This window comes from Leiobunum rupestre, chromosome 2 (assembly GCF_980474605.1).
Source record: "Leiobunum rupestre chromosome 2, qqLeiRupe1.1.hap1, whole genome shotgun sequence".
In the NCBI taxonomy this organism is placed as follows: domain Eukaryota; kingdom Metazoa; phylum Arthropoda; class Arachnida; order Opiliones; family Sclerosomatidae; genus Leiobunum; species Leiobunum rupestre.
Window position 1 is genome coordinate 15,302,776 of NC_143385.1, and position 288,358 is coordinate 15,591,133.

General features: G+C 36.2%; 3 protein-coding genes across 9 annotated transcripts; 1 reads left to right on the forward strand and 2 right to left on the reverse strand.

Annotated features, from left to right (window-relative positions):
- Positions 1-19,613: 19,613 nt before the first annotated feature.
- On the reverse strand, positions 19,614-210,280 carry Nmdar1 (glutamate ionotropic receptor NMDA type subunit 1). 4 transcript variants are annotated; one of them, XM_090165422.1, is made up of 21 exons: positions 210,071-210,280; positions 159,346-159,793; positions 143,777-143,905; positions 92,708-92,884; positions 89,970-90,070; positions 85,561-85,673; positions 62,697-62,871; positions 61,080-61,224; positions 60,898-60,999; positions 55,863-55,968; positions 53,826-53,950; positions 48,505-48,669; positions 48,195-48,429; positions 40,835-40,983; positions 39,184-39,341; positions 37,892-38,064; positions 36,512-36,619; positions 34,116-34,261; positions 29,581-29,889; positions 26,403-26,481; positions 23,526-23,609 (listed from the first exon to the last, which is right to left on the reverse strand). In XM_090165422.1, exons 2-20 carry the CDS (start codon positions 159,703-159,705, stop codon positions 26,446-26,448), a joined length of 3,012 nt encoding a protein of 1,003 aa, XP_090021548.1. In that variant the 5' UTR covers positions 159,706-159,793; positions 210,071-210,280; the 3' UTR covers positions 23,526-23,609; positions 26,403-26,445. The 4 variants fall into 4 exon arrangements, with proteins under 4 accessions (XP_090021547.1, XP_090021546.1, XP_090021548.1 ...); XM_090165423.1 differs by lacking the exon at positions 29,581-29,889; XM_090165421.1 differs by lacking the exons at positions 26,403-26,481; positions 29,581-29,889 and having other exon boundaries at positions 19,614-23,609.
- A 29,937-nt stretch (positions 210,281-240,217) lies between these two features.
- LOC149956193 (heterogeneous nuclear ribonucleoprotein L-like) lies at positions 240,218-256,023 on the reverse strand. 3 transcript variants are annotated; one of them, XM_090165412.1, is made up of 14 exons: positions 255,949-256,023; positions 255,806-255,877; positions 253,618-253,658; positions 251,182-251,254; positions 250,445-250,532; positions 249,591-249,685; positions 249,414-249,480; positions 245,987-246,542; positions 244,732-244,858; positions 244,552-244,673; positions 242,848-243,052; positions 242,725-242,782; positions 241,375-241,473; positions 240,219-240,445 (listed from the first exon to the last, which is right to left on the reverse strand). In XM_090165412.1, exons 2-14 carry the CDS (start codon positions 255,851-255,853, stop codon positions 240,390-240,392), a joined length of 1,635 nt encoding a protein of 544 aa, XP_090021538.1. In that variant the 5' UTR covers positions 255,854-255,877; positions 255,949-256,023; the 3' UTR covers positions 240,219-240,389. The 3 variants fall into 3 exon arrangements, with proteins under 3 accessions (XP_090021539.1, XP_090021538.1, XP_090021537.1); XM_090165413.1 differs by having other exon boundaries at positions 240,218-240,445; positions 241,375-241,461; positions 255,806-256,011; XM_090165411.1 differs by having other exon boundaries at positions 255,806-256,011.
- Positions 256,024-258,905: 2,882 nt separating this feature from the next.
- LOC149956194 (guanine nucleotide exchange factor for Rab-3A-like) lies at positions 258,906-273,852 on the forward strand. Of its 2 annotated transcripts, none has more exons than XM_090165415.1 (11): positions 258,906-259,115; positions 259,531-260,140; positions 262,549-262,681; positions 267,412-267,507; positions 267,563-267,640; positions 268,369-268,485; positions 271,039-271,167; positions 272,753-272,832; positions 272,905-273,004; positions 273,073-273,139; positions 273,345-273,852. In XM_090165415.1, the coding sequence occupies exons 2-11, from the start codon at positions 259,536-259,538 to the stop codon at positions 273,419-273,421; spliced, it is 1,482 nt and encodes a 493-aa protein (XP_090021541.1). In that variant the 5' UTR covers positions 258,906-259,115; positions 259,531-259,535; the 3' UTR covers positions 273,422-273,852. The 2 variants fall into 2 exon arrangements, with proteins under 2 accessions (XP_090021541.1, XP_090021540.1); XM_090165414.1 differs by having other exon boundaries at positions 258,912-259,115; positions 268,369-268,620.
- Positions 273,853-288,358: the final 14,506 nt, after the last annotated feature.

Consider the following 288,358-nt stretch of genomic DNA (forward strand, 5'->3'; position numbering starts at 1 on the left):
CCCCCCTCGAGCTTCTCCGATGGCACCCCCTGCTGTCCTGGTACCCGGGGCGGACCGCCCCCACCTTAGGCCGCCACTGAATGAATTCAATGTAATTAAAGTTAAGAAATTATTTTTGTTAAATATTGTTAAAGAGTTCCGTAAAACGTTTTTGTCAAAAAAAGATGACCAAGAGTAACAAAATCAATTGGTTAAAGACAAATTAAATACTTAGGTCCAAAAATCTTTAATCTCCAAAAGTAACAAAAATTATTCTTGATAAAATTCAGTTAATTGAAGTGATGAACTATTGTATAAAATATTATAATTATTAACAAATTATGGACAAGGTCTATGGGTATATTTCGATAAACGTAGTAAAATGTAAATATTTCTTCATACCACATCAATTGTCGTCAAATACGATAGACCTTCAGCGTCTTAAGTCTATAGAGTGGTCTGCGAGAAGAAGATGGAAGAAGAAGAATAAGGCTAACTTTGACTCCATGTTAATGCAAGCCAGTTCCTCCCAGATTAAGAGCGTTAAGATATGTTTGTCGCGTACCTCTGGCCTTACATAAAATGTCCGTTGAGAATCCTATTCATTATCAAACAACCCTCTACCTTTCTCTCGTATTGCCCATCTAATCTCGCGGTATATTCATTTACCGTTTATAGTTATTGGGGTCTAATATTTCAAACATTTTGTGATCGAGTCTTTTTTGTCGCGTGACTTAATAAGGTCGCACTCGCGTTATGACATCTAAAAGAAATGTGGTTTTTGGAAAGTTAACTTTCGATAGAATCGATCTTTCGTTGCGTTACTATGGAATAGGGTTGTAAATATAACAATTCTTTTTACCTTTCCGAGGGGACAAAGTCCCCTAGGAGGGGTTATACAACGACCGTGTCTGTCTGTGGGTGGGTCTGTGGGTGGGGTCTGTGGGTGGGTCTGTGGGTGGGTCTGTGGGTGGGTCTGTGGGTGGGTCTGTGGGTGGGTCTGTGGGTGTGTCTGTCTGTCAGGACTGCGAACGCGTTCGCATTTTCGGTGCAAAGTGTAATCACTGCGTACGCAGTTTCTCAAAGGGTTGGCAAAACCACCGTGCGACGGTGAGCGTTAACGGATGCATTGGCGGTTTGGTTTGGATGGTGTTTTTTCGCTCACCGTCGTGACGGTTTGGTGTATTACGTTTTTGTAATGTTTATGCGTAGGTTGTGAGTGTTGAATTTGTTGTGTTTGTGTACTGATGGTTGTGCATGTTGAGTCTGTTGTGTTTATATGGGCGTTTTCTCTCCAACTACTTCTTAATGACTTTGGGACGGACCGAGTGCTGAGTGTAATGCTACCTCTCAACGTCCAATGGCAGGGTTTCCACCAGTTGTACACGGTATTCGTCTTAGTATCAATTTGCGATCGCATCGGGCGGGATTTGAACCCGAGACCTCCTGAATGACAGGCGGACGTTCTACCACAGAACCACCGACACTTGTTACGCCTTATTGAAAATTAGACCTTCAGCTTTATCGGAAGCGTATTTAATAAAGTACGAAATTTTGGTTTAATTGAAATAGAATTGAAATTGAAATTATTGCATCGAAGAAATTCTAATTTAGCGTTTCTCTATTGATTAAAAACAAATGCGCCACCCAGGTTTCGAACCCAGACCATTCGGCTTGGCAGTCGAGCACTCTACCACAGAACCACCGATAGCTGCTTAGATTCACTGAAATTAAGACAGGCATCGTAAGCATAATAGGTAATAAAGTCTTTTTTTATTAATGAATTTATGAAGGCCTAATCTGGTATTTTTTAAAGGTTAAATGTTGTTTTAGCGCAGTCAGCCGAGATTAGAGGGTTAAAGGGTAGACCCTGTGGGTGGTCCACTTTCTTAACGACCTATATATAGTTCTGTTAATTCAAAGGAGATAATTTAACGTTAATCGCTTTAAGAGGTGGCGGTTAGTCAAGTGGCTCTCTGTGCTTTGTTGATGGTAAGGTTTTTGCTTCTTGTAAATACATTTGGTGTGGATATTTGGATATCTACGATTTCTAACGCAGTCAATGATTTCTTGGGTGTGCGAGTCATTATATGATATTGGAAATTGGACGGCATTGGTCTTTTTCATGTGGTATGCGTCACAACGTCAACAGGAAGTGAACGAGTCGTCCACTACCAGATATCTACGGTATCTTCATCAAGGGCGAGTGTTGAAATAAAATGAGCGTTAAAGATGCGGCAAGTATTTCGTAAGCGAGTAATTCCAAAAAGCCTCTGTAGATATTTCTTTCATTAAAATTTGCTTCGTATTATATTTAACTGATAAACTTGTTCTGTAAAAGGGTTTAATTCAATTGTGCATTGTTATAGTACGTCTAACTTACTGTTGTAACTACTTAACTTATGATATTCTGAATAAATTAAAATTGGTCGTTCGTCTCAATTATTTTAATTATAATTAAAATTTTATACCGGGCGGGATAGAAATGGGTTAATATTTTTAACAAATAACTCTAAATTGCGGAGATATATCTTTAAGGGTTATCTCGAGAAATTAATACCACTAGGGACAATTCTACCGAGGAAAGGTATATTTTGGCTTGCCAACTTGTTTAAAGTTGTATTAAGGTTTATTAAAACATTTTCCATGGTTAACTTTATTTTAAATTAGTTAACAAAGGAACTGTATTATTTTTTCTAGGAACGTGCACATGGATGCTTCGTTAATTTTAAAACTTTATTTATAACTAACTGTTGTAGATTAAAAACTATAATGACTTTTTAAAGTCTAATGTTTATGCACAGTTTTTTAAGATAATTTTTGTTTTTTAATTACGGTATATATACTCGCCCGGCAAATATGCCATTCAGAAGACGCCGCCACATTTTGGAGACCCCGTCGGTTCCCGTAGCAGACGCCGCCACATTTTGGAGACCCCGTCGGTTCCCGTAGCAGACGCCGCCACATTTTGGAGACCCCGTCGGTTCCCGTAGCAGACGCCGCCACATTTTGAAGACCCCGTCGGTTCCCGTAGCAGACGCCGCCACATTTTGGAGACCCCGTCGGTTCCCGTAGCAGACGCCGCCACATTTTGGAGACCCCGTCGGTTCCCGTAGCAGACGCCGCCACATTTTGGAGACCCCGTCGGTTCCCGTAGCAGACGCCGCCACATTTTGGAGACCCCGTCGGTTCCCGTAGCAGACGCCGCCACATTTTGGAGACCCCGTCGGTTCCCGTAGCAGACGCCGCCACATTTTGGAGACCCAGTCGGTTCCCGTAGCAGACGCCGCCACATTTTGGAGACCCCGTCGGTTCCCGTAGCAGACGCCGCCACATTTTTGGAGGCCCCGTCGGTTCCCGTAGCAGACGCCGCCACATTTTTGGAGGCCCCGTCGGTTCCCGTAGCAGACGCCGCCACATTTTGGAGACCCCGTCGGTTCCCGTAGCAGACGCCGCCACATTTTGGAGACCCCGTCGGTTCCCGTAGCAGACGCCGCCACATTTTGGAGACCCCGTCGGTTCCCGTAGCAGACGCCGCCACATTTTGGAGACCCCGTCGGTTCCCGTAGCAGACGCCGCCACATTTTGGAGACCCCGTCGGTTCCCGTAGCAGACGCCGCCACATTTTGGAGACCCCGTCGGTTCCCGTAGCAGACGCCGCCACATTTTTGGAGGCCCCGTCGGTTCCCGTAGCAGACGCCGCCACATTTTTGGAGGCCCCGTCGGTTCCCGTAGCAGACGCCGCCACATTTTTGGAGGCCCCGTCGGTTCCCGTAGCAGACGCCGCCACATTTTTGGAGGCCCCGTCGGTTCCCGTAGCAGACGCCGCCACATTTTTGGAGGCCCCGTCGGTTCCCGTAGCAGACGCCGCCACATTTTTGGAGGCCCCGTCGGTTCCCGTAGCAGACGCCGCCACATTTTTGGAGGCCCCGTCGGTTCCCGTAGCAGACGCCGCCACATTTTTGGAGGCCCCGTCGGTTCCCGTAGCAGACGCCGCCACATTTTTGGAGGCCCCGTCGGTTCCCGTAGCAGACGCCGCCACATTTTTGGAGGCCCCGTCGGTTCCCGTAGCAGACGCCGCCACATTTTTGGAGGCCCCGTCGGTTCCCGTAGCAGACGCCGCCACATTTTTGGAGGCCCCGTCGGTTCCCGTAGCAGACGCCGCCACATTTTTGGAGGCCCCGTCGGTTCCCGTAGCAGACGCCGACACATTTTTGGAGGCCCCGTCGGTTCCCGTAGCAGACGCCGACACATTTTTGGAGGCCCCGTCGGTTCCCGTAGCAGACGCCGCCACATTTTTGGAGGCCCCGTCGGTTCCCGTAGCAGACGCCGCCACATTTTTGGAGGCCCCGTCGGTTCCCGTAGCAGACGCCGCCACATTTTTGGAGGCCCCGTCGGTTCCCGTAGCAGACGCCGCCACATTTTTGGAGGCCCCGTCGGTTCCCGTAGCAGACGCCGCCACATTTTTGGAGGCCCCGTCGGTTCCCGTAGCAGACGCCGCCACATTTTTGGAGGCCCCGTCGGTTCCCGTAGCAGACGCCGCCACATTTTTGGAGGCCCCGTCGGTTCCCGTAGCAGACGCCGCCACATTTTTGGAGGCCCCGTCGGTTCCCGTAGCAGACGCCGCCACATTTTTGGAGGCCCCGTCGGTTCCCGTAGCAGACGCCGCCACATTTTTGGAGGCCCCGTCGGTTCCCGTAGCAGACGCCGCCACATTTTTGGAGGCCCCGTCGGTTCCCGTAGCAGACGCCGCCACATTTTTGGAGGCCCCGTCGGTTCCCGTAGCAGACGCCGCCACATTTTTGGAGGCCCCGTCGGTTCCCGTAGCAGACGCCGCCACATTTTTGGAGGCCCCAATATAAAGAAGGAGATAACTAAAAACATTTTCCTGTCCACTATGTCCTCCTGGTAACAGTCTTGTATTGCGACGACCTTCCAATGATAGCCAACGATCAGCGGCCTACGTCAGCGGATATGTCTTGTTCTATACAGTGTTCTGATTCTTTAAAGTACTATCGTTATAATAAATTATTTATTTCTAATATATTGATCGATTGGTTTATTGTAATTTGGACTACATTTAGGTAAATTTCATCAAGTTTGGGTAAATTGAAACATTTTTAGGGTAAATTTGTAACAAATTTTGGGTAAAATAAGAGAAAAATCTTATTTTGGTTGTAAGTGGTCAAAAACATTTTCGGTTGCCATGGCAAATCTAATGGGTAGTGCAACGTCTCCTTTTGGGAAATTTCATATCTCATATAGGTCCACATTATGGCCGACTTTCAACTAAATCGGCAATAAACACCTCAGGTACTCTCCTTGTGAGTAGCTGTAGTACCAAGGCTAAACGTTAAAGGTGAGGTATACTCGAGGGGTCCGACACTCGTCTTAAATGCGTACGAAATTTTAAAATCTTCAAATCTTTTCGTCCAGATTTGAAGATTTGACCGAAATTTCATAAATTTACAAAATATGCAGAATTTCCAAATTTTATATGTGATTTGCAAATTTCAATGAGATTTGATAGGGATTTGAAAATTTGGATGAGATTTGATAGCGATTTGGAAATTTTCATGAGATTTGATCATGATCGTCATTTTAATATTTCATTAATTTGACGGTTTTCGATAATCTGTAGCTCTTTCGGGCTCGGTTCACATTTCTCTAATTATCTCATATCGATTCAAGGGGCTTCAAATCGTGTTCGTCAAAGTCTCTAGTGTGACCGTAATATTCATGTAGTATTTTTGCGATAGACGAGAGTGTAATAGTACTTTTTAATTTGTAAATTCGACGAAATATCTTTAATTCTGGACCGAGCGAGAAACAACAAGACGTACGAAGGTCAGAATACACACAATCCTTCTAATGTGTTAAGTTTGTTTGAGCTATTCACAGCAATTACCTGCAACGCCGGTATCACAACCAATATATATCCATGGTCACACATAATTGTATTTACACTTATTTGTTACTTCTAGTCATACTTTGAAAACATCGAAGATTCCTTTAATCAGTGTCACTCTTATTTTTTACTTCTGATCACACTTATTTGTTACTACTAGTCAGCCGTTGAGTGTCACACTTATTTCTTCTGGTTATACGACAAAGACTAGTTCGATCAGTTTCATACTTATTTGTTACTTCTGATCACACTTATTTGTTACGTTGAGTGTCACACTTATTACTTCTGGTCATCCGCCGAAAACTAGGTCGATCAGTGTCATACTTAATTGTTACTTCTGGCCATACGTTGAAAGCGCGGCGCACTCTGAACGGCCTTGAAAAACGCTAGAGGGAAACGTGCACGTAGACCTCTATAAACACGCGGATTTACAATGTTGGAAATTGCGGGGGTCCGTATACGCTGCCCAAAAAACCCTACTTAGAATTAAAATTAAGGAACGTATTTGCAACTCTAGGTTATACGTAAACTACAGCTATTCAAAAATATAACTTTCATGAAAATCGGACTTAAATTAAGGAACTGCATGTAGATTTTTAAGCCAAAATATAAAACCACGAAAATTGGGGTCCCGTAAATTACCCTGATAACTATACTTAAATTTAATATTTACTGGTATAACTGAATCCTAACCTATTCAATAATATATTTTTTAACGTTATCGGACTTAATTGTAAATAAAATATCTACCACAAAAAGCAAAACCACCGAAAATAGTAAATTGGGCAAATGCCCAACTTCTAGGGCTCCGATTTGAAAACTTTCAATGGTGATGTATGTACATTCGAACGAGATATCATTGACTCTTCTAGCCCTAACCGTCTAAGAGATATGCGAGATACGGCGGCATCGTCATCGGCTACACTGTACGTTAGACTAATACACACCATAGAAATAGAAATTAGACTAGAAGCACTGCCCTTTCCGCCAATCCCAAGGGAAACAGGCGAGCTAGAAGGCTGACATTAGGGTGGAATCGCGATGTCCGCGCCATCTGACAAACGCATTAAACATTGTCGCCATGGCTACGACGCGATTTTCGAAGATGGAAAAAAAGTCGATCCACTGCGCATTACGTCGTGCGCAGCGGTGGTCTTTTCGTGTTTAAATTTTTGCGTCTAAAAGCATATCCGCAAAAATGGTTAAAAACTGCGCTTTTTCACATTGTAAAGAGAGATCTGGAAAATAAATAAAATTCTCATTTCATAAGTATGTAATATTATAGTAAATATTTTATAATAATCTCAGAATAAGAGATTTTTTTACACTAAGATTTCTTCTGAGAAATGCTGAATTACTAGGAAAATGGGTTTTAGCGGTAAATCGCGAAAATTGGACTCCATCTTCAATTACTTCATATGACTGTGTGTAGTAAACATTTTCTGCCGGATGAAATTTACTATCAAAATGGAAGGCACCATTTGAAAGCAAATGCGGTACCTACACAAGTAAAAATTACCCTATACATTCTGAAATAAAATACTAATTGAAATATGAATAATTTCTTTATTAAAAAAAAATTTGAAAGAGCTCCCAAAAATATCTATTCCAGAACAAAGCATATTTACATCTTTTAGAGTATGCCAATTTATTGATTTTAGTAATTTTTATTTAGTTTCCCTATTTATCAGAGGTTATTTCAGAAAACTTACGGAAAAAGTGAACTACCGGAAACCACTCAATTTGACTTGACTAATAGTGATGATAGTTTAAAAGACTGAAACCAAGATTTTGGAATCTCATGTAGGCATATTTTAAACCACACTGAAATAATTAAAATTTAGTTAAACTGTGATGATTTGAGGTATTTCAGACTTACAATGATTGGGCAAAGTTAACACGTGACTTTAAGGTTGACACGGTAGATATAGTAGATTCTTGAGATTGTTATGATTTTCCTAAAGCTGTTTTAATAATTTAATATAATGTCAAATAAATAAAAAAAAGTTTTTAATACAATGCCTACGATCGGTTTTATGTTATTCCACGTGACCATATTGACTTATTTAGTTTAAATTGTTTCTATGAGATGGCGCGACTATCGCGATTCCACTCCTTCTAGCTGGTACGTCCCCGCCCAATCCAATCGTGCTTCTAGTCTAATTTCTATTTCCTTATGATTGTGTGTAAAAACGAGCAAAAATCTGAGACAAAAACCAAAACGGGGCAAAATCAAGGTCGATGTATAGGTGGGTGAAGTAGAACTACGATTTATACAAAAACAATGTTAGTCTAAGTTGAGCGCTCGAAGTTGATGGTAGAAATCCCATTTGTTTTACAAATATATAGTATGTGAACGAACACTCGGCAAACCCTATGGTATATCCGAGGGCCGACCCCATCGACCTACTCTCGGACCCACCCTATAAAGCCGAGCTCGGATATTGCCTCGGATATCTTAGCGAGGGCGAAGAAAATTTCGCTACAATTTCTTAAATTTCCCGTAGAAATTTATGAATTTTCTCAAGATTTGCTAAAATTTCAATTCAAATTTACAAATTTTGCAAGATTTCATAAAAATTTGCGGAAAACCATCAAATTTCATAAGATTTATTAAATTTGAGAAATTTGTCGGAATCGCTCAAAATTTTAAAATTTGCCAAAACATTTGAGAAATTTGAAAAGATTTTCTAAAATTTTATCAGAAATTTGAAATTTGGAAATTTTCAAATCACTGGCGTGTACGAAATGTGAAAGAGTGTCGGACCACTCGGGTATACTGTATAGAGATGTATCACGTCGTCTGCTCTCCCTAGCTTTACCAGTGGAAACGGTCGCCATGTTGTGGGGGTTTCTCTCTGCTAAAAAGCATTAGAGTCACGTGGTCACTAAAATATGTCTATTGAGATAAGGCCTATTCAAGAATGTATTTATTTATTCTCAGGGAGAATGAATATGTCGAGACGATCGACGGACACGTTGAGGCCCTAACCCCCTCACGCTAAGGGGGGGAGAAAAAGGAGGCGGTCTTATTTTTTGCGTCCTCGCAGCAGCGTTAATCGCGTCGGAAAACGTAATTTTTAAGAACCAATGAGATTGCAGTATTTGATTTTATTAAAGCGGAGGAGCATACCGGGGGGCCCAACGGGTGGAATTGGAGAAACGCTAAAAATAATCTCAACATATTCATTCTCCCTGAGAATAAATAAATACATTCTTGGCCTATTTCAAAATTATTTCTGAATTTTAAATTGGAACTTCTTATTCTAGGAGTTGAGAAAGATATTTCTGGGGACCACACATACTCAATAAATTCAAGACTGACTAACTGAAATGAGCGAATCAAACATTGTTCAGAATCCATTTAGAGTCGTTTCGGGATCTACCTTGAGAGCGAGTTTACAGGTTTTGGTGTTGAAAAATATTATACAAACAATGCTCTTATATGGGAATCAGATGGTTGTAGAGTGTCAGAGGATCTACATTTGTTTTTAAGATATGTTTCTGCAAAGGGAAATTTAAATGTTTGTGACGGGATTGATCCAGAAGCTTTACTTTCAAATAAGGAGAGCTCTATTAAAAGCCTTTCTTTAGTTACGAGAACTATTCCACTTTCACGGTATGAATCTCCTAAATGCACCTTTGTAAAGCCAAACCAAATTGAAGGTAGTCGAAGTAATACCAAACATTCTAAATGTGTCTCTTCTGGCTCATCATGTTTCCGTACACCATTAAGCCTGGGCTGACTACGCCACGTTTTTAACAATAACTGGGTTAAACCATATTCTAACAAGTTGGCAAGCCAAAATATACCTCTCCTCGGAAGAATTGTCCCTAGTGGTATTAATTTCTCGACACGACCCCCAAAGATATCTTCGCAATTCAGAGTTATTTACGAAAAACGTATTCTCGGTTCAAACCCTGCCCGGTATAAAATTTTAATTTTAATTTAAATAATTGAGAAGAAACAATCGAGTTTAATTTATTCAGAATATTATAAATTAAGTAGTTACAACAGCGAGTTAGACTTACTAAAACAATGCACAATTGAATTTAACCCTTTATACAGTACATGTTTATCAGTTGAATATAATACTAAGCAAATTTTAATGAAAGAAATATCTACAGATGGTATTTGTATTTTTCTCGCTTACGAAATACTTGCCGCATCTTTAACGCTCATTTTATTTCAACGCTCGTAGACTTCCAGTTGACGTTGTGACACATACCGCATGAAAAAGACCAATGCCGTCCAATTTCCAATATCATATTATGACTCGCACACCCAGGAAATCATTGACTGCGTTAGAAATCGTAGATATCCAAATATCCACACCAAATATATCAACAAAGCACAGAGAGCCACTTGACTAACCGCCAGCTCTTAAAGCAATTAACGTTAAATTATCTCCTTTGAATTAACACAACTATATATAGGTCGTTAATAATACCCGTAAATAAATAACAAAAAAAACTAACAAAGTGGACCACCCACAGGGTCTACCCTTTAACCCTCTAATCTCGGCTGACTGCGCTAAAACAAGATTTAACCATTAAAAAAAACCAGATTAGGCCTTCATAAATTCATTAATAAAAAAGACTTTATTACCTATTATGCTTACGATGCGTGTCTTAATTTCAGTAAACCAAAGCAGCTATCGGTGGTTCTGTGGTAGAGCGCTCGACTGCCAAGCCGAATGGTCTGGTTTCGAAACCTGGGGGGCGCATTTTGTTTTTAATCAATAGAGAAACGCTAAATTAGAATTTCTTCGATGCAATAATTTCAATTTCAATTCTATTAAACCAAAATTTCGTACTCTATTAAATACGCTTCCGATAAAGCTGAAGGTCTAATTTTCAATGAAGCGTAACAAGTGTCGGTGGTTCTGTGGTAGAACGTCCGCCTGTCAAGCAGGAGGTCTCGGGTTCAAATCCCGCCCGATGCGATCGCAAATTGATACTAAGACGAATACCGTGTACAACTGGTGGAAACCCTGCCATTGGACGTTGAGAGGTAGCATTACACTCAGCACTCGGTCCTTCCCAAAGTCATTAAGAAGAAGTTGGAGAGAAAACGCCCATACAAACACAACAGATTCAACATGCACAACCATCAGAACACAAACACAACAAACTCAACACTTACAACCTACGCATAAACATTACAAAAACGTAATACACCAAACCGTCACGACGGTGAGCGAAAAAACACCAACCAAACCCAACCGCAAATGAGTCCGTTAACGCTCACCGTCGCACGGTGGTTTTGCCAACCCTTCGAACGCAGAGATCTCAAGAAACTGCGTACGCAGTGATTACACTTTGCACCGAAAATGCGAACGCGTTCGCAGACCCACAGACAGACACGGTGATTGTATAACGACTTATTCCCCATATACTGAGATATATACAGTGTTCAGCGATATCTAGATACGGATCTAGCTACGTTTTTAGGTACTTTTTTTAGGTACAAGATACAATTGTGGGTAAAAGATACTAACTTTTTTCAGGTGAACACAGATAAATAAAAAACTCTTACACATACCTTTTTTTACGTATCTGTTTGCAAAGAATGTATCTTATGTATCTAAATTATTGCCCTTTGGTATCTATCTTTTTTTGAGGGGCTATATCTGCAACGTTCCTTATCTGTATCTTTCTTGTTTTGGTAGTTATATTTTAATACATCGATAAAAAGATATACCAGGTACAAAGAGTGAAAGCGAACGTAATTATGTTTTTAGTTTGAATAAGCATTATCTGGGTTTCTATCAGGCATCTCTCCGGGGGGGATGTCTACCTCCCGGGCGTTAAGAGCTTGCCAATGGACATCACACACACGTTAGTCTGGTAAAAACCACCCTGGGCCTAGTTACCTTCCCCCGAGGAAACGTTTCTGAGATAAACACTGAGCTTTATTAACGTTTGTAGCGCAAGAGTCCGACTCAGGGGCGGACAGGCGCCTTTTTCGTGAAGTGGGTACTGTAGGCTCGCGGCCCCCTAAAAATCACTTTTCAAGCGGTCCCCAGTCGAACTAAAGGGTAATTTTTGTCGAGGCCCGTGAGATAACGCTCACCAGCCCACCGGCCCAATCTACCCCTGGTCAGACTTTAAAAGAAACACCTACACTTAACATGACGGACATCGTCGTTTGCCGTGATGAATGTAATTTAATTAGTATTTCGCATAAATGTGTCGGTACTATTAATACGGAAAGTATGGTGACTACCGCTGAGTTCAGTGTTTCTCCATCTTTCCGCTACTATTCTATCATAAAGGAAGAAGCAGTCGAGGATATGACGTAGGGGAAGTAAGGTCGGCGCTAGGGCATGGCGACAAAGGTGACCGCCTAGAGCACCGCACTCAGCGGCACTTATTGGGGGCCAGCATAAATCCGTCAAGGGGGGTGGCCGAAGTCTGGACCCGGAACCCCCCTGGTCTACGCACTTAGCGACACTTATTGGTATCCCGCACTTAGCGGGGGTTTTTAGTTCCCCCGTACTTAGCGGAACTTATTGGTGCGCCCCCTCTTTTTCCTTCAATTACGTTGAGAGAAGGGGCCCCTTCTCACTACTTAGGGCCCCGCACTCTCTAATTCCGGGCCTGAGGGGGGACGTTGGACTTCCCTTCACGCAAATTATCACCCACTGGCTTTCTGAATCTACCTTTCGGTCGATTTAACGTTTTGAGTTAGCTTTGTTGATATTCGGTCTATGCCTGCTCTTCTTTGAAATGTTCTGTTAAATTTCGTGTCGCTACTCACAGTACATAGGAATCGTTTTGTATATCTAAACTGTACCTATTATCTAGATACAGATATTTTTACCTTAAGATAAAATCACTTTTTATGGGTACTATATTTTAAGTTAATACGTGTTCGAGGAAATATCCGATACGCGAATATAACTCTCGAATACGTATGAGAAGATAAACAGTATAGCACGTTTAGATAATTATAGCTGAACTAGATAAAAACTCTTTTCACTAACAATCAACAGATACGCTAGATACTTTAACCTTAGGTACAAATATATTTTACCTAGTATCTTTTATCTTTTACCTAGATACCAAATCGCTGAACACTCACTGAGAAAAAAAAAGTAGTTTCAACAGTAATCAATAATGTAAAATATACAAATCATTTTGTATTATATAGTTTACTCCACATAAATGTGGTTTTTACAAGTCCGTCCCTTACTTCTTAAAACAAGCAGTTGTGATTGGTTTTTAACTTTCACTAACTGTAAAAAAAAATGAGCATTCTTATTTTTTTCATGTAATTACTAGTAATTTTAACATGGGCATGGTTAGTAAGTTAACACAACCAAAGATTAAATCTAACAACTTTCATTTTGATTTTACAAAAGATCTGTAATACATTATTACAGATTATTACTGTTTTTTTCAACGACTAATTCTTGTTTTTGTAACTGGGCTAGCATTATTTAGATATTAAAGTATATTCACACTAAATATTACCTCATAGTACGTATTTTATACTAACTGAATACTAGTAAAGTATATTACTTTTTAAAAAACAAATCAAGTCTGTAGACAGTGGTGTAACTAAGGACCCGCAGAGCCCACGACCACCCAGGGGCCCATGACAAATAGGAGGCCCTTTCGTTTTAAGGGTCCACCGAAGAAGGTCAAGGGGGGGGGGCGTGCAAATCTCAACGATTGAAAACGCTTTGAATAGGCTCGAGGGGAAGGGGGTGCAAACGTTTCATAACAAATAAAAGGGCCCTGAATGAATGCATGAAGGAATATTTATGAACTCTTTACAAGAAACAAAAATCATCAAAATAAACAGCAAGTAAATCATGCGATTAGAATGAAAATAGACATAATAATACACAGAATTAAAAATTAATATCTTGATATCTTGTGTGGGAGGGGGGGCAAAATGTTTCGTTACGCCACGGTCTGTAGACCTTAAATTGTGTGTAGTATTATGGTATTACGTATTGTTTAATATTCATATTATTATTAAAATAGTGATAATAAGAATATATTATTAATTTAATAAAAACACATTGGCTTGTTTATATTATTGCACAATATTATTTATTAATTAAGATAAAATATACTTAAATATAACCATTTAAATTTAATTAGTTTATTTGCTTAAAATCGGTTTAAATAAATAATATTGTGTAAGAGCAAGAGTCAAGTAAGTCGAGATACGTAACTTTTGAAAACATTTCAAAGTAAGAATCCTCGAGGGTTTTCAAATTAATCGTAAATTTTAAAAATCATAATTATTTTCAAATTAAGGTGACTTTTTACAAAATTTTCAATATATATTTTCACTTTATTTTATTTTATTTTAATTATTATATTATGCTAGATTTCGAACTTAAAACTGGTTTTTCTCAAATAGGGGGTTTCAGACTTGATTTAAAAAATACGTTTTGTACTTCCTTATAAAATTTTCAGAAAACCTTATGATATAAAATTTCAATGTAAATTTTACGCGAGGAAACGTAAAAATTATTTTCTTTCAAAATTATTTTTACTGATCCTCTTGTAAAAATTACTTCAAGATAATTTAAAATTTTAATAAATGGTATTTAATACAATTTACCGCCAACCTGTATATTTTACATTATATAGATTGTTATATTAACAGGGTCTATAAGTACAAGCAAGTTCTTGTTAAATCGACAAAATATACACTGAGGAAAAAAATAGTTTAAACAGTTATCAATAATGTCAAATTTAGGCTACATGTCCTTTGATATTATATATTTTACTCTACATTATTGTGGTTTTTACAAGTCCATCTCTTACCTTTTAAAACAAGCTGTTGTAATTGGTTTTTAACTTTTACTAACTGTAAATAAAAAATGAGCATTCGTTTTTTTACAATTAATTACTAGTAATGTTTACATCAGTATGGTTAGTAAGTTAACACAGCAAAAGACTAAATTTTACAACTTAAATTTTTATTAAACATAAGTTCTGTAATACAGATTATTACTTTTTTCAACGATTAATTCTTGTTTATGTAACTGGGCTAGCATTATATATAAACGATACTACACTTTGGTCTTAGCCAAAAAACCGAGTTTCTTCATTCTTTGGCCATACACACGAAAAACGCTTAAATTATAGCAATTTTTTAAAAGCCTTCTTCAATAGACACTAAAGCCCAGTTCACACTAAACAATTAATTGGGCCACTTAATTGAAACCAACTAATTGTAAGCAAGATAATTGTACAGTGTGAACAGAAAAAGTTGGAACAATGGTTACAATTTTTCTGTTCACACTATTTAATTTTCTTGCTTAAAATTAGTTGGTTTCAATTAAGTGGCCCAATTAATTGTATAGTGTGAACTGGGCTTAAGTCGTATAATAAAAGACAAATTATTATGTAAGCAACGTATAATTGGTTAAAATTGTCATTAATCAGTTGGTTATGTGTAGAGAGAGTTATGCCAGCGTTCTATTATCGTGATAAACGTGCCGGGGTTTCATCACTGGTGCTTTTCTTCAGATTTTGTCTCCGAGTATAGTTCTTTAAAGAACTGCACTTATTTTAAATGGCATTTTCCCGGGAAAAACACATATTACCCTTTGAAAACCTGCCCTCACCTGAAATCAGCGTATTTCTTCGGGAAATAATCGCTTTTTACTGTAATAGGGTTATCCCCCCGGGAAATACCGGTACCCTGGCTAGTTAAGCCCACATGTTATTAATATAATTTCTCGGTGTAAATTTGAAGCGAGGAACCGTAAAATTATTTTCTTACAACATTAGTTGTACCGATCCTCTCGTCAAAAGTACTTGAATTTAGTTATAAATTGTAATATATGGTATCTGATAAATTTTACCGCTTACCAGTATATTTTACATTATCTAGATTGTTATATTAACAGGATTTATAATTAAAAATACAAGCAAGGTCTTGTTAATTCGACAAATATATTGTCAGTAAAATTTACACCTACGAATTTGGATTATCTGATAACATCATAACTTGTAAAATTTACGGGACCGTCTTGGCTTCACCGGAGTCCAAGAGTTTCCTGTCAATTTAACAAACTTTTTTTCTCAGTGCTGTATATATCGTCCAATACCTTCCTATTTGGTATTTTCCCCATATAGCCAACATTTCCCATTATATGATTCTTCGTTTTCGTGGTTTTGTCAATAGTCTTACGCGTTTGCACCGAAGTCGCCATCTGTGATTCAATATTTTAAATTTAGTTCTAGAATATCTCAATAGATGGCGACGTCGGATGTCCCAAAACCTTAGCTCCGCCCATGAAATAAATAAGTGTTACGGGACGATTTCGAAATATTTCCTGTAGTTTGTTCTTAGTAAAAACGTAAATCTGTTCTTGTTAACAATGAATTATTAATAATTTCACAGGTTGCTGGGTTTATAGGTGTGCTAGGCTGCATTGAAGTATTAGAACGCCCGCACACAAAATTAAGTCCACATACACAAACAGGTATGCCATGACGTCAATAACGTCAACATTTGTTATAGAATGTTTCTAGACGTGTTTACTGGGATACCTAGCAAAATTCATAATGCTAGAGTTTTAAAACTCTCATTCATTGACAAAAAAACTTCCCAATATATGTGACAACAAATACCACATAATTGGAGATGCGGCCTATCCCCTAAGAGAGTGGATACTAAATCCTTACCCAGATTCTAGACCTCTAACTGAGAAACAGAGATTGTACAATTACCGCTTTTGTGCTACCAGGGTCTTAATTGAAAATGCTTTAGGCATTTTAAAACAAAGATGTCGACAATTAACCCGAATATATCCAAGTTAGTTATGGCATGTTGTGTTTTACATATAGGATGATAAAATTAGCAAATAAGTAGATTAGTCCATTATGAAAAGGGATAATAAAGCTACACCCTAAACAAATTTGAAGAAATTTAAAAACTTACTAATAGCTCGTACCGATAGGTCTTCGAGCAAACAAAAAGACGCGAAACTCGGACTAAATAGATCTTCGAGTGAAAAACTAAATTAAATTAAATAAATCAGCCAGAAATTCCAACGGTAGACCGGTTTCGTCCTATTTGGGACTCGTCAGTACCGTGCTGGAAATCTGGCTCGCGACTATAACACCGAATAGAGAAACTAAGCCTAAATTGGGCATGTTGTGTTTTACATAACCTCTGCATTGATGACAATGATGAATGGGAAGTTGATGATTTTGATGATGATGAAGATGATTATGCGAATGATACCCCTAATTACATTTCTGAAGAAGAAACAGTTAACCAAAATCAACGCAGGAAAAATGTATTCAAACTTTTTGTAGTTACGGCAAAAATATACGTCATATAGTTAAGCATAACAAACTAATTTTTATTTCGTACGTTTTTATATTTCCGTAGGAACTGTTTTAAATATGCCAAAGTATAACAATAAAATATCGTAAGCTGAGGGACAGAGTAAATATAGTCCACTTAAAATATCGATTGATTTTGGAATATATAGATTACCTTAGATTTATATAGCAGAAATCAACCTACTCGCGGTAGGATTTCGGGAGAAAGTTTCCAAATCACAACATTCTATAATTTCGACAAATCACCTGTTATTCCAACAAAAGAGAGCAATGATGTCAGCACTCACGTTTTGAGGGGAAACCTAGTATATGTATAATTTACCTGTTTTCCTACCAGCCTTTCTTTAGTTTTACTATTATCTAAGAGACTCCCAGTAAAGTTTGTTGATTATTCAGGCAAGAAGAGATATTGAAGCTTGATTAGTAAATTTGTTTTATTATACATAAGTATAGCGCGGCCAAGTAGCTGATTTGTTACACACCAGATTTCGACGCTGCGTGAATCTTTTCAAGAGCCGAAGGGAACATTTGGATCGCGATAACCGCGTACGTAAAACCGAGTCCGAGAAAAGAGAGCAGCAATGTTTCAGTGACCAAGAAGCAACCACCGATCCTCAGTCCGCTAGTGCCACTTTCGAGTTCTTTGTACAACAGCACCAACAAATTTTCGTTACCGGACTCGATTGCATTGTGGGCTACCGACTGCAATTTCCTTTTGATAGATTCAATAGCTTTTGGAATTTTGGCGGCTTCTAACGTCATGAAAATCAAATTGAATAGGTCTTGAAAGTTGACGAAGATGTAGTACACGAACCTGAAACGATCGTAAGAGGACACCTCGATGATATGCACCGTGACGTTCAAGCAGAAACTGACCAGAGTCAGAGCGTACCAGACGAACAAGTACCATTCGAATATTTCATTGCTTACGTTCACAAACGTAAGACATCGCAAATACTCTTTTCTCCAAGACATCAACTCAATTTTGCTGAACGAACACGAGGTTAGTGAGGTTTCCGACTGCTTCAATATCGTCGCGATCATCAGCGGAATGAGTGTAAAGTTGAGCGTGGTCATCAGCCCGAACGCCACGGGTGAAATCGTGTACAAGAAATGAATTAACGGCGAAAAAGTGCTTTGCAGAAAGGTCGTATTGTGATGGACACTTTGACCAAACGTGAATATTTCGTAAACCATTTTTTCTCCTTCGTTTTCAGTGAGTATGGTGGCCACCAGACCCAAGCATGAAACAACAGCGCAGTAGAAAACGGCGTAGATGAAATAGTGGAACATTTTAATTCTAATTATCTTGAACTGTTTCACGCTGTTAGCGTACAAGCATTCTGACATTTGAACGATTAAAGCGTAAACGATTTTCCTCTGAATTACGAAGTAATAGATTGAGAACAGGCATAAAAAGCAAGGTATGATCGTCGCGTAAAACCTCGCAATGTGAACTCCGTAATCGTCCTTCGCGGCAGTTAAATTCGTCCAAATTAATTTCATGGCTCCAACAAAGTAATATTGCACGAAGATGAATGCGAACAGAGACCAAATAAAGGAAGAGTGATAAACTAAAGTAGTCCGAAGACAGACCATTATCGGACACTATTTGTAGTGTCTGCATCCGCGCAAAAACGTAATTCGAGCGGCCGTACGACCGTAAGAGAACGTGAGAATCAACGCTTTATGCGAAGATCTCATCGGTGTTTTCCTTTTTAGCCTAAACGCAACGCCTCTAATCGATACGATCTCGACTGATAAAACAAATATTTGGATCGCGGTTCCGTTGTTGCAAAACCAATTTATAGATGCACTTCTTTTTATATACGGTGCAATGTTTTCGACAGATACACATTTTTCTGTTTTGAATTGACTGGGGCGTTGCAAACAAAACTTACCAATGACACTAATATACAAATTGTTTGTTTAATTATCGATACTCTTAACAAAAACCATGGTAACACTATCGACTTAAATAGGTTTCTTTTAATTTAACCAGTAAAAAATGGCAATCAAACAGCAAACGGACTTAAGCTGTGCTTATGCTTTGATGTAACCGTGGCTTTGGTTCAACATTCGATCTTTTCTATTTACCTTAATTTACAAAGATGTTCTCTAAAACGTCTACAGAACTGTACCCTATAAAAAAATTATCGAAATGTCGATTCAATCTATAGAAATATGGCTAATTATTCGATACATTTTAAAACAAGAAACAAAATTCGAGATTTTTCTGTGGAAATATTAATTAATAAAAATCATAGATTAAATGGAAATATTTTGTAAGGGTTTGTTGTGAAGAAATTTGCAACTAGATTTCATTCAATTAAGAATTTATTAACATAGCTACAAAAATTCACCGAACACATGAATTTGAACAATAAATATATATTAACAAATTAAATTCAATGAACTAAGATTGTGAAATATTTCAAAAGACACGTAACTAATATAAGCTACGTTTCGCTACCTAAATGAAAAATAAAAATTGTATAAAGAACTGGTTAAGTGCTAATTTATTTGAATGTAATCTATGACCGTTCAAAAGGAAACACAATCTCCGTAAATCACTTGAACAACACAAACAGATTAATTCTAATTTTCTACTGTTCGCACTTCGGCCTAATTTAGGCTATTCCGTCGACTAGCTAAATATTTAGAATGACCTAATAGTACTAATTTGGTTAAAAATAACAAACACTGCATATATTTACATTGTCAACTTAAAGGTAAACGATTTTTCATTAATACGGCTTTTTTACATTTTGCGCTATTTCTACAAATGCAGACGATCATTTTGACTTCTTTGCACTAAAAGCCTCCGGAAAATATATGAAAATCAGAAATAGAATGTGCCCTGGCGTATTCTAATAAAATCGTGAATGGCTGAATGTGCAGCAGCAGTTTTCAATTGACGAATTTAAGAGCAAGTACGAAATTTCCTTCAATTAGCAACAATGATATATAAACCGGAATCTTCCATGGAGCATTTGATAAAAGAACAAGAAAAAATACCAACAAATACTTCATAGTACATTCCTGTTTGTGTTTCGGTCTTTAGAGAGTATTTTAGTTAAGTTTATTCCACTGTCTTTATATTTCTTTTAAAAATTAACCGAAGACCGATTCACATGAGCCACCATTATGCAAATTTTTGTCGGTAAACACAGTTTTCCACTCGAGCTCCTAAAACCCGTTTCGTTTTTGGTTTCAGAGATTTCTCGAGTTATTAATTTTGTGTAATACAAAGGATGTGTACAAAAATTATTGTATTGAAATATTTGCAGCTAAGCCTTAATTAGAAACTCAGTCTTAAGAGCCGGTGTTCAACACGATTTGAAAGGTTTTTATCCATTCATTTGGAGCAAAAATGTTAACTTACGTGAATTGGACTTAAACGTAACATTATTTGGACAATTTTATCGGATAAATATCTTGGTTTGCCAATGTAAAAACCTTTACTTTCTTAAAAACACTCTGGAACTGCTACCCATTCGTTAGTGATTTTATGTCAACGCAATTTCATTAGTGTAGCCTTTCAATAAATGGCAGTTTCGAAGTGAAAATTATGTTAAGCATATAAATACCCATTTAATCCGTAGATCCGAAAGTTTTTCTACAATTTCGGAAAATAAATTACAAAACATTTTAGAAAATCTATAAAAACATTTCGGTTGTAATAATATGGAACTAAACACAGAAAAGAAACATTAAAGGGGCCGTTCACAAATTACGTGATGCAGTAAGGGGTGTGTGATTTTGTTAAAGCGTCACTTCATGTCATATTATCAATTATTTTAACCAGAAATAAATCTAATAATTTAAAGATTCGTAATTCAAGAGGGTTGAGAATTGGTTACGTAATGTAGGGGTCTTAGGTTAAGAGGTGGAGTAGGATGTGCGAAATGTTGATTATTTGTGAACAGCCCCATACCTCTTACATTATTAAAAAGCAACAAATTTAAAAATAAAATAATCAACTAAGCTAATACCCAATAAACCACATAGGCTTAAGTCAACTAGTGATTAGTGAAGCCAATTTCTGGTGGCCGGGTTAAATTCATAAGAAGCTCGAATATTGGCAAAATCCTTGAATGAGTTGAGTAACAATTTCGTCCAAAAGGTCTAATAAAAAATAAATGATAAATTTCATCTGTTCCGATCAAACTATGTTTACACATTTTGCTCAGAACGGATTAAATCAGTTCGGGGGAAGTGGTAAAGACCAGCGTTCATCAACCATCTGAATTCTCCCGCATTAAATTTCAAACACGTTTCTTAAGCTTAGAAAAATGAAATGAACAAGATTTCGTACCGATACTATATGCCCCTTTGAACAGCACCCAATATTTCAAGGATCGAACGGATCCTAAACCCGTTCAAAGTTTCCCACCCGTTCCGTTATTCTTGGCCATCTTTACAGAACAGAGGAATCCATAAAATAACTTTTATTTGACCAGTTCGTATTCAAAGAATTTAGTGTAGCAAATATTGACTAGAGATAGAGTTGCGTTGGAGAATATGGAGGTAGCCAGGCAACTGAAATCCTAGGATCACAGGTAGGCCACCCCGGCGATCTGGAATACGTTTTTGAAGGTCATAAAACCATTCAAGGTTTAATAATTTTAGATGTATTTAAGGTAATTATTTAAACCGAAATAAGATAGAGTTTGGTAAACATTTATTAAAAACCAACGCAATGTGAGTTTTTGTAATGAACAAAAATGTTTCGGTACACTTATAATTTGCTCATTCCAGTAATATTGGGGGAGCTACTCCGGTTGCTAGCCCTCTTGACCTGGGTTGTGAAGCAATGGTGTGCTCAAATGGTCAAAATAAGGTTTAAATGCATTTCCTAACATTACTCTATATATTGTAAGATCGAGATTTCTGGCAAATAATACTCTTTAATATCAACTCTTCAAATTCTTATATTTTATAGATCCCTCTAATGTAAATTTTGTAAATGTACTATATTTTTTCTTTAGAAATTGTAACTGAATATTATATTATCTCTGTTTAGTTTTAATAATTCAGACAGTAATCCAGCAGTCTACCAAATTCTTACAAGCGCAGTTAATTTCTCCGACTCTCCAAAACGTACATTTAATTCAACAAATTTATTTTTATGGAATAAATTTATGTTAATTATTTATGTTCCCGCTATTTCGATTACTTGCAAACATTTTCACAAGTTACCTTAACCTTCTTAGCTACCTATAACCCGATATAAAAAAAATAACAAAAAAATATAGAAAAATAACAAAAATGACAATATCAATACGTGTGAAACTAACAATTGTAAGTGCGAAGCAAAGTAATAAACATTTGTGTTCTTCGAATTCAACTAGGCCTACGGCGTACATGAACTCCATCTTGGCCAGTATACGTGATCAATTCCAGTCTTTTTCTCGAGTTCCGTGACCGATTTGAAGCTGATAAAAAACCTTCAAACGACGCTTTTCAACCTAATCCGTGCACTATTTTCTTCCCGAAACTTTTAAAACAATAGAATTACATATTTTTTTGTTTAGTTATACAGTGGCTGCTATTTTTTTTAAACAAAACGCGGTTAACGCTTATTAGTTCACCGTTCAATTTTGGTTTTTTTTTAATTTTTGGGCATTTCTATTTATATATATATTTTATTTGAACGTCACCTTCTTCAGTTGTAAATCTCGCTTCAATATTGATGCAAAATATTTTTCCTTCATCAATATTAATTTTTTTAGATTTTTATAATATAGTGATAGATCAGTTTTATTTTTTTGAGTTTTTCTTTTTAAAAAATTGTAGCTTCGCTGGGACGTTTTCGCGTTATTTCAGGTCACAAACACGTTGGCATTTTCGAATTATTTTTTTTACAATATAAGTTTATATTTTATATAGATTATGGGTTATGTTCCATTCTCGAATATATGTATATATATATATATATATATATTTATAGTTTGGTTTATAAAATGGTGTATTTAGTTCGCGTTCAAACTGGGATATCGTACGGATTAGACGAGGGGTGCAAGTAGGCGGGGTCTTGTTGTCCTCTGGTGACGTATCGTACGCGTCCGCCGCGCATGCGCACGGCCGGAGACGAAGCCGGCGGGGGAGGAGGAGGGGGAATACCTTGTCCGAAGTCGGCGTCCAGGTCGGTGAGCCCGAGGCTGTCCAAGGGGGGGCAGGTACGGTCTAGCGGCGGCACCCAGCGGGGAGGCGGGGGCGGCGGCGGAGGCTCCATCTGGTGCGGGTCGAAGGAGAGGGTGGCGCTGCTCGTGGGGAAGGTGGAGCCGGACGTCAATCCCAGCATGCCTTTCTCGATCGTGAACGCTTCCATGCCGTTCGCTTTCAAGCGCTTCTGAGCCTGCAGCGTCGCTCGCAGTGTCTTGCGTTTCTGAGATAAGTACGACCACAAAACGCAATTAGACGGTCAACGGTGCAGTTTGGCCGCGCGACCAGTGCCGCGACCCTTCGCTATTACCGACTACACGAACAATTGGCGAACAATGTGCTCGTATTATACGTAAAAGACAATGCTACGGATGATATATTTGCGTTGAATCCTTACGCGCGAGTTCGGAGTACAACGCGAGGGAAGGGAATATACGTTAAATATTTCTACCCAGCTGCCTAAAAGCTTCCAATAGGTGTTTTCATAAAATCCGGCTATGTTATTTTCCCCCCGACAAAAATTGCACCCTCAGTCTTTGATGGGAGTTCAGTTCAGTACGTTCCAGTTCTAAAACCGTCGGTGCTACTCACATGAATGTACGTCAACAAGCTGGCAAACATGTTTCCCGAAGAATCAAAAAAAAAACCAAAGACTACAGACAGTTACATGTCCCTTCCTAAAGTATATCACCTCCTAGGCTGTTCTTTGATGGGGATTTTATGAAAACACCTATATTGTCCGCTCCCTCCACTGGCTTTGGACATTTTCGGCGCTGCTTAATGGTTTGTTGCGGAGATTGTTGTATTCCGTAAGAAATGAGTTGAACAATGAATAAATTTATTTAAAAAGCATAATAATTTATTAAGCCGTGATGTTGTGTACTGCGAGATCCTTTCTGATTATTTTTATTTTATTAATAGTGCCTATTATAATTATCAAACATGACAAAAATTTGCCTCCAGTAACGGTATATTAAAGCAAGTAGCGGATCGACATCAAATAGGTTTTTTCAATAGATGTAGCTAGCGTCGAAATAAAAAGGCGGTAATTATAGGTACCCCTCTCGTCGATTGGATCGTTTGTAAATTGGTCAATAACATAAATTACAGCAATTATAAACAGTGTTTTTACACGGGATATATAATTTAGGTTAAAGTCCACTAAATAGAGTACAAGTTGTCTAACTATAATTATCTACAATGGCTCTCTGACGACGTTATCATTCGGCTATTTTTAATTTTAGCTTCCGTGGCCATAAATAGATGGCATCACGCTCTCCAGTAAAGTTGAGTATTTCGAAGAATCGGATAGATTCATGGCCATCTCTAATAACAGGGGCCTTTCATAATACAGGTGGCAATGATAGAGCCGCAACTTGCTTTAAATTATGTAGAATTTTATTTAACAAAAGTTAGAGGGTTAAAATTTCATTCCCCCAATATAATGAAAACTCACTTCCGCTACGTCATAAGGTCGTATGGTCCGTCGTCCTTGACGGGTTAGAAGCAATATTAACTTTAGAAAATAGTGCGTGTATTATCATTTAATATTTTTAGAGCTTTCAACTTTTCATTCAAAAACTAATTACGTAGCGTTGTCTTTAGCGTATAATCTGGTATATAATCTGAACTAATTAATTATTAAAGTTAGTAATAAGGCATTTTTCTTGACAGTAATTTACCCCAATAATTATTACTAACTTTATTACAGCTAGTAGTAGTAGTCGGTAATTTCATCTAGAATCTTCAAAGCACAAAAAAACAATTTGCTAATTTGAGAGCGTTCGGAATAATTAGTTTCAATTTTAATTTACAAAAATACCCAAGGAATATGCTATCTACCAAGGCGACTAGGTCAATAATTTGATTAAAAATTTGGTTTTTTTTATACAAATTAAGTGTGTTAAATTATTTATTTTCTGTGTTTTGAAATACTCTAAACACATTTAAAGTAAAAGGTACAAAAACATTAAATTTTCAGAGCCTGTTTCCTATTTAGCTATCATATATCTTGACATTACCTTTGGTCATTTGGTCAACCAGGTAATTCAAAATATTGAAATATCTAATCAAATTCATTTAACTGACACAAATATTTGTTCGTATTTGAAGTGGAGTACTAAATATAAAGAAACCTTTTATTTTAAATACGTATACCTTAATAATTACAACAGAAAATATGTATCTACAATACCAGGAACATAACTTTCTACTAGGAATGATTGTCAGGCATATGTTCCCAAAGAATATGGTAAAACATTATGGGAGGATTAAAACATGAACAGTTTTGGCTTATGCCAAACCTTTCATGCAAGCCACCTCTTACTAAGGGAAATATGCGCTGGTAATAATTCCTAGTATCATATATGAATTCCTGTCAATACACAATATAAAGTTTCTTGAGAAGTTGATCAACCGAAGTTATCAGTTAGCCATAGCTATAATGTAAACGACATTTTCCATGTGAGTCCCCTAATACGCGCTAAATAGAGAAACGCTTTTCTCTAAGCGCCACGGCAGAGGGGGGATGGCAACGGAATCTGAAACCGCCCTCCGTCCGTGTTAGGGAAAATGCAGTTACAATATCTTTTACTTTAGTTCATTAACTTCAGGTATCATTGGAAATAATTAACGCATTTGATCAACTGTGAAGTTGGCCGTTTGAATTGAAGTTGTTTCTAAAACAACAAATATAACAAAATAATCGTTTCTTTTAAGAAAAAAACTTTATAAATTTACGTGAGTTATCTCCAATGCTCGAAATGAAATGAAATCTCTTTAAGGTTTAATTTGAGAATTTTCTTGAGCTTTTTTTAAGAAGACATTCAGAAAAATAAGATTACTTTCAGTTGATTCTTTTGGCGTAAATAAGACAAAGAGAGCAAAAGAAATAAATAATTATACGAAAAACTATAAACACGAAACTAGATACAAATGAGAGAGCGTAACTGAGAATAATAATAGTAATAATAATAATAATAATAATAATGGTAAAAAAGGGCGAGAAGCCACTCACCTTGTACAGCCTAGGCCTATTTTAACATTCAACATGCTTAGGTTTATTTCAGATCGGGCCCCACATCTTTAGGTTGGGTCTACAAGGCAAAAGAAAATCTCCCAAAAAACAATCTAATTTCAAGCGCCAATTCCCCGTTTTGAAAAAGCCTTCAATCATATCCGTTTCAATCTAATTTCACAATTATGTTGTTCTTTCACAAATGGACCACAAATATTTATCCAGCTAATCGACATTAATATCGAAAGCAGTTCTCCAAAAATTCAAAATAAAATCAATTTTTTATTAATTTCAAAATGAAATGGGTTTTTCAAAATTTTAAAATGAAATGGGTTTTTCAAAATTTTAAAATGAAATGGGTTTTTCAAAATTTTAAAAGGAAATGGGTTTTTCAAAATTTTAAAATGAAATGGGTTTTTCAAAATTATAAAATGGAATGAAATTTTTCTAAATTTTATATTGAAATGAGATTCTCGAAATTTTAAAATTAAATCAGTTTAGCATAAATTCAAATTGAAACAAATTCTCCGAAATTTCAAATTGAAATCAATTTTCCGAAATGGGTTCTTCGAAATTTAATAACCGACACCGATATCATTTCAAAGAAAACTGAAGATCAAAAGTGTAATGGATTTAGAATTAAAAAAAATTAAACCAGCTTTAAAAAATTTGACTAGCGAACTTAAATCATTCTTTCAAAAATAATATTGAAAATATCTTTTAAAAATTGACAATCAAAATGGCAATCAATCCTTATGAAAAAATTAATCCAAATTGAAATACATCCAGTTTACCTTATTAAATCATATTAGTTCGAAATTCGAAATAGATTTTTTATTATATATTGAATTCGATGTTGTAGAAGACCAAATTTTTTAAGAGTGGCCTAAAGCCATTACACCAAAAAATTATGTTTCCTATTCATAAACCAACATAGAAGGCCATAGTATGGGAAATTTGTACGAACCAAAAATTCAAGATGTGTGAAACTGCAAAGACAAGACATTTTTCTCAAAAAGTAAACAACCTAGAATAACAAAATTTTCTGGCTATATGGTTCCGGTGCGAAAATATTTCATTTGTAAGTTTCAGAGAAATTGAAAACAATTCTTGGTATTGAAAAATTTATATTTCACCGGTAGGTGGTAGAAAAAAGTTTCCAATGAAAGTTATAGGGCATATTCAAAAACGTAAAATGAAATTCAATGGAAAATGGTCATGAAAATACCATTTTCAGAGACAACAAACGCAATTCAGCATTTTTCTTGCAATAAAAAAAGAGCTTAGTACTAGTTGGCCAAAACTGTAACTTTAAATCTAATAGAATCACAAAACATGTTTTTTACAAAAAGGTCAGTTCCCATTTATTATTTAAAGCGGCACTTTCCTTAATTAAAATCTAGAGTCTATTCAAGATTATCAAGTATACCTCTTTCTTATAATGTCCATTTATCAAATACCAATAGGGTATTTCGAATATCAAATTATTTGACGTATTTGGTTTTACAATTTTAGTGTATTTTTCTGATCTAGGAAATACCAAACACGACAATGCCCGATAATCTAGCTGATAAAGGCCTAGATGGTGACCGAGCCGCACAACACCAGGTGTGACAATTCTTTTAATCGCCTAGAACAATCACAGGGCCTCCACTCAAATCTTAAATTTTTTATAGGAAAAATAGGATTATTTGTCTAAAAATATAGGACTTTATAGGACTATTTTTACAAAATTATAGGATTTTATAGGACTAAATATGCTATTTAATTTACTAACTTTATGCATTTAAAAACAAAATCTATATTTAAAGAAATAAATCTTTGATTTTCACTTAAAAATAGAAACTATTTAACCATTTTTCACAAAAATATACAAGTAGCTAACCATGTTAACAATAAAAAAAGTATAGACTAGAATGACTTGGTATAGGAATTTATACTATAGCTAAATTTAGCAATTTAACTGAGTGGTGGGATTTGAAATGGGCAAAATATCAAAATTATAGGATTTTATAGGACTTCTGGGGGATTTTGCTAAAAATATAGAATGTTATAGGACATTTTGGAAAATATAGGATTTTACAGGAATTATAGGACCTCTGGGGGCCCCAGGGAAACTATTTGATATACCTCATAATTTCTACCGCCCTTTTCGAATATTCGACTGTGTGAATTGTGATCAGGAAAAACGAATATTCGCGAATATTTTCATGGATTCTTCGATACAACGAATCAAATATTCGATTTCATATTTGATCGTATTATTTATCCCCCACCACCAAGTGCAATTTCATTGTAAAGTGCTAGCTCCTGTGCTCGGCGATCGACTTATTGGATAATTTACCTATTAAAGTTCGTTCTTACGATTTAATAGATAAAATATGAAGTAGCGAATGCATTAGACGAAATTCCTCTGACCAACTACAGACGACTATGCATTCAACATGACGGTGTGCAATCACATCAATCTCGAACCGTACATCTAATCTTCAATTCCCTCCGAGTTGGAGTGAACGGAACGGGACTGTTTGATAGTTACCGTTTGACGTTTTCCTCTGAGGCTGTATAAAGGATCGTTCCAGACGCCTGAGAACAGCTTTGAGAATTTACGAAAGAGTAACTGACGCCTTTCAACTTGTCTTTCCCGACATGTTCGGGCGGTCATTTCGAGACCTGCTTCATCGAGCTGAGACATACATTGTCCATAACGAGCCTCATTAAAAAGTTTTTGATTTAATTAAAAACGTTGATTTGTTGAACTTTTTTCTACCACTTATCGGTAAATAAATCCCAAAACCATGACATTTTACAATTTTCAATTAAAAAATTAAATATATACCGTGAAAATTTCGGAATACTCGCTTATATTCATTTTGAGAAAAATGTTCTGGCAGATAAATTTCACTATCCCTGTATACTTAAGGAAGAAAGTATAATTAAACAAACCATAAAAACTTAATAAGCCATGTAAAAGGTTTATAAATGCAATAAGCCCTATGCTTATAATAAAAAATCTATTCGTCGTTCGTCATTGGTAAGACACGACGGCGTTGAAGGATTTTTCTAAACGCAAGAATTAACGTTTATTGTGCAAAGAAACAATAGTTCGAGCTACGAATCATTAGCCAAAAATGAACATTTATAATCTATGAAAGAAGCTGGGTTACTCGTGGTATACCTCGGAGGAAAGTTGACTCAATCTGAGCCACGGGTCAGTGTCCCCGTACGGAGGAGGTCTGTTCAAATTACTCGGGCCCTCCTCGAGCGACGGCCGCCTTCGACTGTGCAATTTCTCGACCAGTTCCTCGAGCAGAGGACGCCTAGATGGCGGCACCTCACTCGGCGTTAGTGGAGGTATTTCTAAGGGACAGTTATCACTGGGACTGGGGTAGGGGGCTAAATAGGAAGGCAATGAAGCCGCGAAATCTGGGAAGTAAGCCGAGGAACCGGAAGTGGATCCGCGAGGAGTGCGGTTAGTGTCGGTCAACTGTTAGTTGCCATTCAACGGGAATAAATAATAATTAAACCACAAATACTAATTTTTGATAAAACAAAAAAATAATTCCTCTTTTTCCAGTCTAACTTTTGAAAACTTTGCTAGGTATTCGTGAAATCGAGAACTTATTTATGTTACTGATAATGTGGGAGTCCAGTCATTTCTCAAAACGAAACTCAATTTTGCCAATTGTATTGCGCCATGTTTTATTTTATCATTCAGCAAATCTTTGATAATAGTTCTTTTTATAAAGGAACTTGACCTTTCGTTTAAATGTTGCTCTTACGTCACAGTCTCTGAAGTTTCCAAGTCTATGAGCTCGCCCTACAGTCGCGAGGAGTATAGCTTTTTCAAGCGCACGTGCAAATCGCTCGTGCGAAGAATATAGTCAATAAAGCTGGATCTTGTTACTTGAAAGCCACATTTTAACAAGTTGGTCCAGACCACTTTTTATTTTAAAAAATCAACTATTAGGAACAGGTAAATTTAACTTTTAATTGAGTTCACCAAAGTTAATTAAAGCTGAATTAAATGATTTCAAAATTAATGAAAACACTGCGCAAAAAATGTTTTTGAAACAATTAAGTCCCCTACAGATTCTTGATTCTGCGATTGGTTAGACTCCTACGTTATCTATATAAGTTTTGGCTGAAATAATTCTAAAATACGGTTTTATCTCTAATATTGGTGCAATGTTTTTTGTTATAACTTTTTTTAAAAGAGCTAATACCTTCGACCACACAAGCAATGTTGCTTGTGCGTGACCAAGTAACAGGTGGCCGGGTTACAATGCGTAGGAGAGTGTTGGCAAGCCCTTCATACCACGCGAGCCAACCGTAAGCTCCGTACACTTACTATTACCGTTAACCTCAGCAAGACCGAAGACCTCGGGGGAAAACCCCTTTAACCAGTGGGGATAGAACTTACAAACTCTACGCAGAAGGAGTGGTTCCGGATTTTCACCCAGTGCCACTAGCTGGGATCGAACCCGGATCCTCTTGCTGCGAGACGAAAGTGCTAACCACTCCGCCTCAATTGAATTATAAAACCAAAGAACCAAGATTAAATGTTTGGCAAACCATACAGACTAAATGAACGGTCGTTTTAAAGGCTGTAGGCGGCAAATCGGTTGTTTTAACATAAATGTCTACATGTATGTGTAATTACCATTTGAGATTATTTAACTGTTATTTCGGTTTGAAAATTCCACAATATATAAAAAAAAATTATTTGAAGTTGAAAAGTCTAATTTTTCAGTTGCTGAACAGCAAAAACTATTCCATCATTTTCCCATCAGAATTTACAATGCTGCAAATCGTGGACTGAGAAATCGAAAAGGGGTATAAAAACTTTAATAAAATATCTTAGGGGGCAGTGGTCAAAAATTTTAAAACCGCCAGAATTATTGAAAATTATAAGCTAAACGAATACTATTTTCAAATTCATATCCTCATTATCTACAAAATGAAGTAAGCTGCTTGTTTATACGTCAATTCGTTCATTTGAAAATGTGTTTTAATATTAAATTTCTTAAATCACCTATCAACTACTTAAAAATTCTTAAATTGCCAACAAATTACGGTCATTTCAAACAATCGATCTCTCCACAAGTTATTTGCAGTTACTCATAATTAAGAAATAATTAAATTAATAGAGAATGGATAATATCTACGTCCACATGTAAGACTCTCGTTATAGTTGGGGCAAGACAACGAGGGGTAGTAGAGGTAGACAGAAAGCTCAGAGATTATCTACATCCACCCGTAAGACTCGTTATAACTGGGACCGTAGTTGGGGCAAGACAACGAGGGGTAGCACTGTAGCAGAGGTAGACAGAAAGATCAGAGATTATCTACGTACACATGTAAGATTCTCGTTATAGCTGGGACCGTAGTTGGGGCAAGACAACGAGGGGTAGTAGAGGTAGACAGAAAGCTCAGAGATTATCTACATCCACCCTTAAGACTCTCGTTATAGCTGGGACCGTAGTTGGGGCAAGACAACGAGGGGTAGCAGAGGTAGACAGAAAGCTCAGAGATTATCTACGTCCACATGTTAGACTCTCGTTATAGCTGGGACCGTAGTTGGGGCAAGAGAGCGAGGGGTAGCAGAGATAGACAGAAAGCTCAGAGAATACCTACATCCATCCGTAACTCTCTCGTTATAACTGGGACCGTAGTTGGGGCAAGACAACGAGGGGTAGCAGAGATAGACAGAAAGCTCAGAGATTATCTACGTCCACATGTTAGACTCTCGTTATAACTGGGACCGTAGTTGGGGCAAGACAACGAGGGGTAGCAGAGGTAGACAGAAAGCTCAGAGATTATCTACGTCCACATGTTAGACTCTCGTTATAGCTGGGACCGTAGTTGGGGCAAGAGAGCGAGGGGTAGCAGAGATAGACAGAAAGCTCAGAGAATACCTACATCCACCCGTAACTCTCTCGTTATAACTGGGACCGTAGTTGGGGCAAGACAACTAGGGGTAGCAGAGGTAGACAGAAAGCTCAGAGATTATCTACATCCACCCGTAAGACTCGTTATAACTGGGACCGTAGTTGGGGCAAGACAACGAGGGGTAGCACTGTAGCAGAGGTAGACAGAAAGATCAGAGATTATCTACGTACACATGTAAGATTCTCGTTATAGCTGGGACCGTAGTTGGGGCAAGACAACGAGGGGTAGCAGAGGTAGACAGAAAGCTCAGAGATTATCTACATCCACCCGTAAGACTCGTTATAACTGGGACCGTAGTTGGGGCAAGACAACGAGGGGTAGCAGAGGTAGACAGAAAGCTCAGAGATTATCTACATCCACCCTTAAGACTCTCGTTATAGCTGGGACCGTAGTTGGGGCAAGACAACGAGGGGTAGCAGAGGTAGACAGAAAGCTCAGAGATTATCTATGTCCACATGTTAGACTCTCGTTATAACTGGGACCGTAGTTGGGGCAAGACAACGAGGGGTAGCAGAGGTAGACAGAAAGCTCAGAGATTATCTACGTCCACATGTTAGACTCTCGTTATAGCTGGGACCGTAGTTGGGGCAAGAGAGCGAGGGGTAGCAGAGATAGACAGAAAGCTCAGAGAATACCTACATCCACCCGTAACTCTCTCGTTATAACTGGGACCGTAGTTGGGGCAAGACAACGAGGGGTAGCAGAGATAGACAGAAAGCTCAGAGAATACCTACATCCACCCGTAACTCTCTCGTTATAACTGGGACCGTAGTTGGGGCAAGACAACGAGGGGTAGCAGAGGTAGACAGAAAGCTCAGAGATTATCTACATACAACCGTAAGACTCTCGTTATAGCTGGTACCGTAGTTGGGGCAAGACAACGAGGTGTAGCAGAGGTAGACGGGAAGCTCAGAGATGATATACGTCCACATGTAAGACTCTCGTTATAGCTGGGACCGTAGTTGGGGCAAGACAACGACGGGTAGCAGAGGTTTACAGAAAGCTCAGAGATTATCTACGTCCACCCGTAAGACTCTCGTTATAGCTGGGACCGTAGTTGGGGCAAGCCAACGAGGGGTAGCAGAGGTAGACAGAAAGCTCAGAGATTATCTACGTCCACCCGTAAGACTCTCGTTATAGCTGGGACCGTAGTTGGGGCAAGACAACGAGGGGTAGCAGAGGTAGACAGAAAGCTCAGAGATTATCTACGTCCACATGTAATACTCTCGTTATAGCTGGGACCGTAAATGGGGCAAGACAACGACGGGTAGCAGAGGCATAGAGAAAGCTCAGAGATTATCTACGTCCACCCGTAAAACTCTCGTTATGGCTTGGACTATAGTTGGGTTGGGGCAAGACAACGAATGGTTTTTAGAAAAAGAAAAGATAATGTCTAGGTCCGCCTGTAAACCTCTCGGTTTATCCTATTCGTGCCATGACAATTCATTTTGGTTATTGTATAATTGCAGTTGTAAATTCCAGTTGCAGGCGAAGGTTATTCCTTATTAAATATACTGGAATTCAGTATCCCAGCTTATGATTGAGAATAATAAATATGAACGAAAATAAAAAGAATATAAACCACAGCGGAAAGAAAGAGCATGAATCGTGCGATAGAACTTAAAATAAAATGGAAAAACGTGAGCGCTGAAACGAGGCAATCGTGTTTTTCTACCTTTCGAGATCAGGCATGCGTTTTCGGTGCCGCTTCTCTCTACTTCTACGTGAGAAGTAAAAAGATTATGAGTTCACAACCTTTACCTCCACTGCGCCCCTCCATTTGTCCGCTGCGTGGCGCGCCAGTTCCAATCTCCGCTGTTTCCTCGTCTGATGCTTCTTATAGATGATTTCAATTATGATCAGTCCGACACCACCCACGATGCCAGCACCCACCAAAATGAAAACACCTGAGCAGACACGTATTAAACATCAATTCACTGACACTGTTAGAATTAAAAAACCTTAAGGAGTATCAGGAGTTCATCAAGATAGGAGTATTGAACTTTGAGCGCGTCTATCTGATCAGGGTATGCCTTATATACAAGGTGTCCACTAAAAAAAACAAAAAATGATAAATAACTGAAAAACGTTTTTTTATTTAAAATTTCTATGGAACATTCCTCGTGCAGGGCGACATTTACTGGAGTAAAATTCCATGACCTTGAACCATGTCTTCAAGGTCATTCAAAAACTAACTCGAGAACCGTTGGGTTTACGGATTCAATTCCAATTAGAAAGCTGTTGCTCGCCATATGATTGGTTCAAATAACTTTGATTTGACCAATTTTACCAATCAGAAGGTAAAATTGACAAAAAGTTTTAGAATAATAGAACTCCGTCGTTAAACGAGCTCAAGCATGTATCGCAGCCGACGGTGGCATAATTGAGCCGTTGTAAACTATTCAGTATTTATTGGATTTAGCCACATTAAAACTAATCAGATAATTTTATTATTAAACACTGAATTCATTAGCCTTCAATTTCTCGGCTTCTGATTTATCAAATTTGGACAAATCAAAGTTATTTGAACTATTAATATGCTAACTTTCTAATTAGAACCAAATCCGTAGACCCAACGGTTCACGAGATAGTTTTTGAATGACCTTGAAGACATGGTTGAAGATCATTCAGTTTTACACTAGTAAATTTCCCCCTGCACAAGGAAGGTTCCATAGAAATTTGAAATAAAAAAAAACCGTTTTTCAGTTATTTATTATTTTTTGTTTTTTAGTGGACACCCTTTATAAATAATAGAGTCAAAAGGCAGTCACAGACTTGTGGTTGCGACCACGACAAAATATTTTTTAATTTTCTAGTCATTGTGACTCCTGAGGCTCACCGATCAGGTTTGTTTTTGGATTCATTGACCAATAGGGGTAAAAACTATAATTTAATTTTGGTTTTAATAGGAAAAATTAAGAATATGGCTGCTCAAATTTCTCAAAGCGATCGTTACGATAAAAATCTAGCAATTTCTGGCATGGAGACTCTATGAAAGTAATTTTGATTTAGTGTTTGAAATAAAGTTTAAAATCATCTACTAGAGTTCAATAAATTCTTAAAGCAAGGGCTGGCTCTATCATTTCCACATGTATTATGAAAAGGCCTCTGTTATTACAGATGGCCATGAATCTATCCGATTCTTCGAAAAACGCGACTTTACTGGAGAGCGTGGTGCCATCTATAAATGGCAAAGGAAGCTAAAATTAAATATAGCCAAATGATAACGTCGTCAGAGAGCCATTGTAGATTATTATAGTTAGACAACTTATACTCTATTCAGTGGACTTTAACCTAAATATTATATCCCGTGTAAAAATATTGTTTATAATTGCTGTAATTTATGTTATTGAGGATCTAATCAACGCGAGGGGTACCTATAACTACCACCTTTTTGATTTCGATGCTGGCGACATCTTTTGAAAAAAGAGCTACTTCACGTCGAGCTGCCACTTGCCACAACTTTCCATTTTATTTAGGAATCAAGAGATTTTTTTCAAGTAATAAAATGCCTTAACACGTGCGTTATGTCCTGCCCTGGTTGCAACCGAATGGTTTCGTTTTTGTTATTGTTCTTTGGTTAGTAGGTTAAATTTAAAAATCACTGATAAAATGCTTCGACTCTATTTTTTTGGGTTTATCTTATTATTCACCTTAATTGTCATTGGTTGCCGTAAGCTTTCCCGCATTCATTTAGTGTTGTATTTGCCATGGTAGAAGCTGGATTTTTCACAAATCATAGCTTCACTGGAACTTTCCAACTTTAGAATAACCCACTCAATTAGAGTGGAAGGCTATCAGCGAAACTTGTTAACACCTTTCGTACTCAATGTCTTTTTTCGAGGCGTGAAATAACCAAGGTGGCCTAAGTTTAATGTACAATATCTGCATAAAAAAGTAACTCTTCGAAATATATTTATTCACGCCTCGAAAACATGTTGGCCCGTTAGGAAAAATGTTCCACGCGCTTCCATATGGTCTACCATTCTACGCGAGTAGGTTACTCTATGGTTTCGACGGCTACAATACGTAACGCATTTGCATTTAACGTAAAATAAATGATGAACTCCTGATAGTATAGATTTTTGGATCCAACGGCCGTAGATGGCGCCACAATAATACGGAATGAACTGACGAGGCTTTCGACTTATGTTTACCTGCCATGTTTTTGAGTCCAAGCGTAGCTGGAAACTTTTCGTGTTTACTGTTGCATTTGTTTCCACCTTGCAGAATCCATTTGTTGTCCAGATCTTCCATATCACCCTCTATACACACCAAAAGAGTTGTTAATCACTTAACTCGATCTTTGGGGCTGCTCACAAATTACGCAATGCCGAAAGGGAAGAGGGCGTTACTGAGTGTTACAGGGGAAGTGGAAATGTTACGTCACATATCATCATTCCATACCAGAACCTAAATTATCAACTATTTTAAAGGGAACAGAGCCACAGGTTTGGAACACCAAAACTTCCAATATTGGCTCCTCCATTATATGGCTTTAGATATTTCTGGTGTTAGTTAGAGAATTCTTGTTCAAATTGTTAGGGGTGTTCCACAGTGGCGTCGCTAGGTTGTTTTAGGCGGCGCTTGAGCCACCTGAAATTTCAGAAAAGCGCCTCCTAAAATTCAGAATTTTTCCATATTACTTGGCGAAAAGTTTCTTCAAACTTGAAAATGGTCATCAAAAATTTCATTTTTCCTAGTCGGCCTCAATGTTTCAACTTTACCAACCTCTTTGGGAGCCCCCCCCCCCCTCCCCCATATCACACAATGGGGCGCCCTTGACCAGTGCTTATGGCTTAAGCGCCACTAGTTTTGAAATCCTGATGACGCCACTGGGACTCTTCCATAAAGAATTCTTTGAGGTTATATTCCCTTTAAGGTACACTTCCTATTTAAAGCAAGTGGCAGCTTTTTTTCAATATATGTCGCTAGCATCGAAATCAAAAAGTAGTTATAAGTTGTTTAGCTATAATACTTTAGAAAGGCTCTCGGACGACGTTATCATTAGGCTATTTTTAATTTTTTTTTCCTTTGCCATAAATAGGTGGCATCACGCTCTCCAGTGAAGTCGCGTTTTTCGATGAATCGGATAGATTCATGGCCATCTCTAATAACAGAGGCCTTTTCATAATACAGGTGGCAATAATAGAGCCGTCACTTGCTTTAATACTTGTTTTCTTATACAATAAATAATTTCGCTTAATTTTGAAATAAATGTAATAATTTTAAGGTTTATGGTGCTATTACAAATTTCGTAGGTAATTTATGGGATATTAGTATTACCAAAATTTTGTTACACGAGAGGTATTTTTGCATTACGTAATTTGTGAACAGCCCCTTCTGAAATTCGAAATAAGGAGCGTTAAGTTGATACGCAGTGACGTAGCTGATGGTCCTCAGGGCCCGCGGTGCCTAGAGTTTCGGGGGGGGGGGGGGGTGCTAACCATAAAAAAATTAAAAAGGGGGCATCATAGAGATTTTTGCGGAATGGGGGGGGGCTCTGAGTTCTTAGCTACGCCACTGTTGATACGTACTCTCGTGCATTTTCAAAAGAGCCAAGGTCACGTCATCCGCCCAAAAGCTGTTCTTCTGCAGGCCTATTCCGTACCCGGATCGTCCGAAGGGTTCACCCGCTGTTTTCAGGTCGCAGTCTTGCGCGGCTTCGTATTCCAAGCGGGAAGAGTCCCAGATAAATGCATTCAAACGACTGAAACAAAACACGTAATCAAGAATGTATTTCTTTCTACTGTAGGGAGAATGTATTTGTTGAGACGAGGGCATCATCAGAGATCCTGCGCTTATAGAGATATGAAACTCCCAATACTCCCAGCGACCCTCTATTTTTTGCCGGCGGTGGCGCCCCTCAACGTCTGGGAGAAAGCTATTACGATGCCATAAGCGAAAAATGGGTTTTCTCCCGGCCGATTGTCGGCCCTGATGCTTGAATTTTTCTTGACGCGTTTTCGTGAGAGTTTCATATCTCTATAAGCGCAGCGACTAGCACGATCTCTGGCATCATGATGCAGTTTTCTCGCGGCACACCAGCGTGTACTTAAATCGAATCGGAAGACGTATGTTTCAGGGAAACAGTGAAATACCGGTCTGATCTGATTTTTTTACGGGTAAGGATCGTACCGTAGACCGCCAGGGCCCATAGGCAGATAAGTAGTCTGGGCCCCCTTTTCACGCGCTGCATTTACTCTTATCCCTGGAACTATACTGTGCCTGAATTACCCTGATTCAGCGTAGAAGTCTGAGCTCTACGGTTATATTACTAAATAAAAGCTCTTAACAATCGTCGACTAAATATGCGATAATTATGAAACATTGCGATTAAAGGCTCGTCCGTAAACTGCCAGGCAGAAATTTTGGTAATTTTAAAACAAAATCTTCTACCTAGGTATTTCTCCAATATAAATTACTATTGATATTATAGATTTATGCCTTCGAATACAGTAATTATGGTCACTGGAGGGCCCCTTCCAAGGATGGGCTCCTAGGCCACGGCCTAGGTTGGCTTAGGCGGAAATACGGCACTGTAGACCGCGAGATGGATTTGCATGGAGGAACGCTTGAAGTAACGCATTGGCGTATGCAAAGGGGCAAAAAATCCGAACATTTTCAAATGGAGCCCTAATAGAGTGTCACGGTCCAACAGGGTTGCAACACTATTTTCAGAATAACTTTATCTAACTTCTGATTTACCTTATACATTTTTTTACTTTATAATTTCGTACGAAAGTGATTTCTCAGATTATAACTACAAAATGTTTTATTGTAAGCTTGTATTTTTTCAGATAATTGCGAACAAGGCTGGTCAACTTACTCTTCTTTGACGGCTTCGATGGCTTCTTCGGTGTTCTCGTAATTCTTTCCTTCCATGGTCCGGTACATGTTGGAGAGCTCCACCTGGCGCCGGAAGTACATATCAACGGCGCTGCCTTTCACAGTGGCATACGTGAAATTTTCCATCGGGTTTCGAAGCTGGAAATATGGAAACACACGATAAATTTAACACTTCCAAAGATATGAATATCATAAACTGAAAAGGCCCCTGTTACTAGAGATGGCCATGACTCTATCCGATTCTTCCAAAAACGCGACTTTACTAGAGAGCGTGGTGCCATCTATTTATGGCAAAGGAAGATTCAAAATAGCGAAATGATAACGTCGCTAGAGAGCCATTGTAGAGTATTTTAGTTAGACAGCTTATACTCTATTTAGTAGACTTTAATCTAAATTATATATCTCACGTAAAAATATTGTTTAAAATTACGTTAATTTATGTTATTGACCAATTTACAAACGATCCAATTAACGCGCCTTTTGGGTAAAAATGTATCTTAACTGTCTTGTTTTGATGTCGGCGCTAGCGACATCTGTTGAAAAAAGAGCTACTTGACTTCGAGCCGACACTTGCTTTAACCTTGGATTAATTATAGAAGCTAACGCTTCCTGGATATGACACTCTAGCCTTCGGTAGACGATTTTGGTTTGGCTCACATAAGCCAGTGAAAGAAGGGGACAAAAAAGGGGGGTTTCGACTACTTCCTTTAAAATGTTACCTTTCCGGTTTTCGCGATGCATGCGCGAGTCTTTAGCAAATCAGAAGCCAATATTGTAAGCAAGCGATTTGCAGTTTGAAATCCCTTGCTCTTAGTTCTTTGAAATGAAAGCAAAAATTAGGGTTTTATTGGTTATTCAATCAATTTTTTTGTTAATGGGTGTCTAAATGTAAAAGTGATTCGAGATACGCTGACCGTGCTTCAGGGTTGGCACGGTGGTTACCAGTCCGGTTTTATCCACGTGGATTAATCTAGTTTAATCCACGTTGAAAAATCCATGAAAAAATCCGGACTTTTCAAAAACTCTTTGTTTTAAAAAAATCACTAAAAAACGTTTCTATACTTAGCCAAAAAAGAGCTTTTTATTGGTGAAAACAATACAGTTTAGTCTATGGAACTATCCTAAATTGTGTCAGTAATGACTAAATACTAATCAATATTCATTTTTCAGTATTTTGAGTATTAAGATACCTGTTTATCTTAACAAGTTTTTCTGCTTTTTCGTATCCTAATCTATTTCTCAAATTGGTCCATACTGGATCAATTTTCCTTCCTCCACTAAGATGTCCGTCCGCTTTTGGCATCCTACACTATTAGTTTTTCAATTATTACACTTAATTACAGAAACTGCTTGAAATAAAATCAGTGTAATAAACAAACTAAAACACCTAATATTATTCGTATGAGTGAGACTGAGTCTGACTCTAATAGAACTGAATAGCAAACGACGGCCTATGATTTAGGAGTGCCAGAAATAAGCAAATAACAGTTATTTAGACTGATTTTTTTCAAGCAGCTATAGTTTCTGTAATTAAGTGTAATAACAGTAAAACTAATAGTGTGCACAAGCTATACCAATAAAGCGGTGTCTTATGACATTGCAATTTGTATAGAAACAAAATTGTAGCTGACCCTAGCGTCGTTAATTCCGGTCAGGGACATTTCGGGCCGATCCAAGACGAGGAAAGCGGCCAAGTTGGCGGTGTAGGACGCCACGACTATCATGGCGAATCCAGCCCAAACCATTCCCAGAACTCGAGCGCTGAAACTTCTGGGTGTTCCTAGTTAAAAGTAAGATAAATCATTAATAAATTCTGACCATTCTTTGTAAATATGCAAATCGTAAACCTATGACCAAAAAATAAGATAACACTCCGTACTCTAGATTTGAATTCTGAGAGCTTTCCGATTAAAGGGTTTGTATCGATGCGATAACCCACTTCCATCGCGTGACCTCGGAAAAAATCGACTCCATCGGTCGAATTAGGGCGCTGTCTAAGTGGGGAGGCGGAGTGGTGAGCTCTTTCTCCTCGCAGCAAGAGGAGCCGGGTTCGATCCCAGCTTGTTTGGGTGGGTGTAAACTTTACTCGGAACCACTCCTTCTGCAAGTTCTCTCCCTACTGCTTAAAGGGGTTTTTCCCCGAGTTCCCCTTTCCATAAAAAATTGTAGATGTTAACGGTAATAGTTAGTGCAGGGAGCTGTTGGCTCGCGGGGCATGAATGATGAAGGGCTTGCAACCACCCTCCTACGCATTGTAACCCGGCTACCTGTTTAAAGGCATTAAAAGTCGCTAGATGACTTAGGGCTAAGGTGGTGCCTTGGGCAAGGGCGTAGGAACGTTCTAGAAGTTGGAGGGGGCAAAGAGAAACCAAAAGGGGTCTGGGGAATGGTTTGGAATTTTTAAAGGAGTGTAGCTTCTCCGAATGCACGTGTACATTTTACTACTATGTAAATTGGCGGGAAAAGACTGAAATTTAAACACAGTTGAGGTTCTACAAGCTTTATATGCTTTTAAAATGAGAATTTGAGCCTTTTAAAGATTTCAACTGACCAAAAAGTTGGAGGGGGCAATAACATTAGTTGCCTCTCCCAGCAAAATTCTAGGGGGGGAATTGCCCCCCTTGCCCCCCCCCTGGTTCCTACGCCCCTGGCCTTGGGTATTAGCCTAGCTGATTATTATTATTTTGGTTTGTTACCACGGTAAATATGGAGATTTTTTTTAAAGTTCCGACCGGAATGGGTAAACGCTATCGACGCATTTATCGAGGCATTTGTTTCAAATATAGGGAAGGAGGTTTATATTATTTTTGCTATCTATCGGAGAATGTTTAGGAACCATTTGCAAATACATTAGTGATTTTGACTAGTTCTGATTCAAAAGTCACGAGCCACACATTTTCGCGCCAAGCGGAGTCACAAACACGCTGTAGAAATATTTTCTCCACAACGTGTTTGTGACACAAGCACTTTTATTGGTGATTAATTTTCAAACTCGTAGAAACACATAGACTGTATTTCGAAAAGAAATTTCATAATGAGTGTTTTTAAGAATAGAAAAATTCTGATTCTACAGTCAAAATAACCCTAAATAATTTTTGAGTGGGTATTTTATAACTATAGTCTGGAAATTTAAAAAAAATATTGAACTTTTTAATACTGTTAATAAAATATAAATATTGAACTTTTTAGTACTGTTAATATAATTTTAATATTGAACTTTTACTGTTAAAATTTGTTAATGTTACACGTTTTCACCTTAATGGGTCATAGAAGTTCTACTTCTAACCAACTTTCCGGTATAACTACTGGATTATTTACCTTGATTTACCAATGAAACCAAATTTCCATCTAACAGTAATGGCTAGCTAAAATAAAATGCAACTTGAAGACCATAGGTCCAGAGATTGGCGGGCTCTAAAGTGTCCGAGAGCTATTTTTGGGCGCGAGCTCGACTCTTCAGGAAAAAAGAGAAGAGTGCGAGCGTGGGCACCCCCTCTTGTACTAAAAGAGAACAGCGCGAGCACGGGCTCCCCCTCTTATACTAAAAGAGAAGAGCGCGAGCGTGGGCTCCCCCTCTTGTACTAAAAGAGTAGAGTGCGAGCGCGGGCTCCCCCTCTTTTACTAAAAGAGTAGAGTGCGAGCGCAGGCTCCCCCTCTTGTACTAAAAGAGAACAGCGCGAGCACGGGCTCCCCCTCTTATACTAAAAGAGAAGAGCGCGAGCGTGGGCTCCCCCTCTTGTACTAAAAGAGTAGAGTGCGAGCGCGGGCTCCCCCTCTTGTACTAAAAGAGTAGAGTGCGAGCGCAGGCTCCCCCTCTTGTACTAAAAGAGAACAGCGCGAGCACGGGCTCCCCCTCTTATACTAAAAGAGAAGAGCGCGAGCGTGGGCTCCCCCTCTTGTACTAAAAGAGAACAGCGCGAGCACGGGCTCCCCCTCTTATACTAAAAGAGAAGAGCGCGAGCGTGGGCTCCCCCTCTTGTACTAAAAGAGTAGAGTGCGAGCGCGGGCTCCCCCTCTTATACTAAAAGAGAAGAGCGCGAGCGTGGGCTCCCCCTCTTGTACTAAAAGAGTAGAGTGCGAGCGCGGGCTCCCCCTCTTGTACTAAAAGAGAACAGCGCGAGCACGGGCTCCCCCTCTTATACTAAAAGAGAAGAGCGCGAGCGTGGGCTCCCCCTCTTGTACTAAAAGAGAACAGCGCGAGCACGGGCTCCCCCTCTTATACTAAAAGAGAAGAGCGCGAGCGTGGGCTCCCCCTCTTGTACTAAAAGAGTAGAGTGCGAGCGCGGGCTCCCCCTCTTATACTAAAAGAGAAGAGCGCGAGCGTGGGCTCCCCCTCTTGTACTAAAAGAGTAGAGTGCGAGCGCGGGCTCCCCCTCTTGTACTAAAAGAGAACAGCGCGAGCACGGGCTCCCCCTCTTATACTAAAAGAGAAGAGCGCGAGCGTGGGCTCCCCCTCTTGTACTAAAAGAGTAGAGTGCGAGCGCAGGCTCCCCCTCTTGTACTAAAAGAGAAGAGCGCGAGCACGGGCTCCCCCTCTTATACTAAAAGAGAAGAGCGCGAGCGTGGGCTCCCCCTCTTGTACTAAAAGAGTAGAGTGCGAGCGCGGGCTCCCCCTCTTGTACTAAAAGAGAACAGCGCGAGCACGGGCTCCCCCTCTTATACTAAAAGAGAAGAGCGCGAGCGTGGGCTCCCCCTCTTGTACTAAAAGAGTAGAGTGCGAGCGCAGGCTCCCCCTCTTGTACTAAAAGAGAACAGCGCGAGCACGGGCTCCCCCTCTTATACTAAAAGAGAAGAGCGCGAGCGTGGGCTCCCCCTCTTGTACTAAAAGAGTAGAGTGCGAGCGCGGGCTCCCCCTCTTGTACTAAAAGAGAACAGCGCGAGCACGGGCTCCCCCTCTTATACTAAAAGAGAAGAGCGCGAGCGTGGGCTCCCCCTCTTGTACTAAAAGAGTAGAGTGCGAGCGCAGGCTCCCCCTCTTGTACTAAAAGAGAAGAGCGCGAGCACGGGCTCCCCCTCTTATACTAAAAGAGAAGAGCGCGAGCGTGGGCTCCCCCTCTTGTACTAAAAGAGTAGAGTGCGAGCGCGGGCTCCCCCTCTTGTACTAAAAGAGAACAGCGCGAGCACGGGCTCCCCCTCTTATACTAAAAGAGAAGAGCGCGAGCGTGGGCTCCCCCTCTTGTACTAAAAGAGTAGAGTGCGAGCGCAGGCTCCCCCTCTTGTACTAAAAGAGAACAGCGCGAGCACGGGCTCCCCCTCTTATACTAAAAGAGAAGAGCGCGAGCGTGGGCTCCCCCTCTTGTACTAAAAGAGAACAGCGCGAGCACGGGCTCCCCCTCTTATACTAAAAGAGAAGAGCGCGAGCGTGGGCTCCCCCTCTTGTACTAAAAGAGTAGAGTGCGAGCGCGGGCTCCCCCTCTTATACTAAAAGAGAAGAGCGCGAGCGTGGGCTCCCCCTCTTGTACTAAAAGAGTAGAGTGCGAGCGCGGGCTCCCCCTCTTGTACTAAAAGAGAACAGCGCGAGCACGGGCTCCCCCTCTTATACTAAAAGAGAAGAGCGCGAGCGTGGGCTCCCCCTCTTGTACTAAAAGAGAACAGCGCGAGCACGGGCTCCCCCTCTTATACTAAAAGAGAAGAGCGCGAGCGTGGGCTCCCCCTCTTGTACTAAAAGAGTAGAGTGCGAGCGCGGGCTCCCCCTCTTATACTAAAAGAGAAGAGCGCGAGCGTGGGCTCCCCCTCTTGTACTAAAAGAGTAGAGTGCGAGCGCGGGCTCCCCCTCTTGTACTAAAAGAGAACAGCGCGAGCACGGGCTCCCCCTCTTGTACTAAAAGAGAAGAGCGCGAGCGTGGGCTCCCCCTCTTGTACTAAAAGAGTAGAGTGCGAGCGCGGGCTCCCCCTCTTATACTAAAAGAGAAGAGCGCGAGCGTGGGCTCCCCCTCTTGTACTAAAAGAGTAGAGTGCGAGCGCGGGCTCCCCCTCTTGTACTAAAAGAGAACAGCGCGAGCACGGGCTCCCCCTCTTATACTAAAAGAGAAGAGCGCGAGCGTGGGCTCCCCCTCTTGTACTAAAAGAGTAGAGTGCGAGCGCGGGCTCCCCCTCTTATACTAAAAGAGAAGAGCGCGAGCGTGGGCTCCCCCTCTTGTACTAAAAGAGTAGAGTGCGAGCGCGGGCTCCCCCTCTTGTACTAAAAGAGAACAGCGCGAGCACGGGCTCCCCCTCTTATACTAAAAGAGAAGAGCGCGAGCGTGGGCTCCCCCTCTTGTACTAAAAGAGTAGAGTGCGAGCGTGGGCTCCCCCTCTTGTACTAAAAGAGTAGAGTGCGAGCGCGGGCTCCCCCTCTTGTACTAAAAGAGAACAGCGCGAGCACGGGCTCCCCCTCTTATACTAAAAGAGAAGAGCGCGAGCGTGGGCTCCCCCTCTTGTACTAAAAGAGTAGAGTGCGAGCGCGGGCTCCCCCTCTTATACTAAAAGAGAAGAGCGCGAGCGTGGGCTCCCCCTCTTGTACTAAAAGAGTAGAGTGCGAGCGCGGGCTCCCCCTCTTGTACTAAAAGAGAACAGCGCGAGCACGGGCTCCCCCTCTTATACTAAAAGAGAAGAGCGCGAGCGTGGGCTCCCCCTCTTGTACTAAAAGAGAACAGCGCGAGCACGGGCTCCCCCTCTTATACTAAAAGAGAAGAGCGCGAGCGTGGGCTCCCCCTCTTGTACTAAAAGAGTAGAGTGCGAGCGCGGGCTCCCCCTCTTATACTAAAAGAGAAGAGCGCGAGCGTGGGCTCCCCCTCTTGTACTAAAAGAGTAGAGTGCGAGCGCGGGCTCCCCCTCTTGTACTAAAAGAGAACAGCGCGAGCACGGGCTCCCCCTCTTATACTAAAAGAGAAGAGCGCGAGCGTGGGCTCCCCCTCTTGTACTAAAAGAGTAGAGTGCGAGCGCAGGCTCCCCCTCTTGTACTAAAAGAGAAGAGCGCGAGCACGGGCTCCCCCTCTTATACTAAAAGAGAAGAGCGCGAGCGTGGGCTCCCCCTCTTGTACTAAAAGAGTAGAGTGCGAGCGCGGGCTCCCCCTCTTGTACTAAAAGAGAACAGCGCGAGCACGGGCTCCCCCTCTTATACTAAAAGAGAAGAGCGCGAGCGTGGGCTCCCCCTCTTGTACTAAAAGAGTAGAGTGCGAGCGCAGGCTCCCCCTCTTGTACTAAAAGAGAACAGCGCGAGCACGGGCTCCCCCTCTTATACTAAAAGAGAAGAGCGCGAGCGTGGGCTCCCCCTCTTGTACTAAAAGAGTAGAGTGCGAGCGCGGGCTCCCCCTCTTGTACTAAAAGAGAACAGCGCGAGCACGGGCTCCCCCTCTTATACTAAAAGAGAAGAGCGCGAGCGTGGGCTCCCCCTCTTGTACTAAAAGAGTAGAGTGCGAGCGCAGGCTCCCCCTCTTGTACTAAAAGAGAAGAGCGCGAGCACGGGCTCCCCCTCTTATACTAAAAGAGAAGAGCGCGAGCGTGGGCTCCCCCTCTTGTACTAAAAGAGTAGAGTGCGAGCGCGGGCTCCCCCTCTTGTACTAAAAGAGAACAGCGCGAGCACGGGCTCCCCCTCTTATACTAAAAGAGAAGAGCGCGAGCGTGGGCTCCCCCTCTTGTACTAAAAGAGTAGAGTGCGAGCGCAGGCTCCCCCTCTTGTACTAAAAGAGAACAGCGCGAGCACGGGCTCCCCCTCTTATACTAAAAGAGAAGAGCGCGAGCGTGGGCTCCCCCTCTTGTACTAAAAGAGTAGAGTGCGAGCGCAGGCTCCCCCTCTTGTACTAAAAGAGAACAGCGCGAGCACGGGCTCCCCCTCTTATACTAAAAGAGAAGAGCGCGAGCGTGGGCTCCCCCTCTTGTACTAAAAGAGTAGAGTGTGAGCGCGGGCTCCCCCTCTTGTACTAAAAGAGTAGAGTGCGAGCGCAGGCTCCCCCTCTTGTACTAAAAGAGAACAGCGCGAGCACGGGCTCCCCCTCTTGTACTAAAAGAGAAGAGCGCGAGCGTGGGCTCCCCCTCTTGTACTAAAAGAGTAGAGTGCGAGCGCGGGCTCCCCCTCTTGTACTAAAAGAGTAGAGTGCGAGCGCAGGCTCCCCCTCTTGTACTAAAAGAGAACAGCGCGAGCACGGGCTCCCCCTCTTGTACTAAAAGAGAAGAGCGCGAGCTCGGAAATGTAGTTTTTGCCTATCTCTGTATAGGTTCAAGCCCAAAACCGTTGAACGGTTTAATTTGCTCCCATTGCACCGTCACACCCGAAAGAGGCAAAATTCGCTCAACAGCTGTTTACAGTTTTTGGATACATAATCAAAAGGTTGTTGAAGGTATCCCTCTGTAATCTGTATTTCTTTAAATTGATAATAGCAGACGCTAGTTCATTGGCGCTATCTCAGAAGCGTGTGGCGCCACCTAGCATCGTTCCGGTTGCTTATATATATATATAATAAATAATTAAAACATTTCCTCCTAAAGACGGTGTTTTAATTATGAGTAGACTATCTCGTCAATTTGAAGCAACACGTAAGATAAACATAAAACTTCCCGCGACGAAAGTTAGATTAATCTGGTTAGGGGTAAACTGTTAAACTGAAAGATGACGCCTTGTAAAACGTGATAGCAACTAAGAGATATGGCGGCTGGTAGACGTGGTTTGGGGACAGCAAGACTACGATCATATAACCGCTTAAAGCCACTAAGGTTGCAAAACGATATGTGGCTCTCGATTCTCGAAGCAACGTGTCGTAGTTATGACGGATAAAGCAGAGCACTCGCTTGGTTTGGTGATAAACCGAGATAAACCAGGAAACAAGCGTAAAAAACGTTCCACAAGACCCTACTTCACGTTAGCAACGGTCTCAACGAAATTAATTTTTCAGATACTTCGTTGAGAGTTGTTAAATGCAGCCAAGCTCTTCGAATTGTAGTCTACGCTTACATTATTTCGTTGTCGCGTACCCTGCTGTAGTAAAAAATAAGCGGTAACAAAAGGAGTGGTACCTTCTCCGATTCCGCTGTTGAGAAGAACACCCCAAGCAAACCAAATGGCGCTGGAGAGATTGAGTGCGTCCTCTTCGGTGGCGTCGCTGTTGGGCAGTTTGTAGCGGCCGAAGGGACTGAAGCGGTCGAGAAGATAGAGAGCCAGAGCCACTACATGGACGGAGACCATTACCAGAATCCAAAGCGTTTTGTGGAATGGTTGCAAAAATGAGGCTAGCGTTGAGTGACGGGGTTGCTGCGCGCGAAAAACAAAAATAACATGACCCCCGACCTTTGACACTACGAGAAAGATAGGAAGTAGAGCACAGACCGTTTTTTCTAGGATCGTGATACCCTGGTATTTAAATGGCTTGGAAAATTCAATGGCCGTCGAACGTTCGGGATTTATTGTCAGAGGAGCCACGATCATGTCCGCCCTCTTGTTGACGAGCTCCCCAACCATGCCCGTCCAGGACTTCTCTTTCGAACCGTTGACCTGTTCAACAAACATGATATTAGATGATTTACCGTTTCTCCTTTCAAGACCTAACCAATCAATTCATCGGCGAAGGCCTACAAGGATATTTTTTGAAGGAGAAACACTCTTTGGCCGGAAAACAGTAACTTAGAGTACAGGGTTCCAATTTCATGGTCGGTGGCTTACTTCAGCGCATGGCCCCCAGTCAATAGTGTTCAAACACATATAGGAATTATTGTGTAAAAATTTCTAAATTATAGGATAATTATTTGACTAAATTAATACTTTATAGGATAATCATATGACTAAATTAATACTTTATAGGATAATCATATGACTAAATTAATACTTTATAGGATAATCATATGACTAAATTAATACTTTATAGGATAATCATATGACTAAATTAATACTTTATAGGATAATCATATGACTAAATTAATACTTTATAGGATAATCATATGACTAAATTAATACTTTATAGGATAATTTTCTAACTAAATTAATATTTTATAGGATAATCATATGACTAAATTAATACTTTATAGGATAATCATATGACTAAATTAATACTTTATAGGATAATCATATGACTAAATTAATACTTGATAGGATAATTTTCTAACTAAATTAATATTTTATAGGATAATCATATGACTAAATTAATACTTTATAGGATAATTTTCTAACTAAATTAATACTTTATAGGATAATTTTCTAACTAAATTAATATTTTATAGGATAATTATTTGACTAAATTAATACTTTATAGGATAATTTTTTAACTAAATTAATACTTTATAGGATAATTTTCTAACTAAATTAATATTTTATAGGATAATCATAACTAAATTAATACTTTATAGGATAATCATATGACTAAATTAATACTTTATAGGATAATTTTCTAGCTAAATTAATATTTTATAGGATAATCATATGACTAAATTAATACTTTATAGGATAATCATATGACTAAATTAATACTTTATAGGATAATTTTCTAACTAAATTAATATTTTATAGGATAATCATATGACTAAATTAATACTTTATAGGATAATTTTCTAGCTAAATTAATATTTTATAGGATAATCATATGACTAAATTAATACTTTATAGGATAATTTTCTAACTAAATTAATATTTTATAGGATAATCATATGACTAAATTAATACTTTATAGGATAATCATATGACTAAATTAATACTTTATAGGATAATCATATGACTAAATTAATACTTGATAGGATAATTTTCTAACTAAATTAATATTTTATATGATAATCATATGACTAAATGAATACTTTATGGGATAATTATAGGACAAAATTAGTTTAAATACGCAAGTTTTATAGCAATACCATAAAGATATTTCCAAATCTTATCGAATCTGATCCTTCTTAAATTAACTTTTCTAGAGTTCATTACTTTACGAGAAAAATGCCAAATTAAATATATTTCTGGTTACTGTGTAAATCTTTTTAAAATTTTATCGTTTGTACAAAACATGCTAAAAATATAGGATGAAAAATTAATTATAGGACTTAATGGGACCATTTCCAAATTTTAGTAAAATAAAGGAATTATAGGATCGCTGTGTGTCCTGTCAGCTGTTTCCAAGGAATTTAAAAGCGCGGTTGCTAGGTCTGGTTTTCGGTGTTGCCTTTAAGTAAGGTGATGTGAAATTATAATCAGCTTGGCCACCACACTCCCCCCTTTTCGGCTTTCCGTTGCTATACGCAACGCGTTTTGAAATTTTTAATGTTTAGGCTTAGTTTCTCTTTTCGATTTGATAGTCGCCAGCCAGATTTCCCGCACGGTACTGATGAGTTCCAAATAGAACGAAACCGGTCTACCGTTGGAATTTCTGGCTATTTTATTTATTTTTAATTTAGTTTATTACTCGAAGATCTATTTGATCCGAGTTTCGCGTTGCTCGAAGACCTATCGGTACGAGTTATTAGTAAGTTTTTAAATTTCTTCAAATTTGTTTAGGATTTAGCTATATTATCCCTTTTAATTATGGACTTATCTACTTTTTCGCGTATTTTATTGCCAAAGGCACCAGCTTAGGCCCAAGTGAGCTAGCGAGTTTTAATGCCTTAAACGGGTGGCCGGGTTACAACGTGTAGGAGGGTGTTGGCAAGCCATTTATGCCACGTCAGTCAACAGCTCCCTGCACTAATTATTCACCGTTAACCTCTACAAGTTTTTTTAGAAAGGAGAAGCTGAAAAACTCGGGTTAAAGTGCTAACCACTCTGGCACCCCACGTTAACCTCAGCATGTTTTGATGGAAAGGGGTTAGGTCAGTTTAGGCTAGACTTCGTTAGGTAAGGATATATTACGTTATATTAGTTTACAATCGGCTTGTTCTTGAAAAAGATTTTTGTTGCGAGATCATAGGCCTTTTTATAAAGTAACATTGGTCTTCTTGTTTTGATGTTGCTGCTCCGTCACGAGTGACGTATCGATGACGTTTTACTACGAAAAGCCCTGGACATAAAGAGTAAGTTCGACGAGGCACCCTGTTTTTAAGCATAAACTGAACTGAACTTCTACGTATTTCGTAACGATTGAGCTTCAATTAAACCAGTTTAGAAAGGCCTATTATAAACCAAAGAAATTTGGGAACCATTTCTATGTTGCCTTGGGTATTAGCCTAGCTGATTATTATTATTATTTTTATTATTATTATTATTATTATTATTAGTGCTAAAGGTTAAATACAAATTTGGACAGGTAGAATGCAATTGTATTTTTAAACTTTTTGACCAAAAAGTGGTACGTTAATTTATTTTTGCGATTTGCGAGAAAGGGTGCGACGATAAACATTGTACATGTGTACTCCTGTATTTCATTAATTCCGCAGCCACAGTCAAACATTGCTTTAATTAAATTTGTTTCGCAGAAGTCGCTTAAGCTCCTTTATTTATTTAGTTATTGGAAAGTTGCGCCTTCTTAAGCTTGTAGGCTAACTGTCATCTGCAGAATTGCAAACGCAAATAGGACGAGATTCCTCGATTGGGCGATCAATACACTTTTACAACCCGGATTCAGGGTGATCACGGAAAAATAAATCTTATAGGAAAAAGAGGATATTTGTAGTCGATTTATATACTATAGGATAAATATTTGGCAAAATAAAGGAAAATACAGGTTAAATGCCATTAAAATAAAGGAAAATATAGGTTAAATTCCATTAAAATAAAGGAAAATATAGGATAAATTACAAAAACAATACAGGAAATTATAGGATAAATTCCTTTAAAATTACGGGATAATATAGGATAAATTCCATTAAAATTACGGGATAATATAGGATAAATTCTATTACAATTACAGGAAAATATAGGATAAATTACAAAAACAATACAGGAAATTATAGGATAAATTCCTTTAAAATTACGGGATAATATAGGATAAATTCCGTTAAAATTACGGGATAATATAGGATAAATTCTATTACAATTACAGGAAAATATAGGATAAATTACAAAAACAATACAGGAAATTATAGGATAAATTCCTTTAAAATTACGGGATAATATAGGATAAATTCCATTAAAATTACGGGATAATATAGGATAAATTCTATTACAATTACAGGAAAATATAGGATAAATTACAAAAACAATACAGGAAATTATAGGATAAATTCCTTTAAAATTACGGGATAATATAGGATAAATTCCATTAAAATTACGGGATAATATAGGATAAATTCTATTACAATTACAGGAAAATATAGGATAAATTGCAAAAACAATACAGGAAATTATAGGATAAATTCCTTAAAAAATTACGGGATAATATAGGATAAATTCTATTACAATTACAGGAAAATATATGATAAATTACATTAAAATTACGGGATAATATAGGATAAATTCCTTTAAAATTATTGGATAATATAGGCTAAATCCCATAAAATTACGGGATAATATGGGATAAATTCCATTAAAATTACGGGATAATATAGGATAAATTCTATTACAATTACAGGAAAATATAGGATAAATTACAAAAACAATACAGGAAATTATAGGATAAATTCCTTTAAAATTACGGGATAATATAGGATAAATTCCATTAAAATTACGGGATAATATAGGATAAATTCTATTACAATTACCGGAAAATATAGGATAAATTACAAAAACAATACAGGAAATTATAGGATAAATTCCTTTAAAATTACGGGATAATATAGGATAAATTCCATTAAAATTACGGGATAATATAGGATAAATTCTATTACAATTACAGGAAAATATAGGATAAATTACAAAAACAATACAGGAAATTATAGGATAAATTCCTTTAAAATTACGGGATAATATTGGATAAATTCCATTAAAATTACGGGATAATATATGATAAATTACATTAAAACTACGGGATAATATAGGATAAATTCCTTTAAAATTACTGGATAATATAGGCTAAATTCCATTAAAATTACTAGAAAATATAGGATAAATTCCACTACAAGTACAGGAAAATATAGATTTCAAGTGAAACTCCATGGTTTTTAAAGGGAATTTCGTTTAATAAATGGTTCAGCGAGCGAAGATTTCTAAAATTATTTCAAACTTCGTAGACTTTGATATCAAAAACCTAATTGCAACAGGTGTAACCTCAAAAATTCAACCCATTGAAAATATAGGAAAAATAGTAAAATAGTGTAATTATAGGAACCCATTGAAAATATATTAAAAATAGTAAAATAGAGTAATTATAGGAACCCATTTAAAATATAGGAAAAATAGTAAAATAGAGTAATTATAGGAACCCATTGAAAATATAGGAAAAATAGTAAAATAGTGTAATTATAGGAACCCATTGAAAATATAGGAAAAAGAGTAAAATAGAGTAATTTAGGAACCCATTGAAAATATAGGAAAAATAGTAAAATAGTGTAATTATAGGAACCCATTGAAAATATAGGAAAAATAGTAAAATAGAGTAATTATAGGAACCCATTGAAAATATAGGAAAAAGAGTAAAATAGAGTAATTTAGGAACCCATTGAAAATATAGGAAAAATAGTAAAATAGAGTAATTATAGGAACCCATTGAAAATATAGGAAAAATAGTAAAATAGAGTAATTATAGGAACCCATTGAAAATATAGGAAAAATCATAAAATAAAGGAGGTGTAGTCACTTACGAATTCGTGGCTTCCGTACTGGCCGTCTTCCACTTGGTACAGTGTGTAGGTGAAGTTCAACTCGGAAGACAAAGCTCTGAGCAAATCCATACAGTATCCCCTACAGCAGTAGCTATAGGCGCCACCTGCGCATCACAAACGCAAAGATTAGTCCTAGTTTGGGTACTATAAACATATGTAACATAATTACTCGTAAGTATGCCTCGGTATCACATTTCCATAGAAATAATAATAATCAGCTAGCGACTTTTAATGCCTTTAAACAGGTAGCCGGGTTACAATGCGTAGGAGGGTGGTTGCAAGCCCTTCATGCCACGCGAGCCAACAGCTCCCTACACTAACTATTACCGTTAACCTCTGCAAGTTTTTATGAGACAGTGTTTCACACGGAGCGTACACTCTGTTTGAAAAGTCTTCGACAGCTGAAATTTTTGCCCTCTTTTTAATTCTGCTAGAAAACTATAATAGATAGTTCGATGAAACCAATTGCAACTTTTATTTATTTTCCAATATCTTTCGTTATTTATTGGTTTCGTCCGCCAAAAATTAATAGTTTGGCGGGAACCGTCAAAACTCATTTTTGACAACTGTTTAAATATTGGTTCTACGGCACTGACTCGCGCGTTTTTGAATTCACAATGGTCGATTCATATTTAGAAAGTGGAAAAATTATCCCTCTACAACCAACGGTTGAGAAGTTATAGCGTTTCAAAACTTACCTCTAAACTAGGAAACACCTAAAATGCATCAAGCGATTATAAATAACGCAACTTCGACGACAATTTGGAAACGCGATAGCTTCTCAACCGTTGGTTGTAGAGAGATAATTTTTCCACTTTCTAAATATGAATCGACCATTGTGAATTCAAAAACGCGCGAGTCAGTGCCGTAGAACCAATATTTAAACAGTTGTCAAAAATGAGTTTTGACGGTTCCCGCCAAACTATTAATTTTTGGCGGACGAAACCAATAAATAACGAAAGATATTGGAAAATAAATAAAAGTTGCAATTGGTTTCATCGAGCCATCTATTATAGTTTTCTAGCAGAATTAAAAAGAGGGCAAAAATTTCAGCTGTCGAAGACTTTTCAAACAGAGTGTACAATAAGTGGGCCCAAATATGGAAAGTACTTATAATCCTTTTGCAATTAAAATGGTTACCACGGAAACCAAATCTCGTGATTGACAGGCAGGAGCTTAAGTTATAGATGGTATACAGGCAGTAAGCGAGGAGCCGAAACATCGTTTGTTACTTAAAGCTCAAGGTTATAGCTGTAAGTCGGAAAAGTTCCTGCTTGGAAAATAACCGAGGTCTTTTTTCCGGAAAGGTTTCCGTATTTTTACGACAAAAAAATAAGAAAAAAAATGTTTTTTTTTCCATAATTAGCCTAATATTGCTCGAAAATATAAATTTCGCGGCCTTTTCGTCAGGTTATGTAGAATCCAAAAGTGAAACTAAACATCTAGACTAGTCTAGGACAAAAAATCTTCAAAGTAATATATGTTTATATTTTTATTTTTCAGCAATTCAGAAAAGTTTCTGAAATATTTTCCGGAAAATTAACAACTCTAAAGAGTCAAGGAGCTCGCGTTTCCCGTAATTGAATCTGTTCCATTGCGCCGAATCCCATTTGACCGAACCCAATCCCATTCGACCGAAAAACCCGCACTTCTCCGGGTTTAGGATTCGGTTTTATCCGTTTCAGCATCTGTCAGAACAGCATGCAGTGTTACCTAACCTAACCTAACCTAACAAATCAAAGGAGTAGAGAGAAAAACTATTTTTTTTTGCGGTCACTCAATTGTGAATATTGCGTCGGTCGATTAGAAAAATACAAAACCCGCCTTTTACTAATTTCATCAAAAACATTCGGTCTAATGGGAATTCGGTCGAATGGGATTCGGCGCAATGGGAAGATACCACGTAATTCACGTCCTATCCCGTGAACCAGGTTTCATGAAAGAATACGCTTTTATGGCATACTTTTGAGTGATTATGTTACGTATGTTATAAAGTTAATATATCTCGTTGAATACCGTCAGATGCGTTTGTTTTCGGACAATTAATCTCGTCTTCAAGGCACTCGAATTCGTCATTCACCGGACGAATCCATACGAATGGCTTTTCAGCTATTGTCACAACCTGCGAACCAAAAAATATTTTACTGAAAAGTCAAACATTTTTATTTCAAACACGGGTATATTTACTTAGGTAATTGTAAGTAACATCAATAATGTTTGTACTTAAGGAGAAAGACTACGTTAAAGCAAGTGGCGGCTCTATCATGGCCACCTGTATCGTGAAAAGGCTTTTGTTATTAGAGATGGCCATGAATCTATCCAATTCTTCGAAAAATGCGAATTTTATTTTAAATCGAGTATATTTATTTTAAATCGAGTATTTTTATTTTAAATCGAGTATTGTTATTTAAAATCAAGTATTTTTATTTAAAATCAAGTATTTTTATTTAAAATCAAGTATTTTTATATCTAAAATCAAGTATTTTATTTAAAATCAGGTATTTTTATTTAAATTAAAGTATTTTATTTAAAATCAGGTATTTTTATTTAAACTCAAGTATATTTATTTTAAAATGATTTTATAAAGTAAAATTGGAGTTCTTCTTTTGAACTTGCTGCTTTGTCACGAGTGACGTATCGATGACGTTTTTCTACGAAAAGTCCTGGAGATAAGAGTAAATTCGACGAGGCACCCGGTATTTAAGCATAAACTGAACTGAACTGTTACGTATTTCGTGGCGAATGATTTACATAAAAACCAATTCAGCAAGCGTAGCTTATTTGATGAAAAGGTCTTATTGGGATTTTTACGACAAAAATGTTGAAATGATCAAGCCCTGTGGTTCCTCGTGAAACCGTTTTGAGCTCCTGATCTTGGGCCGATAAGTTATATTATTCCCGTGGAACCACCTCGCGTTACGGAGTTTGGGAAAATCGACAATATTTGGTCCAACGACTATGACAGAGAAACCCTTTGCAGGGGTATAGGTGAAAGCGTTTAAGTACAGCCAACTAGGTCTACAGAAATGTAGATTCGCAATTAATTAAATATGAGAAAAAGAAAATAAGCTGGCATCGGTTCCCTGACGCTTCGTGTAAGACGTAATTTCAAAAGGTTTAAGTTCAGTTCTGTTTTCGCTTCTCCGAGTGGCGCTTAAGTCATCTAGGCGCCAAATTCAATAGAAATTTGCAAACTTGGCAAAGGAGTCATCGTCTTCATTTTCGGATTTCTCTATCGATTGTCGATTTCCCCCTCTACAGTCCAGTCTTCTTGGGAAATGTTCACTTAATCCATTCTCGGACGATCTATAGACGTTTGTCTGGTCGGACCGAGAAAGTCTGTATAATTTCGCCGCCGCGTGAGTTCGTAACAGGGTTTGGGCAAACCGAATAAGCGAATCGATTTCCCTCCCTTCGCCCCCGCCAAGACTTTCATAACGATAATTCGGAATAGGCGTGCCAGCACACTCCACCCTTCTATTATCTGACAGTCTCTGGTCTCACCTTCGTTCTGCCGGGTTGAGAAATGGAAGAAGAGTTCCAATTATCCGAGGGATTATTTTCCCTCCGAAAAATAATGAGATATTTTTCAAATGGCTTAGTAGTATCCACCATTAATTCATTATGGAATATCAAATTAAAGGCTAGTTCCCAATTGGCGAATTTTCGAGCCGAATAAAATTTTCGCGCAACGAAAAAAGACGCGGTTTTTCGGTCGCTGGGGAAGCGGTTCTCACTTTAGCGCGAAAATTTAAAAACGCTGAAAACAACTCGTGCGGGTTTTTAGTAATGTTTTAGGCCTAACATAAAACATCAGTTCAAAATGAACCAAATGGATATTCCTGTTGATAATTGCCATAAATAAACGATTCTATTCGTGAGATAATTAACTTTACTTCAGTATCTTGGTCAAGTTGGCTGAGCCGCTTTTCTAAAGACCTAGGCTTAATAAGTGACGGACGGGAGCGGAATAGATCGAGGGAACGCGTTTTCTGATTGGCTTTTTATCGCCAAGGTGTGGACGTCAAAAAATAGAACATTCGCTAGAAACCGCGGAGACGCGATTTTAGCGGCGAATTTGAAAAAAATCGCAAATTTTATTCGCGAGCGTCAATTTTAAGCGCGAAAATTGTTTTTTCGCTTAAGACATTCTATTATCGAGACGCTTTATTCTCGCTTCTGAAGGCAGTACGGATATCCCATAATACGCTGAAGCTTATACGCTGCGCTATAAATCGAATTTACATGAAATTAAACACCTAAACATGTACAAGGGTTGTGTAGGTGTTTGATGTTATGTAAATTCGAATGGTAGTAGCGATTAAGTTATATCTTTATCATAGCATTATAGGTATTTTTTAACGTTGGGGTTCACAAACAAATTATGCAATCTAAAACTTTGCCTAAAAGTTAATTTTGGTATCAAAAATGATCTTTCCAATAGTCCGAAAATATCTACATAGGCCCCGAAATCAATCGGACGCCATCTTGGAAAATATTGTCCGATAACGTGTGTTTTGCTTTTTTTATTATTTTAACCGAGGGGGTAGCCACTTGAAAAAAAATTGTACACCAGATTTCTGATTTCCAAATATTTCCGATATTTCTCTATTATTTCCGATTTTTCTCAAATATTTCCGATTTTTCTCAAATATTTCCGATTTTTCTCAAATATTTCCAATATTTCTCAAATATTTCCAATATTTCTCAAATATTTCCGATATTTCTCAATTATTTCCGATATTTCTCAATATTTCCGATATTTCTCAATATTTCCGATATTTCTCAAATACTTCCAGTATTTCTCAAATACTTCCAGTATTTCTCAAATACTTCCAGTATTTCTCAAATACTTCCAGTATTTCTCAAATACTTCCAGTATTTCTCAAATACTTCCAGTATTTCTCAAATACTTCCAGTATTTCTCAAATACTTCCAGTATTTCTCAAATACTTCCAGTATTTCTCAAATACTTCCAGTATTTCTCAAATACTTCCAGTATTTCTCAAATACTTCCAGTATTTCTCAAATACTTCCAGTATTTCTCAAATACTTCCAGTATTTCTCAAATACTTCCAGTATTTCTCAAATACTTCCAGTATTTCTCAAATACTTCCAGTATTTCTCAAATACTTCCAGTATTTCTCAAATACTTCCAGTATTTCTCAAATACTTCCAGTATTTCTCAAATACTTCCAGTATTTCTCAAATACTTCCAGTATTACTCAAATACTTCCAGTATTTCTCAAATACTTCCAGTATTACTCAAATATTTCCGATATTTCTCAAATATTTCCAGTACTTCTCAAATATTTCCGATATTTCTCAAATATTTCCAGTACTTCTCAAATATTTCCGATATTTCTCAAATATTTCCGATATTTCTCAAATATTTCCAGTCAAATATTTAAGATATTTCTCAAATATTTCTAGTATTTCTCAATTATTTAAGGTATTTCTCAAATATTTCCGATACTTCCGATATTTCTCAAATATTTCCGATATTTCTCAAATATTTCCGATATTTCTCAAATATTTCCAGTATTTCTCAATTATTTAAGGTATTTCTCAAATATTTCCGATAATTTTAATATTTCCGATATTTCTCAAGATATTTCTTTAGACTTCTCGAGATTTCTAATATTTTTCGTGGATTTCTAGATTTCCGGAAATAATTATTTGGATTTCTCGCTATTTGTACACTATATTTCTTAAGTGGCTACCCCCTCGATTTTAGCCGTTTAAAGACGGGTATATCGGAATCATTCGTGTTAATTTGCTATCCCATGTAAAACTAATGTTCAGATAGAGATAAAAGTAACGCTTATAGCTTGTCTCTTATAGATTTTCAACTATATTAAAGCAACTGTCAGCTTCATCATTGCCACCTGTATTATGAAAAGGCCCTTGTTATTAGAGATGGCTATAAATCTATCCGATTCTTCGAAAAACACGACTTTACTGGAGAGCGTGGTGCCATCTATTTATGGCAAAAGAAGCTAAAATTCAAAATAGCGAAAACATCACGTCGTCAGAGAACCATTGTAGACTATTATAATTAGATATCTTATACTCTACTCAGTGGAATTTAACCTAAATTACATAGCCCGTATAAAATATATTTAAAAAAATAACTATAATGTAAGTTATTGTCCAATTTACAAACGGGCCAATCAACACCGAGGGGTACTTTTTATTCCGACTTTTGGGTCCAAATGTAGCTTAAGTATCTTGTTTTGATTTCGACGCTAGCGACATCTGTTGAAAAAAAGAGCTATTTCACGTCGGGCCGACACTTGCTTTAAAATCAGATACATATATATCTGATTGGATGGCCGGCTATTCCATGACAAAACCTAGTAAATGCCTTTTTTCAAATTTGAGATATTTAATTTTTAATATTGATTTACTTTACTTCTTATAGTAAAGTTAGTGGTTCTTATCATAGAGTAGCCCACTCACATAGAGTGGAAGGCTATCAGCGAAACTTGCGAACACTTTTCGTACGCAACGTTTTGTTTTCGAGACGTGAAATACACAAGGTGGCCTAAAGTTAATGTACAGTATCTGTATAAAAAAGTAAGTTCATACTCTACAAAATTTGAAAACAACACCAGATTCGCTCTTCGGACTATATTTATTCACGCCTCGAAAGAGTCGAAACACAGTTGGCCCGTTAGCGTTAATTTTTCATGCGCACTTATCGTCGACGAATACTTTTCGGGGTTATAATTTTTACCAATTCCCAGATTAAGCCAGCTCTGAAAAACGTGAATTGGAAACTTGTAGGATAGTAATTTATTAGGTGTAAAATTCGAATTTGTATTGGAAATTAATACTATCTCGACATTTTCAAAATTGGCGTTTACTAGGTTTTGTCAAGCTGTTTGATTATCTGATTTTTTTAACATTAAAGGGAGCTTAGTTGTACGTGATCAGATAAGAGAAAGAGTTTGAAAACGGGTTTTCTCTGCAACGAGTAGTATGTTACTGAACAGATAGAATTGGGAAGCACTATGACAAAGATTCAGCACGAGATTCAAGTGTTTACCTTAAGGTGTTTGGGTATAATGTGTCCCGTTGGTTTGACAGTCACATTTCCTGGCCAGATTATATCTTTCGTGTTTATTGACAGCTCCAATTTCATATCTTTCTATTTTGCAAATAAGATGGAAATCAAGGGCTTAATGCATTACTTTCTCCTTTTCACGTATTTTATAAAAAAGCACTAACTTTAGAATAAATGTAATGACCAACAGTAACAGGTTGTCCACCGACAATATTGGCTACCTCGTAATCGCTGTCCAAGCGATCACCTTTGTCGTCGAATGCCACGCGGCCAGTTTTCCCGTACAGCAATTGCTGTTTCTTCAGGTAACTGAAAATAAAGTTATACTTGAAATCGCAAATTTAGACCGATTCACATATGCCAAGGGAGAAGATGCTTTAACCGGGGGGATTTTTAAACACCCGAAACAAGAACCGATTTACGCAAGGAACTTTAAGGTCTTTAGAACTACCGTAACTACCGATATGCATTTTCGATACACCATCCAATTCCAGGTTCCATCTTGATAATTTAAGATATTATCATATTTATAGCTAGTGTTGTAAGTCGGAAAATTTTCCGCGGAAAATGATCGAGGCCTTTTTCCGTTTTTTCCCGAAAAAAATAAAAAAGTTTTCATTCCATGATTAGTCTAATATTGTTTGCAAATTATTATAAAGCGGCATTTTTTTCGAATCTAAAAGTAAAACCAAACTTCTAGATTAGCTTTAAACTGATTAACAATGTAACAGTACTATTAATATTTTGTAGTATGTTTACTGTTATTAGACATTTTATATCGATAAAAAGTTAAAAAATTAAAAACCGATTTGCGGAAACTTTTCTGGAAATTTTTCCGCATTTTATTTTTCCGGAAAATTAACAACACTAGTTCTAGCTATTTTGCAAGACAAACTAATAAAGAGTAAAAGACAACGAAGATTAAAAGTTCACAAAAATGTTTATTTTAAAAAATTATAAAATTAAACCTGACTAGTTTCGGTCGCGTTAATACACCTGATGACGGTCCAAAAAATTTATAATTTTTTAAAATAAAATTTTTTGTGTATTTTTAATTTTCATTGTCTTTTACTCTTAATTAATTCCATCTTGATTTTAAATCAAGAGCGCCATTTTTTGAACGGAATACGAAATATTTTTCATAGGTAATATTATATTAAACAATTATTATACATTTTTTTGTTAATATTTTATTATGTATAGCATAAAAATTACATTTCATTAATATTAATTTGTTGTTTTTGCATATATAATGTTTTTTTAATTAATTATAAATTAATATTAAAACTGCTCGATTTCAATTTAAAAGTACTTTCGAAAAGAAAGTTTTGCATTTTTGAAAGTTTTCATTATTAATACTTTCGATTTCGCTCAATAGATGGCGGGATTTAAAAAATTTGGTAGAACTACATGGCAATGGAAACTGGGTCGGTTCTAGGTTACCATTTGCGTAAAACGGTTCTTACCCAAAGTATGAAACGAAATGATTTTAAATTATCTAAAAGCAGAGAAAATTAACTGTTTCTTCTTGTATTTATTCCTTTGCCGCCCAATATTTTAGATTGGCGCGATTTAGCGTAAATAAAAAAATTAAAATCGAACCTCTTAGGGCTGTCTTCTAAATCGTTGTTTCTCTGTAAGCAGTTTATTTACTCTCCTCACTACCACAAGTTAGTGAACCGAATCCTCAACGTAACAACTTACTCCTAATCAAAGCTCCGAAATCTTCGCGCCTTAAACCAAACTCTGATGACTGAGGTCAATCGACCGTTATAACTTACTTAACAAATTTCTGTCCAGTTATCCATGCTCTCCCAGTGTTGGTGCAATCCGAAGGAGCCTTAGTTATGTTCTCATTTAGATAGAGTTGCTTGAATGCCAAGGCTACAACCAGAACACTATCTTGAATGTGAGCTTTCTCGTCACTGGCGTTAATTAAAACTAAACCCAAGATTCCTAAAAAAAAATAGATATTTTAAAAAAAGCACTTTTGAAAAACTTTAAAACTAAAGACTTTGTTTCGCGTAACAATGTGGGCGCCGCCATTTTGTACAAACCATGACCAGCAACGCCGCTATCACGACTGTTTAATAGTAGCCTAGTAGGAATTATAAATGATACAGTAGGAAAAGTACCATTTAAATTAAATTTTCTAACTAACCAGCCAAACGGTCGGTATTATGAATATAGCTAAGGTGACCTACGTGAATAGAACATTTTCCATTCTATACAACATTATACTGCACACAATGGTTGGTTTTAGAAAAAATAGTCGATAAATGAGTGGGGTTTCGCACTCATAGCTACATATTTAAAATTTGGGAAAAAAACCTTCTGGTCCCTTCATACTCGAAAGGGCAAAAGCACTCAACAGAAGTATGTAGGATGATAGTAGGAACATGGGAGGAATTTTCCAAAATTGCCACCTACAATCACTATTGGATGAGCGAGAATGGCAGATATAGTGAGGGGCAATGGCGTCAATACACGTGTAAGAGTCGCCTCTTCGTTGCTCTAATCCTGAAGCGATCACTACGATTATTAATTATCCGACGCCGTTAAGAGTTTAAATGGTTTAATATTCCGAAAATACCTTAACACAACAATGATACGTGTTACCGAGACGTCGCGCGAAAACGGACTAACCTACTAAAAACAAATAATATCGCGCTACTCCCGACGGATCTCGTGCTAATTATCTTTTATACAACGCTATAATAATGAACGCTAAGCAACACAGAAATAGCGCTTACACACGTGTCCTCAAAGTTGACCATAGCCTACAAAAATAATACAGCTTTGATTTAATATTTTTTAAAGGTGTACAACAAAACTAACTTTTGGTAATTTTAAATCGAGTAGTTAATAAGTTTGGATTTCAATAATCCAAGTGATTGTTTTAAAACGAATCCCGCTAGAGCTCGCTTCTTTGGGCCCGCGGATTCCACTATAATCTCATTAAATATCTATTGAATTTGAAATTAAAGAATGTATTTTAAACGTTAGAGGATTTTAAATATTAAATATAGCTTTAAAATTTCCTTTCACTAAATAGTCAACCGAACGCGTCTCAATTATACATAAGTCAACATTTTTGACCAGCTTTGTTCGCAAAATACGTTGCATTTAGAGCGTTAAGCCTGGTTTTCACTTGGCGGTTTTTGGGCGAAAAAACCCGGCGTCGACGGAAAATCGGCGAAAATTTCCGTCGACGCCGGGCGGAAATTCCGTCGGTTTTCGGTTTTGTGTGGCGATTTTCATTTCTATTTTTTTCGCTCAGTTGGGCGATTTCGCTCTTTTTCAACCAATCAAAAACCATTTTCGAAAGGTGACTGTGACGTCAGGGGGATGGTTAATTTCCTGCTTCTTGCATCCGGAACTCGGCCACGTGCTTTTCTGTGAATTTTGGAACGTGTTTTTTTTATACCCTTGTTGCCTTCTTTTCCAGTATGTTTCTTTCACACAAACCGATCTTTCATAACTCATATTTCTTTGAACACGATAGATCATGTAAAATAACATTAAATTTAAAATGCTTACATGAGCTTTAATCAATAGTTCACTATTATGATCAGATAAATCATCCATTTTTAGGCCTAGGCTTAAATCTCCACTATCAGACGAAAACCGACGAACTCGCTGCCAGAAAGAAATCGCTTTATTTCCGCCCTAAAAAAAAAGGCCAAGTGAAAATGCTAAAACGCCGACAGTAAGCGAAACGTCGAAAACCATATCGCCGTCGTCGAACTTTCTGTCGGTGATTTTCCGCCAAGTGAAAACCAGGCTTTAACCGGCGAAGAAAATATATCATAATTCTTAAAAGAAATACCTCTTCTACCACAAAATATACCCATTTATATTAATAAAGGTTTAAAAAGTCTTCGACAGGTGAAATTTTTGCCCTCTTTTTAATTCTGCTAGAAAACTATAATAGATAGCTCGATGAAACCAATTGCAACTATTATTTGTTTTCCAATATCTTTCGTTATTTATCGGTTTCGTCCGCCAAAAATTAATATTTTGGCGGGAACCGACAAAACTCATTTTTGACAACTTTTTAAATATTGGTTCTACGGCACTGACTCGCGCGTTTTTGAATTCACAGTGGTCGGTTCATATTTAGAAAGTGGAAAACTTATCCCTCTACAACCAACGGTTGAGAAGTTATCGCGTTTCAAAACATTCGTCGAAATTAGGAAACACCTAAAATGCATCAAGCGATTATTAATAACGCAACTTCGACAGCGATCCAACAACAAATTTTTAATTAAAGGCTGGTTTAAAATTATGGTAACAATTATTATAAACAAATTATAACGCAAATAGCCTTGTAAAAGCCTTATCGTATAAAAAAAAGGAAATTCTTTAAACCACTTGCCAAGTTGTCCTAGGAATTTGTTTTTTTTTTAACCGGCCTTTAATTAAATATATTTTCTATTACAGTTTTCTAGCAGAATTAAAAAGAGGGCAAACATTTCACCTGTCGAAGACTTTTTAAACAGAGTGTACTTAGGTATTTAGGTTATCAAAAGGATGTGTCCGAAAATTAATGATGGAGTTATTTGCAGCCAATCCTCTGCCAGAACAAACAGCCGTTCTTAACCAAAGAAAGCATTTGCGAGGCCAACAGGTTGTGAAAATATTATCTCCATTCTAAAGGAGCAACTCGGTTTGAAACCCCTATCGACCAACAATGGTTGGTATGAACAGTTAGATGTTCTAAAAGGCATAACATCATTTTTAAAGCTATGACTAGAGAAATCACTAAGAATGGACGGGTTTAATAGTCTTTGATAGCATTGTTAGCTAGTCAATTGTATTATCTGAATTAGGGTTTTTATTTACTATTTCCTAGTGTTGTAAGGCGGAAAATGACCGAGGCCATTTAAAAAAGTTTTCATTCCATGATTAGTCGTAGTATATTGTTTGCAAGTTTAAATAAAGCGGCATTTTCGCCTAATTTATTTATTTATTTTTTACTATTTTATCAGCTAGGCTAATACCCAAGGCCTAAGTCGTCATGCGACTTTTGAAGCCATTAATTCAGGTGGCCGGGTTACAATGCGTAGGAGGGTGGTGGCAAGCCCGTCATGCCACGCGAGCCAACAGCTCCCTACACTAACTGTTACCGTTAAACTCAACAGGTTTTTATAGAAGGGGAAACAGAAGAGCTCGGGCCGAGGGCTCGGGCGGGGGTGGGGGGGGGGGGGGGTTAACATACGGAATATCTAGTAATACACGATTTTGCAAGCCAATAATCTCTGAGAATTCTAGTTTATTGGGAATTACAAAGTAGAGCGTATACAGGAATATTTATATTTCATATTCCAAAATTCGCCGAAATGTTCAAAATTTTAAAACATTTATTTCCTTTTTGATCAAATGAACTAAATACTAATAAAAATTGCAAAAAATACTTGAGAAAAAAATTTTAAATCATTAGAAAAGAGTAGGAATAATTTTAGTGATACGAAACTGTAAGAAACCATTTTGTGTGATACAAAACGTAAGAAAAAAGTTTGAGTGAAACTAAACCTAAGATAGCATTTTGCGTTAACCTAAACGTAAGATAGCATTTTACGTGAAACAAAACGTAACAAAGGATTTTGCGTGAAACAAAACGTAAGATAGCATTTTGCGTGAAACAAAACGTAACAAAGGATTTTGCGTGAAACAAAACGCAACAAAGCATTTTGCGTGAAACAAAACGTAAGATAGCATTTTGCGTGAAACAAAACGTAACAAAGTATTTTGCGTGAGACAAAACGTAAGATAGCATTTTGCGTGAAACAAAACGTAACAAAGGATTTTGCGTGAAACAAAACGCAACAAAGCATTTTGCGTGAGACAAAACGTAAGATAGCATTTTGCGTGAAACAAAACGTAACAAAGTATTTTGCGTGAGACAAAACGTAAGATAGCATTTTACGTGAAACAAAACGTAACAAATCATTTTGCATGAGACAAAACGTAAGATAGCATTTTGCGTGAAATAAAACGCAACAAAGCATTTTGCGTGAGACAAAACGTAAGATAGCATTTTGCGTGAAACAAAACGCAACAAAGCATTTTGCGTGAGACAAAACGTAAGATAGCATTTTGCGTGAAACAAAACGTAACAAAGCATTTTGCGTGAGACAAAACGTAAGATAGCATTTTGCGTGAAACAAAACGTAAGATAGCATTTTGCGTGAAACAAAACGTAACAAAGGATGTTGCGTGAAACAAAACGCAACAAAGCATTTTGCGTGAGACAAAACGTAAGATAGCATTTTGCGTGAAACAAAACGTAACAAAGCATTTTGCGTGAGACAAAACGTAAGATAGCATTTTACGTGAAACAAAACGTAACAAATCATTTTGCATGAGACAAAACGTAAGATAGCATTTTACGTGAAACAAAACGTAACAAATCATTTTGCATGAGACAAAACGTAAGATAGCATTTTGCGTGAAAACAAACCCAACAAAGCATTTTGCGTGAGACAAAACGTAAGATAGCATTTTGCGTGAAACAAAACGTAACAAAGCATTTTGCGTGAGACAAAACGTAAGATAGCATTTTACGTGAAACAAAACGTAACAAATCATTTTGCATGAGACAAAACGTAAGATAGCATTTTGCGTTAAACAAAACGTAACAAATCATTTTGCGTTAAACAAAACGTAACAAATCATTTTGCGTGAGACAAAACGTAAGATAGCATTTTCGGTGAAACAAAATTTTGTGCGAGACGTTATGCATGAGTATTTTCCGCTTTCTCTACAATCTAAATAGTTTAGTCGGGGTTAAATCCTGGCAAAGGTAGGTGACCATCGTAGCCAACCTCTTTAAATTCTTTATTGTCTTTAAATTCAGCTTTATTTCCGTCTATTGCGCTTAATATTTCTGGGCTCAACTCGCGGTGACACTTTAAATATTAAAGACGCACCTTCCGAAAGGATGAAATGTCGGGACTGTAATGGGGGTTTTATACCCTTCTTTCCGGCTTCGTTGCCGTGGCAACCTGACCGCGCTGATGCCAGTTAGATAAAGCCGGGTCTTTCATTTCGAGGAACAAGACGAGCCTAAAGAAGGTCCCCGAAAATGTTTCCGCGCTTGAAAGAAAACTAAATACATTATTCACGAGTCCGTACACACTCTGGAAACGCGCTTCTTCTCACTTGGCCAAACTTTTTCGCTTTCGCGCAAAAGATGGGGTTAATGGTTTGGCTCGACGCCACCGTATCTCTCCTTTGTGTCCTGTACGATGCCGCCCTCCTTTCGTCCCAGCCGTACATTGTTAACACGCACCAAACGGGCTTCTTTCTTCGGCGGCTTTTTACGTTTCCCGAGAGTTAAAAAAGCGCATTGTCCATCGACGTCAAATTGCCATTGCGGAGACCATCCGTCATCATATTTTGGCGCTATAAATAAGAATATTCTGCCGGTGACGTCTTCTCGTCTCTTATTACGTTAACAACCCTGATTATACGTGCTTGGCTAACCTTTTCGCAATGAGACGGTCACACGATCTCCTAAATCATTACAACACTGGGTTCTTTCAAAGTAGCTATTTAAAATTATTTCAATGCTACTTTATTCGAATAACTTCATAAGAGCCTTAGAAAACCACTGGAAATCTTCAAGATGGCCTTTGGTTATTTTTGGCTACAGCAGGGTCCACGATACCGAATTAGTGTTAGCGTAGACTACAGTCCCAAGAGCTTTTTACCATTGCTGTAACATCGTTCAATCACTTTGCTTTTCTAATTCGTGTGTTCTGGTTTATCACGAGTGCTTTGTCCTTCATAAATACCCGACGACACCTTTTGGCGTTGCTTGGAGAACCACGAACGGTATTGGAACTTTTAATTAAACAACCATTTTTGATCGCACGAAATAAATAAGGAACTAGTGAGTTAGTGGGTTAAAGCTGACGTGTGTCCCAAAATCAGCTGCCTTATCTCTGGGTTTCACAAGGCGTAATCCTTCAGTGTAGAAGTTGCAACGTTGTTTATTTTTAACCCTTAAACAGATAAATCTAACCGTCTGCAATTTTCAAAGTCTCAGGAAGTAAGTTTTATGTTTATCTTATATGATATAGGGTGCGTCAAATTGATAAGATAGTTTACTCATATTAAGAACACGGTCTTTAGGAGGGAATGTTAAAATAATTTATACTTAGCAATATTAACGACTGAAAAGAGTTTAGGTGGCGCTGTGGAGCCACGTTCTTTCGCGATAGCCCCTTTGATCTAGCGTCTGATATTATCAAATTAGAGAACAATACCAAAATATGGCTGTCGTTATAGCTACCATGATGGAAACACACAAAAATCAAAATTGTAGTACATTTCAAATATTAATAAGCAACTATGCTAATAGGCAATGCCCCACCTTTGGTCCAAGTCATCTAACGACTTTTTTAATGTCATAAATTTAGGTAACCTTGTTCGAATGCCAAGCGAGCCAACAGCTCCCTACACTTACTATTACCGAATTTACCGTTAACATCTACACGTTTTTATGGAAGGGGGAACAAGAACTTATGGGAAAACACATTTAACCAGAAGGAGTAGCTCCCAGTTTTCACCAAATAAGGGCCACATGTTGGGATCGAACCCGTCTCCTCTTGCTGCGAGGCGAAAGTGCTGACAACTCCACCGCCCCACTGTCTTAATTACCAGTGGCGGCCTGGTTCTAATATTATTGGTTGCAGGGAGACCCAGGTCCCTAGCCTTAACAATTATAGGCCCACTTCATGAACGGTTCATGGGGCCTGCTTGTCATCGGGCAGGTTCACTCTATGGCCAGTCCACCACTGTTAGGTACCTCTTGTTTGAAACTACCCAGATCGCATTCATACAATATCTTGCAAAAAGAGCTAGACTACTCGTTCTTATTTACTTTTAAAAAAGGGTCAAGTTGATGAGAAAGAAAGTGTTATCTTTTTGGAAGATAAAACCGACGTTATGCGTGCTTTGAATTAAAGAAATGCGTATATGATTAAGGAAACCAAATTCCGGTTCGAATGAATAAAACTTTGCTCAATGTTGATAAGTCCCACTGTGAAGCCCTCCGGTAATTCTATTCGACAATACCATAGCTTTTACACTATGCGAAATCAAAATTAAACTCATTGGTGCATTGTATTGCAACCAAAAGTTGTTCATCAAAATTCCACCCTAAAATCGAAAATCGCCCAAACGTTAGAAACTAAAAAAATCGACAAAACCACCCAAGGACAAAACCTCTCAATTTGCAACCTTGGTGGACTGGCCAAATATCACAGAGAGAACCTGATTTTTTCCCTTTTCCGGGATTTTTCAACCTTCCAAAATGCTAAAAGGGAATAATGCAATTTAAGAGGGAATACGGGAAAAGTGAGGGAAAACGGCATTTTGCCGGGGAGAAATGAGGGAAAAGTGTTCTTAGCACGGGAAGAAAGGGATTTTTTAGCTTTTCTGATAACATAGCCTGTTGTAGACGTACTCTAAATGTATATTTAGTCCATGGATATGTTACGAGTCACAGGTGTAAAATAAATTTCCAATACGTTAGATAATAATGAAAGTCATGATCTACATATCCATTTGCGACTTTTGAGGATATATTTTTGTAAAATTATTCAAATTTAAGTACTTTTGTACAAAAAAAAACCTTATATTTGGAATTCGTTTCAGAATTAAACTGAATATTTATATAAATTAGTACTAAAAGCTCCAAAATATAGCGAGGGATAAAAAATGGGTATTTCCAATCCAAAAATGGGATAAAAGGGATTTTTTGTTAAATGAAATTATCGCCAGAGGGAAATTTAAGACATCAAATCTGGAAGCCCTGGAGAGAACGTTTGTCGACCGTCTTGTGGTTTTTGGGCAGGGTGATACTACACTGTCCATTTTTAAAAACTGCTCAAATGACAAAACAATTAGGCTCAGCTGTAAACCAAACCGTACTTGAGAAAAATTGCTAAATTAATCGCAAATTCAGTTACTTTCAAGTTGGTTATTTATACTTATTATGAATGACCATGTTGAGACGACCCGCGGGCATCATTGTCTAGTTTTACTTCGGCATGAGAGGGGGAAAGTAAACCGTCACCGGCCTGTGCTTCAATCAGTGCTTCCACATGCGGGCAATTTTTCCCTTTTCCGCGATTTTTCAACCTTCCTAAACGCTAAAAGGGAATAATGCCATTTAAGAGGGAAAACGGCCTTTCGCGGAGGAAAATGAGGGAAAAGCGTTCCTTGCAACTGAAGAAAGGGAATATTTAGCTTTTCGGGTAACATTGCCTGTTCCAGTCTACTCTAATTGTATATTTAGTGAATATATATATGTTACGAGTCATAAATGTAAAAAATATTTTTATTACATTCCTAGTAATGAAAGTCATTATCTAATATCCTTTTGCGACTTTTGAGGATATATTTTTACAAAATTATTCCAATGTAAGTAATTTTGTATTAAATAAAACCTTATATTTGGAATTATTTTCAGAATTTAACTGAATATCTATATAAATTAGTATTATAAGCTCCCAAATTTAGCGAGGGATAAAAAATGGGAATTTCCTAGTCAAAAACGGGATTTTTTGTTTGATGAAATTATTGCAAGAGGGAAATTTTTTATATAAACTGGAAGCCCTGGCTTCAATCGCAATGAAATTCGCAAGTTTTAGGGAACCAATGAGATACCCCGTTGATTTAATTTTTAGGGCGATGGAGCTAACTCTTCGTGCGTGAAGGGAATTGTAAGCAACGCTAAAAAACGTATCATTATAGCCAAAAATAAATAAAAATATTCTTGCTCGAATATAATATATGTTAAGACCAGAAGTCAGTAACACCAACAAGCGACTGAATGTGACAATAGAGAGGTTTAGCAGGACGCTCTAGAAGTTTGTGAATTTAATTTCTTTAAAATCAGTTAAGCGTGCTTTCATTTTGACTGCTAAAAAACATAGAATTTTGGTTAATTTTTTCTAGTTTTTGCATTTTAAAAAATTTTAATTTTTTGGAAAAATTTCCAAAATACCATGTTTTTTCGGTAAGGAATTTTCCATTTTGTGTTGTCAAAAACATTTTTAGTTGCCATGGCAAAACTAATGGCCGTTGAAATTTTTCTTTTTGGGAATTTTCATGATTCATTAAGGCCTACTTAACCCCCGAGTTTGAACAAAATCGGTGTGTTACACCTCGGGTAGTCTCCTTGTCAGAGACTCGCAGGGGCGTGCCAACGTTTTTACAAGAGCGGGACAAAAATAATATTATAAGCTCATACCTTGTTAAATAGGCTGTGTCCGAAAAATGCAGAGTGTCGTATGTTTAGTCAGGTTTGCAAATAAGTATACGTACCCGAGATGTTTATTGCCGATTTTGTTCAAAGTCGGGCGTAATGTAGACCTATATGAGATATGAAAATTCCCAAAGGGAAACGTTGCTTTACAAATTCGGCTTGCCATCGCAACCAAAAATGTTTTGACCACTTAAAACGAACAAAAATCTCCATTTAAAAAAGCACGGGATTTCCTCGGTTTCACAATTTTTTTTAAACATTTTAAAATCACGAAATGGGGAATTTGGATGACATTTCGGTAAATTTTGTCAAGTTTGGGTTAATTCGAACATTTTTGGGGTTAAATTGTAACAACTGTGGGGTAAAATAAGAAAAAAAATCAAACACATTTTCGGTTGCCATGGCAAATCGAATGGGTAGTGCAAAGTCTCCTTTTGGGGAATTTCAAATCTCATATAGGTCTACATTACGCCCGAATTTGAACAAAATCGGCAATAAACACCTCGGGTACCCTCCTTGTGAGTGAACTACACCTCTGCGCAAAGTCTGCCCTGATAAAAAGTAGCGGGGGCAAGTCGCCCTCTTGGTTGACACGCCCCTGGTCGAGAGTGTCAGTGTCGAAAAAGGTTGGGTCAGAAAATTACCATTGAAACAATAGGAAGTGGCATACTCATTTTCCTATATTACTTATATATTATATCAATTATTTATGCTCTTAAATCTTAAGAAATGTTAGAAATAATTATATGATGAAGTAATGGGATTATGGTATGAAATATTAAACTTTTCACATCAATAAAATTTTCAATCAATAAGGTCATACGCATTTGTGCTTCCAACCTTATCTGAATGGATAATAAGTAAATGTTATATCAGATTACCCGCATATACGTTCTGATATTATCAGATCAACTGGTATGAATCAAAAATAAAAATAAAATAGTTTACACCGGAATCTTATCTTAATTCATTGTAAATCGACTGACTGATTATGAACTTATTTCAAATGCCTCACAGTTATCGATTTGATATATCCCCGGATTAAAATTGTAATTACTGTTTATTCTGATTTGCTTCCACAAGATTACATAATTACTAAACATGATAATTGTCACGACACTCTCTGTGGCTAACTGAATCTGGTGAGCAGAGCAGTTCAAATCGGTTGCTTGGATTATGAATCAGACACAATTTGAGATCATATCGCTTTGTGAATATCTGCCTAATGTTTTTTCTTCAAATATCTGAAAATTACGACCTGAATAACAAAGGCCTGATCATAATATAATATCGAAGTTAAAGGCCTAGGTTTTTTTCTGCCTGTCCCCCTGAACATGTTGGCCTAATTTAAAGGGGGACAGGCAGAAGAAAACCTAGGCCTTTAAACAAACCACTTGAAAAATATTCCATAGTCTAATTTTTTTATCATAAGCGTGTCTTTAGATATATTGCATATCCAAATAGAAGAATAAACAAATTTCGCGACAGAGAATCGAAATATGCAAATTATAGTGTCCCTAATATATATATATATATATATATATATATATATATATATATATATATTTCACTGAATTTCTCACTATATATATTTTACTATTGCTATTTTGGTAAGAATGTAAAATACGGCAAATGCAAAGTTAAATTTAGCGTTAAAGAATATCGTACCAAAACAGACTCTAATTCAATTTCCGTGTCTGTATATTTCAATTTATTATATTGGAACCTTGAAAGGGTTGCTGCTACATTTCCACAGATCTATGGACTGCACATTTCGAACAACAAACTTCAACCGCCATATCGTCAAAATGATTTAAGGCGAGAACTTTTGAGAAAGTTAAGTAGATGGCACTCGTAATATAAAATCGAAGTTAAAATGAAACCACTGGGCGAAATATTCCGCATTTCCGGTTCAGCCTTTTAAAGGAATGTCTTCAGAGATATTTCATTTCAAATGAAAGTATAAGCAAATCTTTCGACAGCATTCAAAATATGCGCAATGTGAGAAATCAGTATTTTCTTACGTTTTGCTTAAATAATTCTCATTTTTATAACGCTGTACATTTTCAATGTCTCTTGTCAGAATATAAGTTTGAATAACATGAATTTTAAATGTTTTAAAAATACGCGTAATATTTTACTTGGTATATTATTTATTCAAATTTCTAAAGATCGTGTCGTCTGTTTCGTATGCTGAAGAATGAATTTATTTATATTTGATAACTATATTGAGACGATTTTTAGCGTGGCTCCCAATCCATCTCATACTCTAACAGTAAGCTCCTTCACCCTAAAAGGAATCTCATTGGTTCCCTAGGTCTGACGTCACGGGCCTGTGTTGTTCTTCCCTCCCCCCTATTATTAAAAGGCCCCTGTTATTAGAGATGGCCATGAATCTATCCGATTCTTCGAAAATCGCGACTTTACTGGAGAGCGTGGTGCCATCTATAAATGGCAAAGGAAGCTAAAATTTAAAATTACCAAATGATAGCGTCGTCAGAGAGTCATTGTAGAGTATTTTAGTTAGACAACTTATACTATATTTAGTCGACTTTAATTTAAATTATATATCACGTGTAAAAATATTGTTTATAATTACTGTAATTTATGTTATTGACCAATTTATAAACGATCCAATCGACGCGAGGGGTACCTATAAGTACCGCCTTTTTGATTTCGACGCCAGTGACACCTATTGAGGTTTATCACGTTCGACTAAAAGAAATAATAGTACGTATAAAAAATTGGCATTAAATAATAGGAACTGTCATATTTATTGGTACTTATGGTATTAATACTAAGCGTCATTCACGGGACGCTTAATACGTCGTTGCCCTCTGCTAAGCCTAATTGTCGATAACGTGGTAGAATATAACACCGAAACAAGTCTTTAAAAATATCGTCGACTCTTAAGCCTTGGTCATTTGGACGTTTCGGGGAGATTTCCCAGTTGGAAATTGTTCCTCTCGTTCTAATCGATTTAGGAAAGCAATCACGGCGGAATTTAAGGAATCAATATAATCAAGTGCCACGCGCGTCTTTGGGAGCCTAAACCCCCAGATTGAGGACATTTCCATCGAATTAAAACGATTTGGCGCAAAGGCCAAGTGAAGGATAAACAAATCTCTAGCGTCGGTATAAAATTACGCGATAATACTCGAGTTAGCAAGATCTCATATTTGTTACTGGAACCAGGGGGTCGTCTACAAATAGCGTAAGGCGCTTAAGGGACCAAGGGGGTTCGTACAAGCCTTACTAAATGTTTCAAATAGGCGGATGAAACTTTTAGGTATTGCTTCCAATCGATTCTCAGATACCAGATGCGTTATCTGAACCGAGAAAGTAATTGTGATCAATCCGATTATCCGCATTTATGTTCAAATATTATCAGATCAGTTGACTAAAATGCAAACCAGATAGTTTAAAACCCGAAACTAATCTGAATTCATTGTCATCCGGCAGATAGATTGAGAACAGATTTCAGAAGCCTCAGAGTTTCTGTTTTAATTATCCCATTCGAAATTTTAATGACTATTTATTTGGGTTTACATTGCGCAAGATTATAAATTTTCTAAACGTATAAGTAGGATAACAGCTCAACTAACTGAATTTGGTCAGTTGAGATCAGTTACTTGGGTTTAACGAACTAGGTAAAATTTAAGGTCAGATTGAATATAATAGATAATCCAAGGTTCCTACAGCTATTGGCCACCTGATTGCCCTGGTAAATCCAGGTTTTCCCACGAATATTTCCCAGTTTCTCAGGTGCAAATAAAATAAAACTAAGATTTACAGAGTAACTTATTTCACGATTGTCATTTAAATTGAATATAGCCTTAGGTATTTGGTGAGGAACACCAACGTTTGCAGCTGTGGCCGATCTTGCCTTTGGCTTAAAAATATTTGGCGCCACTGTACAGAGAAATTTTAAAAATTGAAGGGGTCTTCCATAAAGATTGCTTTACAGGTTATATTCCCTTTAAAAGGAATATAACCGGCAAAGCAATCTTTACGGAAGACCCCTCCAATTTTTCAAATGTCCCTGTACAGTGGCGCCAAACATTTTTAAAGCCAAAGGAAAGAGCGGCCAGAGCTGCAAGCGTTGGTGTTCCACACCAAATACCTGAGGTTATATTCCCTTTAAGTTAAATTGGTTCAATATTATTAATCTTTAATAATAAAAACTTATTAATGTAAATTTGTATACATTAAGGCAAACTTTCTGAACCTTTCTAAAATTTCCTGATTTTTACAAAAAAACTGATATTTCTCTGGTATTTCCCTAACTTTACTATCGACAATCAAATTACCTGATACTTCCAGGTTTTCCGGGTCTCTATAAACCCTGTAATCCTTACCTGACTAACTGATTACCTTCATATATCTGAAAATTATGACCGGAATAACCTGAACATTTGGAAGCATTACTTGAAGGTGTATACCTTTATCGTGGGTTTTCTTGTCCATTTACTTACACCAGAGGTAAATAACTTGTGGTTGTTGAGAGTTTTCAATTGTGAGAAAGTTCAATCTCATAGTTCAATTTCCGGGAAAACTTATCCAATGAAATATATTACGAATAATTCTAAAACGGAGCAAATTCATACTTGTTTTTATCATTTATAATAGTATGATAAGGTTTCTAGACGTAACCATAAAAACATGTTGAGGTTAATAGTTAGTGTAGGGAGCTGTTGGCTCGCGTGGTTTGAAGGGCTTGCCACCACCCTCCTACGCATTGTAACCCGGCCACCTGAATTAATGGCTTTAAAAGTCGCTTGATGACTTAGGCCTAAGGTGGTGCCTTGGTTATTAGCCTAGCTGATAAAATAATAAAAATAGACTTCATTTTAAATGTAAATTAACAATTTTAAGGCTTAAGCCCGTCGCACAAAGACTTCAAATTCGTTGAACATTTTGACGTTGCTCGACATTCCATCTCTAACTATCTAATTAAATTACAGCAGGAAATTTATAGTTTTTCAAAAACCAACTATTGCACCACGTGACGAAGCACATGGAAATTTATTTACTTCATTATATCTAGAAAACCAGCGCAGAATGACAACATGTTTGTAGGGTAAATAAATATAAATTATTTTAAACCAAATTAATTTAGCTATTTTTACGTATTATAATATTTAACTTTAGAAAAATATATTTGGTTTATTCAAATAGTCCTATAATCCGTTTATAAATATGAATTATTTAACAGAACCGTTTGAGTAATATGAAACGCAATAGTCCTTTAAATAACAGATCATTCATAGCCGATTATAGAGTTTGTGCTGCGGCGAGTGGACATATAACCGGTTTGTCTTTGGTTTCTCTTTATCGAGGGTGTAGCCACTTAAGAAATATGGTGTACAAATAGCGAGAAATCCCAATAATTATTTCTTAAATTAAATCTAGAATTCCACGAGAAATATTAGAAATATCGGAAATATTTGAGAAATACTGGAAATATTTGAGAAATACTGGAAATATTTGAGAAATATCGTAAATATTTGAGAAATACTGGAAATATCGTAAATATTTGAGAAATACTGGAAATATCGTAAATATTTGAGAAATACTGGAAATATCGTAAATATTTGAGAAATACTGGAAATATCGTAAATATTTGAGAAATACTGTAAATATCGTAAATATTTGAGAAACACTGGAAATATCGTAAATATTTGAGAAATACTGGAAATATCGTAAATATTTGAGAAATACTGGAAATATCGTAAATATTTGAGAAATACTGGAAATATCGTAAATATTTGAGAAATACTGGAAATATCGTAAATATTTGAGAAATACTGGAAATATCGTAAATATTTGAGAAATACTGGAAATATTTGAGAAATACTGGAAATATCGTAATTATTTGAGAAATACTGGAAATATCGGAAATATTTGAGAAATACTGGAAATATCGGAAATATTTGAGAAATACTGGAAATATCGTAAATATTTGAGAAATACTGGAAATATTTGAGAAATACTGGAAATATCGTAATTATTTGAGAAATACTGGAAATATCGGAAATATTTGAGAAATACTGGAAATATCGGAAATATTTGAGAAATACTGGAAATATCGGAAATATTTGAGAAATACTGGAAATATCGGAAATATTTTAGAAATACTGGAAATATTTGAGAAATATCGTAAATATTAAGAAATATCGGAAATATTAGGAAATCAGAAATCTGGTGTACAATTTTTTTCCAAGTGGCTACCAACTCTCTCTTTATACTGCCTATATTTTGCTTTCAAAGCAAATTGCTTAATTTAGCTAAATGACTAGTTTAGTCTCTTATCTTGAATCATTATAGCTAGTGGTCTTAATAAGAAGTAGGTGAAGTATCTAATTGTAAAAACTTGTCCTAAGTTGAGGTAAGGTTCCTCGATAGGGGAGGCACCAATTCATGTTAATAGCATAATTAAGGTAATAAAGCTCCAGAATATAAATTGGTTAAATGGGTAGAATTGAAGCCCCTGAAAGTTTCTTTTGCTTAGGGGTAGTGTTAATAAAATTAAGATTGAAGAGATTAAAGCAAGGACACCTCCTAACTTATTTGGGATTGAACGTAAAATAGCATATGCAAATAAGAAATATCATTCAGGTTGGATATGCGGTGGTGTTACAAGAGGATTAGCTTGGTTAAAGTTTTCAGGGTCATTGAAGAAATTTGGGTCAATAAGGATAATTATAATAAAAATTGATAGTGTGATTGTATAACCTAAAATATCTTTAATTGAAAAATAAGGGTGGAAAGGAATTTTATCTAAATTTCTATTTAACCCTAATGGGTTATTGGACCCTTTTTGATGGAGAAAAACAATATGGATAAAAATTAGTGCAGTTAGGATAAAAGGTAGTAAAAAATGTAAGGTAAAAAATCGTGTTAATGTGGCGTTATCAATTGAAAATCCTCCTCAAATTCAGATTACTAGATTGGGACCAATATAAGGAATTGCTGAGAATAGGTTTGTGATAACTGTTGCTCCTCAAAAAGATATTTGTCCTCATGGTAGGACATAACCAAGGAATGCTGTTGCTATTAGTAGAAGAAGAATTATAACTCCTGTTACTCATGTAGTTAAGTTTTTGTAGGATGCATAGTAAATCCCTCGTGCAATATGGATATAAATACATACAAAAAATATACTTGCGCCGTTAGCGTGAGAAAAACGGAAAAGTCAGCCATAGTTAACATCTCGTATGATATGGGAGATGGAGTTGAAAGCTATATTAGTATCGGGGGTGTAGTGTATGGCAAGGAAAATGCCTGTGATTACTTGAATAGTTAAACAAAGGATAAGGAGTGATCCAAAATTTCATCAATAAGAAATGTTAGAAGGGGCTGGTAAATCGATTAATGCTGAATTTAAAATTTTTAGAATGGGATGTGTTTTACGTATAGGTGCTGTCTTTCAAATTAGTGAAGAATCTAGATTATGTCTGCTTTATCAAAGCAGCCCTTTAATTTTAAGGTACTTCTCTTTAATATTCTGTTTGTGGTTAATGGTTCTCTAGAAAATTGAGCGAAGTGGGCCACTTGTTTGTGTTGTGATTTTTACGATTGTAATTAGAGTGATAAGAAGATATATTATGATAATTGTTATTCATGCAAGCTGTAATATTAGGGAGTTGATTTTAATTATTGTGATTGTATTTAAAGGGAGATAATTATGGAGTAGTGAAATAGAGGGGGTTAGTAGAAGTGTCCCTACCAATAGATTTTTGTTTTGAGTAGTCGAGATAGGTTCGTTTGGTGAAAGAGAAGCTATGTATAAAAATAAAATAATTAAGCCCCCTAATAGTACTAAGATAATAATAAACCCTGTAATCCTTACCTGACTAACTGATTACCTTCATATATCTGAAAATTATGACCGGAATAACCTGAACATTTGGAAGCATTACTTGAAGGTGTATACCTTTATCGTGGGTTTTCTTGTCCATTTACTTACACCAGAGGTAAATAACTTGTGGTTGTTGAGAGTTTTCAATTGTGAGAAAGTTCAATCTCATAGTTCAATTTCCGGGAAAACTTATCCAATGAAATATATTACGAATAATTCTAAAACGGAGCAAATTCATACTTGTTTTTATCATTTATAATAGTATGATAAGGTTTCTAGACGTAACCATAAAAACATGTTGAGGTTAATAGTTAGTGTAGGGAGCTGTTGGCTCGCGTGGTTTGAAGGGCTTGCCACCACCCTCCTACGCATTGTAACCCGGCCACCTGAATTAATGGCTTTAAAAGTCGCTTGATGACTTAGGCCTAAGGTGGTGCCTTGGTTATTAGCCTAGCTGATAAAATAATAAAAATAGACTTCATTTTAAATGTAAATTAACAATTTTAAGGCTTAAGCCCGTCGCACAAAGACTTCAAATTCGTTGAACATTTTGACGTTGCTCGACATTCCATCTCTAACTATCTAATTAAATTACAGCAGGAAATTTATAGTTTTTCAAAAACCAACTATTGCACCACGTGACGAAGCACATGGAAATTTATTTACTTCATTATATCTAGAAAACCAGCGCAGAATGACAACATGTTTGTAGGGTAAATAAATATAAATTATTTTAAACCAAATTAATTTAGCTATTTTTACGTATTATAATATTGAACTTTAGAAAAATATATTTGGTTTATTCAAATAGTCCTATAATCCGTTTATAAATATGAATTATTTAACAGAACCGTTTGAGTAATATGAAACGCAATAGTCCTTTAAATAACAGATCATTCATAGCCGATTATAGAGTTTGTGCTGCGGCGAGTGGACATATAACCGGTTTGTCTTTGGTTTCTCTTTATCGAGGGTGTAGCCACTTAAGAAATATGGTGTACAAATAGCGAGAAATCCCAATAATTATTTTTAAATTAAATCTAGAAATCCACAAGAAATATAGGAAATATTAGAATTCCACGAGAAATATTAGAAATATCGGAAATATTTGAGAAATACTGGAAATATTTGAGAAATACTGGAAATATCGTAAATATTTGAGAAATACTGGAAATATCGTAAATATTTGAGAAATACTGGAAATATCGTAAATATTTGAGAAATACTGGAAATATCGTAAATATTTGAGAAATACTGGAAATATCGTAAATATTTGAGAAATACTGGAAATATCGTAAATATTTGAGAAATACTGGAAATATCGTAAATATTTGAGAAATACTGGAAATATCGTAAATATTTGAGAAATACTGGAAATATCGTAAATATTTGAGAAATACTGGAAATATCGTAAATATTTGAGAAATACTGGAAATATCGTAAATATTTGAGAAATACTGGAAATATCGTAAATATTTGAGAAATACTGGAAATATCGTAAATATTTGAGAAATACTGGAAATATCGTAAATATTTGAGAAATACTGGAAATATTTGAGAAATATCGTAAATATTAAGAAATATCGGAAATATTAGGAAATCAGAAATCTGGTGTACAATTTTTTTCCAAGTGGCTACCAACTCTCTCTTTATACTGCCAAAGCTGAGACTTTTTTTATGAATAGATCTGGTAGCATTTTGCAACAGGGGGCAAGACAGTCAGAGGGGGATTTATTTAAGTGCCTATTCAAGTCCGGCCAATAAAAACAAACGAATGCGTGCGCATTCTACGCGGTTCCTGTTTCCGTTAGTAGTGAACGCGTAGTGTGCGATAGAAAAAAGAGTAAGCCAACTCTTCACTTTGCGATGACGAGAAAAAAGGATTCAGATTCAAAATTAATTTCCGACGACATCTTCAACTTGAAAAAATGTTTTGTGAGTGTGCGACGGGCTTTATGGTATTATTTGGGTTGGTGGCAAAATATTTGTTACGTAATTAAGTAATTTAGGAGGTTTTATCTACGTTATTCGATCCATATTTGCGAATCTAGATGGTGGTGTCTTTCCAACTGTGACACCTCGGATAAGAAACTGATTTTAAATTCGGTTGAAATATTCGTTTTCATTTTTGAGCGAAGCTCACACTGCAGCGACTTCAATGGAAAAAAGATGCCGTCGGGCTGTCCGTCCGTCGCATCGCTGTAGAGTTTCAGGGGGCGCGTAAATGGAGGGGAGCTACAGCGACTTCAATGGAAAGGATGCTGTCGTGCTGTCGTTCGGCTGTTCATCGCGCAGCGTTAGGGGTGCGGGTAAAGGGAGGGGAGCAAAGAAAGGCTTCCTTCCCCCTTTTTAGCCTCTAACAACAGAAAGAGAAGGCGAGCATTGGAATTTACCTCTTTCTATCGTCTCTGCGTACAGCAATAATTAACCAAGGATCCTATATGTTACAAGGAGGCGAGGGACGAAAAATGGCAGCGCCGTCGGTGGGTCATGCGCGATAGAGAATCCGTCTTTAGATTCCGTCAAGGACAAAACATGGAGGAAGAACCGCCAAAATTTGTCCTTGAGGGAATAGAAACAAGACGTCCCACGTTTAGAGGCTCTCTTAATATCGACGGCGCTGCCGGCGTTTTGAAAACACGGGTTGGCCGGAGGGCTACCTATCGTTCTAACATATAGGATCCTTGAATTAACCAAACCACATGACCGTCGTCTGGTTGACGCCAATTTTTGAAACACCAGTATGAAATAGAGTTCCCCCGTTTAGGGTTAGGCCTATATTTTGTCATCGGTTCCACGAATATGTTTTTGTAAGAGGGGAAAACTCGAATGCCCTGACTGACCTTAACTTCTTTTCCCCACTTTTTTTCCATCAACGACTCGTTCACTTTATGGGCGAGAGCTGTAGTTATAATAACAGTACTAGGTAAGCATAAGTTTTCTCTATTTTCTTCGCTCATTCTTCAGTCTTGTTTCTTGGGGTTTTGAGACGCCCTAGTTTTATGTTTATTTAGATTTCTGTGAGCCAGCTAACCATTGCAGATGGTTTTAAAAAAGGGTTAATCTGATTTTGATACCGTTGAGTGCGTGTCGATACAATGTTCTAGGTTTCCCCCGTCACCAAAAGGGGGAAGGAAATACATTACCGTGTATACTTCAGTCATGTCGAAAGACTAAGTGTTAGGGAATCAATGAAATATCGGAAAATACTGGCAGATCGAGTCGAGGTGGATATAGAGAATATCTAAAATTGTCTCAAAATAGTTATTCTAATTAGAAATAAATACATTCTTGGTCAGGGAACGGCAACAGAGATAGCGTATTGGTTTTGACTTATAAAGGCCAACATATTGGTTTTGACTTATTAAGGCCAACATATTGGTTTTGACTTATAAAGGCCAACATATTGGTTTTGACTTATAAAGGCCAACATATTGGTTTTGACTTATAAAGGCCAACATATTCGTTTTAACTTATAAAGGCCAACATATTGGTTTTAACTTATAAAGGCCAACATATTGGTTTTGACTTATAAAGGTCAGCGTATTGGTTTTGACTTATAAAGGCCAGCGTATTGATTTTGACTTATAAAGGCCAGCGTATTGATTTTGACTTATAAAGGCCAGCGTATTGGTTATGACTTATAAAGGCCAACATATTGGTTTTGACTTATAAAGGCCAGCGTATTGGTTTTGACTTATAAAGGCCAGCGTATTGGTTTTAACTTATAAAGGCCAGCGTATTGGTTTTGACTTATAAAGGCCAGCGTATTGATTTTGACTTATAAAGGCCAGCGTATTGGTTATGACTTATAAAGGCCAACATATTGGTTTTGACTTATAAAGGCCAGCGTATTGGTTTTGACTTATAAAGGCCAGCGTATTGGTTTTAACTTATAAAGGACAACGTATTGGTTTTGACTTATAAAGGTCAACGTATTGGTTTTGTCTTATAAAGGAAAACGTATTGGTTTTGACTTATAAAGGCCAACGTATCGGTTTTTACCAGGAATACATACCTCTACTTGGAATGCTTATCGCGGCAGATTTTCGTCTCGATGTGGCTGACATTTTTTTTGACGTCACTGTGTTAACTTAACGAACAACTACGCGAGAGGGGAGCGCGCGCAGAGGGGATTTTTTCTCTCGTAGGCAGGGCCAAAGCGGTCAGAGTGGTCTTACCATTCGCGATACGGCAGGATAAGCATTCCTGTTTTTAATTATTAAGACAAACGTATTGGTTTTTACTTACAAAGGCCAGCGAATTGGTTTTTACTTATAAAGACAAACGTATTGGTTTTTACTTACAAAGGCCAGCGTATTGGTTTTGACTTATAAAGGACAACGTATTGGTGTTGATGTACACTCTGTTTGAAAAGTCTTCGACAGGTGAAATTTTTGCCCTCTTTTTAATTCTGCTAGAAAACTATAATAGATAGATCGATGAAACCAATTGAAACTTTTATTTATTTTCCAATATCTTTCGTTATTTATCGGTTTCGTCCGCCAAAAATTAATAGTTTGGCGGGAACCGTCAAAACTCATTTTTGACAACTTTTTAAATATTGGTTCTACGGCACTGACTCACACGTTTTTGAACGCACAATGGTCAGTTCATATATAGAAAGTGGAAAAATCATCCCTCTACAACCAACGGTTGAGAAGTTATCGCGTTTCAAAACATTCGTCGAAATTAGGAAACACCTAAAATGCATCAAGCGATTATTAATAACGCAACTTCGACAGCGATCCAACAACATATTTTTAATTAAAGGCTGGTTTAAAATTATGGTAACAATTATTATAAACAAATTATAACGCAAATAGCCTTGTAAAAGCCTTATCGTATAAAAAAAAGGAAATTCTTTAAACCACTTGCCAAGTTGTCCTAGGAATTTGGTTTTTTTTAACCGGCCTTTAATTAAATATATTTTCAATGTTGTTGGATCGCTGTCGAAGTTGCGTTATTTATAATCGCTTGATGCATTTTAGGTGTTTCCTAATTTCGACGGAAGTTTGGAAACGCGATAACTTTTCAACCGTTGGTTGTAGAGGGATAATTTTTCCACTTTCGAAATATGAACCGACCATTGTGAATTCAAAAACGCGCGAGTCAGTGCCGTAGAACCAATATTAAAAAAGGTGTCAAAAATGAGTTTTGACGGTTCCCGCCAAACTATTAATTTGTAGCGAACGAAACCGATAAATAACGTAAGATATTGGAAAATAAATAAAAGTTTCAATTGGTTTCATCGAGCTATCTATTATAGTTTTCTAGCAGAATTAAAAAGAGGGCAAAAATTTCACCTGTCGAAGACTTTAAACAGAGTGTACTTCAACCACCTTCTAACACGATCGTAAAAAAATATTCGTAACAAACGTCTGAGTCCTTTTTACGCGCCAAATGTTTAAGTATAAGATTTAAAATGTGTAATGGCTTACGGTGTATGCACACAAAAAATATTTATCAGATGAATTTGGAGCAAAATGGAGAATTGTCTTACCGTCGGGTCTGTTGGCGGCTTCCAAGCACTGCTCGGAGACAATCCAGACGTATCCCGGATCGGCCATGTTCAACTGCTCCACTTCACGAAATATACCCTCCGCGTCTTCCGTGCTGTCACAAAATCACAATTCGTATTAAAACATCATCTTCAACCACGAATTATGGATTTCTTGGTAAATAGATGGGTGCATGCTTTGGACACTCAGTGACGGCAATTCGTTTCCGAACCTAAATTCTGACTAAATCGTTAGAGAAGTTGGTGGTGGAATATATAATTTAATTTAGTTTTAACTCGAAGATCTATTTGGTCCGAGTTTCGCGTCTTTATGTTTGCTCGAAGACTTACTGGTTCGAGCTATTTGTAAGTTTTTAAATTTATTCAAATTTGTTTAGGCTTTTAGCTGGGTTGGAATTATTGAAAATTCATAACAATCGTGCACTTTGTGCCAAGTCTTTGAAATTTGGTAAAGTCTTAGGTATGGTCTTAAGGTTTTACGAAACCATCGCAAGCAACTTGTGCGTGACCTCTGGTGGCCTGTTTGCTATAAATCCAATATGGCCGGCAATCCGTATTGATATTTTTAATAAATGGGCTTCTATTAGACAAAACCTCGAGGGGTCGGACATTTACCAAAATCCCGTAAACTTTGTCTAAAATCACAAAATCTTTTAACTCTCTCTATGGTAAATTAACATTGAAATCCCAAAATCACTTCAAAAAGTATTGATAAAATCGCCAAAATCTCTACGAAATCCCGAAATCCCGTACAAAATAATGGCAAGTGTCCGACTCCTTGATAAACCTTGAGAAATATATGATCATAATATATGATTGAGTAATATAATACCATAATACCAGTATAGTATATTAAGAATAATATAATAAATAATAATTAAGTAATGATGGACAGTTGCAAGAGACTCCAGTGACATATTTCGGTTTCTTCTCTCATGGTCAAAATTCTAAAGTTCAACTGTTGGAGTGTTTTCTATATTATACGAGAAGTTAGCAACGATGGCCAGCATGCAGCAACATTCCATGCATATTGCTATGAAGGCAATATAATTAATTTTTCCAGGCGAAATTTCAGTGCTTGTGGGAGACTGCCCTCTGTACGGCCTGCAGAAAAGTGTCGGTGGGTTTATCCTGATGAGGTTGGTGAATCCAAGTTGTTAAGCTTTATGGGTACATATCGAGATGGCTGGATCACGATAGGACCGGATGTTTTCCATAGAAAAAGTATTAACTGCTGGAATCGCAGCGTCTCTTCTTGGTGGAAAACATGTGAAGCGTACTAGGCATGCTTACCAACTTAATCTTGCATGGCTACACATCAAGAAGTTTCTGAGCCGCATTAATACATGAGGGTCTGGGAAAAGTCACTTACTGCCAAATCACCAACCGTGCATTACTGGGTAACTGTTAGAGACTTTCTTCTGTTGATTTGGCGTTTCGTTAGAAGTCAGCGAGTGGGTAATTGGTTACTTACTAAGAGTTCTTGCGAAGAAATTTGCCCATGGTTTTTCGTTTTTGGTCGCACAAACTATTCACGGTGGCTGCCAGTTTTTCTGAATGGCATGTCATGTTTACAACTTACCCATCCAAGAGTCCATGAAGCATTTATTAAAGGGCAGTTTGTCATTCAACGTAGATCAGAGTGGTGATCAGAGCCACGAGCATAGTATCCAATTCCTAAAGGCGGATAGTGGACCCAAGGGCCTGTATGGTTAGAAATTAGAGAAGGAGGTCATCGAAATTTCAAAACCTGAGGTGCAGAGGGTAATAGATGATTTTGAACGTAATTTGAATCATTCATCCGTAAATAATCATCAGGAACATCAAGAAGCTTCTGCTGCCGAACAGACAAAATTTGTTAAACACCTGAAAGCCCTTCTTTATGTAGTACAAAATGGAACAATTGTAAATCCATTTAAAGAGACAGGTATGGAACTCGTCACATTGGATACTGTTGTTGCTTGGTGCCTAAATGAACCCAAGGAGATAGGCGAAACCATGTATAAGGACTTTGTGAGGGAAATAATTGAAAGTGCTACAAAACCCCTCTCATTCACAATTCCAAGGTCAAACATCAGCATCCGGCCGCCTGCGAATCGTAACAAGGGGCCTAGTAAGTTGGGAACAGCGAAGGCAAATGCAGCGCTCATCACGAAGCTATTTGTAAGTTTGCAAGCACGACCACAGGCTGACATAGATGACTTATTCAGACATGAGAAGCAGCGTGACCCACCTGCATTATCTAATGCGGGAAAACTACTGTCAGGAACGAAATCCGCTCTTGTTGGGTGCCTTCCTGGTATGCCTGACCCAGGACGCTGTCAATCATCTAAGGAGGCATCAGTGCTTGTACTGGATTTGCCGGCAGTTATTCATATTATAAAACCACAGCGTGATCCAGTTTTTGAGGAATATACAAATATGCACCTACTGCCATTTATAGAAAGCAAAATGACCACGAAAGTAGATGCAGTCTGGGACACATATCACGATGGCAGTCCCAAATCACAGACCCGGGACAAACGAGGTGACACTTTAGGGCGTCGAACTAGAGTGTCTGCAAAAACGCCTATACCAAAGGGTTCAGCATGGGATAAATTCTTATCGAACTCCAACAATAAAAAAGACTTATTTAAATTGGCTAAACACACCACTGGTGCTTCGTATCAACTGTTCACCACAAAGGATAATCAGATGCTAAGCAGCAGAATTAGTGACATATCAACCATGTCTCCAAGCCAGCAAGAAGAAGCAGACACCCGAATGATGTTGCACTTGCACCACGCAGCTGAGCAAGGACATGCCAAAGCGTACCTCATCACAATGAACACAGACATCATTGTTCTGTCCATCTATCACTTCAAACGGTTGCATATGTCAGAGTTATGGATAGATTTTGGATCGGGAAAGACCTTTAAAGAATAAAGAGATTCTAATCCATCACATCTGTCAACAGCTTGGACCGGAACGCTCCGAAGCCCTTCTCTTTTTACATGCATTTACCGTGTGTGATCTTACATCATCGATGTTTGGAATAGGTAAATATACGGCATGGAATGTATGGGCTGCTTATCCTAAGTTTACTCACACGTTTCTTGACATCACAAATACACCGAATAGTTTCACGTTGGAATCACAGCACATATCTCATCTTTAACGCTTTACAGTTCTTATGTACAGCAAAAGCTGTGTTGCAGATTCTGTCAATGATGCAAGGAAGTTGATGTTTACCCAAGGCGTGAAGTATCTTGAATCTATACCACCGTTACAACAAGCTTTAATTCAGCATACAAAGCCAGCGCTGCTCACTACCGCATTCATTTGGAAGATGTCGCTGTTCAAAACGTACGATATCCCTGATTACAGTAAATGGGGTTGGGAATGGAATGACAGAACCAAAGAATGGGTACCCTACTGGACTGATCTTCCACATACAAGCCATGGATGTTCATTGCTACTTAATTTTGGTTATTTGGTCTCGTGAAAGTGTCACAAACAACTCACATAACACATGAAGTAACAAGTATCATATCATGTTGCAAAGCTGTAATTTACGTCAGATTCTATCGTATTTGTGTCAACCATTCATGTTTCTTTATATTTTGTAATTAATAAACTTCATGGAATTAATAAAAAAATTGTTTCTTTACCTTGAATTGTATTGTCTAATCTGTCATATCAAAATACGCAATGACCTTGAATTGATTTTGAAACACAAATTAGACCTGAGGAATGGATTCCTCGCATTCTAGAACCTATAAAATTAGTATTACTCAAGGTTTTGTGTCTAATAGAAGCTCATCTATTAAAAATACCAATACGGATGGCGGCCATATTGGATTTTTGCAAACAGGCCACCAGAGGTCACGCACAAGTTGCTCGCGATGGTTTCGTAGAACCTTAAGACCATACCTAAAACTATACCAAATTTCAAAGACTTGGCACAAAGTGCACGATTGTTACGTATTACCCCTATGCTATTTAGCTTTATTATCCCTTTTCATAATGAACTAATCTACTGATTTGTTATAAAATATTTTCGCAAATATATCAATCATCTCAGATCACTGAAATACCTCACAGCGAAACAATTTTACCTAGAGCTTCACCACGACTTATTGATTGTTGTAATCAAAGTTTAATTGAAATCTCTTTCCGATTAATTTTTTCCAGTCGATCGTACATTCCCGAAGACGTCAATGGTGTCAAAAATAAGGTCAACTATCTCAAGAAGCAGATTGAATTTGAAAGGGGACAGTTGCGTAGCCAGGTGGATAACGTGCTCCCGAAACCTATGGTGGTATGTACATTTCAGTCGCGTGTATCCTATTCGAAGAAAAATCCTGACTACGCCACTGAAAGCGGATAACCAAAGAAAGAATCAGACTTACTTGGCGTAAAGTATAAAAATTCTGCAGTGTGATTCGTTGGCTTTCTTTAAATCAGAGGTGATATCGGTGATACCTGGCTCGTACTCTATTATCGGCTCAACCTACGCGGCAGAATACATTAAATTAATTGATTATAACTAACTACAGAGGAAAAGGTTTAAGCTTAAGTAACATAATAAAAATAAGTATGACACTTAAAGGGCCCCGACTCAAATCTTTAATTTTTCAAAATAATAGGATTTTATAGGAAAACTAGGATTATATTAAAAAATATATAGGACTTTATAGGGCTATTTTTACAAAATAATAAGATTTTATAGGAAAACTAGAATTATATTTAACAAATATAGGACTTTATAGGAAAACTAGGATTATATTTAAAAATATAGGACTTTATAGGACTATTTTTACAAAATAATAGGATTTTAAAGGAAAACTAGGATTATATTTAAAAATATATAGGACTTTATAGGACTATTTTTTCAAAAAATAGGATTTTAAAGGAAAACTAGGATTATATTTAAAAATATATAGGACTTTATAGGACTATTTTTTCAAAAAATAGAATTTTAAAGGAAAACTAGGATTATATTTAAAAATATAGGACTTTATAGGACTATTTTTACAAAATAATAGGATTTTAAAGGAAAACTAGGATATTTAAAAATATATAGGACTTTATAGGACTATTTTTACAAAATAATAAGATTTTATAGGAAAACTAGAATTATATTTAAAAAATATAGGACTTTATAAGAAAACCAGGATTATATTTAAAAATATAGGACTTTATAGGACTATTTTTTCAAAATAATAGGATTTTAAAGGAAAACTAGGATTATATTTAAAAATATATAGGACTTTATAGGACTATTTTTTCAAAAAATAGGATTTTATAGGACTATATATGTTATTTCATTTACTAATTTTATGCATTTAAAAACCAAATCTATATTTAGTGAAACCAATCTTTGATTTTCACTTAAAAATAGAAACTAGTTAACCATTTTATCACAAAACTATACTAGAAGACTAGAATGAATTTGTAAAGGAATTTATCCTTCATAGATAATTCTAGCAATTTAACTGACAAGGAGACGACCCGAGGTGATAATCACCGATTTTGTTCAAAGTCAGGTATAATGAACAACTCCATGTAACTTGAAAAACCTACAAGGAAAAAGTCTTTCGTTTTGCCATGGCAACCGAAAACATTTTTAGCAACATGATCTGGAATTTATTTCCATTGAAAATAACATGGGAATCTGAAGGATTTTAAGGGTCCGCCAATTGAACAAATTGCATTTCAACTTGATAAAATTTAATTTTTAAAATCAATTTAAATGTATTTTTAAAGTTTTTCAAATTTTAATTTTTTTTTCATTTTGTAAAAGGTTTCACAGGGGGGACCCTTAAAATCCTTCAGATTCCCATGTTATTTTCAATTCAAAAATTATGTTGTCAAAAACGTTTTCGGTTGCTATGGCCAAACGAAAGCCCGTCGCAACTTTTCCCTTGCAGGTTTTTTAAGGTACATGGAGGGTTACATTATACTCGAGTTCAAACCAAATCTGTGATTATCACCTCGGGTCGTCTCCTTGTGAGTGGCGGGATTTGAAATGGGCAAAATATCAAATAGGATTTTATAGGACGTTTTGGGGAATTTGCTAAAAATATAGAATGCTATAGGACATTTTTGACATACCAATTGATATTATGTTACTTATGCTTGGACAAATAACTAACTGGATCCGATCTGAGTGTTCGATATTTTAAAGATTTCAACCCAAATATGAAGCACGTACGCAATATGAGCGAGCGACTTTATGCTTAATTTGATGTTCTGCCATTTTCTAATAAAATATATTAATATCTCATTCGAAATAAACATATTAGCAAAAGTAGCCTAAGACCCAAAAGTGTGTCAGAACGGTATAGTAGTTAATGACAGTTTGTCGCAAAGTAAAACAGGGAAACGAAGGGGGGGGGGGGGTCGGAAAATACGTCATCAAAATCGAGTTACTCCAGCGCCGCCGAGTGAGGGGTTTTAGAACGTATGTCTACGGGCGAGTAAATTGCAGAGAGAAACTCGCGCCAGACTATAGACTAAATATAATGTCGCTAGTACTATTCCAACTAGTAGGTTATGTAGTCTATAGTGTGAATAAGTCTCACTAGAAATGTTAATAGGCGCGAAGGTACTTTTGGGTCTTATGCTACTTTTGCTAATATGTTTATTTCGAATGAGATATTAATATATTTTATTAGAAAATGGCAGAACATCAAATAATGTAGAAATTTTATAACCAATATTGTATTTCAAATACTTTTTCTATAAAAGAAAATTAATAAAAAGTTAAAAAAAATAAAATGTTTCTCTTACGTCACAAGACACAGCTTTATTAGTATATTCTTCGCACGCGCGATAGATAAAACCGCGCGCTCGTAGACTTGTAAAAGTAAGAGACTGTGACGTAAGAGCCACATTATAACAAGACGGCCCCGTTACTTTATAAAAATAACTATTCTTATTTTTATTATCTACGCCATTTTCACCAATAAAATCGCTCGTTATAAAAATACGTTTAACGTTAAAAATTCGGGTGGAAATGTTTCGTAATTCTCTCGGTAGGGGCGCTGCCCGACGATGCCGTTGAAATTTTTTTTTTTTTATGATTCGGGTCCAGTAGGTATTTTTCCAGTGTTTTTGGTCGTGTTTAAACGATGTTAATGTTTACTTTAATGTTGTTATTGTCAGCGAGGTTTTGGAACCTGCCGAGGGTGGAGCGACCGTCGTTATCTGAGCTGTGGATAAAGACGACGCATTTGTATTCCAGGAATTTGAGCATCTCGATCCAAACGTCGGCCTGGTGAGAGTAAGGCGGCACTGTGCGCATAAATGAAGCGTGTAAATTCTGGAAAATAACAAAAAGATATTTCAGAAAACGTTCCTCTGCTACCGATATAATTACACTCCTAAAATACGAATGTATTCAGGCAGCGTTACCAGACGTACCATGATTATGGTAAAATTCAATAATTCTAGCTAGAAATTTGGAACTTACCATAATTTCATCAGTGTGCCATATGGTACGCCTTTTTGCAATAATTTTAACAGACCGTACCATATTTTTCATAATTTTAACAGACCGTACCATATTTTTCATAATTTTAACAGACCGTACCATATTTTTCATAATTTTGATAGGACATACCATATTTTTCATAATTTTAACAGACCGTAGCATATTTTCCATAATTTTAATAGACCGTAGCATATTTTTTATAATTTTAACAGACCGTAGCATATTTTTCATTATTTTGATAGGACATACCATATTTTTTATAATTTTAACAGACCGTAGCATATTTTTCATAATTTTAACAAAAGTGCTCCACGTGACTTTCGTATTACAAATAGCTTTGACCTGATCGAATTTGACCAATAGAGGGCGAGAAATGCTAGATGAAAAACAAGAAGTTCGTTAAGTTGATAACGTGTCGAAAGCGAGGTTCGGGAGCTGATAACTCTAAAGATACTCGTATTAGAGTACTGAAATTTCAATGACCTTGAACTATTTCGTCATGGTCATCCAAAAACTAACGCGAGAACCGTAAGTGTTAGAAAGTTGGTTCCAATTAGAAAAGTGTTCCACTTCACATTGTAGGTCTAATTAGCTTTGATTCGATCGAATTTGACCAATAGGAAGTCGAGGAACTGTTTTCCAAAAACACAAAGGTCGTTAAAATGAAATTTACAAGAAAACGCACATAACTCGAAACCAATTCGTGTCACATCGAAATTTGCTAGACAAACTCATTATTCGAAAACACAAAGGTCGTTAAAATGAAAATTGAAAGAAATTATTTTATTTTAACTTCCAGAAATCTCCTATAATAATTTTTGCAACGATTATCTGTTAAGCCTAATGGAGGGGCGTTTTGGTAATCTAAGGATGGGCTTCAGATTTTTTTCAGAGAGCTAAAACACCCTGTCGACGCCACTGGACTCCCGTAAGATTAACCACGCCCTTCTGAATTTCATCCTTTATGCCAGCTAGCCTGAGCTAGGAGTAACAAACACAAGGAGAACGCAGCTAGCCTTTACACTCTCTAACGAAGTGTTGTGTACAAAATTCATTGGACGAGCCTTTACGCTGAACGTTTTACGGAAAGGGGGAAGACAATTTCCGAATTTTCCCCTTCCGACGGCAGCAGGCGCTAAAGCGTCTAACCAATGAAAACTGTACGCAATAAAATGCACGACTTTCGCCACACCGCAACGATCGTTGGCTCTATTTCTCTATCTCTCTCTCTCGTGCCTTGTAGGCGGAGCATATATTTCGGGTATCATGAAAACAGAGGCTACAGTTGCGGCTACATATTCTCTGTCAAACTAAATATATTCTTGGTTAAAACTACCCTAGTTTTGTTCCCCTGGCTATTTTTAGCCTTAAATTGCAAATAAGACAAATTATTTGCATGTTCGGGGTATTTAGTGTAGGGTCAAATCTTGGTCTAATTAACGATAGGGAGCGTGGCATGAAGGGCTTGCCACCACCCTCCTACGCATTGTAACCCGGGCACGTGAATTAATGGCTTTAAAAGTTGCTTGATAACTTAGGCCTAAGGTGGTGCCTTGGGTATTAGCCTAGCTGATTATTATTATTATTATTAACACAGGGACGTTTCGGCTTCCCTAAAACGTAAACCACACTTAGGGTCATCCCTCTACTGGCGAAAAATTCGTTACTCACTCTAGGCCAACGCGAAATTATCCCACCGAGCGTCCTGTTGGCATTCGCCGGACAATTTTAAGCGGTCTGCTTGAAAAGAAATAGTTATATCTTTAATAGCTATGAGGTGGCGTAGCTTACGTTCAAGATTCGAAATTTGAAGCATGGCCGCTGCTTGTGATACCTTCGCACTCGCGCAGCGGCTGTAAAGCTTGGTTTCCACCAACGCGCGTAAGAGCGCGTCATAATGTTAATTTTTTGTCGCGCGTAAGAACATATGCACGTTTCAAAGCTGAGTGTCGCTTTTTGACGCGCGCTGGTGGAAACCAAGCTTTACGCCTATTTCCGTGAAATTCCGCCAATAGAGGAATAAGAATAACCGTGTCGCACGCTTGCTGAGGAAAGTCAGTTTAAGCGAAACGTCCCTGTGTTAATTACTCCAAGGGCAAATAGACTTCAGATATTGGACCAGATGACATCATAGTGTAACCTAAATGCTCTGAAGATTAATTTGAAAAAGTTTTACCTGGGATGAGTTCAACGAGACCATACGCCACGTTAGCAACGGTCTCAACGAAACTAATTTTTCAGTTACTTCGTTGAGAGGTGTTTAACGCAGCCCCTATTACAGCCGATGACTTCGTTGCTCAACGGACGGGCAACGTGACGTCAAAACCGGAAGTCAAAAAACCGTTCAGAAAAAAACCGCTGACCGTTGAGCTCAGCGCTGAGCTTTTTTTGAGTTACTGAACGCAGCCTTAGTTGCATTAGAACCACCCAATTTGAAGCAACAGACGACAATTCAAACTAATCTGACGATCTTCTTCCATAGTTACAACCGATTGCCACTACTATATCGAGTGGGAGTAAAAAGTGGGGATGCAACGGATAACCGGAACCGGGTAAATTCTAGGAACTGGAACCGATAACATCAAAATTTGATAACCATATCCGGAACCGGAACCGATTTTTGAAAAAAAAATTATAACCGGAACCGAGATTTTTATTATGATAAATGGTTCTTAAACGGTTCTTAAATTTTTTACCACCATCTAGCGCACGTTGAACATTTACAAATTTTACTTTAAATAAACATACCATTATTTGTTTTTCATACAAGCCCATCTTCATCCGCAGTTAAAAAGCAAGAAAAACGGATTTTTTAACTCAGATAGCTCTAGGTGCGTTTGTACGTAACTGACTAATTGTTGATTTATTTCCCGAGTTTTACTATCTCTTGTTTCGCATCAAACAAACAGAAAACTAAAACACCCCCTACGAATTCTCAATACACCAATTCGCATATTACATACAGGGAAACAAACCTTTACAAACCGCCATCGAGTATAAAATTTTAATTTCGTATTTCTACACTAGATGACACCAGCGTGTATATTTTGGCGCAAAATTTTAAAAAATAAAAAAAAAATTATTTATTGTATAATTTAAGTGCTATTTCAAGCTGAAAGTTTACATAAAATATTTTAGAAAATATAGTTATACAAAATTTCAGCTTTTAAATAACCACAATTTAAATTAGACTTTCACGGATATTATCATTTTTGTTATTTCGGATTGTAAACTGATGGCGCCATCTAGTAACAAGTAGATTATTAAAAATGTACACACAATGGCGGTACCCCTGTAAAAGGGTCTTCTCCCTTATTATATGTGTATTAGTGTATTTCTTAGGGAAAGTGAAAATAGACTCGTCCACAAAATGTTTGTTTTAGAAACCGGCGCAATTCACGGTAGTTTTAGTTTTGTTTTCTTCAGCCGGTAAAGCCCGGCACAAGTGGAAGTCGGATTAAGGGGGTACAACTTCGAGGTGGAATTTGGGACGTCTTTTGAACCATTTTGACGCCCATTTCCAACCTTTTCATGTTTTAGGGGTACATTGTTCCCCTCCACAACCGTTCCTACGCCCCTTTGTGTATTTAACATCAATTAATATTAAAACACACTGGAACCGTTTAGGAACCGGAACCGATCGGCTCTACATTTCGAGAACCGGAACCGAAACCGGAACCGATAAATCGAAAATTTAAGAACCGGAACCGATAAATCGAAAATTTAAGAACCGGAACCGATAAATCGAAAATTTAAGAACCGGAACCTATAAATCGAAAATTTAAGAACCGGACCCGAGAAGTCAAAAATTTAAGAACCGGAACCGATAAATCGAAAATTTAAGAACCGGAACCGATAAGTCTAGAATTTAAGAACCGGAACCGATAAATTGAAAATTTAAGAACCGGAACCGATAAATCGAAAATTTAAGAACCGGAACCGATAAATCGAAAATTTAAGAACCGGAACCGATAAATCGAAAATTTAAGAACCGGAACCGATAAATCGAAAATTTAAGAACCGGACCCGATAAGTCAAAAATTTAAGAACCGGAACCAATAAATCGAAAATTTAAGAACCGGAACCGATAAGTCTAGAATTTAAGAACCGGAACCGATAAATCGAAAATTTAAGAACCGGAACCGATAATTCAAAAATTTAAGAACTGGAACCAATAAATCGAAAATTTAAGAACTGGACCCGATAAATCGATAATTTAAGAACCGGAACCGATCGGCTCTACATTTCGAGAACCGGAACCGAAACCGGAACCGATAAATCGAAAATTTAAGAACCGGAACCGATAAATCGAAAATTTAAGAACCGGAACCTATAAATCGAAAATTTAAGAACCGGACATGAGAAGTCAAAAATTTAAGAACCGGAACCGATAAATCGAAAATTTAAGAACCGGAACCGATAAATCGAAAATTTAAGAACCGGAACCGATAAATCGAAAATTTAAGAACCGGAACCGATAAATCGAAAATTTAAGAACCGGACCCGATAAGTCAAAAATTTAAGAACTGGAACCAATAAATCGAAAATTTAAGAACCGGAACCGATAAATCGAAAATTTAAGAACCGGAACCGATAAATCGAAAATTTAAGAACCGGACCCGATAAGTCGAAAATTTAAGAACCGGAACCGAGATAGTCCAAAAAATGGAACCGTTGCATCCCTAGTAAAAACGATAGTTTTCGGTGTGGTGTAGTTAGGGTAAAATTTGGAAAAGAATAGTTTGAAAAAATGTTAACAATGGCTGCGTTCAACACCCTTCTGATTCATTCCCGGTGGTGTATCAGAAAAACCGTAACAGTTGTCTAACGATTTATCTTCTTCCGGTTGTGACGTCACGATAGGTATCGGAAAGCTGCTGTCAAATTAACCTGTTCTACGAGCAGGTTTTTCTGATATTTATTGTAAGTGACACGCGCACGTAGAAGATTTCGATGAATATCACCATATGTAACATAATTACTCATAAGTGTGCCTCTATTTCACATCTCTGTATTTTAAATTTAAATGAGACCTGGTTTCCCAGCCACCAAAGAAAATACGGACTGACGTCGCGTGAAACTGGTTTTATCTTCCTTCCCTCCCCGCCAGAACTAGTTTTGAAGACGATAAAACCGTCATCGACTGAAAAGTGACGTCAATTACGTATTATCCTTGCAACAAGGTTTCATTGAGAAAAAGTTCTTTCTGGCACACTTATGAGTAATTATGTTACATATGATATCACTTAGCGTGAATAGCCTGACTTTAAACAGGGTCATACATAGGTTTACCCCCATTTCGCCCAAAATAGTTCTCCCAATTCCAATTTCTCCCAATTCCAATTTCTCCCAATCCCATTTCTCCCAATTCCCATTTCTCCCAATCCCATTTCCCCCAATCCTATTCGTCCCAATCCCATTTGTCCCAAAATAGTTATCCCAAATCCCATTTGTCCCAAAATTACACTTGGTATAAACATGAATCTAAGATTTATTTTAATATGCAAGTACATCAAATTTTGCCCATATGAATATGGTAAACCTAACCTAACCTAACCTAACGCCAAGTCAATTCACATATGGGCCCCTTTCTATTTTATTAGACAATGTCGTCAAAAAATATAATGCCGTCAAAATGTTACGCTGCATTTTTTTCGACATATCGACTCGTACCGATGAGATCTAAAACCGCGCAATTACCATATATTTGGAAAATAATGATTGGGAGAAAGGGGAATCCATATTTTTGGGAATATTGATCGTTGGGAGAAATGGGAATCAATTTTTTTGGGAAACTTGATCGTTGGGAAAAATGGGAATACATATTTTTGGGTTAAATGAACTCCGGTTCGGAGAAATGGAATTGGGACAAATGGGACACCATGTTTTTGGGAGAACTGATAACTTTGGGAGAAGGTAAAATTGGGTTAAATGGGAACATACCCATACATAAATAGTGGTTTTCAACGATATTTGAGCGCTATTGCAGGTAAGCCAACCTTTGAAAACCGCGGCGGTTTGTTCAGTAATGGAAAGTTGCGGAGAAAGCTTTGAGTGCTCATCAATATTTACATTATCTTCTTTGAATCTTTTTCAAAAGGTGCTTTAATAAAATAACCTATCTTTTTACTTTCCGCCGATACAGCAAAACGGGGATCGCTGAGTTAAATATTTCCGGTTGGTCTATTACCAAATTCATCTGGTTAGACAAAGAAGTCAACTACAACCCATTATCAAATCAAACCAAGTTAACTAGGTTCGAAAATCGCTTTATAATCGCAATGTTATCCGTGTAGCTGGTTTTAATTTTTCTAAAATGGCGAGCGTGGACGCATAAAGCTGGGTTAGGCCTAATACTATTTTTCTCTTCGACGCAAAAATCTTCGTTAGGCCTAACACAATTTTTTCTCGTCGACGCCAAAATCTTTGTTTTAGGCCTAACACAAGTTTTTTCCCGTCGAACCCAAAAATCTTCTTTAGGCCTAACATAATTTTTTCTCGTCGACGCAAAAATCTTTGCTATGCCTAACACAATTTTTTTCTCGTCGACGCAAAAATCTTTGCTAGGCCTAACACAATTTTTTTCTCGTCGACGCAAAAATCTTTTCTAGGCCTAACACAATTTTTTCTCGTCGACGCAAAAATCTTTTCTAGGCCTAACACAATTTTTTCTCGTCGACGCAAAAATCTTTGCTAGGCCTAACACAATTTTTTTCTCGTCGACGCAAAAATCTTTGCTAGGCCTAACACAATTTGTTTCTGGTCGACGCAAAAATCTTTTCTAGGCCTAACACAATTTTTTCTCGTCGACGCAAAAATCTTCGTTAGGCCTAACACAATTTTTTCTCGTCGACGCAAAAATCTTTGCTAGGCCTAACACAATTTTTTCTCGTCGACGCAAAAATCTTTGCTAGGCCTAACACAATTTTTTCTCGTCGACGCAAAACTCTTTGCTAGGCCTAACACAATTTTTTCTCGTCGACGCAAAACTCTTTGCTAGGCCTAACACAATTTTTTCTCGTCGACGCTCTCACCTTTTAGAAAAACTATCACAATAAAAGAATCATATTAAGAGTAGTTAGCTCCCTGGCGAATAACCGAATGAGTTATTCGGTATTATAAAAAAATAAAGCGTCCGAGGTCATTTTGTTTAAAAAAACTGAAAGCTTGACAGTCAATTTTTCGAATATTTTAAATTTAATTGGAATATTATTCGTTACACATTTAAAAACAGCGAAATTTTTTATCGTAAATCTTTGCGTCCCTCGTGAGAGAAAACGATAAAGTATGAGGAAAAAACACGGTTAAGATTCTCTTAATAAAGAACTTTTCCCCGAAATCGAGTCGGAGGAGCGCTGGGAGAATTCATCAAACTCTGTTTAAGGGGCTGTCTATAATGTTTCTCTTAAAACAGCCCCCCCCCCCCTCCCCAAAAAAACCGTAACCGGGAAAGGGCTGGAGTAGGAAAGCTCCAAAAAAAAAGGATTAAACTCGACCATTTTTCATCGTCGAAGCACCGCTCGAGGGCGCTGCTGTCAGGAACCGTTTTCGTTACACGGACCATAATCAAAAGTTTCCCGCGCTCTTCGCTTAAGCCCGGCCAGACTTGACGTTGATGTACTATCAGTGACCAACAGGCATCCAACCGGGCCGGCCTAATAACAGGGCGGGAAGGGGCCGCTCGCCTCGAGGTAGATAAACAAGACGCCGCGGAGGCCGACTAACCACGTCTGACCGCCATCTATAGTTCTTCATAGAGTCCCCTTTGATATTAAGAAATTCGTCGGGATCGGCGTTATGTGTACGTAGAGGAAAGCGGTATATCAGCAAATAGAGGCGCACTGCCGGCATATTGCTTTTCCCGATATGAGCTCCGATATCAGGAAGGATATTCCTACTAACAGCATTACGGGACACCGGTCTGCTCTGGATGTCAGCTTCGAATTGCTTCCGAAACTCGAGACGTGCTACAAAAACTACTTTGACTAAGACAACGGGGTACTTTATAAGATGATATTACAATGTACAGAAAATTGGCTTTGTTTTAAAGCAACTGTCGGCTCTATCATTGCCACCTGTATTATTAAAAGGCCCCTGTTATTAGAGATGGCCATGAATCTATCCGAATCTTCGAAAAAAATGACTTTCGTGGAGAGCGTGGAGCCATCTATTAATGGGGCCGAAGCTAAAATTCAAATTAGCGAAACAATAACGTTGTCAGAGAGCCATTACAGAGTATTATATTTAGACCACTTTTACTCTACTTACGAGGAGTGTACCCAAGGTGTAAATCACCGATTTTGATGAAACTCAGGGGGTATGTAGACCTTAGGGTAACTTGAATTTTCACAAAGGGAAAAGTTACGCTGGATTTCCGTTTTGCTATGGCAACCGAAAATGTTTTTGACAACTTAAAATGAAAAACTCTACATTTAAAATGCATGGGATTTTCTAGGTTTCACAGGGGGTACGATGTGAAAAATTTTGAAAACTAAAAAAAAAAAAAATTTAATTTCAACTAAAATCCTAAATTTGAACAATTTTGGGTGAAATTCATCAAGTTTGGGTAAACTTAAACCGAATTTGGGTAAAATTGAGAAAAGTTCATTGAATTTGATAAATAAAGGAATATTTGCAAATTTTACCTAAATAGGGTATTGTAAAATAATTTTTTTTGAAATCGACAAAAATTGGCTAAATTGACCAAAAATGGGTAAAAAGACCAAAATTGGGTAAAATGACCTAAACTGTTTAAATTTGGATACAATCAGGTTTAACCAACTAATATCGTCTAAAATGGGGTAAAATGATAAAATTGGGGTAAATTGATAAAATTTGGGTAAAATGATAAAATTGGGGTAAATTGATAAAATTTGGGTAAAATGATAAAATTTGGGTAAAATGATAAAATTTGGGTAAAATAATCAAAATTCGTCCAAATGACAAAAATCGAGTAAAATTGTGTTAAAACAACTAATATCGACTACAATTGGGTAAAATTATAAATTTTTTGGTAAAAAAACTAAATTTGGGTATAATGACCTAAAATGTTTAAACTTGGATTAAATCGGGTTAAACAACTAATATCGTCTAAAATGGGGTAAAATTATAAAATTTTGGGGGTAATTTGAGAAAATTGAGTAAAACAGCCAAAAATTAATAAAATTGAATAAAATTGTGTTAATCCAACTACTATCGGATAAAATTGGGTAATATGATAAAATTTGAGTAAAACTATAAAATTTGGGTAAAATAATCAGACTTCGCCCAAATAACAAAAATTGGGTAGAATAGTGTTAAAACTACTAATATCGGCTACATTTGGGTAAAACGATAAATTTTAGTAAAACAGCCAAAATTTGACGTTGAAGTATGTTTTTTATAATTGGGGTATTTTGGATGTGAACGAAAGGGAGGTTTTTAACGAATTTTTTTAAGTTATAGTAGTTTTCGTTATTAATTAGGGTTTACGAAATTACAACGAAATTGATAACCTTTTAGTTTCTAATTAACCCTATTTTGTAGGTTTTCTTAAGTTTATCTACTTTTGGTCCTTCATCACTTTTTCGGTAGTTTGACAGATTTATTGTAGCCAATTTCAATTGATTTAAGACGATTCTAGTCGAAACTTATTTTATTTAAGTAAAAACTGCTCTTTTTATCCAATTTCATTCATTTCAATTAACTCAACGCGATTCTAGTCAAATTCTTTTATTTAACCCCAATTCCGGTTGTTTGACCAAATTTCATTCATTTTATTCAATTTTAACCATTTTTAGCTACGTGTTTGGCTGTTTTACCCAAATTTTATAGTTTTACCCAAATTTTATCATTTTACCCAAATTTTATCAATTTACCCCAATTTTATCATTTTACCCCAATTTTATCATTTTACCCCATTTTAGACGATATTAGTTGTTTAAACCCGATTTTATCCAATTTTAAACTTTTAGGTCATTTTACCAATTTTGGTCTTTTTACCCAATTTTGGTCAATTTAGCTATTTTTTGTCGATTCCAAAAAAAATTATTTGGCAATACCCTATTTAGGTAAAATTTGCAAATATTCCTTTATTTATCAAATTCAATGAACTTTTCTCAATTTTACCCAAATTTGATTTAAGTTTACCCAAACTTGATGCATTTCACCCAAAATTGTTCAAATTAAGCATTTTAGTTGAAATTAAAAATTTTAATTTTTTTTTTTAGTTTTCAAAAATTTTCACAACGTACCCCCTGTGAAACCTAGAAAATCCCATGTATTTTAAATGTAGAGTTTTTCATTTTAAGTTGTCAAAAACATTTTCGGTTGCCATAGCAAAACGGAAGCCCAGCGTAACTTTTCCCTTTGTGAAAATTCAAGTTACCCTAAGGTCTACATAACCCCCGAGTTTCATCAAAATCGGTGATTTACACCTCGGGTACACTCCTCGTTAGTGAACTTTAACCTAAATTATATATCCCATATAAAATATATTGTAAACAATTACTACAATTGAAGTTATTGACAAATTTAAAAACGAGCCAATCAACGCGAAGGATACTTTTATGTCCCGCCTTTTGGGTCAAAATGTATCTTCAGCATCTTGTTTTGATTTCGACGCTAGCGACATCTGTTGAAAAAAGAGCTACTTCACCTATAGCCGACACTTGCTTTAATTAGTACAATTATAATAAAATTGTCACCGTTATTCAACTACAGGAGGTCAGATTTGCTTTCTCCTAATTCCCCCTTTTTTATCGCGATTTCACAGTAACGCCATCTCGGGTATTTCCATTGAGTAAATTATTTATTTTAAATAAATATTTTCTGAAAATATTTATTTTCTAAATTATAAAAGTAAATACATTTTATTCAATTATATTAAAAATTAAATGACACATTATTTCTTATGTTGCCGTAATACAGGGATCGTGAAATTAACAAGTTGGCCAAAGTTAATGTACAATATCGCGTTAAAGAAAGTAAGTTTGTACTCTAAAAATGGAAAAACAACAGCATCGCTCTTCGGCCTATATTTATTAACGCCTCGAAACAAAGTTGACCGGTTAGGATTAATGTTTAATGCACTTCCATTGGGCCTTCCACTCTATGCGAGTGGGTTACTCTATGTCCAGTGGTGTATTGAAAGAATTAGTAAAAGTTAGAAACTGTTTAATTTTGTTCTAACATAAGTAACATGATAACAATAAGTATGACGTTTCCTATTTTTTTTAATGGTACCGTTCTAACCGAAGATTTATTCGATACTGACTTAGACCTGTAACAACTTAGACCTGCAACTACTTAGACCTGCAACTCAACTAAGTAGTATATTTCACCTTGGGCATAATTAGACACTAGGGTGCGCTTTGTGCTGAAATAAACCTTGTTTGCGCAAAGCTCTGAAAATCAATTAGGTGATAGTTTTTCTTAATAGCCCCTTCAATAAAACATCTCAAAGAAATCGCCAAGAAGTGATGTTTCCGAGAGCCAGGACCTGCCAGTTACTGTTTATACATTGCTTGTTGAAATAATGAAAACTTTTCCACTGTACGGTATGCAACAAGTGTTTCCTTTAAGCCAGGTAGCTTTTTTTGACAAATTTAGGCTTAGCAAAAACACGATGTTCTGTTTGCAGCCGTTTTACAGGTGAAAAGTTTCAACAGTATATCTGGAAGTAATGCTTGAAAAATCCCACAATATGATTGGCCGGATCAGCTATCACGAGGTATGGAAGGATAGGAAGCCAATCAATTTTCACCCAGATGTTTCAAACGACGTTATGGCCCTTTAAATGGAATTTGCCGATTCCGTTGATGGAAAAAATTAAGAAGGTAACCAACGACTTTTTGGAGAAAGTCTGTATTTTCCACACGACTAGTTGGAAAATATTTGGAGAATGTGTATTTTTAGGTAAACAGGGTTGCCATAATAATTTCAGATCCAAATTCCTTGACTATTCCCTGTTTTCTCTGACCATTTTAAGAGATTTTCGCTGACTTTTTAAAACCAAAATTAGACAATTTTTAGCTTTACATTTTATTTTATAAATTGAAATCAACCTACAGTTCAAGTACAAAAGTATTATTGCAACGTTAATAAAATTAGCAAAACTTTAAAGGTACTAAATTGGTCTATTAGACCAATTCGCATATTACATACAGAAACCACCATGAAGTATAAAATTTTAATTTCGTATTTCTACAGTAGATGACGCCAGCGTGGATATTTTGGCGCAAAATTTGAAGAAAAAAAAATTAAATTATTATATTTATTATATAATTATTATAATTTAAAGGGAATATAACCTCAGGTATTTGGTGTGGAACACCAACGCTTGCAGCTCTGACCGCTCTTGCCTTTCGCTTTAAAAATGTTTGGCGCCACTGTACAGCGAAATTTTAAAAATTGAAGGGGTCTTCCATAAAGATTGCTTTGCAGGTTATATTCCCTTTAAGTGCTATTTCTAGCTGAAACTTTACATAAAATATTTTAGAAAATATAGATATTTAAAATTTTAGCTTTTAAATAACCAGCGGGTTTTATCATTTTTGATATTTCTGATTGTGAACTGATGGCGCCATCTAGTAACAAGGAGATTATTAAAAATGTACACACAATGGTGGTACCCCTGTAAAAGGGTCGTCTCCCTTCTTACACGCGTATTGGTGTCAGATAAATAGAGAAAATTTACCGCCAAAAAGTGTCAAGATAAAATTGAATTCCTTGACCTTTCCCGGACTTTTTAGGTCCATTTTTAAATTCCCTGACTTTTTCCTGTTTTCCCTGACGTATGGCAACTCTGGTAAACAACAGTTTAGTGACGATTTTTAAGCATAGATTTTAATCGTTGATTTTTATTAAAAACGACTCAAACGAGACATTCGCTGAAATAATAAAAATCAAAATATCGCCTTCACCGACTGACCACCACTTATTAATATTAAATCCGTAATCAGTTACCAAGTCCAGTCACAGCGAAAAGCTTGTAAACCTATTACGGGAAATGATCAGCTCCTCATCGACACGTAATAAATAAAATAGTATTAAAGATTGTGGTAAACGAGTGGCGATTTGAGCCAGAGTTGCCACTTTTTGATATTTTTATTTAATTTTTTAAGGCTTTTTTGTTCATTTTTCGTTCCTCTATTGAAATACATTGTTTGATTTATATCAATCAATTTTGGGGGAAAACACTTGATTTTATTCATGATTTAAATAAAATTAATTTAGATCAACCAACTCTGATTTGATTCAACGTGATAAAATAAACTAAATCATTAGACCAACTGTGGGAAAGTAATCACTATTTATTTAGGCACACGCTTTTAAAAGCTATCGACACCTTCTCAAAATATGTGCAATACATTTGTTTCAAAATAGTGGTTACTTTTTCTAACTGGTAAAAAATATCTGGTGTCTGGCCTTATACTCTTGTTTAAAAAGAGATTTCTCGGACCAAACACGTGTACACCACTTTACCTGATCTGATCAGATCAAATCTCTTAGCATTATCGGTAGCGCCGCCAGCAGTAGGCACAAGTAGGCACGTGCCTATGTTGAAATTATTGGTGCCTATTTAGGGGGGGAAGTGGTTAGCACTTTTGCCTCGCAGCAAGAGGAGCCGGGTTCGATCCCAGTTTATGGCACTGGGTGAAAACTTGGAACCACTCCTTCTGAGTTGAGTTTGCAAGTTCTCTCCCCACTGGTTTAAGGGGTTTCCACCCGAGCTCTTCGGTTTCCCCTTCCATAAAAACTTGTTGAGGTTAACGGTAATAGTTAGTGTAGGGAGCTGTTGGCTCGCGTTGTATGAAGGGCTTGCCACCACCCTCCTACGCATTTTAAGCCGGCCACTTGAACTAATGACTTTACAAGTCGCTCGATGACTTAGGGCTAAGGGGGTGCCTTTGGTATTAACCTACCTGTCCTGATTGTTATTAATATTATTTGGGAGAAAGGAACTTCTTTAAGAAAATATAATTTTATTTGTTTTCTAAAATTCTGATCGCTTTTTTTAAAATTTTGTATTCCAGAATTGTGGGCTTAAAATTACAAAGAGTTTTTTTTTGGCAATTTTTGGCCTTCAGTAGACACCGGTTAAAACTTTAGATTGTAGAAGAGAGATGTTGGGGAAAATAAGACTGCACTTAAGGTGTAGAATTGTTTGGCAAAACCATTTGTCGTTGCCACCTATTGAGTACTGCTGTTGATAGCAAATACGGCAAGAGAGCTTTCGACAGAGGTTGGTGGGAGTTCAGTACAATTAATTCTCCTTTCTCACTGCCTTATCTAGCGCTATGGTGTAATCTTTCTAAAAGCCTTTTTAAAGGATACTACTTTTTTAAACAGCCTTTTTAGAGTTATTAGTATTTACTCTTTTTAAAAACCCTTTATTCAAGGCTTTTAGTATATCCTCTTTTCAATAAGTCATTTTCAAGGCTATTAGCAAATGTAACATAATTACTCATAAGTATTCCACTAGCTCTATTTATTTATATATTACCCTACGTAATATTTGACGTCATCGGATCTCAAATGCCGATAATGCCGTCGTATAATTAGCTCTACGTCTGATAAACCGACGGCCATTATTTGAGTAAACCAACCGGTTTGAACAACCAAGGCTTAGGAGCTAAATTAACTACAATATAGTGTTAAGTTCTGTGAATACAATTAATATGCAAATTAATAAAGTTCTCGGAGACTCACGTTCTAAAATAAAATTGCATTGTCAAATAAAAGAAGCAGGTTTATTTGAAAAATTGTTGAAATTCAGATTGAGCTTTTCTGGAGCATCTACAAGGTTGGAGTCTTTGCAGATTCTTTTGAGCCTAATCCTAACTCTATTAGGCTTGGTATAGTTTTAATAACGCTGATGGAATATCCCACTTCGACGATTTGTTCCATTTTCGGAAAGCGATCACTTAATGGTAATTTTCCCCGACCTTTTCTTTTTTTAAACTACTCATAATTTAACTGCATCCGCACAAACCAAGCGTTTATAAATTTCAATAAAGCTACATTGTTTTGACTAAAGCTCCGACACCAAAAATCCCTTCTCAATTTAGAGGTTTTCCATTGGCTTAAATACATAAGTTAGTAGCCAATAGTGTGACACCCAAAATTACTAGGATGAATAAAAAGGTTAAAATCTAACGTAGTCCACGTTTTTACTGGTTCGTGGTGAAACAAACCGTTAGTGAAGAATTTTGAATGGAATAAAAGTACAGTGGCATACTTATGAGTAATTATGTTACATATGCTATTAGTAGATACGTTTTTAAAGGCTGTTAGTGTTTACTCTTTTCAAAAAACCTTTTTCAAGGCTATTAGTAGATCATACTTTTCCAAACTCAAAGCTATTAGCTGATTTTAAAAATAATTTGGGTTTTTATCAAATGAACACCTAAAATTTAATATCGGCGGCTCAAAATCGCCGAAACGGAAGAGAGAAGAAAGCTTAGTTCGTAATCAGAACGTTTTCTGCAATCGTCAGTCAAAATAAAGAACGTCAATTCCGGTGAGAACCTTGATACTGAAATCATGAAAGCTCAAAATAGCGTTGAAGTACGGAAATCGATCAAACTGCTGGCGAGATTTCGGAAATACCAATTAATATCGAGCCTATAATGTTACAGATTTAGTTGAAAACCCCAAAAGCAACTCTGACAATGACTATTAGACCGTTGAACATTTTAGATGTTAGTTTGGATAAAGATTGTTTGCTCGTTCAACCTACGCTCACTTCCTTTCCCAAAACTTTGATTAGGGTAAAAACCTGGGTTTTAATTCCTTATGGTACGTCTAGTACCCAATGCTTGAGTACTCTGTAGCGAAAGATAAAATTTCTTGTTTTTGTTGCCGGCATTTTTTCAGCGGCAGAAATACAGCTTTTATTGATGGATATATGGATTTGGAAAAATATTGCCAAAACATTCAAAGAACATTTTATTTCGTCTAAATAACCATCCTAAAAAAAGAACTTCGACTATTTGGAATCGAAATCCCGCGGCACAATAGCGTCTCAGGTTAATGATCACCATAAACTGGTCGTTATTCGAAATATAGAGGTGGAAATTGTTTTATTATGCGCCCAACAAGATCTCGCGCTTCGGGGACATAGGTCAGACGACGAAAATGAAAATAGAGGGAATTTCTACGAAATTACAAATAATGCCAAATATATGTATAGCACTATTCAAGACGTTCTAATTAATATTAGTGCTATTTTAGCTAGGAAAACTATTGTCCAAGAAGTTAATGAATCCGGTGGATTTTACACTGTTATTGCGGATGAAACTTGTGATTATGCAGGTGTAGATCAATTAAGTGTTTGCGTTCGGTATACTAGAAAAGAAATAGACGTTGTAGCTATTTTTAGGGTACACAGATTTGCGTAAGTTTGATTCTGAAAACATCAGCTTAGCTATTATAAACCCTCTAACGCAAAGCGGTTTATTAATTGGATATTGCGTTGCACCTAGGAGCAACAAACACAAGGAGAACTCAGCTAGCCTTTAAACACACTAACGCGGTGTTGTGTACCAATGTCATTGGACGAACCTTTACTCTGAACGTTTTACGGAAAGGGGGAAGACAATTTCCGATTTTTCACCTTCCGACGGCAGCAGGCGCTAAAGCGTCTAACCAATGAAAACTGTACGCAAGAAAATGCAGTACTTTTCACGAGTTGCGTTCTCCTTGTGTGGGGTGCTGCGTTTGTTGCTCCTAGGTTGCACAAACGTACGACCGGGCTAGTGTAATGCGCAGACACCTATCAGGTGTTAGTAGCGGCAATTGGTGGTAATTGTCCGTACGTGCACTGCATCGGTTAAATCAAGAACCCATAGACGTACTAAGAACACGTAATCATAGCTTTAGCCCGTCGTGGAGCCTCCTAATCTGTATTTCCAAAATAAGCCCCGCCTTTTTAATTTTTTCCGCCTGTAGTAACTTAAATAACCAAAAAAATAAGCGGTCTAAGAACTACTTAAACTAACTAAAAACCTACTTAAAAACCACTTAAAACCAACTCTAATTTCGCTTAATGGAGGACACTTAAAGCCAACTTAGAGCCAACTTGAAACCAACTTAAAAATAATATGTAATTTTATGTATATGTAAGGGTTCACGCCTTCTTCTTAGAAGTAACAATAGTGGAAGAAGACTCAATAGCTCCGCCTCTTTCAAAAAATCGATTAGGAGGCGATCCAGCAAAATTTCCTTTCCTCTGTTCTTGGTACGTCTATGGGTTCTTGGTTAAATTTATTTTTTGTTATTTGCTGCTCTAATATATTGGCAGTGAGGGAATTGCTTGGTTTAGTTCAAGCAATCTTCAATTTCCAAAGCAATTCGGTTATTAGAAGCCAATGTTTTGAGGAATCCCACAAAGAGTTAGGCTATGGCGTCGTCCTTAAAATGCTCCAAAGCTGCGAGACCAAAGGGTAGAGCAAAAACAAGTGAATTCATTATTTTAGAAAAAGGGTCAATTCTGTTGTTCTAGCACTAGAAAATTTGGCAGCTAAATGTCAAGGATATATTTATCAATTACAGAATTTTTACCACTTAATTTTGATTGTTGCGTTAGATGAAATTTTAGGTGTTACAAATTCGCTGTCGGAATACTTCCAAAGTTCGAAAGTTGTTTAAACGGAAGCCTTTGCCATTTGCTCAGCTACTGTAACTACCTTAGAGGAAATTAGGAACGATGAACGATTCGACTCCATTTGGGAAGAAGCTTCAAAGTTGGCTGAGTCCGTTTTTATCCCCGTACTAGATCGCAACAGGGAACCTTTAGCTCTAAGAAAACGATAAAAAAATCCCCAACAAAAGGCTAAGACATAGTGTGATCACATGCACGACGGGAAGTAGAGTAACGGAAGCAAATACTCTAAATAATCGGTTGAATCCACCTATTACCTATTCATCGATAAATTTCTTTCGGAAATGAAGACTCGACTACTGGAAAACAGTGGGTTATTGAAGAATGTATCCTGAGTCCGAAAACTTTCTTAACAAAAACGACGTCCTAGCCCATTGCCAAACATACAGCCGGTTTAACTTTGACCTATTCCTTAAAGGGTTAAATTAAAATAGCTAGAAATTTGATTAAATCGAAAAATTTCAACAGCGTAACAGAGTTCTTGAATTATTTGATGACGATGGACAATGGATTTCCGGACCTAGCCAAGTACTATAAAGTGGTTTTGCGCATTCCCGTGGCCAATATCATTCCACAAAGGAGATTCAGTTCCCTCAAAAGAATTGAAACTCGTCTACGCTCAACAGTGGGATAATCTAGACTTTCTAGTCTGGCCACATTGTCGATTAATCGTGATCTATGGAATTATTTGCAAGCTAACCCAATGTTAGTGGTTGATGAATTGGGAAAACGGTCAAATCGAAGATTATCCTTGTTCGTTTAAATTTAAAACTAGTTCTCGGGTTGTTAGATATTTTTTAATTATTTATTTATTTATTAAATATAACAACTTTAAACGGTCGGTCATAAACTAATTAAACGGCTTTCTGATACGGAGCTCTGAATAAAATAGAGTGGTGTTAAAGCGAGTGTCGGCTTTAGGTGAAGTAGCTCTTTTTTCAACAGATGTCGCTAGCGTCGAAATCAAAACAAGATGCTGAAGCTACATTTTGACCCAAAAGGCGGGACATAAAAGTATGCTTCGCGTTGATTGGCTCGTTTGTAAAGTAGTCAATAACTTCAATTGTAGTAATTGTTTACAATATATTTTATATGGGATATATAATTTAGGTTAAAGTTCACTAACGTCGTAAGTAGATTAGAAGTGGTCTAAATATAATACTCTATAATGGCTCTTTGGCGACGTTATTGTTTCGCTATTTTGAATTGTAGCTTCCGTTCCCATTAATAGATGGCTCCACGCTCCCCACGAAAGTCATTTTTTTCGAAGATTCGGATAGATTCAAGACCATCTCTAATAACAGGGGCCTTTTAATAATACAGGTGGCAATGATAGAGCCGACAGTTGCTTTAAAACATTTGGAGAAAGTGTTTTTGTTTTAGATTATTACAGTATTTAAAAAAGCATTTTATTTAGTTTGCGTCATCTCGGATAAAAAACATGGTAATTTCGGTTACACAAAACGCGAATGCTTATCAAACCCCCTATACCTTTTGATACAGTTGAAAAATTCTTGTCGTGTTCAGACCAAATAAAAGTGAAACTAACGCGCTAGGCTCGAGTTTGATCTACATTGAGAGTTACCTTGAACCGAAGCAAACTACGATAATTTCGTTTAGTAGCTGCAAGAATGTATTTATTTATATTTAGGAAGAATGATTATGTTGCGACCAGTGGTGTAGTCGTGCGAGGGCGGGGCAGGGCGGGGCAGGGCGTCGCCCCGGTGCTTTTTTCATTTTGCCACGGCGCGTCCTGCCTCTTTTTTTCAACTTGCCTTGCTTCTACTTCGTATATCATTTTTCTGGATTAAAGGGTGTGTGAATTTATGATAAATTTTGCCCGCAGGAAAATACCATAACAATTTCAAATAGTTTCCTAGGTACGGCCAGCTTCGATCACGCTAAAAATCTAAGTTGCAATGTACGTACATTTATAGCGGCCGGTACAGCCAACTTCGATTTCGCGCTTAATCGAAATTGGCTGTACCCAGGTAGCACCCCGGTTCTTTTTATTTTAGGACTACACCACTGGTTGCGACAATCGCCGGGCACGTTGAACGCCTTTCCCCAGTCTCGCGCGGGGGGAAAGACAAAACGTCACCGGCGTTTGATTTCCATCGCGTTAGGTGACGTAAATTTTAAGCAGCCAATGAAATACCGGGACTATTCGTTTTATTTTAAGTGGAGGAGCGTACTGGGGGGACAAACGGGTGGATTGAGAGAAAGGCTAAAAACCGTCTCGACATAGACATTCTCCCTAGGTATAAATAAATACATTCTTGGTAGCTGTAAACACGTTAAATATAAGAGAAAATTAAAGGCAAAGAAAAATAAGCAATCTAAATGAAAGGAATTTTCGCTGGCAAGGCTACCTTCCGTCATATCGTCTAATGGTCTTCTGGGTACAAGAATGAGTCTACTTAGAATGGGCGGCGGAATAAAAATAGCCTATTTCCTCGACGTAGGAAGGCGACCCATCCGAAAGACTCTTAAGTTAGTAAGCTCATTAACCAACCGAGAGATTTCGCTATTACCAGCATCCGCTACACTCCGACGTCATCCGTGACGTCGATTAGATAGTCCGGCCAATCATATTCGGGCACGTCGCGTGGAGAGTATCGGCGACCGTTGCTAGGCAACAAAAACATTCGTAGGAAAGAGACTGAGAGAGAGAGAGCCCCGATATGATAGAGCTTTGATTAAAAACTGGGCCCGGCCTCCTTTTGGCCCTTGGCTGGCTCTCGTTCGGCGCCCCTGTTCGAAACCCACATCGGCTAAAAATAGAAAATCGTCTTTGGCCAGCCGAAATGCAAGCGCGGGGGGGCGATTAAAGACCCCCCCCCCCCCCCCTTGAGCACAGATTGCGTACGGTAAACTTGTCTTTATTTGTTATTACTTAATTTAAAAACTTTCCGCTACCGCGATTTATACAAATGGTTTACTTCAAATTTAAAGTTAATTAAGTAAAGTACGTCTCGCTAGTTCCAAAACCAAGTAACGCGACTTAACGCGTATTTGCTTTAAGGTGGTTTTTTGAAAGAGTATTTTCACCTTCATTTATAGCGCGAACATAAAATTTCAAAATTACCAATTTTTTTAATGAATTTTAAGAAGAATGTTGTTTAATAATGTCGTAAAATTTCCGTAAATTTGGGAGGTGCCTGGTTTTGGAACTAAGGTAGTGGTATTGAGCTACTTGGGCGGCGCTCAGTAAGACTCAACACTGAAGCAACCTTTTCCTGAAAAAATAATTTCGTTGAGACCTTAGGATGTTGCTGAACGTTATTCGTTGATCATTGATAATTTTGTAAAATAGCACTTATAATTTAGACCAAATATTGAAAATTTTCTTTAGTTTTTTTCGTCAATATTTTGTAATTTTGTACATAAAACAGTAGAATTATAAATTGGGGTCTAAGGCCTTTGGCCGACACCATAAGTTTACTCTCAAATAGAATTATAAATCTATGCATTGTGTTTAACGACTATTCTGCGCTTATGGTAACGTCATTTACCGTTGCGCAAGAGGGGAAGAAGCTCTTACAGCAGCGGACTTCGATGATTACCATCAAGACGAAACCCGTAACCACAAAAATCGTACATTCACGTTTCCCCTTCCATAAAAACTTGTAGAGGTTAACGCTAATAGTTAGTGTAGGGAGCTGTTGGCTCGCGTGGCATGCAGGGCTTGCCACCACCCTCCTACGCATTGTAACCCGGCCACCTGTTTAAAGGCATTATAAGTCGCTAGACTTGGGCCTAAGGTGGTGCCAAGTGTATTAGCCTAGCTGATTATTATTATTATTATTATTATTATTATTATTAATATTATAGCGAGTCCGTTCAGAGTTCCTAAACGCATCCTTCATTTCACAACTCAAACACTAATATATCCTTCTTGTTGTGGTTTTCTGCCAGTCGCAAGCGATACATTTATTTTTTTGTATATAGCTAAGGTAACCTACATGAAGATCATATATTTTAAAATATATGAATATTATAAATTCAATATTTTACAAAAATAATGAGATATCGTTATTTCACTGTATACAATAATTTGCTTAAAAACATTCCCCGATAAAAGAGTAGAGATTCGCTCTCATGCCTACAAAAATTGGTTCCAAAAGGGGAAAAAGCACTCAAACAGACGCGTGGAAAACGCAATTTATAATTTATAATTTTTAAAAAATTTTGGTATATATTTCAGGATATTATCTAATTATCTTTAATAGAGTGATATCTTCAGGGTGTCTTTATGTCCAAATATCACAATTTGGGTATCATGTAGATGATACGGGGATATTGAAATCGATGACATTTGGATATTTGATATAGGTCCTATAATGGTCAATTCGATATTTGGTATAATGGTAAAATGTGGATTTTACATGTGTCTCCACAGATATAGACGAAATTCCAGTCCAAATTTCCAGCTTCAATTTTTGCATAACGTGCGGGGAATAAGAAATGCTCTTAAAGGGAATATATTTTGAATTTATTTTAAATAGTCTGCTAATATGCTAAACGACTTTTAACCATTGAATTGGGAATAATACTGCTAGAATTACAATTACGATTTCGGTTGCCATAGTTACGCGGGACCTGTTCTGAGAAGACTGTACGAAATTCATTTTTATAATTAGGCGGTCGCGCCATCTATATTTTGTAAAGTTATATGGCTAAAAATAAATAATTATTAGCTAACTCACCGTAACTTGAGTTAAAAAGGATCGTGTTGACAGAATAAAATTATTTTTAAACAACTTCAAAGGTTTGTTTGTTACGAGTAATCATACATTTCAATTTCGCGTCAGATTCGCGCAAAAATTCAATTGCCATATAGTGGCCACCACCAGAGACAGATGCCGCCACGGTAGAACGATAAAGTTGATAAAGTTTCCTTATTGAAAGAAATTGGTCCCGCGCCAGTCGGATTAAGTTGTACCTCTATTTATTCCCAACTCAATGCTTTTAACTATCGCAAATTACCTAAAGCTTTTGAAAAATCTGATGACAGAAATAAATTTATCAGATCACAAAAATTTGTAATTCGTTTATTCGCGACCGAAACGATTCGGTATCTTCCCATTGCGCCGAATCCCATTCGACCGAATTCCCATTAGACCGAATTCCGCCAATGTTTTTGATCAAATTAGCCCAAAGGCGGGTTTTGTATTTTTCTAATCGACCGACGCAATATTCACAATTGAGCGAGGTTAGGTTAGGTTAGGTAACACTGCATGCTGTTCTGACAGATGCTGAAACGGATGAAACCGAATCCTAAACCCGGAGAAGTGCGGGTTTTTCGGTCTAATGGGACAATCCCATTAGACCGAATCCTAAATCCGCCAAAGTGCGGCTTTTTCGGTCGAATGGGATTCGGCGCAATGGAACAGATTCACCGATTCTAGGTGGCGTAACGGCGCTAGCTTCTCCAAGGTTGCGCCTATGATCTAGCGTCTGCTACAGACAAATTAAAAAGTTTTTTTAGCTAATCAAAATATAAGCTAACAATGTAAAAATTAAATTAAAATGTAAGTATCATTTTTTATTAAGTCAAATTTACGAAAAACGACGAGGAAAAACTAATAGCGTCTGCTTTAGCCGCTACCTATCTAGGTTGCAATGGCGAATAAAAGGGGGCGTAGCGATAGTTCGAATGGGATTGAGTTCGGTGCAATGGAACAGATTCAACGATTCTAGGTGGCGTAACTGCGCTAGCTTCTCCAAGGTTGCGCCTATGATCTAGCGTCTGCTACAGACAAATTAAAAAGTTTTTTTAGCTAATCAAAATATAAGCTAACAATGTAAAAATTAAATTAAAATGTAAGTATCATTTTTTATTAAGTCAAATTTACGAAAAACGACGAGGAAAAACTAATAGCGTCTGCTTTAGCCGCTACCTATCTAGGTTGCAATGGCGAATAAAAGGGGGCTTAGCGATAGTTCGAATGGGATTGAGTTCGGTGCAATGGAACAGATTCAACGATTCTAGGTGGCGTAACGGCGCTAGCTTCTCCAAGGTTGCGCCTATGATCTAGCGTCTGCTACAGACAAATTAAAAAGTTTTTTTAGCTAATCAAAATATAAGCTAACAATGTAAAAATTAAATTAAAATGTAAGTATCATTTTTTATTAAGTCAAATTTACGAAAAACGACGAGGAAAAACTAATAGCGTCTGCTTTAGCCGCTACCTATCTAGGTTGCAATGGCGAATAAAAGGGGGCGTAGCGATAGTTCGAATGGGATTGAGTTCGGTGCAATGGAACAGATTCACCGATTCTAGGTGGCGTAACGGCGCTAGCTTCTCCAAGGTTGCGCCTATGATCTAGCGTCTGCTACAGACAAATTAAAAAGTTTTTTTAGCTAATCAAAATATAAGCTAACAATGTAAAAATTAAATTAAAATGTAAGTATCATTTTTTATTAAGTCAAATTTACGAAAAACGACGAGGAAAAACTAATAGCGTCTGCTTTAGCCGCTACCTATCTAGGTTGCAATGGCGAATAAAAGGGGGCGTAGCGATAGTTCGAATGGGATTGAGTTCGGTGCAATGGAACAGATTCAACGATTCTAGGTGGCGTAACTGCGCTAGCTTCTCCAAGGTTGCGCCTATGATCTAGCGTCTGCTACAGACAAATTAAAAAGTTTTTTTAGCTAATCAAAATATAAGCTAACAATGTAAAAATTAAATTAAAATGTAAGTATCATTTTTTATTAAGTCAAATTTACGAAAAACGACGAGGAAAAACTAATAGCGTCTGCTTTAGCCGCTACCTATCTAGGTTGCAATGGCGAATAAAAGGGGGCTTAGCGATAGTTCGAATGGGATTGAGTTCGGTGCAATGGAACAGATTCAACGATTCTAGGTGGCGTAACGGCGCTAGCTTCTCCAAGGTTGCGCCTATGATCTAGCGTCTGCTACAGACAAATTAAAAAGTTTTTTTAGCTAATCAAAATATAAGCTAACAATGTAAAAATTAAATTAAAATGTAAGTATCATTTTTTATTAAGTCAAATTTACGAAAAACGACGAGGAAAAACTAATAGCGTCTGCTTTAGCCGCTACCTATCTAGGTTGCAATGGCGAATAAAAGGGGGCGTAGCGATAGTTCGAATGGGATTGAGTTCGGTGCAATGGAACAGATTCACCGATTCTAGGTGGCGTAACGGCGCTAGCTTCTCCAAGGTTGCGCCTATGATCTAGCGTCTGCTACAGACAAATTAAAAAGTTTTTTTAGCTAATCAAAATATAAGCTAACAATGTAAAAATTAAATTAAAATGTAAGTATCATTTTTTATTAAGTCAAATTTACGAAAAACGACGAGGAAAAACTAATAGCGTCTGCTTTAGCCGCTACCTATCTAGGTTGCAATGGCGAATAAAAGGGGGCGTAGCGATAGTTCGAATGGGATTGAGTTCGGTGCAATGGAACAGATTCACCGATTCTAGGTGGCGTAACGGCGCTAGCTTCTCCAAGGTTGCGCCTATGATCTAGCGTCTGCTACAGACAAATTAAAAAGTTTTTTTAGCTAATCAAAATATAAGCTAACAATGTAAAAATTAAATTAAAATGTAAGTATCATTTTTTATTAAGTCAAATTTACGAAAAACGACGAGGAAAAACTAATAGCGTCTGCTTTAGCCGCTACCTATCTAGGTTGCAATGGCGAATAAAAGGGGGCGTAGCGATAGTTCGAATGGGATTGAGTTCGGTGCAATGGAACAGATTCACCGATTCTAGGTGGCGTAACGGCGCTAGCTTCTCCAAGGTTGCGCCTATGATCTAGCGTCTGCTACAGACAAATTAAAAAGTTTTTTTAGCTAATCAAAATATAAGCTAACAATGTAAAAATTAAATTAAAATGTAAGTATCATTTTTTATTAAGTCAAATTTACGAAAAACGACGAGGAAAAACTAATAGCGTCTGCTTTAGCCGCTACCTATCTAGGTTGCAATGGCGAATAAAAGGGGGCGTAGCGATAGTTCGAATGGGATTGAGTTCGGTGCAATGGAACAGATTCACCGATTCTAGGTGGCGTAACGGCGCTAGCTTCTCCAAGGTTGCGCCTATGATCTAGCGTCTGCTACAGACAAATTAAAAAGTTTTTTTAGCTAATCAAAATATAAGCTAACAATGTAAAAATTAAATTAAAATGTAAGTATCATTTTTTATTAAGTCAAATTTACGAAAAACGACGAGGAAAAACTAATAGCGTCTGCTTTAGCCGCTACCTATCTAGGTTGCAATGGCGAATAAAAGGGGGCGTAGCGATAGTTCGAATGGGATTGAGTTCGGTGCAATGGAACAGATTCACCGATTCTAGGTGGCGTAACGGCGCTAGCTTCTCCAAGGTTGCGCCTATGATCTAGCGTCTGCTACAGACAAATTAAAAAGTTTTTTTAGCTAATCAAAATATAAGCTAACAATGTAAAAATTAAATTAAAATGTAAGTATCATTTTTTATTAAGTCAAATTTACGAAAAACGACGAGGAAAAACTAATAGCGTCTGCTTTAGCCGCTACCTATCTAGGTTGCAATGGCGAATAAAAGGGGGCGTAGCGATAGTTCGAATGGGATTGAGTTCGGTGCAATGGAACAGATTCACCGATTCTAGGTGGCGTAACGGCGCTAGCTTCTCCAAGGTTGCGCCTATGATCTAGCGTCTGCTACAGACAAATTAAAAAGTTTTTTTAGCTAATCAAAATATAAGCTAACAATGTAAAAATTAAATTAAAATGTAAGTATCATTTTTTATTAAGTCAAATTTACGAAAAACGACGAGGAAAAACTAATAGCGTCTGCTTTAGCCGCTACCTATCTAGGTTGCAATGGCGAATAAAAGGGGGCGTAGCGATAGTTCGAATGGGATTGAGTTCGGTGCAATGGAACAGATTCACCGATTCTAGGTGGCGTAACGGCGCTAGCTTCTCCAAGGTTGCGCCTATGATCTAGCGTCTGCTACAGACAAATTAAAAAGTTTTTTTAGCTAATCAAAATATAAGCTAACAATGTAAAAATTAAATTAAAATGTAAGTATCATTTTTTATTAAGTCAAATTTACGAAAAACGACGAGGAAAAACTAATAGCGTCTGCTTTAGCCGCTACCTATCTAGGTTGCAATGGCGAATAAAAGGGGGCGTAGCGATAGTTCGAATGGGATTGAGTTCGGTGCAATGGAACAGATTCAACGATTCTAGGTGGCGTAACTGCGCTAGCTTCTCCAAGGTTGCGCCTATGATCTAGCGTCTGCTACAGACAAATTAAAAAGTTTTTTTAGCTAATCAAAATATAAGCTAACAATGTAAAAATTAAATTAAAATGTAAGTATCATTTTTTATTAAGTCAAATTTACGAAAAACGACGAGGAAAAACTAATAGCGTCTGCTTTAGCCGCTACCTATCTAGGTTGCAATGGCGAATAAAAGGGGGCTTAGCGATAGTTCGAATGGGATTGAGTTCGGTGCAATGGAACAGATTCAACGATTCTAGGTGGCGTAACGGCGCTAGCTTCTCCAAGGTTGCGCCTATGATCTAGCGTCTGCTACAGACAAATTAAAAAGTTTTTTTAGCTAATCAAAATATAAGCTAACAATGTAAAAATTAAATTAAAATGTAAGTATCATTTTTTATTAAGTCAAATTTACGAAAAACGACGAGGAAAAACTAATAGCGTCTGCTTTAGCCGCTACCTATCTAGGTTGCAATGGCGAATAAAAGGGGGCGTAGCGATAGTTCGAATGGGATTGAGTTCGGTGCAATGGAACAGATTCACCGATTCTAGGTGGCGTAACGGCGCTAGCTTCTCCAAGGTTGCGCCTATGATCTAGCGTCTGCTACAGACAAATTAAAAAGTTTTTTTAGCTAATCAAAATATAAGCTAACAATGTAAAAATTAAATTAAAATGTAAGTATCATTTTTTATTAAGTCAAATTTACGAAAAACGACGAGGAAAAACTAATAGCGTCTGTGTTAGCCGCTACCTATCTAGGTTGCAATGGCGAATAAAAGGGGGCGTAGCGATAGTTCGACTGGGATTGAGTTCGGTGCAATGGAACAGATTCAACGATTCTAGGTGGCGTAACTGCGCTAGCTTCTCCAAGGTTGCGCCTATGATCTAGCGTCTGCTACAGACAAATTAAAAAGTTTTTTTAGCTAATCAAAATATAAGCTAACAATGTAAAAATTAAATTAAAATGTAAGTATCATTTTTTATTAAGTCAAATTTACAAAAAACGACGAGGAAAAACTAATAGCGTCTGCTTTAGCCGCTACCTATCTAGGTTGCAATGGCGAATAAAAGGGGGCGTAGCGATAGTTTTCGGTCGAGAATAGTTCGTAGTCCATGTGAGTTCGTAATATAGTACATTTCCCGGACTATTACTAGCGCCAAATTATCGTAAATATATTTAGTTGGCCCAAAGTCTTCCGTGATCCACCCAACAACGAATTTATATTTCAAAGGAATTGTTGATCAATTAGACCGCGAAAGGGTTGTCTGCCAATTTAATTCAGTATACAGATCTACGGATAATAATTTAAAGAATTAAGATGTCTGTGAGACAGTCCCTTAACGATCGGCAGAAATTAGAGTCGTAAGTTGGAAAATTTTCCGTATTTAAAAAAACAAAAACAGGTTTTCATAATAATAATAATAAGCTAGGCACCACCTTAGGCCTAAGTCATCGAGTGACTTTTAAAGCCTTTAATTCAGGTGGCCGGGTTACAATGCGTAGGAGGGTGGTGGCAAGCCCTTCATGCCACGCGAGCCAACAGCTCCCTACACTAACTATTACCGTTAACCCCAACAAGTTTTTATGGAAAGGGAAATCGAAGAGCTCGGGGGAAAACCCCTTAAACCAGCGGGGAGAGAACAACGCGGAAGGAGTTGTTCCGAGTTTTCACCCAGTGCCACAAGTTGGGATCGAACCCGGCTCCTCTTGCTGCGGGGCGAAAGTGCTAACCACTCCGCCCTGGATTAGCCTAATATTGTTCGCAAATTTAAATTTATCGGCATTTTCGTCTCATTTTGTCGAATACAAAAGTAAAACTAAACCTTTAGACAAGTCAAGAATAAAAACCCTTAAAAAAGTAATTTCCGAATTTCAAAAAATGTTCTAGAAATTAAAAACGTTTTTTTTTAATATCAATCTCTTATTTTAAACCATGGTAACTAAATTTTTTAACTTATACGATCAATCTCTTTTCTTTAAGAATCTTTATTGTAGCCTTGGCATTCAAACAACTCTTATCTAATTGATAGCATTTTTAATTCATTGACATTTAATTAAGTATTGCGGGTTATATGCACATATTCTCATCACTAAGACCTTTAATTGTAATACAAACACTACGATATTTAGACTATTAACTTTGTCCGAAATTCCCATTTTAGGGGTTTGGCGTTTACACGTAGTGCTTCAAGGGACAACATCGATTGAAGATTTTCCGAGAAGTACTTTGGTGGCGAGATATACGCTTCGAAACATTTAGCAAAACGACATTTTGACACAAATTCATTTTTCACGGTGGCATGACTATTACTAGGGGCCCATCCTTGGAAGGGGCCCTCCAGTGACCGTAATTACTGTATTCGAAGGCATAATTCTATAATATCAATCGAAATTTATATTGGAGAAATTCCTAGGTAGAAGATTTTGTTTTTAAAATTACCAAACTTTTTGCCTTGCAGTTTACGGACGCAGCCTTAAATCGAAATGTTGCATAACTATCGCATATTTAGGCGACGTTTGTTAAGAGCTTTTATTTAGTAATATAACCGTAGAGCTCAGACTTCTACGCTGAATCCGGGAAATTCAGGCACAGCCTAGTTCCAGGGATAAGAGGAAATGCAGCGCGTGAAAAGGGGGCCCAGACTCCTTATCTGCCTATGGGCCCAGGATCTCTAAGTCCGGCCCTGGCCAGTTTAATACCTGCGAAGGAACTTCTATCGCCAAGATGCTGGTTAAAATGGGGGAAAATCGGTGTCAAGTTTTGGAAGAAATTCCCACTCGTTAGAACATGGCACAACACCGCGAAGGCACATGTTTTGCTTAAATCACCAAGATGGACACTTCTAATGGTAAAAATATGCTATATACTTCTGGTTAAACGGGCAAAGGATCGGACTGATCTGTGTCAATGTGGCCTCTGGTTTTCCGGTGGTTATTTAAGAAGAAAATAAAGTTGGTGGCCGGCGATCGAGCAAACAAAAACACTTCGAATATATTAAAAAGCGAGCCACGTCCTAGATTTCAATGGCCTTCTCCGCAACTAGCGCCAAAATGAGCTATTTTATATCTGAAACAAAGTTAACCGATAAACACGAACTTTTATGTCTTTCGACGTCTAATGAGAATTATTTCCTTTTCACCTTCAGCTGAATTTATTTTTTTAAGACCAATCCCGTAGAGACACTCTTTGTCCTTCCGAAGAATATTGATTTTACGCCCACCTTTTTTTTGTTTTAGTGGCACGTCCATAGAGGGCGTTTTCCCCCTCAAGGAAACGCCACGTCTTGTTTCATTCCTTAACGGAGCTCTGAGGAGAAGAGCTACTAAAGCCGGCCAAGATCGTGGAATTTCGCGACGTTTTTCGATCTTGTAATTTACCAAAAACCAGGTTCAAAATGGGCAACGGTCAGTCAGGGCTTAAAACTTTTGTTTCTCTTCAAAGTTCTTTGTCTTCCCTCGAAGCTTCGCCTTCGTGCCGTGTAAAAGTGACGTTCCCAGGCTAGTATTACTCCAGACATTTTAAACGCCCACGAAATACTGTCACGGACTATTTAACATTTTTACTGGAACGTTCAGGCGTCAGAAACGGGCTAGCTAAGACATTACCCCCTTCGTCACTCAAATTAAAATTCTTTAACACGGTTTTGGAAGACTAGCTCTTCTCTTACTAAACCGTTATTTGTTATTTTAACCGAAGCCTGTGGCGCAGCGTTGCCAACCGTACTATAATTATAGTACATTTCGATAATTTTACCTTTCGAATTTTTCCGTACTATAATTTCAATCGCGTACTATATTGTAAGCTTTTTGCCATAATTGTACTTTAATTTATAACATAAGAACGGCGTTTCCAGTTTCTTTTGTTACTCCTAGTAGGCTAAGAATTGAAATATTATACTCCTTGGAGTGTTTGGTTTGTACTCGAAAATACGGCCGACTTGACTAATCAAGCGTGTTGTAGCCTAACGAAAATGAAATATCTTAGTAACGGCCAACTATGATAAAGTGCTACCACGCTCTAGCGAGTAATCAAAGCTGGCCGTACTTGTGTACTATAATTTTCTAGAAAATTCAATAATTTTTCGGCTTCGATACCATAATTTCAGTTTTGGGACTTGGCAACGCAGCTATGGCGTACGCAATGAGTTCGCGGTTTCAGCTTAATAGCGCTCTTTGAAGCGGACACGTTACCATTCTCACCTATTCACGTTGAAAATATCTGCATTCCCATTACAATTCAGTTACAAACAATGCCATTCCATTTGAGATGGTTTTCTCATTTCCGCACATTCCCGTTGCAAAAATATCATTTATATCCCATTTTTGTTAAACTTCTTGTCTTTCAACCATTCCCATTCCATTTGAGATGGTTTTCTCATTCCCGCAAATTCCCGTTGCAAAAATACCATTTCCACTCCATTTTGGTTCCAATATTTGTCTTTCAACCATTCCCATTCCATTTGAGATGGTTTTCTCATTCCCGCAAATTCCCGTTGCAAAAATACCATTTCCACTCCATTTTGGTTCCAATATTTGTCTTCCAACCATTCCCATTCCATTTGAGATGGTTTTCTCATTCCCGCAAATTCCCGTTGCAAAAATACCATTTCCACTCCATTTTGGTTCCAATATTTGTCTTTCAACCATTCCCATTCCATTTGAGATGGTATTCTCATTCCCGCAAATTCCCGTTGCAAAAATACCATTTCCACTCCATTTTGGTTCCAATATTTGTCTTCCAACCATTCCCATTCCATTTGAGATGGTTTTCTCATTCCCGCAAATTCCCGTTGCAAAAATACCATTTCCACTCCATTTTGGTTCCAATATTTGTCTTCCAACCATTCCCATTCCATTTGAGATGGTTTTCTCATTTCCGCACATTCCCGTTGCAAAAATATCATTTATATCCCATTTTTGTTAAACTTCTTGTCTTTCAACCATTCCCATTCCATTTGAGATGGTTTTCTCATTCCCGCAAATTCCCGTTGCAAAAATACCATTTCCACTCCATTTTGGTTCCAATATTTGTCTTCCAACCATTCCCATTCCATTTGAGATGGTTTTCTCATTCCCGCAAATTCCCGTTGCAAAAATACCATTTCCACTCCATTTTGGTTCCAATATTTGTCTTTCAACCATTCCCATTCCATTTGAGATGGTATTCTCATTCCCGCAAATTCCCGTTGCAAAAATACCATTTCCACTCCATTTTGGTTCCAATATTTGTCTTTCAACCATTCCCATTCCATTTGAGATGGTTTTCTCATTCCCGCAAATTCCCGTTGCAAAAATAACATTTCCACTCCATTTTGGTTCCAATATTTGTCTTCCAACCATTCCCATTCCATTTGAGATGGTTTTCTCATTCCCGCAAATTCCCGTTGCAAAAATACCATTTCCACTCCATTTTGGTTCCAATATTTGTCTTTCAACCATTCCCATTCCATTTGAGATGGTATTCTCATTCCCGCAAATTCCCGTTGCAAAAATACCATTTCCACTCCATTTTGGTTCCAATATTTGTCTTCCAACCATTCCCATTCCATTTGAGATGGTTTTCTCATTTCCGCACATTCCCGTTGCAAAAATATCATTTATATCCCATTTTTGTTAAACTTCTTGTCTTTCAACCATTCCCATTCCATTTGAGATGGTTTTCTCATTCCCGCAAATTCCCGTTGCAAAAATACCATTTCCACTCCATTTTGGTTCCAATATTTGTCTTCCAACCATTCCCATTCCATTTGAGATGGTTTTCTCATTCCCGCAAATTCCCGTTGCAAAAATACCATTTCCACTCCATTTTGGTTCCAATATTTGTCTTCCAACCATTCCCATTCCATTTGAGATGGTTTTCTCATTCCCGCAAATTCCCGTTGCAAAAATACCATTTCCACTCCATTTTGGTTCCAATATTTGTCTTTCAACCATTCCCATTCCATTTGAGATGGTTTTCTCATTCCCGCAAATTCCCGTTGCAAAAATACCATTTCCACTCCATTTTGGTTCCAATATTTGTCTTCCAACCATTCCCATTCCATTTGAGATGGTTTTCTCATTCCCGCAAATTCCCGTTGCAAAAATACCATTTCCACTCCATTTTGGTTCCAATATTTGTCTTTCAACCATTCCCATTCCATTTGAGATGGTATTCTCATTCCCGCAAATTCCCGTTGCAAAAATACCATTTCCACTCCATTTTGGTTCCAATATTTGTCTTCCAACCATTCCCATTCCATTTGAGATGGTTTTCTCATTCCCGCAAATTCCCGTTGCAAAAATACCATTTCCACTCCATTTTGGTTCCAATATTTGTCTTTCAACCATTCCCATTCCATTTGAGATGGTTTTCTCATTCCCGCAAATTCCCGTTGCAAAAATACCATTTCCACTCCATTTTGGTTCCAATATTTGTCTTTCAACCATTCCCATTCCATTTGAGATGGTTTTCTCATTCCCGCAAATTCCCGTTGCAAAAATACCATTTCCACTCCATTTTGGTTCCAATATTTGTCTTCCAACCATTCCCATTCCATTTGAGATGGTTTTCTCATTCCCGCAAATTCCCGTTGCAAAAATACCATTTCCACTCCATTTTGGTTCCAATATTTGTCTTTCAACCATTACCACTCCATTTGAGATGGTTTTCTCATTCCCGCAAATTCCCGTTGCAAAAATACCATTTCCACTCCATTTTGGTTCCAATATTTGTCTTTCAACCATTCCCATTCCATTTGAGATGTTTTTCTCTCTCCCGCAAATTCCCGTTGCAAAAATACCATTTCCACTCCATTTTGGTTCCAATATTTGTCTTCCAACCATTCCCATTCCATTTGAGATGGTTTTCTCATTCCCGCAAATTCCCGTTGCAAAAATACCATTTCCACTCCATTTTGGTTCCAATATTTGTCTTCCAACCATTCCCATTCCATTTTAGATGGTTTTCTCATTCCCGCAAATTCCCGTTGCAAAAATACCATTTCCACTCCATTTTGGTTCCAATATTTGTCTTCCAACCATTCCCATTCCATTTGAGATGGTTTTCTCATTCCCGCAAATTCCCGTTGCAAAAATACCATTTCCACTCCATTTTGGTTCCAATATTTGTCTTTCAACCATTCTCATTCCATTTGAGATGGTTTTCTCATTCCCGCAAATTCCCGTTGCAAAAATACCATTTCCACTCCATTTTGGTTCCAATATTTGTCTTCCAACCATTCCCATTCCATTTTAGATGGTTTTCTCATTCCCGCAAATTCCCGTTGCAAAAATACCATTTCCACTCCATTTTGGTTCCAATATTTGTCTTTCAACCATTCCCATTCCATTTGAGATGTTTTTCTCTCTCCCGCAAATTCCCGTTGCAAAAATACCATTTCCACTCCATTTTGGTTCCAATATTTGTCTTCCAACCATTCCCATTCCATTTGAGATGGTTTTCTCATTCCCGCAAATTCCCGTTGCAAAAATACCATTTCCACGCCATTTTGGTTCCAATATTTGTCTTTCAACCATTCCCATTCCATTTGAGATGGTTTTCTCATTCCCGCAATTTCCCGTTGCAAAAATACCATTTCCACTCCATTTTGGTTCCAATATTTGTCTTTCAACCATTCCCATTCCATTTGAGATGGTTTTCTCATTCCCGCAAATTCCCGTTGCAAAAATACCATTTCCACTCCATTTAGGTTCCAATATTTGTCTTCCAACCATTCCCATTCCATTTGAGATGGTTTTCTCATTCCCGCAAATTCCCGTTGCAAAAATACCATTTCCACTCCATTTTGGTTCCAATATTTGTCTTCCAACCATTCCCATTCCATTTGAGATGGTTTTCTCATTCCCGCAAATTCCCGTTGCAAAAATACCATTTCCACTCCATTTTGGTTCCAATATTTGTCTTTCAACCATTACCACTCCATTTGAGATGGTTTTCTCATTCCCGCAAATTCCCGTTGCAAAAATACCATTTCCACTCCATTTTGGTTCCAATATTTGTCTTCCAACCATTCCCATTCCATTTGAGATGGTTTTCTCATTCCCGCAAATTCCCGTTGCAAAAATACCATTTCCACTCCATTTTGGTTCCAATATTTGTCTTCCAACCATTCCCATTCCATTTGAGATGGTTTTCTCATTCCCGCAAATTCCCGTTGCAAAAATACCATTTCCACTCCATTTTGGTTCCAATATTTGTCTTCCAACCATTCCCATTCCATTTGAGATGGTTTTCTCATTCCCGCAAATTCCCGTTGCAAAAATACCATTTCCACACCATTTTGGTTCCAATATTTGTCTTTCAACCATTCCCATTCCATTTGAGATGGTTTTCTCATTCCCGCAAATTCCCGTTGCAAAAATACCATTTCCACTCCATTTTGGTTCCAATATTTGTCTTCCAACCATTCCCATTCCATTTGAGATGGTTTTCTCATTCCCGCAAATTCCCGTTGCAAAAATACCATTTCCACTCCATTTTGGTTCCAATATTTGTCTTTCAACCATTCCCATTCCATTTGAGATGGTATTCTCATTCCCGCAAATTCCCGTTGCAAAAATACCATTTCCACTCCATTTTGGTTCCAATATTTGTCTTCCAACCATTCCCATTCCATTTGAGATGGTTTTCTCATTCCCGCAAATTCCCGTTGCAAAAATACCATTTCCACTCCATTTTGGTTCCAATATTTGTCTTTCAACCATTCCCATTCCATTTGAGATGGTTTTCTCATTCCCGCAAATTCCCGTTGCAAAAATACCATTTCCACTCCATTTTGGTTCCAATATTTGTCTTCCAACCATTCCCATTCCATTTGAGATGGTTTTCTCATTCCCGCAAATTCCCGTTGCAAAAATACCATTTCCACTCCATTTTGGTTCCAATATTTGTCTTCCAACCATTCCCATTCCATTTGAGATGGTTTTCTCATTCCCGCAAATTCCCGTTGCAAAAATACCATTTCCACTCCATTTTGGTTCCAATATTTGTCTTCCAACCATTCCCATTCCATTTGAGATGGTTTTCTCATTCCCGCAAATTCCCGTTGCAAAAATACCATTTCCACTCCATTTTGGTTCCAATATTTGTCTTTCAACCATTCCCATTCCATTTGAGATGGTTTTCTCATTCCCGCAAATTCCCGTTGCAAAAATACCATTTCCACTCCATTTTGGTTCCAATATTTGTCTTTCAACCATTCCCATTCCATTTGAGATGGTTTTCTCATTCCCGCAAATTCCCGTTGCAAAAATACCATTTCCACTCCATTTTGGTTCCAATATTTGTCTTCCAACCATTCCCATTCCATTTGAGATGGTTTTCTCATTCCCGCAAATTCCCGTTGCAAAAATACCATTTCCACTCCATTTTGGTTCCAATATTTGTCTTTCAACCATTACCACTCCATTTGAGATGGTTTTCTCATTCCCGCAAATTCCCGTTGCAAAAATACCATTTCCACTCCATTTTGGTTCCAATATTTGTCTTTCAACCATTCCCATTCCATTTGAGATGTTTTTCTCTCTCCCGCAAATTCCCGTTGCAAAAATACCATTTCCACTCCATTTTGGTTCCAATATTTGTCTTCCAACCATTCCCATTCCATTTGAGATGGTTTTCTCATTCCCGCAAATTCCCGTTGCAAAAATACCATTTCCACTCCATTTTGGTTCCAATATTTGTCTTCCAACCATTCCCATTCCATTTTAGATGGTTTTCTCATTCCCGCAAATTCCCGTTGCAAAAATACCATTTCCACTCCATTTTGGTTCCAATATTTGTCTTCCAACCATTCCCATTCCATTTGAGATGGTTTTCTCATTCCCGCAAATTCCCGTTGCAAAAATACCATTTCCACTCCATTTTGGTTCCAATATTTGTCTTTCAACCATTCTCATTCCATTTGAGATGGTTTTCTCATTCCCGCAAATTCCCGTTGCAAAAATACCATTTCCACTCCATTTTGGTTCCAATATTTGTCTTTCAACCATTCCCATTCCATTTGAGATGGTTTTCTCATTCCCGCAAATTCCCGTTGCAAAAATACCATTTCCACTCCATTTAGGTTCCAATATTTGTCTTCCAACCATTCCCATTCCATTTGAGATGGTTTTCTCATTCCCGCAAATTCCCGTTGCAAAAATACCATTTCCACTCCATTTTGGTTCCAATATTTGTCTTCCAACCATTCCCATTCCATTTGAGATGGTTTTCTCATTCCCGCAAATTCCCGTTGCAAAAATACCATTTCCACTCCATTTTGGTTCCAATATTTGTCTTTCAACCATTACCACTCCATTTGAGATGGTTTTCTCATTCCCGCAAATTCCCGTTGCAAAAATACCATTTCCACTCCATTTTGGTTCCAATATTTGTCTTTCAACCATTCCCATTCCATTTGAGATGTTTTTCTCTCTCCCGCAAATTCCCGTTGCAAAAATACCATTTCCACTCCATTTTGGTTCCAATATTTGTCTTCCAACCATTCCCATTCCATTTGAGATGGTTTTCTCATTCCCGCAAATTCCCGTTGCAAAAATACCATTTCCACTCCATTTTGGTTCCAATATTTGTCTTCCAACCATTCCCATTCCATTTGAGATGGTTTTCTCATTCCCGCAAATTCCCGTTGCAAAAATACCATTTCCACTCCATTTTGGTTCCAATATTTGTCTTTCAACCATTCCCATTCCATTTGAGATGGTATTCTCATTCCCGCAAATTCCCGTTGCAAAAATACCATTTCCACTCCATTTTGGTTCCAATATTTGTCTTCCAACCATTCCCATTCCATTTGAGATGGTTTTCTCATTCCCGCAAATTCCCGTTGCAAAAATACCATTTCCACTCCATTTTGGTTCCAATATTTGTCTTTCAACCATTCCCATTCCATTTGAGATGGTTTTCTCATTCCCGCAAATTCCCGTTGCAAAAATACCATTTCCACTCCATTTTGGTTCCAATATTTGTCTTCCAACCATTCCCATTCCATTTGAGATGGTTTTCTCATTCCCGCAAATTCCCGTTGCAAAAATACCATTTCCACTCCATTTTGGTTCCAATATTTGTCTTCCAACCATTCCCATTCCATTTGAGATGGTTTTCTCATTCCCGCAAATTCCCGTTGCAAAAATACCATTTCCACTCCATTTTGGTTCCAATATTTGTCTTCCAACCATTCCCATTCCATTTGAGATGGTTTTCTCATTCCCGCAAATTCCCGTTGCAAAAATACCATTTCCACTCCATTTTGGTTCCAATATTTGTCTTTCAACCATTCCCATTCCATTTGAGATGGTTTTCTCATTCCCGCAAATTCCCGTTGCAAAAATACCATTTCCACTCCATTTTGGTTCCAATATTTGTCTTTCAACCATTCCCATTCCATTTGAGATGGTTTTCTCATTCCCGCAAATTCCCGTTGCAAAAATACCATTTCCACTCCATTTTGGTTCCAATATTTGTCTTCCAACCATTCCCATTCCATTTGAGATGGTTTTCTCATTCCCGCAAATTCCCGTTGCAAAAATACCATTTCCACTCCATTTTGGTTCCAATATTTGTCTTTCAACCATTACCACTCCATTTGAGATGGTTTTCTCATTCCCGCAAATTCCCGTTGCAAAAATACCATTTCCACTCCATTTTGGTTCCAATATTTGTCTTTCAACCATTCCCATTCCATTTGAGATGTTTTTCTCTCTCCCGCAAATTCCCGTTGCAAAAATACCATTTCCACTCCATTTTGGTTCCAATATTTGTCTTCCAACCATTCCCATTCCATTTGAGATGGTTTTCTCATTCCCGCAAATTCCCGTTGCAAAAATACCATTTCCACTCCATTTTGGTTCCAATATTTGTCTTCCAACCATTCCCATTCCATTTTAGATGGTTTTCTCATTCCCGCAAATTCCCGTTGCAAAAATACCATTTCCACTCCATTTTGGTTCCAATATTTGTCTTCCAACCATTCCCATTCCATTTGAGATGGTTTTCTCATTCCCGCAAATTCCCGTTGCAAAAATACCATTTCCACTCCATTTTGGTTCCAATATTTGTCTTTCAACCATTCTCATTCCATTTGAGATGGTTTTCTCATTCCCGCAAATTCCCGTTGCAAAAATACCATTTCCACTCCATTTTGGTTCCAATATTTGTCTTTCAACCATTCCCATTCCATTTGAGATGGTTTTCTCATTCCCGCAAATTCCCGTTGCAAAAATACCATTTCCACTCCATTTAGGTTCCAATATTTGTCTTCCAACCATTCCCATTCCATTTGAGATGGTTTTCTCATTCCCGCAAATTCCCGTTGCAAAAATACCATTTCCACTCCATTTTGGTTCCAATATTTGTCTTCCAACCATTCCCATTCCATTTGAGATGGTTTTCTCATTCCCGCAAATTCCCGTTGCAAAAATACCATTTCCACTCCATTTTGGTTCCAATATTTGTCTTTCAACCATTACCACTCCATTTGAGATGGTTTTCTCATTCCCGCAAATTCCCGTTGCAAAAATACCATTTCCACTCCATTTTGGTTCCAATATTTGTCTTTCAACCATTCCCATTCCATTTGAGATGTTTTTCTCTCTCCCGCAAATTCCCGTTGCAAAAATACCATTTCCACTCCATTTTGGTTCCAATATTTGTCTTCCAACCATTCCCATTCCATTTGAGATGGTTTTCTCATTCCCGCAAATTCCCGTTGCAAAAATACCATTTCCACTCCATTTTGGTTCCAATATTTGTCTTCCAACCATTCCCATTCCATTTGAGATGGTTTTCTCATTCCCGCAAATTCCCGTTGCAAAAATACCATTTCCACTCCATTTTGGTTCCAATATTTGTCTTCCAACCATTCCCATTCCATTTTAGATGGTTTTCTCATTCCCGCAAATTCCCGTTGCAAAAATACCATTTCCACTCCATTTTGGTTCCAATATTTGTCTTCCAACCATTCCCATTCCATTTGAGATGGTTTTCTCATTCCCGCAAATTCCCGTTGCAAAAATACCATTTCCACTCCATTTTGGTTCCAATATTTGTCTTCCAACCATTCCCATTCCATTTGAGATGGTTTTCTCATTCCCGCAAATTCCCGTTGCAAAAATACCATTTCCACTCCATTTTGGTTCCAATATTTGTCTTCCAACCATTCCCATTCCATTTGAGATGGTTTTCTCATTCCCGCAAATTCCCGTTGCAAAAATACCATTTCCACTCCATTTTGGTTCCAATATTTGTCTTTCAACCATTCCCATTCCATTTGAGATGTTTTTCTCATTCCCGCAAATTCCCGTTGCAAAAATACCATTTCCACTCCATTTTGGTTCCAATATTTGTCTTTCAACCATTCCCATTCCATTTGAGATGTTTTTCTCATTCCCGCAAATTCCCGTTGCAAAAATACCATTTCCACTCCATTTTGGTTCCAATATTTGTCTTCCAACCATTCCCATTCCATTTGAGATGTTTTTCTCATTCCCGCAAATTCCCGTTGCAAAAATACCATTTCCACTCCATTTTGGTTCCAATATTTGTCTTCCAACCATTCCCATTCCATTTGAGATGGTTTTCTCATTCCCGCAAATTCCCGTTGCAAAAATACCATTTCCAGTCCATTTTGGTTCCAATATTTGTCTTCCAACCATTCCCATTCCATTTGAGATGGTTTTCTCATTCCCGCAAATTCCCGTTGCAAAAATACCATTTCCACTCCATTTTGGTTCCAATATTTGTCTTCCAACCATTCCCATTCCATTTGAGATGGTTTTCTCATTCCCGCAAATTCCCGTTGCAAAAATACCATTTCCACTCCATTTTGGTTCCAATATTTGTCTTTCAACCATTCCCATTCCATTTGAGATGTTTTTCTCATTCCCGCAAATTCCCGTTGCAAAAATACCATTTCCACTCCATTTTGGTTCCAATATTTGTCTTTCAACCATTCCCATTCCATTTGAGATGGTTTTCTCATTCCCGCAAATTCCCGTTGCAAAAATACCATTTCCACTCCATTTTGGTTCCAATATTTGTCTTCCAACCATTCCCATTCCATTTGAGATGGTTTTCTCATTCCCGCAAATTCCCGTTGCAAAAATACCATTTCCACTCCATTTTGGTTCCAATATTTGTCTTCCAACCATTCCCATTCCATTTGAGATGGTTTTCTCATTCCCGCAAATTCCCGTTGCAAAAATACCATTTCCACTCCATTTTGGTTCCAATATTTGTCTTCCAACCATTCCCATTCCATTTGAGGTGGTTTTCTCATTCCCGCAAATTCCCGTTGCAAAAATACCATTTCCACTCCATTTTGGTTCCAATATTTGTCTTCCAACCATTCCCATTCCATTTGAGATGGTTTTCTCATTCCCGCAAATTCCCGTTGCAAAAATACCATTTCCACTCCATTTTGGTTCCAATATTTGTCTTCCAACCATTCCCATTCCATTTGAGATGTTTTTCTCATTCCCGCAAATTCCCGTTGCAAAAATACCATTTCCACTCCATTTTGGTTCCAATATTTGTCTTTCAACCATTCCCATTCCATTTGAGATGTTTTTCTCATTCCCGCAAATTCCCGTTGCAAAAATACCATTTCCACTCCATTTTGGTTCCAATATTTGTCTTTCAACCATTCCCATTCCATTTGAGATGTTTTTCTCTCTCCCGCAAATTCCCGTTGCAAAAATACCATTTCCACTCCATTTTGGTTCCAATATTTGTCTTTCAACCATTACCACTCCATTTGAGATGGTTTTTTCATTCGCACAAATTTCTATTGTCCCCTATGATGGCGGACGTGCACAAAGTTAAAGCTTCTCTCTTGAAAACGTTTTAAGAAATACACTTTCGTATGTTGATGTCATTCGTAAAAATGGATCACAAAAAGCCACTGTTGCAATATTTGGTGAAAACTTAAAAATTAGCTTTTGAAAATGGAATTTTTGGTAAAATATTAGCTTTCAAATAGGCGCCCAAATTTTGCTTAAGGTCTCAACGCGCCACTGGTAATTGGAGTAGAATTAACACAATTTGTTTTTAATTGTCGATCAAACATATTGCCTTACCTTTAAAAGAAACATAATTAGGGGATAATACATTACATTAAAAATAAGGATATAATATATTTGATTGGAAAAGATTTATGTAATTTTTAAATTCTATAAATGTCTTCAAGTTTAGATTCCTCAGTGTTCCGAAGAAGATAAATCCAGGTCGAAATATAGTGGACAATAAGGAGTTTAATGACCAACGTGCCAACTAGGAGCAACAAACACAAGGAGAACGCAGCTAGCCTTTAAACAGGCAAACGCAGTGTCGTGTACAAATTTCATTGGACGAGCCTTTACGCTGAACGTTTTACGGAAAGGGCGAAGACAATTTTCGAACTTTCCCCTTCCGACGGCAGCAGATGCTGAAGCGTCTAACCAATAAAAAATGTACACAAGAAAATGCACGACTTTTGACGGGTTGCATTCTCCTTATGTGTTTGTTGCTCCTAGGTGCCAAATAGTACAAAATATAATTTTATTGAAAAAAAAAATTCTATATCATGAGACTCGGAATCAGACAGTGCATTCCAAGTTGTAACTTCTTGTAGTTTTACTGCGAATTATTTCTATTTGATCTACATTTTAAATTAAAATGGAAAATAAGCTAATCAAACAGTTACCCGATATTAAAAATAATAAAAAACTTTTATTTTTCAATTTTAGACTAAAGGCATTTTTTCAAAAAGGTTCAGTTCACGAAACGTTCACTTTCTTATTTGATGTCTCGGTTAAAAAAACAGGTAATAAATTCGATGGAAGAAAACCGATGAATTTTAATTTATCAGTTCATTAAGCTTACTGTGAACCAGCTAACTGTTATTCGCCGATGATTAGAAAAATGGGTTCATTTTATTTTGATACCGATAAAAATAATCTTGGCGTTATCAGACAAAGTAGCTAAACTTCTACCATGGTCGCCATTTTGGGGGCAGTTTCTATAGAAAAAATGTGGAGGTCATGACTCTCAATACCCATCCGGGATACTATTCGCGACCGAAACGAGTCTAGGGGGCGTAACGGCACTATCTTCTACGAGGTAGCGCCATAGATATAAGAAATGTATATAAAGGTCTAGATAAATTTCGGGGCGTCTAAGCCTAACATAAAATACGGAATTGACACCTAGCAGTCACCGAGGAAGGCACGTGACCAAGAGCGCGAGCTCTCTTAGCATTTTAGTACTAAGTGCTTGCCGCAGGCCGTAGTCTTTAGACACCATCTGTTGGTGACTTTTAGTATAATTTTTAAGCAGGAGACAATGGCTCTCGCGACGATAGCACGAGCTTTCTTACCGATAGATAGCGCCTTATAAGGATAGCCTGCAGAAATTACGCGTTTCTGCTAGCTGTCACCTCCGTATTCACTCCCTTTGAAATATTTTATCTAGACCTTTATATACGTTTCCTATATCTATGGGTAGCACCTATATCTATGGGTAGCACCTATATATGATCTAGCATCTGCTACAGATCAATTAAAAAGTCATGAGAACATTTTTTCTAAAATAAACACAACGTACTTGCTAATAAAATGCAAGTATCATTATTTATAGAGTCAAATTTACGAATAACTATGAGGAAAATCTAATAGAGTCTGCTACCATAAGTGTATAATATTGTTCCATAAATTTGTCACTTTGGGGAATATTTTACTGAGAGTTAGTAACGGAGTGACGTCATCACAATAAGAAAATCTACCCCTAGCGACGCGCTGTCAAAGGCTACGTGTGACGCCTTTGCAAGCGGACGTAAAACGGCGACGAAGCCCGTAATGCAGTGTGTTTTGTGAATAGCTCTCAGTAAAACATTTGCATGTGAAGAATAGGAAGTGTCACACAATATTATTACTTACGCCGCTACCTATCTAGGTTTCAATAGCGAACCAAAGGGGGCGTAGCGATAGTTTTCGGTTGCGAATAGAGTACAAGCCTCTGTCCCATTGGCATTCTTCAGAGGACAAAAAACTGTCCAGGGAAGGTGAATTAAAGTGAATTTATAGGCTTCGTTTTGTTCCGTTTGGCAAACGCTAATGAACACAGGTGCGGAGCCGGAGATAATACGCGGGGACGCGAAATGAAACAATTCCTTATTGCCCCCTGGTGGGCGGCAACGAGTCCGTAATTGGGGCGCTTCGGGCGGCAATCACTTAGCTGTTTGTTCGCCCGACGGTGTCCGCCAATTCTAGCACTCGCCCAATGAAAAATATATCTTCTTAATTATCTCGCGAGGAATTCTTCGCGTCCGACTGTGGTTGCGCTGCCATTTGTTCGAGATACGGCCCGGCATCTGGCATCCGTTTGACATTTTTACCCTCGACAATGGACTTTTCTTCCGCTTTTCACGCAAAAGGGATTTCTTTTAATCAAGGACCCTATTCCATCGTATGCCAAGTTGGCTTCCGGTACAATATTATACATCGGACAACAACATTTTCAAACCTTCCGATCCAAATATGGAAATTAGTTCCCTTTACAAAATTTTCCAATAGATTGATTGATCAAGTGATTTTTTTTAATTCACGGATAATATAGGAGATTTTCGACGTCAAACTTATTCTTAAAGGGAATATAATCTCCAGTGTTTCTGCCGTCCTCAATATTGTTCGCTTCCTCCTTTGGCTTTAGAGATTTTCGGCTCTGCTAGTTTTGTTGGGGAGGTAATCCATAAAACTGTTGGGGTCTTTCGTAAAGTAAGCGTTGATTTTTCCACTTAAAGGGAACAGAACCTTGGGTATTTGGCGTGGAACACCAACACTTCCAATATTTGCCACTAAGTTATATGGCTTTAGCTATTTCGGACGCTAGTAAGTGCTCAAATTGTTAGGGTCTTCCATAAAGAATGCGTTGAGGTTATATTCCCTCAGGGTGCAGTAGCGGCGCCAGCAATAGGCCTGGGCCTACTTGAAATTTTGGTAGGGGCCTCCAAAGGTCGTCTTAAGGGGCCTCCAAAATTTAATATATGGGCTCCCAAATTATTTAATATAAAAAATTCTGTAATTTGTTTATGAAATAATTTATTTATTAATTTTCCAATATTCAATGCGAGTGATTGGCTGAACGACACTGCGGTTTTTATTCCTTTCAAAGGTACGAGTCACTTTTCTGATGTAAGGGATGTACATGTGAAGTACCGAAGGAATGAATGTAAATTTGATAGACTGAAATTCAGTGGTAGAAAGTAAATGTTATCAGTACACAAAAAATGATCGACACACACTCAGTTTTTAGTAATGTTTAAATTCATAATTAACTCTAATTTTTTCGTCGCGTACCCATTTTACCCAAAGATTTCATCACTTGCTTAAAAAAAATTATAATCCACGTGGACGGATTTGAAAAAATTGTGGGGGGGGGGCCTCCATAATTTTGGTGGGGCCTCCAAATAGTTGGCCTACCTCCCCAAAAATCCTGGCGCCGCTACTGTCAGGGTGACCACAGAATATTTTAAAATCCTTTAAAGGAATTATAGGAAATTTATCAGTTAATTAAAGGAAACTATAGGAAGAAAATTGGGATAAAAAAGGTAAAAATAGGATGAAATTAGTTATACATAAAGAGAAAACGGTTGTCAAAATTGTTTAAAGGGGGTACAACCTTCAAAATAAAGTTGATAACCCATAGAAATAGTCGAAAACTATCGGCAAACAGTGTTGGAAATAAACGTCTTTAATAACTAGGACGTTTAAAGACTTCTAAGGGTGAAATATCAAATATTTTAATTACTTCAGACTTTTGGGTTAAAATATAGGGTATTATAGGAAATTTAATGAAATTATAGGATAAAAAAAGGATGGTCGTTAAATTATAGGAAAATATAGGAAATATAGGAACTGTGGTCACCCTGTTCCCTTTAAAGGGTCATATCGCCGTTTGAAAACATTACGTGAAACCGATCCAACCAATCATATTCTGGGATTTTTTCTACATTCGGAGCTCCAAGGGGAAACTATAGCTAGGTTCACACTTACCCCTAAATTCGCTTCGTTTAGATAACTGGTTTTTAAAACCAACGTGAGAAATCGCTTCGTGTTGGTTCGGGAAGCAACTCGTTCAAGTCGGTTCGCTTAGAATCGCTTTCGAAACGACCAGGCGGGGAAGTAAAATTGCTCGTATTTTCAAAAATAATGGGGATAAAATTCTAAATAATGTCAAATAATATTACTGTATTTATAGTAAACATGATTAACTAATTATTTTGGGATACATTTTAGTATTTTCAAAATTCTAGTCTATAAGCGAACCGGGCTGAAGCGATTTCGCACGTGTGAACCAAGAATTATCGTAGGCGGTCAAAACTGGCATTCAAACCGTCCTAAACTGGGTTTCAGGCTCTAGTGTGAACGTGGCTTAATAAAATTGAAACGCGCTACGACTTGTTTATAACGTAACTAGCGCCAAGATGCATAGCTTCTGATAAACCTGGTAACAGAAATGTGAAATTCGTTGATCCACCATAAATTTGTTCATACTCCCTTTAAGTTAAATTTGTTCTTAAAAGTTATGGTTTATAAGTACGTTGAATTTATCCCGTTTAAGGTTCTTTATTTGAATGAATGTTATGTTAAAAAGTATAATGTGCAGATGAAGAGGTTGAGTTAACAAGCTTTAAGGTTGCAAGAAAGGTTTTCCAATTTAGAACACCGCAAATATAGGTTCAAAAGTCTAGTTTAGTGTTAAATAGTATGCAAAAAAATAAATTGTGCTCTGTTTTTATGTTATTAGCTTTTAAACCATTAATAGTAAACCATTAACAGGTTTTTGTAAATGTTAACTTGTAATCTGAAATCTTTCATAACTGAAGTGAGTGTCATTCAAAAGAATTTGTTAAGTTTATTGAGTTATATCAAATAAACATTTTGCCGGAAGTAAGTGTTTTTGTGTTGCTGGGAAAAAATAAGAGATGGCGTTGAAACACGTCTCTTGCTGGTGTTGTCAGAAAAATATTTTTATTTCAATTTCACGTGATTTAGTTAAACTCATTGTACATACTCAGTCTGTTTAAGTTAAAAGCAGCGCGCGCGCATTTAAAAAACGTACTCGCGCTGAAATATTAGCTCGCGGGATAAAACGCGTTAGTTAGGCTTACTACTCAAAAATACAGTTTTAATTGAATATAACATAAGTTCCTTGGACTAGCGGTTCCATTTTCAATTGTAAACTAGATTTATGTTAAACCTATGGAGAGCAGTTTTAATTAAACAAGTTAAGATTTTTTCAAGGCCGCCAGTTTTCAAATACTTTAGCTTGTAAAATATTTAAAATTAAATATTAAAACGAAATTCGAATATAAATCTTCAATGATAATTTATTTTTTATAATTAAATGAAACTTCGAAATAAATCTTCAATCATTGACTAGTTAAGGTTTCTGACAAAATTATGCAAATAACCGCGTTTTAATATCTTAATTATTGTCGTAAGAAAGTTTTATTTCTAGAGTTACTGCTGACTTCCCCCTTAAACAGTTCGAGTAAAATGATTAAAAGTTTGATTTTAAATTATTATGATTCTTTTACAACATGGTTTGAAATTACGATATTAATTGTTTGATTTGAATCCTTTGTAACTATTTACAAATTAAATATTAATTGCAATTATTTATATGGTTGCACAAAATTTTCAGATTCAAATTCCCGGACTATTTCCTGTTTTCCCTGACCACTTAAAGAGATTTTCCTTGACTTTTTAAGGTCAAAATGTTTGTGTTATATTTTACTTTTATCAGAAGTTAATAAATTTAAATGGATTTATATTTCAGTAAAACGTTTATTGCAATGTTTAAAAAAATAGCCAAACTTTCAAGGAAATAAATGATACTCATAATAATTTCTCATGGATCTAGAGTAAAATTGCCTTCAAAAAGTGTCAAGATAAAATTTAATTCCCTATCTTTCCCCCGAATTTTTATAAATTCTTAAAATTCGCTGCCCTTTCCCTGACTTGTTAGGCCCATTTTTAAATTCCCTGACTTTTCCCTGATTTCCCTGACGTGTGGCAACCCAGGCTTCTACAATGCAATAAAGGTTTCAATTGATATGTTTACCATTATGATACTTTCATTAGATATTTACAAAATATAAATGGTTTAAAGCAACTGTCGGCTCTATCATTGCCACCTGTATTATGAAAAGGTCCCTGTTATTAGAGATGGCCATGAATCTATCCGAATCTTCGAAAAAAATGACATTGGTGAAGAGCGTGGAGCCATCTATTAATGGGAACGGAAGCTAAAATTCAAAATAGCGAAACAATAACGTCGTCAGAGAGCCATTACAGAGTTTTATATTTAGACCACTTTTACTCTACTTAGTGAACTTTAACCTAAATTATATATCCCATATAAAATATATTGTAAACAATTACTACAATTGAAGTTATTGACAAATTTGAAAACGAGCCAATCAACGCGAAGCATACTTTTATGTCCCGCCTTTTGGGTCAAAATGTAGCTTCAGCATTTTGTTTTGATTTCGACGCTAGCGACATCTGTTGAAAAAAGAGCTACTTCACCTAGAGCCGACACTTGCTTTAAGTTAAAAATCTAAATTAACACGTTTCAAAGGTCGGCATGCACAGCAATGAATATGTCTGATCACGTTTTCGATCAGATACTAAGCCCGCTTATTTGGCCTTGGTACCACGAACTAATGATAATTAAAACGCTTTCAAAGGAATATAATTCAGTAATAATCAGATAGCCTAATACCAAGGCATCTAGCGACTTTTTAAAGCCTTTAATTCAAGTGGCAGGGCCGAGTGGGCAAGGCTATACCGCGTAGGAGGGTGGTGACAAGCCCTTCAACAAGTTTTTATAGAAAGGGGAAACCGAACCACTCTGGAAGTCTGGATATATCTAGCAAACTCACCGCGGGAATTCTTCGGAGGTTTGAGCCAGTGCCACAAGCTGGGATCGAAACTAGATCCTCTTGCTGCGAGCGGAAAGTGCTAACCACTCCGCCACCCCACCCAAAGAACGTATATTGCATTGTTAAAAACATTTGTTTGGATTTGTGAGTTCATTGAGCCCGAATTTATCTTACGCAACCTGTTAGGCTATTATGTAAACAATCCAAATCATATAGACAATTCCAAATCTAAACGAACGTCATTTCCTCTCACACTACGTTCTTTTTTATTGGTTATTTAATTTGGCGGGTTTTCAAATGGGTTTTCACAATCGAAATGTGTTTTTCCGTGTCACTGTTAAAAAATTTCTTTCCAAGAATTTCGTATTATTTCTCAACAATACTCATCACAGGGTCCCCACTCAAATCTTCAATTTTTTTATAGGAAAAATTAACTAACTTTATGCATTTAAAAACAAAATCTATATTTAAAGAAATAAATCTTTGATTTTCACTTAAAAAATAGAAACTATTTAACCATTTTATCACAAAAATATACTAGAAGCTAACCATCTTAACAATAACAAAAGTATAGACTAAAATGACTTGGTATAGGAATATATACTATAACTAAATCTAGCAATTTAACTGAGTGGTTAAATTTGAAATGGGCAAAATATCAAAATTATAGGATTTTATAGGACTTCTGGGGGATTTTGCGAAAAATATAGAATGTTATAGGACATTTTTGAAAATATAGGATTTTATAGGAATTATAGGACCTCTGGGGGCCCTGTCATCATAAAATAAAATTATATTCTTAGGCTTTTGCTCTTCAAAGCTAGTTTTTTTTTCAAATCAAGGGGGTAAACTACCTAAATGTGAAATCACCCCCATTTGACCTGCTTCTTGAATGGCCAAATCATTTGGCTTGCTTCGAGCCATGTGATTTGGGATTTAGACTTACAGAATAAACATTTTTCTTATTTCCAAATAATTTGGACAGACTCGATCCAATTGAAAATTACAGACCAACAAGAGTGATAAGTTAAAAGGAACCACCTATGGACTGCATTGCAAAGGATGATAAAATTAAATTTTATCATCCTTAACAAGAGTGATAAACGTCAGGTTTACCTTTTTTATCCCCCCCCCCCCCCCCAGTGTTCTGATCCCAAATTGTATCTGATTAATTATCAGGTATAATTCATCTAAACCAATTGATTAGTTAGCTGAACAGTTATGCGTTTAGTAGATGGAAGCAAATCAAAATAAACAGTAATTCCACTTTCGAAAGGAACTGAATCGGTGGATATATGAAATTGAGAGCGGTGAGCATAAGTCTATAATATTGTTCCATAAGTTTGTCACTTGGGGGAATATTTTACTGAGAGCTAGTAACGGAGTGACGTCATCACAAGAAGAAAATCTCCCCCTAGCGAGGCGCTGTCAAAGGCTACGTGTGACGCGGTAGCAAGCGGACGCAAAACGGCGACGAAGCCCGTAATGCAGTCTGTCTTGTCAATGGCTCTCAGTAAAACCTTTGCACGTGAAGAATAGGAAGTGTCACACTTATGTAACAATATTATACACTTATGCTGTGAGGCATCTGCAATCTTCTCGCCTTATTCAGTCTGTTGGTTTTCAATGAATTTAGATTATTTTGAAACTATCAGGGGCGTGATTCTACTCTTATCGTTAGGAGTTAACGAAAGAAAATTTTCGTTGGCTCCATTGAAATTATATTAGCTAACGAAAAATTATTTTCGTTAAGTAGCTAACGATAAGAGTAGAATCACGCCCCTGGTTTGTAATTTCACCCATATCAGTTGATCTTATAACATCTCGGGTTAGATATCGCGACGGGTATCTGAGAATCGGTTGAAAGCCCTTAAGTCGCGATTTGAGAATAGCGTAAATGTGAGACTCACTTTGTCGGATAAAGAGCTATCCCTGGAACTGATTCCTATGACTGGGATGTTGTAAAACCCGCAGGTGTAGGAGACAGAAGCTGGAGATAGCTCACCGTTCGATGGATGACTTATTATAACGGCATAGACCTGAAACGAAACCAAAAACAAACGCATTTCAATTATTTGCCCAAATAAAAACCTTTCACTTAATGTAATTAAATAAATTATAACTTTAAAGCAGGTGGCGGCTCTGTTTTTTATCCCTTCGCGAAACCGTGCCTTGTTTCTAGAAAGGGTGAACAACTGCCACCGTTTTAGTTGAACTACACTATGCTTTTCTATTTCATCGTGTCAAAAGTCAAAATTTAGGCCAGAGATTCAAAAAGTAGACCGGTTTTGCCCTTTCGGGGCTCATCAGTACTGTGGAGGAACTCTGGCTATCCTCGGAAATCTGCCGATATCAGTAAAACTAATAAACATTTAGCGTGCCCTATATGTGAGCAGTCCATGGACTGCTCACATATAGGGCACTCTGAATGTTTATTATTTCATCGTGTATAAATAAAGCGCCAGGTACTTCGTTTTCATTTACCTCCACCACAGCGAAAGGCGGCGTAGACGCCATGTGTGTTGTTTACTAACTGGACTTTATCCGCAAGAGTACCGGCGGCGCAATTTTGATGGCCGTCGCTTTTTCGCCAACGAGGCTGCCAGTAAAGTTAGAGCGTCCTCAAAAGATGGCCGCCACTCAACTAGACTAAAAGCCAAAGTCGGGTCGAATCAGCCGCAAGCTATCGACTAACGTCGTAAGACTATAGGTTAAAAAACGTTTTTTGTTAGATTTTGAATATTAAATGAAAAATAAAACATAAAGATTAACCAGAACTCGAAATTCAACAAATTTACAATTTAATTTTTGTAGTTACGTAGTTTTTAGTAAAATGTGTCGTAATGATTAATAATTTTATTTATTGCGGTATCTTGGATTCAATATGGCGGACGCAAATTCGGTGTAAATCTCGGAATATCTAATCAAAAAACCTTATAACGTATGCAAATACTCTTGATATTGTATATTATCTATATTTCCGGTTTATCACGGGCTTACGCGGTAATAATATTTTCCCGCCATACTGTATTTTAAGAATGGCGGGAAAATATTATTTTCAACCTAAAAGAATGAGAATCACAATTGTTACTGGGACGATTTATGCCGAGTTTTGGCATAATAAACACTATTTAAAAAAAGAAACATGAAATGAACCTAAATAATTTATTTATAAAATTTAAAACTTAAATATTTTCGGTATCACAGTTCAATATGCGGTTTCAATGAGTTTTCGAAAATAGCTAATTGGCAAGGTCCGCAGGCCGACGAACAATTAAGGCTTCGGCTTTTGCATCGACAACTCTTATCGGAGTACCCCTTGGTACATTTGCAGCGTACTAATTTTAGTAAGGAAATTATAGCTGGTGTTAAGTCCATCGTTTTTGGAAGATACAGACCACCCTCTAATATCCATCCCCGATCACATGATACTCTTGATATTGTATATTATCTATATTTCCGGTTTATCACGGGCTTGCGCGGTAATAATATTTTCCCGCCATTCATAAAATATCAAGAGTATTTGAATACGTTATAAGTTTTTTGATAAGATATTCCGAGATTTACACCGAACTTGCGTCCGCCATATTGAATCCAAGATGGCGGTGGTAAAAAGCTTTAGCCTATAATTATCCCGTATAGCTGTAAAGTATATTCACCAAATTTCAGCCTTTTATCAGTGGCGTAGCTACGGGGGAGCAGAGCCCGCAATGCGGGCGGGCCCACGGTCCTAGGGGGCCCATTCAAAATTTGGACCAAACTTATGAAAAATACTAATTGTCAGTCACTGAATTCACTGAGTAGCTCTTGCTTCTTAAAAATATCCAGAAGTAATTATTTAGTTATGTATTAAGCTTCTTTGTCTCGGCTATGACTTCTATCCTAAAGTTCAAACAAATTTCCACCGTGGCAGTCAGGCAGTGACCTTACTCAACATCGTCTGTTTGCGCTCGTTGCAAATTTCAATATTCTTATCTATAAAAAGTCATATTAAGTTTTATTAACAGTAAATATGGAGGAGAAAAATTTTCACACAGAATTTGAAGGTACTGATAGCTCGACATCACAGAATAAACATAAAAGTGGGGCAGAAAAGTGAAAACTTCGCCAAGAGAGAGATGAAAAATTGCCAAAAGAATTGAATAAAATTCCCAAGTTAACGGACTTTTTCACAAGGTCAGCCAATTCCAAGCCTGATGATAAAGACAATGGTACAGCTACCGATCTTAATTTATGCAAAATTACCCATGACGAAACATCAGGACACGAAACAGATTTTAAAAAAGGCGCAGACACCACTGAATTTGGCAAATCAATTGAACTCTTGGACGTAGCACAAAGGCTGGAATCGCCCGAGTTTTCAGACTTAGCTGAAACGAGTAATACTGCAGGAAATCAATCAAATGATATTAATTTTCTTTCCAAAGAAAAATATCCAACGGATTTGGGACATTACATCGGCATCATAATGGGCACACGACTTAAAAGGGTTATCATTGATCACGGACCCTGCAGACCAAAAGGCCCATTTCCTAGAGATAGTAAAGGTAGGTCATTTTCATCGTCATATTACCGAAAGACCACTAAATCCTGTCTACAATTTGAAACCTCTTGGTTATGTTATTCTCCAAAACTCGATGCTGCATATTGTGAGCCTTGCTGGCTTTTCGCTAAAAATAAGGATATTTCGTGGCGTAACGGTTTGCGTGATTAGCAAGGTCTTTCAAAAGCCATTAAAAGACATGATAATTCTTCTAGTCACATTGACTCTTGCTTTTTAAAAGAGCACTGGTATAGAAACATAACTTTAGAAATCGACGCGCAACTTGAAAAGGCTTTGCGTAGTAAAACTGTCTTTTGGCGTCAGGTTTTGGAACGTTTGTTTAAAATAAGCTTGAAGCTCGCTAAAAGTGGAATCGCGTTCAGGGGTCATAGAGAAATAGCTGAAGATACGTACAATGGTAACTTCATGTCTCACGTACAACTTCTTGCATAATATGACCCAGTTATGAAGCAAGTTTTAGATATTCCTAAAGGCAAGATTAATTATCTCAGCCCTCAGATACAAAATGAAATTATTCAATGTTTAGGGCAAAACCTACGAAACATTTTGGTGGAAGAGATCAAAAACGCTCCCTTTTTTTCAATAATTGTTGACAGTACCCAAGATATTACCAAGGTTGATCAACTAAATATTTGTTTTCGTTACGTAAACATTGCCAACGATTCCAATAAACAATTAAATATTCGAATTAAAGAAACTTTTCTTGGATTTTATGACCTTAAAGACAGAACAGCAGGTGGTGTAGTCTCAAACATTTTGAACGAAATGGAAAAAAATGGAATAGATTTAAGAAAATGTCGGGGTCAAGGTTATGTCCACTGTGCGGCCGAGGGGTCGGACACTTGCCATTATTTTGTACGGTATTTCGGGATTTCGTAGAGATTTGGGCGATTTTATCATTATTTTGGAAGTGATTTTGGGATTTCAATGTTAAATTACCATAGAGAGAGTTTAAAGATTTTGCGATTTTATACAAAGTGTACGGGATTTTGGTAAATGTCCGACCCCTCGGTGCGGCGCACAACTTAAACTTAGTTATCAACGACACCGTATCTGGTTCAAGCGAAATAAGAGAAATATCGAACTTTTTCGCTATTTTGCAGGAGACTTACACATTTTTCGGACTAAGCCTTAACCGTTGGGAATTATTTGCATCCTTTACAGGAGAGTCCACGATTACGACTAAAAGATTGAACCCGACGCGCTGGTCTGGACGTCTCCTTTCACTCTTGGCTATTCGGGCACGTTTCGTTGACATTCTTAAAGCGCTTACGAAAATTATTTTGGAAAGCAAGAAAAAGGATGAAAGAGACGAAGCTTTAAGAATAAAAAAGAAAATGGAAACATTCGAATTTGTATTTATCGCTGATTACAGATTTTATCAGATTGTAGAAAAAAATTTGAAAGTTTGAGAAACAATTACGACCAAGTTAAATCTGAGGCTACAGATATCGCCAAAAAATGGAATATAGTGCCAACGTTCAAAGAGAAACGCCAAAAAAAACCAAAAGACATTTTGACGAGTTAGTCGAAGATTTCCGGTTTTCCAACAGTGAATATCTTTTCAAAGTTTCGGTCTTCAATAAAGTTACGGATTTAATAATTAATCAAATTAAATCTCGTTTCGAAGGCGCTAGAACAATTGCCCCTGCCTTTTATCTCAAAGCATGAAGTCAGGATACATTTTTCCAAATAAAATCTAGCTTGACCACCTGTGACCACCTTTGACCACTTTCCCATGGTGGGATTCATGGAAATTTTTCGGGGGCTGTTCAGACCGATTTTTTATTTAATTTAATAATTAATAATTAATTTTATTAATTATTTGAAAGCAATTCTATTTACACCACTTTTTTAATGTAAAACGACTGGACTAACAAGATAGATATACAAAGTTCCATATCTCTAAAACTGCACGAGGGGTTGTACAAAATAATTTATTTCTAAAGAACTAAAAATACTACTTTGGGATTTTGATCTTTTCGACTAAATCATAGACGGGGAATTCGAAAAAATATATTTCTATATCACTAAAATTGGGGTAACAGGTAAAGGTCAAAGGTCAAACAATTTAAACGGTTTTTTAAGACTGAGAAATTCAATATAGATTTTTTTAAATTTTATTCTGGTTTTTATAACAAAAATGCTTTAAAATAAGCTTGATCCCATTAAAATCGGACATTTATTGACGGAGATATAATTTCCAAGTTTTCGGTGTCGAGGCCTTTTTGGCCTTTTTTGGTAAAGTTCTATAGAGTGTTGTCGTCTGAAACCCTGCGACGTCACCATTGTAATTTGCCTATTGATAAAAAACGGTAACTGTCATGGCGGCCACTATTAACACTACAGCTGTGACGTTACAAGTTTTTAAAATCGTACCAGACGACAACACTCTATAGCGAATATCTCAAAAACCGCTTATCGCCCATTAAAAATAATTTGGAAATCGGCTTTTTCGACCAGAATAACCCGTAAGGCAAATTTTTATCCAATTCTAAAAAGGTAGGGTGGATACCTTTGGACGATTTGCCATGGAATAACCCAGGTATTAAAGAGAAGACCAACATTGACGAACTCCGCCAAGGACATCGAATTCCATAGAGGTCAGTTCTTCATTGCATTTGATCGGGTTTTTCCTGACAAACGAAGGTGCACCGGCTTTTTGCCAACAGAATCTGAGGTTTCGCACATTCGAACGCTTTCATGATATCGATGTCTTTTTCATAATTCAGGGTTGCCACACGTCAGAGAAATCAGGGAAAATTCAGGGAATTCAAAAATGGGCCTAAAAACTCGAGGAAATGTCAGGGAATTTTAAGAATTGGTAAAAATTCAGGGAAAAGTCCGGGAATTCAATTTTATCTTGGCACTTTTTGAAGGTAATTTAATTCTAGATCTACGACAAATTCCACGATTATCATTTATTTCCTTGAATGTTTGGCTAATTTTTTCAACATTGCAATAACCTTTTTACTGAAATATAAGTCCATCTAAATTTATTAACTTCTGATAAAAGTAAAATATAATAGAAAAATTTTGGCCTTAATAAGTCAGGGAAAATCTCTTAAAATGGTCAGGGAAAACAGGGAATAGTCAGGGAATTTGAATCTGAAAATTTTGTGGCAACCCTGTAATTTCATCGGCGATTTTTATCAGGGTTTGCATTTGTGATATTCTTAATAAATATTAAATTGTTTGTCTCTCAATAATTTTTTTTTTAAGAATTAGAGGTATACAGGTTTCAGCATTAAATGTATAATATTAATAACGTTTTTGTCTAAGATTAGTTATTGAAATTAACTCGGCTCAATTGCGTGATCATCCGCATCCCCAAAAGACAAAGCTTCAACGGAAACAATTTGTGCTGTTCAAAAATTACCGAAAATTATCCAACATTTAAAAATGTGCTTTTCTTTAAATTTCAGTATAATACACAGAAATCCGTGAAGACTTATAGCGTTTTCCATTTGACTGCTCTCGAGCGCTCTAGATCGTTCTGATCAACATTTTATGTTCCATTTGCGTGCTCGGATCTGCTCCGATCAAGTTTCGCGTGTTCCATTTCCAGCTCCCGGCTGCTACGAGATTGCCCAAAACCGATCTGCCGATTTCGACAGATCAACGGATCGAGATCGAGAACGGAGCAAATTTTTGCGTGTTCCTTTTAGATTTTTTGGCAAAATGGCAGACCAAGACGCGAAAATTGAAATTACAAGCAGACGAAAGACAACAAAACGCGGGAATATATTCATGGAATGTTCCATTTGCAGTTTTACTATAGTCGATTGGGGCGAGATCTATGACGTCAGAGACAGATACGGAGCGAATCTTGAGCAATCAAATGGAAAACGCTATTACTAAAATGTCCAGGGGTAAAATATGTTAGAGCCAGCGCTACACCCAAAGGGTGGTGTTACACGCAAATATTTTTGGAACCGTAGAAAAGTTTTCGACCGTTTAGATTTTGTTTTGCTCCACAACATGGAAGCCAAACACGACGGGCGAGACTGTATCGTGGTATTTTCTTACTAGGCAGTACATTTAATTTGCTCCTAGTTACAGCAAAACTACCATCACACATTATCTCGGTAATCATAATAAACTGTAGTTTTTAATTTTGTTCTTATTTACTTAATTCATTTTTTACCGCCAATGTTTTAAATTAACTGAAGTATAAGAATTAAATGTCGAAGTCGGAGGCATAGATAAAGCCATTCACATAGATTGGTAGGCTATCAGCGAATCTTGTGAACACTTTTCATACGCAACGTCTGGTTTTCGATGCGTGAAATAAACAAGTTGGCCTAAAGGTAATGTACAATATCTGGATAAAAAAAAACAGTTTATGTTCTAAAAATTGTGAAAACAACAGCATCGCTCTTCGGACTATATTAATTCAAGCCTCGAAAACCAGTTGGCCCGTTAGGGTTAATGTTTCATGCGCTTCCATAGGGCCTTCCACTCTACGCGAGTGGGTTACTCTATGGTCTGAGGGACAGATAACCCACTCAAAATATTGAATGAATTTGAAATATACTGCCGTCTTGTAAGTTATCCAAATTATGCACTAGAAATCCACAACTCGAAAGTACCAAAGCAATATAGACTGGAGGATTTCAGGAGAATGTTTCCAAAATTACAACATTCAATAACTATAACAGCCACCTACTCACAATAGTGATTGGCCGCTAAACAAAGTTTATACAAAAATCTTTTTTTTTATTTCTTCCCTTTCCCTGCGTTGGTCAAAAGAGCGCTCTGTTTTAGAGACGTTTACTGGGCACCGCCGTTATCGTACAGGCAACCAACGAGCCAGCCCTCTACCGCAGAAATTTCATCCCCCCAAAACCGGTTTTTTCATCACCCTCCCCGTAGACTGTAAGGTAATGGCGGACGATTGGGGAGGCGCGTTTAAGAGTCTATATGGACAGAATGACAGCGAACCAAATCAGAGATTGCTATTTGGCCATTCACGATCGTAAAACGAAGTAAAAAGATTGTTCGGTAGAAAAAGATTTGGAGAGCGAAATAATTTGGAATGAATCCGAACTGTCGCATTCGCGAAAGCGTCGGATAAACTATTATCTCGGCCGCTAGATGTCGCTGGAAATTAATGTCACGGAATCGCGCGCGGAATTCCTAAAGAAGTAGCGGAGGACGCCGGAAGCGTACTCTAGCGAAGAAAAAGCGACGATGTACCCGCAAAAATGCTCCCGAAGAACTACCCGAGAAGGAATGGGGTTCTTGACACAAGACGCGCGCTGACAATGAAAACGCGCGTGCGGCTACGTCGTTTTGCCGACCCACACCACGTTGAGATAAACAGAAGTTTTTACGTAGTTTTTCGCTTTTTCCCAGCTAATTCTATTTTAAAAAAGCGTTTTTTCCAAATGTAATTTCCGAATGAAGTATTTTGAGCGTGGCCTGAAAAGAAAATACAAAGGCCTAGCTGACGGTTTTTCAAGCTTAAATGGGAAATGTGTTACAAGCACTTGGATAATTTCCTAAAAAAGGTCTCGAAATTGAGGACAATATTTGACTACCAGATTTTTTTAAATTAAAGTTATTTGAAAAATCGGAAACTAATTATAAGATATTAAAATACGGGATTTTGGCCTTGTTAAGTGGATTTCGAGATTTTGGTATTTTCCATCTAATTTCAAAACTTTTTTTAAACTTCTGAAATGCTTTTGAAAAACTTTAAGCATTCCAGGGTGTATATTTAAATACTCTAATAGCATGGATTATCGATGGAGAAGTGAACCTAGTAATAATAGTCCTTTAAATAAAAGATCATTCATAGCCGATTATAGAGTTTGTGCTGCTGCGACCTGTTTCTCTTTATACTGTCAAAGCTGAGAATTGTCTATACATAGATCTGGCAGCACTTTTCAACAGGGGGCAAGACAGTCAGAGAGGGGTTTATTTAAGCGGCTATTAAGGAATATTTGTATCTGATTCTTTTACTCCTGTTTTATACAAACAGCATATTAGAAAAAAAAACCTTCACAACCTGTACGGCTTCACTGAACCCTTTATAAGTTAAAAAAATTTGTTCATATCCACGACATATTAAAAAAAATATTACGTTGTCCTATAAAAACATTTAGAGAAAGTTCTTCTATTTTACTTTAAAGCTACTTTTGTAAAAAGGATATTACTTAACGTTAAGCTTTTTAAAACGTTTACTTGGATGCGATATCGCGGGTAAAAAACAGATTTTACAAAATTGATAATTTTGTTTTTGCTAACTGATATCTGCAAATGGCTTAAAGGGCAACGGTCAAGCTTTAACCAGTTAGATAGCCCTATAGCCCATAAAAATTAAAATTTATGGCGAAAACCGCATCAAAAAATATTGAGTGCTTAATTTTTAATAAAATAAAGAAATTTCGGGAAATCGAAAAGCGCGCGTCCGCCGCGACACCTGGTGAGAAACCGGTGAGGCACTCCCGGCTCGATTAAAATTGATAAAAAAAAAAGCTCGCGCTGCTGCCGATGCGAAAGATTTTACTTTTTTTTAATTTGCACGCGCGGCGCGTTCCAGGTATAAGAGATCTAAGCATAAATTGAGCTATTTCAAAAGTTAGGATAGTTCGCTGGCGGCAGCCCCTAAGATGGCGGCGAAAATACAAACCCAAACACCTGGCGCTATTTTTCGTTTAAACTTTATGGGCCAAAAGCTATTTTTTCAAGACAAAAAAAGGTACGTGTTAGTATATTGAACGTCTTGTTAATCTTTTGATACGGAAATAAGGCCATATTTGGAAAAGCTTGGCCGTTCCCCTTTAATGTTAAGCTTTTCAAAACGTTTTCTTGGATGTGATATCGGGGGTAAAAAACAGACGACAAAAGGTATAATTTTGATGATTACCTGTTAATTCAGATTATTGTAAATCTGCTAACTGATATCTGCATATGGCTTAAGAAATGATTAATTTTTTTATGAAAATGTTGGTGCAAAATAACAAGTAAACTATCGCAGTTGTAAGCACTAGTAATACTTAACCAAATCGAGTGACATTGCAATATACTAGCAAAACACAAATTTCATATTTCCATCTGTTATGTAAGTTAAGATATTTCAATTCTATGGAAAGGAAAATATAAACTATCCACCACTAGCGTAGATTGGAAGGCCCTATGGAAGCGCGTGAAACATTAATTTTAACGGGTTAGCTTGTTTTTGAGGCGTGAATAAATATAGTCCGAAGAGCGAATCTGGTGTTGTTTTCACATTTTGTAGAGTATAAACTTACTTTTTTTAACGCGATATTGTACATTACCTTTATGAAAACTTGTTTATTTCACGCCTCGAATATAAAACGTTGCGTACGAAAAGTGTTCGCAAGTTTCGCTGATAGCCTTCCACTCTATGTGAGTGGTTTATTCTATGCTATCCACTGATTTTAATGAGATTTTATTTAATAAAAAAACGGGCCGTTAACCCGAGATATTTGAGGTCAAAATTCACAATATTAAATCTGCATTCCTACCTTCATAAATAACGTAATAACCTCTACTTGGAATGCTTATCGCGGCAGATTTTCGTCTCGATGTGGCTGACGGTTTTTTTTGGTCACTATGTTAACTTAACAAAGAACAACGTGAGAGGGGAGCGCGCGCAGAGGGAAGATATTTTCTCTCGTAGGCGGGGCCAAAGCCGTCAGAGTGATCTTACCATACGCGATATGCCGGGATAATCATTCCAAGTATAGATATGGATTCCTGGTATGACACTTCTCAACGTTTTAATGGTAATTTGCCTTCCGAACCTTATTTCGACACTGACATGAAGTGAGTAGTCTAATATCGATCTGTGCTGAAATAAACCTTGATTAGCTCTGAAAATAAGTTGGATGATAATTTTTGCTAATTCTCATACTTATCGATAATTCTCGTACTTATCGATAATTCTCGTACTTATCGATAATTCTCGTACTTATCGATAATTCTCGTACTTATCGATAATTCTCGTACTTATCGATAATTCTCGTACTTATCGATAATTCTCGTACTTATCGATAATTCTCGTACTTATCGATAATTCTCGTACTTATCGATAATTCTCGTACTTATCGATAATTCTCGTACTTATCGATAATTCTCGTACTTATCGATAATTCTCGTACTTATCGATAATTCTCGTACTTATCGATAATTCTCGTACTTATCGATAATTCTCGTACTTATCGATAATTCTCGTACTTATCGATAATTCTCGTACTTATCGATAATTCTCGTACTTATCGATAATTCTCGTACTTATCGATAATTCTCGTACTTATCGATAATTCTCGTACTTATCGATAATTCTCGTACTTATCGATAATTCTCGTACTTATCGATAATTCTCGTACTTATCGATAATTCTCGTACTTATCGATAATTCTCGTACTTATCGATAATTCTCGTACTTATCGATAATTCTCGTACTTATCGATAATTCTCGTACTTATCGATAATTCTCGTACTTATCGATAATTCTCGTACTTATCGATAATTCTCGTACTTATCGATAATTCTCGTACTTATCGATAATTCTCGTACTTATCGATAATTCTCGTACTTATCGATAATTCTTTACCTTTGCTACTTTCTTTTTCGGAATATTATTTTAACACGCGAAGTTTGTCATCTGAAGAAGACATACGGTTACAACCTCCAGGCATTCCGTTGACAAAATTACTCGATCGTAAAATTTAAGTCTAGCGAATAATTTTGGGAGAAACTTTCTTTTCTTCGCCAGATTGATTTTCGTTCCCGCGTCCTTTCCCCATTTCCCCATTTCCAGGCAGCGGGTTAAAAATACCCGGCATCTGCTGGCGACATCCGCCGAAGATTGAAGACTCACGGTATGGAATATCCTCTTTCCAGGCCCGTTCGGGTCGCCTTTTTCCAGAGGGCGAACCTAAAGTGGGGCAGATTTCGGAAAATCAAGAAGAGCCCTCTCAAGTACGATCCAAAGGACGGCTTCTTATTTAATAGGAAGACGAGCGGGGTTTTGCCGCGCCATCTGACGCCACGCGGTCGAATTACTCCTAATATTACGAGCCAAGGCCGCGATGTCCGTCAAATTTGATTCATCGAAAATTCAAATATTAAAGTGTGGGATAATGTTTTTTAAAGATGACAGCCTTGAGTTTTTAAACCATGAAATTACAAACATCACGGGTATCTTAAAGTTTTAACTGTTTATAAATCTTTAAGCAAGAGCTCTAAAGCAAGTAAGTGACGGCTCTATCATTGCCACCTGTATTACGAAAAGGCTCCGGCTATTAGAGATGGCCATGAATCTATCAAATTCTGCGAAAAAATGACTTTAGTGTTGAGGGTGGTGCCATCTATTTATGGCAAAGGAAACTAAAATTCTAAATAGCCAAATGATAACGTCGTCAGAGAGCTATTGTAGAATATTATAGTTAGACAACTTATACTCTTTTTTGTGGACTTTAACCTAAATTATATATCCCGTTTAAAAATATTGCTTAAAATTGCTGTAATTTATGTTATTCATTAATTTACAAACGATCCAATAAACGCGAGGGGTACTTATAAGTACCCGCCTTTTCGCTCGAAATGTAAGTTAACTTCTGTTTAGATTACGACGATAGTGGCATCTGTTGAAAAAAGAGCTACTTGACGTCGGGCCGACACTTGCTTTAAGTCGCTTCATGACTTGTTCCTTTCATTTCAAATTTGTAGAAATTACACGACAACCAAATATAAGAAATTATAAATAATAATTATAATAAGCTATGTCAAGAACCGATTTGCGCGAGGAAGAACGTGGCACTGTAGCTTATAGCTTCGGTGATACGCTGTTTTTCCGACGTTCAGGGTCCATTTTGATTTTTGGTCTCGAGCGCCATCTTTCGAACGGAACACGATACATTTTCATAATAATAATAATTATTATTTAATGGTATTATTTTTATCAATACGTTATATTTTATAATATTTACATTAAGCGTATGAGTTAAATTTAAAATTTAATAATTAAATTTATATATTTATGAATTATTTCATGAAGTTATTTTATTCATTATTCATTAATATTATAAATAGAACTCAGTTTATAAAAATTTATCGTTTTCCAAAAATCTATTAAGAAGAAGCTATAGATTTTTAAAATTTTGTAATTGTGAAAGTTGCCATTATTAATACTTTCGATTCCGATCACTAGATGACGCCATCTGACTCTTACAAAAGTAAATAAAAATATTGGTTCTTCCTCGCGTAAATAGGCGAAACTACAATGTAAATTTGGTCGTAACCAACTTGTTAAAATGGGAAAGCAAAATCACGTGACTACTATATCACCGCCAACTTCGATTCGGTAACTCGTGTTCATAGTTGGCCGTGCGATGGCAAATAAAAAATTATTCCATCCCGATACTGCAGACAGCTAATTAACTTCCACCTTTCTATTACAAGATGTTTAAAATAATAATAATAATTAGATAATTTAGATGAATCAATCAAAATTTAAACCAACATTAGCAAAATAAAATGAACAATAACTCGTATTTCTTAAGCTAGGTGGCTCCGCAGTTTTCCACAAAGTCACGTGACTACCATCTTTTCAGCCACCCTGGACTTTATAGTTTCGCCTATTGGTTCTTGGAAGACAGGGATATAATTTGCAAACTCGGAATTGTTCCGAGTTTCACACCCAGTGCCACAAAACTCCTCCTGCTGCGAGGCAAAATAACCCTTCTCCATATCTAGTTTCATATTATTTTCGGTTGATTAATTATATTTAAAGTCGTAGACGTTTTAATCAATTAAACCGCTCGCAAAAAAAACATAGTGCAGTTTTTTAGTCAACAAAAATGTTTGAAAAATATTATTTTATGGGTAAACATTTTCATAGGTAAATTATCATATGGACAATTATGATTTAAATCCTGATGTTTTGGAAAGATTAGAGGAACTTAAGACCTTATTTAAATAAAGTATTTGCTACTTGTTCCATAAGTAGTATAGATAATAGTATTATCTGGATAATGATTTTGTAAAGTATTTTTTTAAGTGAGAAAATGGTTAGTCAGTAAACTGATATTGTGACATTTTTCACGTGATTTATTAGACATAGTTTCATTCATTGAACGTTTTCCCCTCTTTCGACTTAAGCCGCGATGAACTTACTGAACAAAAGGGTTCTAGCAATCAATAAGGCAACTGGGGAAGAATCGACGGGAAGTTTTCCTTAGAAGCATTTGAACAACGATATTGAAAGAGAAAATAAAACACTCTCCAAGAAAATAGGGGCGAGTGATTGAACGAAAACATCAAGGTTCAAAAATACTTTTCCAAACAAAGGGGAACTGAAATAAGCTATTTTTACGAGAAAGTGAACAACAATAATAATAATAATATTCAGCTATGCTAATACCTAAGGCTAATCAGGTGGCATGGTTACAATGCGTAGGTAGGGGATGCCCAGCGACCCCAAATGAATACTTAAGTATCCCGAACCCGACCGACCAAAAAAAAATCGATTGCTCAACTACCAACTAATATCATAAAACATCGATTACCTGTTTTTTTAATAAAATATTCTGTTTTCAACTAAGTCGAAATTCATAATTTAAAAAATAACTATTTAAATAAAGCCAATTTCGATATATTTACTAATTTCAGGAGTGGGAGTTAAAAATTACGATTTTTAGTATCAAAGCATTGGCACCCCCCAAAAAAATTTGTGCTCCCGAGTTTGGCGGCTGGTTACAGGCCTGCAAGGGTGTTGACAAGCCCTTCATTCCACGCAAGCCAACAGCTCCCTACACTAAATATTATCGTCATATCTGAAGTAAATTACAATAATGTTTGGAGGGCAACGTCAGTGTTATTCGACCCAAGTCTTCCTTTCCATTTTGCTTTACAATTAAGCTAATTAACTTAAACCAAATTTGGAGGATCAATCATCCCTTCAAATCCACAGAAAAGTTCAAATCATCTTTATAAATAATCCTATCATTTTGATTTACTTTAAAAATCTGAAATATTTCATAAAAATTCTCAAAATTAAACATAAAACTTCATAATAGGAAGAATCTAGGGAAAAGCTTCAAAGGGATGGTGAAACGTAGATATAACCTACTTTCAATCGATTCCTCTTCTATAATTCCTTTCAAAAACGATGGTCCCTCAATATTATAGATTAAATTCGAATTTTAATAAATTAAAAACAGTGGTGATGAAATAGATTAAGCTATAGTGCTGGTCCCAATAGGTCTACATCTAAACAGTTTTTCCACTGTAAAAAACATCTTATAGCCTGTGTGACAACTGACAACGTATAACTTCTTGGCAGTACAGGCTTTCCACCGATCGTTTTTGAAAGGAATTATAGAAGAGGAATCGATAGAAAGTAGGTTATATCGGCGTTTCACCATCCCTTTAAAAATTCGGGTGTTTATTTTTATCCGACTTCTCGACCAGGATTTGGGAAACTGTCAGAAACCAGTGCAGTCAGGTAAGGTTTTCATATTACAAGTTTCCCTTAAATTTCAGGGTAGCGTTAACGACTAGGCAACATAGGATAATAGCTAGAGCACGCCCTTGTGACGGAACTGGATTCTAAAGCTATGTTTCCTTGGGGTCCGGTTAGAAGGCTTTTCCCAGGGGCTAGTCACTCCACGTAATCGGTGTACACGCCCCTACCTTTGACTGTACTCATGAGATAATCGGTGTACAGGCCATCTGACAGTGGTTAGTCTCTCGGTCTTTTTCTAGGGCCCGGAAAATTGCCAACGTAGCCCTGCTAAATTTCTATGGTTAAAAAGGGCAATTAAACCGAATTAAATTGGGTTTTACTGTTCGTGACCTTGGCTTTATCGATCTCAAGGTTACCATAGCAACCGAGAAACATTTTAAATGAAGGAAAATGAGACAAAGAATCGGCCGTACCTGTTGTTTGATGAGACTTTCGCAGACGCTCTGAGCAGTTTTGATGGGGTTCCCGCTCATGCGCACCGTCATGGCGTAGAGAGCGACATTTGGAGGAAGAATGTTCTGTTCGGAGGCGATGTCCTCAATGGCCTGAGTGAAGTGTCCGGTGTTCTCGACGCCGCTGAGCACCGCCCCGATGTGGAACACTTCCTTGGCCTCCGTCGCGGTTGGCATGACGTGCGTCAGCGTGACGATGGGCGTCACCGCTGACGTCCACACCATCGTGGACACCGCGAACGTCAACGTCGCCCAGAGAGACGCGCCCGAGATGCCGAAGCAGCCGAGAACTTTGCGCAGGTACTTGGTACGGAAGTTCATTTTCTACACCTCCTCGACTTTCCACAAGATGGCGCCGAAACAAACGTCTTTCTGTTCTTCCCTGGCTACGTCCACAGACATTTACACGCTGAAACGGAACAAAAACAACAATACTTCATTTATGAGGAACCACCGATGGTCGAAATATTGGTAATGAAAAACAAAATGTTTAGAATGATTGTACGTATGATTAAACCAAGAACGTATTAATATTATTATTATTATAATTATAATCAGCGAGGCTAATACCCTGTACACTACCCTAGGCTCAAGTGATCTAGCGCCTTTTAATTCCTTTAAACATATGTAACATAGTTACTCATAAGTATGCCACTAGCTCTATTTCTTCACTAACGGTTTGTTTCACAGATATTGCGTCATCTGTACCCTGCGTAATATTTGACGTAATATTTGACGTCATCGAATTTCAAATGCCGATTATGCCGTCGTACAATTAGCTCTACGTCTGATAAACCGACGGCCATTTTTATTTGTAAACAAACCGGTTTGAACAACCAAGGCTTAGGAGCTAAAATGAACTACAATATAGTGTTAAGTTCTGTTAATGTAATTAATTTGAAAAGTAATGAAGTTCACGGAGACTCACGTTCTAAAATAAATTTGCATTGTCAAATAAAAGAAGCAGGTTTATTGGAAAAAATAGTTGAAATTCAGGTTGAGCTTTTCTGGCGCATCTATAAGGTTGGAGACTTTGCAGATTCTTTTGAGCCTAGGCTTAACTCTTCTAGGCTTGATATGGGTTTTAATAACGCTGGTGGAAATTGGAATATCCCACTTCGACGACTTGTTCCATTTTCAGAAAGCGATCACTTATTGGTAACTTTCCCCAACCTTTTATTTTTCTAAATTACTCATTATTTAACTTCATCCACACAAACCGAGCGAGTTTATAAATTTCAGTAAAGCTACATTGGGCTGACTAAAATTCCGACGCAAAAAAATCCTTCTCAATTTAGAGGTTTTCCATTAGCCAATAGTGTGACTTCCAAAATTACTAGGATGAATAAAAAGGTTAAAATCTAACGGTGTCCACCTTTTTACTGGTTCGTGGTGAAACAAACCGTTAGTGAAGATTTTCGAATGGAATAAAGGTACAGTGGCATACTTATGAGTAATTATGTTACATATGCTTTAAATAAGGTGGTCGGGTTACAATGCGTAGGAAGCTGGCGTAAAGCCCTTCATTCCACGCGAGCCAACATGTTGCTCCCTACACTCACTTGTACCGTTAACCTCAACATTCATGAGGTGGATTGCGAGCAAAGTTAACTATCGGTTCAAAGTAGTTATTCTTCTATAAATTTTGGAAACTTTTCATTTGTACGGGTTCCTAAAAGTATTACCTTTTAACCAGGTAGCTTTTTCGACATATTAAGGCTTGGCAAAAACACGACGTTCTGTTTGTAGGTGAAAACCATAGATAAAATAACTTCGTATATAGATAGGAAACTTCATAATGTTGTAGAAGTGACGCCAGAATTTTGGCCGACATCTGGTGGCGGCACCCGAATAATATTAATTGCTGAAGTTCGCACTACTCGAAGTCCGTACTAGAACCTTAGTGTAACGCAATCCCAATTGCAAAGGCTTAAGCAAGCTATATGTATTTAAAGTACTTTTTCTTGAACTGAGAGGAAATTTAAAAAATAGCACTAAAGAAATAGCATTCAGTAAAGATTTCAAGTTTGTTTTAAACGCTATTTCAGGTAAATTTGAAGACATTTACCTTACAAAATACGTTTATTCCCAAAACACCGACCTCGAATTTCTCAATACGTTCTACGCTCTTGAGAACACAGCCAACTGGCGCAGTCACTAGATGTCAGGGCAATCTCGTGAGAGTCAGTTTGCCCCATTGAAGTTTCCTATCTATATACGAAGTTATTTTATCTATGGTGAAAACTTTCCATTATTTCAACAAGCACTATATAAACAGAGAATTGCAGGTCCTCGCTCTTACAAACATTAGTTCTTGGCAATTTCCTTGAAAATGTTTTATTGAAATGCCAATTCAGGCTGTATTTCGAACTACAATGTTCTATATCTATTAAAAATTGCATTCTAATTGATTGGTCTTTTAATGATAGAAAAGCTAATTACCATAGGGCCCGAATACGTAAACGGGGAACTTGTAGGAGTGTAGACCTGCCTTTGTGAATACCACCTGCACCTCTTACAAGATCCCCCGTTTACGTTTTCTGGTGCGAAATTCCAACGGCTTACCCGCCTCGGAAGGTTTTTGAAGTAGGGGTAGGAGATAATTTCGTGACAGCATGGCTGCCAGTCTCAGCACTTCCATTGTCCTTGGGGTAATTTCTACCGTTTTTCACGTCTATAACGATTCATTTCAATTAATAATTTACGTTTTAATCTAACGAATTCCAAGTTATACCTAAATTTACGGTTAAAGGGAATAGAACCTCCAACGCATTCTTTATGGAAGACCCCATCAATTTCCTTTATTCCCTTCACAATCAGCGATTATCAGCGCCGCAGGTGGGAAAAGCCATGGGAGGCAGCGGACAATATTGGAACCCTCGGAGGGCGACAGAAATACCAAATGTTATATTCCCTTTAAATGCTCATTTTGTCAAGCTTTTATTTCCGAAATATAACGATCAGTTTACTTAGATGGCGCCACGTGCTCCATGAGGAAATATGATTTAGTTATTTGTTTCTCAGCGATAAGCAACAATCGGTCTCTGCGCATGCTCAAATACGAACCAATCCACTTTTCCCTCCCTAGCTAGCGTTCAGTTTTAAAGCAACTATCGGCTCTATCATTGCCACCTGTATTATTAAAAGGCCCCTGTTATTAGAGATGGCCATGAATCTATCCGATTCTTCTAAAAAAGCGACTTAGTGGTGAGCGTGGTGCCATCTATTAATGGCAAGGGAAGCTAAAATCCAAAATAGCCAAATGATAACGTCGTCAGAGAGCCATTTTAGAGTATTATAATTAGACTTATACTCTACTTACAATTCAACCATAATTATATATCCCATATAAAATTTATAATTAAAAATTACTATATTTTAAGTTACAGTCAAATTTACAGACGAGCCAATCAACGCGAAGGGTACCTATAAGTACCCGCCTTTTGGGTCAAAATGAAGCTTAACTATCTTGTTTTGATTACGACGATAGCAGCATCTGTTGAAAAAGAGCCGACACTTGTTTTAATGTAACAGTCACGGTTAAAAATCCCACCCCTATTTATTTTACCGTCTATTATTCATAGATTCGCTTAGAAATATATCGCGTAAGTTTAAGCATAAAAGTAATATTTTCTCATAAGTTAAACACCGCCATTTACGTAATATAAAACACCGCCATTTACGTAATATAAAACACCGCCATTTACGTAATATAAACAGCGATTTCTTCCGAACTTGGCGTGCTGAAGTGTAGGCGCCCCCGTGTGAGAGGAGTAGGTACCACGGGATGATGGGGGTGAATCGGGGAAAAGGAGTTTTTCGACTGCAGCGCCCCCTTTCGCGCTCAGTAGAAACGAAATAAATATGGCCCCGTAATTTTAGTTACATAGCTGAATGTAAACGTTATTCAGGGCCGTATATGGGGGCTGCCAGGGGATGCTCTGCACCCCAAATGAACACTTGAGCATCCCCAACCCGACCAACCCGAAAAAATCGATTGCTCAACTACCAAAATATATGATCTACAATATTTGTATATTAATCAAAAAGGAGAGCTACATCACAATTTAAATTCAGTAAATATTTAAAACGTTTATAGTTTTGAAAAAAAAAATGTTTTCGCGCGTTTCGATGCACCAAAAGTTTAAATATTTCAATTGAAGGAGATATAACATTGCCTTGGTATTTTTGGACTACACCAGGATACACGAAGTAGAGAAAAGTGATTGGACAAAACTATACTACAACAATGGTAAAACGTTCATAGGACTGCAGTGGGAGTTAAAAATTACGATTTTTAGTATCAAGGCATTGGCGCCCCCGACTCTTGGCGGCTGGTTACGGGCCTGACGTTATTCCAAATATAAACTAGTCAGTATTAAAAACTAAGTTAACGGACTTCAAATAATCCGCTAGGCAAATACCCAAGGCACCACCTTAGGCTTAAGTCATCATGCGACTTTTAAAGCCGTACCATACGTAGGAGGGTGGTGGCAAGCCCTTCGTTCCACGCGAGCCAACAGCTCCCTACACTCACTAACCTCAACAAGTAATACATTATCTCTACTTCGGTTTTAATAATTAGATAAAACATAAGGAAAATAATATTTATTTTAGTTAAAAGCGAACCAAGTCTACAAGAATCTTGTCAGCTGTATTCGGAAACAATCGCAGCAGACAAGACAAACCAAAGGTTAGTATTTAAGGTTCATCCAAATAGATGACTTGGGTCTAAGGTGGAGCCTAGCTGATATCACTTTTAATATATATAAAGCTCACGCATTATTTAACTCACATTAAATTCATTATAAATGTCATATCCTTTACTTTTAGATCTTTAAAGATTTAATTATAACATTTTAACATATATTAGTAAATTATAATAATGCAGTACTTTGTACCGCCAATAGATGACGCCACAACCGGCTATAAACACTGGCGGAACAAATTACCTTTATATCACTTCTATGGCGGTGTTTAACTTATAGGGTTATATTATTTTTCTTATGGTTTAACCGAGGGGTCGGACATTTACAAGAATCCCGTACACTTTGTCTAAAATCACAATCTTTTAACTCTCTCTATGGTAAATTAACATTGAAATCCCAAAATCACTTCAAAAAGTACTGATAAAATCGCCAAATCTCTACTACTACTTTCAGCATCGTTTCGAAACCAAAGCGCAATCCATCATACACACAGAGCCAAAAGAAGGCGATTTTTCACCGGCCTTCGAAGAACTTAAAGACCAAAAGTCTAAAATCAAAAACGCAAACCCAACGTGCCTTTATACTCTTTCGTTATTGAAATCACGTAGGGTAATATATCATTAGTGTAATGGTAGTTTCTGGGAATAAATGAAGGGATTTAAAAGGTCAAAGAAGAGCCCGCGGATACAGGATATAGAGCGACATCTCTCGGACGAGACTGCTTTCCCTTAATAAGCTTCCCCCAGAAATGAACGTATCGGCGAAATGAATCTTGGCATCCATCGAGGCTTTGGGTCCTTGAGAAGCCCGAGCGCCTGTTTGTTTTTGAGTCCAGCAAATAGCCATTGTATTTAATGCGGGGTCGTTTAGACACGGCGATCCGCTCATCTTAGCCCTTTTATCGGCCCTCCAATCTCCCCTTTCGACCAAATATTTTTAGTCGGACGGAACGTGGCCCGCGTGACCACCACCCCTGTTCTACTTTCGGCGCGATCGATAAAACGCCGTTCTACTCCGCCTGGATGATCAGCCGTTGGATACCGCTAATCTCGCATTCTACGCCACCAAAGAATGTCTACCGAAATGCAGCCTGGATATTTTTATTATTTTTCAAACTCGTCTTTCCGTGGAAGACTCGTATCAAGGAAATTGAAGAAGCTCAAATTTCCTTTTCAACATACGCGTTTTTACAACCATTTATTTTTGCAATCACGAATTGGAATTTTTGAGGTTTCACCTCGACTCAAGTTTCCGAAGTGACTTATTAGTAATAACATAAGTTAATGATACCTCTAAGTACACAAATGGCTATGCTGCCTATGGCGGAAATGCTTGTCCAAATCGACCTATGTCTCTCCGTACTGCGTATCAAAGTAGCCTCAACATACACTTGGAACTGCCGAAGCTTACGTTTCTTTAATCCTGTTTGGTGCAAGGCTAGCTTGAACTTCCATAAAGAGGTAAATTTCGATATTCCCTTAGAAAATTCGTTCCCCCCGCAGAGGCAGAAAAACATTTTTTTTGCTATTGGTTTATTTCTCTCATGTGACTGAAATTATAACGAATGAACTCTCTCCCTCTCCCCCTCCACCCCGCTAAGGCACCCCCACTAAGGTACGACTAGTAAAAGTAGCCCCTCCCAATATAGTTTCATTCTCGACCGCACAGCGGCGCTGGGTCAGAGATATTTTTCAAATCTTTCATTTTCGCGGGAATCGGAGGGACAAGATTTGACATCACATTTTCTGGACAAAGATTCCTCCTTGAAAGGGCTTATTTGTGTACTTAGAGGTATCATTAACTTATGGTAATAAGAAGATGCGTACAAGGTTCTATTTCTAACCGATCGGGACATCGGGTTGTCAACTAACTAATCAGGTGTACCAATCGTAGGTAATTATGGGAATTTAAAGCAACTGTCGACTCTATAATTGCCACCTGTATTATGATAAGGCCCTTGTTATTAGAGATGGCAATGAATATAAAAGATTCTTCAAAAAGACGACTTTACTGGAGAGCGTTGTGCCATCTATTAATGGCAAAGGAAGCTAAAATTCAAAATAGCGAAACGATAACGTCGTCAGATAACCATTTATAATTATTATAATTAGACAACTTATACTCTATTTATGGCACCTTAACCAAAATAATATATCTCGTGTAAAAATATTGTTTATAATTGCTGTAATTCATGTTATTGACCAATTTACAAAGGATCCAATCAACGCGAGGGGTACTGTTATGTCCCGCCTTTTGGGTCAAAATGTAGCTTAAGCATCTTGTTTTGATTTCGACGCTAGCGACATCTGTTGGAAAAAGAGCTACTTCACGTCGAGCCGACACTTGCTTTAAAGAATGATAAATCACTGTAAATCACAGAATGGTTTTTGAAAATCAATAATTATAGGTGCCAAAATGTTTACGAGTTTCTGCCACCTCGAAGTTAACACTCGCCTGGCTCATCGATTTGGGGACATTTGTTCGAATTTCATTCGTCCGAACGGTGGTACAAATGTCCGAATGATCATTTGTCCGAATGCCGGAAAACCGGATCGTATGTCCGAAAACGTATTTCATTTGCCCGAAAGATTTATCACAACGTTTGTTGGTGATTTAGTCGTTCAATTTGTGTTAACTTAACTGGCGAACTTCATTTGTTCGAATAATCGTTTGTCCGTTTTTTCGAACATTAGGAATTGGTTGTTTTTTTTAAATATTGTTAATATAAGAAAATAGTAACATTAACGTGAACCTAACCTAACCTAAAACAGCAATAATAAATACTAATTTAGCGACAGAATTCGGACGAATGAAACAAACAAGTTGTCCAATTCAAACAATTGAAATATTTGTTATTTCGGCGGTTCGGACGAATGAAATTCAAACATTTGTTCCACCGTTCAGACGATTTAAATTCGAACAAATGTACCTACCCCGGCTCATCTTAAAGCCAGGTTTTTTTTGGACTGAAGTGGAACATTTACGTTGTCGAATAGATTCGTGTTAATCTTATTGACTTTAAAAGTTCCTATCTTAAAAAATTGATGCGTCAACTTTTATATTAATTTCATATAATAATATAATAAAACTACAAGGAGATTCATTCTTCAAGACGGAAAGAACCTACAAACAACGTATCAACTCAAATTCAGAAAACTTGACTTTTCTTTTGAAGATTTATGGTGAAAAAGTATATTTTTGAATTTGTTTGGTTTTTTTTACTTTTTGTAGGGATATTTTCAAGATAAAATTCAGCTATATCATAAATAACGTAACAGCTTAAAATATGACACTTTCTCCCAAAACTATTTTTTTAAAGACATTTTATTTCTACAATGACGACATAAATCATTGAATGTCTAAGGACAGACAACTTTACGAGGTTTTATTAGTCTTTGGAATTGCGGAGAAATAGACACCGACAGCCTTAGTGACGAAGGCTTAGTCAAAATAGAAACACTTTTAAAGGGAAAATAATTATGATGAGTTACTGCATCGAATTTAGAACGTAAACGGCCTATCATCAATATTTATAGCCATCAATCTAACAACGAAAATTAAAGCAAGTGTCGGCTCTAGGTGAAGTAGCTCTTTTTTCAACAGATGTCGCTAGTGTCGAAATAAAAACAAGATGCTGAAGCTACATTTTGACCCAAAAGGCGGGACATAAAAGTATGCTTCGCGTTGATTCGCTCGTTTTTAAATTTGTCAATAACTTCAATTGTAGTAATTGTTTACAATATATTTTATATGGGATATATAATTTAGGTTAAAGTTCACTAACGTCGTAAGTAGATTAGAAGTGGTCTAAATATAATACTCTGTAATGGCTCTCTGACGACTTTATTGTTTCGCTATTTTGAATTTTAGCATCCGGTCCCATTAATAGATGGCTCCACGCTCTCCACGAAAGTCCTTTTTTTCGAAGATTCGGATAGATTCATGGCCATCTCTAATAACAGGGGCCTTTTAATAATACAGGTGGCAATGATAGAGCCGGCAGTTGCTTTAAGTTGCCGTTCCATTGTCGTACAGTGTCATATTTAAGTTAGCGTTAATTATGTTCCTTATGGTATGAGTTTTAAATTAGCAATGTCTCAAACACAAGAAATCAATGCGGTTTATAAAAAAACTACGCTTTAACTATGAATTCCCTAACAATGGCTGAGTTTGACTTTGGGGTTCATTTATTCACCCCTGTTTCCTACTTTTCCGCAATGTTACCGCCTGGTTTAAGGACCAACCCAGCAAGTGGTATGCTCAATTTTTATATAGAATGAATGTATTCAGGCTGCACGTTACACTTTACGATCTTAAGCATCAGTATGCTTGGTGCAGATAATTGGGTCAATACTAATTTTCGCATGCAAACTCTTTTTGCAAACTTTACGCAAGTTTTGATATTTTCAGAAATAGTCAATAGTTTTGCAAATCAGATACTAATTTGCGCAAGATTTTTGCAAAAATTTATCAGATATTGATCATTTCCATTCTATTTACCTCAGATATCATAGTTTGCAAAAATATACTATTTTGCGCAAGGTTTTTGCAAACTATGATATCTGAGTTATATATAATTGAAAACACCAATAATCGTGAAAAATTGCAAAAACCTTGCGCAAAATAGTATATTTTTGCAAACTATGATATCTGTGGTAATTAGAATTGAAAATACCAATATCGATGAAATGTTTCCAAAAACCTTGCGCAAAATAGTATGTTTTTGCAAACTATAATATCTGAGTTATATATAATTGAAAATACCAATAATAGGGAAAAGTTTCCAAAAACCTTGACTTTTCACTCTAAAAATCAATATCAGTAGATCCCAAAATACATTTCTTTGTATTAGGTAACACGTTCGAAATTCATGATTTCCTCGCTAGGAGCACATGGTGGTCGTTTTGAAATGGAAACATATTTTGGAACTTTGTCGGTAATATTTCCGAAGCTCAATTTTAGTCTTAACTTGTACCTTCGCCTTGAAGGCCTATCGAAACGTTGCTGGTCTTTTTTACCTCTTCGACCGTGTTCAATTTTAAAACACACGATTGACGAGCTTTACAAACAGGGTGTCCACTAAAAAACGAAAAATGATAAATAACTGAAAAACTTTTTTTTTAATTTCAAATTTCTATTGAACATTCATCGTACAGGGGCACATTTACTAGAGTAAAATTGAATGACCTTGAAGACATGGTTCAAGGTCATTCGTCTTCAAGGTCATTCAAAAACTATCTCGAGAAGCGTTGGGTTTACGGATTTGGTTCCAATTAGAAAGCTGTTGCTTGCCATATTATTAGTTCAAATAACCAATCAGAAGCCAGCGCCTCAGTGGCAGGGAGTAAACACATTTATTTCCCAAAAATTACCACGTGTTTCTGGTTAGTTTTACTCCATTCTACTAGATGCCGAAAATTTTGTAAATCTCCCTGCTTACCAACACCCTCCTCCGCATTGTAACCCGGCCACCTAAATTATTATTTTTTAACTCGTTATGAGCGATTGTGACGGATGGGACAATTCAGTCCGCTCGTCCATCTGATTAATCAGGGGTGAGACATGTGTATAGGCCACGCCAACGGGACAGGGGTGGGACAAACGTGGCGGAAGTATTCCGACCACCCGTTGTGGGATTGGTGGTCTTCCTCAAACGGCCATCCACAAACTCTGCTTCCCAGACGCTTGGGATTACAGGAGTACGCCACTACTCCCGGCCACCTGAGTTAATGGCTTTAAAAGTCGCTCGATGACTCTGTCTCTCAGATTTCGATATTTAATTGCAATACTTTGGTTTATTTAAAAACATTTGCGATAAAAATTAAGAAATAAGGGCCAAATTAAAAATTAAAGTTGATTATGATTAACTAGATGCGATATTATATTTTTTGACGTAACTAGGAGCAAATTAGATGTACTGGCTACTAACCAACTACCACGATACAGTGTCGCCTGTCGTATTTCACGGTTTGCCGCGAAACAAAATGTATATTGAAACTTTGGTGGCGTAATTTTCAATATCCCTTAAATGCTAACAAACTAAGGAAATATTTAATAGGGGGAGCCTTAAAACTTTGTCGCGGTCAGCGAGGCATAGTGTGATTGGACGCGCCAGGACTGCGCTGAGACTCGCGGGTCATTAATAAAAGAGGAACATATTAGATCGTTAAAAAGAGGCGCAGGAAATTTCGAACAATAAATTAGAGTCAGAAAATTGAAATTAATTTGGGCCGAGGGACGCTAATGAGAAAACATTAAAACTGAAAATAAGTGGTCATTTAAAAAATGTGTCTCCACTTGCGCCTCATGAATAATTAACTCTTTTCAACGGGAAAATGAAAAGACGATAACGCCAAATGGGTGTAGTGATACATCTAAACTACATAGACGTCCCAAAACCGGGAAATATGGGCCTGGTCCTGGAGTTATTTTACTCGATATATATTTACCCTGTGTAGAATATTTAAATTTTTATGTAATAGAGAAGATGATAACGTGAAATGGGTGTAGTGATACATCTAAACTACATAGACGTCCCAAAACAGGGCAATATGGGCCTGGTAATGGAGTTATTTTACTCGATATATATTTACCCTGTGTAGAATATTTAAATTTCTATGTATTAGAGAAGATGATAACATGAAATGGGTGTACTGATACATCTAAACTACATAGACGTCCCTAAACAGGGCAATATGGGTATGGTCCTGGAGTTATTTTACTCGATTTATATATACCCTGTGTAACTTATTGAGATTCTATTTAATAGAGAAGATGATAACGCGAAATGGGTGTAGTGATACATCTAAACTACAAAGACGTCCCTAAACAGGGCAATATGGGCATGGTCTAGAAGTTATTTTACTCGATTTATATTTACCCTGTGTTGGTTATTGAAATTTCTATTTGATGATAACGCGAAATGGGTGTAGTGATACATCTTAAGTATATACACGTCCCTAAACCGGGTAATATGGGCATGGCTCTCAAGTTATTTTACTCGATTTATATTTACCCTGTATTACTTATTGAAATTTCTGTTTACTAGAGAAGATGATAAAGCGAAATGGGTGTAGTGATACATCTAAACTACATAGACGTCCCTAAACAAGGTAATTTCAACAGCAAGGAAGCTTTGATACGCTTCTAATATAATAGCTTGGAAATTTAAATTCCAAACTATTTGAAATTAGTTGAATTGTGGTCTCGAAGGGTTGGAAAAACCAACGTGCGACGGTGAGCGTTAACGGATTCATTTGCGGTTGGTTTCGGTTTCGTTGGTCTTTTTTCGTCAACGCTCACCGTCGCGACAGTTTTAATTGGATATTTCGTTATTGTAATGTTTATGTGCAGGTTGTGAATGTTGAATTCGTGTTATTACGGTTGTGGGTGTTGAGTTTGTTGTGTTATGATGGTTGTAGATGTTGTGTTTGTATGGGCGTTTTCTCTCCAATTTCTTCTTAATTACTTTGAGACGGACCGAGTGTTATGCAACCTCTCAACGTCCAATGGCAGGGTTTCCCCAGTTGTACACGGTATTCGTCTTAGTATCAATTTGCGATTTTTTGGCGCCGGCCGGGAATCGAACCCGGGTCTGCCTCGTGCAAGAGATGTACTCTAACCACTCAGCCACCAACGCTTGTTAATTTGCGGTGTTTTATTTTACCATAATTTATTCTACATCATTTTAAATATTTATAAATTATATTAATCTTATATTTATAAATTATATTAATCTTATATTTATAAATTATATTAATCTTATATTTATAAATTATATTAATCTTATATTTATAAATTATATTAATCTTATATTTATAAATTATATTAATCTTATATTTATAAATTATATTTAATTAAATATTTATAAATTATATTTAATTAAATATTTATAAATTATATTTAATTAAATATTTATAAATTATATTTAATTAAATATTTATAAATTATATTTAATTAAATATTTATAAATTATATTTAATTAAATATTTATAAATTATATTAATATTATATTTAATTATATATTTAATTATTTTAATGTAAAATTTGATCGTGATCAGGAATTGAACTCGGGTCGCATTGTTACAATGCGGATAGTTCACCGGCGAGCCATTGACTTCCTTTGGGAACATAAAAAAGTAAAGGAACCATTATGAGAAGGCGGGTTTTTTTACTAAACGGATGAATACAATATCTGTATATATTGTTTATTGAACTTTGTTTTTTATTTTTGTGAACTTGTTAAAGTCTAAATATTTTACGTATGAAAATTTAAAGGTCAAATCTTGTTTTAGCGCAGTCAGCAGATAAGATAAAGGGTAGAATCCGTTAGTTTTTTTGTAATTTATTTCGTTTTTTCAGTCTTTTTTTATCTAGTGTATTTAAACTCGGTCGTCATTACTTCGTAATTTATTTTAAACGTTTTCTCGACTGATTAAGATGTTTAATGCAGTTCATCAATTTGGTTCGTTTGTGTTTATTTATAAAGAGCCCTAACTATTCCGTCTACGGTCATTTATTGATATATCAGCTGTCGTTTAGTCAAGTGGCTTTCTGTGCTTTGTGAATTGTAAGTTTTTCGCTTCTTGTTAATTCATTTTGTATTGGTGTGGATATTTGGACATCTACGATTCCTAATGCAGTCATTGATTTCCTGGGTGTGCGAGTCATAATATGATATTGAAAATTGGATGGTATTGGTCTTTTTCATGTGGTATGTGTCACAACGTCAACAGGAAGTAAACGAGTCGGCCACTACCAGATATCTACAGTGTGTTGAAATAAAATGAGCGTTAAAGATGCGGCAAGTATTTCGTAAGCGAGAAAATTACAAAAAGCCTCTGTAGATATTTCTTTCATTAAAATTTGCTTCGTATTATATTTAACTGATAAACTTGTTCTGTAAAAAGGGTTTAATTCAATTGTGCATTGTTATAATACGTCTAACTCACTGCTGTAACTACTTAACTTATGATATTCTGAATTATTTTAATTATAAATAAAATTTTATACCGGGCGGGATAGAACTGGGATAACATTTTTAAAAAAAACTCTAAATTGCGGAGATATATCTTTAAGGGTTATCTCGTGAAATTAATACCACTAGGGACAATTCTTCCGAGGAGAGGTATATTTTGGCTTGCCAACTTGTTCATTTTAATTTTAAAAATTAAAAGCCGACTCAACTCGTTTCATCATCACTTTTATTTATTTTAATTATAACTCTGCACTAGCGATGGGTTACTGTGGGGTTTATTTTTTCTTAATTTTCCGACTTTCTAGATACCTCTATCGTTGCTTTTATTTATCTGGCCTCATGGAAATAAAATTTTCGATTGAGCTTTTGGGAGGAGTGTTTTATCATTCTGGCCCGCGTTTTTCTCACTGAATAGCAGAGCCTCTACGTGACCTACTTTTTCAATATTTAAGTCTTTGAATAAAAGGTTGGCACTCAAGTCAACGTCCTGCTGCTGTTTCCCGTTGGTTTGGTTACGGTGAAAATGCGACAGAAATAAAGAGTCGTGAAACGCATACGGCCATATAAAGAATGCCTGTCGATGAAACTGACTTGCTAAGATCTCCGCAATCTTTCTTCGCGGTTACTGTAGCGTGAACCGCTCAGTCTATTTTTAAGATCTATTCACCCAAGCCGCCATTTTCGCTTGACTAGAGATCGGCGAAACAAATAAATTAACCGGCAAAATTTCGATTAATTATAAAAACTTTGGTTAACTGTTTATTTACGAACATTTTATACGAATAAACAACGATTTAACATGCAAAAATAATAAGTTTTTTCTGATATTTTTTGGATAATAGTCGGTTATGAATAAAAATGAATAATTGGATAATTTCTTATTCAAACGCCGATCTATACGCTTGACTTTGTTGGTGATGGCAATGTTTGACTATAGAACCGATATTGTTAACTAAAATTTTACGCCTTTTCATATTACTAGTACCAGGAGACTAAGTATACACTGGAACTGTCTAAGGTTCCATTTTTTTTTTGTAGATACACAAATCGGTGTCGCCTTATACACCAGCACACAATAACTGATTAATCAGGGTGAGATAAGTGTAACGACCACGCCAACGGGGGGATACGTGGGGACAGGGGTGGGGCCACCCGTGGCGGAAGTATTCCAACCACCCGTTGGGGAGTGGTGGTCGTCCTCAAACGACCATCCATAAACTCTGCCTCCCAGACACCTGGGATTACAGGAGTACGCCACTACTCCCGGCTCTAAGGTTCCATTGGGACGGTGATACGAAAGCACGTCGAGAAAAAGGCGGGGCTTAACTACGTCAAGTGTAAGACGTAACACGACATTTCTTATTCCTTGGCTCGAAGTTTGACGGGAAAAGAATGCGTCGTCATGGTAACAAATAGGCGATCTTCCCGCGCAAAATAGGCCTATAAAACAATGGATTTACAAACCTCAATTTGTTATCGTACTTAATATTTTGAAAAACTTATAATATTATTCGCGAAAGTGTAGTGATACCAGTGCGTCCACTTGTAGGGAATTTCTCCCTTTGTAGGGAATTTTCAACTTTAAAAATTAAAAAAGGGATTTTTATTTGAAAAAAGGGAAAAAGGGTAAAAAGGGAATTTCCCATTTTTCTGGAAAACAATGTAAGTTACCACTATTATGAGTAGAATAAAGTTCATTGAAAATAAATATAGTCTAGTGTTTTCTCCAGCTTGAATGTTTTTTTGTCTAGTAAGAGAATCAGCTGCACAGTTCCTATAGTTACTAGACACGTTGTGATTAATTAATCTACACCTGAATCTCATCTCCGTCACATTGACTATAGAAGAAATTTCCGGAATGCTTTTTGGACTCTTGTGCTAAAATAGACGCTTTGAAATATTCGTCAGATTTTCGTCTGTAATTCTGTATCGTGTTCTTTTCGGTTTCATCTTCGTTTTTCGGAATTCGGATGTAAACTTACAAAGTGTTATCTTTAACATTTATAGTTTTAAAAGTAATAGTTTTGTATAACATTAAAAATAACTCAAAGAGACACGATACTTCATGACTAAATTTTTTTCCATTTTTTAAAAGAAATTTAAAATTATTTTGGCGAGCCGTAGCCCCTTATTATAATAATAAAATAAATTATTTGAAAATATTCCTTGACTTAATTATTAGGTGAAAATATTATATATATATCTCATATTATGTTAGAAATCAACAGGGAAATTTGGAGGGAATTTCTAACACCAAAAAGGGAAAAAAGAGAATTTTATTGGTTACCTAATATAGTAAAAGGGAATTTCAAATTTCCCAGAGTGGAAGCACTGAGTGATACCTAATTTCAGGTATTTGTATGGTTATAAAAGAGATAATCAGGTAAGCTAATAATATAATAACCATGACTAGGCTTAATGACGAGTTTTCGTCGAATTAGGGTAGCGAGGCGCGAGAGTTTTTGTCGTGAGTTTTCCCGCTTTAAGACACGCCCGTTTCTACGAGCTTCATCACGGCCGTAAAATCTTCCTTAGACATTCCATGTGTATACCTATATAGTTTCCTGCTAGTACTCGTATTTTATCACCTTAACAGGACCGGCGTATCAAATTAAATATTTCTCAGCGAAAAGCGTCTCCCACATTCCCTCAGCTGCTGAAATTTCCCACATCTTGGAAAACGGCGTCCCAAAATTATTACAATTACACTTAAATATGGTTCTACTTTACATCCATTTTCACGAATAATACCCTAGAAACGGATCTGTAAGTTAAAGAAGAGCGTAAAACGTATCTATGTAATTAGGCTGAGCTACCGACACACAGTGTTTCAAAGAGCCCAAATTTTGGCAAAAATTAAAAAATAGTCCGTTACAAATAATATGTACATTTTTATACTAAGGAAATAATGTATTTTAGCTGCGACCCCAAGCGGTGAATTTAATTTCCCTGACAGGGTTTTCGTTGGTGTCATTCGATAGAGCGTATCGAAATTTGGAACGTGGAAAAACATTTTTCGTTATTTCAAACAACAGTTACAACTAGTTTGGAAAAAGCCATTTTGTAGCATGTTAACACGCGATTTATTCCGGGAGACGCGTGTGGATAACAATAATTTTTCAAACGTTTATTAGTAAACGTTACAATTATAATTAGAATACTGTGCTCAGGGAAAGAACCCTCGCCGCTAGGGGTCGCAGCTACAAACTTTTGGTGCTGCATCACTCTCCATTATTTCCTTAATATAAAAATGTACATATTATCAGAAGTATATAAATGAAACAAGAAGTGTACTACTTAGCTTAATTTTTAGCCTTCCCCGTGCATTCCATGAAATTGTTTTAAGCAGACGTTAGGCAGACGACGGTAAAAATCGAGGGGTCGGACATTTGGACAAATCCCGTACAAAATTTGGAAAAAAATCCACAAATCCAAAATCCAAGAATTTTGCTCCCATAGACTTTGTATGACAAATCCACAATAAAAAATCCTGGATTTTTTAAAAATCCAAAATCCCGTACACAAAACAGGCAAATGTCCGACCCCTCGGTAAAAATAGAGGTCACCAATGAGAATAGAGGTTAGAAAAAGTAGTGTTCCGAGGTCAGTAAACACGAATAATGGCGTCACCCGGTTTTTAAAAAAATTGTAATAATTTTAAAAGTCGTGTTACGATTTATATTTTAAAGGTTTTTATTGTCATGGTGTTTTATTTTGAATTGAATTTAACCCGGTATTTAATGCGAAGTAATCTCTAAGCCTTGGTGGTACCGTTCTAGTTTGTAACTAGTTGTTAGTTATCATGAAAATTACGTCATAATTAATTCTGTCATTAAACCTCGACCATTTAAAATTTCACGCCAAAACAATACAGCACAACTTAATCTGTTACTTCCAAAGAAACAATCTTAACTTATTTATTAAACCACGACGAAGACCATCGACATCAATGATCAGTTGTAAAAAATGCATCATCATAATTGACTAAGTCTACAGGAAATATTGGGTCTAATTTGGGTTTGTCAACCATATTTCCCTAATAATATACATACAAATATTATTATTAATTTAATATCTTGACAAAATAAATATAAATAAGAAAAAATAACCGTTACATACATTTTTCCAAGTTCTAACATATCTCCAAGGCCTACTACGACTTTTCTAAATTCCGGGGTCTACTAAAAAAAGCGATCCATCGACCAATCGCCTTTCGTCAGAGGATTTTTTTTGGCTTATCGCCACTACTTTTCTTATGTACCTAGTAAATTGGGCGATGAAGTCATGTGATCGCTGTAGCCGCGTTACCGAATTATTTCCATCCGCGCGAAAGAGGGAAGGCAAACGAAATTACATGGCGCACGAAAATTCTAAGTAGTACAACTAAGTACACTTCTTGTTTCATTTATATACTTCTGATATTATTTGTAACGGATCATTTTTTAATTTTGGCTCTTTGAAACACTGTGCGACAGCTCAACAATTATTCAAAACGATGTTCTAGGTCAGCTGTTCCCAATTTTTTTTGTTATGGAACCCTAAATTATCCACCAAATTCTGGCGGAACCCCAACTCATTTTTTTACATATCTTAAAAGACTCTTGACACAAACAAAGATGGCCGCGCTGCGAATTCTCGGAACCCCTGTGACCTTTCCGCGGAACCCTAGGGTTCCGCGGAACACCTTTTGGGAACCGCTGTTCTAGGTCATGTTCATACATTGTAATTGGATCAAATATAACACTTTTTGGATTGTAATTTTCAATCAAAGTCGAATTTTGGACTGCCTAATTTTGAATATAATTTTGGAATCTAATTTGATCCACTATTTTCCTGGATCAAGTTAATTGAAATTGAACTTGGAGATAATGTTGTTCGTAATTATTACAAGCCAGAACTTAGCAATTCATTAAGTGACACAATACTAAACATTTACATTAGACGCTGTTAATCTACCATCTACTTCATTTATAGGCATTTCGAAGGATTCATTTGAGCAGCCGGTTAATTTAATTGCGACAACCAGCCTCCTCTTCAACAATTGACACAAGTTTAAAAGATTTACTGAATTATCCCAAAGTGCCTGTGTTCGAATCTCTGCCAAATGTCAACCTAAATGAAATAGAAAATCCAGCTCTCTTTGAAGGAATTTTGAGTGTTCCTCGGAGGAAAACACTGCCAAATAAAACCCAAACAATCAAAGAAAGCGACGATGCCCGGAACCCTAAAAGCGAAGAATGTCTCGCGTTTCTTCGGGAGAAGAAGGATGGAGAAAAAAAGACTTCGAAACGAAATGGAACAGAGGGAGGAGAACAGACAAGGATGATTGGAGAGTTTAGCCCAAAAAGAAACGGTTACTATCAACAAAATTCCAAGAAGGTTGCGGTGCGAGCTAAGAAAAAAACGGGTTTTAGGAAAAGAAACGAAAATGAAACCTGGTACAAGTGTGCGGTTTGTTTGTAAAAAAATGCTCAAATGTATCAAGTTATATGTTTTTCCACAGAAGTTTCATCGGAGATATGTAAGCTACCATGTATTCTCAAACACATTCAATAAGGTAGTTCCTAAGGCTCTTTGCGTTTCCAAAAAGAAAGCAAAATTAAGTCACAAAGTTTATTTGTACCAGGTTCAGTGTTATTTTCATAAAAAAAAGTGTTTCGTTTACATAAATTGTGTTTATTTTGTAATATAGTGACTTTTTTCACATTAATGAGTAGTGTGGGAACCTAGTTTTTTCAATGGAAGTGTGGTTTCCAATTATAATTCTATTTTCATCTTGACGATCTTCCCTTGGACAATTAATTCCTAGAGTGTACCAACAGGAAAAAATAAATTGTCCGGTTTCAAGAAAACATGAGTGGTCGATGCTTAAGTACGTTTGTTCGGTTCTTAGTTCTTAGTAGGTATCGCAAATATTAGTTCCTTATTCTCAACGTTTTATCTACAGAATCTTTCAAATTACATAGTTTTTTAATACTTCTTTCTATAAAAAATCATCAGCAACAGCCTTACCCCCAGACCGAACAGAGCTGCCAGAACTTTGATGGCCACTTTAGCAATTTAATGAAAAACCGGTTGTGAGTCTAGTCGAGGTAACAAGAACTCTGTATTTGACTTTGATGGGGATTTTATGGAAACACCTATTATGGATTTTTTCATTATGTTAACAATATCAGAAAGACTGACCGACTATATATCATCTATGATAATGCGTTGGATAACGAACAATAAGCTTCGCAGCCTAAAGCAAGTTAAGCACTATAGAAAACACGTAGGGATAACGTGTTGTTTAATAGTCTCTACCTCTAAGCTCTGGCACATTCCCCCTATACGTTTTTAGCACCTGCTTAGCTTTTGCACAAATTAATTGCGTGAGCAGTCTCAAGTTAGCACTTTCACCTCTCAGCGAGCCGGGTTCGATCACAACTTGTGGTGCTGTGTTAAAACTCGGAACAGCTCGTTCTGCGTAGGGTTTGCAAGTTTATCTCCACTGGTTAGTTTGGTTTCCCCTTTCCATAAAAACTTGTTGAGGATAACGGTAATAGTTAATGTAGGGGGCTGTTGGCTCGCGTGGCATGAAGGGTCTGCCAGCAGCCTCCCACAAAATATAACCCGGCCACCGGAATTAAATGCATTAAACGTCGCTAGATTACTTGGGCCTAAGGCGGTGCCTTTTGTGTTAGCCTAGCTGATTATTATTATTATTATCTTATAGGAAAAACAGAAATATTTTTATCGATTCATAGGATGATTTGAAACACTCATGAAGTGAAAATCCCTGGTATTTAAAGTTTATTTGGTTAAATAATTAGATTATTTCAATAATACGATGATAAATTGTTTGACTTGAATCTGCATGACGCGATAACTGACGTTATCTTCAGTATACGAGGTGTGGTCACCCTGCATTATATCAAAACCCATAAACACCTGTTAACGGGTTCAATTGAACGAAATCAATTTCGATAAACGCTCCTTTTTATCGAAAACCGCTCTTTTGAGGGTGCAATTTGTTCGGTGTTTCGTACCTTAATCAGGAAGGCTCATTAACAATCACTGAGATTTATCAATCGAGTATGTTAAGCGAAACACTCTTCAACACTGCCTCGGAATAATAATAAAGGAACGAAAAAGAAAAATTTTATCTCCAAACATTCTTTGTCGGGAAAGAGTTGATAAAATCTAATTTGAATGGGAAATTTAAAATTTATAAATGTCGACTATTTTTCATTCCATTATAAGGTTTGGGGGACCGTGGACGTTATCCGATAATTAAGCTTTCATTAGAGTTGAATTTCAAACGATGGATTCATTATTTATTTTTTGGTTTCCTTTTCGAGCAAAGAACCTTCAGTTGATCGGTTTCTTTTCGAGCAAACGAACCCTCAGTTGATTGTTTCCTATTCGATAAAATGAAATCTTGCTAGATCGGTTGCTGTCCAGTCAAATGAACCATTGGTTAAACGCTTGCTTTTCGAGCAATGAACCCTCAGTTGATCGGTTGCTTTTCGAGCAAAAGAACCCTCAGTTAATCGGTTGCTTTTCGAGCAAACAAACCCTCAGTTGATTGTTTCCTATTCGATAAAATGAAATCTTGCTAGATCGGTTGCTGTCCAATCAAATGAACCATTGGTTAAACGCTTGCTTTTCGAGCAAAGAACCCTCAGTTGTTCGATTCCTGTTCGAGGAACTAAACTCTTCCTTGCTCGTTTGGTTTTTTATCATTTGAATCCACAGTTGATCGTTTCCTGTTCAAGCAAATAAACCTTTAGTTGATCAGTTGATTTTGGAGAAAATGAACCCTTCGTTTGTTTGCTTTTCGACAAAGGAACCCTCGTTTGATCGTTTGTTGTTCGAGCAAATGAGCCTTTTGTTGATCTTTGCTTTTCGTGCAAATGAACCCACTTTTAATCGTTTGATCTTCGATGAATTGAAGCTACAAAATATGAAAGATTGGGTTTCGGTAATTACCGTGCCAGTCTCATGTGGATTGCTGGACTGTACTGGTTAATTCACGAAAATAGAAATATGATGTCTCGTAACATACTATCCTATCCATCAATCTAACGGCGCTGTAAATTTTCACAGAATTTAATAAATAGGCACCAAAACGCACTTCATATTAAGTGAGAAGTTTAATTTTAAGCGTGGGATTTACCCTTAAGAAACTGGTTATTGATGCAGATTGATAATGATTGATTGATTTGTCACTACTTCAGTGGTTTTCAAAATCACGTGGCCAATTTTAGCATCTCTCAAAAAAAACGGTTTTTCAAGGCAGCGATTTCCAGAACATAAACATACCTACGCCAAAAAAACCGAAGCTAAAAATTAGCAAGTATGTCCTAACCCAACCCAACCCTTAACCTAACTAAATGTAATTTTATTATTTTAACCTAATTAAATGTAATTTTATTATTTTAACCTAATTAAATGTAATTTTATTACTTTAACCCAATTCAATGTAATTTTATTACTTTAACCCAATTAAATGTAATTTTATTACTTTAACCTAATTAAATGTAATTTTATTACTTTAACCTAATTAAATGTAATTTTATTACTTTAACCTAATTAAATGTAATTTTATTATTTTAACCTAATTAAATGTAATTTTATTATTTTAACCTAATTAAATGTAATTTTATTACTTTAACCCAATTAAATGTAATTTTATTACTTTAACCCAATTAAATGTAATTTTATTACTTTAACCCAATTAAAAGTAATTTTATTACTTTAACCTAATTAAATGTAATTTTATTACTTTAACCTAATTAAATGTAATTTTATTACTTTAACACAATTAAATGTATTTTTATTACTTTAACCTAATTAAATGTAATTTTATTACTTTAAACTAATTAAATGTAATTTTATTATTTTAACCTAATTAAATGTAATTTTATTATTTTAACCTAATTAAATGTAATTTTATTACTTTAACCCAATTCAATGTAATTTTATTACTTTAACCCAATTAAATGTAATTTTATTACTTTAACCTAATTAAATGTAATTTTATTACTTTAACCTAATTAAATGTAATTTTATTACTTTAACCTAATTAAATGTAATTTTATTATTTTAACCTAATTAAATGTAATTTTATTATTTTAACCTAATTAAATGTAATTTTATTACTTTAACCCAATTAAATGTAATTTTATTACTTTAACCCAATTAAATGTAATTTTATTACTTTAACCCAATTAAAAGTAATTTTATTACTTTAACCTAATTAAATGTAATTTTATTACTTTAACCTAATTAAATGTAATTTTATTACTTTAACACAATTAAATGTATTTTTATTACTTTAACCTAATTAAATGTAATTTTATTACTTTAAACTAATTAAATGTAATTTTATTACTTTAACCCAATTAAATTTAATTTTATTTCTTTAACCTAATTAAATGTAATTTTATTACTTTAACCCAATTAAATGTAATTTTATTTCTTTAACCTAATTAAATGTAATTTTATTACTTTAACCTAATTAAATGTAATTTTATTACTTTAACCTAATTAAATGTAATTTTATTACTTTAACCTAATTAAATGTAATTTTATTACTTTAACCTAATTAAATGTAATTTTATTACTTTAACCTAATTAAATGTAATTTTATTACTTTAACCTAATTAAATGTAATTTTAGGGTACAAAAATCCACTGAAATGATTGCGCTGTTCAATACTAAAGTCATTGATATTGTCAAATTATCAATTATTCTTAGTTAACGTCTTTTGAAGGAATAGCTTATTTATTTAGTTTTGATGAAGTTTACGAAAAAACTTTGAATGCATTTCCTGACGTTTCTAGGTGGCAGCACCTTCCGGGGACTTAAAGGAAAGGCCATTTGTCCACGATCTATTGGCTTCCCAAAACCACGTGTTTAATAAATTAATAATCACGTTATTCAGAAAAACCAATCAACGCGAGAAGTTCCCAATTTGCCACACCTTTCAGGCTAGATTTTGATGCTTAGTGCTTACTTAACTTGTTTTGTTTTATAAGCTAACGACATCTAGTGCGAGCGAATGCAACTAGACAGGAGCCGCCACTTGTTTCAAGCTACAAGTAGCAGGTGCGTGCAGGGGCGGCGCCAGGACATTTTCCTCAATTGTGCCCCCCCCCCCTATATTGACTTAAAAATTAAACTTTGCAAACTTTTATGCATAAATCGACTTGATGAGATCTCGATAGGGCCCCCTCAAGTCGGTTTGTGGGCTTCTAAGTGAATTAAACGTAGGCTATAGAGTGTTGTCGTCTGATACGATTTTGAAAACTTGTAACGTCACAGCTGTAGCGTTAATAGTGGCCGCCATGACAGTTACCGTTTTTTATCAATAGGAAAATTACAATGGTGACGTCGCAGGGTTTCAGACGACAACACTCTATATCCTGTCTCGCCTACCCCTAAAGCCACTCCTGCGTAGAACAGTCATCGGGATGCTTGTGCTAGCGCCAATCACATCGAGATCTAGCTTTTGTAAAACATGGCGGCAGAAATGTAATACCTTAAGACATGGGTTCCCAATTTTTTTTCTATGGAACCCTAACTTATCCACCTATGTTTGGCGGAACCCCAACTATTTTTTTAACTTATCTTAAAAGACCCTTGACACAAACAAAGATGGCCGCGCTGCGAATTCTCGGAACCCCTGTGATCCTTCCACGGAACCCTAGGGTTCCGCGGAACACCTTTTTGGAACCGCTGCCGTAAGAAACATGAGCCTACATGGGTTCTAGACACAAATCGCCGATGCGTACGCCGCCTATCGATGTAAAATTTTTAAATTAACTGCGTAGGATATTTACTTATTTATAAATCATATTTTGCCCGAAATTTAGTTTATCCTAGTGTTGTAAGTCGGAAAATTTTCCGGAAAATTACCGAGGCCTTTTTTCCGGAAAATTTTCCGTATTTTTCCGAAAAATATTAAAAACGTTTTCATTCCATGATTTGTCTAATATATTGTTTGCAAATTTAAATAAAGCGGCATTTTCACCTCATTTTTTCTAATCTAAAAGTAAAACTAAACCTATAGACTAGTTTAAACTGGTTGAAATGTAACACTATTAATGTTTTGAAGTATGTTTACTGATATTAGTCATTTTAAATCGATAAAAAGTTTAAAACATTAAAAACCCTTCAAAAGTATTTTATGTTTAAATTTTTTATTTTTCCGATTTGCGGAAAATTTTCCGGAAAATTTTCTGTAAATTTTTCCGCATTTTATTTTTCCGGAAAATTAACAACCCTAGTTTATCCCTTTAAGAACACCAGTGCGCGTCTAGAAGCATGTTCATTTTACTATCAATCTTAGTAAGATTTGAAAACTTTATGACTTTGAATATTTCTTTTTTTTTAAATTCTAGTGACGTAAACAGAATGAAACTAATATTACGTCCTGCTCAGTAAAGGTAATATATATATTACGACTGCGCACGGGCTTATACGACGAGCAACGTATTCTTAACAACGGTATTTCGTTAAACGAACGTGAGAATTTCCGAGTCATATTGCTCGAATTCAAGGCTGTTAATTTTATTCATTTAGCCTGGTATTATACGAAGACATAATAAAGGAATGTTGTACACGACGGCTCAGGAACTCTCGGGGCTGAAAGAGCTTACTTTCGCCTTAGTTCTAAGAACTGACACCAGGATGCGCTGAATAATCGATCGAGATGCTCAGAACTCGCGACCGACTCGAGAGCGAGCCAACGAAAAGTTCGCCAGGATTACGAATGCGAAATCTCCCTCAATGTAGGTCAGACGACAATAACCCTTTTATTAATATTTTTAGCAGGCGCTGTCTGCTAATCTAAGTAGTTCTTACGAAAGACGGTGATCCAAAATGAAATGCTGCCTGCGAATATCAGCTTAAAGAATGAAAAATTTTGCGGTGGTAAAAATGATTTGATCAAATGTCCTAATTTGGATCGAATAATTATGATCAAATCAGGATAAAGTTGAAATTCATACATTTTTAATTTAATCCAATAATTATTATCAAATCAGGATAAAGTTGAAATTCATACATTTTTAATTTAATCCAATATAACGCATTTTGGATTGTAATTTTCGATTAAAGTAGAATTTGGATATGCCTAATTTTGGATTGTAATTTTCGATTAAAGTAGAATTTGGATATGCCTAATTTTGGATTGTAATTTTCAATTAAAGTAGAATTTGGATATGCCTAATTTTGGATTGTAATTTTCGATTAAAGTAGAATTTGGATATGCCTAATTTTGGATTGTAATTTTCGATTAAAGTAGAATTTGGATATGCCTAATTTTGGATTGTAATTTTCGATTAAAGTAGAATTTGGATATGCCTAATTTTGGATTGTAATTTTCGATTAAAGTAGAATTTGGATATGCCTAATTTTGGATTGTAATTTTCGATTAAAGTAGAATTTGGATATGCCTAATTTTGGATTGTAATTTTCGATTAAAGTAGAATTTGGATATGCCTAATTTTGGATTGTAATTTTCGATTAAAGTAGAATTTGAATATGCCTAATTTTGGATTGTAATTTTCGATTAAAGTAGAATTTGGATATGCCTATTTTGGATTGTAATTTTCGATCAAAGTAGAATTTGGATATGCCTAATTTTGGATTGTCATTTTCGATTAAAGTAGAATTTGGATATGCCTAATTTTGGATTGTAATTTTCGATTAAAGTAGAATTTGGATATGCCTAATTTTGGATTGTAATTTTCGATTAAAGTAGAATTTGGATATGCCTAATTTTGGATTGTAATTTTCGATCAAAGCAAAATTTGGATATGCCTAATTTTGGATTGTCATTTTCGATCAAAGTAAAATTTGGATATGCCTAATTTTGGATTGTCATTTTCGATTAAAGTAGAATTTGGATATGCCTAATTTTGGATTGTAATTTTCGATTAAAGTAGAATTTGGATATGCCTAATTTTGGATTGTAATTTTCGATCAAAGCAAAATTTGGATATGCCTAATTTTGGATTGTCATTTTCGATCAAAGTAAAATTTGGATATGCCTAATTTTGGATTGTAATTTTCGATTAAAGTAGAATTTGGATATGCCTAATTTTGGATTGTAATTTTCGATTAAAGTAGAATTTGGATATGCCTAATTTTGGATTGTAATTTTCGATCAAAGCAAAATTTGGATATGCCTAATTTTGGATTGTCATTTTCGATCAAAGTAAAATTTGGATATGCCTAATTTTGGATTGTCATTTTCGATTAAAGTAGAATTTGGATATGCCTAATTTTGGATTGTAATTTTCGATTAAAGTAGAATTTGGATATGCCTAATTTTGGATTGTAATTTTCGATCAAAGCAAAATTTGGATATGCCTAATTTTGGATTGTCATTTTCGATCAAAGTAAAATTTGGATATGCCTAATTTTGGATTGTAATTTTCGATTAAAGTAGAATTTGGATATGCCTAATTTTGGATTGTAATTTTCGATTAAAGTAGAATTTGGATATGCCTAATTTTGGATTGTAATTTTCGATTAAAGTAGAATTTGGATATGCCTAATTTTGGATTGTAATTTTGGATTAAAGTAGAATTTGGATATGCCTAATTTTGGATTGTAATTTTCGATTAAAGTAGAATTTGAATATGCCTAATTTTGGATTGTAATTTTCGATTAAAGTAGAATTTGGATATGCCTATTTTGGATTGTAATTTTCGATCAAAGTAGAATTTGGATATGCCTAATTTTGGATTGTAATTTTCGATTAAAGTAGAATTTGGATATGCCTAATTTTGGATTGTAATTTTCGATTAAAGTAGAATTTGGATATGCCTAATTTTGGATTGTAATTTTCGATTAAAGTAGAATTTGGATATGCCTAATTTTGGATTGTAATTTTCGATCAAAGCAAAATTTGGATATGCCTAATTTTGGATTGTCATTTTCGATCAAAGTAAAATTTGGATATGCCTAATTTTGGATTGTCATTTTCGATTAAAGTAGAATTTGGATATGCCTAATTTTGGATTGTAATTTTCGATTAAAGTAGAATTTGGATATGCCTAATTTTGGATTGTAATTTTCGATCAAAGCAAAATTTGGATATGCCTAATTTTGGCTTGTCATTTTCGATCAAAGTAAAATTTGGATATGCCTAATTTTGGATTGTAATTTTCGATTAAAGTAGAATTTGGATATGCCTAATTTTGGATTGTAATTTTCGATTAAAGTAGAATTTGGATATGCCTATTTTGGATTGTAATTTTCGATCAAAGTAGAATTTGGATATGCCTAATTTTGGATTGTCATTTTCGATTAAAGTAGAATTTGGATATGCCTAATTTTGGATTGAAATTTTCAATCAAAGTAGATTTGGAAATGCCTAATTTTGGATTGTAATTTTCAATCAAAGTAGAATTTGGATCTGCCGAAATTTTGAATTGTAATTTTCGAACAAAGTAGAATTTGCATGAAAGCTGTGTAAGTTCCAAGTTCTTCCTTGCATAAATTGGTACTTGTTATTACGGTATATCGAATTTGACCCATAAAAGATCTTAATTTTGACGCCGTTCTCGTTACATCATTGTATGCGTCCTACATGCACACGCTTTTGAAGACATTTAAGGTAAAGTGGACGCGATTTCACGCGTGTCTCTATGGACATGACATGGCACGATCTCCCGAATTACGAAACCAAATAGCGACATTATCGATAACATACCAGCCCCAAAATAGTAGTACGTTACAAATATCTCCAACACGCACACACACCTCCCAAAAACGTAGAAGCAAGAAAAAAAGTATCTTTGGTTTTGAGCATTTTCACTTTCATCACGTTCCCCGGGTCGAAGCTTCGAGCGGATCTTTAAATTTTAAGCAGCTTCGGCCTCAATCGTCGAGAAAAGCCTTTTTTCCAACCGTATACACAATACGACGTGTAACATGCGCGCCTCGGTGATGGGCACGTTCCGCTCCTTTTAGAGCGGCTCGGAGCTCTTAGAGTCGGAATGAGTGGAATATTTTCAACTACTTCAGAGGCTAAAGCCTGGTTCACACGGGCAGTGTTTTCCTGGTTTTCTATATTTTCTAGTTTTACCGCCTTTTCCCCTGGTTCTGGCGCGCAGAAACACGACTGTACACACGGACAAAATTTGACGGATTTTATCACAGCGAGCCCTGCCGGGAAACGAGGAAACGGATTACCTTTTTTTGAGGGGCGTTGGGCTCGACCAGTCAGCGAGCGTTATGCCGTCACGTGGTAGACGCAAAAATTCTTAAGCCTACTTTTAAAGACTTTCAAAATCGCTCCTTATAGCACGTGACAGCGAAACGCTCGCTGATTAGTCGAACTCAAAGAGCTTCAAAACCCGGGAAAGTAGAGATATTTCAACATTTTTTTCTCCGTTTTCTCGTTTACCGGCAGCGCTGACGGCGGAAAAATCCGTTAAATTTGGTCCGTGTGTACAGTCGTTTTCCCGTGCGCCAGAACAACGGGAAAAGGTGGTAAAATGAGAAAATATAGAAAATCAGGAAAACACTGCCCGTGTGAACCAGCCTTAAGAGCAGTGTTTTCTCTGTATATAGCTACTAACAGTAACACCGCCAGAATTTTGCCACAGACGCTAGGGAACACTTTTAAGTTTAGGTAATAGATACTTATTAGTAGTAGTGCGTTACTCACTTTGCAAACTAATTTATTTTTTTATAATATTTTAGAGCTATTTTTATGGTATTTTGAGCCCATGTCACTTTCAAGACATTTTGAAGCCAATGTCATTTTAGGATATTTTGGAGCCTTTTTAGGTTATTTTAGGGCATCTTTAAGGATATTTTAAAGCAGGGTGACCAGGGAAAGGCTTTGAAAGTTTTATAGGAAAAATAGGAATTTTCGAGGCGAATTATAGGAAAATATAGGAAACTAAACCGGCGAATTATATTATTGGATCACTTAGCGGATTTACAATGCCCGTACATTTCTAGATTTTGTTCGAAATTGGCAGTGTTAGAACTAGATGTTCTATGACATTTTAAAAAGAGCGTGAAATTATAGGAAAATAGGTGAAAATAAAGTAATTTATAGGGAGTCATTAAAAATATAGGAGATATAAGAAGTCTGGTCACCCTGTTTAAAGCCATTTTTAAGATATTTGGATGCCGTTTTATATTTCGGAGACGATTTTTAGGATGTTTTGGACCAATATTATGGGTATTGTGAGGTTATTTTTAGTAAATAATTTGAGATTAAAATAATTATAATAACCACAATCAGCTAGGCACCACCTTAGGCCTAAGTCATCAAGCGACTTTTAAAGCCATCAACTCGGGTGGCCAGGTTACAATACGTAGGAGGATGGTGGCAAGCCCTTCATGCCACGCTCCCTACACTAACTATTACCGGTATCAAGTTTTTATGGAACGGGAAACCGAAGATAGCGGTGGAAAACCCCTTAAACCAGTGGGGAGAGCACTTGCAAACTCATCGCAGAAGGAGTTGTTCGGAGTTGGCACCCAGTGCCACAAGCTGGGATGGAACCCGGCTCCTCTTGCTACGGGGTGAAAGTGCTAACCACTCCGCCACCACACCCTCCCCCCTGAGGACCCTCAAAATCTCCACACAGGCTACAACATTTCTGAACGCTACTGGCTATTAATGAGCGGGATTATCGTAAATCCAAATGTTAGATTGCTCAAAGGGAATATAACCTCAGGTATTTGGTGTGTGACACTGTGGTCCAGTGGCGTAGCTGATGGTCCGTAGGGACCGCGGCGCTAGGGGGGCCCGAGCTTCAGGGGGCCCCACTCTCCATAAAAAAATTGAAAAGGGGGGCCCATAGAGATTTTGGCGGGGAGGCCTTTGAGTTCTCAGCTACGCCACTGTTGTCTTTGGCTTTAAAAATGTTTGGCGCCACTGTACAGGGAAATTTGACAAATTGATGGGGTTTTTCATAAGGATTGCTTTGCAGGTTATATTCCCTTCAAAGGAGTTGCAAGGGGAGCAGAAATAACGTTTTCACTCAAAATTTAATTAATTAATTTTCTATATTATTTTAGTAGGTCTCTAATTTATTTTGTTGGTGAATGAGGATATATTATAATAGTAATTAGGATATTTCTAGTTTTTTTTTGTTTATGAGCTTGTGATGAGGCGAGCGGAATTTAGTAATTAGTTGAGATGAGCAGTCTTCAATTTGATATTGAGCGAACGAGGTAGCGTGCACGTTCATCGGAAAATTGAACGACAGAGCGTGCACTTTCTTCAGAAAATTGAACGACAGAGCGTGCACTTTCTTCGGAAAATTAAATGAGAGAGCGTGCACTTTCTTCGGAAAATCTGAGCAAAAAAAGAGATGAGCCGTCAGTATAGATTTGAGTGCCTATGAAAGAAAGACATTATCCGAACCACTCTTGAGAAGAACGTGAAAAATAAACGCGTTGGATTCAAACGAGCGGCTCCTGAGGTGATAATGTATTTTTTAAAAATGCCCATCGCCGTCGCGGGTATAGGTTCCCTCATTTCTATATCGGTGGCCTTCCGCTCTTCCGTCGGCGGGCTGCCCGGGATGGCAAGCTCACCTTTATTTGGTTACTGGGAGTGGCTGACGACCCACGGAGCGGGAGAAGAGATATCTAAAATTTATTGATTTGTTTCAGGAAACTTTTTATGTGGAGACGGGTCGTCAAAGTGGAGAAAAAGAAACGCTCCGTTTTAATGACGCCCCGAGGCAAAGGCCCAGCGAATAATGGCGAGGCATTTCTATCGGAAATGGTCCTGAGATGGCCACGAAGGACGCGTAAGAACGGACAAATCCACGAGTAAAGTGCCCTACGCCGACGGAATCGAAAGCAATAACGGAAATAGCGGGAGTAACGTCATCCGTAACAAACAAGGAAATGGACTTTGCCCTTTAAGCCCAAATCCAGTCGGGTCGAATTTACATTTGTCTCTACTAGGAATCGGGAACCATATAAAAGTGGCGCGTTTCGAACGTGGAATTTAATAGAGAAAACCTACAAGCAACTGTGAGTCTTAGCGTAAAGTATTTGCATAATGTTTCCGAGAACCAAATTTGAAATTTGTAGACTGTTTCCATGAACATTTTCTTGTGTTGCAAAAAATTACTCAATTGACTGGTTGAGGTTAAAGGTAATGGTTAGTATATTGAGCTGTTGGCTCGCGTGGCATGAAGGGATTGCCACCACCCTCCTACGCATTGTAACCCGGCCACCTGAATTAATGGCTTTAAAAGTTGCTTGATGACTTAGGCCTAAGGTGGTTCCTTGGGTATTAGCCTAGCTGATTATTATTATAGTATCTACAGACATAGTTCAATAAAAGTTTAATGGACTTTGATCTTTAAGAACTAATTCAGTCGGGTAGAACTTACAGTTTTCTCTACTGAACCATCTCAAGCTAAGTTAAATAAATCATAGTTCGTTAAAAGATAAAAACATTTCAACAATTCTTTTAAAATATTCTATATATAAAAATTGTTATAATAGGCCTTTCTATAATTTAACATTGGCCTTCTGGTTATAATGTTGCTGCTGCGTCACGGGTGACGCATCGATGACGTTTTGCTACGAAAAGCCCTGGACATAAGAATAAATTTGACGATGGACCCTGTTTTTAAGCATAAACTGAACTGAACTTCTACGTTTTTAGTGACGAATGAGCTACATAGAAACAAGTTCAGCAAGCGTAGCTTATTTTATAGAAAGGCCTATAGACTAGTTCAAACAGCGCTAGAAAACTTTTACTTCTGTAGACGTAGCTTTATCGTTTTCAATTTACATTTCTACCTGTACAGTCAACACGTTTTCAAAGTGTGGCTTAGCCACCCCGACAGATATGTAAATATCCATTATGAAGGAAGAGCCGTTCTTTTGAAACGTTGCATTTTTAAATACATTTCATTGTGAATTAAAAACTTTTCTTTTACGTCTTATTATAAATAAAAATCCATTTTCGAGTTTCCTTAGAGAAATATTATGTTTCTCTTGGACAAATAATCTAATAGGCCTTAATGAGGAAGATTAAGCAAACCCAAATTGCATCGTCCACCACCGCCCCTATCGAGCGAATCGCCAAACATTTACTTAAAGCAACTGTCGGCTCTATCATTCCCAACTCTATTATGAAAACGCCCCTGTTATTAGAGATGACCATGAATCTATCCGATTCTTCGTAAAAAAGCGACTTTAGTGGAGAGCGTGGTGCCACCTATTAATGGCAAAGGAAGCTAAAATCCAAAATAGCGAAACAGTAAAGTCGTCAGAGAACCATTGTAAAGTATTATAATTAGACAACTTATACTCTACTTAGTAGACTTTAACCATAATTAGATATTCCATATAAAATTTATAATTAAAAATTTAATAATTTAAGTTATAGTCAAATTTACAGAAGAGCCAATCAACGCGAAGGGTACCTTTAAGTACCCGCCTTTTGGTTCAAAATGTAGCTTAACTATCTTGTTTTGAATACGACGATAGCGACATCTGTTGAAAAGAGAGCTACTTTACGTCGAGCCGACACTTGCTTTAAATACAAAGCAAGTGCCGAAAAAAATGACGCTTAATATATTAGCATAAGTAATAAAGGAACAATAAGTATGGTACTTCCAATTGTTTTAATACTAATTTTTATACCGAACATTTTATCGACACTGATACTGTCCCCAGCTACGCAGGGTTGCCTGATTTAAAGCAACTGTCAGCTCTATCATTGCCACCTGCATTATGATAAGGCCCTTGTATCAGAGATGGCAATGAATCTATCCGATTCTTTGAAAAAAAACTTTACTCGAGAGCGTGGTGCCATCTACTAATGGCAAAGGAAGCTAAAATTCAAAATAGCGAAAACATAACGTCGACATATTTAGACGCTAGGAGGCTCGGTTGTGAACTAAGCTTTGAACTCTACAAAATCAGTTCGGTAATAATTTTGGTAATTGTCATACGTTCCTTAAAGCTGCAAGTGTCGGCTATAGGTGAAGTACCTCTCTTTTCAACAGATGACGCTAGCGTCGAAATAAAAACAAGATGCTGAAGCTACATTTTGACCCAAAAGGAGGGACATAAAAGTATGCTTCGCGTTGATTGGTTCGTTTTTAAATTTGTCAATAACTTCAATTGTAGTAATTATTTCAAAATCGCAGCTGGCAAACTTTTGTACATTTTACATTTTTATACACTCCTTTTCAATTTTGCCTTTTTTTAGAGTATTAGAACTCAAATATTAAGGATCAGGGGTCAAATCTTCCAAATGGGCTTTGTCCCGGACATTTCATTCTCCCTAGATATTTCGTGCAAATCGGTTTTGAAGTTTTGTAGGGTTGACAAAGAAAATGTTTTTTTTTCTAGTCGAAAAAAATAGATTCGCTCTCTTCGATTTAATTTTTTATTAGCACCTAAGAAATGATTTATTATTGATTAATAGGGACTGGCAGCATGACGTAGTTAATACGCCACCCACCATTGAGTTGGGAATATTAATCTAGAGAACCAATCAAATCTGCTCCCCGCGAAACAAGTTTTTGAAAATTACGAATGTGCCGTCTCCTCTAAAATGACGAGAAAACGTTATCATATGACCTGTGGCGCCATCCATTATTTTTGGAAAAAAAAACATTTTGCCGGAAAACGCGTCTTATTTGAACGAACCATTGAGAGATAGACGGCGCCACGGGTAGAATGATAAAGTTTTCTCGTCATTTGGGAGCAGACGGCAGTGTTGGAAATAAGCTTTTTAAAAGTACTGGTCAATGTGACCACTATACCCCCTACTTAAAAAATATATTAACTGGTCATGACCACACTTTACTGCCCCACCTCTCTCACCCCCCTTCCTTTTATTTTACCTTTGAAAGTAAATTGTTAATAGCGATTAGGAACTATAATGAGTTTTATTTATCACAAACCAAAGAGCTTTGATTAGAGGTGTGCAAATACCATTTTTTGGGGATCGAATCGAATATCAAATATTTCTTTCCGAGGTCAGTCAAATACCAAATCGAATATTTTAAACGTCAAATAATTTGGTCGAATATTTTTAGGTCAAAAATCCAAGCCAGTTAACTGATCAAATACCAAATAGTATTTCGAATATCAAATAATTCGTCATATTAGGTTTTTAAATACCCAAATAGTTTGCATATTTGTCAAAAATAAATAAAAAAGTTAACGAAATCACAGGACGTTTTACTAGCAAATAGCAAAATACTAAACCAAAATTATAATTTTTATTTTATTTATTAAATGCTCAGTAGCGTAACTATATTGAGGACTGCGGGGTGGAATTTAATAAAGGTGCATCATCCAAACATTTTTAAACCTAAAATCCGAGGGCTGAGTATTCTCCGTAATAAGTGTACAAGTAGAGCTTCGTCTGTACTAAATTGATTACTTATACTAGGTGTACTAAAGTGATTATGGAACTGATCCCAATTTTATTCGTTTCCCTCCAATTGACGTATTATACGTAATCCAATGTATTTAGTTTTATCCACACAGGTAGATAGAAAATATGTATCTATCGTTACTTCAATCAGTGAGAAACGAGTAAATACCAAGGTTGTTGACGCCCCCGAATTTGTAGAATTATGTTATTTTTGTTTAGTGAAATTTATACAGTAGATTTATTATCGTTCATAGATTTTCGGGGTCTTTACCTTGAGGGGCCCAGGACAAAGTATCCCCGTGGAAGCAACGCTACTGTAAATTTTTGACTTTACCATTCAAATAAGTTCAAAATGTTAAACAAAATGCATTTTTTTAATCACAAAGTTGCTTAAACCTTTCGCCCAGTTTCGTTTTAGTTTTACTTTGTTATTCTAGAAAATTCGAAAACAAAAAACACGTCAATAATCTAACCTATTATAGGTGCTAAAATAAATAGCTTCTGCCTTTCGCCAAGAAGTGTTAATACACAGACTATGGACTTGCAAGGTACTCTTTATATATAGTCCTTGCCGCTGTGGCCTAAAGAGGTGTCAGAAATAAAGAGTAGTTCGAAATTTTCATTGCGTTCTTCTTTGATGGTCTTGAAACTCAACAAATTTGAAAAAGACCCGCGGTTATTCGACCAGTTTGCAAACTATTGGAAAATATCAAATACTTTTTCGACTATTTGATCAGGAAAAACGAATATTCACGAACGTTTCCAAGCGCTATTCGATTCGACGAATCGAATATTCGATTTGGTATTCGATCGAATTATTTGGTCTTACCAAATATTTTGCACACCCCTAGCTTTGGTATTTATCACATTTCTTAAGGAACTTTAAAATATATTTCATCATCTTCTTGTTCTTCGAATAAAAACAGTTTTACTCCTTTTTGACCTTCTTTTTGTTTCTAAAAGTCATAAAGAAATTGTAATGTCTTCCATGCTTATTTTCTTAAACATATTTTTAATGATTGATCTAGATGTTTCGCATTTAGTGCCACGAAAGACGCTCAATTTAGTAGTCAAAATCCGCAATTTCATTGGCTGTGAGAAACTGAGAGCGCAACGCTTTTATCATTTTCTATTTTCGGTATAGAATTATACTTTTAATTTAAAATAAACTGGCTATTATGACCAGTGAACCCAACAGATTCTATTTAATTTACTGGTCATAGCCCAAAATAAACTGGTCTTTGACCGATGCCACCGCCTTATTTCCAACACTGGCAGACGGCAGTATTCTTATTTTTTTTAAACTTGTTTCGCGAAATACTGAAATCCGACGTCTTGATTGGACCTCTAGATTAATATTCCCAACTCAATGCCACCCACTGACCCCTGCTTTTTCCAATTGGAAAAAAAATCATTCCAGCATGGCCAAAGGTACGGCGTGACGTCATGATACCATTGTCACTACGGAATTATGGGCATTTTCGTACCGATCTCAAATTTAAAAGAACAGCCCTAAAGGATTGACAGTGAAGCTTTCATTTTGGCTCGTAGTTCTGACTTTGAAAATCACGTACGGAAAATGCCTCCAACATAAAGCGTTCTGGTAATTGTCTTTTATTTACTTTTGCCGTCACTTAATAAAGCTTTAAATTCCACTACAGGAGGTTCGATTACGGAAGCATTCGAATATCGCTATTTCACAGTAGCGCCATCTCGGTTGAGTAAATTAATTAACTAATTTCAAATAAATATTTTCTGAAAATATTTATTTTCTAAATTATAAATTAAAGTGTTGGTTGCACGAAATTTTAGCTATGGCTAATTAATGATTCATTAGAAAGAGCAAACATTTTATAGCAAGTACAGAAAATTTCATCAAAATCGGTTAAGTGGTCTTTGAATTATTATAAAAAGAAGTCAAAATGGTGGAAATCGAGTTTTTCGGCGAATTTCCCGACTTTCTCGGCACCCATGACGTCAGAAAATGTGAAGCGTATCATTGGCTAATTGTCTGTAATACATTTCTTTACATCTGGGATTAAAAGCAGGTTGATTTAACACCCAGGAAAAAGTCCTACGCAGTAGAAATTGAAACAGGCATACACAAGCCTACGTAGTAGAAAAATGATATGAAACCGAAGGCTCCTCGTAAATGTTTTGTTAAACGTCGGGTCGCGCGCGCCGCGTAAAACAAATATTTTTAATTTCGATAATAAGCCAAATATTATAATTAAAAACCTCTGGTTTGAAAACTTCTACTAGTAAACAGAATCCCTCCACTTCAGTTCCTTCTATTTTAGGAATAAAACTACAGCTTTGCTCGTGCTACGGAGGAGAGAAATTCACCGAAAACTTCAGGATTTTGAGAAGCGAAAAATGTCAGTTTCGGACTCAAAGTTAATACACTTAGGCTTGGAAATTTGTTTCGACAATGACCTTTTTGGAAAGAGAACGTCCTGGGCTTCAAAACAAGCCCGCATTCATTCGTTTTTATTACTATCGATTTTTCGTGCAACCAACACTTTAAATAAATTTTATTAAATTATATTCAAAATTAAACGACACACTTTTTTCCTATTTTTCCGCAATAACATATCAAGAAAGTCTAGCTATTACCAAAGTAAGTAAGTATCCAACTAGGTCATAAAAATGAAGTATGTACCTTCGTAAGCTCGACGCAGATTCCATTGGACGTGAATTTCCCGCCAAACCGCGGATGCGTACACGACGCAAAGTTTACCGCTCGTATTACTTTTCCTAACAATGTAAAATTTTAAAATTACACCGCGTAGAAATATGTACTCATTAAGAAATAATTTTAACAGAGGCAATAGACTTAGAAACTCGCTGTATGATGGATTTCACCCTGCACTTGGTTTTTACTAATACTATGTTTTCGTTGTTTATAATAGTTAATTGTAAGCGTTTCAATTTCATTTAAGCCTTGGTTGCTCCGTATAAAAGCTGTGAGTTCCAAAGACTAGTAGCAACTCTCAGTTCCTCTCAGTTCCAAAGACTAGTAGCAACTCTCAGTTCCTCTCAGTTCCAAAGACTAGTAGAAACTCTCAGTTCGTCTCAGTTCCAAAGACTAGTAGCAACTCCAAGTTCCTCTCAGTTCCAAAGACTAGTAGCAACTCTCAGTTCCTCTCAGTTCCAAAGACTAGTAACAACTCTCAGTTCCTCTCAGTTCCAAAGACTAGTAGAAACTCTCAGTTCGTCTCAGTTCCAAAGACTAGTAGCAACTCCAAGTTCCTCTCAGTTCCAAAGACTAGTAGCAACTCTCAGTTCCTCTCAGTTCCAAAGACTAGTAGCAACTCTCAGTTCCTCTCAGTTCCAAAGACCAGTAGCAACTCTCAGTTCCTCTCAGTTTAATTTTGAGCTGTGATGTTTCAATTTAATGGCCTAAATGGATACTTATTTCGTAAAAGATTATACATTTTTGACATCACGTACCTTAGCGTTTAATTAACGTTTCAATAAAAACAAATCCATTTCTTAATTTATCATAATGCATAATGATTATATTCCGGTTATAACTTTCGATAGGGGGAAGTACGAAATAAATTTCAACGAAATTATGAAGCTCCGGAAGAATAAACTAACTCGGCACTGTGCGTAAATTGCAGGGAGGCTATTCTCTAATTTATCTCGATCTCCCTCTCGTTGTCGACTCGAAGTCGATCTCGAAGGCGATCACTTCGATCGAGAAGTCATTTCTCGATAAACGCTATTCTATACTTCATCGAAATCGACTTCGAAGTGATACATCTCGACTCTCAACAAGCGAGTAGACCACGTGGGTTCTACATATTTCCGGTTGTAATCGCGCATAGGCTCTCTATTTTCCGACCAATAAGAATACACCATCACAAAAACAGCTGATTACAAACGCCCATGTTTTATAGTTTAGAGAAACGATATTTATTTTCATTGTAATACTACAGTATATATTTAAAGTCCAAATAGAGCTCGGCGAAACAGATAAATTAACCGCTAAAGTTTTGATTAACCATAAAAATTACGATTAAGTGTTTATCCATGGATATTATCCACGGCTATATAGCAATTTAACATGTAAAATAATCGTTCTTTTTCGGATAATTTTCGTTTGTGGATAAAAATCGAGGGGCTAACCACTCTTAAATAGTCTGTACACCGGATTACGCTGACATTACCACTGCCAAAGGCAGGGACTTCAAAGATTACGCGTAATCCCATTAGTACAGTCAAAGGTACGGATCTGTACACCGATTACGCGGAGTGATCAGCCCCTCGATAAAAATGAATAGAGTTATTATTTCTTATCCAAACGCCGAGCTCTAAGTCCAAAGGATTTATTGTTTGGTCTCTTATAACTCTTTATCTTTGAAAATTACGCCTATTATCGATTTCTAACAATACAAGCCGAGCTATAGCAAGCGCCATTGCTTTTTTCCCTAAGAAAGATGGTTTGGGTAGTGGTAGCTTTTTGCCAACACGGGAGAAGGGGGGGGGGAGGGAGTTAAAAAGAACTACCAGCTCGATGATTGGTTGAAACCTCTGTCGCAAGCGATCTCGTAAGCTTCGGACACGACGAGATCGACTTCGAGAAGTCCATCGAATTCGAGTAGCATTTTTCGACAAATATTTTATAGAATAGCGTGTTTCGACATCTCGTGAGAACGATTCGAGATCGAGCGAGATCTCGATCGAGAAGTGCTTGCAGAATAGGGTCCCAGGTAAGAGCTCCTTAAGCCAGACATATTTCACTTGAGACCAGCGTCGATTTAAAACTTTAAAAATTACCGAAGTCTTTTATCCTGAATAGTTTCCGTATTTTTCTGAGAAAAAATATATTTTCATTCTCTGATTCTCTTAAATGTTAAGTGGATTTGATTTAAGAATTTCCACGCAATTCTTAATATTATTTTTAATTTAATTTTATAATTGCACAAGACACATGGTCCAATACGTTTATGCAGTTTCTATTTCCTACGTAATAAAGTCCTATTAGGATAGGTCCCTGTAGACCAAGTCTAAAGCTGGTTTCACACTCGACGGAAAATTAGCAGCGTAAAGTTGACCGTTAGCGGTATATCGAATGAGAATCAATTTTCAGCTCGGCGTTTATTATCATCTGTCCGGCATATTTTCCGTCGAGTGTGAAACCAGCTTAAAACCCCTTGAACGCTTAGGCGGTAGTCTAATGGTCCGGCGGGTTTTTTTATCATGGCTTCTTGTCCAATGCTGGGACGGTTAAATAACGATATTTCATTGGAAGTCACGTTTTGATTTGTTGGGTGGTCTTCTTTGTTTCTACGTTACATTTGGTCATTAAATATTTGTTTAAAACTAATTGAAAATTACTGTCATATGTAACGGATTTGGTGAAATAAATTTATAATGCTAAATTTATCCCTCACGTAATCTAAACAATTTAAGGCGTTAAGCTGACGACACCTTAGGCTACAACTGCGCAGACTAATGAATATACTTGGGACTGCTGAATAGATTAATTAGTCTGTGTGTTTGCAGATAATATCTTACTTAGATATTATCAAATTCGTTATAGTACGGAAGAACTAACGTTAATGATAACCTAATTAAGGACAAACCCTAAGAATGTTTAGTAATGTTTTCTGGCACCAGATTGCGTAAGGACTATCTCAGCATTGCGATCTATTGAGTAGAGTTAGGCTCAATTGAGACGAGTAAGAGCCTGTAATATCTCGGCCTCAAAATAAGCCAATTAGCAAATAACGGTCGTTACGAGTAAAGATGATTTGAAACTGTAATAAATATTATAAAACAAAAACTATTAATGAAATGAAATGCTTTATTTAAAAAGCAAGTGTCGGCTCGAAGTCAAGTAGCTCTTTTTTCAACAGATGCCGCTAGCGCCGACATCAAAACAAGACAGTTAAGCTACATTTTTACCCAAAAGGCGTATTACTTATAGGTGCCCCTCGCGTTGATTCGATCGTTTGTAAATTGGTCAATAACATAAAATAAGTAATTTTAAACAAAATAAGTCGCTAGATGACTTGGCCTATGTGGTGCCTTGGGTATTAGCCTAGCTGATTATTATTATTATTATTTTTACATGGGTTATATAACTTAGCTTAAAGTCCACTAAATAGGGTATAGTTGTCTAACTAAAATGCTCTACAATGGCTCACTGACGACGTTATCATTTGGCTATTTGTAATTTTAGCTTCTTTTGCCATAATAGATGTAGTGTTTTTCGAAGAATCGGATAGATTCATGGCCATCTCTAATAACAGGGGCCTTTTCATAATACAGGTGGCCATAATAGAGCCGACAGTTGCTCTAGTTGAAGTAGCTCTTTTTTCAACAGATGTCGCTAGCGTCGAAATCAAAAAAAGATGTTGAAGCTACATTTTGACCCAAAAGGCGTTACATAAAAGTATTCTTCGCGTTGATTGGTTCGTTTTTAAATTTGTCAATAACTTCAATTGTAGTAATTGTTTACAATATATTTTATATGGGATATATAATTTAGGTTAAAGTTCACTAAGTAGAGTTAAAGTGGTCTAAATATAATACTCTATAATGGCTCTCTGACAACGTTATTGTTTCGCTATTTTTAATTTTACTTTCCGTTCCCATTAATAGATGGCTCCACGCTCTCCACGAAAGTCATTTTTTTCGAAGATTCGTATAGATTCATGGCCATCTCTAATAACAGGGGCCTTTTCATAATACAGGTGGCAATGATAGAGCCGATAGTTGCTTTAATATGAACATCAGCAGAAAATAAATACCTAAACAAAACGGAATAATAAGTATCAAGAACGATGACTAAAGTGTGACTTGAAACGTCTATTTGAAATATTTTATTTCTAAAATAATCAAATGTGTTGGGTACATATTTTAAATTATTACTAATTTCACAAAATAAATTAAACCACATCTTACGTCATTCTCATAAAAAATTTATTTAAAATTTGGCAAAATGTTTATTTAGTTGGTTCGCGAAGCTTAAGATTTATTAAAATAGAGGGTTAGTCAAATATTTGCTCGAGAATGAATATCAAAGTTTCGTCTCCAAAAAAAGAACGATTTTACCCCCTGTAATCAAACTGAAATAATTTAACTATATTCACTCTAACCTATAGTATAGTATAGCTCAACTTTGTTGCTGAACTCAAAATACGTAGCTCAATGATGCGCAAATAAATTTACCCTTATTTCTTAATCAAATCGCTATACTTCAATTTACGTTATTTACGGTAGACATTATTAATATTTTGAATTATTTTCATTTAGTTTTATCAATAGTAAATGAATCAAAGTTATCAGACTGCTATACTCCCGATGTTGGAGGCGTTTTCCTTATGAAGTTACATTTTGACCTCGAATTTGAAATTTTGCGCGCTCCAACGCCGAAATAAAAACGTTTTTGTTTTTATGAAACCATTTTTTATAAATAGAAATAGCTATACCCACGATTCCCAAGTGCAATTTATCGCGTCCAGGGCCGGATTAAGACTATATGCGGCCCTAGGCCCAAGTTAATTTTGGTGCCCCCTTTCAATAGCGAGCGAAGCGAGCTAGGCGCTTCCTCAATTTATAATTGAGAAATGGAAGGAAAATTCATTTTGCTGCCAGATTTAGAATGTCGTCAGGGGCTAGACGGAAGTCCGTCAGAGAATGTGATAACGTTTTTGGATCATAGGGGTGGACGCATTTACTAAAATTACTCCGAAAAATATTTTGTGAAAAGCAAATGATTAAAGTTTTGTACTTTTATTTCTTTCGAACCCTCTTGGTGCCCCTTGTAGGCTTGGTGCCCTAGGCCCAGGCCTATTCGGCCTATTGGTTAATCCAGCCCTGATCGCGTCAAAAGACGGGGATGGAAATTAGCTTTTATTTGACTCGATTTTCTCAGAATTTTCATAAGGAAAACGCCCTCCGATTCTGAGCGCCATTTCGATAACTTCGGTTCATTTACTTCTGGTTTTATTCAATCGAAAGGATGTATACGAAACATATTCGATTTAAATATTTAGAACTAAGCCTCGGTCTTAAAAACCCTCGATGTGTGTTAACAAACAATGTTTTGCGTAAATGTTGGCTCGTGTTTTTAAAAAATGTTCAATAAAAATCGAATACATTGATGAAACGCTACTATGGCTAGTATTTTATCATTTTTTGATATCAAATATCAAAATAGGTACCTTCAGAAACGAAGTAAGTGTCAGCTTCTTGGCTTTACTATTCGTATTTAATAATTTCTCACTATTTAGTCGAAGTAAGCGTCAGTTTTCATGACAAAAGCGTTTCCATTTTTAATAGGCCTTGGTCTCAAATTACAGGGCTCCCAGCTATTTTTTTTTTTAAATATTATAGGAATTATGGGAAATTTAATAGAAAATATAGGAATTTATAGGAACATTTTTAGCTAAAAAATATTAATTTATACGAACATTTTAGCTAAAAATAGGAATTTATAGGACCATTTTAGCTAAAAATAGGAATTTATAGGAACATTTTAGCTAAAAATAGGAATTTATAGGACAATTTAGCTAAAAATAGGAATTTATAGGACCATTTTAGCTAAAAATAGGAATTTATAGGACCATTTTAGCTAAAAATAGGAATTTATAGGACCATTTTAGCTAAAAATAGGAATTTATAGGACCATTTTAGCTAAAAATAGGAATTTATAGGAACATTTTAGCTAAAAATAGGAATTTATAGGACCATTTTAGCTAAAAAATATTAATTTATACGAACATTTTAGCTAAAAATAGGAATTTATAGGACCATTTTAGCTAAAAATAGGAATTTATAGGACCATTTTAGCTAAAAATAGGAATTTATAGGAACATTTTAGCTAAAAATAGGAATTTATAGGACCTTTTAGCTAAAAATAGGAATTTATAGGACCATTTTAGCTAAAAATAGGAATTTATAGGACCATTTTAGCTAAAAATAGGAATTTATAGGACCATTTTAGCTAAAAATAGGAATTTATAGGACCATTTTAGCTAAAAATAGGAATTTATAGGAACATTTTAGCTAAAAATAGGAATTTATAGGACCATTTTAGCTAAAAATAGGAATTTATAGGAACATTTTAGCTAAAAATAGGAATTTATAGGACCATTTTAGCTAAAAATAGGAATTTATAGCACCATTTTAGCTAAAAATAGGAATTTATAGGACCATTTTAGCTAAAAATAGGAATTTATAGGACCATTTTAGCTAAAAATAGGAATTTATAGGACCATTTTATCTAAAAATAGGAATTTATAGGACCATTTTAGCTAAAAATAGGAATTTATAGGACCATTTTAGCTAAAAATAGGAATTTATAGGACCATTTTAGCTAAAAATAGGAATTTATAGGACCATTTTAGCTAAAAATAGGAATTTATAGGACCATTTTAGCTAAAAATAGGAATTTATAGGACCATTTTATCTAAAAATAGGAATTTATAGGACCATTTTATCTAAAAATAGGAATTTATAGGACCATTTTTGCTAAAAATAGGAATTTATAGGACCATTTTATCTAAAAATAGGAATTTATAGGACCATTTTAGCTAAAAATAGGAATTTATAGGACCATTTTAGCTAAAAATAGGAATTTATAGGACCATTTTATCTAAAAATAGGAATTTATAGGACCATTTTAGCTAAAAATAGGAATTTATAGGACCATTTTAGCTAAAAATAGGAATTTATAGGACCATTTTAGCTAAAAATAGGAATTTATAGGACCATTTTAGCTAAAAATAGGAATTTATAGGACCATTTTAGCTAAAAATAGGAATTTATAGGACCATTTTATCTAAAAATAGGAATTTATAGGACCATTTTATCTAAAAATAGGAATTTATAGGACCATTTTTGCTAAAAATAGGAATTTATAGGACCATTTTAGCTAAAAATAGGAATTTATAGGACAATTTTAGCTAAAAATAGGAATTTATAGGACCATTTTAGCTAAAAATAGGAATTTATAGGACCATTTTATCTAAAAATAGGAATTTATAGGACCATTTTATCTAAAAATAGGAATTTATAGGACCATTTTAGCTAAAAATAGGAATTTATAGGACCATTTTATCTAAAAATAGGAATTTATAGGACCATTTTAGCTAAAAATAGGAATTTATAGGACCATTTTAGCTAAAAATAGGAATTTATAGCACCATTTTAGCTAAAAATAGGAATTTATAGGACCATTTTAGCTAAAAATAGGAATTTATAGGACCATTTTAGCTAAAAATAGGAATTTATAGGACCATTTTATCTAAAAATAGGAATTTATAGGACCATTTTAGCTAAAAATAGGAATTTATAGGACCATTTTAGCTAAAAATAGGAATTTATAGGACCATTTTAGCTAAAAATAGGAATTTATAGGACCATTTTATCTAAAAATAGGAATTTATAGGACCATTTTAGCTAAAAATAGGAATTTATAGGACCATTTTAGCTAAAAATAGGAATTTATAGGACCATTTTAGCTAAAAATAGGAATTTATAGGACCATTTTAGCTAAAAATAGGAATTTATAGGACCATTTTATCTAAAAATAGGAATTTATAGGACCATTTTATCTAAAAATAGGAATTTATAGGACCATTTTTGCTAAAAATAGGAATTTATAGGACCATTTTAGCTAAAAATAGGAATTTATAGGACCATTTTAGCTAAAAATAGGAATTTATAGGACCATTTTAGCTAAAAATAGGAATTTATAGGACCATTTTATCTAAAAATAGGAATTTATAGGACCATTTTATCTAAAAATAGGAATTTATAGGACCATTTTAGCTAAAAATAGGAATTTATAGGACCATTTTAGCTAAAAATAGGAATTTATAGGACCATTTTAGCTAAAAATAGGAATTTATAGGACCATTTTAGCTAAAAATAGGAATTTATAGGACCATTTTATCTAAAAATAGGAATTTATAGGACCATTTTATCTAAAAATAGGAATTTATAGGACCATTTTTGCTAAAAATAGGAATTTATAGGACCATTTTAGCTAAAAATAGGAATTTATAGGACAATTTTAGCTAAAAATAGGAATTTATAGGACCATTTTAGCTAAAAATAGGAATTTATAGGACCATTTTATCTAAAAATAGGAATTTATAGGACCATTTTATCTAAAAATAGGAATTTATAGGACCATTTTAGCTAAAAATAGGAATTTATAGGACCATTTTATCTAAAAATAGGAATTTATAGGACCATTTTAGCTAAAAATAGGAATTTATAGGACCATTTTAGCTAAAAATAGGAATTTATAGCACCATTTTAGCTAAAAATAGGAATTTATAGGACCATTTTAGCTAAAAATAGGAATTTATAGGACCATTTTAGCTAAAAATAGGAATTTATAGGACCATTTTATCTAAAAATAGGAATTTATAGGACCATTTTAGCTAAAAATAGGAATTTATAGGACCATTTTAGCTAAAAATAGGAATTTATAGGACCATTTTAGCTAAAAATAGGAATTTATAGGACCATTTTATCTAAAAATAGGAATTTATAGGACCATTTTAGCTAAAAATAGGAATTTATAGGACCATTTTAGCTAAAAATAGGAATTTATAGGACCATTTTAGCTAAAAATAGGAATTTATAGGACCATTTTAGCTAAAAATAGGAATTTATAGGACCATTTTATCTAAAAATAGGAATTTATAGGACCATTTTATCTAAAAATAGGAATTTATAGGACCATTTTTGCTAAAAATAGGAATTTATAGGACCATTTTAGCTAAAAATAGGAATTTATAGGACCATTTTAGCTAAAAATAGGAATTTATAGGACCATTTTAGCTAAAAATAGGAATTTATAGGACCATTTTATCTAAAAATAGGAATTTATAGGACCATTTTATCTAAAAATAGGAATTTATAGGACCATTTTAGCTAAAAATAGGAATTTATAGGACCATTTTATCTAAAAATAGGAATTTATAGGACCATTTTATCTGAAAATAGGAATTTATAGGAACAATTTGGAAAAAATAGGAAATTATAAGAGTATATTGAAATTATAGAAATTTATAGGAACTCTGGGACCCCAACCGTTGATGTTTTCGGGAGTACCGGACCTAAGCCAGAGCTAAGCTCTATTTAGAAGGCAAATTTTTCCCAAACGTTAAAGGGAATATAACCTCAGGTATTTAGTGTGGAACACCAACGTTTACAGTTCTGTCCACTCTTGCCTTTGGCTTTAGAAGGGTTTGGCGCCACTGTACAGGGAAATTTTAAAAATTGAAGGGGTCTTCCGTAAAGATGGCTTTGCGGGTTATATTCCCTTTAAGGCTGTTTTCTAATACATTATTTTTAAAATTATAGGCATTTCTAGATATAGCTATAGAAAAGCTAGAAAATTTCGAAAAAATAAGAAATTATGAGCATATTGAAATTATAGGAATTATAAGAACTCTGGGAGCCCAGGCCCCTCTCTACCATTGGGCTACCTAGGGCTAAGCAATCAATGGATGCAATCAACGCTAGGGGTACCTATAAGTACCGACTTTTGGGTCAAAATGTAGCTTAAGCATCTTGTTTTGATTTCGACGCTAGCGACATCTTTTGAAAAAGAGCTACTTCGCGTCGAGCCAATACTTGCTTTAAAATGTTACGATACTTGCTTTAAAATATCAGGATACTTGGAATGTCTAACGATAAATGGGCACCGTGTTGTGAATGCGTCTGCAGAAACGGTTTAAATGCCGTCGAATGTAAGACGTAGGGCGTATTTTCATGAGAATCATCACGGCTACCACCTAGCTGAAGAGTGGTCTGTGCTGAAGCGAAGCTAGCGCGTTTCCTTATCTCAAAATGAAAACATCCTAGGTCATAGCATCACCCGAATCAAATTAATTTTTCATATAACTAGAATTAGCGCGGTACCAGAAGATCGATTTTTAAAACTGGAATTTTAACTTTACATTTTTGGCATAACAAAACACTCGAATTTTAAACGTCAAAGTTCACCATGTCAGAGAATAACGGAAAGTTAGGGAATTATTTAACGTTTTAAAAATGGAGGAAAAGTCGGGGAATGTATAATAATCTTATGAAGGTAATTTTGCTTTAAGGCCGAAGTAAGTGGTTTTGTGTTTCTGGGAAAAAATAAGAGATGGCGCTGAAACACGTTTCTTGCAGGTGTTGTCAGAAAAATATGTTTATTTTAATTTCATGTGATTTAGTTAAACTCATTGTACTGTTAAAGTTGAGAGCAGCGCGCGCATTTAAAAAACGTACTCGCGCTGAAATATTAGCTCGCGTAATACAACGATACTTAAAGGGAATATAACCTGCAAAGCAATCTACACGGAAGACCCCTTCAATTTTTCAAATGTCCCTGTACAGTGGCGCCAAAAATTTTTAAAGCCAAAGGCAAGAGCGGCCAGAGCTGCAAGCGTTGGTGTTCCACACCAAATACCTGAGGTTATATTCCCTTTAAGCGCGTTACATTTCAATTGACGGATTTTGAAATGACGTTTTAGCGCGCGACACTACAGGTACATGTCTTGGGCACACAGCCTTCTTTGCGTGCTTTTTTGACCATAAGATGTAGAGGTATTTTCACGCGCAAAATGAATTTTAAAAGCCGTCAATTTTGCTATTTTTTAAAATATAGTGCAGAGCGAAATACGTTATATAGCCAGTTTCTTAGACAATTATATCGGAAACATAATTTTTACGTAAATAAATATAGCTATTCAGTTTCATTTCTACGTCTTAAATCCTTAGTCGGAGTAATGTTACCATGTATGTATCCGCCGGTAAAAACGAAGCCAATAAGAAATAGAAATATCGTCTGCTAAAACACCCTACGACTGGTGTTTTAAATCTGCTTGGTAGAAAGGTCAAATTCGTTGATTTACCATAAATATCACACTCGCTTTAAGCTAGTCACTAACTCGATTCTATCAACAATTTAATCTTAGCTAGAGGTGGACCCTTTTCTTATTAATTCTACAACAAAAGGCGTCAACCATTTACGCTAAATTAAATTTCGCTTGTTCTGCAACAAGATGTGTACACACCTTTCACGCTGAATTGAACTACTATCCTGTTTTGGAACAAAAGGTGTACACACCTTTTTACGCTTAATTAAGTTATTATCTTGTTCTGGAAAAAAGTTGTAAGCCATTTACGTTAAATTAAACTATTCGCTTGTTCTGGAACAAAAGATGTACACACCATTTGAGCTAAATTAAACTTCGCTGGTTCTGCAACAAGAGGTGTACACACCTTTTACGCAGAATTGAACTATTCTTGTGTTTGGAACAAAAGGTGTACATACAATTTACGCTAAATTAAACTATTCGCTTGTTCTGGAACAAGAGGTGTACACACCTTTTACATTGAATTGAACTATTCGCTTGTTTTGCTACACAAGGGGCACACCATTTACGTTAAACTATTCGCTTGCACTGGAACAAGAGGTGTACACACCTTTTACGCTGAATTGTTCACTTGTTCAGGTGGAGAGAGTTACTCTACACCGTGAACTATTCGTGAAGGTCAGAGTACTATTAGTGTTACACTTTCTACTTCACCTCAAAAGTGGGAGTAAAGAGAGTAAACTGATAAAACCAATCTACTAAAATGACCACAGGTAGTCATTTTGGGAAAACCCTTTTACCCCGACTCGAACAATTTCCCACCAGAGGAACTGAGGAAAAGGAAGTTATAGGGTTACTCTTCTTACGGTACCATACTCCCAAATACCATTAGACATTTCTTACTATGTGCGATCATAGGCACCAGTGGCGGACTGACCGTTCCTGAAGTGGGCCCCTCAAACATGATAGCGTTATAGTTGTTAAAGCTGGGGCCCTTTGTCTTCTGGCAGCCCAAAATATTAGACCCAGTCCGCCACTGATAGGCACCCTTTGAGAGAACTGGTTCGTGCGATTGTGGTGACTTCTAGCCAAGACTCTAACAACTACCGATTTAAAAACTTGTAACGTTTACAGGTGGCAGCACTGTCCAACGCAGGCTACCAAACTTATTCATCAGCGCCTATTTATCAATTTAAAACCAAAGATCGAGCATTTAAAAGTTATATGAATAAATTATGAAGACTTTATGCTGATTCATTCAAGAATAATTGACGTAAGGGCTTTGGTAATTGTGCCGCGGTTTAAGAGTTAAAACCAAATTGATTAGGTTACGATCAATACCGGGAGAAAAGGCTTAATTTGTCCCCGTGATCGCGTCACCGTAACGTCGACAGAAAGATAAGGTTTTTAATTCCGAAAGAGCCAGAAATTAACCACGCCTATAATTAGCATCCAACGCCCAGTTCCGACGACAAACAAAAAAACAAACGCGAATTAAGAAATAAGGAAATTAACGACGTTAGGCTTAAATTTGGAGGAGGCGTAAAGGGTGGAAAACTGTAGCGAAAATTCGGTACACGCCTAGGCCAAAAATATCAATCATAGTTGTCATCATTCTCGCCTTAGACAAGTCCCAGACTACAAACACGCAGCGTACACCTTGACGTCAGATGCTTTACCTTTTTTTGTCTCTTTTAGGCTTAAGAAGGGCGGTAAAAAGGATCCCCCACGCAAGATAATATGGACTAAATAAAACGTTCTCACTTACCGTTCATTTCGCGCCCCGCGAATGATAGTTGACCTATTAGCTGAGGTCACGAACTCGCCCGGTTTTTCCGCATTGGGGCTGAATTCGAAACAATTTCACCCGAATTTCACAGCCGCAGAAAAGGGCAACATTCTTGCGCGGGAAGCGAGCTTTTGGCCCTAGCGGCCTGCAGATCGGATGCAACGAGAGAGAGAACGCGAAAAATAGCGATGGAGATCCGGAGAGGCTGCGGAGAATGCCCGGCTGGCTTGGAGAAGCGAAATCGAGGGCGGGATGAAATGTTTCACCCTCCACGTTCGGGCGCTGATGGAGGAGGGTCGGACCAGGATGGGGATGGGAATGGATGCGTGCGAGGGGGTGGCAGCACACCTCTGAAGGAGCGAAGGCGGCGCCGGGGGGGGGGCGGCTCGACGTAGTAACTGGAAGAAAAAAGATGCTTCTCGGGAGCGGTTTCCGATAAATCGAGGGAATGACGTTCGCTTTTGAAATTCGTCACAAATATTGTGGCGACATCTGTATTGCGTTGTCAACCTTACTATAATTAAAGATAATATTACTTTTCGATTTTCTCCGTACTATAATTTAAATCGCGTACTATATAGCACGCTTTTTGCGATAATTTTACTATATTTCTGATATTTGTGCGATAATTAAAGAAATTTTAGAAAGTAACTCTCTTTTAACTTAAGAACGCTGTTTCCAGTCTGTTATATTACTCCTAGTAGGCTAAGAATGGAAATATTATACTCCTTGGAGTGTTTGGTTTGTAGCTTCTTAGACTCGCAAATACAGCCGACTTATCAAGCGAATTGTAGGAGTGAAATAGGCGAGAATAGGCCGTGGAACTTGGAAGTGGGTGACACAATATATATGTCAGTACGGCCAACTATGATCATGTGCTACCATCGTATAGCAAGTAATCAAACTGTGTACTTTAGTTTTATAGAAAATTCGATTATTTTTGGGTTTGACCTAGCGTCAAACTTTTTTACAAAACATATTTTATCAAAATATGAGCAAACGATACAAAAATGATATTAAATGCAAGTATCATTATTTATCACGTCAAATTTACGAATAACGGTGAGGAAAAACTAATCGCGTCTGCTTTAGCCCCCCCGCAAAAATCCCTATGAGGCCCCCCTTTTTAATTTTTTATGGTTAGCGCCCCCGCCCCGAAGCTCGAGGCCCCCCGCACCACGGGCCCTGCGGACCATCAGCTACGCCACTGGCCGCTACCTATCTAGGTTTCAATGACGAACAAAAGGGGGCGTAGCGATAGTTTTCGGTCGCGAATAATTTCAGTTTTGGTACCTGGCAACGCTGCATCTGTACTTGTTTTTTTCGGATTTCATTCGTGGATATTCAAAATATAAGTTCGTTGTTGCAGAACCTTTCCCGTAGACTTAGGCTAGGCACCCACTGGCTCTCCGTTTCGTATCCGTCCTGCCTTCCACAAGACATTGTCTCCGTTACGGAGCAAAGGCTTGTGGAAGGTAGTACGTAGACGTTACGAAGAGCGGTGAACGCTTGGCCTTACGCGAGTTTCGCTTTCATGAGTCGCAAATATAATTTCGAAATTCGATGGCAACAATGTTCTTGTATAATTTCTGAGGCAATATACTTTCGAGATCCGGTTTCACTCTTAAAATTTATATTCACAAATATCCGGCCTAAAGAGCAACCAAAGTGGCGTAGAGAAAACTAACAAGGAGACATCCCGAAGTGTAACCCACCGATTTTGTTCAAACTCGGGGGATTGGTAGACCTTCATGTAACTTGAAAAGTGAATTTATTCAATGGGCAACCGTTTTGCCATGGCAACGAAAAATGTTTTTGACAACACAAAATATTATATTTCCCATTGAAAATAACATGGGATTTTGACCTCAAATTGATCAAAAGTTGATCAATTTTGATGTTTTTTTGTCAATTTTTATCAATTTTTCTATTTTTGGCATTTTTGAAATTTTGAAATTTGTTTAAATTTTTCACAAGGGGGGGGGGGGCTAGGAATCGGTCAGAATCTCATGTTATTTTCAATGGGAAAATTTTCATTTGTTGTTGTCAAAAACATTTTTCGTTGCTATAGCAAAACGGTTGCCCATTGAATAAATTCCCTTTAGGATTTTTCAAGTTTCATGAAGGTCTACCAATCCCCCGAGTTTGAAACAAATCGGTGGGTTACACTTCGGGATGTCTCCTTGTAAGTTGCAGAGTCTTCTCAAACTGCATCGTACCACTGTCGGAATAGTTTAAATAAACTAGGCCTTTTTGTCGGAACATTTTCCGTATTTTTCCGAAAAAAATTAAAAAAAGTTTTCATTCCATGATTCGTTGTATAATCAGTTGCAGGCTAAGAAAGACAAAATATATAGTACAGTCGGCGCAAGGATACCTCAGACCATTTCCGGACAGTCGACCGCGCGTAATTTAAATTTGACCACTTTACGGTCAATTTCAAATTTCGTGAGTTTCATCGTTTTTTCGCGCCATCTAGGAACCGAAATTGGAATCTATTTTTTAATTTCATGTTGTCATGAGTTTAATTACTGAATGCAGCTAAAGAAGGTTCGATAATTGAAGCTCCAAATATTTTAAATAGCCCAAGAGGTTACTATAAAAAGCACGATAAAGGTTTATTGTTAAAAAGTAAAGATAAAAACATAATTTTAAACGTCTATAGCTCATTAAGACAACGTTACCCCAAAGAAAGCGTGGTAACTATTTTAAAAGAAACTGCCGATTTAACTGGTAAGACGTAGAAATAAATTAACAAAATTAAATAATTATAAATACTATTTTAAATTTAAGAATGATAGGAATGCCTTATCTTTTAAATTTGCTCACCACCACAATTATGAAATTTACAAATAAAGATTCCAATTTCGGTCTCTAGATGGCGCAAAAAGACGACAAAAAGAGCAAAATTCGAATTTCGCGCGGTGGAATGACCGGAAACGATCTGAGGTATCCTTGTGCCGATTGTACTATATATTTTGTCTTTCTTAGCCTGCAACTCACTATAGTATATTATTTGCAAATTTAAATAAAGCGGCATTTTATTTTTCCGGATAAAATAACAACACTAAAAAACACGGTGTAGTTTAAGCCATAGACATTATGACATAATAAAGAAATAGACACCTTACACGGAGTTTTATTTGCCAAAAATACATGGGAGCGATAATCAGCAGACAACCGGCAATTGTTCCTGTGGTACTCCGTGTAAAACGCCATCTAACGCTTAACAATATTTATCGGGTTTAAAATCAGACGCAAAAACTTAAGCGGTGAATTTGAAAAACGGGTTTACGTTTATGACATGGGTAACATGTTTATGACATGGGTAACATGTTTATGACATGGGTAACATGTTTATAATTAAATAACCAAGTTTTTGTGATTTTTTTATTTTAAAAGAAGTAGAAAAAGTGTTTTCTACTGAAAATCTTTTTATATACACAATCCTAAGGATTTGGGTGTATTAGTCTCACCAGAATTGACGGCTTTTAAAATTCACTTTGCGCGTAAAAATACCCCTACATGTTATGTTCAAAAAAGCACGCAAAGAAGGCTGTGTGCCCAAGACGTGTACCTGTAGTGTCACGCGCTAAAACGTCATTTCAAAATCCGTCAATTGGATTAGATCTAATTCTGGTCTCACGTACAGTGTAGCCGTTGCCGCCGATGCCACCGATGCCGCCGAGCCCGCCGTGTCGCGCATACCTCTTCAACGGTTATAGTGCAGGCGTTGTTGTCAAAAAAAGGGTTCCGCTTTGATGCTCTGTTAAAAAATATTTAACTCTAGATTATAATATAAGGGTCATTAACAAAAAATAAAACCAATGTTACCACTTTGGCAGGTCCGTTTAAGGGGGTGAAAATGGGGGATGAAATTTCACTTTTCGGAAAATGGTTTTTAATTTATTTTAAAGCAACTAATTAACTAAAAAATTTGCTCTGAATGGCATTTGCTTACGAAAAGTGTGGCGCATTTATGTCAATTTTTGGAAATCGCTCAGTGGCGTCGTTTAGGAGGGGCGCGTCATAACTCTCATCCCCCTTTTCTTAAATCTCATTCATGGCCGGTGGTAACAATTATAGATATTTTTAAAAATTAAATGCTCGTAATATTTATTTAAAATAGTTTTCGGGGCTTTCAAAAACATATGGAATTACCCTTTTGGCCCACTAATAACGTTTCTAGAATTTTTTTAAGGTACCCCCTCAAATCATAAATCTCGCCACTCATGAGAAATAATTTATTTTGTTTTAGGTTTTTTATTACTATTGATTTATATTATTGCAGTATCAAATAAATATAGTTAATTACCAATACTACTCGAGATGTATAAATTAATAAAAAATAATTAACATCACAAAAAGTACTTTTTAATTTTTATCAGGTACGTAACGCGATTGACTATTTACATATATTGTGATCATTTTTAGAAAAAAACACTTAAAAAAAAGGAAATTTTTTAAGTCGAAAAACGTCAAGAAAATATCTATTCTTCTTCGTCGTCAGATATCTCAAAATTCAATATTGGAACATTTTGTCAATTATCACCACAAATACAGGCGTCTGTGCAATGCAGGTCATTTTTTCGACAAGAACAGTTGCCTTTACAGCCACTTTTACGCCCATATTTTATAAGCTCTAAGAAAGCTTCGGGTGCCGGTAACTCGAAGCTTGTAACCGCCCTGTAGCCAGCCCTGGATTAACCATTAGGCAAAAAAAGCAATTGCTTAGGGCATCAAGAAATATAGAAATTAGGGGCACCATCGAAATTTTATTCATTAGGAAAAACTAAAAAATGTGATAATTATACAATGGAACTAAAACTAAATAAAAAAATAACTATATCAGTATAAATATATAATATTTATAATAATATACTCCTTTGAAGCGTCTACTGACATCGGCAATTCGCCAAAACGATTACCTCCATAAATATATTGAATACCGCAGGCCTGGTGGCGGGAACAAAAAGGCTACATGAAATGTTTGGCTATACTAAATATACTAAAGTCACGTATTTTGGTAAAATGTGTATTTATTAAAACTCACTGTTCAGTAAATACATTTAACTCGGAAAACATTTTGAAATAATGGTAGTCTGGCATCATCTATTATACTTTAGTATAGTCAAAACATTTCGTGTTACCATTTTGTTATCGCCACCAGTTTTGCGGTATCCAATATATTTATAAAGGTACTGAGGTAGTCGTTTTGGCGAATTGCCGATGTCAGCTGTAGACACTTCGCCTTATTTCAGTAGCGGATTTAATATAAAATTTAATTTAAAAAATATAAAAATTTATCCTACAAAATGTATCTCATACACGTCAAAAAATTAAGTTACGGAGTATAATATAAATAAAATATAAATGCATCTGTATTAGTATTATCCAAGATTCCAAATAAGAATTTTGTTTTCCTGAGTCCGGCGTCTACTAACTAATGAGAGGGGGGGGCACCAACATTCTTAAATTGCTTAGGGCAGATATTGGGGTTAATCCGGCCCTGCCTGTAGCTTCCCGGGTTGTTATCAGTTTCCATTCTGAGCTTTCTGGAAGTGGTAAGCGCGGGTGATTTTCTCGCGAACCTTTCCAAACGCAGCACAGGTAATGCGCTTCTATTATATGGGGTTTCATTGCGCCCCTGGTAGGGGGATGGTTTAACCGTGAAAACTACGCGAAGAATAAAGCTGCCAACGTAGCATTTCGTGGGTCTCGGCCTGCTTCTTCGAGCTGTTCAGTGAGCATACATATTTCTAAAGATTGTCCTCGATTGTTTGGTTCGGTAGCGTTGCCGGCTTTCCCAAAGAAGAAAAGGCATTCTAGATGGAATCATTGCTCTTCAGATATCCAAAAAATTTCCCGTTATAGCCGATCCTGTAAATGCACGGTAACCAAGTATTGCCCGTGCCCGATCTTCTCCTAGGGCACTGTACGTGGAAGCGACATTTAGTTTGGTGTCACCCTTTTTTAAGAAAAATGTGGTCTTATATTGGTAATAACGGGAAAAAATATATAAGTAAAAGCAAAACATCGGTGTCCGGAAATTCAACAAAGAGATTGGCTGTTTTCTTAACATTGAAAGCGTGTAATACTAGGAGAGTGTCGGCTTCTTCGTGCGAGCGTTCTTCGATATGTGTGTCGACAGGGACATTGGCCTTGGTAACAGAGCCATACGTAACAAAAAACATTTTAAATTTATTCGACTGACTGCGACTGTGTGCTAAATATATATTATCCCAAGTATCTTGTTAGCTCTGCTTTCGTTTTAATTGAAGACAACAAGAGGAACGTGAGCGTTATTAGTCCAGCCGTTGATGTGATAATAGGTCGAGCTATTATTTGTGCGTTTATTTATTGTTTGTGTTTTGAGGGACCCATTCTTGTAGGTATCAAAAACCAAGAAATGGCCATCTTCTGAATTGTGAGAGTAAATAAGTTTCCTAAATCTTCGCAGGTTTTAATTTGTTCATTTTTTTCATTGACTGCACTACTGCCATACCTCAAGGGGTCGGAGTGTGCAATAACTGGTGACTTTACCGGGGAGTCAGGGTCCGGCTCTTGTAACCCGTCACGGGCGGTGGCGCACTGGGAGATGTTAACTCCGTCCAAATGGTCCTATCTCCACCTCCGACTTCGGTCAGGTGTGGGCTAGATACTGGGCTTCGGCCCAGGCTAACGGAGAGGGGCCGGGCAAACTGGCCGCCTCGGCGGATTGAGTAGCCTGCTGTGGGGTGGCGGGTCTCCATATGCGGGCACGGCGGCCCTGTTTCCCGGCCATTTGGATTCCACCGGGATCTCCGGTGCCAGCTGTGCTGGGTTACTTGGGCTGCTGTGTGCTCGTCGTTCCCCTTTAGGAGCTCTTTCCAAAGGGTTTGGCTCTCTACCTTCGTAGGTTGGGTTTTTGCCGGAGTTTCCAGAGCATCCGCTCTCTATCCCACTGCTGTGTGCGAAGTGGCGAGCTGGTCGAACCATTGCTGCACCTTCTGCTGGGTTGAGCGGCTTGCGTCGAGGGTGCGACCATCAGTAGTAGGGTTCTACTACCCATGCTTTTTTTGTCACCTGTCCGGGCTTGTGGACGCCGACGTAGGGCATTCTGATGATCGACCTCCGGTGGTGTGGTTTAAATCTTACCGGTACACCGGGCTCTAAATCTGACCCATGCCATACCATCAATAAGCAGAACGTTAAGCGACCCTATCTCGGAATCGTTCATCTCAGAGTTTCCGTTTAGCTTCCTTTTTGCAAGTGAATTAATTTCCTCCGCAGTGGCAACGTTTAGGGTTAATAAGTCATTTTCAAGCTTAGAAATGGTTATAGTTTATCAATCTGAGGCACAATTTTGGCTTTGTCAGTTGGTAAGATTAACAATCCATCTCCGGAGAAAAGCCCTCTTGAATAATCTTTTGAAATATGTATGCTCACTGCACAGCCCGAAGAAGCAGGCTGAGACCCATGAAATGCAGCTTTATTCTTCGCGTAGTTTTCACGGTGAAACCATCCCCCTACCAGGGGCGCAATGAAACCCCATATATTAGCAGCGCATTACCTGTGCTGCGTTTGGAAAGGTTCGCGAGAAAATCACCCGCGCTTACCACTTCCAGAAAGCTCAGAATGGAAACTAAATGATAACAACCCAGTTAGCTACGAGGCGGTTACAAGCTTCGAGTTACCGGCACCCGAAGCTATCTTAGAGCTTATAAAATGTGGGTGTAAAAGTGGCTGTAAAGGCAACTGTTCTTGTCGAAAAAATGACCCGCATTGCACAGACGCCTGTATTTGTGCTGATAATTGACAAAATGTTCCAATATTGAATTTTGAGATATCTGACGACGAAGAAGAATAGATATTTTCTTGACGTTTTTCGACTTAAACAAATTTCCTTTTTTTTAAGTGTGTTTTTTTCCAAAATGATCACAATATATGTAAATAGTCAATCGCGTTACGTACCTGATAAAAATTAAAAAGTACTTTTTGTGATGTTAATTATTTTTTATTAATTTCTACATCTCCAGTAGTATTGGTAATTAACTATATTTATTTGATACTGCAATAATATAACTCAATAGTAATAAAAAAAAACAAAAACAAAATAAATTATTTCTCATGAGTGGCGAGATTTAACATTTGAGGGGGTACCTTAAAAAAATTCTAGAAACGTTATTAGTGGGCCAAAAGAGTAATTCTATATGTTTTTGAAAGCCCCGAAAACGTTTTTAAGTAAATATTACAAGCATATATTTTATTTAAATATATATAATTGTTACCACCGGCCATGAATGAGATTTAAGAAAAGGGAGGATGAGAGTTATGATGCGCCCCTCCTAAACGACGCCACTGAGCGATTTCCAAAAATTATCATAAATGCGCCACACTTTTAGTAAGCAAATTCCATTCAGAGCAAATTTTTTAGTTAATTAGTTGCTTTAAAATAAATTAAAAACCATTTTCCGAAAAGTGAAATTTCATCCCCCATTTTCACCCCCTTAAACGGACCTGACAAAGTGGTAACATTGGTTTTATTTTTTGTTAATTACCCTTATATTATAATCTAGAGTTAAATCGCTTTTTACAGAGCATCAAAGCGGAATTACAATTTCGCCTGTACTATTAGGGCTAGAAGAGTCGATGATATTTCCTTCGAATGTACATGCATCGCCATTGATAGCCTTTCATAAAGTTTTCAAATCGGAGCCCTAGAAGTTGGGCATTTGCCCAATTTACTATTTTCGGTGGTTTCGCTTTATGTGGTAGATATTTTATTTAAAATTAAATCCGATAACGTTAAAAAAATATTATTGGATAGGTAAGGATTCAGTGGACCTACAACTTCGGTTATATCAGTAAATATTAAATTTAAATATAGTTTTCAGGGTAATATACGGGACCCCAATTTTCGTGTGTTTATATTTTCGCCAAAAAATCTACATAACGTTCCTTAATTTAAGTCCGACTTTCATGAAAGTTATATAAAGTGGTTTCCATATAACCTAGAATTGCAATTAAGTTGCTTAAGTTATGTTTAATTCTAAGTTAGGTTTTTTGGACAGCGTATACTTACTCCCTCAACTTCCAACATTGAAAATACGCGTGGTTATACAGACTATACGCGAATTTATCTCTGGCATTTTCCAAGGCCGTTCTAATAAGACCCAAAGTAACAAATAAGGGTGGCACTTATCGGAGTAATACGCTATGCTTACAACGTATGACCTGAAGTAACAAAGAAGTGTGACACTTATCGGAGCAGTACGCGATGTTTGCAACGTATGACCAGAAGTAACAAATAAGTGTGATCAGAAGTAAAAAATAAGAAAGACACTGATCGAAGGAATCTTCTATGCTTTCAAAGTATGACTAAAAGTAACAAATAAGTGTAAATACAATTATGTGTGGCCGTGGATATATATTTGTTGTGATACCGGCGTTGCAGGTTGCTGTGAATAGTTCGAACAAACTTAACACATTAGAAGGATTGTGTGTATTCTGACCATTGTACGTCTTGTTATTTAGTAAAAATGGTTAAAATTTGTTTTTTTACGCATTGCAATAACTTTTCAACAAGTAAAACAATACCGGAAAATGTTTCATTCCATAAGTAGGATTAAATTATAATTTTTCCGATTATTCTCAATGGATAATTGCGGTAAATCGCGAAAACTGGACACCTTCAAATCATGATTTAATTTGTAGTGATCACTTTTTAGAACGGGATATACAAATTGTAAATGGCAAAAGGTGGCTCACGCCAAAAGCCTTTCCAAGCTAAAACTCAGGTTTTGTTTCCATAAAATTAAAACAAGTAAGAATAGTATACATATTTTTTTTATTTAATGTAAAGAAATTACATCCACTTGAAAGTGAAATAGAAAAAAACCGGTGATGCTAACCTCTCACAGCCGAAATATTCGCGAATCACGTCAGAGTACCTAAAAGATTACAAACACGAACACGTGATGATTTTTTATTTTCTCACCTACTCGACAGGCGTCGCTTAAACGTAGTACCCCATTAATACCGAACAACTGCTGGTTGTCTGCTTGGCGTCGTTTCCGTATTAACCGCCCGTAGTATTTTGGGTCTATTTCTTTATTATGTCTATGGTGCTATGCTGTTATAGCGACGCCCCGCCCCATTTCAGGCGCCATCTTCATTTTAGGTCTAGAGTGCCATATCTTAACTGAAACCCGAAGTATTATTATTTTAATTAATTATTATATTATAATACAATAAAATATAATATAATATAATATAATATAATATAATATAATGTTTTTTTCATAAGTTTTATTATTTTAATTAATTATTATCAAGAATGTATTTATTTATATTTAGGAAGAATGATTATGTTGCGACAATCTCCGGGCACGTTGAACGCCTTTCACCCGTCTCGCGCGGGGGGAGAGACAAAACGTCACCGGCGTTTGATTTCCATCGCGTTAGGTGACGTAAATTTTAAGCAGCCAATGAAATACCGGGACTATTCGTTTTATTTTAAGTGGAGGAGCGTACTGGGGGGACCAACGGGTGGATTGAGAGAAAGGCTAAAAACCGTCTCGACATAGACATTCTCCCTAGGTATAAATAAATACATTTTTATTATTTTAATTAATTATTATAATATAATATAATATAATATAATATATATTTTAAAATATTAATATATCGCACATAAACTAAACTTAATTCATATTATTTTGTAGTTTTTTTACAATGCAAATTTACTCATTACTAATTAGTATATTTAAAAGGGCATACTATAGTCATAACATTATCGTTACAGCATTTTCCAAAAGTATATTTAGAAATAGAAATTTCGAATGTTGTATTAATACTTTCGATTGCGCTAAATAGATGGCGCCATCTCAGACTTTAAAACGATTGGTAGAACCTAGAACTACATGGAAATGAAAACCAGGCCGATTCCAAACTCTACCTCGCGTAAACTTCCGTTGTTTACTCAATGGAAAAGATTACGAAAAATAGTGGTTAGTGGTTCGGAGATTATTCGGTCATTAATTTATCTTTTTCTGCGAAGCTTAGAAAATCAAAATGTATTTGATACTTCATTATTTACTGCACATGTATTTGAATTTTAGAAATAGGGCTTGAAAAATTCCAGAACATGATTAGTAGGACCTGTTGTCACGTGGTTGTAAGGGATTTAAGAAATTAATTACCATAATTTAATTTTAGTTAAAATTTCGTGGTGTACGCAGATTCATTTACTAATTAGGTTAGTTGTGAAGAAATATAGTAAATGAAGATCGGTCTCAGAAATTATTACACGTTATCAAAAGTGACATAATTACCATAAGTGTGTCAATCGGACCTTTTTTTAATGAATGTTACAAGCGAAATACAAGTTTGGAGAGGAGAAGGGAAAGTATGCCTTGGGGAGGGAAGGAAGGTAAAACCAACAAATAACGTAGTGAGGAACGGAGGAACTAACAAGGAGACTACCCGAGGTGTAACTCTTCGATTTTGTTTAAATTCAGGGATTAAGTAGACCTTCATGTAACTTAAAAAACCGCAAAGGGAAAAAATGCGATGGGCTTTAGTTTTAACATGGCAACCGAAAACGTTTTTGACAACTAAAATATTAAATTTCTCTATGTAAATTAACATGGCAAAATCGAAGTTATTCAAAATTTCCGAGGGGCAGATCACTAGCATGATTATTAGGTCACCCTCAAATGATTAAATCGGATTAAATCATGATTGAAATTATTAAATCATGATTAAAATTATTAAATCGTGATTAAAATTATTAAATCGTGATTAAAATGATTAAAACCCGATTAAAATGATTAAAACCCGATTAAAGTGATTAAAATGATTAAATCGTGATTAAAATGATTAAATCGTGATTAAAATGATTAAATCGTGATTAAAATGATTAAATCGTGATTAAAATGATTAAATCGTGATTAAAATGATTAAATCGTGATTAAAATGATTAAATCGTGATTAAAATGATTAAATCGTGATTAAAATGATTAAATCGTGATTAAAATGATTAAATCGTGATTAAAATGATTAAATCGTGATTAAAATGATTAAATCGTGATTAAAATGATTAAATCGTGATTAAAATGATTAAATCGTGATTAAAATGATTAAATCGTGATTAAAATGATTAAATCGTGATTAAAATGATTAAATCGTGATTAAAATGATTAAATCGTGATTAAAATGATTAAATCGTGATTAAAATGATTAAATCGTGATTAAAATGATTAAATCGTGATTAAAATGATTAAATCGTGATTAAAATGATTAAATCGTGATTAAAATGATTAAATCGTGATTAAAATGATTAAATCGTGATTAAAATGATTAAATCGTGATTAAAATGATTAAATCGTGATTAAAATGATTAAATCGTGATTAAAATGATTAAATCGTGATTAAAATGATTAAATCGTGATTAAAATGATTAAATCGTGATTAAAATGATTAAATCGTGATTAAAATGATTAAATCGTGATTAAAATTATTAAAGGGACTTTCAAGCGAGCTCTTAAGTCAATTTGAAATACGTCATTCGGTCACCACTCGTAATTGTACCCCAAAACGCCGATTCACTCTCCACGTAGAGAGGTGGCGCTGTGTTTCTTGGTCTAAGGCGCTAGTAATCCGGGAAAATTTGAATTGAGTGATTGCAACATCGATTTACGATTACTGTGTTTATAATTTACTTCTTAAATAAAAATATTCTAGTAAATCTATTCTATATACATGTATTTAGGCTACAATAACACGTGTTTAGGCTCTTGCGTTTCTGGGAATTATAGTATTCGTCACCCGCCAGCGAGGAAGAGAATAAAGAAGAAGAAAATTCATTATTAGCGCTGGCTTCGAGTGAAAAGACACGATTTTGGTTTTTTTTTCGATATACACAATGTGGTGTCAGCCCAAAGCCTTAGACACCAACACAAAATAAACCACACCAACACAAACTAAAACCAAGCATTTATGAAGAAAGATAAGTAAAACACCGTAATAATTTTTAAAAACTCTGAAGTGGACGCAAAAACCCAGACAGCCATTTCATATACGCCGCACGAGAACAACCTTCGGGAAGAACTGAAAATAAAGACACGAGTGTCGAAAGCGAAACTAAAACAAAACGGCGACGTAGCCGTACGGGAGAGACGGCAAGACGATTGCCCACTCAGGCGCGCTCTCGTCAGCGGTAGAGAAAAGCTGAAGCACGTGTTTTGATTTTGCCCGCTCCTCTTCGCCAGAATTGGGATCTGCCTCCGTGAAAGTGAAAGTGTTGAAGACGTCTATCGCGTCCTGTCCAGCAGCGTGTAGGAGCAATGAGAGTTTCTGCGCGTCGGCTCTGCCTTCTCCCGATGCTGTAGCCACTTCGAACAACTCGAACCGTTGACGAAAGACCTTCCATGATTGTTCGGCATTCCCGGAGAAGTGTAGTACCGGCGCAGTTTTTAATCCATCCATAGCTTGATAAATTCAGGACCTCGTTAACTTGAAAAAAAAACGGGTTCACGATTCTGACACCATGTATTGTTTCTAGCTTAACCAGTTAACTGAGCTTAGTTCAACATAATGACTAGACACTGACAGCTAGATAATGTTTATTCTTCGACTGCACAAAACACTGATCATTTTTTTTTTTTGAGATACACACACATCGGTGTCGACCCGAGGCCTTAGACACCAGCACACACACACAATAACTGATTAATCAGGGCGTGATATGTGTAACGGCCACGCCAACGGGGGGATACGTGGGGACAGGGGTGGGGACACCCTTGGCGGAAGTATTCCGACCACCCGTTAGGGGATTGGTGGTCATCCTCACACGGCCATCCACAAACTCTGCCTCCCGGACGCCTGGGATTACAGGAGTGAGCCACTACTCCCGGCTCACTCTGATCAATATTACAGTATTAAGGAAGAAAGTAACCTTTGTATGTTTACATTTAGCATCATTTTTTATCTTATCTATTGCAGGTCTAAAGATTACTTTTTATACAGTTTATTTATTACGCGAAGGTTCATTTTCCGATAACGCTACACACCTAGTATCATGCCTAACAATACAAGTACAATTGCAGACGAACAAAATTGCCAAAGTCCCACTTTCGCGCTTTACCGTGAAATAAAGAGCATAACAGAAAGACGCCCAAATTTAAAAGAACTAATTGACAAAATATCATTTGATGACGTGTCTTATCGTTTGGAAGTAGACTCAAAGCCAGCTGGTTCGGTTTACTGTCCAGGGTGCAAGAAACAAAAAAAGCAATATTTTGATGGAAAGCGATGGGTTGTGACAATTTTTATAGCGCATTTAGAAACATTACATCTAAACAATCCTCAAAAAGAAGAAGGACAACTCTCTGTGTCATCGTTTTTAAAGAGGTCCGCCAGTTCTAAAGAACTCTGATCTACCTTGGAAAAAAATCAGTTCCGTAAACTCGGTGAGTAACGTACTATAATGTACGATAATCTTTAGATTTTTTTAAAAACCTACGAACAATTTATATTTTAATATTAATTTATATAACTTTTCTACTTAAAAATGAATGATATACATTTTCTGTACGCGTAGTCCAGAGTGTGAGTTTATTACTCCTAGCTATTACCGCATTTTTAAATACATTTTTAAACATATTAAGTTCAGTTAATAATGATAATAGACATTTTGTTTATTTCCCTGAATTAAAACTCCTGTAGTGCTTTAAAAAATCATCTTAATTCAACGCATTTATGTATGAATTAAAATTTATCGCCAAAAAGAAATGTACGATAATTTTCCAGGAAAATCGAAATTTTTTTGGCCTAGATACGATAATTTCAGATTTTCGATCTGGCAACGCTGACTGTGACGCATAGGTTGGCAAGACTTTCAGTCTCCAGTCTCCAGTATCCGCTGGAAGGGCTGGTTTCCGGTCTCCAGTTCTCCGGCCTCCATTGGAAGATTTGGTCTCCGGTCTCCGCCTCCGCCGACGTCTTCTCCTCGGTCTTCTCCCATTGCCAAACGCCACTTTCGTTGCCCTTTAAGAGTCACCAATCTAAGCTAAGATTATTTTCCTTTTTAGTTCGGTTCCTATCGAACGGTATCTAAGGACGTTATCTCCTCGGTTATTTCTATTGATGATGAAGAGCCTACTGAAAACAATATAACAAGACAAACCCCAACACTAACTGAGACGAAACCTACAGAGAATATGGATAAAGAATCGGGGAAAGTACAAGGGAGAGTACTAGAGGGCCAATCCTCTCCCAAAATGTAAACCAGGCCCTTGTTAATGGAAAAGCTCCGGGAAAAGCAAAAGTTAGTGACATTTGCAGTTTTCATAGAAACCGTACTCGATTAGAAAAGAGACAAAGACTTTTATATAGATCGGTCGATCGAAAGCAAGCTCGATTAACCGACTACTACCCAATATTAAACGGTATTGAAATGTTGTGTAATAAAAATAAATATCTCGAGTCCATTTTACATGATACATCTCGAAAGTTCACGAAACATGGAAGCTATCGAACCCTCGATCGAACAAATAGTCAATTTTTACAGAAACTTTTAGAAAGTGCAGAGAAAAATATTCATTGTAAATCAGGAAATCGATACGACGAAAGCCAGAGATTGTTTGCTGGATATCTATACGCTCTTATAGGGCCTTTGGGCTATGAAACTCTTAGTGGAAATTTACCACTCCCTTCACTTTCTACAGCCAAGCGGGTTGTAAAATCTCAAGGATCTGGCTTAATCGAAGGGTTTTTTCATTTTAAAGAACTAGCCGCTTATTTAAAAGAAAGAGGCTTAGACCCAGTTGTATGGATAAGCGAGGACGCTACGATAATCACTGGTAAAATTGAATATGAACCTAACACTAACCAGCTCGTTGGCTTCACCATGCCTTTGGACGAAATTCGAGGGACACCAGTGCGTTGCTGTTTTCCAGCTTGTACCGCTAAAGAAATTGAAAATCATTTTCTAAAGAATAATCCAGCGGGATCAGCCTACGCAATTTTAGCCCAACCACTAAGTGTAGCAACTGCTCCATATTGCGTTGCAATTTACGGAATTGACAACAGGTTTACGGCTCTAGACGTTTTAAACCGGTGGCAGTATATGTTAATTGAAGCGAAGAATTATGGAATCACTATTCTTGGTGCGTCGTCCGATGTCGATTCGAAACTACTGAAAGCTATGATTACCTCAAGCCGTCTTGGATTACCGTGCACTGAAAAATCAACTATTATTCCAAAAGAATGGAGAACATGGTTCTCGGCTGATTTTGAATCAGGGTTTGGTTTAATATTCGTCCAGGACACAACACATGTCGGAACAAAATTCAGAACCCGTTTACTCAACCCCAACGTTGATTTAGTTATGGGTCCAAAAATTGCGAGTAAAAGCCACCTAAAAATGCTGATTGAGAATTCTAACAAGACAAATCATTTGTTGTGCGCGAGAGATATTGACGTAGCTGACAAAATGAACTTCGGCGCTGTTAGTAAAATAACTGATATACGCGTATTAGATGAGCTGAAGTCAATTTTTGATTCCGAGGCAACAGTAAATTATCTGTCAATCGCGGGTAAAGCAATTAATTCTTTTCTAGACCCAAGTTTAAGTCCAATTGCACGCTTAAGTAACATGTGGTATTCTAATTTCTTTCTTCGCATATGGCGAACGTGGCTTTTAGAAAATGGTTACACCTTGGGAAATAATTTTATCTCAACCGATCTTTACACTTGCGTAGAGATTAATGCTTTTTCGCGCTCTTCGATCTATGACCACAACGTTTTCTACGGTGGTAAATTTCTCTGTGAAAATGATTATTGAACGAATAAAAAAATTGCAAGTTCTACTCGACGTTTCCCACAGCTTAGGCGACAAATACGAATTTCCACGTGAAAAATCAAAAAGATCACGAGTCCTTGGAATGTTTCCAACGGAGCTTCCTAACAACGACGAAATTCTTAAAGATATACTTCATTCCAACGATAATGCTCTTGAAACGGCTGCTAGACTTGGTATGACGTTAAAAACCAGTGGACTCCTTAATTGTGCCCGTTTCAACTGCATGAAAAATCTGGCATTCGAAGTAGAAATTGACGACGATGATGACCTACACTCCGTTCAATATGCGACCGAATTGTTTAAATATCCAGACGCCTCGTCTGGGCTAGTAGATGAATCGACCGAAAAAAGGGCTACTAAAATAAATTCAAATTTATCGCAGGATTTATCATTAGTAGCGTCACTGCAAGGTCAAATAAATGTCACCGACTACACCGAAAAAATAAGAACATTTTCAGACGATCTTAAACCAAGTGACATACGTACCAATAACAGATTCTGAAGGTCGAACTATTACTATAAAGAAAACGACATTATGTTGGCTTTTGTCTAACTCAGATTGCTCCCTTAGCAGTGACCGATTGAAAAGGGTAGCTGCAAAAGAACTGAAAACCGCTTTATCTAACCCAACCAAACTTCCCCTCGATAAACCTAAAAGAAAAAAGGAAATCTCAACCGGAGAGTGGTGTTTGTTTAAGGAAATAAATAATCTAGGACATTTGGTAGGAGCGAGGGTAGGAGTAGTGTTGAAATTTACCTACATGACTGGTAAAGGTAAAGAGAAAAACTATACCAGAGAATACGCTCCAACAACGGCTCCAAAAAAGGGCAAGAAAGGGATTGGTGTTCTTTGCACGTGGTATTCGTGGGATGCAAATGGAATTCTTTCTATCGTGTCTTCAGAGACGCATGATTATACTGATATAGATAATTACCTTTATACCATTTCCAAACCTACGATAAGCGAAGCGATCGGAGAAAAATTTGTGTTGAAACTCGATATTGATAGTTTAAATTTTATTAAATCGCAGATCGGTCGTGTTAAAACCCGATCGGGAAGTTCCGAGCGAAGTACATGTCGAAGGTCTAGTTTCTTGAACACTAAAACGTCGGCCCCAGTTAAAGAAACTCGAGAAATACGGAATACGGTCAAAAGAGAAGGAAATAATTCCTGAGATAATTCTTCAAGAAAGACAGACGAAACGTCCACCAAAGCAATAAGAATATATTCCAAACCTCAATCAAACGGCAACCAACGGATCAGAGAAGAGACAAAAGATGAGAATGACAACTCGAGCTTCAACTCGGGCTTCGACTCGGGCAAATAAAATATCGATTTTGCAATAAACGTTACAAACATTTTTAGTTACAAAATTTGTCATAAAGCTGTGATAAAATTATATATTTGCCGATATTTACCTGAAAAATTATTATTAAACCCTTAGAAAAACACTACTTGTCTTTGTATTTTACCAAATAGTTTAAGTTCATTAATATGAAAATTAGACTTTATACCAATTAAAATATGAAATCGAGATTGAAAAGATTAGATCGATAATAAATTGATTAAATCGTGATTAAAATGATTAAATCGTGATTTAAATGATTAAATCGTGATTAAAATGATTAAATCGTGATTTAAATGATTAAATCGTGATTAAAATGATTAAATCGTGATTAAATGATTAAATCGCGATTAAATGATTAAATCGCGATTAAATGGATTAAATCGTGATTAAATGGATTAAATCGTGATTAAATGGATTAAATCGTGATTTAAATGATTAAATCGTGATTAAAATGATTAAATCGTGATTAAAATGAATTAAATCGTGATTAAATGGATTAAATCGTGATTAAATGGATTAAATCGTGATTAAAATGATTTAATCATGATTAAATTTTTAATCATTTAATCATGATTATTAGGCCACTCTAAAGCTTAGTGATCTGCCCCTCGAAAATTTCCAAGATTTTTTTTTAAACAAAGGTTATTAAATTTTGGTAAATATCTAATATTGGGTAAATATCTCATTTTGGGTAAATGTCTAATTTTGGGTAAATGTCCAATTTTGGGTAAATGTCCAATTTTGGGTAAATGTCCAATTTTGGGTAAATGTCCAATTTTGGGTAAATGTTCAATTTTGGGTAAATGTCTAATTTTGGGTAAATGTCCAATTTTGGGTAAATGTCCAATTTTGGGTAAATGTCCAATTTTGGGTAAATGTCTAATTTTGGGTAAATATCTAATTTTGGGTAAATGTCTAATTTTGGGTAAATGTCTAATTTTGGGTAAATGTCCAATTTTGGGTAAATGTCCAATTTTGGGTAAATGTCTAATTTTGGGTAAATATCTAATTTTGGGTAAATATCTAATTTTGGGTAAATATCTAAATTTGCGTATTTAAATTTTGGATAAGTATTATATTTGGATAATTATTTAAATTTGAGTAATAATTTGGGTAAGTAGGTAAATTTGTGTTAATATTTTGATTCAGGTAAGTATGGAAATTTGTGTATTCAGTTAAGTATGTAAATTTTGGTAAATATTTTAATTCAGGTAAATATTTTAATTCAGGTAAATATTTTAATTCAGGTAAATATTTTAATTCAGGTAAATATTTTAATTCAGGTAAATATTTTAATTCAGGTAAATATTTTAATTCAGGTAAATATTTTAATTCAGGTAAATATTTTAATTCAGGTAAATATTTTAATTCAGGTAAATATTTTAATTCAGGTAAATATTTTAATTCAGGTAAATATTTTAATTCAGGTAAATATTTTAATTCAGGTAAATATTTTAATTCAGGTAAATATTTTAATTCAGGTAAATATTTTAATTCAGGTAAATATTTTAATTCAGGTAAATATTTTAATTCAGGTAAATATTTTAATTCAGGTAAATATTTTAATTCAGGTAAATATTTTAATTCAGGTAAATATTTTAATTCAGGTAAATATTTTAATTCAGGTAAATATCTAAATTTGGTAAATTGAATTTAGGTAAGAATTTTAATTTGAGTAAGTATTTAAATTTGGGTAAATATTTTAATTTGGGTAAATATTTTAATTTGGGTAAATATCAGAATTCGGGTAAATATCTAAATTTTGGTAAACTTCTAAATTTGGGGTCATTCCACGACAAATCGACCAAATGTTTTGGAATTTCCCACCCTAGCTTTTTAAATTTGGATAAAAATTACGCTTAGGGTTATTCTGGTCGATAAAGCTGAATAAATTTGGGTAAAAATCTAAATTAAAATGGGTAAATTTACTATAAATATCTAAATACAGGTAAATTGGGTAAATTCATATGAGATGTCTAAATTTGGGTAGATTGATCAGGTACTGTAAATTGGGTAAATTCATATCTAATGTCTAAATTAGATATTTACCCTAAATTAAAAATTTTACACGTTCTTAATAAAGCGTTTCGAAATAAATAACTTGATAAAATTTCATCCAATTCACAGTACCTGATAAATCTACCCAAATTTAGATATTTGATATGAATTTACCCAATTTACCTGAAATTAGATATTTATAGTAAATTTACCCAATTTACCCATTTGAATTTAGATTTTTACCCAAATTTATTCGGCTTTATAGCTCAGAATATCCCTAAGACTAATTTTTATCCAAATTAAAAAAGGTAGAGTGGAATGACCCCAAATTTAGAATTTTACCAAAATTTAGATATTTACCCGAATTCAGATATTTACCCAAATTTGAATATTTACAAAAATTTAAATACTTACCCAAATTTAAATACTTACCCAAATTTAAATACTTACCTAAATGTCAATTTAAATATTTAAATTTAAATATTTAACTGAATTAAAATATTTACCCAAATTTAAATACTTACCTAAATGTCAATTTAAATATTTAAATTTAAATATTTAACTGAATTAAAATATTTACCTGAATTAAAATATTTACCTGAATTAAAATATTTACCAAAATTTAAATATTTAACTGAATTAAAATATTTACCTGAATTAAAATATTTACATGAATTAAAATATTTACCAAAATTTAAATATTTACCCAAATTATTACTCAAATTTCTATATTTACCCAAATTTAGACACTTACAGAAAATTAAACATTTACCCAAATTTAGACATTTACCCAAATTTAGACATTTACCCAAATTTAGACATTTACCCAAAATTAGACATTTACCCAAATTTAGACATTTACCCAAAATTAGACATTTGCCCAAAAACGACATTTACCGAAAATTAGATATTTACCCAAATTTAACCACCTTTGTTTAAAAAAAAATCTTTGAAATTTTTAATAATTTCATAAGGGGGCAGGCACCCTTAGAATCTATAATAATATTTCAAAAGTCAAAATTTCAGCCAGAGATTCCAACAGTAGACCGGTTTCGCCCTTTTGGGGCTCATCAGTACTGTGTAGGAACTCTGGCTATCCTCGGAAATCTGCCGATATCAGTAAAACTAATAAACAATCAGACCGCCATGCAATAATTGGTGAAGAATTTCACTATAAATTGCACTGGACTGCTCACATATAGGGCACTCTGATTGTTTATTAATAATAATATTGTAGTTGTCAAAAACCTTTTCGGTTGCCATGGTAAAACTAAAGCCCATCGCATTTTTTCCATTTGGGGTTTTTTAAGTTACATGAAGGTCTACTTAATCCCTGAATTTAAACAAAATCGATGAGTTACACATCGGGTAGTCCTTGTGGTAGCACTGGTCAAAGTTAGTGTATTTTTTTATTTTTCGTCGTTTTGTGGAGATGCTATCGCCCTCTACCCACGACATAATACCATAGACTAAAAAAAGATCCAGAAATGTGACAATAAATAGTCTTTTACGTGGTCGATCTTGAGTCGAGCATTCATTAAACCTTTAGCATACGAAAGTACAGGGATTGTCCATATGGAATTTACTAATATAGGTTATATTATTATTAAGGAACAAATAAATTATAAACTGTTTCATTCCTAAGCCTTAGCTTTAAACTATGGGTCTACACTACAGTATGACTATGCAGATATATTGAAAACCATTATTAAAATAACCTTATTTATTTCCTTGGAAGACCTTGTTTGAATTAAAATTTCCATTTTCAAATATCACAGAATATCATAGCTTAATAGGAACAGCATCAAGCAAATAAAAATCAGGTACTTGGAAGGGAGTATTTAAAATCACAGTGGGAAAATTTCACTATTTTATTAAATTGAAAAACGCTTTATCTTATTAAAGGGATAATGAAATCGGAAAATACAGTACCTTCAAACTATTCAGCATCCAAAACTAAATATTTTTCCAATTTACAGTCATTAGAAAAAATGTAAACTAAAATTTTAAGAAAATAAAAACTACGCCGAAAAAAGCAGACGCCGCCAACGCGAAATCGCCGTGTATTTTGAAAATCCCGGAATCTGTACGGATGCCCAATGAGAGGCGACTTTTGAAGTTAAAATAATAGCAATTATAATGGGTTAACCGGAGCCGAAACTCAGTCTCCAGTCCCTACCTGACGAATTCGGAGGTGGAGATAGGTCCATTTGATCGCGGCTAACCTAGTGCACCACCACCATTATGGGTTACAAGAGCCGGACCCCGACTCCCCGGTAAAGCCACCAGTTATTCCACACCATGACCAGTTAAGAGCCGGTTACCAGGTACAGAATGAAATGTTTGAATTAGAAGCTAAAAAAGTCTGGTATTTTCATTTTATTATATTTTTACAGTGTTTTGTATTGTTTTAAAATTTAAATTGACAATAGCGGGTGCTAGATCACAGCGTCACGCAGGCCCGTCTTTAGACCTTTTGGGGCCTTGGGCTAAATTATTTCTTAAGACCTTTGCAATCCCCAACGGTCAGCCTTTGTATGTCCGTTGTCTAAATTCAACTACACAATAATAAAAATAAAAATTTAATTTCAAAAATATAACATAGGTCTACTGAAAATAAGATTTTTACTGACAGTAGGTGAAAACTATTCGCCAGTCCAGAACCGGTCGGACTGTCCCGACGCAGACTATTCGCCGGATATAGAATTCTTGGACAGTTCGGGCGCAGACTATTCGGTCTCGAGAACCAGTTTTCGGATCGTTCGGGACTGTCCGAGCAGTACTTACTCAAAAGCAGGTACTGGCGAGAACCCAATTCCAAATAACTGAAAATTCGTCTGCATATTGCTCTGCGTAGAATCTAGTCTCAGCTAACACTTGTCGCTATGGAAGTTATCCTATGTTAATCATGTTATTTACATACATGGTGTGCCCACTGTATTTTCTTAGGCCGCGGTAAATATTATTTAATAGTTTTTTTATTCATTATCCTTAAACTAAATCGATTATATTTCATTTTGTTTTTCACGGCTAAGGGGGAGAGACAGTGCGCACCTTGCAGTCTCAGGTGTATTCTCAGTTAAATCTCAGATAACAATAATTCATTCTTGACTGACTGCGTATAATAAGCATTGTGAAATTAACAAGTATTATTATAGAAATTATATGGGTTAAGCCTGTGGTACAAAATGCTTTAGTCCCATTCGACCGAAATCCCATTCGACCGAAGGCGGTTTTTGAGGTGTCCCATTCGACCGAATTCCGCCGAAACGTGCGGTTTTTATGTGTCCCATTCGACCGAACGCTTTTATGTGTCCCATTCGACCGAACGCTGCTATATAAATTGGCTTTTGCTATGTTTTCAATTTAGTTACTGAAATCGTTTGCAATGGAGCGGATAGCTAATAAAGGAGGGTATTTATACATCAATAATAATTATTTATTCCGTCTTAATAAAAAGAAAGATACAATACTTATGCATTTATTTGAAAATAAAATGGAATGAGCATGAATTATATTTTTATCTTCACCTAGTCAAGAAAAGTAACTGAACCAAAACTGAAATAGTAAACTTAACCAACTCTAACCTAACCTAACCTAACCTAACCTTACCTAACCTAAACATGGATCTTCGATAGTACATACCTTATAAATAAAATACCAAATCACCCCGCCAATTGGGCTACATTTTAAAATTCTTTCGGTCGAATGGGATTTCGGTCGAATGGGAATAAACGGTACAAAATGTGTACCGAACTTGTAGGAGTGAAGATAGTTTTATCGCCGACAGTCTACACTCCTACAAGTTTTCTACAGCTGACTAAACTAGTCTATGTATATCTACTGCAACAAGCATTGTGATATTAATAAATGCCAAAAATTCAGCATTATTTTCAAAACTAGACAGGTATATCCTCCACAAGGTTTTGAATTTTTAGTTATTGCCTCCACAAATCCCAACGAAGGTTTGGGAACAATTAGAACATCCCCTACAGGTTTTCAACAACTGGATAAACCTGTATCTTGTAAATAAGGCAAAGAAGTAAGCAACTATGAGGGGATTAAAATGTAAAAACGTGAATAATAAAAACGAATAAAATTGGTTTGCGTCCAAATGGATTTTCATTTTACTTTATCGCTATATTTAAGAGTCTACAAGTACAGGCCAACCATAAAACAAATTAACACATTATTGGTTGATGGATCAATGGTAAATATCCTTTATTTTCTATAAAAATTGACAATTTACGGTTATACTAGTTTTATTGTTTTTCCATTGCTCAAGGTTTGTTTTAAAATATTAAAGAGTTCCCTAAAATCCCCTGGAAATTAGGTATATCTGATATTTGTTCAAACCGTCCCTTTAAGCCTTCTTTATCTTCTGGCTATCGAATTATACTTGCAGACACATTATTAAAAAAAATGTATTGAGTCTTTTTAAGATGTTTAACCCTGTTTTATGTTATGTTGAATCTGTCTGAAGTTTCATGAAATGATACACTCCAATGTCTAACAAACCAGAGGAATACTAATAGACGTTTATCTGGTGACAATACCTGTCTTCCACTCCCTTTAATTATGTTACAATTTTATTTAAACCATTACAATATTAAGTAATGAAACATCCCTGGAAAATGTTCCGTTGCTCTGAGCTACCAAATTTCCTGACTAGCTCTTCGTAAATGATAGGCCTAACTCTAAACATACTCTCAAATTCAATATCATGATAAAGATTAACAATTAAACTATCATAATTCATTATACTCATTCGGAAATTTCGTGCGGTACTTAAAACATTTCCTATTACTCTCATTTCATCATCAGATGAGGATTCTGAGCTTGATATATCTGAATTTAATAAATTAAGTAACATGTCCATTACGGCCGCCATTTTTTTATTTTATTTTAGGTTAGACTATTCGTGATCTAGTCCCGAACTGTCCGGGAAATTTTGCTGACGTCAGAGCTCAGTCCTGAACAGTTCTTTGAGCAGTCCAGGACTGGCGAATAGTTTTCACCTAGTGACTCTCTGTTAGGTTTTAGAAATTGTTGGTACCGTAGGATACGCGATGTGGCGATGAGTCAAATTACTTTATACGTAACTAAAAGATACATAATATTAAATTAGCATAAATAATATTTAATCAACTAAACCCTCATCCCTAGAATAGAGACTGTATGGCTGGCCTTTCCGGGGGTCCTGGGCTGTAGCCCATTTAGCCCATGCCTTAAGACGGCCTTGGCGCCGTGGCGGGTCTTTCATACTCTCCTCGGAAGTGGGTTTATTACAGAATTCTGACAGTGGAAAACTTGATTTGGCAAGTTTTACATTTCAAAGAATTACACACATACATGCTGCATTTTCGAAGAAAAACAGGATTTTTCAAAATTGATCGATAATAAAAATTTCTCTTTTCATCCTTGTCAATCGATTTTGGCACCGCTCCCTGCATTCCATGTCATTTTACAATTTTAACTTTGCTCTTTGCTTACAGCGTGGTTTATTTTCCACAATGACCGATATTCTTTCTTTCGAGTTTGATAGAGCAAAGACCCTGCGTTTTGATAGATATTTTGCGTAACCAAAGTATTTGCGCAAATTGTTTATTGCGAAGTTTATTTTTCGCATTATATCGAGAATTCAAGTATAGGATTTTTAAAATTAGTCTTAGAAAATGTCCATCTGGCGCTCAAAAAAAGGCCGAAAAGGAAACGAAAAGAAAGTTTAATTAAACGCTAAACTGGTTCTATACAGCGATATTTTGCATCACCAAAAAACGCTCTTGCGTTTGACCCTCTTCATGTGGAGTATAATAAAGAAGATGATATCGGTATTTCTGAGATCGAGTATCGCGGAAGAAAGAAAATATTTATTTGAAAAATTTCCCCTTTAAATGAAGAAAGCCTCGATCTCACTGAACAAATGAAACCTCAGTCGCCAAAGAAAACCCATTCTAATACACCAATACGCATATAAGAAGGGAGAAGACCCTTTTACAGGGATACCGCCATTGTGTGTACATTTTTAATTATCTACTTGTTACTAGATGGCGCCATCAGTTTACAATCCGAAATAACAAAAATGATAAAACTCGCGAAAGTCTAATTTAAATTGTGGTTATTTAGAAGCTGAAATTTTGAATAACTGTATTTTCTAAAATATTTTATATAAACTTTCAGCTTGAAATAGCACTTAAATTATATAGTAAATATAATAATTTAATTTTATTTTCCAAAATATCCACGCTGGCGTCATCTAGTGTAGAAATACGAAATAAAAATGTTATACTCCATGCTGGTTTCTAAAGGTTGGTTATCCTGTATGTAAATGCGAATTGGTTTATTTAATACCGTTTGACATTTATTTGGATAAGGACGGTCAGAACATGGCTAAGAAATTTGAAATCCACTCTCATACTATTGTTACTCAGATAAACTCGCGGCATAAGTTAGACGTAATTCGGAATCGCGAGGTGCTATCTTTACACACACGGAACTAGTTTTGCTTTGTGCCTAAAGGCGGTAGATTTTATTCCGTGATAGCCGATGAGACCAGAGATCTTGTAGTCAGCCTGACTAGGGAGCCTCCTATCTTAATTTATTTTAGTAGTCACTGACTAGTGGGGTTAAAAATGGTGATATAAAAACAAAAAGAACAGCCAACATTTTGCTTTAAATTATGAGAATATTATCACTTGAGTTGCATGATGGGTTTTTTTAAAATAAAATGGGATTGATGAATGCTGAATTTATGATACACCATATTCACCATTATTTATGAATATTTAGGTACATTTTTCACTAGTCAAATTGACTAGTGAACCCCCAGATTTCTGTTAATTTTAGCATAGAGAAAGAAGGAAGGAGGGATGATGAAGGGGAATTTCAATGTATTTCCCCTTTTCACCATGGTTACCAACTGAATCTTGTACAATAACGCGCATCGTTGTGCGCAACTACGTCACAGTCAAGAGAGAGCTTTCTGTGGAATACGGACGGTCAGTGTTGGGCATTTTCGTCAAAGAGCCGTTCACGCTCACGTGTTTCTGAGCGGTTAAATTTTCGCTCCTCTCTTTCCGCTCTTTTTTGAGCGGTAAAATTGGCGCTCCTCTCTTTCCGCTCTTTTTTGAGCGGTTAAACTTTCGCTCCTCTCTTTCCGCTCTTTTTTTGAGCGGTAAAATTGGCGCTCCTCTAATTTTTGTTTTGCGCTCTTTTTAAAAGATATTTTACCGCTCATTTTCGCTCATAATAACAAATCCGCTCACAATGAGATGAGCGGTGCCCAACACTGAGTACGGTAGGCTACCTGGCTACGCGGTAACGGACCGGGAACTCTGGAGTTACGGGGCCTAGAGAAAGAGAGATAATACGGTAAATTACGAGGGTCTTTTAGGCTATGGTAGTAGTCTTAGGTGAGATAGTACTATATTGTACTATTCTTGTGGTACTCATAAAATAAAGTTAACTATTTTGAATACGTGTAAAGTTAATGTTACCAACCTAATCTAACTTCTAAACATATAATATAGGTTTTTTTAGGCTTATAAATGACATTAGAACATTTTATATAAGACCAGTTTAATAATTCATAAGCTAGGGGGTAACTGGTCATAAGGACCAGTTTAATAATTCATATGCTAGGGGGTCACTGGTCATAAGGACCAGTTTAAAATAAAACCTTATTTCCAAGGCTGATGACCACCATAGCTTGGAAGAATAAAGCCTGCCGGGATTTCGGCTTCACCAGTGGCACAACTTCCGCCTTTGTAAAATGGGGGCTATTTTCACCTCGCGCCATGTACAGACCCCGATTCCTTTATTCCGAATCGCAGCAATCTAGGCGGGAATCATAAATTATTCAGAATCAAAAAATTTGGTTCGAATCATGGAATCATAAGCGAATCAACTTCGAATCACGGAATCATAGTCGAATTAACTTCGAATCCTGGAATCACCTCTAGAATCAGTAATCATCCCCGAATTGTGGAATCATACCTGGATACCGAATCAGCGTGGAATCACGGAATCACTTAATCAGTGCGAAATCACGGAATCACTTAATCAGTGCGAAATCATAGAATCAGAGTAGAATCGCGGAATCACGAATCTTTGGAATCAACTCTGAGATTCCTCGATTCCGAATTTTGTACACATTTTCCTTAAGTGACCATGGCAAATATTTCTCGATGAGTGACGGACCCCTCGCATGGCCATCTCTAATAAAATTGGCTTTTTCCGGTGTTGCCGAAACTGGTACATATGTACTTTTTCGGTACGATTTGAAATAACCAAGTACAAAAGTACTTTTTTTAAAATTTTAAAGGGAATAGAACCTCCAACGCGTTCTTTATGGAAGACCCCATCAATTTCCTTTATTCCCTTCACAATCGACGATTATCAGCGCCGCAGGTGTGAAAAGCCATGGGAGGCAGCGGACAATATTGGAACCCTCGGAGGGAGACAGAAATACCAGAGGTTATATTCCCTTTAAGGAGAATTTTAGTACGTTTCAGAATTTTGGGAAATTTTCCTTCCGAGGTCTTTGAAACCCATAAAATTATGAGAAAAACGACCTTGAAGAAGCTCCTGACTAGGTTCAGCGCCCCACTCAAATCTTCAATTTTTTTATAGGAAAAATAGGATTATTTTTCTAAAAATATAGAACTTTATAGGACTATTTTTACAAAATTATAGGATTTTATAGGACTATATATGCTATTTAATTAACTAACTTAATACATTTAAAAACAAAATCTATATTTAGAGTAATAAGTCTTTGATTTACACTTAAAAAAATTAAACTATTTAACCATTTTATCACAAAAATATACTAGTAGCTAACCATGTTATCAATAACAAAAGTATAGACTAGAATGACTTGGTATAGGAATTTAACTGAGTGGCTAGATTTGAAATAGGCAAAATATCAAAATTATAGGATTTTATAGGACTTTTGAGGGATTTTGCTAAAAATATAGGATGTTATAGGACATTTTTGAAAATATAGGATTTTATAGTAATTATAGGACCTCTGGGGGCCCTGCTAGGTTAGATTTACAATAATATACAAAATTAGGCTTTTGAGACTGACACGTTCAAAGTTACCAAAATTTGGTTGTACCACATTTCAATTTAAAATTGAAATATTTGAGAAAAAAATAAAGTTAAGCGCCATCTATTAAAACTTTTTGGCGTTAAAAATATACAGAAATAGCTGGCGCACTGTTTTTTATAGCAAAAGTACAAAAAGTACGTTTCCGTATTCTATAAAGGTACATTCTGAAAATACCTTGGGCCCTTTTGATAATACAGGTAGCCATGATAGAGCTGACATTTTATCAGTTGGGATTTAACACAATATGCCAAAAATATAGGACTGTAGGATATTTATAGGACCATTTCAGAATTATAGGTTGACTTTATAATCATAAAATTATCACTTTCAAAACAAAATTCTGGAACACATTGCAAATCTGACAGACTAAAAACATTTTCCTTTTCTAAATTAACCTTATAGAGTAGTAGCACTTCGTAGCTTTGGCCATGGCGGCCATTGTGGGGGCAAATTTTTTATGAATAGGAAAAAGCATGGGTGACGTCGTGTGACGTAGAACTGCCATTACTCTATAGAAGAATATTTAATTACGAAGTGTTTATGTTTACCAATTCATTAAATTCTGTATGCAACTGTAAAACACTTTGAAGTAAAAATGTTGGTAACAATAATTTATGGTCTCAATTGGTAGGTAGTAAAATTCCAATACAGGCTTCCAGAATAACAGCATCTGATTATTATAAATGTCAATTATATATTTAGCTGGCAGGCCTATAATTGGCTATTACTATCTTAAATTACACAGTCAATGGGCGAGAAAAAATGAAAACATTTATTCTTTTATGTGGAATTACATTCTTATTACATTTGTCTAAAACCAATGAGATGATACAAAGTATTAATGATAACAAGATTTAACTGTTTTAAGCCACAAATGGAATGAGATTTTGCTCAAATTTCTTATTTGTAAAAACAAACTTTTTAGCGCTTGATTGATTTGACATTTAAAAACTTCTGATGTAACAATGCAAATAATGACATGATTCTAGTTCATTTCCTACTTGCACTGGAAAAACATAATTTGAAGGTGTATGGAAATTTCCCACCTTAAAAAAATGAAAAATTAAGTTATTTCTCATTTGTTTCAAAGTTAACGTTTTAAACTGCTTAAGTCAGTTTCATCATGGATTAAGAAATGTTTCAGGTCATCCCCGCTCAATCACCTTTACCCAGTATATATTAGGATCGTTCTGATTGAATACTTCCTTAAGAGTTATTATAAAACATTCAAGAATTACAACTTTTATTACAAAATAAACTAAGTTTTGACTGATTTAAATAACATATTTATACTTAGGGATAGAAGATCCGCGGGCATCATGGTCAGTTTTTAGAGAAATAATGATATACTAAGCTAATTGGATTGTTCCAAGGGGCAGGGCCGTTTCATCCAATGGGCTTAGTGGGCACTGTGCCCAGAGCAGTGGCGTAGACAAGGGGAGGGTTTCTGTGTCCAAACCACCCCCTTGGGTCTTTGAGGGTACTAATATTTCACCCCTTCTCAATCCCTCGGGTATTTTAAATAGTTTGACTGACCCGGGGCCTATGAAGGTTCAAAGGGGCCAAAAAAATTTTATGGGCATGAAAAAATGCAATTAAAAAAATTTCTTCTTAGAAATAGGACCTACAAACAGGCCCGGTGTTACAGTGTGTGGGGCCCAATTAAGCAAGATATGAGATAGGAGCCCAAAAACGTTTGACAATGAAAGCGGGGCCCTAGGCGGTTGCCTCACTTGCCTTGCCCTAACGCCGGCCCTGCCTACAAAGGTCTTAGTGCCCATGGCCTATGAAGGCTTTAAAATGGCAGTTTACTGGGAAGGAGCCTACTTTTTGAGCATGAGGGGGATTGGATACAAATCTAAAAATTAGTCTTAGAAATATAATCTTGTTAATACCAAGTTATACAGATTATAATAATATAATAGGGTGTTAAGTTTGATTATTTTTTAAAATTTAAATAAAGTATAAGTCATACCTTTAGTTTTTACAGATGAATGATTACATTTTATTAGAGCTTCTGTTGCTGCAACTGAGTTGGTAAACTCCAAGATACCAGATGAAGCTTTATCAGGATCTGTTGTAGAATAATTTATATTAACCAGCTATTGGTTTAATGCCACAATTTAATTTTTTTTCACGAATTTAAAGGAACTATTTCTGAAATAATAATAATAGGTTCTCCCTTTTTATATTTATATTTTGTAAAAAAGGGATAACCTTTTATTATTTCAAAAATAGTTCCTTTAAATTCATGGGGAAAAAAATTAAATTGTGGCATTAAACCAATAGCTGAGCGAGCTTAAGTTAAAATTACACTACCCCAAAAAGGCTTTTTAAACTCCTTAAATTTGTTTACTATCACTTTGGTGTTTTCTCTATTTCAAGAGTATACAAAATGCTTATGTCCCAATAGCTTAATAAATTATTTGCTTCTCATGTGTGAAGAAGCTCATCCATAGCAGGTATATAAAGTTTAATATGTCATCCAGAGTATCACTTGGTTTTCTTTTGGGTAAAGTAAAATCAATTAATTTAATAGATTTATATTGGATTTTTTTAAATTTATTTATTTCTGTACAATGGCTCTTTCTGCATAACTGAGGGACACTTTACTTCTATCAATTAGGTTTGTCCAGGTTTGTTATGAATTGAAATTTTTACCAAATGAACTTTATACCTTTTATTCCACAATAGTGATTTAAATTAATGATTTAAAAAATATTAACCAGCCCTGCACTTCAACAATAAGTATAAATTTGGTAATAATTATCCGTTAAGGCCTTTTCACACTATCCAACATTTTGGCCCAACTTTGTTTCTCAGTGTTAATTTCAACTCTGGTTTGCGAAACTCGTTGAACTTTTTATGGAGCATGTTAACCGGCAAAGAACATTACTCTAATTCTTAAAAAAATACCTAGAGCTTCTATTACAAAATGTGTTAATTTACATAAATAAAGGTATTTTATATTGAAAGGATGTGTACGAAAACTATTAGATTTAAACCTCATTCACAAAAACCAGCTTTTCTAAAATCTCTGCCAACAAATAAGTTTGTGTGGTTAACATGTGTAAATGTTTTCGATATTCATAAGGAGAAACTCGGTTTGTGACTCTTGTTGGGCAAAAATGTTGGTAATAGTGGCCAACTGGGGAATGCTTAAATCCATTCTCTGAAAACTACTCAAAAAAAATTATTGAGGCCCAAAAAAACTTGGAATATCACTTTAACTATATTAAAAACGTTTTGGTTAAGACTTTGGTGCCCCTGTTCTAATAAACTTAAAAATTGATAGCAACTAGTATGATAGAAATAATAATCTCACTTTTCTGCGGGAATGGTTTAACTGCAATAGGAATTGGTGCATCAGCCCTCTCAAAAACCTAAAAAATTATTTATTTCATTAATAAATGTTAAATTTAAATTCAAAGACAGTGATCCAATTTACTTGAATAATCTCTTCTTCCGTAACATCAGGAGGAGCGTTAAAATAATGTAAGACTGGAGTAGGTGACTGAATACGGTTTTTACGAGCTGCATCAGCGTTAACAAATCTATTGTTTCTCACACCAATATACTCTTTGTACGAAGGGGTACCATCAGAAAGATCAAATGGTTGTGGAACATCTTGTAGCGCTGATTGCTTAGATGGTCTAAGAAATATTAAAAAAAATTATGGTATTTTACCAATTTACTACAGTTACCCGGGAAAACTAAAACCAAAGTATTTTACAGCTTTAGCTCATCGCGGATACCATTAATCAATTTTTTGTCTATTCCACTATCATGTGTATCAGATTTGTTGCCTGGTGTACCACAATACAGGGTGCCCACCACCAGAGGTCCTCATCATAATGCCCTACGCCAGGACAGGTGACAGAACAGCCAAGGCAGCAAGAGAACCCTAATGCTGACGGTCGCAACCACCGCCTCATAGCAGACAACCAAATGCCTGGCTCCTGTCTCCGTTAGCCTGAGCCAAAACCTAGTTTCCAGCCCCTATCTGACCAAAGTCAGGGGTGGAGATGGGACCATTTGATCACAGCTAACATCTCCCAGTGCACCACCACCCTTATGGGTTACAAGAGCCGGACCCCGACTCCACAGTAAAGCCAGCAGTTATTGCACACTGAGACCCTTGAAAGGCCCTATTCCACCATCATCCAATAGGCATTGTTTAAAATTTTGCTTTGCCCCACCTTACCTCCTTCTCTAGCTGAAAGTTAGCATAGAAATAAATGCAAGTTTTGTTGCCCATTTTTATTTATCCAATAGATGTTTCAATTAAACATCTTCAAAGAAATTGCCAAGAATTAATATTTCTGAGAGTCAGGACCAACAAGTCACTGTTTATAAAGTGCTTGTTAAAATAATTAAAACTTTTCACTCGTACAGTATGCAACAAGTGTTCCTTTTAACAAAGATTTTTTTACAAATTAAGGCTTAGAAAAAACACAACGTTCTATTTACAGGTGAAAAGTTTCCATCATTTCAACATGCCCTATATGAACAGTAATATGCAGTTCCTGGCTCTCGGAAATAAAAATTCTTGGCGATTTCCTTAAAGATGTTTTATTTAAGCACCTATTGGAAGTCATTTCATCATCATCTTTCACAGCTTTCATTATTCATACAACCTATTCTTGTGGGGAGGTTAAATTAGACATAGAAAATTGCTGGCACCTGCCTGTTTGTCTCTTGATTTTACCCAATACTAGTGATAGGCTAAGGAAATTTGCATGACAAAATTAAAACAAAACTTTCAAACTCTGGTGAGGCTATTTAACTTCGGTAATGAATGGGAATTTGAATCATATGTCAAATGGGAAGGCAAAGTATTGGAAAATTATGGAACAGAAATGGATGGGAGAAAAAGCAATAGGGAATAATTAACGCACATGCTTTATAAAATTTGATATATTCACAATTATCTGTGACAGCAGTCTGGTATCCTAATAACTATTTAACTAACTCAAGTTACATGCTTTTGGACATCAGGCGCTAATAAGGTCAATCCAGATTGAACTTATCAGCATCTGATGTTCAAGCTGAAATCTCCCACTAATATCAAATGCATTTTATTAAGATTATACAGTATGAAATACTTAAGGTGGTAAAAACAACATCAATAATAAAGATTGAGCAAACCTACCCTAATGACATTTTCCTTCCAAAAAACTCCACTCCATTCAGGTTACTCAACACCCTTTGAGCTCCACCGGGGTCTCCCATTTGTACCATGGCACATCCCTCTTTGCTTTTTAGAAACTTAATCTGTTAAAGAAAACAAACCATTAAAAATCTTAAAACAATAGAGATTGAACTTCCTTACTCGTGAAACATTTCCATATAGGCAGAAGATATTGAACAAACGATCACAGTTCATGGTATCATGGTCTAAACCATATATCATTAAAACGCAGCCAGGTGCTCCTTCATCTGCTGTGTCATGGTAGTCACTAATTTAAAAAGAAACCATTATTGTGTACTTCAGTTAAATTAGACAAAATTGTTAAAAACTATATCAAAAGATTGGTTACACAAATTAATTACTAATAATGTTATTATATTTTGAAAGATTCAGCATATAAGTTGTGAATAAATGACCAATTTATGTAAGCAATTTTTCTAGAATAAATTTTTTTGGGCATTAAGTATTTTACATGGGTAAATTTTGATGAATAATTAAATCACTGAATTTTCAGGTATAGGTTATTTATTATTTCAAGGCTATAGAGAGAGAACCTGCGTGATTTCACACTGACTCTCCCTATATTTAAAAACCGGGGCTAATCTCTTCAGATGTTTGTCTCTAATATCATACACGGTTGCCTCTTGTTTTAGATTCATATTCCCTGGCCATTCCCAGAGATTTTTCTCTGTCTTATTTTATGTCAAACTTTGTCAATTTTTGTACTATATTTTAGTAAAGGTTTTCTATTTGTGACCAAAATTCAACTCCCAATTTTACCCTGACGTTAATACTAATATTTGAGGTTCCCTGACTTTGTGAGCCATATTCAAATTCCTTGACTTTTACAGGAATTCCAGGCAACCCTGTTATATCCGAACTTCTTTTATGGGAAAAACCCATTTAGCTCGCATACAATTGATAATTTCCTTGATCAGGTTAATGATATGTGGTTACAAATATTGTATTGTTAAATACTAATTCAAACTGATTATGAGTTTTTGAAAAACATGTACATCCAAGGCTCTTTCATTTGTGGCCTCCCCCAAAGGTCACGTGTTTGGTTACATGACTTTTTCATAGTACAGAATAGAAGAAGCCCAGTGGTTTAATTAATTTAAAAATTATTTTTTAAAAACGACTACTTTCACGTTGTAATCTTCTAGTGAATAATATTTCAATATACTAGGCATATGCCATAACATAAATTACCCCTAGCAAAATCAAAATTTCAGATTTCTTTGATGGTTCTGATATTTTTGTTTCGCCTATAAGGTTCATAGGGAAAATATTCTTGTTAAACAAAGATATGGTTAAATTGTAAAGTAATATAACCATTCTTTTATAGTGAAAATTCCCAAAAATGATTTGCAATTGAAAACAAAAAATCACATACCCTTCAGGTTCTCCATAACCTCGATTCATATTTTGCCTATAGCCATTGCCATAGTTGTCACCTCCTCCAAAGCCAGAATAGCCTCCCATTCCTCCTCCATAACCATAGCCACTTCCATCCATTCCGTAGCCTCTGGCACCACCCATGGGGCCACCCATTGGACCACCCATGGGCATCATGGGACCACTGCCTCCCATTGGACCTCCCATTTGGCCACCACCCATCATGCCTCCCATGGGTGCACCAGCCATTCCACCCATGTTTCCAGACATTCCTTGGCCCATTCCAGCCATATTGTTCATTCCTTGGCCCATTCCTTGACTCATTCCTCCAGCCATGTTGTTCATTCCTTGGCCCATTCCTTGACCCATTGCTGCACCCATGTTGTTCATTCCTTGGCCCATTCCTTGACCCATACCTCCAGCCATATTGTTCATTCCTTGGCCCATTCCCATATTCCCCATCCCTTGGCTCATTCCACCAGACATATTTCCCATTCCTTGGTTCATGCCTTGACCTTGACCCATGCCTCCTGACATGTTATTCATACCTCCACCTGAAATACAAGAGAATCAGATCTGAAAATTGTAAAATCTTGTGAACATTTTAGAACTGAATTGTTGATTAATATTTTATACAACATTTCTTGACTGAAACTTTTTTAAATTAAGTTAGTATGAACATAAATTTTTTTTCACTTAAAATTTTTTCAATTGACAACTGCAAATATTTATCAACAACACAGTCAAACGCAAATTGCTGAAATACATAATTATCGTGCACAAGATAATTGAAGAAACCTGGTCACAGGGAAATCAGAAGGTAAGTTAAGCAGTTATACAAGTAACACTGCTAACAAAAGCTGATATATTAGAGGAAAATTTACACAGTTAAGGCAATTTTTATATTGCCAACACCAGCTTTCATTTCAAGCAAAAACTTGGTATCTTCTGCAGTAGTAAATTTGATGATCGGCGTTAGGTATAATAGTAGGCTCATTGAAATAAGCTTATTTTTTGTACTTGTTGGCCTACGAGAAGAAAACCTTAACTCACGATGAAACAAGGGGCGAAGATGGCAGTCTTTAACACAGGGTATTCTTCAAAGTCTTGGTTTACTATTAAACGGTACACCGCACTGCTGAGCCACATGAACATACTCATCCTACAGACAAAAAAGTTCGGAAAGGAAGATGTCCAAAGAAACAGCGTATTAGTTTTAATTTCTTTTGTTGTTTAGGCTTAGGTACGTCAGTAAGTCAGGTAGGCAAATCACTGTAAGCCTGCGGTATCTTGCAATCCACATCTTTCAGGATATCTTCAGCACTTGAGAAAGGTAAGCCAGTCATATTTGGTAGTAGGATATAGGCTTTCAAGAAGTTAGCGTAGGAAAGATTAAGCCTAATCCCAGCAATAAATTCCAAGCACAATGTTTTTGTCTTCTGTTTAGAGTTACAGATGAGGCGTGGGATATTTTGATTTTGATGATAAACGAGTAAGCCTACTCCCATGGAATCTTCGTAAAATCCCAAATGGGAGCACAATTCTTCATATTTTAACACAACACACTAGTAAGCATTTAGCTTCACAATTTTAAAACTGCCTGTCAAGAAATGTTTAAAAACCGTTCCTGCAACACTGGAAAATATTAAACAAGGGGGAGGAGCATAAACTATGTAAATGAAAAAGCAAGTGAGCAGAAATACATGAGACCAAATTATAGGACACCAATTTTTGGAGTTATGCATTTAATCCGAACCTTAGGGGCAGAACTTCACAATTTTATCTGATTGCCAGGTACCATATTAAAACGCTCACAGCAGTGACTGAGGAGGGAGAAGATATCAGGTGAAAGAGTAGGGGTGGACAATGCTTCTAGTGTTAGACAATAATATTCATGTATTTCTGGTGTGGAGCATAGAGCATATTTATACAAACATGGGAAAAGGTAAAATTTCAAATACCATCCTACTCACGAAAGTGGCAAACTTAGCCACCCATAAGTATTCTTAATTTGCTTATTCCAAAACCATATAATGACAATGCTAGAGCAGAGCTCACCAATACCAAGTGATAGGTAAGAGATTAGCATATATTAAAATGAATATATTTTCTATTGATTGGTTTTAAAAAGTGGAGCCCATTTAAGGTTCTTTTAAATTTTTTGAAAACACTTTGGTGTGCAAAATTTAAAACCTCACTGAAAACTAAAACTTTTTTAAATTAACTATACCAGAAATCATATTCAAAATAAGAATTTACCGTTAAACGTAGTTCATGTCTAGTAAAATTTTTTTTTAAACTACCTCCACTTTTGGTTAGTGAAAATACATTAAATTTAATTCACATAAACCTTTATTTCATGTAAATTAAATCAGAATGATGATTATGACAATTACTTAAGCATTGTAGAAAATGAATTCATAATGAATTGTCATCCCCAAATTTGGGAGGATATAGCATCAGAAGCGTTGTAAGACCCATTATTGGCCTTCCAGCGTAGTGAAGTAATGTTTTTTCGAAGGAAGGAAGGGACTATCGCCAAGGTGGAAAAATTATTTACAAAGAAAAAAATCAATTCCTAAAAAAAGGGATTGCCAGTTCTGTGAAAAAGGATAGCTACCCCTTTGCTTTAGACTGGAAATTCAGAGCAAAGACCATTAACATTAACTGTAACAATTACTATAGCTACACTACAATCGATCACGAATACTTTTAGCAATTAACGAAAAAATTTAACATTTCTTTCAATCAGTTAAGTGAGTTACAAACATAATAGTTTAAATTTAGTGGGGAAATCCATCCAATAAATATATCCTCAAGACTACGAAGGTACGCATTTCATTTTTATGGCCCAGATATGCCAAAAGTACCCGGGATAAACTTAAGAACGAAAAAAGCCTTCATTTTAAGCATAATTTCAAATCATGAATAATTTGAAAACATTGTGATCACATCTCCCCTTACATCGATACTGGAATGTTCATAAGCTCAAGCACTTTCAGTAAGAATTGGGAACATAATACAAATAGTCAAAGTACATAGCTACAAAATTTGTAGCTAAATATACAAAACAGCAGAATAAATACTATAAAGATAAAATTTTATAAGTTTTAACTTAGTGACCAATCACAAATGTTTGTAAGAGTTAAGCCTACAATAGTAGTGCTAGTAAGAAAACACAGAAAAATACAATTTTTTTTGTAGGTGTAATTTTTATAAACTTTGATTTTAACTTATTAACGATATTCAACAGTTACGACAGTAACAATGTTATCATGTAAGTATATAGTTATCATTAAAGTTTGATTGTTATTGGAAAAACCAATAAACATATAACATAAAAATGCTAGCGTTCTAGCCTACTTTTTTTTAAACAGCACACTTGGTAACACTATAAAACCTTCAAAAAATGGAAAGAAACTTACCACCCAAATTAGGATTGGTGTAATCCCAGCTTTCATCATCATTTTTGAATACATTTAACTTGTCAGGCTAAAAAAAATATTAGCATTCTTATAGGCTGTGAAAATTCATTTAATTTTCATTTAAAAATTATACTAACTTGTTGATTTAAGAAACCATTTGCGAAAATGTTTACTTACTTTGGCAAATTCAATTTTCAACGTACAACACCCAGAGTAAATGTCTTTTCCATTTAGCTTGTCTTTAGCAGCCACTGCAGACTGAAGATTGTCAAATTTATACATAGAATTAAGGATAATATTACATTTTCTGTTACTGCTAAGCGTCCATAGCACTAATTGTGGAAATTAATCAAACAGAGCCTTAATTTCTAATTTTGGTTCACCCTAGCTATAAATAAATTTAACCCTGTAAATATTCAACAGGAATACCCTACGTCCCGCACTTCTTTCAACATGAGGTGGTTTCTTTTGTTGTGGGATTTCAAAGTAGGGTAAAAAGAGTAACGCTATGACGTAATTTTACTCAGATTCTGTGGTGGCGAATAGTTAGTCAGAGTAAAACGTTTTTCAAAATGGATGACTGTGGCCTTTTTAGCAGGTAAATTCTGGCTAGCAGATGACAAAATCCAATTTACTCCTTTACACTTCTTTTTCAGAAGGAGTAAAAAGAGTAGCCGTAATACTCCAGAACAAGTTAATAGTTTATGGGGCGGAATAATTATCATCCTCAGAACAGGCTAATAAATTTTTTTTTAGTAAAACAATAACAGGCAAAAAGAAACCACCTATGATAGGCAGAACGCCTATTTAAAATTTAAAATAGGGAGGTGGATTCTATAGCTTTTGTTTGGCTATTTAAAATGTCCAATCACAATGTCTGGCTTTTGGATAAAAATGGACATCACAGACTGCAAAAATGAATAATGCTGTGCCGATATGTGTCAATTTTTCATAAAACCATTTAAAAAACCAACTAGTACAAAATTAAAAAAAGAGAAAATTAGACTTTAGTCATGAGTTAAGTAAAGGATATTCAACCATAGCTTGAACCCCATTCTTTTTAAATATGACAATCCTTATAACTTGACCACTACCACTACAAATCTTTTGTAAGACATCCTGTAATAAAAAAAATTATGATGAATAAAAGCCAGAATATAATTAGTGGGAATGATTATGTTAAGACGATCTGGAGCAATCATGGTCTAATTTAACTAGTGGGTAGGGGGGGGGGGAAGCCCCCTCGATGTGTCAATCCCATCAGAGGAAGTCAGTGTTAGGGAAGCAAATAGATACCCAGCTAGTTTTTAGGGAGAAAGGAGCTTACTGTTAAGCTGTCAGGTGGATTAGGAGCAACGCTAAAATTCGGGGGGGGGGGGGGGCGACTACCTTTGTCCTTTTTTACCCAAAAATATGATTTTGAATATTTTTACAAGATAAGTGTATTTTAAAAAAACCCATATTTTGGAAAAGGTGCTATTTGCAGCTACTCTAATCTGGATGTACTTAATTTATATCCACTTTAAGTACTTCCAGATTAGAGTAGATGCAAATGGCACCTTTTCCAAAATATCGGTTGGATAAAAATAAACTTTTTGACCGTAAAATATTACCGTCAGAAGTCCGTTAGTATTCCAAACCATATTTTTAAGAAAAAGGACAGAAAGGTAGTCACCCCCCAAAAATCGTCTTAAAATAGTAATTATCCCAAGCATAAACCAATAAATTTTTGGTAAAACCATGGATAAGTTTAGAAATCTTAACTTACACATGTAATAGGGTACGCAGGGTTTAAAACCGTAATAAGTAAGATATGATTTGGTTTTGTTTCTTCAAAGCTCCTAAAACAAAACAAAAAATTACTCAATTTGCTGAACATACCTGGCTATGGAGGAGATCTTAGGAAGAAAATAACTTAAAAAGGCACATGCAAAAACTACATACAATACTCCATCCACAATTCCACATAATATGTGGTTAGCAGGGTGACCACAGATAATCTCAAAAAATACATAGTATTTATAGAAAAATAAAGGACCATACAGGACAATAATCGAAATTATAGAAAACATAATTATTAAAGTAAAGAATATAGTTTTAAAAATTAATTGAGTATGTGACGAGATAATTTTGTTCTAAATGCTTACTAGCTTAGTAGTTTTTCATTGTAACCCAACTACCTGTTTAAAGGCAATATAAGTCGCTAGATGACTTGGGCCTAAGGTGGTGCGATTATTTTTATAAATGCACGTAATTAGAATTTTCAGATTACAGAGCCACTTAGTGGCCAACATGAGAAGCTAATAAACTACTGGATTTTAGTCTGCAGATGATTGTTCATTATGAAACACAAATTGTCCGCTTAGCAGACCAGAATCCAGCAGTTCAAGAGCTTCTCACATTGGCTACTAGATAAATGGCTCTATATAAGCAGAAAAGGCTAATTGCAATGGGTCAATCAGAAAAAAGTTTAAAAAAAAATAGAAAAATATAGGCCAATTGTAATTAAAAGGTTATAGGAAGACTTAAAAGATTTAGGAAAATAGGAGTTGTGAAAGTGTGATCACCCTGGGTTACATTAAGGGGGACTTCAGGAGCACTCACAACTATAAGCATGATTTTTTAACTGTAAGCTAAGGGACAATACATTAACCTGTCTTTGGTTCCTTACATTCAAAAGAGACTTGGACAAAATTTACAATGTTCAAACACCCCCCCTATAAAAGATGTGTGAGGATTACAATTTAACCCTAGTTGCCTGGTTACAGGTGCAAATTCTACTCCAACCAGAAATAGGCAACTGCCAAGATCAACCCATCACCTCAAACTAGCGATGCACTGATATATCAGCCTATTTTTCTAATATCGGTATTAGAAAAATATTTCCAGGAAAAACTTTTAAAAATAAGAAAATTCTTGATTAACTAACTAATGAAAATATTTTATTTGATTGGCCGTGCCAGACTTCAGAAGCTAGATCATACCATGTGTATCAAGTAAAATGAAAAGAAACGTATTCGGATATGCTCTTGCTTTTTTAATGAAAATTATAATAAAGTGGTATAACAGTGCACTGCAGGCCCATTGCCAGAAAAATTTCGTTAATGGGGCAGTAGCTTTTTGTGAGGGGGCAAATTTTATCCGTTACCTAATTTCAAAAATTAACATCAGTGGCGCCATGAAATGTTTTTGCAGACCATTCTACAACTTATACTTTATTAAGAAATAGTTTCCTATTGCAACAGATGGAGTAACCAAAAAGCGCTTTTAAATTGAAAGTCCCGCCATCTGTTGCACGAAGACGAATAACGATGGCGCCACCGTCATTCGTTGACGTACGAATTTTTATTAGAACGCCGAAAGAGAAACGATTAGTGTGTTTTTCGAAGAGCGAGTGACCTGTTGACGGATTAAGCTTAGGGCTAGTAAGAAATTACTAAATTCAAATGGAGTTCCTTGTAAGAATCTTTATTTTATTTATATGATTTCATTTAAGTGTATTATTGTTGTATAATTGTAATTACCCAAGAAATTACAACTGTAATAAAAATTATTCTTTGCTAGACAAACGGTGTTTAATTCCTTCTACGGAAACCGATAGGTAGATTCCCAATCGAGCACATTGTAACGGCGGTGCTCGCCTTAATGTCGATAAATTAAAGTAATTGGGAGCGCCATCTGCTATACTATAAATAACGATCTAAAACTTCGACAAAGACAAGTGGTTCAAAAGGAAAATTTCAACGAATAGAAGTTTAAAAAACTAATAAAGATGAAGGGGCAGAGTGTATTCTTTGAGGGGGCAGGTGGGGCAAAAAAATTTATATGAGGGGGCAACATTTATTTTTGAGGGGGCATTGCACCCAAATGCCCCCTGTGGCTACGGGCCTGGTCTGAACTGTCTTTTACAATGATTTTATCATACACACTAATGTTATGATAACTTTGTTAATATCGGCCATATATCGTTCGATTTTACGGCTGATATCATCTGCCACGAATAGTCGATACATGGTGCATCACTACCTCAAACCACATTATTTGAATTTTGCCACCAAATCAAATACATGTACATGAAATTTTTAGTTAATAGGCAGTAGCCCTCAAATCTACAGATGCCATGACTCTCATCATGCTAGCTAGGTCCATCTGTCTATGGTTATTAAGATAGAATTGGATTAGTTAAATCTTAAGTCATTCTTACCCCCCACCTCCTTGAGTCTGTCCACTGTACACTGTTGGATCCTAAAAATATACCAAGAAATTAAAGGGCAACGAAAGTCGTGATGCAGGGCAGATGAATGTACCATATGTTATAGGTAAAAAAAGCATCTGTGCATGCGCCTCTGGTGGGAGAACGGAAATGTCAGTGGGAGGGACTGAGAGCAAGAGAATGCCTGGATTTGAGGTAGAGGGGGTATGAAAGAGGGATTGGCGCATGCACAGATACAGATTTTATCTTGCCCTTTAAAGAATAAAATAGTTGATTTTATAAAATAAAAAATGGTCTTGCCCAACTTCTTAAAATGTTGCTCTTACGTCACAAGACACAATTTTATTAGTATATTCTTCGCACGTGCGATTTGCATGCGAGCTAGAAATATTTATCACGACTGTAGTGCGCACTCGTAGACTTTCAAAAACTAAAAGAGACTGTAACGTAAGAGCCACCTTAAAACAAGAAGGCCACGTTAGTTTATAGAAATAACTATTATCGCAATAAAAAGCTTTCATTATTATTATTGTTATTAATTAAATCTAACCATAACAATTGATTCTAAACAATACTCTGGATTGAAACTTTTTTTGTTCCTTGTTGAAGAGCTAGGGTTAGATAGCCTTAAGAGCTCTCGAGATTGTACGGTCAATCAGTCAAAAGTTAATGTAACTTGAAAATAGTGCTTAGAAATTAGTAAAATTTTGATAAATTAATAATTATATTAAATGAAGTAACCCAAGTGGAAAACAGGTAGGTAACAGGTCCTGGAGAGCTTGCAAAAACAGCAATTTATATAGTAATAAATATTATGAAGAATGTATTTATTTATATTTAGGAAGAATGATTATGTTGCAACAAGCGCCGGACACGTTGAACGCCTTTCCCCCGTCTCACGCGGGGGGGGGGAAGACAAAACGTCACCGGCGTTTGATTACCATCGCGTTAGGTGACGTAAATTTTAAGCAGCCAATGAAATACCGGGACTATTCGTTTTAATTTAAGCGGAGGAGCGTACTGGGGGGACCAACGGGTGGATTGAGAGAAAGGCTAAAAACCGTCTCGACATAGAAATTCTCCCTAGGTATAAATAAATACATTCTTGATATTATAAAGGGGAAAAACAAGTATATAAAAGCTAAGTTTAAGATGAGAGGCCAAGATGTTTCTTTAACTGAATTTAAAAATGATAAATGGACCTAAGGGAGACAAGCTCTTTAGGTAAAGCGTTCCAAAGTGGAGTGACTCTCCTGATCTTTATTAAATTTATTTAAAAACAGCTTCCTAGAATGACCCCCCCCCCCGAGTCCCTTTGGCATTATCCGAATAATGAAAATAGAGTTGCTTTGAGTCACATAAAATTTTGAACAAGCTTGTCAAATCAAGGAATAAACGATGGACAGAAAGAGGACCCCAATTAAGTGTGGAAAGTCGTGTGGCACGAGGTAGATAGCAAAGTTGGTAGGGGATTCGAGAAGCACGAGCTTTTACATCATCAAGCATTTCTATATCTTGAGCCTTATGAGAATTCTAGATTTGACAAGCAAATTCCAAAAGAGGGCGGACATAGCAGTCAAAGAGTTTACTGAGCATGGGGGGGTTAATTCCCGAAAAATTTGCTATAATAGTAGCTAATAAACCATTTGGACGCCCACACACTTTGGAAAAATGATCACGGAAAGAGAGGTCATGTGAAACATGAACACCTAAGTCTCTACATTCAGGAACTCTCTGAATGTTACAGACAGACAAAAAATAAGGGGAAGGCACTTCTGTTAGACATTTTTGACTTTGAAAAGGGAGAACTACTGATTTAGAATTTATTCTTTTAAATTTTTGTTTTGCATCAGCACATGAAACAGTACTAAAATGTCTAGTATTCATAGTTTAATTTTTGTTTAATTGAAAATTTTTGTCTTAAAACCCATATTTGAGTTTTTAGCCATATAGAAACATCAATAACTTTATGTACTATATTTCAATTTATTATGCTAGGTGTGCCTAGGTTGTCCTTTACCTTATTTTAGGAAGTGCTTGAATAATTCAAAATGAATTTAGTTTTTATCTCTCCAAAGTGGTTCATTTTATTCCAGCACCACACCAAAGAATTAGTGAAAAGAACTATTACAAATATCCTATTAAAGCTTAGGCCTATAGATCTAAAGTATGACCTTACCATATCAGTCCTTTGCCGTTTAACAACATGGCCTTCGTAACCAGACATTTTAACTCTAAATTGTTAGGACCCCTTAAATTAAATGCAAAATAACTAATAAAGTTTTAAAATAATAGTATTTGGTAAGTAAGTGTTGACTATACTTCACAAAAGAATTCCACGAAATTAGGCTTAAAGGGGACGACTAGACCATTGAGTTAGGAATATAGTACTTCTAGAGCTACAATGTATATCTGCTGTGGTTGGGTTATTAAAGGATCACTTTTTTGAAATCATGTACGAATCGAAACAGTTATCATTAGTCGGTGGCGTCACCTATCTTTCAAAGAAAATATAATTTTTTTAAATGTCGTCTGCTTATACTCGATTCACGCTAGTGGTAGATAGCGCCACTGGCTTAAATTATTATCTCCGCTAACTTGCGGTAGTAAGTTTTTTAATTTCTTCAAATTTGTTTAGGATTTAGATATATTATCCCTTTTAATTATGGACTAATCTACTTTTTCGCGTATTTTATCATCCTTTTCACAGTCCATAGGTGGTCTCTTCTAACTTAGCCACCGACTAATGATAACTGTTTTTCTTCGTGCAAGATTTCAAGGAAGTTCCCCATACATGAAATACAAATTTTGACTCTAGAAGTACTATATTCCCAACTCAATGTAATAGACTAATAGTACGAAAAACGAGAACCACCGTTGATCAATGTAAAGATAACATTAACACCTAAAAGGTATAAAAGACCAACAACGTTTGGAGAAACTAAAATATATTTATTTTATTAAGATAACTTCGCCTTCAAAGCCTATCGACCGAAGTACTGCGTATCGGTTTTAAATAAATAAATAAATAAATATATTTTAGTTTCCCCAAAAGCTGCGGCAGTCCGAAACTCTTTAAAAAAATCGGGGGACTGTTTATTATTTTGTTTCAAAAGGAGGGAAAGTGTCGAAAAGCCCACGGGACTCCTCTCAAATAATATCGTAAAAGGGGGAAGTGGTCACTAAAATCAAACCGAGTTGAGTAGGTGTGAAATTCAACTGTTATTTTTTATAGATTATAAAACGACCATAATCTCAGATAACCCTACAGAAAAAAAAAGAGAGTAGGTAGTCCCGGAGTTCTCAAAAAAATCACTCAGTCCAACATGGTCCAACGGATTCACGTTAATTTCCAAGTCTGCCTTTTCAGCCGAAACAGGAAGCTAATGGTATAGATATAATTACTTACAGCCCTGGTACCAAATTACCTGGGAAATAATTGACTGAATAACCAAGAATGTATTTATACTTATGGATAATAGCAGAATAACACTTTGAATATTCTTTATTAAGATAAATTATGGGTTTATGAGGTATAATAGACGCTTCAATCAAAGACTAGGGGTACCTTCAGCAGCGCTCATCGGACTCACCGATTAGTAATCGCTGACATCGGTTTCCTACTGTACGCTTTAAGGCGTTTCCGGTTTCGACGCCACGATCGTCATCGGTTACTCACCGAAGTCATCGGCTGGAAGAGCCGGTTTCACCCAAGGTTGGTAAATTTTAGGCAATAAAGGGTTTCACCGATGACTGACGTATATCTACTATGAATTCAACGCCATTTTAAAAAAAAACACCGATGACTGAATAAAAGCGTTCAACAACTTACGACGTCAATCACGTCATTATGACGAAAAAGCTCATCGGTGGAAAATATAAATCCATCGGGTTGTTTTCCGTTGAACGTACCCACAAGGAGGATACGAAGGGAGGCGAAGTAGGAGGGATGAATGTGCCAGCATCCTTGTAAGAAGCTTAGCGCGCGCTCGGCGGGAAAATGTAGTAAAAATGGCGGCAAGATTGTGGCCGCTAACAAAGACTATATAAATTTTAACCGCCTTTTTTTTTCTCCAAAGAGAAGATAGATGGCAGAACAGTTACGTTATTTTAGTTCCATCCACGGATACTACGTGGCGCTAGGTGTAAAATTGTCAACCTTTTTAGAGCATAGTGTCTCCAGTCTATGTAGCGATAGCTTACATAGTCTTTGGCCGCTACGCTCTGTGTTGCCGCCATTTTTCCGAAATTTTATAGCCGAGTTCGCGCTAAAATTCTTACAAGGATGCTGGCGCGTTCATCCCTCCTACTTCGCCTCCCTTCCTATCCTCCTTGTTACCCAGTATATCTTCCAGAAAATTGCCAAGAAGTTATATTTCCGAGAGCCAGGACCGGTTACTACTTATTGAAATAATATAAACTTTTCACTTGCAACAAGGAGCAAAAACTATTTATCCGATTTGCATAAAAACTGGTGACCACTTGCTTTCCCATAATTGTGGCGTTAAAAAGGATAAGTCTCAGTGCCTAACCGTCGTCGAGGTGATGAGGAAAATCTTTAGCCCCACCACAATATTTTATCAAATTTTAGAATTACGTCCATGATTAAAATAGATCTTGCAAATCATGAAAAAAAGGCCACGTAAGGTCTAGCGTATTCAATGTCAAGTAGCGTGATATACGGGCTTTTCTTTACCAAGAGTTATGAACAGGCCCATATAGAACTAGTCCATATTTATAATTTAAGACCTTGCCCATAGTTTGATTTCACTACGTTCATGGGCTGAGACATTAGGACGTAGTGTTGGGCAGAGGACTTTGCGAATTTTAACCTTAAGGTTTTTGGCCAGGCTTAGCAAAAACACGACGTTATTTTTACAGGTGAAAAGTTTCCATTATTTCCATAAACACTATATAAACAGAGACTTGCAGGTACTGGCTCTCGAAAATATTACATCTTGGCAATTTCCTTGAAGATGTTTTATTGAAGTGCCTATTATAATATATTTGTATATAAAATTATTGTTAAATTATTCTATAACTTTAACGTGAATCTAGTCACCATAGTCTTGTTACTACTGCAGCCCACCCCTACTATATTAACGTTGGTTCTGCCTTCGCTGAAATTTCAAAGGTAAATTTGTTCTATTATTCGTTGGCCAAGACTGTTTGTGTTTCTACTTTGTTTTACTTATTTTATTGTTTTTTGGATTTTATCGTTTTAACTTTTATATATATTTTTCGTAGGTGTCTAAGGCTTTTGGCTGACACCATAAGCTCATTTCTCAAAAACAAATTGTCGATAACTGGATATTCTGCGAAATATTATTTGGTATATTTATGACAACACTGCAGCAATGTCCGTGTCGACGGACTGTTCGCTTGCTACTGGCATTGTAAATGAACGTTTGTTAATTTCCTCTAAAATGAATTAAACTCCAGTGTGGTGTGCAGAAGAGGAACATCTTCAAAGGACGTACTAAAGTTTTGTAAGCATTTTGACCTTTCGTAAACTAGTTACCAGTTATGTTAAATAGCCTAGGCGCATGTCAAAATTAGGTAGGAAGTAAAAGAAGCCTGTATCCTGTTTGATATAGTTTAGGCCTAGGTTTTAAATTGCTTTTTGTTTTGATAAGATCATAAGAGTAATATTAGCTTGGTGTACATAGTTTTTTTATCATATTTAAAACTAAGGGGCGTAAGAAAAAATCAGTATTATTAGTGACCTCAATTTACACAGATCAGTATGTTAAATGTAGGTTGAGTAGAAATTAACACTTGAATGGTTTCATATAGGCCTACACCATCCTGCATTGGCACAAATAGATAATTTTTCAGACCTATTTTTACACAGCTGTATGATGTTTTGTTTGTTAACCCGTAGTTGTATTACGTGTTTTGTAGGTATTATGGCTGAAAGTGGTACAGAACATTTTGGGTTAACATCGTCAACTGCAAATGAACTGTCTGGTAGTCTTTCAGTTAGTGATATCAAACTGAACATTAGTTCAACTAGCTCTAAGGGAACAGATTCGTATTTAGATATTAATTCGCGTAGTTCTAATAGTGTCGATTTTGATGAAATTTCGGCTAATTCATCTGATGTAAATAGTACTCGTGCAATCCTTCCTACTGGTGCACAAAATGTATCAACACATATGAATGGTAATACTAATATTGTTGAAAATGGACTAGAAGAAAGAGTTGAAAACTCAACAGCACCTGCAAATAGTGGAAAAACTGAAGATTTATCTGTCAGTGCTGAAGGTAGCCATAAAACTAGGCGTTTGTTATTAAATCGCAAAAGTTCAAGTGACGGTGCAGCCAAAGTTTTTGAGTCAGTCAAGGAAAAAGAAAGAAGTCGAAGGGCATCTGAATGTGGTGAAAAAGCTTCCGCTTTAAAAAATCGCATAAACAACATGTATGACAGTCTTAAGGTGGAGATGGAGGCTAAATATAAGCTCAATAAAACTGTAGTGTCTGATTTTATTCCTGGGGATATACACCTTGAAACGTGAGTTTTTTTAATTCTAATATTATCCAAATGGGTGGTTTGATATTTTACACAGGAATTTTGCATTTGTATACTTCAAACTAGATTTAAAATGGTAGTTCAGGGTATAAGGGTAGAAGCTACAGTCATCCAAATGTTTTTGGGCCATCCCTATATTTTATTATATAAATCCACAATAGTAGGTCAGTTAGAGCAGCAGAAGGTCATATATTCAAACACCGCTTGTAACACTCTTGTACAAGCATAATATTTTGTTTTTTTTTTTGTTTTGTACGCATTTAAAATTTTCCTTTTTTTATTTAGTAGTATGTGACCTTATAAGCTTAAGTGAGAAGTATCATTTTGTTTAAACAATACCAGAAATTAAAAATCATACTTAGGGAAAAATATCGTTCAGAATACAAACACCACTAGTATAAGCATTTGTAACATTTGTTCCTCCCTCAGTCTGGGACTGTAACTCATTACCATACCATATTACGTGTCACGACAACTATGTGAAATCACTCATGATTTGCAAAAGTCCCTAGCTCTAAGCTACTCTTCATTTTCCACTAGCGCGATGGGAACAGCATTTGACTGCGGTATTAAAAACTTTAGACAATAATCACTTATAAGTTCAATTAGACCTTGTTTAATAATTAGTGGACTATAAATTGAACACTTCTAAATTCCTTGTTTTAAAAAGTTTACCATGGAAAATAAAATCCTATATTATAACTTATATGTTTAGCAAAATCCTCAAAAAGTCCTATAAAATCCTATAATTTTGATATTTTGCCCATTTCAAATCCGGCCACTCAGTTAAATTGCTAGATTTAGCTATAAGATAAATTCCTATACAAATTAATTCTAGTCTATAGTTTTGCTATAGAGTAGTATCGCTCTGTAGCTTCAAGCTATGGCCGCCATTTTGAGAAAAAATCCCGCACAAAATGGCGGCCATAGCCAAAGCTACAAACTGAAATTACTCTATAGGGTAAAGCATGGGTGACGTCGACATATTATTACTCTATTATTAACATGGATAGCTACTAGTATATTTTGTGATAAAATAGTTAAATATTTTCTATTTTTTAAGGGAAATCAAAGATTTATTTAACTAAGTATAGATTTTGTTTTTAAATGAATAAAGTTAGTAAATGAAATAGCATTTATAAAATCCTATAATTTTGAAGAAAGTCCAATAAAGTCCTATAGTTTTAGAAATATAATAAATAAAATAGAGATTTTCAAGCCCGATACACTTGACAAATTATGCACATTTTTAAAATCCACTGACCAAACTTTATTTTTCCTTTAATAAAGTTAATGCCGCATTTTTTGTCATGTAGTTGAATGGCATACTTATGAGAGATTATGTTACCTATGGTATAAGCTTTAGGTATTTTCTCCAAACCTGTAAATTGAGTTCCTCCCTTGGCCAGACAGGATTTCTAGCATCTTTGTCTTGCAATGACTCTGCTTCCCAATATTTTACGGAACCCATAAAAATAATCATTACTATAAATTTGTAGCCTTCAAATACTAAGAATTCAGTAAGCTTTCAGGTCGTGATAATTAAATTTCTTGCTAGACCACTTCTTACGAAGAATGTGTTATCGTTTCTGTGTTGGGGGTGTTTAAGCCAATAATTCATTTATATATAAGAAGAATATAGAATATATATATATATATATATATAACCTTTTTTATACCCCCCCCCCCTGAAGAATCCTTGAGGCAATTATATTTTGTAATAAAAATTTACATACCGAAATATAGTAGCCCTTTGAAGGCCCTACTAAAAAGCATACCGGCATACCATTAGCCAAGATAGGAGCGAACTTAGCCAGCAACTTTGCCCGCTTATGCATATCGGCCAAGTTCGCTCTTATATTAGCTAAGATAAGAGCAAACTTGGCCGATTTGTATAGGCTGGCCAAATTCGCTCCTATCTTGGCTAATGGTATGCCCGGTAGGCCGGTATGATTTTTAGTAGGGCCTATTTGAAGGAAAATATGCAGTTTTAGCCCAAAATTTTTAAAAAGTTTAAGAAATACCCCACGTTTTTAGATTTTTGATTGTGCAATATTCATAACCTTAACCGTTATGGTTAATATATTTTTTACTACTAGGGATAACTCTAAGGAATTTTATTTTTCTTAAATTTGTACTTGACCCATAGTTTCGTAAGTGGTTTAACCCTTAAATGGTAATAGTTAGTGTATAGGGAGCTCTTGGCTTGCGTGGCATGAATGAAGGGCTTGCACACCACCCTCCTACTCATTGTAACCCTTTTCTAGGTACCATATGAAGGAACAAAAAACTTGTGATTTTAACTCTTCCCAAATCCTCCTTGTCTCAATTAAGCTACTCATTTTGTAATTGTTTGCTGTTTAATTATATTTGTTAATTTTATTTTACAGTCTCGAAGACACTGGCTATGCGTCAGATGTTACAAAATCAACGGAAGAAATGAAATCTCGTTGTATATCAATAGCTGAAGTTAAAGAACTCGCTTATCACAGATTACAAGAGGAATTACACAAGGCCCAACAGGTTATCTTTACCTTTTCAATTTAATAAGTGTCAAAACTTACAGTAAATGCCTCATAAAGGTCTAATCGAAAAATTTTTGCCACTCATTTCCTTCAATGACACCTTTACCAAAGACCACAAGATTAATTTTTATTGTTTGGTAACATAATCACGTATAACATTTGCATAGAAAAAGTCAATGAGTCTTGAGACCTAGTTTCACACGGAACATACAATAAGCGGACCAGTAAAATTAAGCTATTTTTTTTATAATCCATGGAAAGGTTACCATGGAAACGAAATAATGTGATCTTGAGGCACAAGCTAAACTATATATTGTTAAAGTTAGAAACACAGGAGGAATTCTGCGCGTGCTAAAAATTTGTTTAACTAACTTCAGTTTCCCATCAGTAAAGCACGGAGTTGGAAGTGACGTAATTAACAGCATATCCTGTGAATAAGGTTTCTTTTGAGAAAATGCTTTTATGGTATACTTATGAGTGATAATGTTACATATATGCTCTAATCAATTATGTCTAAAAATTATCTTTTAGTTCACTTATTCGTTAGGAGTTTACCACAAAAGAGAAAAAACAGTGAAGTGAAAGGTTTTCTTGGCCGTAGTGGTTTGCAAGGCGCATGGGGGATCAAAATGAGCGGAGGTCTGGGGATATATTATTTTGTCACTGGAAAACTATTTAACTAATTTTGGTAATCAATTTATCAAAGTAGTAGGACATATTAACAAAATCTAACTTTATCTCTGACCTTTAAAAATATCTTTCATTTATGTAATAATGTACCATATAGTTCTGTATAAGATTTTTGTTTTTGGCAGCCAGCCAGCCATTATCACCTACCACGATAATACTATATATTAATCAGAGAAAGCTGAGATGTTATATTTGTTGAAACCGCCTTCTCATTTTTGGTCTGGCCAAAATGTTTACGTATTCTATAATTCTTCGAACCTATTAGTTGCTTTTAGTCTCCATCACTGTTTTTGATATTGGGAAACTCAACATAATGACGTTCCTATTGGAACTTTTTAACTGCCCCCAAAATTTTGCATACTTTTCCAATCATGAGTATTCAAAATTTATTTACGATTTTTCAAATTGCACTTCCCTTTTATATCTTTTAAATCATTTGATTCTTCTCTTTAAATGATTATCCAGCGCTCTTGTCAAGCAGAGACACTGGAATTAGAGGGCTTTTCCTCAAACAGATTTTATCTTTTAACCTTGAAAAAGAATTATAAATGATTTACAATATATACGAATCACTTGCCAAAATCGTCCTTTAAAGTGAGATAGTATTTTTGGCTAGCCCAACTTGCAAAAATGTATTTGAATAGTGGCTGATTAGAGCTGGTCTATTAAGTATGATAAAAAAAATTACAACACACTTCTTTGAAGTGAATCGAGATAGCCTTTCACGCGTAACGCCCTCAAGTCAAGGAACGCTTTTCAGAGATGGTTTCACCCTTGATAAACAAAATAATGGCCTTGGGCTACTTCTATACATATGGAATGTACCAGTAGAATATTGCAAGTGAAAAAGTTTCCTTTGTAGAAGTCTATAGATTTAAATCAAACTTTTCTGATAAACACTTGCAATCTTAGATATCTTATTTAAAAGAAGTTTTAAATAAATTTAATTTATCAAATTTATTTCAATCACTTAATGTATTTCGTTAAGGTTTTTAAAAAATGGTGAAAATTAGGTTGTAAAACCATTTGAAATGGTGGGAAACTAAATTAATAAATAGTAATTTGATATAATTACAATTAATTAAGTTTTAAACCAGTAGCAGCAAATAATATCCATCAATTTAGACTAAGAAATTTAAAACCCATTAAATCTATATAAATCACTAAATAAATAATCCTTTAAAAATAGAAACAGAAAAATGCCATCTCTGGTTACTGGAATGGAATTTTTCTCAGTTCCGGCAGTCAAATAAAAGGTTATTGCATTCCTTTTCATTCTCGTACCTAAACTAAAGCACCAAAATTTAAAATCGTATGAAGTGAATTATCTTCATAAACCAGTTCAGTCACCCCCTCCTCTCAACGCTCTTTAAACAGGTTTCTTTAATATGAAATGAGGAAAAAAATGTAAATAAAAGTTCTCGCAAGTTCCTATAGTCTTTTTAATGACCTTGATTTTAATGTAGGTCCCTGCATGAAGATTAAGAATATAAAGACTGACACCAATAAATGACTTTTATCACATTCATAAAGTTTCTATAAACTTTTTGAGAATAACAAAACATTTTGTTTGGCATTTAAATTTAGTTCATTTATTTTAAAGAATTACTTCAGGCAGTCCAGTGGAATGAAACTTGTCCTTTATTAACCTTTAAATCTGTGAAAATGCCCTATAAAAGGCCTATAAGTTTGAGTTAGTATGTCTTCCAAATACTGTATTTAGCTATATAATTTGGTCATTGAAAACTATTGCTTAATCGTCTTTCAGTTGCTGTTTTTGGCCTAAAATATTTGGAATATATGTATAAAGAGATTTGCACCACTTAATTTTTGGAAATCATTGCGTTATTATGCTGAAATTTGCATTACAATATTCAGTATATGAGGAATTTTAGTTCTATATTATCCTATGTTATTATTTTTGTTATTATTCTAATTATTAATATTATATTATCCTATATAATAAAATGTTGTCCTGTATTATATTATAAATTGAAAAATATAAACTTAGTTTTTACTGAATATTTTTTTGCTGGTTTGAACTAAACCGCTGTTCAATTAAATGAACCTCTGCAATGTAGTGATAATTCAGGCTTTGTTGGGGGCTGGGCACGGGGGGGGGGGGTGGGGTTGGCGAAACTTTGGTTACGCTTCTGGGTGATAGGTTCATAAATTGAACCCTTGTTTAGAAGTGGTTAAATGAATGTTTGCTAAATTATATTGACTCAAAGCCAATGATTTACAATACTTGCGGATGTTTAATGAAAGAAACTTTCAACATAGCTAATTATTTTAGTCTTTCAAAAGGAAGTCATTCCTAGGCAGACGTTAATTGTAACTTACGAGTCTTATTTACCATATGTTGCCTCATAGAGGTCAAAATAAACATTTAGTATAATAAGTAACAACCAAAGCTTAAAATTACCATAATAATAATATATATAATCAAATTACCAAACTGTTCTACATTTACTGGAACTTAAGAAAGATATATATGTTGAGATAATCAGATTTCAGCTACTTAAACTGAAAAGGGTAATTGTTAGAGGCTGTATTTATTTATAAACAGTGGTGTAGGCGGGCCAGGGCATCGCCCAGTTGCTTATTTCAAAGGCAGGGCCTTGTCCCGCCTTGGTTTGTCCATTTTGCCAGGGTGTGCCCTGCCTCTTTTTTTCAACTTTCCAGGGCGCGCCTTGCTTCTATTTTGTAAATCATTTTTCTCGAATAAAGGATGTGTGAATTTATTATAAATTTTGCTCGCAGAAAAATACCATAACAATTTCAAATCGTCACCTTGGTACGGCCAGCTTTGATTAAGTAAAAAATCGAAGTTGGACATAAATTTATAGCGTCTGGTACAGCCAACTTCGATTATGCGCGAAATTGAAGTTGGCCCTACCCAGGTAGCGCCCCCGGTTCTCTTTATTTTAGGACTACACCACTGTTTTTAAATCAATTTATAATTATAGTTAATTTAGTTCTATTTTAAAATTTAATTAAATGTTATCCAAATGTAATGAATTAATCAATTGATTAAGCCTTATAAAGAGGTCTAATTTTATCACATTTTAAAGGTGGGAGTATAAAATAGACATCGTATAATATTAATCTAATCTTTAGTATATTTTTATTGATAAGATTGCTGCTATCATTATACCCACAATTGCAGAAAGTTTATAATGTTTGGAATATTTAAAAGATATGAAATATAGGTCTTTTAAATATTATTTATCTGTTTAAACAATAATTGCAACATTAATTTATTTATAAAATTTATTAAAGTTACTATAAAACCAAATATTAGGAACATTTTAAAAATATTAAATAAATAGCTAGTCTTTTAAACATAAATTTATCTGTTTTAATAATAATTGCAACAATAATTTATTTACCAAAATTTATTAAAGTTATTTAAAAACCAAATTTGGTCATATACGAATCACTTAACCATATGCGTAACTACTTTGCTATAATTCCGATAAATGTCATCAGAGGTATATAATAAATCCAACTAGGCTAAGTAAATTAAACATTTACCTTTCCTGGCTTAAGGCAATTCTCAATAGGTGGAAATTTCCAACCAAGCTGCCAATACCATGTGTATTTTACTATTATGTAAAATTTTAAATAAACCACATTTTACTCTGCAATTATTTTAGAATATTAATATATAAATTATTTTGCGTTTCCCCAGTATCGAAAAAGGACTCTAACACCTTTTTGCCTTCCCCTTAATTATCCCCCTACTAGTAGCAACGATCATCTGGTAATTAAGACTTCACGGGTCTCAAGTACATAGTAATTGCTGAAAATATTGACAGCGCTTACAGTGCCTGATTTATACCTTCAACGAGGAGAGGGCCAGAGAGCAAGCTCACAGTCTCTTATCAATGGAGGGGTATGAGGGGGAACTGAAAAAGATGTTTGAACCCTATTTTCAAGTAATGGGGTTGAACCTAGGCCTTAATTTAAGTCTGTTAGAAAGTCTAAAAATTCATTTTAAGGGATTGTTTAAAATTAATCTCTTTCAAAATTTAGGAATTGAAGCTGAAAGATGAAGAAGTCGCGAGACTAAGTCAAATAAGAGATCAAGTAGGAGCTGAGTTAGAGGATCTCACAGCAGCTCTTTTTGAGGTATGAGTGAAGTTAGCCAAATGTGAATATTGTTGTAAACACAATTTTTTTACAGGAAGCTAATAAAATGGTGCAAACAGCTTTGACTAAACAGTCAAATGCAGAAAAGCTGCTGGCAGAAGCAAATATGAAGGTAATAATGTAATTTCCATGGCTATATTGATATTATCTTAAAAAATAAATGATAAATACAAGCTAAGTGGGGTGGTGTAGTTTTCTTTTATTATTATTCTTGAATTTTAACTCTTGTTCCGTCTCATGAACATGGACTCTTGTTCATAAATCAGTTACGGTGTCACTGGGTGAAAACTCAGTACGACTCTTGCGAGCTCCTTGGTTTCCCCTTTCTGGAAAAACTTTTTGAGGTTTAAGGATTAAGTGAGTGTAGAGAGCTGTTGGCTCCTGTGGCATGGAGGGTTTCCTTCACCATCCTACACAATATAACCCAGCGACTGATAATTATGGAAAAAAAGTAGCTAGATAATTTAGAATCTGTGGTGGTGCCTTTTGTATTCCTGTAGCTGATTATTATCATAAAGTAGTAACCCTTAGAGACCCACAGAATCGCTAATCTCTGAAAATAGGGCTGAACAATTGATTGGTAGGAACAGCTAGCATTAATTACAGACATTAGGAACTACCTGAAATGGTTTTTCACACCAGGCCACACTAAAACCCAGTAATTTTTGGAAAAGGATCTTCTATTTTAATTCCTTATATGAAACATTGTTTAGTTCAGATACTACAAAAATGTATTAAATATTTCTTCAAATACTTTTAAAAGTGTTTTGACTGAAATACTAAAATAATTCCATAAAATACTTCAAGTGATCTATGTTTTACCGATTACTTTTTGTTAAGATTGATGGGTTGGCAGCGGAAGTTCAAGCTCTCAAAACTCTGGTCATTACATCTACCCCAGCAATGCCAAATCGTCATCTGCACCCCCAGCTGGAGTGCAAGCCTCCAGTCAATGGGGTAAGGTCTCTTTTTAGAAGTGGACATCGGAGGTCACCGAGCAACTATGAATTGGCATCTACTAACATTGACAGTCCTCCTGGTTCACCTACTAAAGACATAGAGCCTGCAGCTATTCCTAATGATAGCCATGAGGTTGTTACAAGTGCTGTTTGTTTTACTAACATTCTTTGCTTTTTTTAACATATATTGCTTTGTGTCGCATAAACAAATTATTTATTTATGAATCTATGTTGTTTCTTCGTGTAGCATTTTTTGCAATAGATCAAAAGAAATGGCAGTTTCAGTGTTTCCACTTTTTCATACAATCAGTGCTCGAAATGGACTTATTCAAGAACCGGAATGTGTTTCCTTTCAAAGATGCCAACTATTCTGAAAAACGGGAGCTGTGCAATATAAAATAATCTTTATGACCCAGATCTATGTGAGGAAAATTTTACGGAATGGAATGGCGTTCTGGTGCGTTCCGGTCCATTTTGAGCACTGCATACAATTATTATGAGAACGTTCAAATTAGAAACCAATTTTAAAAGCTGAGAAAATGTATTGCAAACCTTCAGGAACGGAGAACAAAATAACAGAACTTTGGAAAACACTTTTTAACCTATGAAATAATGCCAAAACAATCTAATTCAACTTATCCCGGAGCTGTTTATTCTGTGTTCTATTTGCCATTGTTTCATTTTCTTTGCTATAGTTCTCAGTTATATATTTGTTAGAGAGCTTTAACAAATTAGAACAAGTATAGAAAAACACCTTAAATGGCTGATTTTGGGAGCACTAAAACTATCTTGATCAGTAATATCTGTTAAGTGGAAACACTGGGCTGTTCCCTTGTGTGTTATTATCTATATTGTCTCCCAATATGTAGTCCTTGTATGTACCTTGGGAGAATTAAGGGATTATAGGTGTGTTGTTCCTTGCTATATTAGCAAAACCAAAAGTTTATAATATATTTCTTACTATAGCGATTAAAATTAAACATCTAGGCCATTAAAATGAAATGTGTCCTTTAAGGGCTCGACGCGTATTTCCTGCCATACAATTAGTGTATTTTTTAGCTTTAAGTTGTAAAAATGTCGAAATTACACTGGGTAGGGATATTTACAAATTATAAACCATATTTTGCCAATAAAATAGTATTAGAAAATCTACATATGACAGTCTTAGCCTTCACTATTTTTCCTACCAAAATGTATTTTGAAAAATTAACTGATCCGGCAAAGGTACATGTTTCAAGAGAATAACAAGATAGGTAGATGAATACTTCCCTCGTAAGTGATATATTATAGACTTCTGGAAATACATATGTTATGTTTGTTTTCTGTGATAGTAAATTAATTCGCAACGGAAAGCTAGCGCTATGGTCTCTTGTTGTTGAAACCTAGATAAGTAGGGTTGTAGCATTCTCTATTAGCGTTTGACAGCCAGTAGTATAAGGAATTTTTATGGTGCGCATTTGCATTTTATTATAGCTTTACATGGATTTGTTGTTTCCTCCATCGTAATACAGCAATTACAAGACTCAGATTTAGGCATTTGTCTATAATTTGACAATAGCTAGATCATAGGCGCTACCTAGGAAGAGCGTTGTGTTGAAGCACCACATAGACTCTTTTTGCTCGCGAATTAAAAGGAATAGGTCAGTAAATTTACAAGTGAATGTTGAAACTAGAGGCTGTGTTATATCTATAATCGTAAGTGTAAAGACAATTAATGGCTGTGGGAATTTTTGCATTATCAACTTGAGGTATATGCATTGAAGTAGCGCTTAATTCTTGATGGAGTGTTCAAAATAAGGTATATTTATTGTTAAGAGATGTTCATTATCCCAGAAGTATGTTTTATTTATGGAGAGCAGCATTCTTGAATTTTGTGAAACATGCACTTTAACCGATTTTGTCTGAATTTTCAAAATAGTTTTGGTTGAAATACATGAAGTGATTTTGTGATTACATCAGAAAAATGTGATGTCTAATTAAATCAGCGTTGCAATATTGAAAAAGTCAAATTATCGGGTCAATGATTAAAAATTGATAAATTTTTGGTCCAAATTATAACACCCAAAAACATTCTTTGGAAATTCAAATTTGAATCTCAAAACCCAGCGTTATCAACGCTAAGCGTAAAATTAGTCTGAGTCACCTGACCTTACGTCAAGCCGACTCGTGTGATGAGATTATGTCGAAGTATCTGCATGTTTGCACGAAATTCTAACAAATTAATTCCAAATGAAGTTTTTTACTTCATTTTTTGAATAATCAAGAAAACAGTTTAGATCGGCGCTTTCGGCCACCAAATTATCGAAAAGATGGTACTATATAGTAAGCCCCAAAAATGTCCTTGAAATTACAGAATGTCCTATAATTATAAAACAGCAACTACTAGAGAAATCCTATCAACGAATAATGAAATCAAGCAAAGTTGAAAATGTTAAATCACCTTGAAAAAATTGTCACGAGAATTAGATTTAAATTTCAAACAAGTTGTAATGGTTTTAGTAGTAACTTTTCATATTTATTGGTAATATCTGTTGCTAATGTTTTCATTTAGGTTGATCCATTTTATCACCAAGAATTTGTACAGTGGAGGCAAAACCCTGTGATTCAGAGAGATACACCGTTTCTTAAAAGAATTTATGAAGAAGACATCTTACCCTGTTTACAGTTTCAAAACCAGCAGGTTTGTTATTTTTTTGTTTTACATAATCTAACCAGAAGTAAATAGAAGTGAGCAATTGACTTATCCCTTCATAAGTGAACCCATATAAATTGTACCAAAAAAGATAAGTTACAAAATATTTCACATTACAGAGAATTTTAATTTTAAAATTAATCAGCACAAACTATGTAATACCCTCCATCGATAACTGTCAACTGAAGGTGGAGAAAATATCCATTACCAGAGTTTTTCTGTTTCTGGCCCCTTACCAAAAAATAAGTTGGTTTTTAGTTGGTATTTAGTTGGTATTCACATTTAAGTTGGTAATAAGTTGGTTTTATGTTGGTGGGAAAATGCCTTTTTCTTTAAGTTGGTATTTAGTGGTCAGAAAATTACATATTATTTTTTAAGTTGGCTTTAAGTGGTCTTTATTAAGTAACATTTTAAGTAGGTTTTAAGTTGGCTTTAAGTGGTCTTTATTAAGTAACATTTTAAGTGAGTTTTTAGTTGGCTTTAAGTTGGTGTTAAGTTGTTTTTAAGTAGGTTTTTAGTTGGTATTTGTCTCAAATACAAACTTAAAACCAACTTAAATAGTTCTTAGACCACTTATTTTTTGGTAAGGGGCAGATCTTGAATAATGTTGTCGTCTGAAACTCTGCGACGTCACCATTGTAATTTGCCTATTGATAAAAAACGGTAACTGTCATGGCGGCCACTATTAACACTACAGCTGTGACATGTTTTCAAAATCATGTCAGACGACAACACTCTCTATACCTGAAACTTACAATTTCCCACTTCAATTTATTTATCTTTATATTTAATTGTTAATCCCTATGCCTGCCCTTGTGGATTTTGGGGTTGTATTCCAATAATTAGTTACATATTAGTACACAACCCTTACCAAAAAATAAGTGGTCTATGAAATACTTTAAGTTGGTATTTGAGACAAATACCAACTTAAAACCAACTAATTACCTACTTAAAACCAACTTACAAATAATATGTAATTTTCTGACCACTAAAAACCAATTAATTACCAACTTAAAGAAAAAAGTATTTTCATAACAACTTAATAACCACTTATTACCCCTTTAACTAGTTTATTGAAATATTCTGACCACTTGAGCCTACTTAAAACCAACCTAATGTCAACTAAAATGTGTTTACCAACTAAAATCCAACTAATTTTTGGTAAGGGAATCAAATAGTATATAATATACCCCTTATAAGAGAAGCATCCCAAGCTCGAGAGAGGTTCCAATTGGAGCAAAATGAAAGTGCAAAAGTATCACTAATAAAATAATATAGCTCGCCTTTAAAATAAATGATTAATTTAACTGCAGCCATAATGTAAACTATAGTTTAAAATAATTTTTAATTAATAATAAAAATTTACTTGCACTTTCTCTGAATTGAAATTTCTAAAGAACCTACTATCGTACATTTTCATAAATACATTGAAGTATAATATGTGATTTAAATCAATGATTATTTTTAAAAATCACTTCATTTATATCAAATCAATTTGATTTAAATCTGACAACCCTGGCGTGTTTTGAACTACCTACTTATATAAATAATAGAAATTAATATTGTGTTACAGCTTGCTCATCGTGTGTTACAAGCCATAGAAGATAATTCAATTGTAATTGAACAGGTTGGAGGGAAAAACCCTTTTCCAAAGTAAGGGTCGTTCTTTTTTCCCTTTTTGAATTTATGAAAAATATATCATTAAAATAAATCTGTAATTTCTAGGAAATGTGCTTTATTGGAAGCGCCTCGGCTCTGCAAGTACAAAATGACTCTGGGTGAAGGAAAAGATTGGCACTACATATCCCAGCTGGGAAGAAACAGAGTAAGTTTTGTAACTCAGATAACAATTTGGCCATAAACTATAGGTAAAATATAAATATTTTATTACAGATTATTGCAGTGTGTGATTTCTTCTGCTATTTACGGTACATTCGGAATGGCCTTGTCAAGAATGGAAGTATGAAACATTTTCATTAGTAGCTTTGTGGTCAATAGATGGATTAAGCCGAGCTAGGGAATGTGTAGACGTCTATTGTACTATTTCAACTACTCATTACCAAATAGGAATTTGTAGCACATGCTTAGCCTGTCTATTTTTTGATTTACAATTTGTATCATTGTTACAAACTTATTATATTAAAATCTAAATTTTAATCTTTCAGTTCACGAAGTTTACTGGGAAGTGATTCGTCGCCGACAAGAAATGGCTTTGGCAAGATTAGGAGTTTTGGCCCAATAAAATTTTCTACACATAACATTACTGGTACATATTTACCATAGATCCAATAAAATTGTTTTTACATCAACAGAATTTTAATCTCATGATGGAAATGTTATGAATTGTAATATCTGATTTTTACCAAATGATCTGTTGTTGCCGATTTAAAATCTTTACGTTTATGTTAAATATTTTATTTTTATTACCAGCTAGACCTGATCTTCTGGTGAAATTTATTTTAAGAATTTAAATTGTAAATAGGTATTAAGATATGCATAATTGCAGATATTTTATTTGTGAATTTCATAAGAGTATATTTCTTTATATGGAAAGCCATAGATGGTTTTTTGTAGGCGTTTAGTTCAAATTTATTTTGCTTATTGCTGCAATTGATGCATTAGGCTAATTTTTCTTTAAATAATTGTCAATAAAACAATTTTCAAGTACCTTAATTTTAAGGAATTATTGTAATTGATAGATTGTGGTGCAAAGAGCCCTAAGTTAATGATCTAGCAGGATGCAGGGATCTATTGGGACTGTCTAAAAACAATCATTATGTTGTTTATATTTTTAAGCAGCTACAATTTTCTAATACTTCCGATTAAATATGTATCATTGTATTAGAGTTTTCCTATATAGCTGATGTATTCGGTTAAATGTAAAGAAAAAGTCAAAAATCTAATGTATAAATTTGGCTTTGGCTTGTCGCTGTTTTAAAGAGTGCAGTAACTGAATCTTCTCCCTAGCCTGAACTAAAATTATTATTAATTTTTTATTATGTTCATCTAATTTGCTCTATTTATTCTGATTCACTGTTAGATATTGGTTTGCTATACAACGAAAGTCTTATATACTAAAGCCATTATTTTTGTGTGTAATGGTCACAATTGTAAACAGAAATGTTTCAAGATCATATAAAATTATGTGATTGTTCACGTAATTCTAACCCTGCATAAATGCTACTAATTATGTAGCTAGTTGTGAAAATAAATTATCTTATCTGGATATTGGAATCAAACAATTTCTCTAAAACAATTTAATGAGCATTTGTTTGAACAAAAATTGATAACATGTTCTACTAACTTCAAATTTTCCCTTAACCTAATCAGCAAATCATATAGAAATAGATATCATTTATTGGCAATGTATTGCATAAGTATGCCAAAGCTTTTATCATTAACACCTTGTTGCAATGGATTTAATATAATTGACACATTTTCTTAGGGAAATATAGGTTATATCACTAAAACAAGAACTACCTAGTGAAGATTTAAGCAGTCAAAAATTTGATTATCAATTATCTTTTGAATTAAGAATTTCTATTGTCTATATAGTAACCCTGTTAAAGTTAATATATCCCTGGAACATGCTGTTTTTGTAAGATTACGACAATTTGAACAACAACAAACCACTTAGCAGTGCTAAAATTGTCAAAAGCCAAATAAGGGAGCAGCCAATATTCAAGCCACTTGGGGGTTACAGAAATACTAGAGATTAGGCTAAAGCCAAAAAGTGGAATGCATTATGGGATCAACATTTTATAGTCATATAGTTCTCAGAGAAAATGTTTTATTTTGATTGTAGGGAAACTACAGTTACAGGTACATGACATCACTGGTACAATTGTTCCATATCAGATAATCAACTTCTGAAATTATCGTGCTATTAAAGTTATGGCTTTAACGTCACCGCTATGTGAAGCCATTGTAAGTGTGATCTGGTTATTGGAGTATTTCTATGCAGAGTTATGTTACAATGTAGCTACTAGAATCTACAAAAGATTTCCCAAGACATTTTACTTGCATTTTTAATAGACCAGATTTGTTTTAGAAAAACCCCAAATATTGACTGCTTTCCAAATTCTTTTTCTCATGAAACGTTTTTAAAAAATAGGTAAATAAGGCATTGTCCCAGTATATGTAGTGTCACACAAATACCTTATTTCAAATTCGGTCAATAAAGCGTCAAAATTGACTTGCACTTTATTTATTTTAGGTAAAACAAATTGCTTAGCTTGTTGTATGCAATCCTACCAGAAAATTTCATTTGAAATAAATTTAAACTAATTAATTAAAAATTACAAAATATTACAAAAAATAAACTTATGTTATTGGAAATTAACGGGCTGGAGTAGAAACAAGATGTCGTGGACATTTAAGTACACACAATCTCCCCGATGTATTAACTATATTTAAAATATTAAATTTATATTTGAACAAATTTCCAATCATCTTGTACATTAATTCAACAAAATCCAGCAAACAAAATATAAGCGAACAGGTTAAACTAACGTGCTCGCTACCTTTCCAAAACCAGGTAACTGTAAAAATTTGTTTTGTCTAAATATAAATATTAATTTAAATTAATATTTAGACAAAACGAACTTTTCGAGTTACCTGGTTTTGGGAAGGTAGCGAAACGCGAACGAGTTATATCAATTGGCACGAAATTAAAATATGACAATTTGTGTGTACGACGGTTGTGGTGTCCCGAAATATCACTTAAAATTAAAATTTCTTAATGCAACCGAAAACGTTGTTCATAAATTATCAGTACTAACTAAAAATATGGTATTCAACCAAGTCGGTCTTAATTTAAAAACATTATGTACAATTAAATTTAAAATCACTAAGATGGGCAAGTGCTCCACTTCTGGGTCCTCGATCTCACAAATGTTAACAATGCCAACGAGGAAATGGTATTTCCAATCGATTGACGTATCATAAGTCTTTGTACCTGTACCGTACCGCGAAAAATCGTGCGAACACCGGCGGCGGCGGATGCTATACGTGAAACTAATACACACAAATCCCGTAAGATTGTGTGTAGAAATAGTGATAAGCGTTAGAATCAAGATGAAGGTTCGGGATGGAGGTGCTTCCTTTCAAGGCGAACCGACTATCTAGTTGGACAGACACTCAAAATGCCACTGACGGGTAATATTTTTGCACGGAGCTTAATAATTTTAGCAGAGTGGCCGCGTGTTCTGTGGAGGACGTCAAATTTGGAGAAAACGGACCACATACATAGTAGTAGGATGTCGTTGATGGCATGTCGCGTAAGTGGCGAGTGGATGTTGAGCTTAAAGTCCCTTTGGGCAGGTGGCAGGTTCTGTAGTAAACCGATTTCGATAGAACTCACGTATAGGGTCAAGGACCTAAAGAAGAAGGACCGCCTGGTTAATTCATGGTGAAAGAGTTATTTTTTTTCACAACTTCTGGAGTGATAACTAAATGCGAATGAGGAGTCTATCCACATTGCAAGGTCCAGGATTGGAGAGTCGACCTTCGGAAGATTCGTATCACAGTATAGTTATGATAGTTTTTTTTCCGCCACTGATAGTTGACTCCACTTTTCTGAACATTTAAGGCCATGCATGGATCAGTTTCCCAGAGAGCTACTGCATCAAAGTCATGTTGCTGAATAGGGACATGGTGTACAAGTTTGGGGTTCCCAGCCATTAGTTAAGGATTGGAGTTGTTAACGACACTTGAGAAGGAGTTATTGAAATCCGAAAAGAGGATCGGTCCAAGGACACTACCCTGAGGGGCATCAGACTTTGGTGAGAGTGGTTCCGATGTATACCCTTGAAGCACCACCGCGTTTCGTCGGTCGGTAATGAAGTTAATAAACCACTTCAAGGGAGTTCCATTTACTCCAGCATTCCTCAGTGCAGCACTTAAATAGCATATCCCGTTTTTAGATACCTAGAAAAGCTTTTTGCCATGGCTATGTCTGCTACTTTCCGGGGCCCGGAATACTTCGACCCGGGGACAAAGAACTATAAGCGACTGTTTCAACTTCAAAGTTATCTACCGAGGATCCAGGGACGCAAGTAGCACATTTCTTATATAATGTTGGCCCAGCTGGCCGTACATTTTATGACAATCTAACCAATCTGCAACCTGCTACTTTAGACGATATCTACGCTGCATTTGATCTCCGCTATGCTCCATATAACAACCCTGATTCCTACCGATATAAATTTTTTCATACAAAGCAAACTGAACCCCAACCATTTGGGGATTTCCTGTCTGATCTACGTTATCAAGCAAAGAACTGTGGATTCGACCAACTGTTTGATTCACTACTACGTTACCAAATCCTTGCTGGCATTTACAGTTCTGAACTTCGGAATATTCTTTTTGCGAAGCAGAATTTAACCCTTGCTTAAGCAATAGCTATATGCCAAGCGGACGAGACATCTACCACACATGCTGATCTCATACGTAATCAAGATAACTTTATTTCACCTAGTTCTCTTCGAGCCGCTGTCAATGCTTTAAACCGAGGGTACCACATTCGACAACCATACCAGCTACGGTTCGTCCGTGGGTCCAGCTTCCGTCTCTAGGCGAGGACAGTGGCACCTTACGGAACACGACTACTGCACTTTCGCCAGACAAGATGCCCAGTCACGGATTCCATCTGTCACAATTGTAAAAAGCGAGGGCATTGCTATGGGCAAGCCTGTATCTATCTAGTTCATCACAATTTCTTGTTGCTCTTCTGACCGAAGGAATGCCAGACGAATTATAATCACATTATTATAAGTATGATACTGAACTTACATATCCATCATATTTTCCCACATATACCGCAGTGGATACGGAACACCCTTTGTCGGTCGCAAACCTGGATGTGGAACAACCTTGGCCAACCACCACCCTACAGGATCACCCATATCGGGACCCTTTTTTTTAACCCTCCTCCGTACTAGTACAGGGTGAAGAGTACTCTGACCTATCACTGCATACAATAATGGCTCTCCACACAAATCACCAGGAAAATGCATCTCCAGTCAACTCTGATGATGAGTAGTATGAAGCAATTTAAATTTATAACGAGAAAATTTAATTTAAATTGGATTCGGGCACACAAGTTAACATTTTACCTAAAAAATGCCTATGACGCTTTAACGGTAAATTCAACTCTGGAATATTTATTACGATAGCAGACTGGCGGGTATGTAGGTGCTCGAGTATTGTATCGTTCAGCTAGAGAAAAGGGTATCAAAGTTACATTGAAAAACGTGAGGGAGTTTTTACTTTACAAAAAAGTGGCGCTATAAAAGAAATAAGACAATAGTCACGGCCGCCTTATCCATAAGGCAGACTAGGCAAAGTGCCTAGGGCCTACGAAGGTCCGAAAAGTTGGTAAATGTTAGATTTTTGCCTAACGCCTACGGAATGGTTAAAACGGCCCTGACAATAGTGTACGGGAGGACTGAGCTCGAACAGAAATAAAATACCAGAGCAATCTATTTCGTTTACGTATTCCGTATAATTAGATAATCGGTCTCGGTGTATTTCCGCTGGGTGAAGTTTGGAAATAATACCCCAAAGAAAACACTTAATATTCAAAACTCCTTAGCTATTGCGAATTTTAGGGGGAAGCTCTATCAATGTTCCGCCAACAAGGGGACTTTCAGTTATAATGTCCACTAGCATGTATAGAAGATGATCAATTTTCCAGCCACTACCCACATCCTCAAATTCCTGCATGGCCCGGGAAATCTGTTCCACACCGATTTCGATTTGACTTTGAACTTCTTTGGGTACCATGGAGATTTGGTTTTTGCACCGGAAATAAGGTAGGGCTTCCACTTCGTCGCCATTGTTAAGTTCTCGCGTGTAACGAGCATGAATAACATATAGTTCCATTTAATTCCGTTTTCTTTATTCAAATGACCCGTTAAATAATAAATGAAACCCTCCTTGGTTGACGACCTTAATAATTGAGTATCCGTTGGTGTTTCTTTTGTCGTATAACGAGAACTAACTATGAAGTTCCGAAGTGCACATTCTTTTCCTGGAAAATATCGTCTTGGACTGGTTGTTCGTCTTCAACGCTAGGTTCATGTTGAGGTGGAGTTATTGCTTCGGCATTATTCTCGTGAAGTTGAGAATGTCGTTTCAAACGACGTTGACGTGCAAACAAATTCCCGCAAACCTCGCATGGGTATTTTTTCCCTGGTGTACTTCACGAACATGTCGATTTAGCGTGCAATGTTTGGTAAAAACGTTTTCGCAAATGCTACACGAAACAAAAATGATGCTGTTGAAGACTACATTTGAAATAATACGAATTTGTATTTTGACTAGCCTTTATACATTTATGAATATAAGACACTCTTCCCTTCTATCAGAAAATACCCTTTACTTTTTATCACGGACTTATCGGATACAGAGTTTATTAAGCTCGTAATATATGCTTACGTGTTTAAAGTAATCACATGATCGCATGGTTTATACTGGAAATAATAAGATTGAGTATATTGCGAATAAATCTTTATTGTTCTATTACACTTTTGTTTTAATCGGAGACTTCAGAGTCAGATTCCGGGGAAAACCTCGCGTCTTTGACAAGAGCATACTTTTCCAACTCCGCCAAACTTTTGAACTTTTTGTCCTGAACAGCGCGCTTGGTTCTTATTTGTTTTGACGCTGAATCCGTCGTAGAGGAGCTCCGTGTCCTATTCACCCCAAGTACCACAGGCGACGCTTGTAGTGGAATTGCGGGTGCTGCTGTTGGTGCAACTCTTGTTACGACAAGGACAGGTGTTGGTCCAGCACCCATTAGAAAGTCGGTATAATTAGTTTCTTCAGGCGAAATAGTTGGGTCTGGAATATTAACTTTCTGGAACTATTTACCAAACAAAATAAATGAATTAGAATACAGCTCAAATTAAAATATTTTCAATTTATTAAGTTTAGTTCAGATGTTGGTTAGATTAGTTTAATAAGAAAGGTACACATCAATTCGGATTAACTTTTCGTCTCGGACGTAATCTACCCAGAATTTTATATGTACCGTTTTTAAATTTAGTTCGAAAGCCCCGAATGTTAAGGGGAAGCAATTTGAACTATTACTAGCAAAGAAAATCAGCAGAAGACCGGCCGAGGGTCACTTGGTAAGGTCTGAAAAGGCGAGACTAAGAAGATTATACGACATAGCTGTAAATTGCTTATACCTAGAATGCAGCCGACAAACGTCATTGTTTGGCCCACGGTGGAGGGTAGTAGGTTCTTTAGTTCTTTAGTTCACTATTTGCTTAACAAAGGGTCATAGACCCATCACGTCAAGACACGGGGGATTTTAGTCATGCACTTCAAAGTACGCAGCGAGCGCTTTCCAAAACTGAGCACGCAGTGGGAGGACCTTCAGGTGTTCTGGGAGGGAGTTCCAGTCGCGGACAGAGGACGGCAGGAAGGAGTGCTTTCGCGTTGCGAGACGAAAACCCGGAAGAATGTACGTGGCATTTCGGTTGCCTCATGGGGGGCGGGACCACGACGATATAGTTTTGGATAGGGGAGTAAGTGCCCCACAGGCGTTGTGAATCACGCTGTTGATGAGAGTGAGACGTCGCAGGTGCCTTCTAGTGGATAGGGATGTCCACTTGAGGTTGTCTAGTACCTGGGTGATACTGAAACTCCAGGAGAACCCAACGCTAGATCCGAACCTAGCAGCCGGCCGCTGGATTGTTTCAATTTCATGAATACTGCTGGTGGAGTTTGGGGACCAGGCGGCGGAGAAGTATTCGAGGGTAGGCAGAACGTACGTAGTTATACCTAAGGTTTTCGTGGCGAATGAGCAGTGCGCCAAGTGGCACCTTACAAGTCCTAAGGAACGCGCAGCCCGAGACGTTATGTGGCCAATGTGAGTGTGCCACTCGAGGGTAGGCGTTAAGGTCACTCCTAGATATTTGTGGGACGTGACCTGCTGGAGGGGCTCAGCACCCAGGAAGTAAACTGCGGCGTTGGAGGGGCAGCCGCGGTTGTGGAGTGATAGGACTGTGCACTTCTTGGAGTTGAGAGGTAGTATCCAAGTCGCGCTCCAATTTTCAATTTTAGAAAGGTCAGATTGGAGTGTGGCACAGTCTTGATCATTGATGTAGATGATGAACAACAAGGGTCCAAGGACAGACCCCTGCGGAACAAACGACGATGCGAGATACCACTCCAACCGGGCACCGGTTAGTTTTGAGGAGTACGTGGGGAACTGAGTCGAAGGCCTTTCTGAAGTCCAAGGGGGGGGGGAGATAACTCTGTGGGTGATCTCCACTCCTGTCAATTTACACAGAAAAAAGAAGTAGTTAATTCTGGGAGTTATTTTAGGTGGGGAGTTAGGAGGTGTTATACATGTATATGATGTTTTCGGAATCAAGGTACTTGGCCCCGAAACCAGAAAGAAAATATTTTTATAAAAAGCTAGTTCCAGGGAGTAAATATTTTACAACTGTAGAGTGGCACCACCGCAGAAAAATCCAATTCCCCACTCTTCCACCCCTCCAGAGTTATTCCCAAATACTACGAACTGGTCAGTCTGTAGTAAGAACGGCATCCTCACTCCGCTAATCCTCATCACCTGTCACAATAAGGAATTCCCTTAGAAGAACTCGAGTTTTTTTTAAGGACTCTTGCCGAATTTTTTATGTTTCATTTACGTATCTCCAGACAAAATCAATTCCAAACATTCGATATTTTAATAATTAAATTAGTTTTAATAAATCCATTGAAAATGAAAAGGAGCACTTTCTAAAATGAATATACAGGGTGTTTACTAAAAAACGATACAGAGCCAATTACAAAAAATTTGTTTTATGTAAGAATTTGAAATTTGCAGGTTATATAGAGGGTGCAGGGGGACAAATGACAATGAAAATTTCAATGACCTTGAACCAAGTCTTCAAGGTCATTAAAATTTTATCTCGAGAACCATTAGGCTAAGAAGAATGGTTCCAATAAGAAATGTGTTCTACGTTCAATTTTAAGTCTAAACAGTTTTGACCCGATCTAATTTGACCAATGGGAAGCCGAGAAATGTTAGACCAAATACTATAAGGTCGTGTGTGGTATTCTAATAAAGACACAACATTTAAGGGCTTTTAAATCGAAAACTACCAGATCTAATGGATAAAAATGGTCGTGATTGAGTGGGGGAGTAAGAAATTTGTAATTTATGATGACCTTGAAACATTAGTTCAAGGTCATTCAAAATTTATCTCGAGAACCATTAGGATTAGGAGAATGGTTCCAATTAGAAAACAGTGGCGCCGATCGTGTTTTTTTCCAATGGGGGCCGAAGCTCACTAATAAACTTGGAATGAGGTTGCTGGCAAATTACACTTTCTTGCTACCGATGCTTAAAAGCAAACGGCCTTTAACATCGGCGGTTTTACCAATGGGGGCAAAGCCCCCATTGATTTTTCCCAATGGGGGCTTCGACCCCGCCGCCCCCATGCGATCGGCGCCACTGTTAGAAAATGCCCGAGGTAAATAAACCATTAAAACTAAAAAATTCACGTTAATTAATTGATTTAAGACATACCAAGTATTTTATTAACTTTTTTTAGTTTAAATGTTTTAAACACAAAAGAAACTAAATAAGTAATTGAAATAAATAAGCCACTAATAAACGTAAGAATTATTTACAAATAATTTAGATAGATAAATAATGAAAAAACTGAAGATTAACTTTAAAATAATAATGAACATATTTCAGGCTCCCTTAAATTCTAGACTTATTTGATGAAGTGTTCAAAAATAGCTCCATTTGGTCACTACTCATTCCTGCGCTCGTGTGACCACCGAGTTCAGCGTATTCTCTATCATTTCTTCGCAGACATCGCCAAATGCTTCAACAATTCTTTCACGAAGAGTTTCAACGTTTATTTTGGAGTTTTTTTACCTCGGGTAAAAGGTAATTTGACTTAAAAAACCTCGGCGGGCAATTTTCTAATTGGAACCATTCTCCTAATCCTAATGGTTCTCGAGCTAAATTTTTAATGACCTTGAACTAATGTTTCAAGGTCATCATAAGTTACAAATTTCTAACTCCCCCCTCAGTCTAGAGTGTCACGACAATTTTGATCCATTAGATCTGGTAGTTTTCGATTTATAAGCCCTTAAATGTTGTGTCTTTATTAGAATATCACACACGACCTTATGGTTTTTGGTCTAACATTTCTCAGCTTCCCATTGGTCAAATTAGATCAAGTCAAAACTCTTTAGACTTAAAATTAAACGTAGAACACATTTCTAATTGGAACCATTCTTCTAATCCTAATGGTTCTCGAGATAACATTTGAATGACCTTTAAGACCTGGTTCAAGGTCATTGAAATTTTCATTGTTATTGGTCCCCCTGCACCCTCTATGTAACCTGCAAATTTCAAATTTTTACATAAAAGACATTTTGAGTATTTGGCTCTGTATCGTTTTTTAGTTGACACCCTGTATAATATTAACGAAAAATATATTATTTATTTTTTATACTTATAGTTGTGCAATAAATTAAATATACGGCAGAAGTTTCTTACGGATTGATTTCAAAGAAATATCAGATCCTGCAATATTATTATTTAAATTTACTTTATATTATTATGATACTACTTTTTCGTTACTAATAGAAGTACGAAGGAAGTATATCAATGTAATTATAATTTACTATTATTTAATCATTTTGAATTTCGTTTCATTTGTATTACACAATTTAATTAAAATGGCCTGTGTGAGATGTTTAGTAATTATTTCTATAAACTTTACTTGGTGCGTTGAACTTTAACTATTTTGAGACGTGATTCCAGGGAATAACGCACAACATTATAGATAATGTTCAGGGCCTGATTTCCAACTAACCGCGTCTAATTTAAAATACCTGACAAAGGCTGACATGGTTATTAATCTAATTCAATTTTATTTTTATTTTACTCGACTTTGGACTTTCGCCTCTTTGCTTCCCTTATCTATTTTTCTGGCTGGTCTCCGCTTTCAATTTTGTTTCTCGACTTCCACCCCTTTGCTTCCCTTATCTCAACGCTTGAGTTCCTTGCGCCCGTCCCGACCTTTAAACTTTTTTAACGGGTCAGTGTGAAATTTGTAGAAGGGGAGTTAGTGTGAAAGAAAGGGACTTCGTAGAAGGGGAGGTTTACTTGGGATTATTAAGTAGTTCAGGATGTCGATATATGTTAAATATTGCTTAATTTTGAAACCCCATAAAAAAATTAAATAATCCGTCGATTAAAATTCGCCTCGCACAAATTTAAAATCGAAACTTCCAGAGCAGTCTAAAACCTTTCAAAAAGCGCTAGGGTGAACGGTTTTCTGGAATAACAGGCGCAAAGTTGATATGTATCACCATTATTATTGAAGTTTAATGCTCGTTATTTTAAGATTAACTGATTAATTATTTTACATTTGAGAGAAAACATGTTTCTCAAAACGTACCATAAATTTGAGAGTGGTATCGACTTTCGAAGTATTTAAATAGTTTACCCAAATACTTATCATTTTAGGTACGTTTTAAAGGTCAATTAAAAATTAACTAAACGATGAAATTCGCACAATTTATAGTTTTAACTGTGCTGACAAAGATATAAAAAACCGCGTCAAGTACATTTTAGCCATTTGCGAGATAAACGGTGTTATGTGTGAGCTTGTATGGGAATTTCAGCCATATTTAAGTACACTTATCTTAAGAACCATTAGCGATATCAAAATTCGGTTCGCAGGAATTTTAGAACAAGACCTCGTGAATACCAAACTGAAGAGTGCTTTATAATTTAAGCTATAGAACTCTAGATAAACAGGTGAAAATACGTCGCGTTTTTTTTTTAAATTTCACAGTGCTTCCTATTAAAGGCCTAGGATTTCTTCTGCCAGTTTTCCTGTAAGTTTTCTTCCCGCCGCGCAAATATCCTGGTGGTAAGCCAACCGCGGAACACGTTGGCCTACCACCAGGATATTTGCGCGGCGGGAAGAAAACTTAAAGGAAAACAGGCAGAAGAAATCCTAGGCCTTTAATGGTTGCAGATGTGGCAGACTGTTTATTTGACCCAATGGAGTTGTATAGCGTACAATGATCACTGCGACTTTTTTTGTTAAACTGACTAAAGGTATAGTATACATTTCCGAGCTTTCTCTAATTTTCAACACTGACTGTTAGAATCAGTTAGATCAATGAAGCAAGTATTACTTCCTATACGTGGTGGTCTTTTTATACATTTTAAACTACTTTAAAACCACTTAAGATAATCCTACTATATTTATCAATGTTATTGCTGAAATAGATTAATCAAAATACTCTGAATATCTCAAAAGTAAAAAAAAACACAAACTCTAACGCATATCTATATATATTTATTACTATCTCAATAAAAAAGATGAAGCATTGTTATTGCGAGTAGATTTATAGTTCTTTATTTATCCATTGTGATATTTTTAGAATTGTATGTGTATATATATATATATATATATATACAGGGTGTCCATTTTTCTCGAAAAAGTGATTTTTAGCAATAACCGTTGTAGTTAGAATTTTGATTTATTTTTTGTGAATTGTCAGTGCCGGGGGCCATTGTTGTACATCATGTTTATCGATTTTAAAATAATATTTTAAAATTTTGAAAAAATAAATTTTGATTTCTTGGAACTCGTCAAATTTTGCCAATGAGAAAAATGTAGAGCGACGTCGAAAACATAATAATAACGTTTGGTCGTTGAAAACACAATCATTTATCACGAAATTACACGCGTTTGAAAATTGACGGGTAAACAAAATAATTGTAAAAATCAAAAACTAGAATCTTTTGGATGCAGTGGAAGTCGTAAGACAATATTATTTTTAGACTGAACTAAATATTATTTTTATTTAATTAAATGAAATTTAATGAAAAATAACCGAAAATCCATAAACATTATCCCCGAAATTAGATACGCGATATCTTGAAGGTTCCCCGAGTATTTACTGAAGGAAAATGTTCTAGGGTAATATAGCATTTAAATGAGAGTTAGAAATTTAGAATCTTGCATTAAATAAATAAAAATAATATTTAGTTCATCCTAAAAATAATATTGTCTTACGACTTCCACTGCATCCAAAAGATTCTAGTTTTTTATTTTTCCAATTATTTTGTTTACCCGTTAAGTCAATTTTCAAACGCGTGTAATTTCGTGAAAATGATTGTGTTTTCAACGACCAAACGTTATTATTATGTTTTCGACGTCGCTCTACATTTTTCTCATTGGCAAAATTTGACGAACTTCAATACATCAAAATTTATTTTTTCAAAATTTTAAAATATTATTTTAAAATCGATAAACATTATGTTCAACAATGGCCCCCGGTACTGACAATTCACACAAAAAATTTCAAAATTCTAACTACAACGGTTATTGAGAAAAATCACTTTTTCGATTAAAAATAGACACCCTGTATATATATATATATATAGCGGACAAAATTGTTTCCTGGTCATTGTAAATATACTTTGTACCAATGAATAAAACTTAATATCTCTTAATCAAATCGTATCTTTTATTATGAACCTTACGCATCACTGCAATACCCAAGGCAACACCTTAGACCCAAATCATATAGTGACTTTATAATGCCTTAAGCAAGTGGCGTATTACAAATGGAAGAAAAAGCTGATTCCAGGGACTCTGTTAGTTTTTTGGGGCGGAGGACTGGGTGGGCGGACTACAATGGTTAGTCATCCGGATTCGGGAGCAAGTCGTGATGCAGCTAGGCCCGACAATAGAGGGTTTATATTACCGGGCCCGTGCAAGGCTAAGGGGTCCCGGTTTAAACAATCGAGGTATACTTCATCCTGTTTTATCTCAGAAAGAATATAGCTCCCTCCAATAGTAAAGGCTCTCTTTGGGCCCGGAATTTATATTTTAGCGGGGCAGCCCTGGATGCAGCACTTTTCCATAATTTTGGTGTTGTAATCTCCTTGTGTAATTTGCATATTTGAAACAATTTTTTTTCTATATGTATGATTAGAATCAGGAATTCATACCTCGAACTTGGAATGGTTATCTCGCCCGATTTCCGTCTCTATCTAGGGGACCGTTTTTTTCATCATTTTGACGTCAGAGCATACGTGTTTTCTCATACGATTTTCAATGGTATTAAATCCTAGTTTCAAATAATTTCATCCCCCTGTGTCGAAAAAGGGTTCAAACATCTTTTTGCTTTTCCCTTCGCTATCGCTCTATTGATAGCGACGGTCACCTCGTCATTCGGACTTCGCGGTTCTCAAGGGCATTGTCACTGCTGACAATTTTGACAGTGCTAACAATGCCGGACTTAAGCTGGTTTCACACTCGACGGAAAATATGCCGGAAAGACGATAATAAACGCCGAGCTGAAAATTGATTCCCATTCGATATACCGCTAACGTTCAACTTTACGCTGCTAATTTTCCGTCGAGTGTGAAACCAGCTTTAATCCTTCCACATGGAGAGGTCGGGAGAGCGAGCTGAATGGTGGGGTTTCTAACCCTAAATTTCGAAATGGCCGGGGAGTCGAACAACAAAAAACTACAGTTGTAAAAACGGGAGGTTGCGCGGGGTAAAAACTCCTAAAGAGGGGGAGACGCGTGCGAGGGGGCAATTTTTTTTCTCATACACGTCACTGAAAACGGTCCCCGAGATCTTACCATAGGGAATACGGCCGGATAACCATTCCAAGTTCGAGGTATGAACTCCTGTTAGAATCTAATAATCTACTTGTTGTAGCAGTGGCGTCACCAGGATTTCAAAACTGGTGGTGCTTAAGCCATAAACACTGGTCAGGGGCGTCCCATTGAGTGAAATGGGGCAGGGGGGGGGGCTCCCAAAAAAGGATTGTAAAGTTGAAACATTGAGGCCGACTGGGACAAATGAAATTTTGATGCCCATTTTTAAGTTTGAAGAAACTTTTCGCCAAGTGAATTGGAAAAATTCTGAATTTTAGGAGGTGCTTTTCGGAAATTTTAGGTGGCGTTTCAGAAATTTTTCAGGTGGCTCAAGCGTAACGTTATTTTGAGAGAGGCGACACTATATTGGTTAAATTAAGATAAGCATTTTTCTCTTCTATTTTTCTACGGTTTTATAAAAGGGACTTTACAGCATGACGTCACGCCGTACCTTTGGCTATGGCCGCCATAGCCTTCCCCCAATGTTTTAAAATT

Excerpts from the sequence above, each read along its gene's own strand:
- Nmdar1 (XM_090165420.1), bottom strand. The coding sequence starts at position 159,705 with ATGAACTTCCGTACCAAGTACCTGCGCAAAGTTCTCGGCTGCTTCGGC. Across the intron at positions 85,674-89,969 it reads ATTTTTATACTTTACGCCAA|CACGGAAGACGCGGAGGGTA; the intron begins GTAAGTCTGATT and ends ATTTTGTGACAG. Across the intron at positions 48,670-53,825 it reads AGTACGGAAGCCACGAATTC|GTCAACGGTTCGAAAGAGAA; the intron begins GTAAGTGACTAC and ends TTTGTTGAACAG.
- LOC149956193 (XM_090165412.1), bottom strand. The coding sequence starts at position 255,853 with ATGTCTGGTTACGAAGGCCATGTTGTTAAACGGCAAAGGACTGATATG. Across the intron at positions 250,533-251,181 it reads CTGCGTACCCTATTACATGT|GATGTCTTACAAAAGATTTG; the intron begins GTAAGTTAAGAT and ends TTTTTATTACAG. Across the intron at positions 243,053-244,551 it reads GGAAGGAAAATGTCATTAGG|ACCATCTAAGCAATCAGCGC; the intron begins GTAGGTTTGCTC and ends AATATTTCTTAG.
- LOC149956194 (XM_090165414.1), top strand. The coding sequence starts at position 259,536 with ATGGCTGAAAGTGGTACAGAACATTTTGGGTTAACATCGTCAACTGCA. Across the intron at positions 260,141-262,548 it reads GGGGATATACACCTTGAAAC|TCTCGAAGACACTGGCTATG; the intron begins GTGAGTTTTTTT and ends TTTATTTTACAG. Across the intron at positions 267,641-268,368 it reads TGGCAGAAGCAAATATGAAG|ATTGATGGGTTGGCAGCGGA; the intron begins GTAATAATGTAA and ends CTTTTTGTTAAG.